The sequence below is a fragment of the Budorcas taxicolor genome, chromosome 18 (assembly GCF_023091745.1).
Source record: "Budorcas taxicolor isolate Tak-1 chromosome 18, Takin1.1, whole genome shotgun sequence".
Classification (NCBI taxonomy): Eukaryota; Metazoa; Chordata; class Mammalia; order Artiodactyla; family Bovidae; genus Budorcas; species Budorcas taxicolor.
The window spans coordinates 9,095,163-9,383,520 of NC_068927.1; the positions used below are offsets into that span (position 1 = coordinate 9,095,163).

At 44.7% G+C, this 288,358-nt stretch overlaps 1 protein-coding gene across 1 annotated transcript; it reads right to left on the bottom strand.

Moving 5' to 3' along the window:
* Positions 1–29,622: 29,622 nt before the first annotated feature.
* CDYL2 (chromodomain Y like 2) lies at positions 29,623–190,313 on the bottom strand. Its single transcript, XM_052656274.1, has 7 exons — positions 190,204–190,313; positions 81,919–82,507; positions 50,339–50,556; positions 40,889–41,061; positions 34,890–35,100; positions 32,988–33,131; positions 29,623–30,417 (listed from the first exon to the last, which is right to left on the bottom strand). The coding sequence occupies exons 1-7, from the start codon at positions 190,225–190,227 to the stop codon at positions 30,259–30,261; spliced, it is 1,518 nt and encodes a 505-aa protein (XP_052512234.1). The 5' UTR covers positions 190,228–190,313; the 3' UTR covers positions 29,623–30,258.
* Between the last annotated feature and the right edge of the window lie 98,045 nt (positions 190,314–288,358).

The window sequence follows — 288,358 nt, forward strand, 5'->3', positions numbered from 1 at the left end:
GGGGGGACGTGAAGGTACTCAAGGGTGCGGGGTTTCCTTTTTGAAGTGAGGACAGTGTTCTGGAACTAGTGGTGATACCTGCACAGCTGAATTATATACTTTGAGAGGGTGCCATGTATGTGTATGTGAGCTAAGCATAAGTGTGTGTTTAGCCACTTTAGTCGTGTCTGACTCTTTGCAACCCCACGGACTGTAGCCTACCAGGCTCCTCTGTTTGTGGGATTTCCCAGACAAGAATACTGGGGTGGGCTGCCATTTCCTCCTCCAGGGGATCTTCCCGACCCAGGGAAGGAACCGGAGTCTCTTATGTCTCCTGCGCTGGCAGGCGGGTTCTTTACCACTGAGCCACCTGAGAAGTCCTGTATCTCAATGAAAACAGAAGCCTCAGAGAGGCATCGCTTCCTCTTATTAGCAAGCGGTGTTGGGAAAGCTGGCCAGCCACGTGCAAACCACGTGAGAGTTACGCTGTCTGAAGGTCCACAGCTGGGACTCAGAACCCACCGGAGGAGACTTGGAAGCCCAGCACCCTCTGTTCCCTCCCTGGGCCCGGCTGGTGGGATTCTCGGGGCCTGAGAAGAGGGTGGCAGGGCATGCCCCTCTCCCTCCTGCCCTCCAGGATCGGGCCTGTAGGATGTGTTGGGGAGCGTTCTCAGGGGCCAGGCCAAGCCAGGCCTTGCTGGTGATGTAGGCCGTCTGCAGACCAAGTCTTACATCAAACAAATTAAAGGCCTCTCAGCTCTGCAGCCCTGCTCCTGCCGCGCAGCCAGGGACGGGGGGCTGACGCTGGGGCCACGGGGGCTCGGACTCATCAGCAGGGGCTGGCAGCACTGAGTGCTGTGGCAGATCAGTTGGGGAAGGAGGGGTGGGGGTGCCCCCGGCTCTCGGCCAGCGGGGGTCTGGACTGAGCTGGACCCTGAGTCGTGGGGATTCATGTGGCCTTCCCCTCAGCCCTGGACATCCCCGCCACAGAGGCTCAGGGCATACATCTGGCCCCCCTGGCCCCCAGTTCACAGCACTGCATTATGAGAAAGCATGAGGTGCTCAGAGAGTGGGGGACGGTCTCTCCTCTGACTCGTTTACTAGAAACCAGTCTCAGCGGGAGAAAGGGGGTGGGGGGGGAACCCTCAAACCTCCCTGAGCAGCGTTCTCCAAACCTGTTTGGCCACGACTGGCCACATCACACCCTGGTAGATCCGAATACAAAACAGAACGCATCTGCACAAAGTAATCCTCACACTTACCACCTGCAGCGCTCTGTGCTCGACTTCATTCCATTCCTTTCCTTTTCCTTTCACACACACACACACACACACACACATGTATTTTTGCAAATGCTGGTTGTGACCCACAAAAATGATGTCACACATCCATGAGGGGACACCTGCGCTCCAAAAGACTTGCCACTAGGGCGCTGTGCAGTTGAACTGGGTTTGAACCAGCTGGCTGCAGAACCCAGCCAAGTGACTTAGCGTCTGGCGCCTGGCCACTTTTCCTAACTGCTAATACCGTGATTCGTTGTCCCTGGCCTCCGTTCCAGACTGGGGCGTGACTTGCTGACTGGTCTCCCCAAGATGCACCCTGGAACCCCCTCTTTGCACATTCCGGGCACAGCCCATGGCAAATTTGTGATTGTGGGCGTGCCAGCCCTTGCTCAACACCTCCACACTTTCCCTTTGATCTCTGGATGAAGACAGCTTCTGCCCCGGGCTGATGGGCTCAGGAAGCCAGAGTGGTGCGACCCCTGCCCCCCTGACCCGCCCCTCCTCACCTTGAGCCCACCCCCCACCTGAAGTCTCTTCCCCCTTCCTCCTCCCCTCCTACCCCTCCTCACAACTCCAGACCCACCCGTTCTTCCGAGTGCCTGGTCAGTGTCTTTACCACGCTCCTGCTTGCGCAGGGACTTTGCACACCCTCTCCCCTCACCTCTTTACCTCGTTCACTCCTACCATCTGCCCTTCAGAACTCAACCCAAAGGCACTTCATCTAGGAAGCCTTCCTCGACTTCCTGAGCCAAGTCCAACCTCCCAAATAACCCCTCTGGACCACACTCCTCAGCCCCATAGCACTTCAGGGCTGCAGCTCTGTGTTACTTAGAGAGTCACTGGGTTAATCCAGGAGACTTCCAGACCAGGACTTCTCAGTGCCCCCCGGGAGTTAAGATCAACTAGAGACATTTCCGAAACTGCAGAAGGCTGACTGCCCGCCATTTGACTGTGACCCCCACCTCCCACCTATTCCAATTCTGTCCCTCCGAGATTGTGGCTTCCCAAGGGGAAGGAGAATCACTGGGCCGGGCCCTCAGCCTCAGGATGGCAGCGATGAGGTCAGCTTCCTGCCCCACTGTGTGCCCCAGGGCCTAAGGGAGGGAAGGAGGGGAGATGAAGGAGAAAGAGGAGGAAGGGAGGGAGGGTGGGGTGAAGAAGGGAAGGAAGGAAGGCAAGGGAGGGCAAGCAGCCTTTTTAAGGAGGATACACCTTCCAGCACAAAGAATCGATGGTTTTGCCCTACTCGGTGCCAGCCCTTGGAAGACACAAAGGGCCTGGAGGCACAGGGACCTGGGTTCTCAGGGTCCCAGTTCATGGGGGTGCGTCCACTGGCCCTGCAGCCACCCCCAAAGCTGAGAAGGTGCCCCCACGGCTGGGGTGGGATGGGGAAGGGTTCTGCTTAGCTGGAGGAGATGATAGGATTTTGTCTTCGTCTCCCTCTGACCTCACACAATGGAGCGCAGCTGCACTGACTCTTATCCAAGCCCCTTCCTGTCCGCGTGATAGCACCCCGAGCCTGTAGGGGCATCAGGGTAAGAGGACTGCCCCCTAGGGACACAGCCAGGCCCCCAGCTAGGGGGTCAATAATGGGAAAAGGCCTCAACAAGATGACAGTCCCCAGTCTGCCAACGGCTTGTGGTATGGAAGGGAAGAGGTCAAATACATAACCCACCCAACTAAAGCCTCACTGCCATGCAACATGCTGCCAGGGTCGGGTGGGGAGGTATTAGGAGCGGTGGCTTTGGAGTCATGCAGACCTGGGTCCCTGACCCACCTTCTACCCGCGGAGTCTTGGTCAGGTGGCCCCACTTCTCAGCCTGTTTTCCTAACTGTAAAATGGAGACAATAAGATGCCCTCATCGGGCTGTTTGTGGGGCAGAAATGGAATAATCAGTCCAAAGTAAGAATGAACGTTTTGGCCAACTCAATACTTAGACTCGAATTTTGCTGCGGAAGACATTCCTTGACTTCTGGCCCCTGCCAGTCTCGCCAACCACCTCCTCCCTCTCCTGGCTCTAGCCTCCTGGGACACCTTTCTGCTCCATGAGTAATTCCAGCTTGTTGCTACCTCAAGGCATTCATTCCGCTGTTTCTCTTCCAAGAACACTCCCATCATTTGTCATCAAGGGCCTGGCCTGAGGTCTCCTCTGATGGCTCTGTCCTGTTCAAGAGGCCCCTCTCGCCTTAACAAATTTCTGCCCTCTTCCTCCGTTTCACTTCCTTTTGAGCAGTTATCAGTAACTGAAATAATCCTGTTCATTTATTTTTTTGCTTACAACATTATAATTGCAGGGGAGGAGGAGCTTCTGTCTCCCCTCCACCTTCCCCGAATTGTCAGCTCCATGGGAGCTAATTGCTTATCTGATTGGCTCTCGATGCTCTGGCATTATAATGATGCCTGGGGTTAGTGGTACTCAAAGCATGTCTGTTTCAATGTCTGTGTGAATGAATGAGTGAGTGAATGAATGAAGGAGCAGACAGTGCAGTGGTTGGTACACAGTCAGTGCTCAGAAAAGGCTGTTTATTTAATATCCTCATTCTGACGATCACCGTGAGAAAGCTTGTTGCTAATAACGGAGCCCTCATATGTATGGCATCCTCACTGCTTCATTAGTTTCCCTCCAGGGGGATAACCAGCTGGGTTAGCTTTGGGGCTCAGCATCACCCCCAGAAGTCAAACTGGAAGCCTGCGATGGGTGCAGGAAGTCCAGACTGGCAGAGGCCCAGTCTGGTGGCCAGATGTGAGGGCAGAAGTTTCCTTGGGGGAGGTATCTGTGTTATTATAAGTGCTAACTCAGAGAGGCAACAAATGCCCACTCTTGGTGCACAGACACAGACACAGACACAGACACACACACACACACACACTCCCCACCTCACTCCCACCAGGGCCCTGCCAGGCAGATCCAGCAAATGAGAAACCTCTGGAGGAGGGATCTTCAGGCGCCTCCCTGGGCACCATCTGGAGTGACCCTCCCATCATTAATACCCCTTGCAGCTGAGCACATGTTTTTTATGGGGATGAGTATAAATAAACAGCAGCAGGAGCCTTCAAAGAAATGACCCCCAGAGGAAACCTGATCTTCAGGCAATTAGAATACTTCTGTTCAGATAATTGCCAGCTGAAAAAGTGAGCCTGGTGCCAATTCTCAAAAGGCGCCAGCACCGGCCACCCCAGGCTGATCACAGCCTCCTGTCTGGCGTGGCACTGGGAGACGGTGCTCCAGCAGGTGTCCCCGAGGGTGTGAGCGGGGATTCTGCCCCTCCAGGGACAGTTTTAGCAAAGCCTTTTTGGTTGTTCCAACTGGCACTTGGTGGGTAGAGGCAAAGGATGCTGTTAAACATCCTGTAACATGGACGGCCTCCACACCAAAGAATTGTCAGCTCAGAGGGTCAGGAGGACTGAGGGTGAGAAACTCTCGTCCAGGGTGGGGAGAAGCCTGCAAGGGCAGAAGCTTCTAATGCACTCCAAACACCCACTGCAGGTCAAACACTTTGTCAAACATAGCTCGCGACCCCTGTAATCCTCAAAACATCACTATGAGGTTTAATCACCATCCTCATTTTATAGTTAGGGAAACTGAAACTTAAAGTGGTTTTTATTAATAAAAGGGGGCAGCTTGCCCACGATTGCCCTGGCAGTCAACACAGAGCCAGATCGCAAAGCTGAACTGGTGCCACAAAGCCTGAGCTTTCCCCTCCAAGCTGGACCATCATGGTTATAAAACTCTATGCTGGATACTCTTACATAAGCATCTTCTTGACCCCATGGGAAATGGGAAATGATGGGAATAGCTGGGACTTCAGCTTCCTGTGGACCTGAATTCAATGTCCTGCTCTGCCATTTTTTTACCTGCCACGCAACAGGTTATGGGTGTGCTAGTCAAACCAGCACAGTTTCATCATCTGTAAAATGGGCTGATACGGCCCATCAGAGGGCCATGATACTGTGTGTAAACACCTTTGAACCATGCCCAGCACATCGAGGACCTCAACAAACAGTAGCTAGGAGTGTGATTGCTACTAGTGAATTTGAAATTCAGAGCCACAGAGGTGCTGATTTTTTGCAGGGAAATGGGGCCTTGCGGGGCGAGTATGGAGGGAAGGGGATGGGCATTGGGTGAAGGGAGTTGATTCCTGGGGCTGCCAGAACTCTTTACTAAGTCCCGTGTGCGTGGCTTCCTTTGGGGAAAGCCTCTTATTTTGTTTACTGGTGATGGTAGCAAAATGTAACCATTCTCTGTCTCACCAAATGCCCAAATAAATAACGGTCCAAGCAGGACTAAGCAGGTCCAGAGAAGCAGGCTGAGGTGAGGGCAGGGGAACTTCCCTGCAGTTTGTAAGTTCACCTGGCTTTGAGCCTCACCCACCCTGGCCTTCTCTCTGATGGAGGGGAAGAGAACTGACGCTTCATAACCTGTTGTGTGCAAGTGCTTTTGACATAGCTCTTCCAGTTTTCCCACAAGTCCCTATGAAGTTGTGGCATACACATTTCACAGTTGGGGAAACTGAGGCCCAGGGAGGTTTATTAATTTTCTCAAAGTTGCACAGCTGAAAACTGGAGATCTGAGCCCTGACTCCAATGCTGGTGACTTCAACCACCTTATCTTAAGCCCATTGAGCTTAGGCAGGATGGCGGCAAGACTGAGGAGTCCACCAGGAGCCTCCCTCTGGCTCGTCTCCCCATCCCACTGGTGCGTGCTGGCCACAGTGACCACAGGCTCCAAGCCCGAGACCAGCCTCCTTATCTGGAAAGATTAATGTACTCAGAGGCCACATGGGGACTGAGAATCAGGACCTTCTAGGACAGCACCAAGAGAACTTTTAGCAATGAGGCACTCAATGGTCAATGGCTGCATATCCAATATGGTAGCCACCAGCCACAAGTGATGGGAGGGGACTACCATAACTATGGAACTCAATTTAACATTTTATTTTATTTTATTTTATTTTAAATAATATGACTTTTAAAATTTAGTCACTAGTGGCTTCCATATTGATTGGACAGAGCAGGAGAAACAGAATCCTCAGCTTCTGAGCATTTTTGCCAACACTGTGCTTCTCAGAGCACCCTTCCACGGGAATTTCAGGTTTAAGATCCACTAGCCCTCAACTGCTGGAGAAGGCAATGGCACCCCACTCCAGTACTCTTGCCTGGAAAATCCCATGGATGGAGGAGCCTGGTGGGCTGCAGTCCATGGGGTCGCGAATAGTCGGACACGACTGAGAGACTTCACTTTCACTTTTCACTTTCATGCATTGGAGAAGGAAACGGCAGCCCACTCCAGTGTTCTTGCCTGGAGAATCCCAGGGACGGGGGAGCCTGGTGGGCTGCCGTCTGTGGGGTCACACAGAGTCGGATACGAATGAAGCAACTTAGTAGCAGCAGCAACAGCAGCCCTCGACTGCTCTGGGCACATGGGTGAGAAACCTCTCGGATGAGCTGAGCTCATGAAGGGTCATCTCATTCATGCTTCCAATCCACAGACATGCTGAGATCCTACTGCTCGTATGGGCACCATCCCCATCCGAGAGCAGCTCCAGAGCTGACAGACACAGTCAGGAATAACGATGCTGACTGTCATCATAGAGATGCTGATGAGGATCGTGATGACGGCAGTGGTGATGGTGATGAGGGTGGTGCCATGTTGATGGCAGTGAGCAGTGTGATGGTGATGAGGGTGGAGAGGATACTGATGGTGCTAACGGTGATGGAGAATGATAGTGATGGTGAATGACGACGACGGAGATGATGGACGATGATGCTAACGACGACAAAGGCAGTACACACGAGGTAAGAATATGGGCTCGGAGTCTCTCTGGATTCAAACCCATGTTCATCCATTTACTAGCTATGAGACCATGGGCAGGTCATTCGGACTCTTTAATCCTCAGATATTTTGAAAACTGAGGTTAATAAAGTATGTCTTCCTAAGATGGTTGAGAGCATTAAATAAAAAATATAATGTGCCCAGAATAGCCTAACACATAGGGAGGACCAACTGAATTAACATTTTATTATTATTACAATTATTCATTATCATTGATTCAGGGCACACTATTTCCCAAGTGGTTTGACACAGTCTCAGTTGGGCCTCACACTGACTCTGCTCTCCTTCCCATTTGACAGGTAAGATAACTGAGGCTCAGATAAGTTTAAAGGATTTGAGGATTCTTAGAGCAAGTGGCAGGGCTGTGATTTGAGCCCCGGTCTACATGTCTTTGGGCTTCCCAGATGGTGCAGTGGTAAAGAATCTGCCCGCAATGCAGGAGATGGGAGTTCAATCCCTAGACCGGGACGATCCCCGGAGGAGGAAATGGCAGCCCACTCCAGTGTTCTTGTCTGGAGAATCCCATGGACAGAGGAGCCTGGCGGGCTGCAGTCCATTGGGTCGCAAAGAGTCAGACACGACAGAGCACGCACACACACACACATGCACTATACTACGTCTTCAAAATGTTTTAAGTTTTAACTGCCCAGGATGCTATTAAATACAAATTAGATGATAGGGGTTCTCAACATGGCGCTTGTGGAAAGAAAGAAAGTGAAGTGCGACTTGGGTCAGTCCCATCACTCCTCAGATCCTCAGGTGCCTCAGCCATGAAACACTCCACAGATGTTAAAGGATCACATGGGTGAATAAATAAGACAGTCCGCATAAAAACAGCTGCATGGAGCTTTCACACATAGAACACTCATTATCAGCTCACATTTTCAACCAGCATTAAATCCCCGGGCATAAGCCTGGCACACAGTCTACAAATGCCTCAGGCCCAACCTTGTCTTCACGCCCCCACCCCTATAATGACACAGCACAAACCTCCAAACGGTTTTATCTGAAGGGGACAAAGGAAAGTGTTATTTCCCCACAAGGCTTTAGACTGCCTCGCAAGGCACAGGAAGGAGGGAGGCAGCACCGGGACGCATCCACTGGAGCCTCTGCCGCAGACCCTCCCCAGGGCTGGGGGCGACCCGCCACCCTGGATTCTCATCCCAGCGAACTGAAGCACAGAGGCTCCATGAGAAACCCTGGAATCACTGACAATCGGCCAGGGAAGAGAGAGGGTATTTATAAACCTGGCGCCTGTGCCTGAGCCCTCAGGAACCTGAGAGGGCGGCAGCTTCCCCACCCCGATGGGGAACCCAAAGAGGAAAAACACCAACACGCTCTGAGCTTGGGCACCAGTCAAAAGCCACAGAGGGCGCATCCAAGTCCCCTTCTAAATTTAGAACATTCAGCCAAACCAGTTCTCCGGCTTACCCCGCACCTCTCCTCCGGGCTGGACCAAGGCGTTCTTCTGAGAGCCAGCCACACGGATGGGAGCCTGGATCCCAACCCACTTTGTCTCCATGCTTGTCCCCATGAGCACAGACAGCCAGGACCCCGGGGGCCTCTCATACCTGAGACAGCAGTGCCAGAGGAAGGGACCTGAAGTCGGAGGTGGGAGTTCCTGTGTTTGCGCTGGCTGCTGACGCCAACCAGTTGGAGACCTTAGACAAGCATCTCCAGCCTCCTACTGTCTACTCCGACAGTCTCATACTCATCTGGACCACGAGCAAACCTAACCCGGCAGCGTAGCGTGGGCATCCCACCCCTGCGGCTGAACCAAGATGGAAACTGGAGCCTGAAAGTCCCTGTTCTGAGTCTCTCTCTCCTTCTCTTTGACTGAGTTCAACACATTTATTTCAATATTACCCATGAGTTCCAGGCTCCATTTTTAGTCCAGGGATCAAAAACAGGCATGACGGTAATTATAATCAAAATATATTTCTCCATCTTTAAAGTCCTCCTGCTATTCTAGTACCATCATCTCCATTGATAATCATCATAATAAAAATAACAGAAGCAACTAGCAGCTGTACGTAGCACTTACTATGTACAGACATTGGTAATTTATATAATTTAATTGTTATTAATAGTACATTGTTGTTCAGTCACTAAGTTGTATCTGACTCTTTGTGACACCATGGACTGTAGCACGTCAGCCTTCCCTGTCCTTCACCATCTTCCTGACTTTGCTCAAACTCATGTCCATGGAGTCAGTGATGCTGTCCAACCATCTCATCCTCTGTCATCCCCTTTTTCTCCTGCCCTCAGTCTTTCCAAGCATCAGGGTCTCTTCCAATGAGTTAGCTCTTCGCATCAGGTGGCCATAGTATTGGAGCTTCAGCTTCAGCATCAGTCCTTCCAATGAATATTCAGGGTTGATTTCCTTTAGGATGGACTGGTTTGATCTCCTTGCTGTACAGGAACTCTCAAGAGCCTTCTCCAGCACCACAGTCCAAAAGCATCAATTCTTCAGTGCTCAGCCTTCTCTATGGCCCAGCTCTAGGGTCTTCCCAGGTGGCACAGTGGTAAAGAATCCACCTGCCAATGAGGAAGACTCAAGAGTTGCAGATTCGATCCCTGAGTCGGGAAGATTCCCCTGGAGCAGGAAATGGCAACTCACTCCAGTATTCTTGCCTGGAAAATTCCATGGACAAAAGGAGTCTGGCAGGCTACAGTTCATAGGGTCACGAAGAGTTGGACACGACTGAGCCCACATGCATGCGTGTATATGTGTGCGTGTATGTGTGTGTGTGTGTGTGTGTGTGTGTGTGTGTGTGTGTGTTAGTCGCTCAGGCATGTCTGACTCTTGTAACTCCATGGACTGGAGCCCACCAGGTTCCTCTGTCTATATATATATATCTCAGAACCGAGGTTTATTTGACATAACAATTAAAATTATGAAACAGCAATAACAACACCAATGCTTTTCTTATTCTCTCACTTAATTCTCATGTTTACCCTATGACACGTCACATTACCTCAGCTCCCTGCTTGAGTACACAGGGGGTGCCATGCATAAACCCAAGGACATGCCTCTCTTGGATACCCCATGTAACCTGTCTGTCCCATGGCCCTCCCAGCCAGCTCCGGCTCCATTTCTCTACGGGAGGGTCACTGTTGTCCCCAAAGTCCCACTGCCCAGCATGAGACCCTCCAGCATGACCTCATTCTGTGCTCCAACAGCCACGCCAACTGTGAGAGTACCCATCCCCATTTGTGCTACATCCTGTTTCCCTGGTTACAGAGCACCACAGCCGTGGGCTCTCCACGCCTTCCCAAGTTTGGATAGATAACAGGCTTCTGATTTTATGCTCAGGCTTTATGGCAGGTCCTCACATGCCCCTGTTCCTGGTCAGAAGCCAGGAACATTTCTTCCCTCAGAGCGTTTCTTTCCAGAAGCCTTGGGCGAATAACCCCACGAGGCCACCCCATCATCGCTTAGACTTGCTGGACTTTGCTGCCTCCCGAGTGAACACGAGAGTTGGTGCTGTCCAGCCGGGACTGAGCTGCCGAACAGCCCTGCCTTTCGGTTTTCTTCTCAGTCCTGGGCTGGCTCCATCGAGACTCGTCCGCAGTCTCCCTCCGCTGTTGTGGGAAACCCTGGGCACTGCAGAGATAGCTGCTTGGCAGCACGAATGCTTCTCAGTTCGTGGTGAGCGCTCAGTGATTCGGGGCCAGCCTCCTTCCTGTCTCCTTGCACTCATCTCATCAGGAAGGTAAAGGGTTCATGGGAGGTCAGACTCATCACTTCACCCCTTCAAGTCCACATCCCGACCCCATGGGCTAATCATAAGAAAGATGAGGTTCTGAGCTGTCAACCGGAAATTCCAAAGCAAGATGCGCTCGCTGAACTCCGTGCATGTTTGGAATGAAGAAGCACCCCCAAATGTGGAAGGACCACCATCAACTCTGAGGACAGCCCAGCCCATGTGGTAGTGCCAAGATGGCAGCTGGCTTATAAAACGTCCTTGAAGAAACAGCCCCGGCCCCATGGCTCCCAGCCTGTGAGTCAGCAGCCTCCACTGCTGCTCACTGCTCACCACGGAACTTGTGTGTGTCTGCAAAGTTGATGACATCTGGAGTTTCGGTCTCAATCAGGCTGCTTTTGGCAAATACCTTTCCTGCCATGGAGCTGATTCTGGGTATTTTTCAAATTTGTTCCTAGGGACTTCCACGAAAAAACCCCTAAACTGCATCCCACGAAAGCCACAGCCTGAGATTCCTTGACTGCTCATTTGTCACGTGGTTCAGTGTGTGTCCACACCAAGAAAGGTTGACCAGACTGTAAAGGCGTGGCAACAAGCTGCACCCAGACAGACTTGCCTGCGTCTCCTGCCTTCAGGCCCAGCTCTGCCATGTCCCAGGTGTGAAGCTGACAAAGGGCTTCCAGGGGTTCCTCTAACTTTGTGTAAAAAAAAATGGAGGAAGTGAGATAAGTAAAGCACTTAGAAGTTAACTGCACATGTTTTAAATGGAAGAACATTTTTAAAATAATTCGATTGATTTATTATTGATGTTGGCTGTGCTCGGTGGGCTTTATGAGGGCTCTTCTCCAGCTGCAGCGAGCTGGGGCCACTCTGGAGTTGCAGGGCCAGGGCTTCTCATCGTGGTGGCTTCTGCTGTTGCAGAGCACAAGCTCTAGGGGACACGGGCTTCAGTACTTGCAGCTCCTGGGCTCAGCACTTGTGACTCCCGAGCTCCAGAGCTTAGGCTCCACAGCTGTGCTGCACAGGTTTAGCTGCTCCACGGCATGTGGGATCTTCCCGGATCAGGGATCGAACCTGTGTCTCCTGCATTGGCAGGTGGATTCTTTACCACTGAACCATCAAGGAAGTCCAGAAGAACATTTTTAAAAAGGCTAACTACAGTCAGTATCCTATAAAAAAAAAACTACCAGCAATTCCTTAATATTATTCACACATACACAGGCACACAGGTTTTTTTGTTCAAATCAAGATCTGACATAATCTACATATGATGTTTGGTACATATGTCTCTCCTAGGTTCCCTTCTCCCATTGATATTTTCTCCTTTGAAAGTCATCTGGTAAAGGAATCAAATGCTGAAATAGTTTTTTCCTGCATTCTAGATTTGACTAATTGCATTGATAGAGTTTGCTTAACATATTCTCTCGCATATAGCTCCTGGACATTGCAAGGCCAATTTAGAGACAGGTGGTATTATGTCTTTCCTTGAGGAGAAAAATAATGTCCAGTTGACTCCCTTTTGGTGAAATTACTAGGAATGGTAGTCATTAATTACCTAAATGTAATAACTCATGAGAGGCTGCAGCCCAATCTCTTTTAAGAAAAAGAGAGGTGCCTAAGACCAAGAAGAATGAGGGCCATCAGCAGAGAGTAAACGTCACAGACTTAAAACAAGACCACTCCACATTCCAAACCCAGCAGTTGCCATTACTAGTTGGGACTAATTGTGACTTGGAAAAGTGACTTAATGACTTTGGGCTCATTTCCTTCATCTGTAAAAAAAGAAGATCATAATATTACCCAACCAACTGGTTTGTTGTAAGGGTTAAACAGCAGATATAAAAGGCAGTGCATGAGAAGTTGAGGAAACACATGCCCTGAGCTCAGACTAAACTACAAAGTGACAATAATAAAAACAGTATGGTACTGGCCAAAAATAGAAACAGAAATCAGTGGAACAAGACAGGGAGCCCAGAATTAAGCCCACGCACTTACGGTCAATTAATCCATAACATGGGAGGCAAGAGTATACAATAGAAAAAAGACAGTCTCTTCAATAAGTGGTGCTGGGAAAACTGGGGAACTACGTGGAAAAGAATAAAATTATATTCTATACTACCATATTCAAAAATAAATTGAAAATGGATTAAACACTTAAATGTAAGACTATATATTATAAAACGCCTAGGAGAAAACATAGACAAAACACTCTTTGACATAAATCACAGCAATGTTTTCGGATCCATCTCCTAAACTAAATAAAAGCAAAGATAAACAAAAAGGGCTAATTCAACTTACAAGGTTTTGCACAGCAAAGGAAACCACTGACAAAATGAAAAGACTGAATGGGAGAAAATATTTATTTGCAAATGATATGACTGATAAGGGGTTAAAAGCCAACATAAGTAAGCAACTCATACAAACATCAGAAAAACGAACAACTCTACTTAAGAATGGGCAGAAGAACTGAACCGACACTTTTTCAAAATGGAAATGCATATGATCAACAGGCACATGAAAAGATGTCAACATCACTAATCATTAGGGAAATGCTGATCAAAACCACAGTGAGATGTCACCTCATACCTGGCAGAATGTCTACTATCAAAAAGAACACAAATAGCACATGTTTGCAAGGATGTGGAGAAGACAGAACCCTTATACACTGTTGGTGGAAATGTAAATTTGTGCAGCCAGTAGGAAACCATATGGAGTTTCCTCAAGAACCTAAAACTGGAGCAGCTATATGACTCAGCAATGCCACTCCTGGGTATACATCCAGAACAACCCCAAACTCCTCACTTGAAAAGATACATGCACCCCAATGTTCAGAGCAGCATTATTTACTACAGTGAAGATGTGGCAGCCTACCCATCCATCGACAGATGAGTGCATAAAGATGTGGTATACGTATACACAATGGAATGCTACTCACAAACAAGAATGAACTGTTGCCATCTGCAGCAACATGGACGGACTTGGGGGAATTATGTTAAGAGAAGGGAGTCAGACAGAGAAAGACAAATACTGTGTGATATCACTAATGTGTGGAACCTAAAAAAATATGACAAACTAGTGAATAGAACAAGGAAGAAGCAGACTCTCAGATACAGAGAATAAACTAGTGGTCATCAGTGGAGGGAGAGGGTAAAAAGGAGGGGTGTACAAACTGCTGGGTGTAAGGATCTATTGTACAACATGGGGAAAATATTTTATAAATGGAAAGTAACCTTTAAAATTGTATTTAAAAAAAATTTTAAGGCAATGTATGGTACCTGGTGTATGGAAAGTAATCAATAATTATCCCCCTCCCTTGATAACCTAATCTACAAGCTGATAGGGAAAACCATTCTGAGTGAGACCCAAGGAAAATGGCAGACTGAAGAGAGAAAAAGAAACCACCCTCACCTCTTCCGAGGTACAGGAACCACCCCATGCTGTGACCTCCAGAAGAAATAATGTGGGTTTATGACTCAGAGGTTAAAGCGTCTGCCTGGAATGCAGGAGACCTGGGTTTGATTCCTGGGTTGGGAAGACCCCCTGGAGAAAGAAATGGCAACCCACTCCAGTACTCTTGCCTGGAGAATCCCATGGAGGGAGGAGCCTGGTAGGCTACAGTCCATGGGATTGCAAAGAGTCGGACACGACTGAGCGACTTCACTTTCACTTTCATTTTCATGACTCAACTAGAGCTAGGTTCAAAGTATGATTCTGCCATTTCCTGGCCACGTGATTCTTAGAGCCTCAAGTTGATTCAGCAGTAAAAAAAAAAAAAAAAAAAAAAATCAGCTGTCAAGTCACAAAGAAGCCATGGAGGAAACTTAAGTGAAATTAGCCCATTTGAAAAAGCTACATACTGCACAACTCCAACTATGTGACATTCAGAAAAGGCCAAACTATTGCTGTGTTCAGTTCAGCCCAGTTCAGTCGCTCAGTCGTATCCGACTCTTTGCGACCCCATGAATTGCAGCACGCCAGGCCTCCCTGGCCATCACCAACTCCCAAAGTTCACTCAGACTCACGTCCATCGAGTCAGTGATGCCATCCAGCCATCTATCTCATCCTCTGTCGTCCCCTTCTCCTCCTGCCCCCAATCCCTCTCAGCATCAGAGTCTTTTCCAATGAGTCAACTCTTCCCAGGAGGTGGCCAAAGTACTGGAGCTTCAGCTTTAGCATCATTCCTTCCAAAGAAATCCCAGGGTTGATCTCCTTCAGAACGGACTGGTTGGATCTCCTTGCAGTCCAAAGGACTCTCAAGAGTCTTCTCCAACACCACAGTTCAAAAGCATCAACTCTTCGGCGCTCAGCTTTCTTCACAGTCCAACTCTCACATCCATACATGACCACTGGAAAAGCCATAGCCTTGACTAGACAGACCTTAGTCACCAAAGTAATGTCTCTGCTTTTGAATATACTATCTAGGTTGGTCATAACTTTTCTTCCAAGGAGTAAGCGTCTTTTAATTTCATGGCTGCAATCACCATCTGCAGTGATTTTGGAGCCCCCCAAAATAAAGTCTGACACTGTTTCCACTGTTTCCACATCTATTTCCCATGAAGTGATGGGACCGGATGCCATGATCTTCGTTTTCTGAATGTTGAGCTTTAAGCCAACTTTTTCACTCTCCTCTTTCACTTTCATCAAGAGGCTTTTTAGTTCCTCTTCACTTTCTGCCATAAGGGTGGTGTCATCTGCATATCTGAGGTTATTGATATTTCTCCCAGCAATCTTGATTCCAGCTTGCTGTTTAATGTATCACAAACTTCGCCACTTACAACACAAATGTATCATCTCAGTTTCCATGGGTCTGGGAGTTGGGGCACAGTGTAGCTGAGTTCTTTGCTCAAGGTCTCATGAGGCAAAATTAAGGTGTCAATGGGTTTGGGTCCTGTCTGAGGCCCAGGTCCCCTTCCAGTCTCGCTCAGGGTGTTGGTAGAATTCAGTGCCTTGTGTTTGTGGACTGAGGTCCCTGTTTCCTTGCTACAAGCCACTGACTGGTGGCTGATCTCAGCTTCTAGAACCCTCCTGCCATTCCCTACCATGTGACTCTCTCCCTTTGGCCTCTCAAGTCTGAACCTCTGAATACTCCATCTCTGACCTCTAGTCTCCTGATGGTTCAACTGGTTAGAGCAGCCCTACCTCACTCAAGAACAGGGCTTATATCGGGTGGCAATCTTGAAGCCATCTCAGTATTCTGCCTACCACAGGCCCGAATCATTAACCAGCTTTCTTAAACTAAACAGTTACGGTCTCCATCTGTGGAAACACCACAAACAACCAAATATAAGAAAATTATTTTTACACACCCAGAATCAAAGCAGAAATACCTTTGTTTAATAAAAAAGAGCTGTGAAAAAAATAAACATTGTTCATTTTTAAAAATACAAAATAGATGTTTTCCCCTTCTTCTTGTAAGTCAGGAAATATCCACTTGGAAGTGTTAGTTTCATTCATTCATATTCAATTGAGTACCCACTGTTTGTAGGCAATATAGAAAGTAAAGGGATATAGAAGGGATATATTTCTGCCCTCAACCTGAACTTAGAATCCCATTCACTCACATGTTCATGATTTTATTTTCACTCAACAAACAGCATCTTGGCTTTCTCTCTGTGCAAGGCACAAAAGCGCCAAAGATTCAAAATTGGTTTTTGCCCTCAAGGAAACTCACAGTATAAAAGCAACATCTTGAGTTGCGGTATCATTTAATATTATTTTCAACTGCTTTAACGGCAGGATCGGTTCTGACAGCTTGAGTACAGTGTATAGAAATCAGATTGTTGGTAGCATGGTGCAGTCAAAAGAAGAGAAGCCTTGGAATCTAAACCCAAATGATCAAGTTGACATCATCAGTGAGGGAACAAAGGCCCCCGAAGCGATGCACTCAGACAGACATGACGTGGCTTCTGTGATCCTCCCCCTAAAATGCATAACCTGAATTTAATAACGGGGGAAGAGGAGACAAACCCCAAACTGCAAAACGTAACTAGCTTCTTATATACTCTTTCAACTGTCAAGGTCAAGAAAATCTCAGAAAGGTGAAGGAACTGCTCCAGGTTAAAGAGGAATCAGGAGAACTATATGTGATGCACCACCTTGGATTGGATTCAGGAGCAGAAGAAGGACAATCATGGGACAATCAGTAAAGTCTAAATAATTAGATCATAATATTGTTGTTAATGTTAATTTCCTATTTTTAATACCGTGCCATGTTTATACAAGATGTTATCCATTTGGGGGATCTGGGTGAAGGGTATGTGTAATTGAGGGGTGTACAATTTTTGCAACTTTCTTGTAAGTCAAATTGTTTTAGAATGAAAGGACAGAAAGACACTCTGGAATTCCCACTCACTGCTCACTACTGTGTGTCCTTGGGCAAGTTATTTCACCTCTCTGAGCCCCAGTTTTTCTCTCCTATTAGACTGAGGCAGGCAAAGAAGTTGGGTACAAAATGAGTACACATTTTTCAGTTGTATGTCTGCATATGGATTTCCCTGGTGGCTCAGATGGTAAAGCGTCTGCCTACAACATTTCTTAATTCTTAAAACAAACAAACAAAACCTAGAAGAGGTGCTGAAGGCGAAAGGAGCTGAGTCATCACACATGACATCACACCATGATGGAGGGAGAATGTGAACTCAGCTCCACTTGACGCCAAACGCCAGGCTCTCCCGGCTTCCTCTTGGCCATTGCTCTGATGATAATACTACAACCAATGCAAGACACGGGGGGGAGGAGAAGGGGGAGGAAGAGACTCCGCAATCAAACAGGAAATGTGGCCAAGAGGAGATACAATCTTAAAGACACAACCACAGACTTCTTAAAGAAAAAAAATTGTCAACCACAGATCTCCTCTGCCAGGAACTGGCCCACAACGTCTGAGTTTTCTCTTCTTTTGTCAGTAACTGCTTGTTACCATCCAAATGGCTGTGAAAGCAGCCTGCGGGCCCCTGTTTGGAAGTGAAAGTGTAAACAAGTGTGTCTGCGCGAGACAAGGAGGCGTCTTGGGACACCGAGTGTGGCCTGAAGCTAGAAGCCATCGGGCCCCCTGGCACCGCGAGACAGCTCATTTGCCATCTGTCCTGGCAGAGCCCAGGGCTCCATGTTTGACAATAGATGGAAAATCCCAAGGACATGCGTCCCCCACCCCTGCCCCCCAGGCGAGTCCACAAGTGTTCTCTTAGCGTGTGTGTGTGTTCTGCACGTGGGGGCTAAGTCTGTGGACCCCAACTGTCCTACAGCCACAAACCATTGTTAAGGCCCTTAATCCAGGCGGTTAAGTTACACCCCACAAGTCACCATCTGGCTGGGGGTCCCACGTGGGTGGGGTCTCCTGGCACCTCCTGAACGACACCAGCTTGAATGTCAGTCCCTGATGACTGACTTGCGGAGACCCTTGCTGCCTCCCAGTCTGCATCGTCCGCTCCTCCCCTGTGCTCCAGACAGGTTTCCACTGCTTTAAAGACGGGGAAGGGGAGGAGGTAGGTATCAGGCAATCAACATGCATAGGACACCTACTACGTGCCAGCTCTACTGCGGGCACTTTCTGCCTTCAGCTTGCCGGAGCATCACAATGCCCTGGAGTGAGAGCTATTGTGCCCATTGCACAGATTAGGAAATGAAGATTGCCATTCAATGAAGTCAGATCAGAGACTGAAATGCAAGATTTTCTGCCCGTGTAACAATCATATACATCATGCTCTTTCCGTTGACATCGTTGCCGTTGATCTCTCCAGTCACTTCTCAGCAAGATCTCACCACATTTCTCACAAACTGACAGCCTTGGAGGAGGAATTTTCACTGATTTACATACACATATTGGTGCTTCCTGCCTGCCTGGTGCCCTGGACAGTCTCCTCCTGATCCCTGGACAAAACGGCAGCTGCCCTATAAAGTGTCCCCCTCCCACTCTCTGCCCTGAACCTCCCAGTCGCTCCAGATTGGTGCCCCCATGAAGCCTGTTGGCTCCTGGACGTTGATTTCTCAACTTGCCTCGGTGCCCAAAGGGCTCTTGTCCTCACCCCCAGCTTAGGAAGGCTCCTGGACCATCCTTGGGCCCAGGCCTCTGCATCCGCATTTCCAGGAAGGGGTTTGGAGGATGGAGAAGTACAGACCTCACTGGAAACCTCAGAAGCCAAGAGCTTCTGACTGGGCCGCCTTAGGGAATCCCCAAGGAAAAGGGCATCAGGCCTCACACACGTTCCCATCGAATCCTCCCAGTAACCTTAAGAGAGGCAGCAGCATGAGCTCCACATGCAGGAGGGCTCGGCGGCCAGCGAGGAAAAGGCTGTGCCCCGGCGTCACGGCCAGCGGCCTCCTCTGCGGAAGCGGCCATCCAGCCACCAGCAGAGACCAGTTCTCACCTGGGAGAGCAGAGGGGCGTTACTTTCCTACCCAACTTCTGCCTGAGCCCAGACCTGCATTTGCCCCCATCTAACAGATGTACCCGAGTCCCCGACTGATGTAACCCAGTCGCTCGCCCCGGCCTTCACCAGCATAAGTGCTGATAAGGCTACTCTTGATTCAGTAGCAATGCTTTGCCAACAATGGTCCTCAAGATGAGAGTGTGTTTGTATATGTATGTAGGTAAGGACCTGCTTAATCTCACACTTTGAATAAATCATATATATATATATATATATATATAAACTCATGCATATATGTAAAGTTCATTTCATCACTGAAGAGTGGCTATGCACATAGACAAGACATGGAAACAAAATATCCATCAACAGATGAATGGATATAGAAGAAGGAATATTACTCAGCCAAAAAAGGACAAAATAAGGCCCTATGCAACAACATGGATGCAACTACAGCTTATCATCCTAAATGAAGTAAGTCAGAAAGAGAAAGACAAATACCATATGAGGTCACTTATAGGTGGAATCTAAGATATGACAAAAAGGAACTTACCTATGAAACAGAAACAGACTCATGGACATGGAGAACAGACTGGTGATTCCGGGAGGAGGGGCGATGGGGGAGGGACGGACTGGGAATCTGGGACTAGCGGATGCAGACGGGTATACATGGAACGCGTAAACAATAGAGTCCTACTGTAGAGCGCTGCTGCCGCTGCTGCTGAGTCGCTTCAGTCGTGTCCGACTCTGTGCGACCCCATAGACGGCAGCCCACCAGGCTCCGCCGTCCCTGGGATTCTCCAGGCAAGAACACTGGAGTGGGGTGCCATCGCCTTCCCCAATGCATGAAAGTGGAAAGCGAAAGTGAAGTCGCTCAGTCGTGTCCGACTCTCAGCGACCCCATGGACTGCAGCCCGCCAGGCTCCTCCGTCCATGGGATTTTCCAGGCAAGAGTATTGGAGTGGGGTGCCATTGCCTTCTCCACGCGACTGAGCACAGGGAACTACATTCACTGTCCTGTGATAATGGAAAAGAATATTACAAAAGGCTGTCTATGTGCAACGGAGTCACTTTGCTGTACAGCATTAATTAACACAACACTGTAATTCAACTACATTTCAATTGTAAAAAGTGACTATGTGCCAACAGCTGTTCCAAACATTTTGCACATAGATAAAACCTCATTTACATATGTATGTATGTGTGTGTGTATGCTAGCCACTCAGTCGTGTCTGACCCTTTGCGACTCCACGGACTGTAGCCCTCCAGGCTGCTCTGTCCCTGGGATCCTCCAGGCAAGAATACTGGAGTGGGTTGCCATTTGGATCTTCCCAACCAGGGACGGACACGACTGAAGCGACTTAGCAGCAGCAGCAACCAGGGATCAAACACAGGTCTCCCACATTGCAGGCGGATTCTTTACTATCTGAGCCCACATGTAATGATAATTATATATAATCTCTAAAATTTATATATGATACATATATATAAATCTCATTTATATAAATTTTGCATATATAAGAAAATCTCACTTAACCATTAAATACAGACTATGTTAGCAACTGTTCTAGAGACTATATAATTATGCAAATCTCATTTAATCATTAAAAAAGACTTCATGCCAACTCTTATAAATATACCTAATCTAATTTTATATATTAGTGTCCTTTGTATATTTAAATAAATCTCACATATATAAACTCTCACATATTCATACAGTCACATATATACGTATGTTTTTATAAATCTCATTTAATCATTTAAAAACTCCCTAGAAGGCGAGCACAGTTGTATTCCCCAAAGGCTAAGCAAGTTCAAACACCCTGTGCATGTGATACCAGGACTCAGCTGAGCTCCAAGCACCCCAACTCAGATCTGCCCGCCCTAAACCCCAGAGCTGTCCCTGCCTCACTTAGGGGCAACCCCAAATCCCAGGACCAAACTTGACTTGTTCTCTTTAAGTCTGCCTTCAAAATATACTCAGGATGTCATTCCTTCCTGTTACCTCAAGTGCCCCATCCCCAGTTCAAGCTTTCATCGAGGGCAGACAACTACCAGAGTCTCCTTTGGGTCCCCTTGCCCTCAGCTCCCTTTTGTCCAAAACCACAGCAAATCTGCTAAAAGCACAAGTCAGTCCTGGCTCCTCCTTCCTAAGCCCTCCCACCTCCTTTAGAGTGGAAACTCGAATCCTCAGCCCAACCCAGGAGGCTGTACAGCATGTGTCTCCCATACGAAGACCTGCCAGCATGTTGAAACCACCACTCGCAAGAGCCTGAATCGTTTTGGGATGTAATGTATGAATCTAACGTCTACTAAGGAGGATTTGTAAGAATTTCTTTGGTGAGAACTATGCTACCTACCACCCCTTCACACACACACACACACACGTATACACACCCCAGAGTGAGCGAGAAGGCCTTTCATCTGAAGTCAAAGGAAATGAGGCTTTATCAATTTATATGTATCCCCTAAAACTTAGGTAACACAGTAGATTGGCATCTGACTCGTGCCTGAGAAATTCAGTGAGCGAGAGGCCAACTAGCTGACTAGTTAGCCCACCAGGGAGGCAGTTGCTGCTGTTTGGGATTCAGCCTGCAGTCCTCGACCTGTATGAACAGAGGTTGCACGAATGCTCCCCTGAGCCAGATGGGGTCTAGGCATGTGGGATCATCCTATCCTGCAGGGATAGACAGACCTGCACTGAAGAAGCTGGCAGTGGACCCCCGACTCCTAGGGACTGAGGAGGGGGTGATCTGCTGACGACACAGAGTTCACCAGCAACGCTAAGAGCCTGGCCACCATCAGCTGAAGAAATCACCAGAAACCCAGATGGGTTCCCTGAAAGACAGTCAGCATAAACATTTATGGGGCCCAGAGAAGGAAGCCCCCATGTGACAACGGCACCACTTGGTCCTTATAAAATCTTTCGAGCGCTCCCTAATCCAACCAGGAAAGGAAATGAGAGTCAGTAAGAATGAGTGAAGTCTTGACACTGAATGAAATTGGAAGCATTGATGCTTAAATGGAACATAACTATCTTTGACAACTGAACTGACATTGTGTTTGTGACATTGTATTATTTACTGAAAGACTGAAGGCAGGAGGAGGAGATGACAGAGGATGAGATGGTTGGATGGCATCACTGACTCGATGGACACTGAGTTTGAGCAAGCTCTGGGAGTTGGTGATGGACAGGGAAGCCTGGCGTGCTGCAGTCCATGGGGTTGCACGGAGTCAGACACAACTGAGTGACTGAACTGACAGCCTGTGTTTTCATCTAGGAGATGATTATCCAGTTAACCCACCTTAAAGAAACAGTGAGAGACAAAATTTGGGGATTACACCCCATCACTGTTCATTCAACATACTGGCGGTCCATTTAATTGTTGATGTGTCTGACCACGTGAGACCCTCAGCTCAGTTCTTCTCACTGCTGGGTGAGGCCTTCTTTCAGTATCACATCACATCAAAGGTAGCCTCGGAGAGACAGTCAAAAGAAGAAGGGTTAGTCTTACAGACGCTTCACCCTGAAACATCTGAAAGGCTTCGTCCTGTCTTCTGGAAGGACCAGACACAGTCAGGAGCAAAGGAGTTTCCAGGTTTGACCTTGACTGCTCAGGATGGAGTCAGGACTTCAGAGAAAGGGCAGAGAGGCACACAAGACAACGCTGATGCCACCAAGAACAAGAGAGAGGGAAGGGGACCGTCAGTGGGATGACCCTGGGCTCCCGGCCAGGCTGGCTGGCCCACACCGCTGGATGCAGATTCGACGGAAAACTAACACCACCGCACCATCCTCTAGGTTCTGAGGGTGTTAGAGGTTATGTAAGCTCTTCTTTCCAGTACCACATTGTGCACAGTCTGGGAATTAAGGCAGGATGACATGTCTTTCTCACACTCCTGGGCCCCAAGATTCTGCATGACAGGGACGGTCTGAGTAATCTTTGCCTGTCAGCACTGGTGTGGCCTCAAGGCAGAGCTGGGGGCTCAACACCACCGCTGGATGGACGGACAGGTAGTCCCTTCCACAGAGTTCCCTGCTGCCTCGAGCCCCTGACAGACTTCTTCTTCCTCTTTCCTGGGGCCTCCATGTCGTCTCCAGAGCCAGGCGTCCTCAGCAGCGTGCTCCTCCTGGGAGCCACTATGTGACGACCAAGGCAAAGAGACAGACTTCGTGTAATTCCGTAGTGACAAACATGCTCGTGAGTCACGTGTGCAGCTGGGACTGTGTAAAACCAAGCTCTGCAGAGGTTCATCTCCAGTGAGGAGGGATTGCTATCCAAAGAAACATGCTGGGTGGGCCAGGGAAGGTGTGGATGCTCCTACCAATTTCTGACAAATCCTACCTGCACCCCTGCCCATTTCCAGGTCCTCTGTTACCAACCCATTGCCCCCCCAGCGATCCACCAGCCTGAATTACTGAAGCTGGAGGTAAATGTGGGTGGGAGGTACTTTTGCTCCCTAGGAACCCAGACACAACCTAGAAGCTTCAGATGTTGCAACCCCCTGGAGACCTCAGAAACGTCTCTGTTTGGAAACCACAGAACTCATCTGTGAACTTCACCTGCCAGGCTGCCAAAGGGAGGACACGAGTGAACGCAGACCAAGTTTCAACCTTTTTATTCAAAGCAGCTTCTCACGATGTATAAATACTGCATATTAGCACACATGAAAAATACAACTTCTAAGGCACCCAGAAATGTGTTCATACACGTTACAGGACCATTCACAAAGAGAGCGCACAATTTGCTCGAGACAGTCAGCATTTGATAAATCAGAAGATTATTGTCCCTCAGTACTGCACCCAGTCTCAGGTAATATTTACAGCATGGTGAGAAAGGGGCGGTGTACCTGCTTTATAAGTCTATGAAGTACTCATACTTACAGATATTCAGAACTAGTTAAAGACTTTCCCATGATCACCTGGCGAAAGAAAACGAGTAGCCTAATTTGCAAAGGTCTCCTTGGATTTCGGTGTGTGTGCTAGATCCAAGATCAAATCTGAACACTCCCAGGGTGGGCCGGAGACGTTTTTTGGTAGCCTGCTTCATTATCAGAGGTTTGGTAATAAGCCTTACCACTAGAATCCCACTGCTTCAGTATCAGATCATTTCTCAGCCGGCCGACAGATGAATGGGTTCATTGTGGATGAGCATGGAGCATCTACCTAGTATGAGAAGTGAAGAGATTTCTTCCAGGGCTAAACAGGAAGTGGAATGGGTTGATGTAGAACAAAAAAGGAGGTGGAAATTTGGCAACTGTAGGATCTGGCTGCTCAGTGTAGACACGTCTGAAGAACACGCGCTGGAGGCGTCTACACAGATGGACAAATCCTACACTGGTCAGGGACCCTGCAGAAGGCCAGACCTCCACTCTCTATGGTACTGACATGGACAAAGGCTGGGACCGCACAGCAGAAACACCCGCCTGGGACAGCGCGTTTCAATCTGAGAAACTCGTCTTTCAGAGCCTTCACAAGGGGACAACAAATCCCTCTGTAGGGCCAGCCAGGGGGAGCATGAGGCTGGTGGACGGGAGCAGCTTCTCTGCGCCATGAAGCATGCACACCTCTGCCTAAATGTGCCCACAATCTATGCAACTCGTGCTTTGCTGGAATAATGGAATTCTTTGGTCCTTGGTTTTATGAAAGGCAATATTTTCACAATCCTGTCAACATGGGCATCAGCAAATGACTTCAGGCTGGGACTAATGGCACAGGGACACATTAAATACTATATGGAAAATTCCACACCCTCCAAACTGCCCAGTCACCTTAATGAGCTCCAGAGCGAGGCCAGGTGTTGGGCCAACGAGGGAGGGTCAACCCACAGAGAGGTCAGAGCAGAGGCTAAAAACTAGATGTCAGCTTTTCTGATTGACACACACACACTGCAAATATCTGAAGCCAGTCTCCATCCTAGTGGGAGATAGGTTGGCTTTATGAACATGTATTTTGAGATGAACCGAATAACTTGACTTTAGCCATTCTATGGCCCTGGTCTCAATATCATCTTTGAAACCTTGATAAGGAGAACCAGGAGGTAACTACAGAAGCAGGGCCAATGAGAAAGAATCATTTTTTTAAGTTTAATTTTCAGAGTTTACTTGGTTTTATCAGACTCTGGTGGATGCCCGTCCAGTGAGCTCCACGACTTATGTGCCGTTCAAACAGCCCAAAGTGGGCTGACGCCGGCTCAGCTGGCGCGTGTGTTGCACACCTAGGTTGCCTCTGCCCTGCTACACTCAGGTTCAGTATGGCTTAACACACCTGCTTCACTGACAAGACATTCCGCTCCTGTGGGAATGCAGATGATGTAACTGAAATCGACTTCAGATTGTCTACACAGTAAGACTCACGTGTAAACTTTGTTAACATCTCTCAAGGAGTGCTGACTGCAGCCAGACTGGACGTTCCCAGGTCACCTGCAAGGAACCTGGGGTCAACCACCAAGGTCAGCAGCAGGAAATGCCATTGGTTCAAAACAAATGATGGACCAGCGGCCCTCCCTGTGGCCGTGTCTACACCACGTGAACAGCACACAGGGGGCTCCAGAACGCCTGTCCGGGGCCCCTTCATATGGCCAAAGACAATCACCACGGTGTCTAACTGGTCCCTGCTGCCGTTAGCTCAACTGCACTCTCCACATTAGCCATGCTGTACAGACTACACAGAGTCCATCCACATGGCTTACGCTGCTTAAAAAAAACAACCCGTATTACCTTTTTTTTTTTTTTTGCAACAAGCTTAAGGCTCTGTTCACAAACTCCATCAACTGCCACACAGTGAGAATTTATGGGGAGATCCTCAACTACATACATAGTTGCAAAGGTTGGAAATTTTCACTGATCCTAATGGTAAGGCTTATTCACAAATTCAATACATTTTTTCAAACTCAATTACTTTGAAAAAAAGAAAATTAACCGGCTCTCTAACAATTTAGGAGCACTCGATTCTAATGGGAAAAAAAAAAAAATAGAAAACCATTGGCACCAAACCAGAATGCTATTTCTTGAAAGAACAAGTGATATTAATGGAAAAGATTGCCTAAAACGCAGATCCTAACTTACCACAGAAATATAAAAGTTTATATTCTGAAAATATATATACTGTATTAAAGTCTATAAGCATTTCAACCAAAATTTGCAGAAATAACTAAGCAACACTTATCTACAACAAAAATATACATGCAAGACAACCCCCAAATGGTTTCCCTTAAATATCTACAAAAGCAAAGTGTAGATTTTTAAAGATCATACAAAACCATTTACAGAGAATAAAATAAAATACTTAAGAAATCTCATTTAGAGTCTTAAATACTGTGTATATTAGTGAGGATGTCTAAACTAATATATACAACAGATCTCAGTATCTGAATACAGAAACACAGAAGAGAAGCAATTCTGCATTTTAAATATTCACTTAGGAAGATCTGAAGGTGTTTCTATATTTTTCTTTGTTAAAAAAATTTCCACAGAAACTGGCTTGAAAAATTATATGAATGTGACTAAATTTCAAATTAAAAAAGTGTACAAAATTTTTAAAACCAACAGTTAATCATGGGAAATGCAATTCAGCATCCAGTGAAGGCTATTTTTCAACATGGATATCTGGAAATAGAGTTGCATTGGTCAAAGTCTAGTGTGATTATCATTTTTCCATCCTTATACTAAACTCCACATGGGAAAAACATATTTTCATGCTTCAGAGAGAACACTTCCCAGTTTACTTTATACCAAACAAGAGTAATATTTTAAATCAATTCTCTACTAGCTTCTTAGAGTTATCCAATTTCATTTCCTAGAGGGTCATTTTCTATGGTTTTCACCCACAGACATTATTTCAGAGCAGGAAGGGATATATGGGTATATCCGCCTTAGGCTGAGCCATTCCAAATGGTGAGGAGCTCTGACCATCTTTGCAAAGCTCTCCAAAAAGCCCTCCTGAACCACGCTGTTAACTCAGATGCTTCCACTGCGAGGCCCTGGATGCTAATCACCAGGGGCTGGAGGAGAGGAGAGTCCTTACGCATGCCTCACAGGATGGCACAGGGTGTACTGTCCAGAAGACTTCTTGACTAAAGAAGTACCCTCATCTTCCGCAAAGACAACCCCAGGACGGGGCTGCCAAGACCAAGTACAATTCCTCTAAGACCTGCCCAGGCTCTGGGTCATGACCGACTGGGTGGGGAGGGGGTGAGACAGAGTAGAGAGAGGGGAGAAAGGATCCTATGGATGGAGAGAAGGTTCTGGGGTAGAAGATAGGAAAGGAAAACCTGGGCCCCATCTCAAGAAGGCTATGGAGGACAAACCGTGACAGACACAGGTTTGGCGAAATTCAACCCATGTCGGCCGTAAGTCGACAACCCATGTCCGTTGGCCGTAAGTTACCTGGATCTCATCTCTGCATTATCAAAGCGACTATTCAGAAAGTGAAAAACTCAGTGGTTTGGTCTACCCTGTAGCCAACAGATTAAACTGGCTTTTGCCCAATTTGTGGAACATCCTTCTTGAACTGACTGTACGGAAACAGCCGAAACACAGACTGTCGGGTAAAACATCTCCTCTTATACGTGGAACCTGCCCAGGCATTCCACCTGAGTGATGGTTTCACGTTCCTACCTTATCATCAGAGATCCTGGAGGTATTTAGAAGTTTGGATTTGATGATCCAAAGCTATGTTTTAGTCCAAAGCTAAAACACTTCTGGTTTTTTCTGGCAGGGGACAAAGATGGGCACTGAGCCCAAGAAATTTCCAAACATTGTCTTCCATCTCCATCCAACAGGAATCCTAACTCTGCTTCTAGAGACGATGAAGTGGTTGTCCCTAGAAGGCAAACAGAAAGCACGGTGCTCTTTCTTTAGACAACTTAGTGATGGGAGAGAGATTACCTGCCAAGAACGAGGCTGTCCAGGGGCTTTGGCAGAGCACACGTTAGCTTTCTCAAAGGAGGAGACAAACCCAAATGGAGATGTGACCACAGGCATCTGGGCAAAGGGAGGTGCTTCCCTATAGTAACAGTTCCTACAGGATCCCACGTGGACCACGGTGGTGGGCAGGGGGTGGGGCTGGTGTACACAGGACTTCAACCTATATTCCTGTGGATGGATTTAGCCAAGGCAGCTGTCTCCCTGCCGAAGGAAGAAGCAAGTGAGACGTGTGCTCTTCCCTGACTCTCTTGAGGTCACAGGAAAAGGAGTGGGTCTTTCTGCAGAGGGAGCCAAGAGAACCCAGGTTCAAGTGCAGAGACTCTACCTGTCCTCTGAAACACAAAGCTCAGCACGATGAGTCCTCTCCACCTGCCCGGCCCAGGGTGTCCACCTGCCTCCAGAGGAGGGAAGAGGACTGGAGAGGGAGAGGGAACTACAGCAATGACCCTCCCTCAGCTGCCCTCCCCTCCCTCAGCTGTGCCCAGCTCTCACTGCTCCCCTCCACTCTCTCCAAGGAAGGGCCAGGAGGGGCTGGGGACTGACAGAGGGCAGAGGAGAGGGGCAAGCGGAGGTCCTTGAGAACACTCGGGGGCAGGGGTGGAAATGGAAAGATCCTGCCACTCTGAGAACCAAACTTCCTCTGGTGTGACCCCCACGCAGAAGAACATGGCCCTGTAACCTCTCTGCTTGAACCCTGATGCTGACCTTCTCCTCTGCAACCAAAACCAAGGCCCCAAATCAAAACCTCTTCTACCCCATGGCCGATCTGGGGACTTCGGGCTGCCAGCCTGAACACAAATGCTGGGGCCCTTCTGTGGCCCACGGGCAGAGGCCTAATCCGTGGTCACTGCTCCCTCATGGAAGGAAAGAGCCTGAAAACAGGACTTCTGGAGGCAGAAAGGCTTAGCCCTGCTGCTGACAGCCCCACAGAGCGGGGACTCTCCCCCACCTCTCTGGGAGGCCCCAACCAGATACCACTGCCCATGAGAAAGGGGCTCTGAAAGTCAAGCCCCCAGGGAAGAAGTGCCCCTCAGTAGTATGCAACCCCCAGGGGGCCCAGCCCCACCTGTTCCCGACATCCAGGGATTAGGGACTGGCTGTGTCTCAGGACCATTCAGGCGGGAGGCCCCTTTATCTCCTTAAGGGCAGCGGGGCAAAGAGAAGACCCTTCCATGATTTCTCCTAGAACAAGTGTTCAGTGACCACAGAGCTGTTTCATATGCAGAGAGTCTGGTGCAGAGCCGTTCCTTCTAATCCTAGCAATCCCATTTCTATCTCTCTGAATTTTACATCTCTGTGGTTCATTGCTAGAATGCACCAAACAGCTCGAACCCTGTATGGGATTTGGTCTAGGGCAGTATGAAAATAGTATCTGCATGAACAACAGATACCGTAACGTATAAACAAAAATAAATAAATTAAATAAGTCTGATTAAAGGGGAAAAAACCCACTTTCCTAGTAGTTTGTGTGTTTTGCAAAACTAGCTTTACATATAATATACATAAATTATCAGAATTTCCACTTACATTGTTTTAAAAAATATATATTTAACAAAACGCTCCTAAATGTACAATATCTGGGTTTTGTAAATCACTTGGTTGGGTTGTTAAGACCAAGCCCTAAAAGTCACACAGACATGCATCAGAGAGGAGACTGAGGCCGGCTCCACACAAGCGTTCTGCTCATTGCTCTGGAGAATCCCCTAAGACTGGTCGTCCCCCGGTCACTGGATCTGCCCTTAGCCACAGAGAGCCACGGCAGCTGAGTCTCCACGTCAGAGGCACTGTGTCAGACACAGCCTGAGTCAGAGGGACTGGTGGGGTGAGGGGACTGGTCTTCCTTCCTGGACAAGGATGGTGCATCTCAGCAAGTGGGGCAGGACAAGGGTGCCTGGCAAAGGCCTGGGAAGAGATAGCCCTCGATGGCCCTCCCGCCAGTTGGGGTTTGAGGTGCGGACACGGGGCAGGAGGCCAAGCACACTGCGTTTCCCATCATTACACAAAACCAAACCAATGAGGAGCAACCAAAGGACACAAGGAAATGGACACAACCCTAGGGACAGAGAGACACCTGGACAGACTCCTCAGCCGAGCATACACTGGGCTCCAATCTCTGAAACACAGGGGCGGAGCTGGAAGTCAGGGGCCCTGCAGTGCTGGGCCCTCAGACTTCGTAAATTTTGTCCTGCAGGTAGCTGAAGAGGGAATCCAGGCCTTTGGAGGAGCTCCAGAGTTGCTTGAGCATGATGCATTCTTTCTCATTCACGTCTTCAAGCACCGACCTCAGGAAGCTCCGCACGAGGCATTTTGACTCCTCCAGCACCTGCAGGGAAATGCACGAGCCTCATCAGCCAGGCGCCAGGGACTCTGCTCCCGAGGGACGTACTTGGCCTGGGTAACCTTCTGATGTCCACAGCCTGTCCTGTGGTCCCGGGCTTCCCAGGCCGCCGCCCCTTGGCAACACCAGGAACAGGCTGCACATGTGCCCAGATGTCAAGCCCTCAGTCCCTGGGATGGATGAGTGGGACCTGTGTGAACCCTGACTGCAAGGACTTGGTCTTTCACCCACAGGTGACAGATACTCAGTATCACTTTCTATGGATGTCAGGAAAAAACCTGGGGAGATACTGCTTTAACCTCCGTGTGCTACCTAACTCAAGAATGGCTGGGATCACAGAGTAAGATAAGGAAATGAACTAACAGGTTGCCAGAGTACCCACAGGACCCACCTCGACAGCAATGTCCCTTGTTCAGGCTTAGCAGTAAGAGCAGTGGTAATAAAAGTAGCGATCCTTGCAATAGCAAGTAATAACAATGGCAATAAATGGCAGTGACGAGCAATAGTAGTGACAACAGTAACACTGTAGTATCATAGTTGTGATAACCGTAATGTTAGTGGTGGTAATAACAGTAACAGTAGTAACAGAACTATAGTATTACAGTAGCAATCATAGTAACGCCAGGGACAGTAATACGATAGTATTATATTGCAGCAGTATTAATGATTTGAATATCAGTAATACAGTAGCCAGCGTGGAAAAAATAGCAATAATAATCATGATCATGAGTAAGAACCGTCGCAGCAATCACAGGACAGCAAAGCCACTATGACCACCATTAGCTGTTGGCTCTGTGACAGGCACTCTCCATGCAGTCATTCATTTCCACCTCAAGTTCACTCCACAGACAGGCAGTATGTTTATCTCCACATGACAGATGAAGGACCCGAGCTCAGGGAAGTGGACGTGCCCATGGCTGCCTGGTGGACATGCCCTGCAAACCCCTGGCTGATTCTGTAGGCCCCACGGCTGCCTCAGTCTGGCAGAGGCACGGCTGGCAGCAAAGAGTCCAAGCATCCTTCTACTCGCCTCCCCATTTTCTGTGGACATGGGGACTTCAGTTCTCAGTCTCCCCAAGTGCTTTCAAACAGAAAACAGCAAGACAAGAGCTCCCTTGCTCAAGCAGGCTGGAAGTGGGCAGTGACCCTATCCTTCAGCTTGGGCTGGAGGCTCACGGGTGGTAAGGAGGGGCCGGCTGATGAAGGACACCTCTTCCCTCCCCCAAATTTCTCCAAAGACCACCATCTCCGGGGGCATGGGGGAGATTCCTATCTCAGGCGAATCACCCCGAAGCTCCTGAACTCCTGTCTGTGGACAGGAGAGTCTTCCTTGCAGGACTTCTTCAAAAGCCGGTTTCGTCTGAGCACCCCCAGAGGTCAGACTCCTCAGGGGAGCTTTGGGGTCTTTGTCCTCCTGCCTTTTCAGCATCATGGCCCCTCAAAATGCTGTGCGCCAGCTCACACCACCAGGAGCCACTGCCTGAACCCCCCGTGCCCTCACTCACACCGCTTACCCCACTGAGCGCATTGACCCACCCCTGCAGGCAGCGGCCCCTATAGCACCAACCACCCCTGTCTGCCTGGGCCATGCAGTTTCCTGGGACTTGAGATCTCTGGGGCTAAAACCACAGGAGAGAGTTCTGGGCAAAGAGTTGGCCACCAGAGTCATCAGGAAGATTAAAAGAGAATCCACATAAAGAGCTGAGCAAAGGGCTTGGCCCATGACAAACGACCACCAAGATGGCAGGGCTGTCCCCACCCTGCCACCATCCCTGGGACCACAGGCTTCCTGGAGGCAGCGCTGACACCGTGGGTGTCTGTAAAGGCTGGCGGGGGCAATCAGGAGGTAAGTGACTGTGGGTGGGGACTCAGGGTAGACGGGGAGAAGGGGGAGGTGACCGCTCGGCCCCCACAGTCCAGCCCAGCTCCCCGTGACGCTAAAGCACAGAGAGCGTCCGGACCTTCTGCTCTCAGAGCGCCTCTTCTCCTGCCCTGCCCTTTCCCCCCCATCCCCGGGGTATTCCCACGCAGCGCTCAGAGCGACTTTTATGAGACAAAATCGACAGTTAAAACCCGGTGCCTCCACGGAGGTGTTATTCACTTATCCAGTTTTCAAGGAGTCTTCAGAGTTGAACTGTAGACTTTAAATGTGCCGCGCGCTGGGCAGGCAGGAGAAATGAGGTTCCAGGACGGCAGGAACTGTTGTTTCTCATCTCTCAGCTGGCTCGTACCCTGCCCTTATTCGCTCTTGCTTCCCCTTCTTTGAAAACCGTAGATGATTTGTGTGTCTGTGCAAGTTTGGGAGCTCTAAGGCACCACTTCTGCCCCAGGCTATAAATCTCTTCTGAGGTTTTCGCACTGCACCTGACGTGGGAACACCTAACGGTGCTGACCGTCTCCCTCTGGATTTAAGCTCTCAGCACCGAGACTCGGCCTCTGTGAAATCACACAGGGCCTCCCATGTACTCCCTGTGTGACCTCTGGCAAGTCGGACACTCCCTTCTGGTCTCGCTGCCCCCACCTGCGAGAATAGTGCGCAGAGACGCAGAACTCACCACCGCGCTGCAGGAGGCCATCTCCTTGACCCGCAGCATGACCTCCTGGCTGAACGTGGTCGGCCAGAAGACCTGGGACACCAGGCCTCTGCTGCATGCCTCCTGGGCGGTGAGCTTCCGCCCACAGAAGAGCATCTCGTTGGCCTGAAAAAGCAAAGGCAGGAGAAAGCTGAGAGCCGGTATGCCTGTGAGCCTGTTAACAAGTCAGCATGCTGTGGGTGATGGTCCCAGCTCTCAGAGGTGGCATCCTTAACTGGGGACCAAAGATGCCCGGGACCTATTTGCCAACGCTTGTGTCTGTATGCATCTTTCTGAGCAGAGGGCCCCCAGCTTCCGTTAAATTCCCAAAAGAAGTCATGTACCGACAGGAGCTTCGTCTGCCCAATACGCCTCCCCATGTCTGGTGGCAGACCCCCCAGGAGGGACTTGGGACAGTTCAGAGTTGACACCCCGTCCTTGGGGGCTGATATGGGAATAAACAGAAGAGCCACCCTAGGCATTAAAGCTCTCTGTGAGGTCCCCAAGCTGGAGAGGATGGGGAAGAATCTTCCTCCTTCTCTGGTGGCTTAAGCCACTCAGCCCAGGGCCACCCACTGCTGTGCCTGTCCCTGCTCCGTGGAGACGAGGAGCTGCAAAGACAGGACGGGTGGAGAACAAGAGCCCTGCCGGCTCTGGGATGCTGGGGCCTGGCACCCCCAACAGGGGCTCTGCTGCTGGGCCTGCCAGTTACGGTAACCGGTAAACTCTCTGTTCCCCCCACACCATCCTTTAAGCCACCTCAGGGGTCTCCCTCACCGACTGCCCTAAAGGTCCTGAGTAACAACATGATCCCGACACAGAGAATGCATCCTTTCCAGGGGCCCAGGGCTGGCTGCAGGCGCTGCCCAGCAGCCAAGGGCAGAAACCCCTCTTGCCTTCCGCAGAGTTCTCTGCACTCTGCTCCCTGAAGAACTTCTCTCAGCTGGTATTCGTGTTCTGGGAGGAGCTACGCGGATAAGGTCCTAAGCAAAGGCGGGGCACAGTACAACCACCACTGACACCCACGAGTGGCTCTCCCACTGACAATCAGGGCAAGACAGCCATAGCCCCTCCCTCCTTCAGGACGAGTCCCTGCCTCCTTCCCACAGCGGACCATGCAATCCCCTCCCTGACTGCTGTGGACCAGCCTCCCCTCCAGTCCCCTTCCTAGCATGCTTAGCTGCTCTTAGGCAGATGATAAAATGCCAAACTCTCCCAGCCTCTGGATCTGTGCACCCGCTTCCCCTCTGGGGGGGTCATGATGACCCAAAGGACAATCTTTCATGCCCGAGGAGCGAAATTTGTCAGGTCGGTAACAGGCTAATGGATGCATCTGGTTGGAGATTTGAAGACAAACACACGCTGTATGTATTTAGAGACAAGAGACACCATCTCAGGAAGGAGAAATGCGAGGAAGAAACCCAGTGGAAGAAGCCAAACAGGACACAGTCAGTTGGCAAAAACAGGTCTCAATCGGGAACACTCTTGGAGTTTCAGAAATGATTGAAATGAAAGAGACAAGGCTCTGCAATGTTAATATGTTTGTGACCACCAAGGCCGGGAGGAATGGGGCAGAGCACAGAGGCTGAGATCACAGGGGAAAGTGCCTGCCTCATCTGCCCGCCACTGCTGAGGCTGCGAGCCGCAAGAAAGTGGCCCCAGCTCCTGAGTCCAAACCACCTTGCAATCCCCCTGCTGGGCAGGCTGTGTGGACACCGGCGGGCAGCAACCCCAGGGAGGCAGAAGAAGCTGAGACGGCCTGCGGACTGCACAGCGGGGAGCAGCCCTGGGACTCTACCCACGTGAAGGGCTGCGCCCTAAACACCAGGACAGAGGAGGGGTGCTCTGGCGCCCCAAATGTGCCGCAGAGACGAGGAGGCTTACCAGGGCGACGCCCAGGATCTGGGGGAAGGTGTAGGAGGAGCAGCCGGCGGGCGTGAGGCGGATGGTGGCGTACGGGGTCTGGAACCAGGCCTTCTCGCTGGCCCACACGATGTCACAGAGGGGCAGGATGGAGGCGCCCAGGCCCAGAGCAGGCCCGTTGATCGCCACGACGATGGGCTTCTTGAACTGGATAAAGGCCTTCACAAAGTCCCTGGGGAAAAGAGAGGACCCTCTTTAGCAGGTGAATGGATTCGCCAAGACCCACAGACAAGCTTGATTCTGTCGAGGTGGGAATAAGCCTCCCCAGGTGCTGGGAAGCACCCACGGGTCATCAGGGGACCTCCCAGATGGCGAGCCCTGGAGCCACAGGCACAGGCATGGCACAGTGCTTGGCATCAGATTTTCAGGGGAAAACTCACGGGGTGACCACGGTTTGCCCAGAAGATCCCAGGTCGAGCCCATGGTCCCAGCACTGCACCTGGCTACCCTGCCCTCCCACCTCCAAGACGGGAATGAAGAGCAAATGTCCTCAAGGAAGACACCCTGAGTGTTAACGTTCAGAATGGAGCTAAGAGGGTCTTATAAGGAGGGGTGTTTGAACTCAAGGAGAGAAGGAATGTTCTAAGGGCAGGGGTGAGGGTGGAGTAGGTGCCTTTGGCAGCATGAACCTCTTGTTCCTGGAGGTACCCCAAGTCTGGCCTGATGATCACCCTGAGTGAGCTTTAGACCATGGGCACAGGTGGGGACTGATGACCTCTAAAGAGTTCTTTCAGTATCAGGACTATCTGATTCTGAATTACCTACAGGCATACCAGACTCACTGAATGTGGTTCTAGAATGCTGATGAAGGTCTGTATGTTTGAGTGGCTTTGGCGAAAATTGGGGAAAGATGCTGGGCTCCCCTTGGGGCATGAGGCATCGGTCTCCATGGCTATGGATCAGGCAATGTCACCTCCCTGTCCTGCACCGAGCAAGCTTACAACATGCATCTTGAATATTAAACACCTGTAGGGGCACCTACAACGACCTCAAGTCCTCTTCACCTTTCCCCTAGCTGCTTTATAAGGTCCATAAAACATTAATGTTCATCTGGACATGGAGGGAAAACCCAGGATGTCTAGTAAAGCCTGCATCCCTCATTATTTTCAGGTAGAAGATTGGAAACTAACAGGAACTTGCAAGAATAAAATCCAGACTCCAAACCGTGACCTTGGTCTGCCTCCGCTTCCCTCTCCAGACTCATCTTCTGTCTCTCTCACCTCTGCTCACTGTGCAGGGGTGGCCTGGGCCTTCTGAGAGTTCTTGGAAAACTCCGTGATCGGGATTTGCAATTATCCCAATTATCTGCTGCTTGCTTGAACACTCCTCCTCTTCCAGTTCCTTAAGGAAACTCACAGGCCTGCCTCATGCCCTGCTTGGTCTCCAAGCACATCGGGGTGAACACTTGGTAAATCATCTCCCAGAAATAGAGCAAGGCCGGTAGATGTGTGGTAGGGAGGCACCGGCTGGTCATCAGACCTGCTTTCCCTTCCTTCTTCTTCCTGGGGTTACTGTTGGAACATGGTCTCCCTGGCAGCTGGCTATGCCCAAGTAACCAGGTGCCGGCCGACATGAGGAGAAACCAGATACACACTCTGGGCCTGGTACAAGAAAATCTCCCCACACACAGCCCTCCCAGCTTGACAGGCTCAGCAATCTTGGAACACATTTGTTGAATCACAAAATGGCAGGTGTTTGGGTTCCTGACTCAGCCCTTGGGGGACAGCCATGGGTTGATCAGTTATATCTACTCTGAGTTCACACACGCAAGAAGTAAATTTCTTTCACAGCTGAGCCATTATGTGTGTTGGCGGTTCATTTGTTACAGCAGCGAATACTTAACTCATACAAACATCAAGCTGATTTATCTCTTCTCAACTGATACTATTCCCTCAAATTCGTCTAAAAAAATCTGGGTATCACAGTGATATGCCAGGATTAGACTGAACTGCGAGAAGACAGCTTAACACTCCCGACGTGGGGGTTATCTTGGGACCTACATGTTGTCACAAAACATGCACCCAGGCTTGAGCCGTTGGATTTCCTGACTTCTGTGTGACTCTGTGAGTAGACTCTTTGAGACGCACCTCAGCCACTGTTGCCCAGCGCAGCTGACCCCAGAAGGACACTGCTGCACAGAGGGAGATGTGGCCCTATGGCCTTCTGAGTCCTGGGTCTCCAGTGGCCTGTTTCCTAGCTTGACTTCCTAACTTCATGGCCCCAGTCACTGGTTTTAACAGGAACTTTTTGCCAAATGCAATTTGGAATCTGCAGGGGGAAGTGGGGCTTCTTTGCAGGGTCCTTGGAACCACAGGGTTTGGGTTTGGGATTTTCAACAGATGTCCCATTCCTAAACCCCCTGGTACAACTCCAGGATCTTGGATCTCACAGTTGGGAAGGACGTTAAGAGAGAGGCAGGGAACCAGATCTTCCCCTTGGCATAGCATCACCTCCTGAGGATGCATCACAGCCTCTGTTGCACACTCAGTAAAGGGGGCCCACCCCTATCGGGACGCCCCCCCTGCTCTGACCCCTCTGATACACCTATTCCCTCTGCTTCACCATCCACATGACAGTCCTTCCAGAAAGTCACATGGGCACTCATGACTCTCCAGGAGCTTCCTCTTCCAGACCCCAGACACTTTCATGCTGTTTTTTCCAACCTGAGCTCTGTGCACAGGCACCAAGGACCCCCGAGGAGGGCAGAGGGGCCCAAGCATGCTCAGCTCCAACCCTCTGACCCTTGGACCCACCCTCCCATTTCAGTCCAGTGTGCTAAGTGCTGTTGCTTCGGTTGTGTCCGACTCTTTGCAAACCCACGGACTACAGTCGACCAGGCTCCTCTGTCCATGGGACTTTCCAGGCAAGAGTTCTGAAATGGGTTGCCATTCCCTTCTCCGTTCAGTCCAGCAGACTTGCAAATTCATTTCCTTGATATAAAACACGGTGAGCAGACCACACTCCCCTTCCTTTTCCTCTCACCTCGAGCAGGAGATCTCTATCGCGAGGGCCCGCTGGACGTGGAAGCCAGACAGCAAGCAGGATATTGCATTACAGACGCTACCGCTCAGATATCTGATCCTGGCCTGGGTGGCAGGGCAGCGCTGGGGAGATGGCTGGTGTGTCCCCCCATGTCAGAGTCCCTCGGGCTCACACCAGCCTCCACTCAACCTGAGCCCACGCCGGGAGCTGCAGGCTGGGCTGACGTGGCAGGAAGATCAGGAACTTTGGGGGCTGGAGGACTTGGCCTCCAGCTTCAACACTGCCCCTAACGAGTAGGGAGACCTGGGACAAGTCGCCTAGTCTCTGGAGCCTCATTTGGCTTCTCATAAAACGAGAAAGGCAGAGACTTCAATGTGAGGGTCCACCCAGCACCAGCTCAGAGCCTGGCACATGCATCTCTGTCATCACGGTCAGCACATCAGCCGGGGAGGGCGGACACAGCTTTCATGCTGTTCCCAGTGGTCCGTGAGCTTCTCTCCTGGCCCACAGGAGACTCGGAGCAAACTCCTGCATCAGGGGTGTCCAGAGTCCACCTGGAGCATTTGGCAACTGTGACCCTGCTGCCCGTTCCCTATAATGGGAGCCGTGGGGTGCAGCCCCCCAATGCCAACCTTCAGAGCCAAGTCGGCCAAGACGGGGCATGTGGGCACCAGGCACACACACAGTGACAGGCACCCTGGGCCCCCCACCAGAAGCCCGCTCCATCGTCAGATCCAGGCTTTCAGCTAGACCTCATGGCTGGAAGTAACGGGAAGAACAGTGAAAATCATTCTTTACACCAGTCCTAAGTACTCATTATGGGCCAGGAATGGACCGAGTACTGCACACAGGTAATCTGACTCCTTCTCATCTCAGCATCCAGCCAGCAGGCCATGGTCTGCCCTGTGAGGGGTTCAGGTGAGGCCGGCCTCTCTGCCGGGATGGAGCACACAGCTTTGTTTGGGTCCTGGACAGAGGCTTCTGCGGAGTGAGTCATCCGAGCTCTTCCCACATCTGCTAGTTCATTCAGTGAACATCTGCAGAGGGCGGGCAGCCTCCCGGGCCAGGTGCAGGCACGTTTTCTTTAGGAAACTATCGGGATGGGGAGGGACCATGGCTGGGGTGCCATGGCCGGGTGTCTGGCCCGGATCCTGGGCTCAGCCCAGCCGACATCGTGCGTAAGAACTGCAAGGGACGCCAGCAGCTTACGAGGTTCTGTGGCCAAAATACGTATCGGCCTTGGTAGATTCTGAATGAAGTTCTTTTACAAGAGACCTCTCAGACTGTAAATTTCTTAACATGCCTGGAAAAGCCACAGAAGAGGGGACAAACCTCATTTATCAGCAGGGTCCCTCATTCATGATGCTTCTCTGGAAAGCTGCAGAAAGTTTTCCGGGAAATGCTTGTCTAGAACACTGGTTCTAGAACTTCTGGTGCATGTGTGTTAAGTCGCTTTCAGTCATGGCTGACTCTTTGTGACCCTATGGATTTACAGGCCACCAGGCTCCTCTGTCCATGGGATTCTCCAGGCAAGAATAATGGAGTGTGTTGCCATGCCCTCGTCCAGGGGATCTTCCCGATTGCTGGTGCACTCAGTCAATGTGGAGAAGCCTCTTGGTTGGCACGCGGCAGGGGTTCCTGATCTTGCTTTCATATTAGAATCACCAAAGAAATTTTGAAACCCAAGACATGCTGCCCCAGCACTCCCCTCACTCATTAAGCCCAAAGCTCCTGGAGATGCTGCCGAGCCGCTGGGTTTTAGAAAAGCTCCCTGGGCTGAGAACCAGTGGTCCAGGGGACGCATGGTCCCCAGACAAGTCATGGTTCGGTGGTGCGGCCTGGTCCCTGGAAAAGGAGCACTTAGTCCACGTAAGCTGTAGCCGCGGGTGTGTGCCCTTCCCAGGGTGGAGGCACACCCTGAAGGGCAGCCTTGCTGCCCACTGAAGACAGCCTTGCTGGAAGTCACACTCACTTGCTTCTGACAAATCTGTAAAGAATGAGGTTGTAAACACACGTTGCTTTCCCAAAGGAGATACTGATCTATGGGAGTGGATGTCCTCCCCAGGATCCCAGCTTTTGCCCCAAAGACAACGCAAGAGGGGGAAATGCTCCCCACCCAAGGGTCTGCATATACAGAGCTGCCCACGTCCCTCCTCCTCCTCATGGCTGAGCCGTGTCAGCTCCATGAGGCTGGGACGCCCAGAAAAGCAAAGATCTCACCACCAGGCAGACGGTGGGATTAGTGTGTATAATTCTTGGGCATTACCAGAGGCTGGCTTTAATGTGAGGAAATAATATCTCTTTTTGATAAAAAAAAATAAATAAAGTGGGATATAACCTAGAGTGTAAAAGCATCTCTAATTTTGGCAGGAAAATATCAGATGTCCAATTAAACTCTGAATTTCAGACAAACATAAAACAATTTTCCAATAGTCATGTACAGATATGAGAATTGGACCATAAAGAAGGCTGAGCACCAAAGAACTGATGCTTTTGAATTGTGGTGCTGGAGAAGACTCTTGAGACACCCTTTGTACTGCTAGGAGATCGAGCTAGTCAATCCTAAAGGAGATCAATTCTGAATATTCATTGGAAGGACAGATGTTGAAGCTGAAGCTCCAATACTCTGGCCACCTGATGCGAAGAGCTGACTCAGTGGAAAAGACCTTGATGCTGGGAAAGATTGAAGACAAAAGGAGAAGAGGGTGGCAGAGGATGAGATAGTTGGAAGGCATCACTGACTCAGTGGACATGAGCTTGAGCAAACTCCAGGAGATAGAGAAGGACAGAGGAGGCTGGCGTGTAGTCCATGGGGTCGCAAAGAACTGGACACGACTGAGTGTATCCCAAGTGCTGCATAGGATGGGATATACTCATGCTTTTAAAAATGTTTCCTTGTTTGAAATTCAAATTTAACTAAGCAGCCTGTATTTTCACGTGCTAAACCTAGGCACGCCCCCCGGCATGTGCAGACTCACCTGATGGCCTCTGCGATGCGGGTGCTCTCCTTCCTCCGGTCGCTGGACAACCTGCCAATCAGGTAGGAGTAATCCAGGCCGCTGCAGAACACGCTGCCCACAGCGCTGAGGAGAAGCAGTTTGCTGTCGTCCGTGGCTGCGTTGCAGAGCGCGCGCCGCACTTCCTTCATGATCTGCGGGCAGAGATGGATTTGTGGGAATGGTGAGTGGTCCCTCTAAAAGCAGAGCGCCTCCAGGCCTGTGCAGAGCCCTGGGCGTAGAGAAGAGTGAATCTGCTCTGCCCGTGCAGGGAGCCTCCCCTGCAGACACGCCACACCCAGACCAAAGAAAGAAACCCAAACCCAACTCCCTGTCCCGTCTCCGAAGCAGCACAGAGCACCAAGGAGGTGCCAGTGGGGTCAGCGGCTGCAGGCTTGGAAGCCGGGTGTGGAGCTGTCTAAGCCTGCTAAATCTCAGCACGTCCTCCGCCCGCATTGCTTATTTGGCCCTTTCCAAGGTGTGGGAAAATATTCTTGTGCACAGCCCAGGCAAGGTATGTCAGCTGCTGCCAGAAGTCCCAGTTTAACTATGCTCCTGCTTATCCTTTTTTTTCTTTTTCCATAGCAGCAGTCATTTATTTGAGTATATACATATATTGGGCTTCCCTCTGGCTCAACTGGTAAAGAATCTGCCTGCAATGTGGGAGACCTAGGTTTGATCCCTGGGTTGGGAATATCCCCTGGAGAAGGTAAAGGTTACCCACTCCAGTATTCTGGCCTGGAATATATAGTCCGTGGGATAGCAAAGAGTCAGACACGACTGAGCGACTTTCAAATTCAAATTTCAAAAAAATACATATCAGTGCTGCTGAGGATACAAAGTGCTAATACCATAGCATATACCCAAAACCCACACGCATTTATGTAAACATTGCTACCTAGGATCAGGTTGCATCTTTTGGACCCAAGATGCAATCCTGTCCATCACAGTTCTCTTTTCCAGTTTAATATGTATTGAATTGAGCAGTTCCATATATCCAGTAACAACAACGCTATCTTGTTTATCCTTAATTCCGCTAAGATGCTCACATGGCTCAGAGGTCAAGTGGGAACTGGGCTTTGGCACCAGACCGACCTGTAACATTTTCCAGGTGCCAAGGAAAATAACCATTAAACACAAGTTCTATATCCAGCTAAACCATCATTCAGAGGCAAGGGTAAAGATCAGGCATTTTCAAGCAGGGAAGGATGGGGAGAAAGGATGGTTAGGGAGTTTGGGATGGACATGTACACACTGCTGTATTTAAAATGGATAACGAACAAGGACCTACTACTGTATACTACAGGGGACTCTGCTCAATGTTATGTAGGAGGCTGGATGGGAGAGGGGTCTGGGGGAGAATGGATACGTGTATATGTATGGCTGAGTCCCTTCACTGTTCACCTGAAACTATCACAACATTGTTAATTAGCTAAGCTCCAATATAAACTAAAAAGGTTAAAAAAAAAAGATTAAGAATTTTCAGTAAAAGAATGCTTACTACCCTTAGGCCCTCACTGGAAGAACTAAAAAGGGATGCACTTCAAGAAAAAGAAAACTATATTCATAAAGAAAAACTGACTTGCAAGGAAAAGCAGCCAGCACAGAAAGGAGAAAATGTGTCAGTAAACCAATGTAAGAATTGACTACAAAATCATCATCAAACTGATAGAGGCTGACTGAAGGCTGGAGTCTGCACAAGGTAGAACTATAGCTTTAGGCAATAATACTGGGTGGGAAGGCCAGAGCTGGCGCATGCCGCGGCTCTGGAAATGGTGCAGAGGTCACTGTCACATTTAGGCTGATGCTTTTGAACTGTGGTGTTGGAGAAGACTCTTGAGAGTCCCTTGGACTGCAAGGAGATGCAACCAGTCCACCCTAAAGGAGATCAGTCCTGGCTGTTCATTGGAAGGACTGATGCTGAAGCTGAAACTTCAATACTTTGTCCACCTGATGCGAAGAGCTGACACATTTGAAAAGACCCTGATGCTGGGAGGGATTGGGGGCAGGAGGAGAAGGGGATGACAGAGGATGAGATGGCTGGATGGCATCACCAACTTGATGGACATGAGTTTGAGTGAACTCCTGGAGTTGGTGATGGACAGGGAGGCCTGGCGTGCTGCGATTCATGGGGTCGCAAAGAGTCGGACACGACTGAGCGACTGAACTGCACTGAACTGATGTGTACATAACGGGCTTCCCTGATAGCTCAGATGGTAAAGAATCTGGCTGCAATATAAGAGACCCGGGTTCAATCCCTGGGTTGGGAAGATCTCCTGGAGAAGGGAATGGCTACCCACTCTAGGGTTCTTGCCTGGAGAATTCCATGGATAAAGAAGCCTGGCGGGGTCACAAAGAGTCAGATATCACTGAGCAGCTAACACGTTAACTTTTTCCCTTTCATGTGGACACAACTTAAGGAAAACGTCTCAAAAGCACATGAGTTACAAAGAATGGATGGGGGAGGGTGTAAAATAAAAAAAGCTCACCCAATCCAACAGAAGTTAGGGAAGCAGGAAAAGTAAGTGCAGAAAGTGCATGAAAAGAGAAAACAAGGCATGTGCTTGCCTGAGTGGAGCTGAGAGTCCAATAGGGCAGCCAGTAAAGGAACAGGCTTTTGAACGATTGTTATTAAATATTCAAAAGGCAGAATCGTAGGGTACAGTGGAGACACTTTACGAGACCACTGTTTTTTAGATTGTACTTTGAGTGACCATGCCCTTTTATTAAGCACAGAGGTGCCAGGATTGCATCCATGAATTTCCACATAATATTTTACCTGAAACGAAACTTCAGTGAGGGAGGGTATGGTATCTCAATCTTGCAGATGAAGCAAGGAAGACTCAGAAAAAGAAAGTCAAGGTCACCAGCAAGAGGCAGAACCAGGATACAAACCTCACCTCCCTTCTCTGCCCACTACCGCACACGGGAGGATGACTTAAACAAATGGGTGAGTCTTTGTGGAGAAAAAAACCCACATGCTGAGACATCAGTCTGAATCAGAACTGTTGGGGCTTGAGCTTCATGAGAAGGACGGGAGAAGTGCTTTCCATTCTAGCAGGGATAAGCCACAGACATTCATTTAAAACATCAGAAAAGCTAACAGGTCACTATCATGTGGGTCCTTTAATCCATCTGCCTCCAGAAATAGACAGGCTCTCACCTCTACATGAGCTCTGCTTCTCCGAGAGGCAAAGGAAAGAAAACCCTGCGCCGGGGACGTGAGTTGTAATTCTTCACATGACTCCCCACCTGAGGGCCTGCATGCTTGTCAACGAGTGGAAACAAAACCAAGCGGAATGGCCACCCCCTCTGTGAGTTAAATGGAAAGCAGGTTCGTGTTTTGTTCATGTGATGAAATAACAAACTAATTTTAATTTTTAAAGTGTACATATCTTGGGGACTTCCCTGGTGGTCTACTGGTTAAGACTCTGCACTTTCAATGCAGGGGGTGTGGGTTTGATCCCAGGGAAACTAAGCTCCCACCTGCCTTGAGGTGTGGCCAAAAAAATAAATGAAAATGTATGTATCTAGTTAGTGTACTTTTCCTTGGCCTTTCTCGTGTTGATAATCCAACTTGGATGGAAGGCTGAGGTTCCTGCTTCTTGAAGGACCCCCTACTGGTCATATACTGTAACTGAAGTGTGGTTCTAAAATTCCTACACACTCCTGTGTCTTCTAAAACAGAGCACACTGCGCCTGTCACTGCCTCTCCGTGTCACGTGCTAGCCTGTGATGGTGCAGTCCCCTCAGAGGCTCCCGGGCGCACCCCTGCTAACAAACAGAGCCGGAGCACTGTGCATGTGGAAATCCTGGGTCCCTTCTTGATGCCACTGCCCTGCTCTGCACTTGGTGGCCACCGCCTGCTCCTGTGTGAATGTCTGCTGGAAAAAACACACCCCTCCGCTGCTGCTTCTACCTTCTGAGCTGCCAAGGGCTGGAACCAGATAACCAAATCCATTAAAAGTGGGTATTAAAAGGGAGCAGACCAGGGTCCCTCTCTCTCCTTCATCTCTACTTGCTGAATCCAGTCACCCGGGGCCCATATCCACTGAGATAACCCTCATGAAGGCCTTCTCAAATATTCCCCACGAAATGCCACCTCCTTCTTCTCCTGACACCCCAAGAGCTTCTATCCCCTCCTATGACACTTCTACCAACTCCCTGGCAGAATGTGTGGGTCCTTACTTTATCCTGCCCTCTCCCTAACTTAAATCCCTGGGACAGGCAGCCTCTAAGGTAGCTGGTATTCACACCTGCGTGCAGTCCCTAGTGACTCACTTCTAAGAAAATATGGTAAAGTCATGGGATGTTCCTTTCAAGAGGTGATTAAGACACAGGATGACTAAACTTGTCTCAGCTTTTCCCAGCCACAATCCAAGGCTTTCAGCATCTTAGTTCCCCAACCAGGGATCGAACCTGCGCCCTGGTAGTGAAAGCACCAAGTCCCTAAGCCAGGAAGTCCCCTCAGTCGTCCTCTTTCACTCTCTCTCTCTTCCTTGGTGCTCTCAGTCTGGGGGAAGCAAGCTGCCACACTGTAAGCAGCCCTATGGAGACACTATGCCATAGCCCACGGTGGGAAGCCAATGGCAAGAAATGGATGCCTTTGGCCACCAGGGACCTAGGACCTGCCAACAGTCACTAGAAGGAGCATGGAAGTACAGCTTCCCCAACCGAGTCTCAGGTAAGACTGGAGGAGCCACTGATGTGTCTGAAGTATGTAAGGGTGTGTGTGTGTGAGGAGTGGCCTGATCATATTGGCTTTTCCAGGAGATCACTCTGCTTCTGACGAACAACTAACAGGGCAGGACGTAAGGGTGTGTGTGTGTGAGGAGCGGCCTGATCATATTTGCTTTTCCAGCAGATCACTCTGCTTCTGACGAACAGCTAACGGGGCAGGAAACATGAATGTGGGCAGACTTGTTGGTGGGCTACGACTGATACAATCGTGCAGACCCAACAGCTAGCAGTGTGGCCTCTCAGAGTTATGATGGAAATAGAAAGAAACATGACTGGCTTGAGGATGGTGTGGACACGGCAGAAGCACCCCAGAGGGTGTGAAGATGCCTCCAGCGGGCCTGGGGGCCCCCGTGGAAGGTGATGGTCTGTGGACTGAGGCTGGGGGCTACAAACAAAACCCCAGAAACACAGTGAGGGCCTGAAGTCCTCTCCTAAGGAGAAAGTGGATGAGTTTTTAATCCCCAAGACTTTGGACCATCTATTTTGCTGACTCTTTCCTGCAGGGGCATTTCCATTATTTCCCTGGCTCTTTGCTAGATTCCAGACAAGGAGAAATATGGCAACACGTGTGCTAGCCTCAGAATCCGGTTAATACGCCCAGTAATGTATGAATTTCTGCCCATGGGGCCAATCCCGCCAACGTCACATACACAACTAGAAAAAGAATTCAGCTGTGATCCTGAAAGCGGCCTCCTTCCAGCCTCTCCCTGAATGAGCAGGGCTGGGTCTGCTGGCGGCCACTGTGACACCTCTGTTTCATCTTAACAACAAGAGGAACATTCACGGAATACTTCCTAGGTGTCAGGGACTCTGAGAGCCTTTTTTGCAGACATTATCTCTAACCCCACAGGGAATACACTGTATGATTCCTATAAATGAGAACACTCAGAGAGGCAAAGTAATCCCAAGGTAGCAGGAAAGGAAAAGTGTTGGAGGCGGGATCTGATCCCAGTTCGGCCGGGAGGGGCAGGGCTCCGCTGCTAACTCTGTGCATGCTAAGTTGCTCAGCTGTGTCTGACTCACTGTGACCGCAGGGGCCGTAGCTCACCAGGCTCCTCTAACCATGGGATTCTCCAGGCAAGAATGCTGGAGGGGGTTGCCATGCCCTCCTCAGGGCACCTCCCCAACCCAGGAATCGAACACACGGATCTTCCGTTTCCTATGCTGGCAGGTGGGTTCCTCACCACTAGCGCCGCCTGGGGAGCTGTATTCCTTCACTAACATCACATCACATACTGTCACAGCTACTCTTCCCAGTTAGCCAATTTATCCACGGCGTCAATCCACTCTGGTTGCTGGGAGAGCTGAAAACACCAGATCAATAATTGTTTTTCCGTCTTCCTCCTGTTCTGTTACTGACAGACACCAATTAGGAGTAAACCTTGCTAATCAACCAAACCTGAGTCTCAGGAGGTGAGAACCCGGGCACCTGAAACTAGTCAGATGCCGCACGCTTCTGTGATGACAAGGCAAGAGTTAATACACAAAGCTGCTGCAAAAAGAGAGGATGAACTGGCAGGCTCCACATCTATTCGGTTTATCAAAGGAAAATACCGTGCCTTTTTCAAGCACGCTTTTTAAAAGTAGTGAAGTAGAAAAAAATCTGAGACAAATTGGTCTCTTGGGAATGTTTTGTGAGGAGCTTAAAATAACAAGGTTTCCAGGTGTATCAACATGTGAATGGTGGCCTTTGGGATAAACCACAGGCCCTGGGCTCTGAGATCCATGCAGAGGTCTACACAGCAGAGAACCTAGAGGTGGTTCCGCTGAAGGTGGAGGAGGGAGTGACCCCAACACCTGCGCTTAGAAGAGGGGCGATGAGTCACCAGCAGCCCCCTACCTCCACAGCCCTGGCCACCCTCTTCCCTCACAGGCTGACAAACATTCCTGCCTGTTACCCACACAGTCCCCGAAAGGAACCACAGTCTATGTAAATCATAGTGACAAGGGAAAAAAGGTAATAGAGAAAAAAAGATAAATTGGACTTCAAAGAATTTTGAATTGAATATCAAAGAGTGCTATCTAGAAAAGAAAAAGACAACCCACAGAATGGCAGTATCTTCAAATGACAGCTCTGACAAGGATCCGGGATCCAGAGCATTTAGGGAATGCTGGTGATTATAATAAGCTCAAGGACGTAGCACTGCCCGTCCCACCCACCTCCGGGCCCCCCGAGTTGCACTGGACACACCGGCAGTGCCAGACCATCTGCACCGCCCCCGCTGGGTGGGTCACCAGTGACACAGCCGCCCCCTGACTGTGTCCCCCACCCCAAACCCATCCCGGGGTTCACCCTCCAGGTCTGCACTGCTGCTGTGGACCGGGAGTGCAGTACCACGGGAACGGGAACGGGGGTCTGCACTGAACTGTCTGCTGGCCAGGCGCTGGGCTGAGCGCCCTGCCCTCTGAAGCTGCGGGACCCCAGCCCTACTCCACTCTCTAGGCCCACGCTGTCTCATCTGGAAGACGTGAATTGTAATAACTCTACACCAGAAGGTGGGATGAAATGGGGTAAGAAGGATGTAGTGTGCAGAGCCCTGCGAGCTGCTCGTCTTGGTCACTTACCACTCTATGCCCTGCCCGGGTTGGTCCAGCAGGAGAAGACTGCTCGGATGCGAGTCTTCTCACACTGGCACTATCAACAATCTCTTCGCTGCCATCTGCTAAGCACCCCCTCTTTTGAATGGTGTTGTCTATGTGAATGCATTATGTATTCACTGCTTCACTGTTCTGCTCATCTAGACATAAGTAGATTTAGCATTTTAAAAAGTATAGAGATGGAATCCCCTGGCGGTCCAGGGCTGAGGGCTTGGTACTCTCCCTGATGGGCCCTCAGTCTCAATCCCTGCTTGGGGAACTAGGATCCCGCAAGCCACCATGAGCCACAGTCGAAAAGAAAAAAGAAAGTCAGAGAGAAAAAAGATAAACTGGACGTCAAAAACTTTTGAACTGAATGTCAAAGAATGCTATCTAGAAAGGAAAAAGACAGCTCGGAATGGCAGTATTTTCAAATCATAGCTCTGACAAGGATGTGATATTCAGAACACACAGAGAACGCGTAAAACTCAACTATAAAAAATTCCCTATTTTAAAATTAGGCAAAGGATTTGGACAGACATCTCTCTGAAGAAGACAGACAAATGGCCAACAGGCACCAGAGGAGACGCCCAGCATCATCCATCATTAGGAAAATGCAAACCAGAACCACAATGAGATAGCGCCTCATGGCCAATAAAACGGCTATAATAAAAAAAGACAGACAATAACAAGTGCTGGCGAGGAAACAGAAAAATGGGGACCATCATACACCACAGTTGGGGATGCAAAATGGAGCAACCACCGGGGAAAATAGTTTGGCACTTCCTCATAAGGTCAAATATGCAGTTACCATTGTTACTGTCGCTCAGCCGCTCAGCTGTCTGACTCTTTGCAACCCCATGGCCTGCAGCACACCAGGCTCCCCTGTCCTTCACTGTCTCCCAGAATTTCCTCAAACTCATGTCCATTGAGTCGGTGATGCCATCCAACCATCTCAGCCTCTGCCATCCCCTTCTCTTCCTGCCTTCAATCTTTCCCAGTAAGAGGGTCTGTTCCAATGAGTTGGCTCTTTATGACACAGCAATTCCATAATTAGGAATATAACCAAGAAAACCTTATGTTCACACAAAAACACATACACAAATGTTCATAGCAATATCATGCAAGATAGTCAAAAGTGGAAAGTGAAAGTGTTAGTCGGTCAGTCGTGCCCAACTCTTTGCAACCCTGTGGGGTGTAGCCCCCCAGGCTCCTCTTTCCATGGGATCCTCCAGCCAAGAATACTGGAGTGGGTTGCCATTTCCTGCTCCAGAGGATCTTCCCGACCCAGGGATTGAACCTAGGTCTCCTCCATTGCAGGCGGATTCTTTACCATGTGAGCCACCAGGGAAGTCTGCACCAAAAGAGGAGCCAACCCAAACGTCCCTCAGTGGAGAGCTAATAGACAAAGTGTGGCCTACCCATACACGGAGGAGGGGCGAGGCCCTGATCATGCTGCCACGTGGACAGACCCCTCAAATACTGTGCTGAGCAAAATAAGCCAGCCACGGAAGGCCACGCATTGCACAGTTCTGCATCTATGAAATGCCCAGAAGAGGCAAATCCGTAGAGACAGGAAGGCCGTTCGTGGTTGCCAGGGACGTGGCGACGGAGAATGGGGGTGACTGCTAACGGGCACAGGGTTTCCTTTGGGGGTGATGGAAATGTCCCAGGATTAACGCTGATGGTCGCACAGCTTTGTGAATACACTAAATACCACCGAACTGTACATTTTAAAAGGGTAAAGTTTATGGTATGTGAATTATATCTCAATCAATAAAACTGTTAGTGAGTTGAGTGAATATGATTCCATCTCTATTAGACATGCTGACTACCATTCAGTTTTGCTGGAGAAGCCCAAGATGTCATGTTTGGTTTCTGGGGTCAATACTGACTAATTCTCTGACCACGATCAGCTTATTGAATCTGTTTCCCAGGGTCTTCATTTTCAAAATGGGATACTGTAGTCACGGATCATAAAGATCAGACAGATGACGGATGTAGTGAGATCAGCAAATTGGGTCTCCAGGTCAAGTCTGCCTGGGTGTGGGTGGTCTCCACCGACTCCAGAGGGCTCAGAGAGCCAGCACCCAACCGCTGTCCCGTCCCTCTCACCTCGGGGGTCAGTGCGTTGTTGTCCGAGGTCTGGCTGGACAGCAGGATGTGCGTGAAGCCCTCTTCCTTCCGCACGACAATGTCCCGAAACCGACAGTTGCTTTCGTTCTGGCGGACGCTGTACCTGAGCCTTTTGTCGAAGACGTAGTCCTTCTCAGCTTCCAGCTTCCTCTTCACCGGGCTGTGCAGGTTGAGGCCCCCGTTGGTCAGAGCAGAGCCTTCCAAAAGCAGAACACAGAGTGAGAAGCTGACTGCAGAACAGCCACACAGGAGCGCGGCGGGAGAACACTCAGATTGCCGTGGGAAGGGTCGGGTGTGGCTGGGACCTCCGGGCAGCCTCTGTTCTGGGTGGTGAAAGGCTGCATCTCCAAACATGGAAGAGCACAGATAGGACTCTCTGTGAAGGACCCCACATGATCCTTGACTCCCTCTCCCACACATCCACCCGTGAGCGCCCAGGTTCTGCTTGGATGCCTTCAGCAATGACGGATCCAGGAACGGTCCCTAAATAAACCACAAACCAAAAATGCTGCAGCTTTACTCATAATCAAAAATTGGAAGCAACCAATATGCCCTTGGGCTTTCCTGTGGCTCAGCTGGTAAAGAATCTGTCCGCAATGCAGGAGACCTTTTGATCCCTGGGTTGGGAAGACCCCCTGGAGAAGGAAAAGGCTACCCACTCCAGTATTCTGGCCTGGAGAATTCCATGGACTATATATGGGGTCACAAAAAGTCGGACACAACTGAGCGACTTTCATTTTCAACTCTGGTTAATTCACACAGTAGAATATTATTTTGCATAAAAAGAAGTCCACTATCAAGCCACAAGAATACACGAATGACCCTTCAATGCATATCACTAAGTGAAAGAAGCCTGTCTGAAAAAGCAACACATACCACATGATTCCAATCATACACATCTCAGGAAAGGCGAAAGTGTAGGAAAAGTAAAAAGATCATTGGTGGCCAGGGGTTCAGGTGGAGTAAGAGGAGGGCAGGACTGGTGAAATGTAGGGGACTTTTCTAGGGCCGTGAAACTACCCTGCAAGATATTACGATGGCGAATATGAGACACTGAACATTTGCCGAAACCTGAGGAACTTCACAGCGTAGATGCCTTTGTTGCTGTCGTTCGGTCGTTAAGTCATGTCTGACTCTTTGCAACCCCGTGAGCTGCAGCATGCCAGGCTTCCCTGTCCTTCACTATCTCCCGGAGTTTGCTCAGATTCGTGTCCACCCAAGGATGGAACGCAGAATGTGATAAAAGGAATCTAACTGTATGACAAGCATATGAAACCATCTCCCTGAAGGAGGACGGGGAAAGGTCCTGACTGAAGTAATTTTAGGAATGAGTGGAGTCTGTAAAACTGAAAATAACCTGCATGGAAGCACTGGAGTCCAGTTGATAAAGTTGACTCCTACAGAGGTAAACTGTTGTTTAGTCACTAGGTCACGTCTGACTCTTTGCCACCCCATGGCCTGTAGCCCACAGCCTCCTCTGTCCACAGAACTTCCTAGGCAAGAATACTGGACTGGGTTGTCACTGCCTTCTCCAGGGGATCTTCCTGACCCAGGGATCGAACCCGCAACCTTCTGCACCGCAAGCAGATTCTTTACCACTAACCCACCTGGGCGTCCCTGCTGGCTCAGATGGTAAAGAATCTGCCTGCAATGGAGGAGACCTGGGTTTGACCCCTGAGTTGGGAAGATCCCCTGAGAAGGGAATGGCAATCCACTCCAGTATTCTAGCCTGAAGAATCCCATGGACAGAGGAGCCTGGTGGACTATAGTCCATGGGGTAGCAAAAAGTTGGACACAACTTAGCCACTTTCACTTTCACCTTGGAAGTAAGTGGAGGTAAGTAGGAGTTAAGAATTTCAGCCCATGGAGGTAAGTGGAGGTAAGTAGGAGTTAAGAATTCTGACATCATACATGAATGCTAGAGTTGAACAATTATGTAAATATATAGCAAGTGGGAGCGGAAGGTTTCTCTGTTTGAGTGGGAGTTTATAGAGAAATAAAGGGAGGGAGCTAGAAGGATCCACGTGTTGATGGATGAACACTGAAGACATCAGTATGAACTTAACACAGGTACAGATGGTTACATACAGAAATATTTCTAGATAAGCGTGTCTATGCAGGTTCATATACACAGTGCATTTCTTCGCTCTGTCGGCTGAGAAGGCCCAGGGTCTGGCATCCCAATAGCAGTGGGCACCCCAAGAGACCACGTCTTGTTTTCTGATAACCATTCTCAACAAAAGGAGCAGGGGCTCTCTGGAGAAATAGGTGATTCCAGGCCTGGGGCAGGAAACAGGCGAGATAAGCTTGTAGAGACTGAAAGGGAAGGAGTAGTGAAACCAAAGCCAAAACAAATAACAACCTTCACAATGACAACACATGTCAAAGGACACAGGCGGCGGCTGAAAGAGTGCTTAACGGCCAAAGACGCGAGAATTTGAGCAGCTAAAGTATTAAAAGTGCAGACTGTGTTATAATTGAAAGTAAAAAATAGATATCCATGAGTCTAGACTGATATAATCAAATGACTGGACAATCGGGAGATAAGAGACACGAATCTGAGCAAACTCCAGGAGATAGTGAAGGACAGGGAAGCCTGCCGTGCTGCAGTCCATGAGGTCGCAAAGAGTCGGACATGGCTTAGTGACTCAACAACAAGAGACAAAGCTTCCGTGGACAAGAATCCCAAACAGTTCATGTAGATGCTCTGTTCTCAAAGAGGTAGAACATAGCTTCTTTAAGGGTGTGCTTCATACCCTCCAAACGGTGTAGAAAGTGGGGGAGGGGGCTTAGTGGGGGAAGAGGAACAGTGGAGAAACCTGACTGGGGCAGATGGAGAAGCCAAAGTCCCGTGATCAAGACCACCATCGACAGGGATGAGTCATGGCGTGGTGTGCACTCCTGATACAATGTGAGGGAGAAGGCGCTGGACCTCTGGGGTCTTCCCCTCAGAAGGGATAAGTCATGGCGTGCTGTGCTCTCCTGATACAATGTGAGGGAGAAGGCGCTGGACCTCTGGGGTCTTCCTCTCAGAAACCTACAACCCAAGTCTAATCGTGAGAAACACACAGACAAATCCCAGTTGAGGGGCATTCTACAAAATACCTAATCATTGTACTGCAAGAATGTGAAGGTCATCGAAACACAGGAAAATCAGAGAAATTGTCTCAGGGCAGAGGATCCTAAGGAGACATGACAACGAAATCTGGTGTGGGATCCTGGATAAGATCGTAGGATAGATGGTAGGATAAGGTATGGACTTTAGTTGATAATACTGTATGGATTAGCAGTTCATTGATTGCAACACATGGACCCTGCTAGTTTAAGACGTCATAAAAACAGGAGAGGCTAACTACAGGGTACACACAGGAACTCTCTGTATTTTCTTTCCAAATCCTGGAAATCTAAAACTATTTAGAAAATAAAGTTAACTTTTAAAAAAAGAAAACTACACCCCAATTGCTTCTGACATGCAAGAGGGTTTGAGTCCCTAGACCAGTGGTTCTTACACTTGAGCAGACACCTAGATCACCTGGAGAAGGTTCGACCAGCCGGCTGGGTGCACCCCAAGCTGTTGCCCCTGCCCCAGGGACCGGACTGTGAGAACCAGGCTCAGGACAACTGTCAAGGTGACTCAGATTCTCAATGAGCATGGGGGTGGGGGTGGGCCTTGGAATCGCAAGAAGCAAGCCAAAGGCAGAGACCAGAAATGCTGCTCTGGAGCCCTCTCCTACCCCACCAAGATAAGCGCCCAGCCCCAAAAGGGCACAGAAACACCAGCCTCTGTGTCATCAGACAGCCTCTGAGAAGCCTCCTCATTTTGCCCCTTTCCATTACCCAAAGCGACAGGGCTTTGTCAAACACCACAATGCAGGTAAACGATTCAATGAACTCTGGAAAGCAAGCGTGAGCATTTAATTAAAAGGCTCATGGAAAGGGAGCTATTTCTTCAGGGTCAAGCTCAAAACCTCCAGCTCCTGAGAAAGCCTTCCTAATTGGAGCCAGCAGATGCGTGCTGGGGACCTCCTGGCAGAGGTTAGCTCATCACGGGAGCTGCTCTCAGCGGCGGCCACCCGGCTCACCCGTGAGAAGTCAAAAGCTCAGGGCTCCAGAACAGCAGTGTTTTCCCTGGGGCTGGGAGAGGTCTTACTTCACCTCTCCTGCCCTGCAACCAAGTCAAGGTGCTGGTTTACTTTACATCAAGAAGGAGGACCTGAGGGTTACCTTTTCTGAGCAGCTCTGTAAGCTGCCTGTAAATTGCTCAACAGTCCTACAAAACTGCCCTTCTTGGTCCATTTTACAGATAGGAAAAGTGAGGCACTTGCGGGGAGCCAAAAAGGTTTTAAATGGCAGAGCCAGGATTAAAGGCAACTGCCCCTCCTCTTCATTCATTCAAAATCTAATGAGTTATCACCTCCTCTGGGTCAGCCATCACACTAGATGTTGGAGGTCCAACAAAAATCAGAGAAATAAGGCCCATGCCCTCCTGGAGCTTGCTTCATGCCCTCTCAGAGGGTGGGAGACAGAAAGAAAACAAATAAGCTAATCATTAAAATAATGATAAATGGGAAAAGATAGGGTGACATGATAAAGAATACTAGGGATTCTCGGTGAAGGAGCCCATGGTCCTTCTGTTAAAGCATAAGAGGAAGCGGCCCCTAAGGGACCATCTGACCAAGTAATCCATATGCCTATTATTTACCAGGACACAGGGCTCACGTCATGAATGCTAACTTGGAGGACACACCATCTCTGGACCAAGGAAGGCAGGAAGCCTCTGTGAGGGCCTGGATTCACTCACATACAGTAGCGTTAAGTCACCTTGAGCCCCACTCCGCTCTCCCACAGAGATGCTCCCAAAGCTGCTACCCTTCTGGGGCACCATGCCTCCAAAGACACAGGGGAGGTTGGTGGGGAAGGCACCATGGGGAACAGAATACGCTGGAAGCAGGGAAGTTCGGGGCTTTACGGCCAGACAGCATGTGAATCCCAGCACTATGTCAGCTCATCGGGAGAAGCTGGAAGCCCACGAGCTCTCCAGCAGCATCTTCTTCGTTACAAGCTGGGTCCGTGGTATGCGTTTTTGAGGGTTGTTCCATGTTAATTGAATTAAGGAACCAACATGGGATTAGCAAGGGCGTGGCTCGTTCTAGGCACTTTCAGAAATGTTAGCTGAAGGACACCAGGTCACTCCAAAGCTGAGGAATCAGTTGGTAAGTCTGTGTAGCCCCAGCTCTCCTGCTCCAAGCCCAGGACACGGGTCCAGGGGAGATGGGGTGCTCCAGGCGGAGAAGAACTGACCGCCTGATGAGGCAGAAGGCCAGAGTGAAACCCAGGGATGGACCAGCCTTCAAAGCCCACACCCCTCCTCTCAGGCTGGGGGCTCCCTACTCTCTCTGCACCCCCACTTTCCACACATGGAATGGGAGATGCCATCCCTGCCTCCCAGGATGATCAGGCTGGTTTCTTTCCTCCCACTCCCTTCAAGCCTTCTCATGTTCCTTCCTTCCAAGTACAAAGGAGTATTTCCCACTAAGAAGGCCCCACAGAATCTCACTCTCACACAGCCCCTCTGCTCCAGACACGCAGAAGTGAAGGACACAACGCCGGGCTCACAGACAAGATACGCATCTCTGTGTGACATAGGCAGAGCAGCAACACAAAGCTCGCCGTGGGGGTGGGCACCGGAAGCGGGGGCAGGAAGGGGGCGTGGGGGCAGCAGGACACACGACTCCCACGTGAGGTGGGAGGGAGGGGCCGGGGGGTGGAAACCAGGGGACGGCGTGATGTCCTCCACCAAGACAGAACAGCGACAACAAAGCCACATGCTGCCCACAGCCAAGGCGTTACTGGGACCTCTGGGCCGGCTAGAGGGAGAGAGAGGAAGCAAAGAAAGACAAAAGCAACTTCCCTCTTGAAATGAGCCTGTCCGCCAAAATTCCAAAACAGGAAGATATCTAAGGCTTAGGATTCTAGCTGATAAAATCAATGCTGGTGACATGGATGGCTCCAAATCAAATCAAATAAATATTATGAGACAGTATGACACGGACTTTAAAATAGGAACGCTTAGGATGCTCCAAGCAATAGATGTGAGGGAAGCAGTCATTTAAAATAAATAAATTCTCAGACAAAAGCAGACAGAAAGGAAAAGAGCACAGGGGTAAGGTAAAGAACTAATTAAAAAGCAAATGACAAAAAGGAAAAAAAATTGCATGCCATGGATAAAAGATCCCCAGACAAAAAGACCAAAATTCCTCCAGGGGGAGAAAAACAGACTGAAGATATGGACAGATAATCCACAAATATCACATAAAAACAGCTCTTATGTGTAAGAAGAGAATTCAACTTCATTTAAAAGAATAATAAACTAAAATTCAGAACGAAAGAAATGAACATTGAAACTACACTGAGAAACCATTTCTTACCCATTCACTTGGCAAAAGTTTAGAATCTTGACAATATACTCTTCTAGAGAATATGTGTGGAGAAGGCAATGGCACTCCACTCCAGTACTCTTGCCTGGAAAATCCCATGGGCAGAAGAGCCTGGTGGGCTGCAGTCCATGGGGTCGCTAAGAGTTGGACACGATTGAGCGACTTCCCTTTCACTTTTCACTTTCACACACTGGAGAAGGAAATGGCAACCCACTCCAGTGTTCTTGCCTGGAGAATCACAGGGATGGGGGAGCCTGGTGGGCTCCAGGCTTCAGTCTACGGGGTCGCACAGAGTCAGACGCGACTGAAGCGACTTAGCAGCAGCAGCAGCAGCAGAGAAGATGTGGGAAGTCAGGCATTCCTTATTGGTGGGTGGAATGCAAACGGTAGAACTGCTTTGGAAGAGAATTTGGCAATCTGTGAGAAAACTGTTCATGCACTTACTCTCAACACAGCAATCCCACTTCTGGAAATATAACATAAAATATACACCTATAAACATACATATACATGTATGTATAAGATGATTCCTTATAGCATTATTCACGATTGCAAAACACCACAACTATCTAAACATCCAAGCACAGACTGGGGAGATTGAACTCTGGTGCATCCACACAATGGGATACTAACGCAACTGTGAAAAGAATGAAAACTATTTCTAGGAACTAATGAGTGATTTCCAAAGTGAAGACAGGCAAGGTATGAAAGTATTTTACCTCTAGTGTAAGAAAGAAGGGGAAATAGATAAACTTGCTTATTTTGCAAGAAGAGACAGAGGAAGGGAAAATCAGAAAATGATTAAACTGGTTGCCCACAATGGCTGGCAAAGAGAACAGAGCAGAAGGGATGGAGAAGGAGTATATTCAAATACCTGAATCACTTTGCCGCACACATAAAACTAATACAACATTGTAAATTAACTATACTTCAATAAAAACAAACAAAACCCACAGAAAATAGTACTGGGTAAAGAGGCACGATGCATGCAATCTACACTTAAATGGTTCAGAAAAAGAAAAATAATTTGTATATAATCCGTATAATCATTTGTACATAAGTTCTAAGTGTGTATGTATGTGTGAGTCTATGTAATTACCTATACATGTACATACACACAGATATATACACAAAGAGAGAGCAAGCATGGTAAAATGCTCAGTTCAGTTCAGTTGCTCAGTCGTGTCCGACCCTTTGTGACCCCATGAACTGCAGCACGCCAGGACTCCCTGTCCATCACCAACTCCCAGAGTTCACCCAAACCCATGTCCATTGAAAACTAAAAGTTATATATGCTAAATATATATGTGTGTGAGTGTATGTGTGTGTATATATATATATATCTATGTGTGTGTATATATATATACACACACACATATATATACATTCTGAAAATAAGAATCAAATTAAAATTCCATACAAGGAATACCTCTAGGGAAGAAATATTTAAAGAAAAAGTGGTTGAATGTTTTTAAGAACTTAAGAAAAAAGACAAATTCTTAGTTTGAAAGAGCACTCTGAATATGAAATAGGATAGCTCAGTTCAGTTCAGTTCAGTCGCTCAGTTGTGTCCAACTCTTTGCGATCCCATGAATCACAGCACGCCAGGCCTCCCTGTCCATCACCAACTCCCGGAGTTCACTCAGACTCATGTCCATCGAGTCAGTGATGCCATCCAGCCATCTCATCTTCGGTCGTCCCCTTCTTCTCCTGCCCCCAATCCCTCCCAGCATCAAAGTCTTTTCCAAACAGACAAATAATAATGAAACTGCAGAATGTCTCAAAGAAAAAATCTTAAAATATAGCATGGAGAGAAAAAAATACATTCTCAAAAAGGAATATCTGATTGATAGCAAAAGCAGTAACAGAGGCCTGAAAAAAAAGAAGTTCCATCAAAATGCTGACAGAGAATAACTCTCAGCCAAGAATTTTATACCCAACTAAAACCACATTTAAAGGACCAGTTAAATGGGAATTTTTAGACATCCCCAAACTAAATGAGTTTATCACAGACTCTAAAATAATTATAAATAGAAACCAGCAAATCAAAAAGTTAATTTGTAGGAAGACAAGAGACATGAGAAACACAGCTGCTGGGTTTTAATTTAGTAAATGTAATTCCTGGCTGCAAAAATAACAAAAGCAATTTTTGCTGTTTAACAACACCGAGTGAGTGAACAAAACAAAAACATGAGGCTCCTTGAGAAGTCAAAACCAAGTAAGGTCCTCCTTGCTGCACCAATAGGAAGACAGTACATCTGTTAGAAAAAATGTGTAGTTGAATATGCATGCTAAAATTTCAGAGCGCAAGTATGGCCTATGGCTAGCATCCAAATCAGCCCAGAGAGGAAATACATTAAATGTATCAGCTCAATTAGAAAGTACAAAAAGGGCCGTGGATGGGGATGAGAGAGGGAGCAGAGAGACAGAGTTACAAAGTGAAAATGCAAAATAAATTAGAAGAAAAGACATAAATGATGTTAATGGTCACATTAATTTGTGAGCAGGTTAGGCTCATATATTAGAAGACAGAGATGATCTGACTGGAGAAAAGAATCCAAAATCCAGATGTGAGGAAGACTCCCTAAGGACAGACTCTTAAAGACAGAAAAAAAGCATCTTAACTCAGCTAGTGGGAGAAGGAAACCTGTCCTGTCAACTGAGAAATAGTGGAGATACTCAAAAAGTGTCAAGAAATGGTGCACAGTTGTCACTGTGCGGCAGAAAGAGGTGTGTCAGGAAATGCATTGCCGTTTGTAAGATACACAAAGCCAAACGGAAAGCTGGTGTGTGAAAGGTAAGGGAGCAGCAGCCCTGGGACGAGTGAGGGGTAAGTTTTCAGGGAGGACAGAGGGTAAAGGTCTAGGGGAAGCCACAGAGGACTGAATGGATGAGGGACAGACTGCAGGACACGACTGTGTGAAGCATCAGCCACTCTGGGCAGGGCTCGGCATCCATGTCCACGTTCTCCACCAGGAACATGGCAAACCCCAGCCCTGGAGAGCACCAAGCTCCCTCCAGAGAGCAAGAAGGGAAGGAGCTCAGACAGGACACCAGAGGATGCCATCCCCAGGTGAGGGGTGCGTCTTCTGTGCTGGCTTCACACTTAACTCTTACTTAGGGTCTAGGGCAGCTCTAGAGAGTCCCCTGACAGCAAGAAGATCAACCCTGAGTATTCACTGGAAGGACTGATGCTGGAGCTGAAGCTCCAATACTGGCCCACCTGATGCGAAGAGTCGACTCACTGGAAAAGACCCTGATGCTGGGAAAGACTGAAGGTAGGAAGAGAAGGGGATGACAGAGGACAAGATGGTTGACTGGCATCCAACTCAATGGACATGAGTTTGAGCAAACTCCGAGAGACAGAAAAGGACAGGGAAGTCACATCCCTCCCTGTAGTCCATGGGATCACAGAGTCAGACACGACTTGGTGACTGAACAGCAACAATAAGGGCAGTCCTTTAATTATCATGGGCAACTGGGCTCAGAGCCACCTACATCTGCCTGGAACAGTCTGAGAAGGCTCCTTCCACCATCAGTCCAGCATCAGCCTCAAAGTCCTTTCTCTCAATTGCCCACTGTTAACACAATCAAGTGAAGAGGAACTAAAAAGCCTCTTGATGAAAGTGAAAGTGGAGAGTGAAAAAGTTGGCTTAAAGCTCAACATTCAGAAAACGAAGATCATGGCATCTGGTCCCATCACTTCATGGGAAATAGATGGAGAAACAGTGGGAACAGTGTCAGACTTTACTTTTTTGGGCTCCAAAATCACTGCAGGTGGTGACTGCAGCCATGAAATTAAAAGATGCTTACTCCTTGGAAGAAAAAAGAGAGTTCCAGAAAAACATCTACTTCTGCTTTATTGACTATGCCAAAGCCTTTGACTGTGTGGATCACAATAAACTGTGGAAAATTCTGAAAGAGACTGGAATACCAGACCACCTGACCTGCCTCTTGAGAAATCTGTATGCAGGCCAGGAAGCAACAGTTAGAACTGGACATGGAACAACAGACTGGTTCCAAATAGGAAAGGAGTACGTCAAGGCTGCATATTGTGTCCCTGCTTATTTAACTTCTATGCAGAGTACATCATGAGAAACGCTGGACTGGAAGAAACACAGGCTGGAATCAAGATTGCTGGGAGAAATATCAATAACCTCAGATATGCAGATGACTCCACCCTTATGGCAGAAAGTGAAGAGGAACTAAAGAGCCTCTTGATGAAAGTAAGAGGAGAGTGAAAAAGTTGGCTTAAAGCTCAACATTCAGAAAACGAAGATCATGGCATCCGGTCCCATCACTTCATGGGAAATAGATGGGGAAACAGTGGAAACAGTGTCAGACTTTACTTTTTGGGGCTCCAAAATCACTGCAGATGGTGACTGCAGCCATCAAATTAAAAGACGCTGACTCCTTGGAAGAAAAGTTATGACCAACCTAGATAGCATATTCAAAAGTAGAGACATTACTTTGCCGACTAAGGTCCGTCTAGTCAAGGCTATGGTTTTTCCAGTGGTCATGTATGGATGTGAGAGTTGGACTGTGAAGAAAGCTGAGTGCCGAAGAATTGATGCTTTTGAACTGTGGTGTTGGAGAAGACTCTTGAGAGTCCCTTGGACTGCAAGGAGATCCAACCAGTCCATTCTGAAGGAGATCAGCCCTGGGATTTCTTTGGAAGGAATGATGCTAAAGCTGAAACTCCAGTACTTTGGCCACCTCATGCGAAGAGTTGACTCATTGGAAAAGACTCTGATGCTGGGAGGGACTGGGGGCAGGAGGAGAAGGGGACGACAGAGGATGAGATGGCTGGATGGCATCACGGACTTGATGGACATGAGTTTGAGTGAACTCCGGGAGTTGGTGATGGACAGGGAGGCCTGGCGTGCTGTGACTCATGGGGTTGCAAAGAGTCGGACACGACTGAACTGAACTGAACACAATCATCCTATTTTGTTGAATGCTTATTATGTGATCCACAGAGCTTTTGTTGCTTGATCCTGTAAGGCATCATTTCATCCACATTTCACAGGGGAGAAAAGAAAATCCCAAGGTCGTGCCCCTGGGAAGGGCCAGAATACAGTTCAAACTCGGAACATCCTGACATCAAACAAGATGCTTGATTCAAGCAACAAGACTCGGAAGCCTAAAAGTGGTCCTGGGCCCTCCTGATGGTGGCTGGCTCTCAGGGACCTTCTGCATTTGTTTCCCCCTGAGAGACCACTGAACAACATCAGAAGGAAAATCTGGGTGCTGCACCTGACTCCAGTGTCCAGTGGAGCTGTTTCCAAGCTGAGCTCATCTCGCTGCGTCCTTGTCATCTCTACACCCACCTGATGCCTCCACCTGCCAGCAGGCTCTCCAGGGACAAGCCAGAGAGCCACTCACTTGCTCTGTGTCCGCAGGATGAAGCACGGTGCCTGGAAGGCAGCCGTGGTCATCAAGCAAACGGAGGAGTGAAAAACAAACCATGGAAACTAACCAGAGCAGCCTCCTTGCACCACATGCCAACCTCGTATTCAATGCTCTCAGTTTTGAGACACGTTCCACGTTCATTTCTCGACACGTTGGTCATACTTCCGAACCTTGGTATGAGTCTCATGCATGGAAAAAAACAATGGTTTCCTGAAACCAGGCTGCTGTCACACCTTGATGACTAACTTGTACTTACATCACACTTGGCCCTTCTGCTTCACTACAGCCGGGCGAGACCTCACCTCTCAGAGATGCCCGAGGAAAAGAATACGGTGTGAGTGCTATGAAGTTTCCTCCCCTTGCGAAGAAAATAGTAGCACCTTCTTGGGATGCAAGCCATCAGGACGCAGCAGGAAGGTGTCTCCAGACCAGAGACACTGTTTCCCAGAACGCCCTTCCCCCTGTGCCCTCCTGGTAAAGATCTCATCCTTCTCAACATGGCTCTTCTGGGACCTGCTCTCTAATTCTTCCAGAGCAGTTCATCCCTCATCTAGAGGCTGCTGGCACATCCTTTTCCTTTCTTTTTTTTTCTAACATTCTTTACTGCCCCTCCCTTCATTCAATCAGCATGCAATTAAGGAATGTCCAGGACAAACCTGGCTCCTGGGATACACTGATGGGCAGAAACAGAGATGGAGCCTGCGCTTAAGAACTTACAGTCTGGGGACTTCCCTGGTGGCCTAGTGGATAAGACTCTGCACTCCCAGTGTGGGGGGCCTGGGTTCGATCACTGGTCAGGGAACTAGATCCCACATGGCACAACTAAGAGTCTTCATGCTGCAACTACAGATTCCTCATGACGAGGCATAGCCAGATAAATAAATAGACGTTAAATACGAACTCACAGTCCGATTCAACGCTGTCCAGAAGAACCCCCTGCAATGCTGGAAATGCTTGCTATCTGCACAGTCACATGCTGCCGCTGCTGCTAAGTTGCTTTAGTCGTGTCTGACTCTGGGTGACCCCAGAGATGGCAGCCCACCAGGTTCTGCCATCTCTGTGATTCTCCAGGCAGGAACATTGGAGTGGGTTGCCATTTCCTTCTCCAATACATGAAAGTAAAAAGTGAAAGTGAAGTCGCTCAGTCGTGTCTGACTCTTCACGACCCCATGGACTGCAGCCTACCAGGCTCCTCCATCCATGGGATTCTCCAGGCAAGAGTACTGGAGTGGGGTGCCATTGCCTTCTCTGGCACAGCCACATAGGGCTACTGAAACTTAAAAAAAAGAAAAACTGTCTAATTTTAATGAACTGAAATCTAACATTAGCCACCTGAGGCTGGTAGTGCCATGTTGGACAGTGCAGGTAATCACGCCGCAGGAGAATCACCTTGTGTGCCTTGCAAACCCTGACAGAGCACAGGTGCATCCAGCTCCCTCTTCACCCATACACAGATTCTCAAAGGCAAGGGCTGTGTCAGCCGTTCCTGTGTCTTTAGGCCACAGTGGTAAAGAATCCGCCTGCCGGTGAAGGAGATGCAAGAGGTGAGGGTTCGATCCCTGAGTCAGGAAGATCCCCTGGAGGAGGAGATGGCAACCTGCTCCAGTATGCTTGCCTAAAAATTCCATGGACAGAGGAGCCTGGCGGGGCTACAGTCCATGGGGTCATAAAGAGTCGGACATGACTGAGCTTTAAAACCAGTGCAGCCAGCAGGCAGAAGTGGCTCAGTCATGCTGAAGCAATGAATGAGTGCATAAATGAGTGCATGCCACACACAGCGGAGGGCCTAGAGAAGTTTCTGTCTCCTGACCCAAACCGAAAGAGCGAGAGGCTGGAGAGCAGGACGAGAACACGGTGAGGGACCTGCCCCAGCCTCCCACACCACCACCCCCATGCAGGCGCGAGTATGAGGCCTTTCCCCTGGCTCCTTTTCTCCCAGCATCCCGCTCACAATCACCATCTCCCGGGAAGCAGACTCCACTCACAGAGGCGAGGGAGGCGTGCAAGCAGCCGGAGGGCGCTGCACCCCAGAGCGCCGTGGCCTGCAAGCTGTGGAGCGGGCTGGGCGAAGGGGAGGCTTGAAATAGGCAAGAGAGAAGACTCATCAGTTCCGCAGTTGAGGGAAACTGTCCTGTGTTGACGGCGGGGTGAGGGCTTTCCAGCTGCAGTTCTTAGAAGAGAAAGTGATCGTTCTTACACTTGAGAACCGTTTCCTGGTCTGTGGTTGACGCACCAAAGATCCCCACAGTGCGGCCGGGTCTGAGGGTGCGCTGGGAGGGGAAGTACAGGACGCAGAGCTGACACGCCCGGTCCTCTCCTGTCTCCGCCGGGGAGGAAGGGCTGCTGCCCACAGACTCCGCAGTGGGGGCAGCACCTTCTGTCGGCAGAAGCGGGGCTGGGGGTCAGGTGTTTGGAGCTGGGCGGGGTATGGGAGTTGGCGGTGGTGCTGAAGTTGAAAACACCCTCCAATCACCCCATCCTCTCATATCGAAGAGTTCAAAGAGCCCAACATGCAGTCAATACTTGTATAGCGTTTTGCAGCTGGTCCTCGTCCAGCCCCTAACCGTCACCATGGACAGAATCCCTGATCTCAGGGCTGAATTCAGCAGCAAAGCTCAAGTTTATAGGTACGTTCAAAAAAAAGAATCTTCCTTTAGGCAGTATGCTAAGTGACACAAGTCAAAGATAGATACTGTATGATGTTGTTTACCCTGTGAAAACTAAAAAAATAAAACAACAAAATAGAACAGACAACAACAACAAAAAACCCAGCAGACACACAGACATAAAGAGCAAATTAATGGTTACCAGTGCAGAGGGCAGAGGCAGTATGGGGTGGGGGTGAGCGAGGTATAAAAATTATTGCACATAAGACAGGCTCTAGGGTGTATGGTACAACACGGGGGAAATAGCCAATATTCTGTAATAATTGTAAATGGACTGTAACATTTAAAATTGCATTAACAAATAAATAACCAAATTTTTAAAAAAATCTTCTTTAGCCTCGTTAGCCATCATCTGGCATGTTATAATCATGCCTGATAAAATAAATACACTAGGAATTTCAAGAAAGCTTAAGGCTCCCAAGTTACTTCAAACCATTGAGAGTGATGGGCGTATATCTTACGATATCTGTTGTCAGTTCTAAATGTTTTTAACAGCAGAGCATGAATTCAAAATGCAGAATAACCTGATGAAAACAAAATTGTTTCTAGAGGTGAAATCACATCTCTTGTGTTAAACACTCCATGGCCATGGTGATGCTCAAATATTTGACCAGAGAAGGATACCCTATTCGGCTATACCCAACAGCTGAATTTGCTACCGAATTCAGCCCTACGGTCTCCAAAGCAGAAAATGACTCCACTGGAAAGCCGCTTTCTCATCTGTTCTTGTCACCCCTCCACTCACAGACTCTACCTTCTGGCCTCACTCTCGTTTCCAACCTCAGTTCCCACCCCCACCCCTCAAACACCCCAACCTCCAGGACGATGTCAAGTTTCCTGCTTCCGGGCCATCTTCAGCTGTCCCCCTGGCCCCGAATGCCACTTCCGTCCACCTTCACACCTGGAGTCACTTGAAACGCTTCCCTCCCAGGCAGCTGACTTCCTCCCAGAACAGCCACTCCCTGGGGGGCCCCATGGCGGCCTGTCTAGGCCCTTCCTGAGCACTTGGCACACTCGGCTTTGTGGCTGGCCACTTGGGAGCATCTGATTCCTTAATTAATGAGTTCTTTGGAAGTCCAGGCTTGTCATCTCTAATCCCCAGCTCCCAGCACGCAGTGGGCATAAAATAAACGTCTCTTTAACTGGGTTGTAGAAAAAATGATGGTATCGGAAGGCTAAGGGGATGGGTTTTCGACAAAGAAGTATTATCTGTGCTTACAGACAACCCCACCCCTCAGGAAGTTGAAGAGCCGAAGTTAAGAACATGGGTCTGGAACAAGAAAAACTAAAATATAAAATTTTACAGTTTTTAAAATAAACAATAACACAAAATAACAAAAAGTGTTTTTTAAAGAAAACAACAAAAAATTTAAAAAAGAACGTGGGTTTGGAGCCTGACCAACTGGATCTGAAGCTTAGGGCAGCCACCTTCTGACAGATCAGTTACTTCTCCACATACCTCAATTTCCTTATCTGTAAAGGATTCTTTACAAGCTGGGCCACCAGGGAAGCCCAATCTGTAAGAGGAGGAGAGAAACAGACCATCCCCCACCCCAGATTAAATTAGTCGCCACATATCATGCTGCTTAGAACCGGGCATGGTGCACGGCATGGGCTCAACAAATAAATATTAGGTATTTTTGGCATGGTATGGAAACTGACCCTGAAGCTGGGAAAGACTGAAGGCTAAAGGAGAACAGGGCGAGAAGGTTAGATAGCATCACCGACTCAATAGGCATGAACTTGAGCAAACTCTGGGAGACAGTGGAGGACAGGAAAGCCTGTTGTGCTACAGTCCAAGGGGTGGCAAAGAGTCAGACACGCTTTAGCGACTGAACAACAGCGGAAACCGCCAATTTGTCTTTTCCACATCAGGTTGCTTTCTTCCCTTAACTGTGAGCATCTTGCTCATCAATATACACGGAGAACAAGGCACGGAGTGACCCGCTCTCGGCAGGGAGGGCTCTCAGCAGTCACTAAACGTTGGATGAAGAAAGCATAGATGAAGTTGACTGATGATGTCGGAGGTCACTGTTACCTATTTCCTAGAAATCTTCTCAATAAAATGCAGTTCCTACTTGTCCAGAACACTCTGCCTTCTCCCTTTTGCCTGACTCCACTCTACAGGTCCTTCAGGCCTCAGATTCCATGCTCTCCCACCTGGAAGACCCTCCTCTCGTCTCCTAACCCCGGCGGGCTCCTCACTCACTCAGAACACCCCCATGTCCTGTGAGCTGGCATGCTGAGCTGCTTCCTCAGGTCTTCCCACGAGAACGCGAGCTGGGTGACGACAGCAACCATCTCACATACAGCCGTGGCCTTGGCACCCGATCCCACACCTGGCACACGCAGCTGCTCCTGCGGTCAGATGTTTCTGTCTCGCCACCAAGTGATGCTAGGAGCTACTGGTGGGAAGTCAGGACAGTAGTAAGACGCCTTGCTTAGACTCTGGGGGCTCAGCATGGACCCACTTTCCTCCCACGTGCAGAAGCAGGCAGACAGCGGGAAACCGCAGAGCGCTAGTGTGCTAGAGAAGGAAGGGCTTGGGATCACTGTCACCATGACGCAGGCGGGAGGGCTGACGCTGACTACCGACTACCAACTCTGAGGACACAAGCGGCGGGCCAGTCATCCCTCTCTCAGAAGTAGGGCCTCTTGAGTTTGCCTGCCGGCTGACATGAACGGAAGAGCCATGAAGATCCTAGCGTCAGTGGGCGAGCAGCAGGGCACGTGGCGGCAGGGAGGAAAGCAGGCCTCCGAGCAGAGGAAGAAACCCCATCGAAGGCCGTGCCGACTGAGAAAGGGCAGAAGAGAAATCAACACCCACGGCACTGAGCATGCGGCCACGGCACTGAGCGTGCGGCCCCATCACCTAACCCTCTGCAGGGGGCTCTGTCATCGCCCGTGGACAGAGGGGAAGACCGCCAAGGCTCCAAAGCTGCGAGCACCGGCCTCGAGTCACTGGCTCAACAAGAGGCAGTTTGCGCTTGAACTCATGGACCCTGTGCCTCCAAAGCCCCTGCTCACTCTTTCTAGTCTCTTCCTCACCACTGCTGCCTCCAGAATTCACGGCAAGTTTAAAGGAGAAATCCCAAAGTCCTTTCTGGAAACAGGACTTCGATTAAGAAGTCTGCTTGCGTTTTCTCTGCCACAGCAAAGGACTTACACTAAACACAGAACGTGTGACCCAAATAATGCACTCTGCCGTAAAAGATCATGCCGAGCCCTTGACGGAGGACGGGCAGGGTCTGAGCCCGGGGGCTTCAATAAGAGCTGGGCGTCTATGTGAATAATAAGGGTGGAGAAAGAAGTGCAGCCAGTAGGGCTGTTGGCGGGTGCTGATGTGAACAACTGTCAGGCAAGATGCTGAAAGGGAACCCTTCAGCTGATGAAGAGAGCCCACATCAGCAGTCCTCTGGGCCACGCTGCGGGAGCGCGATGTTGAGAAACGGGAGACAGCCCAGGATGGAAAGTGCCGCTGAGACGAGGGATGGGGGAGCCTGACAGAGGATTCTACAGGGGCTCGGCCCACGGCTCCAAGCAGAAGAGGCTCCCTGCTTCTCTCTGCTCCGTTTGTCCACTCGCTCCCTCATTCGGCAGGCCTTTCTGAAGCGCCTCCTAGGTGCTGAGCAGTGCTAGGTGTTGGATCTACATGTGGGAGCAAAGCCAGAGCCCATCGGTGCTCTCTGGAGCCAACAACCCAGGGAGGGAGGCAGAGGCTATCCGAGAATTCGAGGTCCGTGCCGTCCATGAGGAAACGCGGGTCTAGGTATGCAAGCAGATGGGAAGCTCACCTACCCAGGGAGTCAGGGGGAGCTTCTGCGTGAGGGCTGCTGTTGAGCAGAGCCACGAAGCATGAGCAGGTGGGTTAAACGCCCACCTGAGGGCTGGCGGGGAGGGTGCCAAGGCATACATGGCACACAGAGACCGCGTGGGGAAGGAGGCAAGGCGGGCCTGACTGGGGAGGCTTTGCAGGCCTGCGGAGTGTGGGCTGCGCAAAGGGATGCCTCCGTTCCTTCCAGAAAGTCTCCCAGATGCCCTCCCACTGCAGGCTCCAAGCCACCTGGTTCTTAAGCCAGCCCTGGAGCTTCAGCCTCCCCTGCAGGGTTGTCCAGAATTTTCTCTGTGATGTGGTGTGGTATACCCACACGCTGATCCTCGGCTTTATGCTTCTGGGGGTGCTGTCATCTTCTCCCAGCAGCCCTGCCTTTTTCCTTGCTCATTCCACCTCATTCTATCAGACTCAGCTTGCGTGTCACCTCCTCCAAGAAGCCCTCTCCTAACTCCTTTCCCAGGCTGGCTTTGGCACCCCTGCTTGTAACTCCCTAAATATCTTCTGCGTCTCTCTCCATCATGCTATGAGGGACTGCCACTCGACAGTTCCTGGTATACAGCAGTCACTCAGTGAGTACAGTTGAGTTAACAAATATAACAAGGGATTAGAGTATACAATATATAAAATGCTCTAAAACAATAAAAGCTTCCCAGGTGGCTCAGTGGGTAAAGAACCCATCTGCAGTGCAAGAGACTTGGGTGCGATCCCTGGGTTGGGAAGATCCCCTGGAGGAGGGCATGGCAACCCACTCCAGTGTTCTGGCCTAAAGAATCCCACGGACAGAGGAGCCCGGAGGACTGCAGCCCATGGGGCTGCAAAGAGTCAGACATGACTGAAGCGATTTAGCATGCACGCATGCAGGAGAAATGGGCAGAGGACTGAAATAACATAGCTAATATTTATCAAATGTCTACCATGTGCCACCTAATATTCTCAAGGCTTTCTATGAATGAATTCCCTTATTCTTTACACAACCCCATGAGGCATGATTACATCTACATTTTATGAATGAAGCCTCTGGCCCAGAGAAGCTGAGCGATTTGCCTGCAGCCACGTGGCCGAATGCCTGGTCCACCCACCCTACTGAGCATCATCCCCTGCTCTGCTTGGCATGACGAGGCTCAGGCCCCTCCCAGGGGAGGAAGCACAAGTGTTGGGAACGTGAGAAGATGCTCACTCTCATTTGTAGACTAAAATCAGAACCGCAGAGCTTGGAAAAGCGTGACGAAGACTGGCAACAGCCAGAGCTGGCGAGGGTGTGTGTCTCGGGAAGCCGCCTGGACGCCCATCAGAGAGGCCAGCTAAGTCCCTGCAAGCCGTGAAAGCCCGGGCAGCCAGAAAGGGGAGGCGCATCCACTCCCCTGACACAGATGGAGTTTCAGATTTAAAACACAGTGTTCTCACCACCTCCAGTCTCTACCCAGATGCCACCTTCTCAGTGAGGCCCCGGTTTCTTACATGTGCACACACCCACAGAGGTGGGACTATCCTCGTTCATCATGCCTTCAACAGATCTTTGAGCAAACAGAACGTCTTTACACATGCAACATATAATGTGTAATAAATATAAATAAATATATATACAAGTTGCATAAGCTGAGAGAGTAGTCCAGAATGACCCATAGAGAAATGCGAATATCAGTCACCTCTAAATAGAATTCAGGGGGAAAAAAGGAGGGAACTTGAATGTTTAAAAAGCTTACACTTTCCATAGTGTTTCAATTTTTTGAACTAAGTTACTTTTTAACTTTAAGAAGGAAGGGAGGGAAGGAGGGAGGAAGGAAAGAAGTCTCCAGGCGGGAAAGGGAGGGGACATTTTGGGGACGGCAGTTAGACAGGCCTCCATTCCAGGCCTCCATTCAGGGTGAAAACCACCCTGAAACAGCAGTGAAGGAATCAATTTTCTGAAAGGTATAAATACCCACAAGAAAAAGAGCAAGAAGGGACAAGGGTGGATACTGCTTTCTACCACGTGGACGGGAAACCGGATGAGGCAGGGCCAAGGTCATGCCCTAAAGTTTCCTCCAAGTACCTGAGAGGGGGTGGCCGAGATGGGGGCCACCACCCCCCCGCCCACAAAGCCTTTACAGCTCAGGACTTGCAGGTGCCGAGGACCATGGAGAGTGGCCCTGCCCAGCCGTGGACACCAGAGGGTAGGGGGAGCCCAGAACCAAGTCAGAACTGCAGGAGGCCACCTGAGACTGGGCATCTGGGCTAAGTGCACTGGGGAGGATGCTGGGCTGGGCATCCAGAAGTGGGCGCGTGACCCCAGTGGAGGGTGGTCTGCTGACATAGAAGCCAGGAGGAGATTTTGCTATTTCGGTCTTTTCTGACAGTTCATCCATAATACAGGATCAGAAAGTCATCAGGAAACCTTAAATCAGAAAAGTAGGATCAGTCCTTCCATTCATGACTGCCCCCGCAAAGCAACTGGTCCTGTAACTATAACTAGGGTTGGGTTCCCAAGTATCCTGGCATCTCCTGCCCTGGCCCCGCCAGCCTTCAGAAGTCTCCCTGAGTCTTCCCCTCAACACAAGCCCACCTCCTCCCCAGCCTGCCACCCCTCTGTACCTTCTCCCCAGGTTCAAAGACAAGAGAAGACAAGCCCAAAGGCTCAATGAGCATGTGCAGAAAAGACTCAGCCTCAGTGATGAGTTAAGAAATGCAAATCAGAGAGACACTGAAGTTCCTCTTTCTGGTTCCCACAAATAATGCTGACAGTTCAGTTCAGTCACTCAGTCGTGTCCGACTCTTGGCGACCCCACGAATTGCAGCACGCCAGGCCTCCCTGTCCATCACCAACTCCCGGAGTTCACTCAGACTCACGACCATTGAGTCGGTGATGCCATCCAGCCATCTCATCCTCAGTCGTCCCCTTCTCCTCCTGCCCCCAATCCCTCCCAGCATCAGAGTCTTTTCCAATGAGTCAACGCTTCACATGAGGTGGCCAAAGTACTGGAGTTTCAGCTTTAGCATCATTCCTTCCAAAGAACACCCAGGACCGATCTCCTTTAGAATGGACTGGTTGGATCATGGCAAAAGTAAAACTACCTTGTTGGTTACTTTGTTTGCTGGGGAGAAGGGCAAAATCACCAGTACAACCCTAGAATAAGTGCCTCTGGGAATTTATTCTAAGAAAACAATTCAGAAATAAAGCAAGAGAAAACCAAAGAAGTTTTCAGTTCAGTTGCTCAGTCATGTCTGACTCTTTGCGATTCCATGGAAGTTTAGACCCAATCTGTGTCGAACGACAGAAGACTAGGTCAAATGTACATTTTCTTATATATATAAAATGGCATGACTACAATTATAAACATGAAGACCTGCCCAATATGGAAATAGGTATATGCTGTGTTAAGTAGAAAAATCAAGACGCAAATGCTGTCATACAAAATGCTTTCCATACACACAGACACAAACATAGACACACAGGGGTGTGTACCTGAATGCACACACACACACACACACGAGCAGAACAGGCTTTTTCCTACTGTGTGATTAGGGTCTGGGAAGAAAGTTAGATATCCCACAGCAAGACAGTGTGACAGAGAGGTTTTTAAAAGCCCCGAATCTCAAAAGTAAAAAGCTGGGTCAGGGGACTTCCCTGGTAGTCCAGTGACCAAGATCACACACTCCAAGGCAGGGGTCCCCAGCTCAGTCCCCCGTCAGGGAACTAGATCCCACATGCTGCAGCCAAGAGTTCACAGGCCACAGTTAAAAGACTCCGTGCAACGCAGCTAAAATCCAAAGCAGCCAAATAAATAAATGTTTTTTTTTAAAAAGCAGAAAGCGGGGGTCAGAATTCTGACTCTGGCATGTTACCCTCTGGGGAGTCCTAACTTCTTAAAGGCTCAGTTTCCTCACCTGTAAACTAGAGATGAAAACGACAAGCTACTCCACAGAGTTGTCAGGACTGGCTGAACTACTGCCTACAGTCCTTAGCGCCACACCCAACCCCAGCAAGGACGTCTTAAGTGTCTGCTACTGATGCCATTGCTGTTATCGTTATCACTAGTAAGGCTGCAGCCTGTGGAGGGCTTGGGTCAGCTCCTCTCCAGTAAACGCGGACGTGAGGTGTGCCACGTGGAGAGGCATCGTGGAATTTGGAAAGTGCCTCCTATCCTGTGGGAGCCTCAGCTGGCCTTCCATCTCTAAAATCAACAAAGAAACTTAAGCCGAGTTCAATGCCCGCCAGTTGTTCACAAGTCCACACCAAGCAGATGATTCCATTTACACGTACTGTCTAACCCAGAGGACAAAAGTCATGCTTCCTTGTTACCAGCTGGCTTCTGCCCATGCAGGAATATAAACCCATGTGTCTCAACTGTCTTCCCTCCAGACTCTCCTACGTGCGAGTGGTCTGCTGGATAAAGCACCCCCCCAAAGATGTCCCCATCCTCACGCCCAGAACCCCGGGATACGTGACCTGATGTCGCAAAAGGAGCTTTGTCAGAGGAGACCGCCCTAGATCACACAGGACAGACCCGATATCACCACAAGGGTCCTTATGAGAGAGAGGCGGGAGAGGCAGAGAAGGACACGTGACGGCGGAAGCAGGGGGATGGGGGGCCGGGGGCCAGGGGCCAAGGAGAGCGGGCGACCTCTGGAAACCGAAGAAGACAAGAAACCCGGTCCTCCTCGAGAGCCGCCTAGGAGCACAGCCCTGCCAGTTCACTGTAGACTCCGGACGTCCAGGACTCCGAGAGTGTAAATGTGCGTTGCTTTAAACCACTAAGCATGTTAGAGCAGCCACAGGAAAATCAGACGGGCTGTTGCTCCACCAAGAGCACCTGCCTTTCGCAGGTGGGACCTGGGCTCTGGGAGTCACGCTGTGGCTGCACTGCAGCTCACCTGGATGTGCCTGAGAGGTGTGCTTTAGCCCCAGTTTCCTGGGGCGGCAAAGGGGCATGTCTCTGCGGACAGCACTCAGGGCTCCCAGGCATGCGGTCAGCACTAGCCGTTTTGAGTCATCATTTACATACTCTAAAATTCACCCGTCCACAGTATACAATTTAGTGATTCCTAAATTCACTTGCTGAGTTGCACAACCATCACTACAATCAAATTTGAGAACATGTGGATTGCCCCCAAAAGAAGCCCTGTACCCATCAGCAGGCATTTCCCCTTCCTTTCATTCCCTCAACCTCTGGCAACCACTAATTTGCTTTCTGTCTCTATAGATTTGCCTGTTCTGGACCTACCAAATAGAGAGTCCTACCCTAAGTCGCCTTCTGTGACTGGCTTCTCTCACTCAGCATCGTGTTCTCAAGAGTCATCTACGTTGTAGCCTGTGTCAGCGCTTCATTCCCTTTTATGACTAAATAACATTTCATTGTCTGAATATAAGAAGTTTTGTTTACCCTTTCATCAGCTGATGGACACTGTTAACTTTCATTTGCTGCCAATTCTTCTAGCCCTGAAATGAACTTTGATAATTGAGGGAATTCCCTAGAAGAGCTGCGAATATGTATGTGTGTGTCTTTTACTATAACGAATAGAGGTTTAAAAAAAAAAAGACATAAATGAACTTATTTACAAAACAGAAACAGACTTACAGAGTTCAAAGACAAACTTATTGTTACCAAAGGGGAAATGTGGAGGGAAGGAATAAATTAGGAGCCTGGGATTAACAAACACACACTACTATATATAAAACAGGGGGTTCAGGATGGGGAACACATGTACACCCGTGGCAGATTCATGTTGATGTATAGCAAAACCAATACAATATTGTAAAGTAATTAGCCTCCAATTAAAATAAATAAATTTATATTAAAAAAGAAAAGAAATAAGCCAGTCACAAAATAAATAAATAAATAAAACAGATAACCAACAAGGACCTACTGTATAGCACAGAGAACTCTATTCAATATTCTGTAACAACCGATATGGGAAAAGAACCTGAAAAAGAATGAATATATGTATAACTGAATCACTTTGCTGTATACCTGATACTAACACAACACGGCAAATCAACTATACTCCAATAATTTTTTTTAAAAAAAATCAAGCCTAGTGGAAAATCCTCGTGGCAGGACTGACAATTCCATCCCCCTAGAATGCTGAGCCAGCATCTTTGGAACCACTGAAGATGTCATATAGGAAGGCCCAGGGATGCTGGCCAGAATACTGCCCTAGGACCCTGGGGAAGCCTGCTGGTTTGAACCTAAATCCCTGTAATGCCTTTTGGTAAAAACGGGTCACAGACCTCTGAGGGCTTCAGCATTGCCAGACCTGGCACTAAGGCCCCACCCAGCCCCTGCCATTGGCGCTCCATGTCTCCACCCCTCCACGCCTCAGTTTCCCCATCTAAAAGCAAGGCTGATCATAGCTAAGCTTGTTATGTTGCTATGTTGTCCAGTTGCTAAGTCAGGGAGCCAGTGAGGGGATTAAATGGCAGGCATTCATCAAACACAAACGGTAATGCTTCTACTGCCGTGGAGCCCAGGCCTGCATCATCAGGGTGGTCTTTGTAGGGCCAGCTGTGGGGGGTGGGTGGAGCTGGAGCCCTGGTCCCTGGGGGTCTACCCAGTGAGGGGGGAGACTAGCTTTTCACCAACGTCTGCAAGCCAAATTGTACCACGTGCAGACAAGGTACCCCTCACAGCCTGTGCCTGGCGGGGTGGCGGGGGACTTCCACTCCCCACCCCAACTCTTTATTTCACCATGATAAACAGGTCTTGGAAACAATTCCTAAGGACGCTTTTTTGAGGTGGTTGAGAGAGGAAAACAATATCTGAGCTGGCGGTGAAAGTGATTAGTCGATTTCCAAGTCTTGACAGTGGTCAAGATTCCATCGGTCTCCTCTGGATGCCAAAATCAAACCCGGGATTGGGGAGCCAACCAGGAGAGTTGATTTCCCCCTTGGATCTGCCGTGGGTCAAGCCGGCAGTCAGATTTTCCACCACAGTCAGGCACTTTCCACTCAGAGGCAGTGGCCAAGTTGGACGGGTCTGCACACATTACCCATAAAAGGGTTTTAAGTTCATTCATTCGCACAAGTCGCTCACTTGCCATGCTTTGAAAGACAAAATGTAAGAATCCCTTAGGCTCTGGTGGCTGTCATACGTCTGGAAAATGACCCACTTTTGTAAAAACAACAAGGCGGGTCAAAGTCTGCTGGCCTGGGAATGGGTGTCTGAAGTGTGTTAAAGGAACAGCTGTGCCCAGGAAAACGGATACCTGCCTTCACAAGAGGCCCCGTGTGGACACCCTCTTCAGATTTCCTGTGATTCACCGAGATGGCTCGGGGCCACTGCCTCTGACACTCGGGACCTCTTCCGGAGACAAGCTGGGCACCTCCAGAAGCGGTGGTGATTCTAAAGGTCATGAACTGGGGTCAAGTTCAGAGCATGGAGTGAGGACTTTCTGGAACAGTCAGTTTTGAGGAAGTATCAGGGAACCGTAACAAGCCCAGGGTGCGGGGCGTTATTCAGGACTTTTATCACTATATCCTTAAGTGAAACTGGCCTCTAATTTTCCTTGTTCCTCCCTTCCTTGTCTGGTTTGGAAATCCAGGTTATGCTGGCCTCATCAAAGGAGCTGGGGTGTCTCCTCTTTTTCTGTTTTCTCTGCAACCATTTGGGTATGGGAGAGATGCTTCTGTTCTAGAATACTGGATAGGCTTGCCTGTAAAACCACCTGAGTCTGTGTGCCACCTTCTCTCTTTTTGTGAGGGATGTGGAACGACTGATTTAATACTGGAATTTAAAAGCTAAGCCTGGTAGGCTGCAGTCCATGGGGTCGCTAAGAGTTGGACACGACTGAGTGACTTCACTTTCACTTTTCACTTTCGTGCATTGGAGAAGGAAATGGAAACCCACTCCAGTGTTCTTGCCTGGAGAATCCCAGGGACGGGAGAGCCTGGTGGGCTGCCGTCTATAGACTGATGCGACTTAGCAGCGGCAGCAGCAGCCCTTATTCAGGTTTTCTGTTTGCTTAAGTTGTATCTTTTTTAAGAAATTGACCACTTGCTCCTGGGTTTGTAATTGAATGTTGTTGCTATTTAGTTGCTAAATTTGTCCAATTCTATGTGACACCATGCACTGTAGCCCATCAGGCTCCTCTGTCCACCGGCTTTCCCAGGCAAGACTACTAGAGTGGGTTGCCATTTCCTTCTCCAGGGGATCTTCTCGACTCAGCGATCAAACCCACGTCTCAGGCATTGGCCGGTGGACTCTTCACAGCTGAACTACCAGGGAAGCTCTTCAAACTGAATGGCACATAGTTAACCTCAGTTTCTTAGGCTTAGAAGGATTATATCCATCCATCAATAAACAACAAGGATGAGTCCAAATGGCTTCTGCCCTACCAACATTCCAGGGCCCCCCAGTCAGGGCATATTTTTATCAGTGATCAGGAACTGCCTTGCCCTGCCTGGGAGCCAGCTGAGCGGTGATCTAGGGACTAGCTCTGGAGTCGGCCTGCTTGGATTTCTCTCCTAGTGCCAACCTGAGCACTTGTAGCCTCAGTCTCCTCCCACGAAAAATGGGTAGATTAACCACAGCTGCCACTCAGGGCTGCTGTAAGGACCACAGAAAGGACTTCGTACACTCCGAGGCCTGACAGGGAAGTTCCCACATGGTAAGACTTTTGACTCAACAACTTTGTTCCACAAACTTTCACCTTGTGAATTCTCACAAAGGCAAACTCAAGATCCAGAGCAAAAGTGCTTCAGCTCCCCCGTACCACCAGCTGGCGTTCCTAATCGTCTCGGTGCTTACTCGTCCAGACCAGTGGTTCTGAAAGCAGAGTCCGTGAGCCAGCCACAGCATCTGTGAACTTGCTAGAAATGCAGAGTCTCAGGCTCTCTGCCACAGCGGCTGAGTCAGTAGGGGTAGGCGCCGTAATCGTGTTTTAACATGCCCTCCAGTGGATCCTGATGCCAGCTCCACACCTGAGGGCCCAGGGTTCTTGAAAGTCACCGGGCACCTCCCCTGTCCGTGCTTAGTTCTGAAGTGCTTTTAAAGCACAGTTACTCCACGAGGATCAATAAAAGGAAAAACGATAATCGTGGTGAGAGAGTGAGTAGGGAGAGATAAACAAACACGATAGAAGTGAAAGCTGAGATAATTTTACAAGATCAATGGAGGAGAGACGGCAAATGTTGTGCGTTTGTGTGGGATGACTCATTCAATGATGGGAACAGTTCTGAAAACACTGAATCAGGCGGCGTCTGAGACACAGTGCCTGTGCTCCAAAAGACAGTCATCAGGACGCGAGGACGGTGATGCCCAAAATTCAGAGAAACGTGAACACGGGGCCACAGGGTCAGCGTCGACAGCGAAAACTCATCAGCTTCACGGAAACTGGGGGAACACCAGGCACCTGTGTGTTGTGTTTGGGGCTCAGAGTTGGCTCTGAGTCAGGGATGTGTCCACAGGTTAAAGGCTCATCTGAATCTGTCAAGTATTAATGCTTTGGGCTTCCCTGGTGGCTTAGGTGGTAAAGAATCTGCCTGCAATGCAGGAGACTGGGGTTCAATCCCTGGTCAGGAAGATCCCCTGGAGAAGGGGATTGCTACCCACTCCAGTATTCCTGCCTGGAAAAGCCTGGCAACGAGGAGGAGCCTGGTAGGCTACAGTCCATGGGGTCTCAAAGAATCAGACACAATTGATGCTTTGGCGTATTTTGATGAAACTGTGCTAACCAATTCTGGACCAGACTACAGGGGGAGTTCACTAATCCAACAGCTCTTCCGTATGGATGAAACAGGTTTGTTTTAGAAAAAAAGAGAGAGCGAAGAAGAGAGAGATGCCTGGTAGAGAGTGTATGAGCAAGAAGGAGAAGTTATTTCAGGTTTTAAACCTTTAAAGAACTAAATCACATTCCTACTTACAAGCTTAAAATTCAAGGAGTAATTCTGAATCTACCAACAAAGGACATGGACTATGAACCATTCATCATTACAACCAAACGCTTCCGTGAGAACTGCTGTATACACCATGGCTGTGAAAATTTTAAGCGTTTAAAAGACACAATCCACACTCCGCCCCCTGAGATTCATTGATGGACGTAGAGACCATTTTTAACAAGCTCCCAAAGGGACACTGAGGCAGATGGTATCTGGACCACAGAGCCATTTGTCATTACGGGAAAAGAATCAGAAGCAAAAGCCGTCCTGGGCCCCTGCATGCACTTCCAAACATTGCTGGAGAAACTGCTGTCTGAAACCAAAGCACCACCCGCTAGAGCCCCAATTTAGCACTTGTTCCCACAGCTCAGATCGGGGAAGTCAGCAGTAAATGAGTAACATGTTACATAAGTTGCTTTTCTGTATGCAGAACCTTAATTCACCAAAGAGAAGTTGAAATCATATAAAAAGCAACAGCCCTCCCCCAAAACAAATGCTGGGAAAGCGTGGCCAGGATCTCCCCATCTTCTGCCAGGCAAATATGAGGGCCCTCTGTGCTGAAAACCCTGTTGCCTCCTCTTTGTGCCCCTGGGGTTCTGGGTCAGTGGTGGATGTGGTCAGAGAAGGCGGGGCTGGGGAAAAGAGGGAAGAAGAACATTCAGGGTCCGTGCGGGCATGGACACTGGCTGTACCAAGGCTTCCCTCCGGCTGAAAACATAAGTGGAATCGTGTGTTGCTTGACTATACCTCTGACCCCCAGCTGGAAAGTTCTGGAACCACACAACCTCCTGTCTCGGGTCTTCTTCAAGAACTCCAAACCTCGCATTTTCTCTCTCTCTCTCTGGTGAGGATTCTGTCTTTTCCTCTTCCCAGTTACTCCAAGACCTGGATATGATGCTGTCTCTAACGAGAGTGTTAAAGGCTGACCAGGGCTTGGGCATTTATCGCCCCACTGACCACAGAAGACGTCAACCCAGGTGCAGAAAGGCGCACCGTCTCTAACAAGCACGCTATTCCTACCAGCGTGTCAGCCTCGGGAGTCTTCTCAACAACGACCTAGAGACACCCAGTTTCAACTCACTGGAGAGCAGCCTCCAAGTTTCAAAAGGCACAGCCCTAACCTATGCTTTTATGCCTTACCTCCAAGCACCTAGCATAGTGACCAACTCTTTCGAAGAACAGAAAAAACGTAAATTGACAGCTGATGCAAAACGTAACTGCCACCCCATTTTACCACAGAGCAGGTCCCCAAAATGCAGGAGAGCCACCAGGAGGTGCTTGTTAAAAACCCACCTTCTGGGCTCCACCCCAGACTTAGGAAATCAGACGCTATGGGACCTGCCTTTTAAGAAAGTGCCAGGGAATCTTACACACGACTTTGAGGACCACTGCCCTAGCCTTACGAGAACCTGAAGGACACCAATATTATAGGATGCGATTAAGCCAAAGGACCTTTTGGGGACACTCACAGCCAAACAAGAGAAAGGCACTTCCTCCTCTCTACGCAGGCGTGGGCCCAAGTGGAGTACAGAATGTTCAACACTGGGAATAAATAAGGCCAAGAAGAAATCAGAAACAAGAAAGGTCCAGAGAGGCACTCAATGTCAACAAGGCCTCCAGCAGGGCCGGCAGGCTTGTCCTCATCTGTCTCCCCCGGTGGCGGGGAACCGTGCCCCATCCTCAATCAGGTGGTATCGACCAGACCCGAGGACGGAGTGCACACAGCTGGTAGCCACGCCGCCTCTGGAAAGGGGCGCTGAAGGAAAAGCAAGCCTTTATCACAACCTCCACAGGCCTGGTGTCCCTCCACCCTGTGGTCTGGCGGCTGGAGTCAGCATACGGCCCTCCCTGACACTGGTCCCTCACCCCGCTCTAAGGGCGGCCCCCTCCTGAGCAGGGCAGGTGGGCGGGGTGCTGCTACCAGCCAGGGCGCCCGCAGTCACCGCCAAGCCCCTGGGCCTCCAGCCGAGGAGCCGCCAAGGCTCCCCTGCCCCAGACGGGGAATCCCTCCACTGCTGGCGACTGTCACGGGAACGTCAAACACCGGTGTTTGTGCCAGGCCTCATTCACACGAGCCCACTCCTCCCTGAGAGATGGATTTTTTAAAACAAACAGTTTTTCCATATGCTAGCAGGCAGAGTCATGTCAGCATCAGGGATCCCCAGACGGAAACGTGAGTCAATCTGGGGCAGAGACTGCTAAATCAATCCCGTTTGGGTGAAATTCCTCTCTCTGGAGAAACAGGGACCTCAAAAGCGGATTGCTCGGATTCCCCCCAGGGGATGCTCTTCCCAGCCACGCACACCCTGAGCGCCCTGAACTCTGACATCACTATCCCTGTAACGTGCCTTGTCACCCCATCCTTCCGGGAACTCTCCTAGCCCGCCCCACCTGCCTCTTGACACCCTCTGCCCACACGCACTCCAGTTCCACCCGGGGCATCGGAAGGCCCTACTGTGTTGGGCACAGGCCGTCCACACCCGTTGCAGGATTTCCTGACGTCCGAAGGCCTGGAGTCCTGGTGGCTAAAGAGAAAAATTCACCGCACAGGTATCTGAGAAATGAAGCAAGGCAGCTAACAGGTGCAGACTGCCCACCTGGAAGACGTGGCCGCTGAGGACTCAGTCAGGAAACCATCTGACTACGGAGGGAAAGTCAGACTCGAGAGCTTGAAAAACCTGGGTCACTGTCTCCTCTTTCCCCTGTTGTGCCTGTGGGGCCTTGGTCAGAGGGAGGGGGGATTCCAGCATCTTTGCTGGGTGACTTGCAAGAGCGGGCAAGTAGGCACCAAGCCAAAGGAGCCTGGGGGGCAGGTGTCCAGGCAGCCTCTGGGACCTAATACAGACCAGGGAGCTGATCATGTGTGTTAGCGAGAGATGGGGGCAGGGAGCTCCAGCTGAAGGGCCAGTTTGGGGAATTCCAAGTCCAAACTGGGTCTGAGAAAGAGGAGCAGCCCCCGGCCCAGACTCCACGTCTCTGGGCTATGGTGCTGGGTTCACAACGAGATTGAAAGCAAGGGCCCTGGGAGGCGTGTGAGCCCCAGAGAGACACTGGCCCCCGGGGACACGAATCTCAGGTCCTGGGGGTTAGGGACTCTGAGCTGCCCTCAGGGCAGGGCCTCCAGAGTGGTTACCATGGCCTCGGGTGTCCCCGAGGGCAGCTGGGGATGGTGGACCTGGGACTGGCCTTAGCCGGAGCATCAGTAGCTTGGCCTCCCCCACCTACATAGGCGTCCGGGACTGGTGTGGGCAAGGGATTGAGCCCGCAGGGCCCCAGGTGAGAGAGCCAGGGCAGGGGCCCTGTGTTTCCCCAGGCTGCCCGCAAAGCCCCATCCGAGAGGAAGAGCAGCCACGTACCCAGCCCATTCTCCGCCAGCGCCGCAGGGCTCCCGTCGCAGTCGCCCAGGTCCTGCTCGCCCACGTCGTTCAGATCCAGGTCGGGCTGGTGGGACCCATCTCCAAAGGGCCTCTCGTCCTTCTCGGAGCCGGCGTCCCCATTCTCCATGCCGTTCTGCGCCTTTTTCAGCGGCATGATTTGCAGGCCACTGGGGGTAGTCCTGTAAGACACCGTCTTGGCGGCCCGGTCCCCGCCTGCGGGGGGCTTGGCCGAATAGCCTTTCTTGGGCTTGGACAGGGAAGGGTTGACCCGCTTCCGTTTGTGGGAAGTCCCTTTGCTCTTGCTGGCGTCCGAGGGCCTGTGGGGGAGCTTCTCGACCGAGGGTCCTCGGCCGTCCCGCAGGAGCTTGGAGGCGCCGGGCTGCTTCCCCGACTTGAGCCTCTTGTCCTTAGCCAGGTGCAGCCCGTTGAACTCATCGATGAACTCCTCACAGTGCAGCAGGTGGTGCTCGGGCTCCCAAGTGTCCTCCGTGCTCCCGTAGCCTTTCCACCGGATCAGGTACTCCCATTTTCCCTTCTTGTTCTTCCTCTTGTCTACAATCCTTTCGACCTGGGATGCGGGAGGAGAATCAGGAAAGAGAGAGAGAAGGAAAAAATAAAAATCAAATCATTGCCAGGTCACAAGGACAACACAAGGACAGAGGTGTCTGTCCTGGCTACAGGGGCCAGGAGGTTGACCCTCCCAGGAGCCTTCGAGGCTGGTTTATTTCAGGAGATCGCTGAAGGGAACCAAAGGCACACACGTGGTTGTTTCCCATGACAACTGCATGATGTCACGCCTGGCTGGTTGCCTCTACCTGTTGGTCCAAGGCTTACTCTTTTTCTTTTTTAAAGATTGGGTGTGGACCATTTTTAAAATCTTCATTGAATTTGTTACAATATTGCTTCTGTTTTATGTTTTCTTTTTTTTTTTTGGCCCTGAGACATGTGAGATCTCAACTCCCAGGCAGGGATCGAACCGGCACCCCCTGAATTGGAAGGCAAAGTCTTGACCACTGGACCACCCAGGAAGTCCCCAAGGCTTACCCTAGCTCAAAATCACATTGTGAGTGTTCGCAGAAGGTCTTTATTCTTTCTGTGGCACAAAAGTGTAATCAGACTTTTAAAGACCAATTTGGTGTGGCTTTTCCACCCACTCTGCTAACGTGTCCTTACTTATCATAATACTAATGATTAGTAATGTTTTCTGGGCATGTGTGAGGAGGCAGATGCTACTAACTGCTGGGCACGGATGCTTTCACTTCATTTTCTCCGGACAATAACCCAATGCTGTGTTCCTCCTATCCCCACTTTACAGAGAGGAAAAGAGGCTGAGAGATTAAGTCAGTCAACTAAGTTCCAAACTGGTAAGAGCAGAACTGGGATATGAACCACTCTCAGCCCAGATTTATTTTCTCACTCACTGCAGCTACTGCTGCTAAGTCACTTCAGTAGTGTCCGACTCTGCGACCCCATAGACGGCAGCCCACCAGGCTCCCCCGTCCCTGGGATTCTCCAGGCAAGAACACTGGAGTGGGTTGCCATTTCCTTCTCCAATGCATGAAAGTGAAAAGTGAAAGTGAAGTCGCTCAGTCGTGTCCAACCCTCAGTGACCCCATGGACTGCAGCCTTCCAGGCTCCTCAGTCCATGGATTTTCCAGGCAAGAGTACTAGAGTGGGGTGCCATTGCCTTCTTAATCACTAGGCCATACCAAATCTCTCAACTATAAAAATCTTCCATATTGACCAAAACTGCTTGGAATCAGTGACGCCCAATGTCCCCCTAGTTGGCCCCCCTAGCTGCAACATTACAGGTACAACTGCCAAGCAAGGTGACGGTATATACCTTGCATAACCCCCCAGAATGTACATTATTACTAATCCATTTGATAAATGAGGAATTAAGTATGAGGCAACCGACCTACAATGCAGGGCTAGGGATGGTGGAAGTAAGATTCGAATGTAGATCTGGTTTTTAAGTCATGTACTACTATCTGCGTACCGTCAAAGGTAAGGGAATCTCTGTCTTCAAGTATTATCATGGGAAAGCACACTTAGAAAATGCCAGTCCCAAGGCTCATAACTGGTGAACGAGGTGAAGAGTATACAAGGGTTTATTTATTACTCTCTCAACTTTACTATAGGTTTGAAATTTTTTAACTAAAAAAACAAGAATGAAAATTTCCATTGCTCTACCAAAAAAAGAGCTAAATTTCAAAGGAAAAGTAAACTATTACATTCAAATGTTTATTACATTTCAGTGTCAACGTAATTTTCTAGGATGGAACTTTGACCCAATGAAAGTAATAAGTAAAGGATATGCTCTTGAAACTCATAGAAAAAAAAAAAAAAACCCAACAATATGAGAGGGGGAAAAGTGGTTACACTTAGAGCTGGTAACTGTTAAAGATGGGTAATAGGTAAACATGGGTTCATTTTCAACTGTTTATGTTTGTATATTAGAATTTTTATGTTTAAATTTTTCCATAATAAGAAGTGAAAATTTCTGAAAAGTGAACTTGTCTCCCAATATCTGGGTATAACAGAAGCTATGCAAAATAATTAAATGACTTTCATTGCTTTGCACTTAATAAATATCTTAACAGCTAGACCATATTGCCTTTTTATAATACTGCTTCTTCATAGACAATTTAAATTGTTTCCTTAATTGATTCATCTCAAATCAAATTGGCCTATTTCTATTAAAATTTGTTGCCTTCTAAAATGCGCTCTGAACATCTGTTTTGGATTGATTATATAATTTTTAGAAGTATCACACAAACTCTATAATAGCTTGAAAACGTAAAATCATGCCAAACTAATCAAACTTTCAATCTCTGAGTCAAGGAATGGGGTAGCTGGGTATTCATTTGTGATAATGTTGCAGAAAGTTGGGAGTGTTTGTGGAGGAGCCTGCAGCTTTGCACATTTGTAGGATTTTGAAGCGGAGAAAGCAATGGCACCCCACTCCAGTACTCTTGCCTGGAAAATCCCATGGACGGAGGAGCCTGGTAGGGTGCAGTCCATGGGGTCGCTAAGAGTAGGACACGACTGAAGCGACTTAGCAGCAGCAGCAGCAGGACTTTGAAGGGGAAACCCTCTGCAAGTTTACAGAGGGAGGAAAGCACACAAGCAGAATGCCACTGCTGGAAAGAGCAGCATTTTGGAGAAGGCCAGCCTAGGAGTGTCAGGAGGAAGCCCAGATATGTCTAAGGGCTATGAGTTAAGGCCACAAATGTGTGGGCATGGAGGTCTCCAGCTTCAGAAAGCATGTGCTTGACCTCCAGGATGGAGAAACTTCTTCCCCAGGATGAAGCAGAAAAACCATGCTAGACAAACAGCCAATACAATCGTTGGTAGGTAGGTGGATGGATGGATGGTTGAATGCATGAATGAACAGATGGGTGGATAATGGGATGGATGGAAAAATGGATGCTTGAATGAATGAATGAACAGATGGGTGGATAGTGGGATGGATGAATAGATGGATGGATGGAGAGATAAACAGATGGGAGGATAGTGAGATGGGCAGGTGATGGAAAGATATATAAATGGACAAATGACTAGATGGATGGGGGATGGGTGAAAAAGGCAGGCAGAGAGGTGAGTTTAGGAATAAATGGGTGGATGAATGGATGGCTCACACTCATCAAATGAGCTTAGTATAGTATTTAAGAATAGAGGCTATGGAGCAAGACTATCCGGTTTAAATCTTCTAAGGAGTTGTGTGTTCTTGATCAAGTTACTACATCTCTTTGGGCCTCAGATGACTTGCCTAGCAAGAGGGAAATAACGGCACCTACCACCTAGGGCAACCGTAGAGAATATACAGATAAGGTGTTTAGCATTCCAGGGTGAAGGTCACTTCACCTTGCATATCCTCCAGTGAATGCAAACCTGGGTAGTAGCTAAAGACAATGTGTCCCCACCCAGCAGAATAGACGTCCTGAGGGTAGTCAGCTCCTCCCTAGGAGAGTCCACCTGCTGAGGTAAGTCCTGAGTCAGGGAGATGCCACGCAGGGGAGAGCGGCTCAAAAAGCCTTTAGTCAGCAAGGGTGCAGTGTCTACACGGCTACTTGGGGCCACACTGGGAGAGCAGCTGGTTTTCTTCCCTCCTGGTTACTGGTTACTGGAGGATTCAGTCACAGTTGGCTTTATGGGGGACAGAAAGGCCACTGCTTCCACCTCTGGTCCTATCCAGAAAGCTACTGGGTGACTTGACAGTCATTTCTACTTAAGTTAACCCAATGCCAACAATGAGCAGTATTAGCAGGATCATTACTAGCCTGACATGCAGGAAAAAAACTATTGGCTCTTCCACTTTGTATATACGTGACCCTGGGCAAGTTGCCTAACCTCTCTGTGCCTCCCTGTCCCCATCCGTTAAACAGAAATAGTAATGGTAATAATAAGAGCTTCCCGCAAGGTTGTTGGGAGAATTAAAAGGAATGAGGTGTGATGAGAAAGTAAAGTGTCCTGAACATCAATCACAAAGCACTGCAAGATGAGTGGAACTGCTCTGAGAAGTACAAAACTTCAGGTGACAAGAGTGCTTTTAAATACATTTTTTTCTTCCACAGTTTACGCACTTTGTAAAAAAAAAAAACAAAAACAGTTTTTTGGTTTTTTTCCCAGGTTTAGAGAAGCAACTGCTTTTTCTGAAAGACCAAAATGCCCACGAGGCGCTCAGAGGAAATCTAGCCCCCAGACACCCCCTGAGACTTTGAATGCACCATCCCCTGGGACCTAATCTCCTTCTTTACATCCCCGTACAGGTTTTCTGACCCTCTTTTCCTCTTCTTCTCAGGAAAGCCTCACATAGAACCAGAAAGCTAATCTGTTCTGAGGATAACAAAAGCCCACATTATTTAGGACTTGAGTGTTAAATGACAGCAACATTCTCTCTGGAAAATCTCTTTCCCTGAAGCTCCCCCAGCCTCCTCCACTGTCCCTGACTCCTTGCACCTGTTGAAAACAGAGACCTGGGCCCCCAGGTGCTGGCAGCTCTGCTTCTGAATCCCCACCCTACCTGCACAGCCCTCCTCCAGTAGCTGAAACCTTCTAAACGGACACAGTTGTCAATCCCCTTAACCTGCAGTTACCTACCAATGCATGTTAAAGTCACTCAGTCGTGTCCATCTCTTTGTGACCCCCATGGACTTTACAGTCCATGGAATTCTCCAGGCCAGAATACTGGAGTGGGTAGCCTTTCCCGTCTCAGGGGATCTTCCCAACCCAGGCATCGAACCCAGGTCTCCCACATTGCAGGCAGATTCTTTACCAGCTGAGCCACAGGGGAAGCCCTACCTACAAATGCATGAACACTATTAAAAAAGCACGTACCCACACACCTGCCACCCTCTCTTTTCAAAGGTGAACAATCTGAGGCCCTGAACAATTCCTTGGAGTTCAACCAAATCATTAATGAACATTTCCCCTCTGTGATCCCTGCTGATACAGATGGTATTCTACTGCAGGTGGGGGCAGGGGCATTTTGAGGCAGCTATTACCAGCGCTGCAATGACAAGTGGACGGCTGCGTCATTAGGAACAGGATGATGCCAGTCACCTTCAGTGGTACCTGCTCAGTGAGCATGCCAGGAACTGTACTAAGAACTTATAAGGAGTCAGACTTTACCTTCCCACCCGAGCTTTCCCCTGAGGAGCATTCTCACCACTGACAGCTGAGGAAGTTGAGGCTCAGAGCAGGGAGATAACTTTCCCTCCATCCACGGTCAGCAGGCAGTCAGCCAAGAACGGAACCACAGTTCGTCTGACTCCTCGGCAGGAGTTCTTGGCCACTGGCTACACCTCACTGGTGGAAAGCCACTGGAACCAAGCCAGCAAGTTGCCAAGCACGTGGACCAGCAAAGCAAAGCGACGGGCACTGACGAAGAAGGCGGCTTCATGAAGTCGCTCACCCAACACTCTAATGAGTCCACACACAAGGCACCGCAGGCCCTGGCGAACCCGCAGACCGCCAGGACGGTGCCCACAGGCTGCGGGAAGCAGAGCGCTTCAGCGAGGCGGCACAGAGTCGGGGGAATAACCATGAAAAGTGCTCTGACGGTGGAGAGAAAGGGGCTGTGACAAGAACGGCTACTTCAAATCAGATGGGCAGGGAGGCTCCTCTGAGAAGGAACGGGACCTTCAGAGACGGAGAAAATCTGGACCCTGAGAGGCCTCTCCGGGCAGCAGGACAGCTGCTGCCCACGGGCAGGTGGGCCAGATCACAGCAGCGCCACCTTACACTCGCTCAGCATCGACCAAGCGCCAGCCACCGTTGCACACGATCGCTGCATAGCAGATTAACACTGTATATATTAACTCATTTCACCTTCAAAATACCCAAATGACGTAGGTAACTTTATCCTCTTTCTTATAGAAGGCAAAACTGAGGCACCCAGAGGTTAAAGACTTTGACCAAGACCCCACCTCTGTCAAGCAGTGGACAGCTAAGACTTGGTCAGGAATGTCTGAGCTCCAGACCCCGTGCTTTCAGTGATGACACCATATCCACTCCCCACCCTTACTCAGTGAGCCCAGCCTGACTGAGGCTGATGGTGTATCTGCAGCTGCTGATGCTCCCCCAACTCCTGCCAGGTCCCAGAAAACTTACAGCAGCTTTACATGGCTTAAAAGTGGCCTTCTAAAGAGAACTCTAATTTGAAAAGATACAAGCACCACGTGTTCATGGCTGCACTGTTTACAACAGCCAAGACATGGAAACAAATGTCCATCAACAGATTAATGGATAAAGTAGATGGAGACACTCACACACACACACAACGGAATATTACTCATCCATAAAAAAGAAAGAATGTCATTTGCAGCAACATGGATGGATGTTGAGATTATCACCCTAAGAGAAGAAAGTCATACCAAGACAAATATCATATGATATCAATTATATGTGGAATCTAAAATTAATAATACAAATTAATTTATTTACAAAACAAAAACAGACTCACAGACATAAAAAACAAATTTATGGTTACCTAAGGGGAAAGGTTGGAGAAGGCAATGGCACCCCACTCCAGTACTCTTGCCTGGAAAATCCCATGGACGGAGGAGCCTAGTAGGCTACAGTCCATGGGGTCGCTAACAGTCGGACACGACTGAGCGACTTCACTTTCACTTTTCACTTTCATGCATTGGAGAAGGAAATGGCAACCCACTCCAGTGTTCTTGCCTGGAGAATCCCAGGGACGGGGGAGCCTGGTGGGCTGCCGTCTCTGGGGTCGCACAGGGTCGGACACGACTGAAGCGACTTAGCAGCAGCAGCAGCAAGCAGAAAGGTGGGGAGGAGGGATAAATTCAGAGTTTGGAATTAGCAGATACACACTACTATAAATAAAACAGATAAACAACCAGGTCCTACTATATAACACAAACCCACAATGGAAAAGAATCTGAAAAAGAATATATACATATAAGTGAATCACCTTGCTGCACACTGGGAACTCACACAACATTGTAAATCAAGTGTACTTCAATAAAGAATAGTGGCCTCCTGAGTTTGTCTCTCCTGGGGTCCCCAGCACGCCATGTGGAACTCCCTCCCTTCCTGCTCCCATGCTCTGTCAGCTCAAAGGGAAACAGAACAATTATCAGTCATCTTCCCTCTCCCAGCTTCCCACCAAACCAAAAGAGTACGTAAAATGACAACTGCTCAGAAGTACAGGTTCAGATTGTCCAGACTCCTGAAAGAATGCTCCTCATACCAGGTGGGGTTGGATTGAGAAACTATGGGTTACTAGTACATCTTAACCTCTGAATGCAAAGAGCCAGGCCAAAAAGGAATAAAGGAAGGTGATGTCCACTTGGGCTCTCTGCCCACACCTGCACCAGAGCAGCCATCCCTGGACATTTCCAGAATCCTGGACCTCAGACCCAACAACCATGAGGGCCTCTCTATCTGCACCCTTTCAGTATCCTGGAACAACTGCCTTGGAGGTAGAATGGCACAGGCTCCCATCATCTGACATGGGGGATGAAGTCCTTGGGTTTCCCTGGTGGATCAGTGGTAAAGAATCTGCCTGCAATGCAGGAGACCAGGGTTCGATCCCTGGGTCGGGAGGATCCCCTGGAGGAGGGCATGGCAGCCCACTCCAGTGTTCTTGCCTGGAGAATCCCACGGACAGAGGAGCCTGGGGGCCTACAGTCCACAGGGTCACAGAGAGTCGGTCATGACGGACGTGACTGAGCAGGCAAGCAGACGTGAAGTCCTCGGGAAGAATTAAGATGGAATAAGTTCTGCAGACAACTAGGTATGGACTGCATCCGGGTTAGAAGACTGTGGTTGCTTCAGATGATCTCATCAGAGAATAAGGCAGTACCAACAGGCGGCATGTCCTCTTGGACTACACATGAACTACACTAAGGAAATAGAGGCAGAAATTCAGCTCAGAGCCATACGATTCAAGCTGGCTTCTGGGTGAGGGTCAGAATGGGGGGCTCAACAGCATCTAAGTGAGGAGAGGACCAAGACCAATTCCCACACCCACTCTGTTGGAAAACACTAAACCAGAGACTCCTCTTTGATCGAGAGCACACAGACAAAAGCTGGTAATGTATTTATAAAAACTTCTAAAACATACCAGAACATGATCATAACTAAAAATTCACAGTCACACTACACTAGAAGTACTACTGTATATTTTTGGATACCATTTGTGTTGTGATTTCAAAGACTATAGAAAATATGACCTCTTTTTTAAAAAGAGTGAGGAAAAAGGAAAAAGGATAAATGATGATGATGAAATCAATAGGTTGAGAAGGGAATTGAAATAAAGGAAGACTCATTTACATAAGAAAAAATGTAAGGAAGCTAAAGGAAAAAATGCCAGCAAAGAAATAAAATTCCCACTGGAACCAGGAAAGGACGGAGGCAACAAGCAGAAAATCAGATCTGTGATGTAGGCAACGTACTTGCAACAGTCTCCAAGAACGGAGAAGAGAAGGACACAGAGGCTTTTAAAGAAATGAGAGTAGACATACAGGAGGGTTAACAGAGATCCAAGAACTGTAAGCCTGGCAAAGAGGAAAAAATCAAAGTAAGACAAGAACACTAACAAGGAATAACAAGAGAGGTCTCTGTATCTTGAGTCTGCACGTCAAAAAAGGATCTCTTTGGGGGGAAGCAAAGGTTGAGAATACATCAACTTAATTTCTATTTTTGCAAACTTTCTTGGTTTCAAAAAATTAAACTCCCCACCTCACACCCCAGCCTTCCTCCATCCAAAATGGTACACAAGTTGAAAGCATAAATAATGTGAACTTAAGAAGTCTAAAACCAGTCAAGTGGACCTTCAGCTGAGAAGGGAGGAGGAAGACATTTTGTTCGTTAGGGCACAAAATAAACAATAAACCGTGTTTTAAAAAAAGAGTCTGGAGGATCTCGTAACGCCAGAAAATAAGATAGGGTTTAATCAATCAATAAACCCCAGCTGATGAGGAAATGCCAAAGAAGCCATCTGAAACTGAAAGTGCCCAGTGGCTGGAACAATTTGAAAAAAGCAAACAGGGATAATACTACATTTATAACCTAAAAGAATGAAACAAATACCCATGAGGTCACCTGATATAAATAAATGAATTAATTATCAGAATTGGTCACAGGCCAGATCTGGTCCAGGGTCTGTTTTTAAGAATTAAGATTCATTAGAACACACCACACCCACTCATTTATGTATTAACTATGGCTGCTTCATGCTATAAGAATACTTAGTTGTATAACAGAAACTGTGTGGCCCACAAAGACTAAAATAATTGCTATCTGGTCCACTGCACAAAATGTTTGCTGATTCTGAAATAAACAAGTGGAGGATAAGGGACAAACATTCCTCATAGAACAATTTGAAATAATAAATATAAAAGAATAGGGGAAATAGAAAAATCATCATTAGAGCACCACAGTAATAATTGCTACAAACAAGATGCACAGATGGATGCTAGAATTAGTGGGTAAAATTTTAAAGAGAAACAGAATATCTGCATAGCCTGAAAATATCTCCCCCAACTACCACAGCAGTTTTAACAGCCCTCCAATTAAACCCCCCCAAAGAAAGTACGCAAAGAAAAAAGAGTAACCATACAGTGCAGAAACCTGGCCCACATCAGTGATCAAGGGTACATCACCTGTGATAAATCGTGTTGATGTCACATATAGTCTGATCTGATTCACTGAGAAGAGCACTTATTCTCTGTGAAATAATCCCCTAAAACCCATAACCTATTGATTAAACATCAGACAAATCCAACCTGAGGGAACTCTACAACATACTTGACCAGTATCCTAGAAAAGTGTCAAGGTTACAAAATATAAAAAGACCAAAATATGGCCTTAGATCGGAGGTGACTGAGGAAGACTGCTAACTAAGTGCAACGTGGTATCCTGGACTGGATCCTGAAACAGAAAAAGACACTCACGGAAAACACGGCTGTGCTGCGCTCATTTGCTCAGTCGTGTCCGACTCTGTGACCTCATGGACTGTAGCCCTCTTGGCTCTTCTGTCCGTGGGGATTCTCCAGGAAACAATACTGGAGTGGGTAACCATTCCCTCCTCCGGGGATCTTTTCAACCCAGGAATTGAACCCAGGTCTCCCGCTTTGCAGGTAGATTCTTTACCATCTGAGCCACCAGGGAAGCCCAAGAATACTGGAGTGGGTAACCTATCCCTAAACTAGTGAAATCCTAAGATGGTCTGAAGGTTAGTTTACAGTGTAACACCAATGCTCATTTCTTAGCTGTTATAAACGCACATGGTGTAAGATGTAAATAATTATGAAAACTGGTTAAGGGGTATATGGAAACTCTGTAGTATAGATTTGTGAAAATCTATAATTATTTCAAGCCCGTTTTTAAGTACAATTGCAGGTTACACTAAAACTTAAAAAAGCATCCGAATAATGGTAACAACAATCATAAAACCTAACAATTTCAAGTACTCCTTATATACACTTATTCACTTACTGGTAAAAGTTAAAAGAAATAACAAAAATATATCAGGCAAGATCAAATTTTGTAAAGAATATCAAAGTAAAATGTGAGGAGCAAAAACGCATTAAATAGGAAGTTTTTTTTAATTCAAAAATACTAAATACATAATAGGCATGAATTTTTCTGTGTCAATAGCAGATTAAAAACTAACTTTTAAAAATTCATCAGAAAACTGGTAGAAATAATCTGAACTGAAAAACTTAAACTCAATACTTTCAGGCTAAAATAGATCAAGCCGATGAAAAACAGGGACGTAAAGACTCTGATGTATACATATGATGGTTGATCAAGTAAATATTGCATGTATTTGAATGAACACAAACTTTTAAACTGCATAACTTGTAAACAAAATAAACTTGACAGAATTTCAAGAAAATCATCCATAGAACACATCAAAATCAATTAAATACTAAAATATCAGAGGGAAAAATCCTCTCAGTTCATCAGTTCAGTTCAGTCACTCAGTCGTGTCTGACTCTTTGCGACTCCATGAATCTCAGCACGCCAGGCCTCCCTGTCCATCACCAACTCCCAGAGTTCACTCAGATTCACTAATGAACGTCAAAAAAGAAGGTACTTTATGAAGTATGATCTTTAAATACACAAAATGCTATACTAGATAACACATTTAAAAAATTAGTCCCAACCACTTATAAATGAAATAATGGCCCTAAGTAACCATCAAATAAAAAGTTAAGAAAATAACTACAGTAACAATTTTTTAAAAAATAAAAAAAATGGGGACACACATAATGAACAGTTGGGCAGGAGAAGGAAAGACGAAAGGAGTTAGACATCTGCCCTGAGTAATCAGCGAGAGAAGCACACTCTCCTGGGAAGAAAGAGAACGGGATACATATCAAAGTAGAAATTAATAAACCAGAAAATGCAAAAAAGCTGCACTCATTGACATTCAGAAACTGATTCTTGAAATAAAGAGCAAAAAATGGAAGAGTAGGCAGCCCTGGGGGCTTGTTTCTCCACAGAAACACTGAAAAATCAAGCAAACATCAGAGTCAATCTTTTTAGAATTCTGGAAAACAAGGTTTGTAACCACCAAACTGAATGCTGAATCAAGAAAAACCCAACTCAAAAATAGTAGGAAAGGTTTTTTTTTTGTCATTTTTTTTACTTACCCTTGCCCCACCCATTCCCCAGCTCAGCAGCAGTCTTGAATAAAGCAGCCCACATTCCCAATATAGAACCATGGTCCTTGGTCCTGGAAGGAGCAGATCAAACCTTTTCTTCAAAGAATTGTGTTTGTTCTAACCTGTCTAGGGGCTACATGAAGAACTGACATAAGCACTTGTTTTTATTTTGCTTGAAACTTATTCAGGTTGGTAAAACATTTATGCAGACTAATTCTTTCAGAACAATGTAAGACTGCAAAATCAGCTGCCAACTGAGGCAAAAGAGTACAGTTGAGAAAAACAACAAAGTACAAAATCCTGGGAAGAAAAGATGGAGAGTTTTCTTGGGAAGTTAAGGCACTCAAAAAACCCTGACTGTACCCAGAAATTTAGAAAGCCACACACCTTCCCAAGGCAGGATGCATGCTCAGAAAAGAGCAAGGATGGCCCTAAAACTTTCAGCTGTGACTAATCTCCAGGGTTCATGCATGCAGGAAGTGAAGACTAAGGCAGAGCTGTGAATGGCCTGGCTGAGTACTGAAAGAATGTCCCAGTGCAGAGCCAATCTGAGGCTCCCCTTCTTCCTCCTTTCCTCCCTCCCTCCCTCCCTCAATTCCTCTCTCCTTTTATTTCTATTCCTTATTAACTTCTCCTGGCATGCAAGGAGATCTGTCACAACTAGCTTAACACATGCTAAAGGCACAGAGATTTTATAGCTCACCCGTGATGAAGAATACAGACTTTATAAAAACTGTTTAGAAAGGCCTCTAAACAAATGGCAATAGTCCACAATGAGCAACAAAACAAATCCTTAGAAGCGAAGAAAGCCTAATTTCCAGAGTTACCACATTATAATATTCAAACTGTCTATTCTTCAACAAAAATTGTGAAACATTCAAAGAAACAAGAAATATGACCATTCACAAAATAAATTAACAGAAAATTTCCCTAAGGAAGGAAAGATATTGGACTCACTAGACAAAGGCTTTGCATCAACAGTCTTAAGTAGGCTCAAAGAGGTAGAGAAACCTATGGACAGAGAGTTAAACTAAGCTAGGACAGCAATGGCTTAACAAATAAAAAAAATAAAAAAGACACAAAAATTATAAAAAAGAACCTAAGAAATCTGGGAGACAAAAAGCACAACATAAATGAAAAATTCATTAGAGAGTTTCAGTAGAGAATGGGCACAAGCAGAAGAAATAGTTGGCAAATTTGAAGATAATTCAATTTTAACTGTCCAGTCTGAGAAGCACAAATGAAAAAAATTAAGGAACATAAACAGAGCCCAACAAACCTGTGGAACATAACTAAGAGTAACAATGTACGTACATAATGGGAGTTCCATAAGGAAATTCCAGCTCACTGCTTTACAGCAAGAAGAACAACAAAAATCCAGACAAACTCACGTTCATGACTTGCCTAGAACTCACCACAGAATAGACACTGAGGGAAAACAACTTAGCCCCAAATCTCAGATGTTTGTAGAGGAGACTGAATTTGATACACCTCAAGTGATGCCACTAGTCGCCAGCTCTAATGGAAAAGATGAACAATGCAAAATCAGAGAGAAAAACTCAGTGGAGAGAAGGAAATTACAAGAAATAATCAAGCAAAAGTGCTAGAAATCAACAAAAAAATAAGAGATCAGATAGACAGATCAGTAGATTTAACATAGTTGAGGGAGGAAATCAGAAAACTTGAAGGTAGGTCAATAGAAATTAACCAAATTGGAACACAAAGAAAAAAAGCAGGGGGGAAAAACAGGGCATCCTAAGGGCTATAGAACGATATAAAATAGGTTGACACACATGTCAGTGGAATCTCAGAGGAAAAGAAAGGGTAAATAGGCAGAAGAAATATTTGAAAAATGAATAGCCAATGTTTCTCAAACTTGTCGAGAGTGTCAAACCACTAATCCAACAGTTTAGAAAACACTGAACAACATAAATACTACCCTCTCCATACCCAAAAGAAAACAATATAATACAAGGCAATATACCAACTTGTATCATATTGAAACTGCAAAAAAATGCAATCAGAAAATCTTGCAATCAGTACAAAAGAGACATATTTCATACCAAGGAACAAAAATAAGCATTACAGTGAAAAAAGTAAAGTGTTAGTTGCTCAGTTCGGAGAAGGTGATGGCACCCCACTCCAGTACTCTTGCCTGGAAAATCCCATGGACAGAGGAGCCTGGTAGGCTGCAGTCCATGGGGTCTTGAAGAGTCGGACATGACTGAGCGACTTCACTTTCACTTTTCACTTTCATGCATTGGAGAAGGAAATGGCAACCCACTCCAGTGTTCTTGCCTGGAGAATCCCAGGGACGGGGGAGCCTGGTGGGCTGCCATCTATGGGGTCACACAGAGTCGGACATGACTGAAGCGACTTAACAGCAGTTGCTCACTTATGTCCGACTCTTTGTGACCCCATGGACTGTAGCCCACCAGGCTCCTTTGTCCATGGGACTTTCCAGAATATTGGAGTAGGTTGCATTTCCTTCTCCAGAAAATCTTCCCGACTCAGGATCAAACCTGGCTCTCTTGCATTGCAGGCAAATTCTTTACCATCTGAGCCATTTCAGACTTCTTATCAAAAACCATGCATGATAGCACAGTAAAATAACATCTTAAAGGTGATGGGAAAAAAAGATGGTCAATCAAGAACTTGATACCCAGCCAAAGTATCTTTCAAAGATGAAAAAGGAAGAATTTATCAGAAAAAAAACTAGGGAATGAATCTCCAGCAGACCTATTCTACAAAAAATGTTAAAGGAATGTCTCAGATAGAAGGAATATAATAACTAGACAGAAACTTGGATCTACACAAAGAAATACAGAGCCCTGGAAATAGGATACATGAAAGTAAACTCCTTACCTTGAATTGCTCTAGAGTTAAATGACTATCTCAAGTAAAGAGAGCAGCAATGCATTGTGTGTTCATGGCATGTGTACAAGTAATACGTATGACAACGATGGAACAAAAGTAGAAGGAAAATGAGAATATCTTATTGTAAGGTCACTAAACTGCAATGAAGCAGTGTAAGTTATGTAAAAGTAAACTGAATAAAGACATGGAATGGAAACTTTAGTGCAGTTACTTTTATAAATAAACAAGAGTTATAAATAATTGCCAAAGAACTGATGGTTTTGAACTGTGGTGTGGGAGAAGACTCCTGAGAGTCCCTTGGACTGCAAGGAGGTCCAACCAATTCATCCTAAAGGAAATCAGTCCTGAATACTTTCATTGGAAGGACTGATGCTGAAGCTGAAACTCCAGTAATTTGGCCACCTGATGCGAAGAACTGACTCATTGGAAAAAACCCTGATGCTGAGAAAGATTGAAGTCAGGAGAAGAAGCAGACGACAGATGATGAGATGGTTAAAATGGCATCACCAACTCAATGGACATGAGTTTGAATAAACTCCAGGAGTTGGTGATGGACAGGGAGGCCTGGTGTGCTGCAGTCCATGGGGTCACAGAGTTGGACACGACTGAGTGACTGAACTGAACTGATAAATAACTGCAGAGATAAAAAGAATAATGAGAAATGCTAAAACTTTTTTGAAAATTTTAACCCAAAATAAGGCAGAAAAGTGAAATAATGGATTAGGTGAACATAAAATAACAATATTTTAATACAATTATATAAGTAATTACATTAATGCAAAGGGCATAAACATCAAATTAAAGGACAATATTGAATGTGATCTTAAAAATGAGACTCCACTATATGTTGTTTCTAAGTAATCTATTTTCAGTCTAAAAACATAGGTTAAAAGTTAAATGATAAGAATATATATTATGAAAAAATTAACAAGGCTTGAGACTTATATTAATATCAAACAAGTAGAGTTCCAAACAAAGAACATTACTAGAAACAAACAGGAACATCACATAAGAGTCAATTCTCCAAGAATATACAGCAATACAAAAGAATTATACACTTAACAACAGTTACAAATATGCAAAGCAAAAACAGAAAACTAGAAGAATTAGACAAATTCACAATTATAGTTGGAGACTTCGATATTACTCTCAGTAATTAAAAGAATAAGAAAAGATGAAATCAATATGGATACCAAATTCCTTAAAAACACTATGAATCACTTTGACTTAATTGACATTTATAAAAAAAAAACACACAAAATATACATTCCTTTCAAGGGCACATGGAACATTTACCATACTTTAGGCCATAAAGAAAACCTTAAAAAGTTCAAAAGAATGGAAATCACGCAAACAATGTCCTCAAAACAAAATTAAACCACAAATTAACTAAAATATATCTGGAAAATCTCACCCCTAATATTTGGAAATTAAAGCACCCACTTCTAAATTATTTCATGGGTCAAATAAGTCTCCTTGAGAAGTTATAAAATATTGCAAATTAAATAAACATGAAATTAATACAATATATCAAAATTTGTGGGAAGCAGGTAAAATAGTGTTCAAAAGGCAATTTATACCATTACAAGCTGTCATAAGAAGAAAATAAAGATCTAAAATAAATAACCTAAGCTTACACCTGAAGAAACTAGAAAGAAGAACAAATTAAACTCGGAGGTAACATAAGGAAAAATAATAATAAAGGTAGGAACAGAAATAAAGGAAATTTAAAACAGCAACAATACAGACAGTATTAATAAAATCAAAAGCTGATTCTTTTAGAGAATGATAAAATTGATAAACTTCTAGCCAGACATAACAGCAAAGAACACGAAAACTCAAGTAACCTATAATAGGAATGAAAGAGTGGATGTACAGAGACCCTCAGATAAACATTTAGAACTGCCCTCAGGGCTCAGATGGTAAAGAATCTGCTGACAATCCAGGAGGTCCCAGGTCCGATCCCTAGGTCAGGAAGATACCCTGGAGGAGGCTACCACACCACTCCAGCATCCTTGCATGGAGAAGTCCATGGACAGAGGAGCCTGGTGGGTACATGGGGTTGCAAAGAGTTGGACACGACTGAGCAACTCACTTTCACTACTTTCATGATGATCCATGGTTGCCAAGGGTTGGGGAGGGAAAAATGAACAGGTGGCACACAGAGAACTTTCAAGGGCAGTGAAACTACTACGTGTGATGATGGATATGTGTCATCATACATGTCTTCAAGTTCAAAGAATGGACAGCACCAGAGTGTGAACAATGGGACAGTGATATATCAATGTCGGTCCATCAATTAAAATAAAAGACAAAAGACAGAATGACAAAACAGTGACACTTACGACAAAAGTGTTAATGTCCAAATCCTTTTTTAAAACTTTGAAACCAACAACAAAAAAATTTAAAACAATAAAAATGGGTAAAGAATCAGAATAAAACATTCAAAGAAATAAAAATGGATATAACATGCAAAAACATGATCAGTCTCATCGCTAATCAGGGAAAGTAGCAATGGAACAATGAAGAAAACGGACAGAAATAAGGTTGATAATATTCATTAGCAAGAGTGTGGGGAAATGAACACCCACATATGCCTTTTATCAGAGTGTAACACTCTTTGTTGTTAGTTTCTAAGTCGTGTTCGACTCTTGCGACCCCAGGGACTGTAGCCCACCTGGCTCCTCTGTCCATGGGACTTCCCAAGCAATTTCCTTCTCCAGGGGATCTTCCCAACCCAGTAATTGAACCTGCATCTCCTGAATTGGCAGGTGGATTCTTTACCACTGAGCCACCAGGGAAGTTTTTGTAATACCCTTAAGAGTAATTTAATAGATACCTATACAAAGTTTAAATGCACAGATATCTTAAAATTTATTACCTGCACGCACACAGAGTATTTATATTTAGGGTCGTATCCACTAGCTCAGGCCAATGAGCAGAACTGTGAGTCCCCTCTGAACAAAAACATTATTTCCCACTTTGTCTACTCCATGCTAGTAACCATGGAAGTATCAAATGTTTTTGGTACAGCTAGGATAGTTAAGACTCCATCATCAGCCTGGGCCCCCATGAGACTGGGTGGAGCCGATCCCCCCCTACCAACCCGCCCTGCACTTGAAGCATGAATGAGAAATAACCCTTTATTGCATCAAACCACTGGGAATAAAAACTGCACAAACCCTTGACCCAGCAGTTTGGCTTCTGGGTACCCATCCTGACTATACAACGATGATCAAATAAATTAAAATAGAGCTGTATGCTTTGATTTAATAGTATGATTCCACTTATGTTAAAATATGCACATGCAAATGAAGACAGGGCTAGACTATTTCACTGTTAATTGTCTCTGACTATTACCTAATCCTTAACACGCTTGGCTCTCAGGCTGGGAGTGGGATCAGGGAAGAGGCAGTAAGGGGTTCTTTCCCTTTTATTCAATAGTTTTCTGCACTGCTTAACTTTTTTTGACGCACGCTATTTATATAGTATCTATGCCACTGTTAAATCAATAAAAATATTTTTAAATTAATGCATTTCCTATACAATCTAAATCACCAGTTAGAAGATATAATGGGAAAACAGCCCATTCCAAAAAGCAACCAGAAAGATTAAATAGCAGAGGTTAACTTTTACAAGAAATATTGAGAAGCCGTAAGAGGAAAAACCACAAAATTCTGCTGAGATATTTTAAAGGGCTCAAATGAATGGAGCTGTATGTACAATGTTTCTGGATGGAAAGTCTTAATATATTAAAGATGTCAGATCATGAAACACTGATCGATAAAAATAATGCAGTTACAATCTAAATCCCAATAGGCCCATTTACAGAACTGTTTAAAGGATTCTCAAGTATCTCTGGGAGAATTAAACAAAAATAGTCAAGAGATTTTGAAAAAGAAGAAGAATGAGGAGGTTCTTTCCACAATTATAAAATAAAACCCAATATAAAGTCAAAATCACTGTGAGCCAAGTATTCAGGCAAGAAAAAAAAAAAAAAAATCAAGTGAATAAGGGAGTAAGCCCAGAAACAATCCTTCGCATATTAGGAAATAGAATCTGAAGGGGGGGAAAAGTTGCATCAAAAATTAATGCCCAAAGAGGAACTTCCCCCGGTGGTCCAGTGGCTAAGACTCCCCACTCGCAATGCAAGAAGCTCAGGGTGGACCCCTGGCCAGGAACTAGATCCCACATGCCACGACTAAGAGTGCGCGCGCCACACCAAGACGGAAGACTCTGCATGCTGCAACGAAGACCCGCTGCAGCCAGACAGACGAATGAATAAAATGAGTGCCGGAAAGAAGAATTCTTGGATAAGTGGGACAATTAAACAGAAATGAGGTGAGAACAGATCCTCACTTCACAACAGAGGAATCAGAGTTTGGTGTTTCTTTAAAAACTAATTCCAGGCGGTTCCAAGAGCCAGAAAGCTGAAAAACACACACACATACCACATACCTAGAATAAAACGGAGGTGGATAGCCATCTTAGTTTTAGTTGAAAGACATTGTATATTTTAAAAGAATAATTTTTTACTCTGAAACAAAAACTGTTTATAAAACTAGAACAAAAATCAAAAGGTACACAATGAAATGGAAAAAACTCAAGAGACATGCAAGAAACATGTCAGATGAAAGCTTAAATAATTACCACATGAAAATCTCAGGAACATCATTAAGAAAGGTACATAAATAAGCGAAGGGCATGAAGAAACTATTCACAGATAGTATATACAAATGGCTACTAAATATGTAAAAACACTTTAATGAATGAGCAAATAATGTAAACAAAAACAAGAGTGAGATTCTGGTTTTTAATCCATCAAATTAAAGCTTTTTTCTGAAAATCAATAATGCTTAATGCTGACAAGGGGATGGACTGTTGTGAAGTGTTACAACTTTCAGAAGGGATTTTTACAATATGTATTAAGAGCCTTAAAGCACCCACACTCTTTGACACAACCATGCCTCTTCAAGGATTCCAAAAACCTGGCAAAGCATCACACGTGGAAGTATACATGGAGTACGTATACATGGAGTACGTATACATGGAGTACGTATACATGGAGTACGTATACATGGAGTACGTATACATGGAGTACGTATACATGGAGTACGTATACATGAAGTACGTATACATGAAGTATGTATACATGGAAGCAGACTAAAATCTAAATCTCTAACAAACAGGTTAAAATGAAACATGGACTCTCTAAAACAAACAAACAAACAAAAACTTCATCTACAAATAGGTTTCAATGATGTGGGAAAGTGATGAACTATTAAATGGAAAACAAAGATTTTTCATAGCTTCAGGGAATCCTAGATTGTTCCAGTTATGGCCCTTAATAAATAACATCTTTCTGTTTCCACCCTACTTTGCAATGGGATTTCACCCCTCTTCTTATCAAAGGGTGGAGTGTATTTTCCAGCCCTGGAATCCAGAATAGGCTTGTAACTTGCTTTAACCATCAGAATGTGATAGAAACGATGTCATTCAACTCCAAACTCAAAATAAGCCTTAAGAGACACTGGAGCATCTAATTTCACCTCCTTGGTCCACTGCCCTGAGACCACCAGGTCCAGCCCACAGAGAGTGAAAAGACCAGAAGTGCCCAGCCAGCTGCCAGCACCACGTGCCAGAAAGGTGGTTAAAGCCACCTTGGACCTTGCATCTCAGCTGTGTGAATGAGCCTAAGATACCAAGAGACCCACCCAACCCACCCACCGAATCATGAGGAACAATCAGCTGTCATTTTCAGCTACTAAGTCTGTAGCTGATATACCATGATATAAAATTGTATTAGAGAATTAGCTCAATCATGTAGCATAGGACACATGGAAACTTAGACAAGAAGACAAGAAGGAAATATTAATAGGAAGAGAAAACCTTAACATGTAGAATACATGCCCTTGGGCAAAAAGAAGAAAGGCTGTTAAGGCTATGTCCAGGGAGCAGGATTTGAGTTTATACCCTTTATATTTATGAATTTCCTTTCATTCACAGGAAACCATATGTACACAGAACTGTGTCTTAAAAATTCATTTATTTCCCCAGACTAGATTGTGAACTCCTTGACGCTAAGTAAAGACTGTGTTTTTCAACTGTGAACCCCAAGGCTTGTCACAGAGCAGGTGAACAACAAATGTTTGAAACATGAAAACATGGAGCACCAGGGCTTCCCTGATTCAGGACTGGGGTGCAGTTCCAAATTGTCTTGCTCCTGAGTTGGCAACTGGACGGAGAAGGCAATGGCACCCCACTCCAGTACTCTTCCCAGGAAGGTCCCATGGATGGAGGAGCCAGGTAGGCTGCAGTCCACGGGATCGCTAGGAGCTGGACACAACTTCACTTTCACTTTTCACTTTCATGCATGGGAGAAGGAAATGGCAACCCACTCCAGTATTCTCGCCTGGAGAATCCCAGGGACGGGAAAGCCAGGTGGGCTGCCATCTATGCGGTCGCACAGAGTCGGACATGACTGAAGTGACTTAGCAGTAGCCGCTGGATTGCTCTTAATGTCCACTGGACCAGATCTGGTGCCCAGGGGTCAATGACCACCCGATCAAGTTGCCGGATGGCAGGTCTCCTGGTCACCCTGCCTGGCTCAGGCCAAAGGGCCCTCTTGTGGGGTCCTCTAAGGACTGTTCTGGTTACCCTGTTTTATCACATCATTTACAGAATAACCATATAATAATTACCATTATTATTATTTCAGTGAAACACTCCAGGCAGCCACAGCTACTCTCTCAGAGATAATACTAAAGATGTAACTCGTTCACTCAGCGAACACTTTATTGAGTGCTTATCACATGCCTTCCCTTATAGCTCAAGAATCTGCTGCAATGCAAGAAACCCCAGTTCGATTCCTGGGTTGGGAAGATCCACTGGAGAAGGGATAGGCTACCATCTTCAGTATTCCTGGGTTTCCCTTGTGGCTCAACTTGTAAAGAATCCACCTGCAATGCAGGAGACCTGGCTTCGATCCCTGGCTTGGGAAGATCCCCTGGAGAAGGCAAAGGCTACCCGCTCCAGTATTCTGGCCTGGATAATTCCATGCACTGTACAGTCCATTGGGTCACAAAGAGTTGGACAGGACTGGGTGACCTTTGCTATCCCATGCCAGGCACTGTGGTAGACACCAGAGGTTCAGCAGTGAGTAAAGTCAAATGTGGTCCTTTCTCTTGAGCCTGCAGTCTAGTGGGAGACAGCTACTAGTCGACACACAGGTAAGTGCACTAAATGTTTGGAAAGAAGTCACTGCTGATCCTAGCTTCCAGAAAACAATGAGCTGTCACTGAATTATCAACCTGGGAGCATGGGACAGCCCCATAGGAAACCTTCCCCATTCCACAAGTAATTAGCACAGTGACAAGAAAGCTTTGGGTCACAGAAAATATGGAGAAGAATGAGGCTGAGGTCTACAGTGTAGGCAGGGACCACCTGGAAAAATGACGAGGAGGAATCAAGGGCTGAGGCTGCAGGGAGGAAAACACGCTCAGTCGTGTCCAACTCTTTGCAGCCCCATGGACTGTAGGCCACCAAGCGCCTCTGTCCATGGAATTCTCCAGGCAAGAATACTGGAGTGGGTAGCCACTCCCTTCTCAGGGGACCTTCCCGACCCAGAGATGGAACCCAGGTCTCCCACATTGCAGGTAGACTCTTTACCATCTGAATCACTAGGGAAGCCCCCTTAGTTCCCTGACCAGGGATCAAACTCACAACCTCTGCATTAGGAGGTGGATTCTTAACCACTGGGCCACCAGGGAAGTCCCCCTGGTTCTATGATTTTAAATCCTCTATCAGAGAAGTAGTCTCATAGAGGCCAGAACACAGTTTCCCCAGGTTAGCTTCACCAAACTACAGATACTTTAGTGGTGTCAATCTAATGCCTAAACCTACACTGAAGTCATAATCTTTTCCTTGTTTTTATCAGCTTTTGTGTTTGTACAAAATAACCCATTTGCAACAGAACGGCCATACCTAGCCCTCCAGAGAGATAGCCCTGTTCAGCTAGGGGACGCAGCTCCTCTGAACCCTGGCACAGGTCAAGGGCTGGTACTTCAAGGGGGCTGTCATGCACGGCACAGTTGTTTCACTGCCCTTCCCTGGGGAAATTCCAGTGACAGACCACTGATGTCTCTTTCACCACAAGTGGTTTCTATTCAGTACAGTGTCAGGGTGCTGAGAGTGTCGAGGTCACCTTGCGATTATCCAGAAAGCAAGGCCAGTGGTTCCTCTTCTGCAGAAGGGCTCCTAAGACCAAATTCCTCATTGGTGGGGCAAAGATGGAGCCTTTCCCTCGCCATGTTCCTTAGGAAGGTTGTAGGGGATGTTAGGTCATTGGAAAAACCAACATGGGATGGAAGGATGGGGGGAAACGCTCCTTCACCCAATAGGAAATGGAAAAGACGCATTTCTTATCTTGGTACAGCCTCATCACTGCCTTATGAGGACACCAACACCATCCCATTTTGAGGATGAGGCTCAGAGAAGATCTGCATCAAGAAGAAAACTCAACCTGTCCCTTGAGGACGCAAAGGGCATCACTGTACCCAGGAGGCAATCAATAAATATTAGCTGGTAGTCAGATCTCTTAAAGACGAACAGAAAATAAGAGGCATGGTCCTTTTTTCTAAACTTAGAAATGGAAAATACAAGACACGCATTTTGTAGTTCAAATTGTTCCCAGCTCCCAAGTATGAAGGCAGAGTAGAGAAGAATCTAGTAACGATGGAATCTGTATTATAAAGTAAAATTGATGCAATCCTTATTTATTATAAAGCAAAATGAGGCAATTACCTATCTACATTCCTATTTTTAAAATACAAAGATAAAAACTCTCTTCAGGAAACACAGCGCCTGTTTGCAAATTGAACAGACGCAAAAGACACCAGCCCAACAACAGGAAATACAAATAGAAAAAAGCACAGTGAGTTCTGCTTATAACTTGTTTTGAAAACACAAATTTGTTCCAACGTGATTAATTTGAAGGTACAATTTGAACAGAATGCAAATTTTGTGTTCACGTGTGCACAATCTTTACCCATTAGAAACACACTAGATGAATGCAGAATCCCACATAAAATATGTAAACATGTGTGCATACACACACACACACACACACACACACACACACCCCTCATGCATCTACCAGCAGCCTCAGCTCACCATGTGTGTTATGAGCCACAGCGATCCTCAAGCTTCCTCCATTCAGATGACCTCCTTCCAAATTCACAACCCCTCTTCAGCTGCTGCTGCTGCTGCTGCTGCTGCTGCTGCTGCTGCTGCTAAGTTGCTTCAGTCGTGTCCGACTCTGTGCGACCCCACAGACGGCAGCCCACCGGGCTCCGCCATCCCTGGGATTCTCCAGGCAAGAATGCTGGAGTGGGTTGCCATTTCCTTCTCCAATGCGTGAAAGTGAAAAGTGAAAGGGAAGTCGCTCAGTCGTGTCCGACTCTTCAAGACCCCATGGACTGCAGCCTACCAGGCTCCTCTGCCCATGGGACTTTCCAGGCAAGAACACTGGAGTGGGGTGCCATTGCATTCTCCCTCTCAAACCCACTTCTGCAGGCCAACTTCCAATCACAGGCACTGTTGAAGGTATGAGTCTCTTAGGGCCCTCCAGGTGGCACAGTGGTAAAGAACCTGCCTGCCACTGACGAGCTACAGGGTACATGGGTTGGATCCCGAGGCGGGAAGATGCCCTGGAGGAGGGCACGGCAGCCCACTACAGTGTTCTTGCCTGGAGAATCCCATGGACAGAGGAGCCTGGCGGGCTGCAGTCCACGGGCCGCACAGAGTCGGACGTGACGAAGTGACTAAGCACGCGTGCACCGTGTGTTTCTTAACCATTTCACATGTGCAGAACTGTGCTGCCTTCTCTTTTGGACTGTGTCACTGACAAAGTTTTCAAGTCTTGTGCCCACTTCTATAAACCCTGTGAGTTTTTTATCGTGGGATTCTGGATAGCACAGTGATTTTTAGGGACACCAAAGTCACACTCTAACAGAACTTGCTGTGCATGGAAAAATGTTCTTCCATGGTTGATTTAATTTTTAAAGGAGATACACAGCATTATTATTAATAAACTGGCCCAGCCCTTCTTGTGGTCATCTGGCAATATATACTGTTATGCCCATGTCTTTTGACCAGGTAATCCCACTCGAGGAAACGTTAAGCACGTTCAACAGGAATTACAGGCATAATTTAATGTCTGTATGAGACAAAAGCATGCATTTAAGATGTTCATTGTGAAAGCAGCGTGTGTGTATGTGTGTGCTACGTCTGTGTGTGCACACGTGTGTGAATGCAAAGCCCTGGAACATTAGAATTACAGACAGTATGTAACCAAATATTAATAGAAAATGACTTTAATATATTGTTTGTTAAATGAAAAAGGAAAACAAATGTATGTAAACTGATTAACAGGATCAAAACAAAGGCTGGGAAAACAATAATATTTGTTTACACAAGTATACACACAGGCAACACAGAGCTGTGTTTTACATTTTTAAAAAGCTAAGTCACCAAGAAGGGTTTTCAATAGGCTAATTTTCAGTTTTGCTAAAAAAATCAGAAATAGTTCTTCACTGCATATCACATACACAGCACCCTATTTATTTCAAGACGTGAAGGAAGTAATTTGAAATTTTAGTTTTGTGAACACATATTTTTGTACAAGCACCAGTCTGAATCCTGAACTACAGCTGGTTATCTTCAGTCTGTCACTAAAACTAATTTGCAGCCTGCTGCTTGATGTAAATACGGAAACAATGGCCCCTTCGCAACATGCAAACACTCAGGGCAAAGCATACCAACAGGAAGGAAAGGTTTTGTTGAAAGGCTGGCGAGTTGTACCAGGCTTTCAGGCCGACTGTGTTAATGGGAGAAGAGGTGGGAGGGTTTGATCAAGCAGGGCCATTACCAAGAAGACAACTTTCTGGACACAGCAGATGGCACAACGGGAAGGGAGGGTTTCTCACGTTTAGCACAGAAGGAACCACTCAATGGGTTCCGCAGACTATAAAGTCCGTATCTTGAACCATTCATGTCAGAATCTCTGAATCAATAAAATTCTCATGCTGGGAACCAGACACTGACGACGTGGAGGGAGGTGAGTCAACACGCCTGTGTGCATACCTGGGAGGGGCAGAGATGGGAATACTTTGCGTGTTTAACAGAAAGTTCGGTTTTTATTAACATTTCATGAGATGGCTCTCCCATACCAAAAAGCTCGCTCCTCCTCTGACTACCTGGGATGCAGAGTAGAAGACAGCGCTTGAGCTTTGGATCCTAAGAGCTCTGGGGTTTAATTCCATCTGCTCGTTGTGTGACCCTCAGCAAACTGCTTGACTTCTCTGAGCCTCGCTTTCCTCTTCAGAAATGTAGGGATAACAGTTTCTCTCTCAGATGTTTGTTCTGAGGATTGAACGTTTTATAAAGCAACACTCCCTGGCTCTGAGAGGGCTTCCCAGGTGGATTGGTGGTAAAGAATCCGCCTGACAAGGCAGGAGATTCATGTTTGATCCCTTTGGTCAGGAAGAAGGAAACGGCAGATGGAGAAGGAAATGGCAACCCACTCCAGTGCTCTTGCCTTGGAGAATCCCACGGACAGAGGAGCCTGGCAGGCTAGAGTCCACGGGGTCACAAGAGCTGGACATGACTGGGCAGCTGAGCACACATCAGCACGCTGGCCCTAACAGGAGCTTAGCCAGTAGTCACTAAGCCTGAAACCTGACATTTCAAGAGACATTCAGACTGCCTCTACTCTTCAGCTTGACCCCATGCCTGATGTCCCCAGAAAGAACAAAATGCCCTGACCATATTCAATATGGCACCGAGAGACAGACACCACAACAGGATCTTGAATTATCATTCATCCAACCAAAGCCGGATTGGATCAACCAGCTTCACTCACTCGATCACCCAAGCCAAGCGTGTGGGGAATGATGAGGCTATAAGGTTAAGGGGAGACTGAGTGCAAAGAATTATTCTTCACACTTAAAAAAAAAAAAGAAAGAAAGAAAGAAAATATCCAAACCACTGTGATTCAACTGCATGCAAGTACGTTTGCATCTGTTTTAAAATAATGCCCCCAAAGTTCTTCCAAAATAACCACTTGGCCACCTGGCGACTGTGCACAAAACCACCAGTGTGAGCGATCGCTGCCTGGTGTCCTCTGTCTGCCCTTGAAATTCTCTCTGATTCATTCATCAGCATCACAGCGATGCAGGTTGCCGGCTCCTCCACGTGTCAGCTAGCCCCTCATGTGTCCCCGTGCCTCACCATGGCGGCAAGAAACTGAATACTCGTGGACACGAATGCGGGGAAAACAATCCCATCCCAAGCAGCAGCGGCCCAGGGGCAGCCGTGTCTCCTCCCCACCGCACGGGAGAAGATGGGCGGCCAGGAGGAGCGGGGGAGGAGGACTCCTGAAGCCTGAGCAGGTGCTTGGAGTGAAAACGCATAACACCCTCCTTGAAAGGTGCGTATGGTAAGGCAGCCCTGAGCCGCTGTGCCCAGCTCTGGGAGCAAAGGGAAACGGGCAGTGAAAAGAAAATGCAGTTGCTACCAGACACATCTGTTGCCCTTCATCTGATTTATGCGGGATGCACAGCTGGCTCTGTCAGTTTGCTAGCCACCGGGTGCCACAAGCTCAGTGACTTGCAGCCCAGGGGCACTAGCCAGTGCCCCTCGGTAGAAAATGTCGACTTTCTGCCAATACCCAACCGAGGGATGAGCCCGGGAGGCCACTGGATGCTGGAAGCCGAGGGCACTGAGATCCAGTGGGTGTGCCAGCCTTAATAAAGGGCTCAGCTACAGGCTAGAACCTCTCCACTGCCCCCAGCAGCCCTACTCACTACTGCAAGACTACCTCTTCCAGGCAGCACGTTCCTTGCAGGTTCCAGTGATCTACTAGAGTCTGTCCTCTTCTTCTCCTCCTGCAGCTCGTAATGCCCTATGCAATTCACAGCACACAGTAGATGCTTAATAAGTGCTAGGAGGATGGGAGATGGTGCAAGGGTGGGCAGAAATGTGGATGGAAATATGGGTGGATGGAGAGCTGCCGGGCCGAGCTCAGTCACTTCAGTTGTGTTCGCCTCTTTGCAACACCATGAACTGTGACCCGCCAGACTTCTCTGTCCATGGGCTTTTTCAGGCAAGAATACTGGAGTGGGTTGCCATGGCCTCCTCCAGAGGATCTTCCTGACTCAAGGACTGAACCCGAGTCTCCTGCGTCTCCTGCGTGGCAGGTAGATTCTTTCACTGCTGAGCCACCGGGGACAGGCTAGGGTTTTAAGAGAAGCCAGGAGGGGCTGTGAGTATACCACACTGGGGGGAAATTCTGAAATTGTTCAGGTGACTCAATCAGATTGTCACTTGGAAACATCCAGGAGATGGGCAGCATTTTTAATTAAATCAAATGGCCATTCAGATGCACTGCGGCAGTCGCCATGGGTCACTATTTAAGATGTGCCATTTGAACCATATTGAGGTTTAACCCAGAGCTCAAAAGTTCCCTCTAAACCTCTGATTAGCTTCAGTCAGTCAGTGGAGGATGACCACGACCTTGACATTTGCTCCACCACCCCGCCTCTGTCAGTAAAATTTATGGAAGTGACCCTTCTACGCCTAGACCATAAGAGCGCCATTCATCTCCACCGTGCTCTCCTGGGACACGCATCCTTGGAACTCAGCAGCCACGTTGTGAGGAAGCCCGAGAGAGGCCATGTGGAGCGACCACACGTCAGTGTTCCAGGTGACAACACAGCTCAGGTCCCAGCCAACCAGACATGCAAGCAAGGATGCTTCCAGATGATTCCAGCCCCTGGCCATCGAGTCACCCACACCCTCAGGCCTTCCCAGTAGACGCCCCAGACACTGTGGAGAGGAGACAAGCTGTTCCCAGTTTCCCTGTTTGAATTTCTGACTGAAGAATCCATGAGCATTTTTTAAATGCTTTACACCATGAATTTATGGGGTGGGTTCTTTTACAGCCATGTTAATTGGAACACTGGAACTGAAATACTATCCCCAAACCCAGACCACTTAGCTCAAGCCTTGACACTGAACCTCAATCCTGTGAGCCCCTGAACTGCAGGGGGGCCCTTTCCTCCTGTTGTCTTAGATACTTTTGGGGGTCTCACTGCATATCATCAATAAACTAAATAAGTCAAGAGACTGCTGCCCATCTGGCTTGTCACCCACCATGTACACATCTGTTCTGTGGCTCATGCATCAGATCAGACTTCCTTGTACCTGCCATGGTTCTGGCTGCTTCAATAAAGCCTGTTACCCTATCTCTGACCCCAGCTCTCTCTGTTCACCCCACTGTTCTGCTTCATAAATCCCAGCATACCTCACACACACTCCAACCTGGGGACCCCAAGAAGAAATACCATCTCGCTTTCTACATTCAATCAACTAACCCTGAGGCTCACCCAGGCTTGCCCAGGGAAAGGTAAATTAGCTAAAAGTAGGTTACCACTGCCTTTGATCTAAGCTCCGACTTCGGAGACGAGATGAAAGGTGAGCACTTGTAACGCTCCTTCAGTGGACAGACAGAGTCCACAGAGCAGCATGGATATGGCTGTCAATCAATCCCACCAGGTAGGAGGTAGCCAGAAGCTCAGAGCAGGCCTCAGGGCACTCGGGAGCAGAGACAAAACCCTGAGACAGAAACATCAGCAGACACAGAGTGGGTGGTTAAGCTCACGAAAATGAGTGATTACATCTGACTCACCTTGAGGACCAACAGAGGTGAGGCCAGAGTGAGCGTGACTGAAGCACAACACACAGACCCAAGCGGGACCTTAGTTCACGCCGTGTGACACGGTGGTTGCAAAGAGCAGGCAGCAGAGAGGAGGTGCTGTGTCTGACCCAGGCCCTGAGGAAGGAGGGACTCACACACACTGCACCCCTGCATCTTGGCACTGGCTTGAGAACACAGGGATCCTTGCGGGACCCCAAGTCACGACCTCTGCACAATCACCAGGGACCCATGACTTGGGAAGGCCACAACCACCCTCTACATCCCAACTAAGCAGCTACGTCAGAGGATCAGCTATTCCAGCACTCAGAGCATCCACCATGGTCAGGGAAGCGACAAGTATTCAAGAGACCCGCTGGGGACAGGGAGCAGTGAAGTGGACACACAAGGCCCCTGATCTGGAGGGTTAGCCAGGACACACAGAAGACAGATAGCAGGTAAGTATTTAAACTAAAGGACTGATTGCAAGTGTGCAAAGAATAGGACGTGCAAGTATATTTGGCGGTGGGGGTGGGGTGTGCAGCATATTCCCGAAATTCCCCGGCATGCAAACCACGGCTCTTGGAACAGTGCTTCCATGTGATGTGTGGAGACAAACAAGGCCTGTGCTGCGCAGATCTACTCCTAATAAGCTTCTCACTGGAAAGTCCAGCGGTGCAGGGTGGGACCCATAGAGATGCACAAGGTACCTGGCTCTGCACAAACAGAAGCGTCTGCTGTTTGGCGCCTCCTGGGTGCTTTCCCCACCTCTGCCGCTAAAACCACTCAGACAAACCCACAACAGGCGATTATCTCCACTTCACAGATGCAGCAACTGAGGCTCAGAGGGGTGAGATGAGTTGGTCACAAAGCTGACACAAGAATGCACCCCAAGTCAATCTCACTGCTTTACTGGCCACGTGGTGAGTGAGCAGTGCTTTGCTTTGTTGTTGCATAAAATTAAGGGACCTAATTTAAAATAAAATGTGAATATATAGCACTCATTGTTAACATGACCTGCAAGGAAAACTCACAACTTGTTTAATGATAGATGGTAAACTCGCATAATCGATACAACAGTGATAACCTGTGGCTACCACAACACTGAGCACCTCATACACATGATTCCATTTAATCCTCACATCACCCCGTGGGAGAAACCATCATACCTGATTTACAGATGTGGAAACTGAGGCTTTCAGAGTTACAGTGCTTGCTTAAGGGTCGAGAGTTGAACTTGAGTCTATCCTCTCCAGGGCCTAATATCACCTGACCATCTTGACCAGCACTGACTTACTGCTCCCAGGCAAGCTGGCCAGGATGGTAGCCAGACTCGGAAGTAGGACTGTTCACTATGGGGAAAGGACGCAGCAGAAGGAGCTGGACATCCAGTCTGGCCAACGAGACCTGACACCCCAGGCTCCAGTGGCAGGTGTGTGTGTGCCGGAGGTGGTCACAGGATGGAAAATCCAGAACAGGGGACTGGCAGAGCCTCAGGAAAGCCTGCTCAGGTTAGAGGGTCCCAGCAGCCAGGCCTTGGTGGGAGACAGAAGCCTGGTCCCTAAGAAAGGGACTGACCAGAGGCAGGGAAGGCCTGGGACCTAGACAAACGGGGAAGGATGAAGGACTCTGGCCAGGGGAGAAGGCAGCAGCCCAGCACACTGCTCTAGGGCCGGAGCTCTGGCCTTGATGCTGCAGTGCTCCCCAGGAGCTGGGCAGGAGTCCCTGGGGCTCCCAAGGGGCTGCTTGGAAGAGAACAACACTCATCTGTCCTTCTGATAAGTACTGATGGAGCACGTGATGTGTCTCTGGCCCAGGCCAGGCCCTAAAAATGGAGCCTTGAACAAGACAGACACAGCTCTTGCCTCCTGTGAACTTGAAGTCTAGGCAGTGTTTCTCAAACTAGAGTCTGGAGACCCTCTGGGGTCTTTGGTTTAAAAAAATGTAGATTCCTGGGCCATGCCCCAGAAGGAGGTTAGAAGCAGGAGCCTGTGTGGCCTTGAGTAAGCCATCTAACTTCTTAAAGCCTCAGGTTGCCCATTTGTAACTGGGGAATAAGCCTGGCTCACGGGTTGCTGTATTAAACGTACTCGGCATACAGTAGGGATTTAACACAAGCCAGGATCACCAGGACCATCATTGACATCTCCGGCATCACCATCTCGGAATACAGTCTACGAGACTTCCTTTGAACAAGACCATTAGTCACTGGCATGCACTGAATTTCAAGAATCTCCGCATTGTTTTTAGCTCTGCAGGGAGTTCCCGCTTTTCCAACACGGGGACCAGCCAACAACCCAAAATTGAGACAAACAAGCATCTGCACTGGAGGAAAACAAGGTCACCTGGGGACCCCGGTTCTGAGCCCCTGCGTGCTGCTGTCTCCCCTAGGAGCCCAGACACAGCGACAGGAAGCCAGGGAGGCCGTCAACGCCAGCTTCACGCTGCGCGGTCACGGGGACAGGAAGCACCTTGCTCTCAGCTTGCGTCTGTCTGCGCAGAGATGATGACTTGGCCCAGGGGAACCCGAGGAGTCTCCTAGTCTGCCCTGGCCACCTCTTTCTGGCCCCGGCCTGCCTCCCCTGGCATCACTGCGGTGAAGCCCGTGAATTCAGGAGGCGTTTCAAGAGCATCATGGATATTCCCTGTGCTGGGTCATCTCCCAACAATGTCCCTGCTTCCCACACCCTGACATTCTAAAGGTATTACAGAGCAAAACAACACACAGGCAGAAACAGGCAGGTCACGAATGAGGGTGTAAAGAAAGGAGAATTCAGGTTTTCCCCAAGGACTCTGAAACTATCCAATATTCCCACCAACTGAGGAGATATTCGCCCTGGAATATCTCCCCCAACCTCCACTTCCACCTGCCACTTCCCCTCCCTGTGGACATACTGGATTCCATGTTGGACCCTGTAAACCATGGACAGTCACCTGAACTCTTAATGCTAGAGACCAAAGGAAGCAAGGAGACAGAAACAAGGAACGAGGCTTGCCCGTGCAGAGGTGATGCCATTCCCACCACGTTTATGAAAGACCCCCACTGAGTGCCCAATGACCAGGCAGTGCAAATTTACGCATGCACAACACCCCCGGTGAGCCTTGTCATTTTCGTCTGATCCCAACAACAGGGAGCACCCTGGCAATGAGTGTGCACTCTTCTGACAAAGCAAGGAGCGCGATGCTCTGCTGGAGGTCTTGAAACTCTGAGGGGCTTTGCTTGGTGGGGACTCGACTATTTACCCAAGCCTTCAACCTGGCTTCTGAGACAGTTGTTGCTGCAGGGAACACACTTCTGGCGTTTCTACCTGAGACTCAGGATGCATTTTCCTCCAGGACCAATGTATTATACAAATGTGGGAGGCCGACACGCTGCTCTGATGAGTAGAGTAACCCTGCAGCTTTAGCTGGAGGCAGACTTCGGTGGGCTGGCCTGGGCATCCAACTTGTGATATGGTTTCTGGTTTAAAATTAAATCCCAAGGGCCCAACCACTTCAGAAATTGAGTGTGTGTGGTTGCTTAAAGGCTTTCTTTAGAGTCACCAGTGGGGTAACTTATCTTAAATAAAAGAATAGACTAAAATAGCCAGAGAGAACCCACATCACATCATTACGGGGAAGTGGCTACAGAGATGATGCTTCAGCCTGAAGAGACTCTAAACACGGTGAGCACACTTCCGCAGAGACCCCCAGGAAATGTCACCTCCTCCCAGGCAGTCTGGGGATTCCTCTAAAGCCCACGCAGTGTCTCCCACACGTGGCCAAGACAAGGAGGGACAGTACATGAACACGAGAAGAAGCCCCCAGGATAAGAGCTCCCGGACGACCAATCGCTGCTGTTCTCCGGCTGTCCCACATGCCTGCCAGGCCCCTGAGAAACACTGCACTTGTGATAACATATCAACTCCTTGCTGTTCCCATTTGACAGGTGAGCAAACTGAGGCTCAGGAAAATCAAGGCATCTGCCCAAAGTCATAGAGCTAACACTTGCTGGAGCCTGGATTTGAACCCAAAATTATCTGAGCTCCTTCCCAAGACCCTGAGCAAGTCTGAGTGGAGAAAAGCTGCCCTGCAGGAGAGTCCTTCTGTCAGGGCTGCCGGGCTAGGTGGTGGTGAGGACTGGCCACACTGCTCCTACAGCGGTGAGCTCTTCCTTGTCCATGAGGCTCACACTCAGCCTGTGCATCTGTGGCCCCCTTCTGCTAGGCAGGTTTATCATCTAACATACAACCCACTTGGAGGAGGGCACGGCAACCCACTCCAGTATTCTTGCCTGGAGAATCTCATGGACAGAGGAGGCTGGCGGGCTACGGTCCATGAGGTCACAGAGAGTCAGACATGACTGAGCAACTAAGCACATACAACCCACTATATTTCATTGAGTCTAAAACACACACAATTTTCCATGCTATCGTTTCTGCAACCAGGATTAAAATCAAGGGTGCCATGATCCCATCCTGCCACAAGGCGAGGACCTCTGACCAGCCAGGGTCAGCAGGAGCACTGAATATCCATTCTCTGGCCCTGTGCATCATGGTACCCGTTTCAGGCACCTGCTTAAACTTACTGTCTGCCTCAGCGCATTTAGGTGTGTGGCATGGGTCCAGGAATTCCTAGAGAGCGGAAAAGTGGCCTGGAGAGCCATCTCAGGCCATCTCCTCTTAAGAGCTGTTTCTCTCTACACAAAGGCTGCATTCCCTGCGCATGGCCAGACAGCAGGGAACTCTGCCCAGAAGGGTTGTATTAATTAATCCCTGGCCTCGTGTCAAGTCCAGCTTTGGCCTCACAGCCCCAAGAAACTAAGCCGAACATCCAGTTTACAGTCTGCATTCTGTGTGTGGCTGACTCTGAGGCTGGGAGATGAGACCTTAACTTCAACTGCTTCTGCAACCCAGACTCCCCACATGCAAACCCTGAGTGTAAGAATGCACTGTGGTCCCAGCAGAACTTCCTCAGAAGGGCCACCACGCTCCAGCTGCTCTGATCCCCCTGGAGGACCACGTGGGACAAGTATCATCCCCCACACTGACTTTATCTCAACAAATCCTCCTTCCTCACAAATCCCACAAGTCATTCACCTCCCTTCCTCGGGACAGGGGTCAGCAAGCCACAGCCTGCCAATCTGGCCCACTATTTGTTTTTATGAATAAAGTTTTATTGATTACACCACCACACCCATTTTTTATATATTGTCTTCCTGCGGCTACTTGCCAGTCTTGAGAGCTGACCTGAGTAATGGACAGAGATAAAATGGCCCCAAAAGCCAAAAATACTTTTCCTCTCGCCCTTTTTCCAACTCCTACCAAAACAAAAGGAAGAAAAGGAGGAGGAAACTTAAAGAAATTATTTATGCGCTCCTGTCATTAGACTCTTTTCTTGATTGTTATTTTCTATTATTATTAGGGTTATTTCTCTCAGAGAACAAATCTGTTTTAAAACTATGGTGAATTAAAAAAAAAAACAAACAAACCTGGGTGATATCCCACTTCATACTGGATGAAGATCCAGATTTATTAATATGGCCCATAGAGCCCCAGAATACCCTCTCTCTGCCTATTTCAAACACACACACACACACCATGAAATACTGCAGTGTGCCTTAGCTATAGTAAAGATGTTTTATGAAGCTTTTGTTCACATGTATATACATACACACGTCTAAGAATTCACTCTCAGATCTCACTTCTCTGCATCACCAGGTCACAAAACCTGCTCACCCAGACCTGCTCTGCAGACACCTGCTCCTCCTGCTTTCAATCCTCACCCTCGCCATGCATTCTGCACATGGTGGTCGGCTCTCAAAGGCCCTATTCTGAAACCCTAAGGTGGTTTCCCACTGCCTTAGGAATAACATCCAGGCTTCTCACCACAGCCCATAGACAAGCAGAGTCTGTGGCCAGCCTGCCCCTCTCCTGTACCCACCTCCAGTCTCACTGCCTCCTATGGGGTCCTTGGCCAGCTTCAGCTCTTTCTTCATCGCAGCGTCTCTTTGTGGGTATTATCCCCTTGGATACTGGGGTTGAATTAGGCTTAATTAAGTAAATGTTTTACCTTGAATATTCTTAATTCCCATATACTCACCTTTAACACACATGCATGTGCGTGTGCGCACACATACACACATACACACATACACATGCCTTGCTTCACCTAATTTAATAAGACTTCCTCAGAACATCTTCCCTGATATCCCAGACAAAATCAGGGATGTGTACTCTTAACATTCTTTTCCATCCTTTGCAACACATCACAATGTCACTGGTGCTTCGTAGGATTCATGGTGACTGTCCCCTTATACTCCAAGATGGCAAGGCCCATGTACCAGGGTCTATGCATGTCCCACCCACTACTGTGTTCCCAGCACAACCTCTGGCCCACAGCAGGCACTCAGGAGACATTTGCTGAATGGCTGAGTCAACAAATCTTCTACAGTCTGAAGATCTCAACCCACAAACTTCTAATTCTCATTAATTTGAAATCTCTAGGAATTACACTCAGTCACTGGAGCCTAAACTAGATCTGAAGTTCCAGCAGTCCACAAGAAATTCTGGCAACGGGTGTGCTGGCCTGACCTGAGAAACCTGAACTCGGGCTGAACTGCAAAATGCTTGGCACATTTTGTTCCCAAAAGCCTGCCAGCCCCAGTGTGAGTGGCATGCTTTTGTGACAAGCATGTGCACGGCTATTTAAGAAGAGTGAGATCTGAGTTCTAGATGAGTGAACCTTCATTTGTTCAAATTTTCACTTGTCCTGAACATTCTTGGTGTCACTCTACCCACAGGCTCCTAAGCTCTTTTATCTTCTAAGGTGGGATGACACTTAGTTACTCATTGGCTCTTAAAAGGCCAACTGTGAAATGTTCTTTAGCATATACTCAAGCTTCTTCCATTATGTATCTGTGAGTCACAAAGAAGCAGTGGTATCTATTTCAAGTTCAAAACTATGTGCTAATCAAAAAAAAAAAAAAAAGTCAAGTTCAGATGAATTAAGATTGGCCATGAGTTCCAATTATTGAAGCTGATTGATGGGTCCTTGGAAGTTTAGGATATTGTTCTCTGTATTATCGTGTGTGTTTGAAATTTTCCATATGAACACTGAAAAATTATTTGATGAGCATTTAGTGACTCAAGTAAATATTCATCCATATATTTGCTCCCAGTAATAAACACGTGGTTTTAAAATTGGCAATGGAATGAAGGCATTTGTAAAATAGACTGATTTTAGCACAACAAACAATAATTATATTATGACCCTATCTCCAATTTAATTATAACCCTTTACTAAAATAACAACAAATTATGAATGAATTTTCAATTAGTACGTGTAAAAATAAGTGAAATTCTATTTAAAGCAAGTTTTAAATAACTAAAAACATGGCCACAAGTACAGAACTTGACATTCATTATGTATTTACTCAATAAAAGACCAGCTGAGGCATCTTTCTCAAAGAGTAACTATTTTTAGATTAAGCACAAAAAGGATTAAGAATGACTAGGGTTCAGATCTTGGTTCCAATATCATCTCCAATAAAAAGTACAAGGACTCCTTGAAGAAACAGCTGATACTAGGGTTAGGACAGGGAATACACAAAATAAGCCTGGAGCATCTTGTGCTGCCAGAAAGTAAGGTAGTGATGAAAAAAAAATGGAGATATGTCAAAGCCATATCACAAGCCAACCTGAAAGAGCTTCCAGTGGCTGAAACTGGAACAACTGGAGTAAATAATGGCACCCCACTCCAGTACTCTTGCCTGGAAAATCCCATGGTCGGAGGAGCCTGGTGGGCTGCAGTCCATGGGGTCGCTGAGAGCTGGACACGACTCAGTGACTTCACTTTCACTTTTCACTCTCATGCATGGAGAAGGAAATGGCAACCCACTCCAATGTTCTTGCCTGGAGAATCCCAGGGATGGGGGAGCCTGGTGGGCTGCCGTCTATGGGGTCGCACAGAGTCGGACACGACTGAAGCGACTCAGCAGCAGCAGCAGCAGCAGTAGTGGATTATATCCCAAATTACAAAATAAATATTCACAAGTCCAATTATGTAAATTAGTACTTAAGTAATTAAACAAATTAGGGAGAAGAGACAAATCTACCACACAGAAGAACTCCAAATAATTCATGTGGATATGCTCTCCTCAAGAAAGTGACACTTAACTCCCCACCCTTAGGTGTGGGCTGAGCTTAGTGATTTAATTCCAAAGAACAGAGGATAACAAGAGGAAGGGGTACCTTTACAGTGGAAAAACCAGACACAACCTCAGTCCCGTGATCAAGGCCAGCATCAGCAGTGGTAAGTCATGTTGATGGCATGCATGTTTGATAGGATGACAAAAGAACAGTACTTTCTCTCTAGGATCTTCCTGGTAAAAACCCATAACCCAAACTAATCATGAGAAAAACATCAAACAAACCCAAACTGAAGGACATTCAACAAAATACCTACCTGGTATTCCTCAAACCAATCAAGGGCATTAGAAATGAGAAGAACCTGAGAAACTCTCACAGATCAGAGGAGGCCAAGAAGACATGACAATTAAATGTGATGTGTTATCCTAGATAGGATCCTGTGTTATACAAATAAACCGCAGAGAATGAGTTCAGCCTGGTCATTAAATACATAATGACCAAATACAAACAACAGGTGGTTGGGAGTGGAAGGAGAGAATCAGTATCTGGGTTTGCTACAATATATGATCTAAAATGCCTAGTTTTCAACAACAAGAAAGAATTACGAGGCTTGTGAAGAAATGTGAAAGTGTGATGAATAACAGGGCGGAAAAGCAAACACCAGAAACTGTCTTTGAAGGGGCCCAGATTTGGACATAGCAGACAAAGACTTTCAAACAACTGCTACAATGGTATTCAAAGAAGTAAAGGAAACCATGTTTATTTTAAGGGACGTTTAATGACTATAACACATCAAACAGAAATTATCAATTAAGAGATGAAAATCATTTCTTAAAAAGAACCAAATTGAATTCTTGAAGTTGAAAAGTAAAATAACCAAATGAAGATGTCATTAACAAGGCTCAAAAACAGATTTGTGTTAGTAGAAGAAAAAGTCCATAAACTTCAAGATAAATCAGTAGAGATCATGCCAACTGAAAACAGAAAGAAAAAAAAGAACAGAACTTTAGAGAAATATGAAATACCATTAAAAACAGATATATGCATAATGGAAGTAGAAGCAGAGGATGAGAAAATATTATTAAAATAAATAGTAGCTGAAAATATCTCAAATTTGATGAGGAACACTAGTCTACAAATCCAAGAAGCTAAAAAAAATTCCAAGTAGAATAAGAACAAAGATATCACACCTGATACATTATAGTCAAATACTGTAAGCTGAAGACAAGGAGAAAGTCTTTAAGGCAGTAAGAAAAAATGACTCCTCACATACAAAGGAATTATAAAAAGATTAACAGCAAACTTCTCATCAGAAACAATGGAGACCAGAGGCAGTGGGGTAACATACTCAAAGTGCTAAAAGAAAAAACTGTCAACCAAGAATCCGATATCTAGAAGAGATAACTTTAAAAAATCAAAGGCAGAGTAAGGACATTCCAAGACAAACAGAAACTGAAAATATATGTTGTAAAGATAAACAACTGAAATAAGAAAACATATATAAGATATATAGCTAACACTCCAATAAAAGAGATTTTAATTTTTAATTATACAATTAATAGAAATGAAGGTGGAAGAAAGGAACAATGCACAAACACAACAAACAGAAAACAAGCATTAAGGTGATAGAAGTAAGCCTGCTCATACCAGTAACAACATTTCATATAAATGATCTAAATACCCCAAGCAAAAGAGATGATCAAATCGGATTTAAAAAAAAACAAGAACTAACTACATGCTGACTACATGGAACATTTTAGTTTTAATAGAGACAAACCAGGGAAAAATCATCCCATAATGATAAAAAGGGTCACTTCTTCAAAAGCATGTACACTTAGCATTCAAACTTCAAAACACAGAAAATAAAAAACAGATAGAAGTGGAAGGACACATATCCACAATTACTGTTAAAAGCTTAAACAGACTTCTCTTAAAAGTTAATGGAACAAGTACACAGTAAATCACTACATGTAGAAAATCAGAATTTAGAAAAATCTGAACACTACTATCAATCAATCTGACCTAGTTGGCACTCTGTCATTACCTGTGACTCCTGACTAGTGCACTCAGCCCTATAACACCATAATAAACATTCTTTCCAAATGCATACAGAACACTTGCCAATATGGCCCACAGACTGGGCCATAAAACAAGTCTCAAGTTAATAACACTAACGTCACACAAAGAATGATCTCTAACCAAAGTGGAATTAAATTATAAATTAATAACAGAAGGATCTCTGGAAAAATCTCTAAATATTTTTAAATTAAGAAATATACTTCAATACATAGGTCAAGGAAGAAATCCAAAGGAAATTAGCATTTTAAACTAAATAAAAATTAAAACAAAATATATCAAATTTGTGGTATGATGCTAAGAACTCTATTGGTAAAGACATAAAGTCTCAAGTTAACCTCATGTTCTTTCTCTAAAAATTAAAACAGAGAACAAATTAAACCAAAAGAAGCAAAATAAAGGAAAGAAGAAGTGAAATTAATGAAAGAAAACAGAAAAATAAGAGAAAAATCAATGAAACAAAAAGATGGTTCAATGAGAAAAAAAAAAAATTGATAAACCTCTATCCAGACTGATCAGGAGAAAAAAAAAGAGGAGATACAAATTCACAGCATCCATAACAAGGGAGGTGACATACTACAGATTCTGCAAAGACAAAACTCTTACATTTCTCACAACCCAAATAGCTGTATGCCTACTAGATAAATTGATTTTGTAGCCTAAGATCTTTTCAGAGTAGAAAGTCCAGTTTCACCAATCGTTTACTCCTACTAGCAATAGTACTTCAGTACAAACTCTCCAGAAACTGAAGCGGACAGAATAATTCCCATCTTGTTCTATCAGGGCAACCCTATCCTGCCACCAAAACTACACAAAGATAGTACAAGAAAGAAAAACTAAAATCAGCCTCCACTATGCACATGAACACAAAAGTTCAACAATTTTAGTAATATCATTCCATCAATTATATATCATGACCAATGAAATTTTATCCTCAGGATATAAGCTGATTTAGCATTCAAATGCTAGATAAATAAACATAAATTTATTTATGCTAAATAAGTCAACATAATTCGCCATATTTCCAAATAAAACAAACAAAAAACATACAAACAATTCAATGATCCAGAAAAAAACATTTGAAAAAGTCTAATATCGACTCTTGAATGTTAAATTTCAGCATATTAAGGACAGAAGGTTTCTTCAACTTGATGAAGTGCACCTAAAAACAAACAAAAACAAAAAAAGCCTACATTTAGCTAGCATTACACCTAATAGTGAAGGAATAAATGCTTGCCCCCTTACATCATGAACGAGCAAGACAAAGATGTCTTCTCTCACTACTTCCACTTAACTTTTTTTGGAAGTTCCATTCAGAAAAAACAAAAAAATGTCATCCAGGTGGGAAACAAAGAAGCAAAACTGGTTTTATTCCCAGAAGACACGATTATCTAGGAGATAACTGAATTGAGTCATCCAAGAAAGCTACTAGAATGAGTGAATTTATCAAAGCTGCATGATATAAGATGAATATACAAACATCAATCATATTTCTATATGCTAGCAATGAACAATCAGAAATTTAATCTTTTTGAAAAATACCATTCACAACAGCACGAAAATATATGAAATACTTAGGAATTAATCTGATAAAAGATTGTTAGACTTATACACTAGAAACTGCATTACAGAGAAAAATTTAAGAGGACTCTCTTTTAGTCTTCTTAAGAGTCCAGAAATAGACCCACACACATATATCAACAACTGACTTTTAACAAAGCAGCATAAGCAACTGAGTAGAGAAATATATATATATATATATATATATATATACATACACATATATATGTAGTCTTTTCAACATATAGCACTGAAACAGTTGGAGAGCCATATGATGGCTCACAGCTTCCCTGGTAGCTCAGCTGGTAAAGAATTCGCCTGCAATGTAGGAGACCCTGGTTCAATCCCTAGGTCAGGAATATCCCCTGCAGAAGGGACAGGCTACCCACTTCAGTCTTCTTGGGCTTCCCTGGTGGCTGAGAAGGTAAAGAATCTGGGTTAGATCCCTGGGTTGGGAAGATCCCCTGGAGGAGGACATGGCAACCCACTCTGGTATTCTTGCCTAGAGAATCCTCATGGACTGGCGGGCTACAGTCCATGGGGTCACAAAGAGTCGGCCACAGCCGAGTGACTAAGCACCTCATGGCACATGGTGGCTCAATCAGAAAAGAATCCACTTGCAACAGAGGAGACCCAGTTTCTGTCCCTGAGTCAGGAAGATCCCCTGGAGAAGGAAATGGCAACTTGCTCCAGTATGGACAGAGGAGCCTGGCAAGCTACAGTCCATTGGGTCCCAAGAGTTGGACATGAGTTAGCAACAAAACCACCATCAGTCCAAAAAAGAACTTCAAATCACACTTCACACTACATACAGAAATTAACTCAAAATAGATCACAGACCTAAATGTAAAACCTGGAACTATAAAACTTACAGGAGAAAATCTCTGTGACCTTAGATTAGACAAAGATTTTGGTGTTCTTAAATAGAACACCAAAAGCACAGTACATAAAAGGGAAAAAAAGGAAAACACTGGACTTAATCAAAGTTAAAACTTCTGTTCTTTGAAAGAAACCATAAGAGATTGCAAAGACAAGTTATGGACTGAGAAAAAATATTTTGAAACGTATATCTGATAAAGGATTTGTGTCCAGAATAAAGAACTCATAAATATCAATAATAACAAAACAGTCCAATTTTTTTAATGGGTAAAACACTTGAGTCATCAAAAAAGAAAAGTATATAGATGGCAAATAAGCACATAAGACTCAACATCATTAGTCATTAAGAAAATGCAAATTATAACTATAACGAAATATCATTCAGTTCAGTTCACTCGCTCCGTCGTATCCAACTCTTTGCGACCCCATGAACTGCAGCACGCCAGGTCTCCCTGTCCATCACCAACTCACAGAGTTCACTCAGACTCATGTCCATCAAGTCGGTGATGCCATCCAGCCATCTCATCCTCTGTCATCCCCTTCTCCTCCTGCTCCCAATCTCTCCCAGCATCAAGGTCTTTTCCAATGAGTCAACTCTTCACATGAGGTGGCCAAAGTATTGGAGCTTCAGCTTCAGCATCAGTCCTTCCAAAGAACACCCAGGACTTATTATCTCCTTTAGAATGGACTGGTTGGATTTCCTTGCAGTCCAAGGGACTCTCAAGAGTCTTCTCCAACACCACAGTTCAAAAGCAGCAATTCTTCAGCGCTCAGCCTTCTTCACAGTCCAACTCTCACATCCATACATGACCACTGGAAAAACCATAGCCTTGACTAGATGGACCTTAGTCGGCAAAGTAATGTCTCCGCTTTTGAATATGCTATCTAGGTTGGTCATAACTTTCCTTCCAAGGAGTAAGCGTCTTTTAATTCCATGGCTGCAGTCACCATCTGCAGTGATTTTGGAGCCCAAAAAAATAAAGTCTGACACTGTTTCCACTGTTTCCCCATCTATTTCCCATAAAATGATGGACCAGATGCCATTTAGTTTTCTGAATGTTGAGCTTTAAGCCAACTTTTTCACTCTCCTCTTTCACTTTCATCAAGAGGCTCTTTAGCTCCTCTCCACTTTCTGCCATAAGGGAAACACCATTACACATCAAAAACTGGCTAAAATATTTAGCATATCAAATGTTAGACATGGAGAAACTAGAACTCTCATACATCGCTGGTGGGAATATAAAATGGTAAAACCACTTTGGAAAAAATGTTTGGCGGTTTCTCAAAAACTTAAACATACATCTTCTATATGATTCCTCTGTTCCACTCCTACGCATTTAACCAAAAGAAATAAAAGCATACATCTTTAAAAGTCTTGTACGTGAATGTTCATAGCAGCTTTATTCGCAGCAGCCAAAACCTGAAAGCAGTCCCCATGTCCAGCAATAACTGAATGGATGAATAAACTCTAGTGTATCTATTCAATTGGATATTACTTAGAAATAAAGGGAGTGAACCATCAGTACACTCAAGAACTTGGATGAATCTCAAAATAATTTTGAAATGAAAGAAGCCAGACAAAAGAGAGTACATCCTGTATGATTCCATTTATATAAAATTGTGGAAACGAAAATACTCGGTAGTGACGGAAAATAGATCAGTAGTTGAGTGGGGTGGGGAGACAGTGAAAGAGGTAGGAGAACTTACAAGGAGGCAACAGGAAGCATCTGGAAGGAATAGATATATTCACTAGATGGACTGAGGTGATAGTTTCACAGGCACCTACTATGTCAAAATGTACAAAAATTTTGCTCTTTAAATATAAGACCCAGAGCAACCAAAAATAAATAAAAATTTAAAAAATATTTAGAAGTCTAAGAATCCAGGTCTTAGGGGTGATGAAACTGACTCTGAAATTCCAGACAGTGGTATAACGACTTCCTTCGGTTCCATTTGTTTTGGTCTGTGCACTTCCTTTGGACCTGTGATAGCCCTTCCTAAACAAGAATCAAGTTGGGACCTTTGAGGAATGGGAAACACACCCACATGCACAGCCTAATTCTGTTGCCTGCATCAAGGTATCATGGTCTACTCAGCCTATGAAGAGATGTGACCAACACAGACTCAGAGGCACCTGCAGGAAAGGGTGAAGGCTGCAGCCAAACCAATGTATCCCAAATCTCTGCGTTCCCACCATCACCCCCAAAGCACTTGGCCTCTTGTCTGGGGGTGCAGGTAGCTTACTGGGAGGAGTATGGAGCTAGAAGGAAACTGAGGAAGTAGGATTCATAAAAATCAGTTATCCAAAAAAAAAAAAAGTATTCTAGAATCTGCTGCATATTGTTTAAGATACCCTGAGAACCTCAAAAGGGCCATCGTTGCATCCTAGTTGGAGAATGGGCAGGGATGGAACAGGTAGGAAACCCATTTCTCTATCTGCTGGAAGCACAGTAAGTAGTTTCATAATGCCATCTTGGCTATGCAGTGGCCTCACCCTATTCCAAGATTCGGAAATGTTGAAAATTCTGGACCTTCTCCAAGCCTCCCTGGACAGGTTGACTGCAGCTTCCTGGAAGGCATCTGTGACCTCGCTTCACAGCCAGTAGGACATGGCAGTGTCTCAGGTCCCATCCCTCTGGGGACATCACCACTATGCCAGGATGGAGAAGCGCCTGTCCAACAGCAAACAGAGGATCGTGGAGGTGCCTTTTCCCCGGTGCAGTGTCAATAAGCCCAAGTGAAGCCATCCTCACTACAAAGGAAACGGCCCTGAGGATACAGGGATGCAACAACGAGCGGGTCAAGGACTTTAGACGTCTGCGTAACAGATCTGCATAACGACCACCTTGGATCAGAACTGTTCAGCGGCTCCTAACTGATTTCTGCTTCAGACTGCTTCCCCCAGTCTCCACTTAGACACCAAGTTGAGCTTTCTAATAGATAAATCTTACTGCCTTGTGTGTGCGTGTGTGTGTGCACGCTCAGGTGCTTCAGTCACGTCCAACTCTTTGCAACCTCATGGACCGTAGCCCACGAGGCTCCTCTGCCCATGGGATTTTTCTGGGCAAGAATACTGGAGTGGGTTGCCACTTCCTCCTCCAGGGGATCTTCCTGACCCAAGGATGGAACCTGTGTCTCCTGCACTGCAGGTGGATTCTTTGCCACTTGCACCATCAGAGAAGCCCCGTACTGCCTATCTCCGTCTTAAAAATGTGAATGGCTCCCCAATAGGACTAAGTCCTATCCTAAAGGTAACAGATATACGAAGTTCCCAAAATTAGAAAGGGAGACTGGCTTTACTAACTTGAAGTTCGTAAAAGTTAGTAGTAGATGGTCCATTTTAGTAAAAAATTGGTAAAAGAAAGAAAGTCCGTTTTATTCTTATTATCAAGAATAAAAGTAACAGATAAACTAGGATATACAAAAGGTTAGGCTCAATGAACTTATTAGCAAGCCACCATACCTCTTACAGATACCTGAGTGACACTGTTAACACAGTTGTGTTCTCATAGACTATATTAGGAAATACCATCACTCAAAGTTTGGTATTACAAGAGTATAACTTTGAGACTTTACTTGGCCAATGTGTAAATCTTGCTGAATCTACTGGGGGTGGAAAAAAGCTTTCGAGTTAGACCAACAAGAACCAGGCTATGCAGAAGAGAACTTTGGGGACCCCTTATGTGTTTGTACCATGGAGCTTTAGAGGGGCATGCTAACTGGGCATGCTGCTGAGATGCTTGGGATGTGGTCGTGAAAACAAGAGGATGCTGGAGGTGTCCTGGGTAGGGGTGAGGGGTGAAGGAACAGTTAGAAGGCAGATGCACTGTGGATCAAGAGGAACTGCTGCAGCACACTCAGATAGAAAGCAACTGCACAGAAACTCAGAAAAGAAAATTAGGCTTGGGAAGGAGAAGAGGAAGGCCTTCGCGTAAGAAGTCCATCTATTTGGCAATTAGAAGCACGGGGTTTGGACCTACTCATTTGATGAGGTCTACTGCATCAGCACCCACTATGTGAAAGACACTGTGTCGGGCCCTGGGGGTACAGATGTACCCCTTCAAGGATGTATTCTGGGAAATTGAGGTGTTAAGTGACTCACTGCCATCTGCACATTCACTACAGAGCTTGTCCTCAATTTTGCAACCCAGCAATATTATTTCTTCAACTGAAGGTGACGCAGGTGATAAAGGATCTCCCACTACAACGTGTTCTAACTACTGACAGATACTGGAACTCCCAGGCTCTGGTGATACTGTTGATGTCCCTCCACTCACAGCCTTCCTGGGGATCCCCAAGTTTACTCTGTATCCTTTGCCCCCAGGGCGAGGTGTGCCAGCCTCAAGTCAACACAAAATGAGCACTTACCGTCCAGCTCAACCCTCTTTCTTGGCACTTGGTTGGTTCTTCCAGCCATGCACCTGGTTTACCTGCTCTCCACCATCAGGAGCAAGAAAAAGAGCCCCAGTGAAGTAAACAGACCGAGATGTTTCTCACAAGCAAGGGACGTGCTAGAACCTGCCAGCCAGGAAGACAAATGGTGCTCAAGCTACTGAACTTGCCAATAAGCCACAAAGAAGATGTATATATTAACTGTACTCTTCTGTATTATAATGGGTCTATACATAGATTGGGCTTCCCTCATAGCTCAGTCAGTAAAGAATCTGCCTGCAGTGCAGAAGACCTGGGTTCAATTCCTGGGTCAGGAAAATCCCCTGGAGAAGGAAACGGCAATCCACTCCAGTGCTCTTGCCTGGAAAATTCCATGGGTGGAGGAGCCTGGCAGGCTACAGTCCATGGGGTCACAAGAGTCAGACACGACTTAGCAACTAAACCACAACCATACATAGATTACAAAGAGACAGGAGAGGAAGCGGTGCTGCTTAGAGCAGTTCTAAAGAAAGCACAGTCTGATCACATCTTTACAGGCTCTGGCAAGTTTCCCCAAGTCTGTGCATCAGTGTTCTCATCTGTAAAATGGGGTTGATAATGACCACCTCATGATCAGAAAGAAACCCGCGAGCTCATGTCAGCATTTAGCTCTGTACCTGCCCAGAACAGGAACTCGCTGAATGGCAGTGATCACCAGGCCTGATGTGACAAGGTGACAAGGGGGTTCTCAGAGGCAGCCAGACCCCCAGAGGACTGCCCCTCACAGTCCAACTAGAGGCCTAGAAGAGCACCTGGAAATTTTGCTCCTGGACATTTTTCTCAGGGCCCTCCTAGAAATAATCACTGGACTCCCTGCAGAACGCTCTGCGGGCCACAGTGCTGCCTGCAGACCACACCGTTCATGTGCACTGTCTCCAAAAGAATCTTAAGTCAGTCGAGGAGCTCTGATCAGCTCTGACTTTCAGACATTTGTCGTCTGCCAGCCTCAGACGTGGCCTGTCCATGAGAGAAGGGACTTTGGGATCACCCAAGGTCTGGATCAGCACTTGCTGGCTCAGGGGTCTCGAGCAGGTCAACAACCACTCCCGACCTCGGTCAGCTCCAGCCTCTGGGCTAAGGGTCAGCTAGCTAGCTTGCCCTCAGTCACCAGCCCTTTATGGCATGGGCTGGTGACCTTGAGACTGTGGAACACCCAGCCAGTGACCTTGAGACTGTGGAAAACCCAGCTGTGACAGCTGGCCACAAGCCCAGGGCAGCGTGTGCAAACCTCCATCTTGCAGGCCGTTCATCAGCTCCTCAATCTAATTGCAAATGGTGACACATCCCCACCGTCAGTGCATTTATAAGTCACATTGTTTCAGAGCCCCTTTAACGGGTATGTCTCATTCGTCTGTTCTCATTTCTAATGGCAAAACATGACAAGTAACTGTCCCACACAGAACACTAAAATACGAATAACCCCTTGTGTAAGTTTAGTGTGCAAAACTGTCCAATACATGGCATTCGGGAAACTAAGCGCTTATTCTTAAATAGCTGATTTTGAATTTACTAAGCACTCACCATGTGCCACCGTAGCAGTGAACAACAAAAGTCTGAAGCTAAATCTCCACCTTGTGATGCGAGGAGCTGGGAACACACAGTGAGTTACTGTGGGCCTGAGGCGCTAACTCATGCCTTAACTGGGCGAGCCTTGAAACCACTGTGCCGCGTGAAAGAAGCCCGTCCCCAAAAGCCCAGACTATATGACTCCATCTGCAGGAAACGTCCAAAACCGGTGCATCCATAGAGAAGGAAAGTGGATCCATAGTTGCCAGGGGCTGGGGGGAAAGGGATGTGAGAATGACTGCTAATGGGTACCGGTTGCCTTTCTGAGCTGACAAAAATGTTCTAAAATCAACTGTGGTCATGGTTGCACAGAGTGTGATGATGCACTAAGACCGCTAACTTGAATCTCTGAGTGGGGGAGCCACAAGGTAGGTGAATTATATCTCAGTGAAGCTGTCCTTTGTCTTTTTCGGCTGCCCTGGGTCTTCACTGTGGGGCTCGGGCTTTCTCTCTTTGCAGAGCACAGTCTCTAGAGTGTTTGGGCTTGCGTCCCCCAAGGCATATGAGGTCTTAGCTCCCCAAACAGAGATGGAATCCATGTCCCCCCACATGGGAAGGTGGATTCTTAAACACTGGACCACCAGGGAAGTCCAAATAAAGTTGTATTAAAAGAAAGCAAATCGGGGGAAATCAGGAGCTTCATTCACCAAGCTTCTGTTTCTTCCTCTGCAGAATGGAGATGAGAATAGTGGCAAACTTTAAAAAACTGGAAAATTCAGAAGGATAACACTGTAAAAAGCACTCAGGTTGACCCATATTATTATCAGCTATAATCAGAGGATCAGTCACACCAGGCAGAAGGTGGAAGCAACCCAAGTGTCCATCAATGGATGAATGGATAAGCAAAATGAGGTACACACACACACGAGATGCTTAGAGGAGTCTGAATCACAGAGCCAGAAAGTAGAAGGTAGTTATCAACAGATGGGGGGAGCGGGGCTGGGAAGTCAGGATTTAATGAGACAACTCACACAATTCAGTCTTGCAAGACGAAGAGAGTTCTGGAGATGGGAGAGTGGTGATGGTCCTACAACCATGCCACAGAACTGTACACTTAAAAATGGCTAAGACAATAAATTTTATGTTATGTGTATGTGACCATAACTTTAAAAAATTAAAAATGGGGGGATATAAGAGCTGGAGCAAGGAACACTGTGGGGAGGAGGGGAGAAATTCGGAGAAGACCTCATAGGACCAAAGACCTGGGAGCTAAGGCATTATCAGGACAGACTGAAGGAGCATCTCGAGGGGAGGGATGAGAGCCAAGGAGAATTTATACAACACAGGAGAGTTTCTTATAAGTCTCCAACTCGGAAAAACAAAAAGAGAGACACTAAACTAGGCAGGGTTGCATCCACATGACACGTTCATCTCTTTAGTGTCCCTTCTCAAACCTGGTGCAGCCTGTGGAATAAGCAAGTCTGGGAAGATACATCAAAAACCAGGGTGCCTGAAATTTGCTACTTATGTTCCCTACTGCAACCTTCATCCTTCCAAGGCCCAAGACCCTACAGGTATACTTTTTCTATGCATCCTTTAAGTCTAAAGTGTTAGAGGCTGGGTGAAAGAAGGAAGGACTACAGAAACAGCCAAATGTAAGCATGGGCAGCCAAATGTAAGCATAGGCATAAGTATCTGGAAAGCCTGATCCAGAGGTACAACTATAACACCCACCCTGTGGAGCTTTGTAATGCATAAACCTGCACCATTCAAAATGCAGCCTTGACTCCTAAAATCATTGTTTTAAATATTGTTTTAGAACTTCCAGCCAATGCAATAAGGCAGGAAACAAAAATAGAGAGGAAATCTATAGGAAAGAATCTAAAAAAAACCATTTGCATAAATCATCATACATCTAAGTAGCTCAAGAGAGAGATAAATTGAAAGAATTCAGAATAAGAAAATTCAGAAAGATGTCTGATTACAAAATAAAGATCTAATTAACATTCAGCAATAACTGGTTAGGAACTATAGTAAGAAAAAAAAAACCATGCCATATTTATGGAGGCAGCAAAAATATAAAATGCCTAGAAATAAGCTTAGCAAAAATGTGCAGGATTAAATGAATAAATCCACAAAACAACTGTGATACATCAAAAAAAATGATTTTACCAAATGAAGACACTTCTAAATTTGTAGATGGGACGTTACATTACTATAAAAATGTCAATTTCCTCAAGATTAACTTTAAATTTAAAGCAATTTCAATCAAAATCCCATCTGGATTTTTTAAACCTGACAAATTTATTTCAAGTAAATAAGAAGCAGGAATAGCCCAGAAATTTTTGAAACAAGAAGAAAAATGAATTCAGGACTTATACTAACATTTATTAAAACACAAAGTTATAACAAAGAAGCAACTGATGTAAGCAGACATAAAAATTGAAATTGCATAAAAAGCTCAAAAATGGACCTGTATATATGTGTGTGTGTGTGTGTGTGTGTGTGTACATACATATTTCTTAGAATTTTATATATAATAAAAATGTCATTTTAGATTCTAAATTCAGTAAAGAAAGTGGGTTTGTATAACTGGTTTAAAGAAAAAATTATGAGATATCTACCTCCAAACAACCAACATGAATACAGTTTAATTCAGTCACAGGTATAAATAAATACTTCACACACATGCGTGATTTAGGGATAGAGAAGGTCTTTCTAAGTTTACAGGAAAATTTTAAAGCTTTAATTACATAAACATTCAAAAATTCTTATATCAAAGAGTGTCACAATCTAAATTTGAAAAAACAGTGTGAGGGAAAGACTCTTGACATAAATGGTAGATAAACATTTATTATTTTTATCATTATTATTTTTATTGAAATGATTCAGTAAGAAACAGATGAGCACATCAATGGAAAAGGTGAGGGGGAAAAGGTGTAGAAGGAAAAAAAAAAAGTGAAATGACCAGGAAATAAATAGAAGATATTTAAAGTCACCAGAAATATCAGCTTGAAAAATAAAACAATGAATTGACATTTTTCACAACACTGGCAAGAGTTAAAACAACTGACCATCATTGGCAGGTGTTCAGGTAAATGGGCACTGTTACACACTGCTGGCTAATTTACAACATTCCTGGAGGGCCATTTGGCAATGCGCATGAAAAACCTTTGTGAAATGGTCACAGCTTTTGATCAGTAATTCCACTTCCAGAAAATAGCCTAAGGGAATAACCAGAACTATGAGCACAGTTTCAACATCGTCATATGTTTTGGGCACCATGTGTACTTACTTACTAGTCACAGTTCTGTGCTTTCAATGGACTGTGTAACTTAATCCTCAGGAAGGTACTATCTAGATTCCGATAAGACTTCCACTTTTACAGAGGAGGAAACTGATGCACAGAGAGACCAAGAAGTCATTCAGCATCATACAGCTAGTGTCTAATAGAGCCTGGACTGAAACCCAGGCAAGTGTGGCTGCCTTGACCCAGACGAGAAGCCATCAGGGGACATCGATGCCAACAGTGGAGTCTGACTATTACCTAATGTCCAGCAACAGGGACTGAGGGAAGTACATTCCAGCACACGCACTGACAGAATTAACGGGTAGACGGATGGATGGATGGAGAGATGAGGGGTGGGTGGGCAGATGGGTGGGTGAATGAACGAATGGCTGAAGTCACAAAGCATCTGTTTCAAAAGCTATGCTTGTTTTTATTTCTACTCACATGTACTGAACGTCAGCTTCACGGCAGGCAAGTTTTCAGGTACCATTTTAGCCCTCCCCAAAACAGGCATGCCACAATTAAACAAGACTTCTGCTCCCAGGAGTAAGCGGTGAACAAAGAGAGTGTGAGGCTGCCCCCAAAACCCGAAGATGTTCTCTTCCCAAAGTTCTTAAAAACTTCTTAGTTTCATAAAAGAGAGAGAGGTCAAAAGAATTCGCAGACTATGAAAGTCTTTCATTAAAATCTGGGTCTCCAAGAACCACAGACAACAGGCCTGACAACTGTCTGCACTGATACAGCAGCTCTGACAGAAGGAGGCGGCACCCAGTGTACACTCTGATATCTGGGACAGAGGACCACCAAGGACGTCGTGGAAGTGAGGACGAGAGAAGAGGAGCCTGAGCAAGGCGGCAGAGACGTTCCCCACGCGGCTGCGCGGGGACTGGGTCTCACCTCCATCCGGAGAGAAGGGCTTGGTAGTGAGCCCCAAAACCATGACACCTGAGCCTTGTGATCCATTATTTGTTACTATCTTTAGCCAAGTAAGATTATTTCCTATAATAAACACATTCATTGGAAATTAAAAACAATTTTTTTTAACATTCAACCTTTTCATGTACAATTAAGGATGAAGAAGAGAGCGAAAAAGTTGGCTTAAAGCTCAATATTCAGAAAACGAAGATCATGGCATCCAGTCCCATCATTTCATGGGAAATAAATGGGGAAACACTGGAAACAGTGTCAGACTTTATTTTTTTGGGCTCCGAAATCACTGCAGATGGTGATTGCAGCCATGAAATTAAAAGACGCTTACTCCTTGGAAGAAAAGTTATGACCAACCTAGATAGTATATTCAAAAGCAGAGACATTACTTTGCCAACAAAGGTCCGTCTAGTCAAGGCTATGGTTTTTCCTGCGGTCATGTATGGATGTGAGAGTTGGACTGTGAAGAAGGCTGAGCACAGAAGAATTGATGCTTTTGAACTGTGGTGTTGGAGAAGACTCTTGAGAGTCCCTTGGACTGCAAGGAGATCCAACCAGTCCATTCTGAAGGAGATCAGCCCTGGGATTTCTTTGGAAGGAATGATGCTAAAGCTGAAACTCCAGTACTTCGGCCACCTCCTGCGAAGAGCTGACTCATTGGAAAAGACTCTGATGCTGGGAGGGATTGGGGGCAGGAGGAGAAGGGGACGACCGAGGATGAGATGGCTGGATGGCATCACTGACTCGATGGACGTGATTCTGAGTGAACCCCGGGAGATGGTGATGGACAGGGAGGCCTGGCGTGCTGCGATTCATGGGGTTGCAAAGAGTCGGACACGATTGAGCGACTGAACTGAACTGAACTGAACAAGTGACAACAGAAGGCAACAGACCTGGGAGAAGGATAAACAGGATAAACCAAAAGAAAGATGAGGCCTCTGAACACAGGAGTGGCACCTACCACGTGCTTACAGCCTCAGAGGAAGTGGCTGGGGCGGTGGTGGATCACACTATGGATACGGCTCTGCTGGCCCCTAAATGAAAAGGGTACATCCCGGGTGACTGGGTCATATAGATGTTTTACACCTGTGCACGCTCAGTCATGTCCGACTTTTTGTGACCCCATGGACTGTAGCCTGCCAGGCCCCTCCGTCCATGGAATTCTCCAGGCAAGAATACTGGAGTGGGTTGCCTTTTCTTCCTCCAGGGGATCTTCCTGACCCAGGGATCAAACCCAGGTCTCTTGTGTCTCCTGCACTGGCAGGCGGGTTCTTTACCACTAGCGCCACCAAGATCTACAGTCAAAGTCCACGTGGGGATCTAGAGCAAACTAAGCTTTGACAGCTTGCATCAACACAGCCAAGGGACTTCTAGTTAACTGAGCTCCAGCAGGCTGTCCTCCTGGTGGACAGGGTAGCAAAGCAGTAACTCTGCCCTTGTGACAACAAGCAGCACATTCACACATAACCAGAGAGGTAACAGTCTTGGACCACTCCCCTCCTGCCGTGAGCTACAAGCTCAGCACGGAGGATACAGGAGCGCTGAGCCACCCGCCTCTTCTGCTCTCCGGAAAGCTCTGCACCCAAGAGGCCTTTGGGTGCCACAGACGTGCAAGACCCCTGGCCTCTAGGGTGAGTGACAGGCATGGAGCAATAAAAATGTCATTGCTGGAGACCCTCTGGCGGACGAAGTACATTCACAACACTTGTTTCCTTCTCCTGCACAAGCACCTCGAAGAGCCAGGTATTACAGGCATCCGGCTCATTGAAACAACCAAGGTAAGAAGTTCAACCAACCTGCCCAAGGGTCCTGTGGCTAGAATGGGGTCTGGGATTTTTAACCAAGACTCTCTAATTCCAGTTCCCCTGATCTGTGCCCAACACCAGTCAACCTCTTTTGCACGAACTGAACATCTGGAAAGCCAGATGTCCACTCCTGAGGACATTAGTGACCCTGAAATCAGAAGCCCAAATGAAACCCTGTCACAGCTACTCAAAGAGCCCAAGGCAAAAGGCAGTCAGAATGGAATAAAGAGCACCTGGGCTACATAATCCCAGCCCGACCACTTACTCGCCGGGTGACCTTGGGAAAGCCACCTAACCTCTCTGTGCTTCAAGTTTCTCATTGGCAGAAGGAGAAGAACGGTGCCTACCTCTCAGAGTCAGTAGGAAGATTAAATGCGCTAATATCTCTACAACACTTCAGATGATGCCTGCTACTGTAAGGACGCAAAAAGTCAATACACTTTAGCAATTACTATTATTAGTATTATTAGTATTACTATTGTTACAAAGAGATGACCACGCATAGGTTTCCAGCTTGTAACACGAGGTGCTTTTGCTCCTAGATTTGACTTTGAGGAGTAAAACTGTTAACATCACTCTCTGATGCCCATGGGGACTTTGAAAACAACCCTAAACAAGACCAGAGTTTTTTTTAATACAAATTTATTTATTTTAGTTGGAGGCTAACTACTTTACAATATTGTATTGGTTTTACCATACATTGACATGAATCCACCATGGGCGTACACGTGTTCCCCATCCTGAACCCCCTTCCCACCTCCCTCCCCATACCATCCCTCTGGGTCGTCCCAGTGTACCAGCCCCAAGCATCCTGTATAATGCATCGAGCCTGTACTGGCAATCTGTTTCACATATGATAATATACATGTTTCAATGCCATTCTCCCAAATCATCCCACCCTCGCCCTCTCCCACAGAGTCCAAAAGACTGTTCTATACATCTGTGTCTCTTTTGCTGTCTCGCATACAGGGTTACTGTTACCATCATTCTAAATTCCATATATATGCGTTAGTATACTATATTGGTGTTTTTCTTTCTGGCTTACTTCACTCTGTATAATAGGCTCCAGTTTCATCCACCTCATTAGAACTGGTTCAAATGTATTCTTTTTAATGGCTGAGTAATACTCCATTGTGTTTATGTACCACAGCTTTCTTATCCATTCGTCTGCTGATGGACATCTAGGTTGCTTCCATGTCCTGGCTATTATAAACAGTGCTGCACAACAAAGGAAACTATAAGCAAGGTGAAAAGACAGCCTTCAGAATGGGAGAAAATAATAGCAAATGAAGCAACTGACAACTAATCTCAAAAATAGACAAGCAACTCCTGCAGCTCAGTTCCAGAAAAATAAACGACCCAATCAAAAAGTGGGCCAAAGAACTAAACAGACATTTCTCCAAAGAAGACATACAGATGGCTAACAAACACATGAAAAGATGCTCAACATCACTCATTATCAGAGAAATGCAAATCAAAACCACAATGAGGTACCATTTCACGCCGGTCAGAATGGCTGCGATCCAAAAGTCTACAAGCAATAAATGCTGGAGAGGGTGTGGAGAAAAGGGAGCCCTCTTACACTGTTGGTGGGAATGCAGACTGGTACTGCCACTGTGGAGAACAGTGTGGAGATTCCTTAAAAAACTGGAAATAGAACTGCCTTATGACCCAGCAATCCCACTGTTGGGCATAAACACCGAGGAAACGGGAATTGAGAGAGACACGTGTACCCCAAGACCAGAGTTTTTAAGCAAACAGTAGGGTGTCCTTATTCACTTGGAAAGGTCTCGACCCTGATCTTCCTTTCTTGCTGCGCCCCCTGCCTCAGAGGATGGGAGAAGGCAGGGAGGACCAACGACAGCACCGCTCACCCAGAACAAGCTACACATCACCACCACCTGATCCAGCTGCGCCGTGGTCGTCAGCGCACCCTTTCTTCCTGCTGATCAGCACGCCTGCCGCTGACCTGCCCTGTCAGCATCACCCGCACCAGCTCCTTGAAATTGGAAGAGTAAAGTGGAAATGGAATGAAACTCACAAAACCAGACCTAACACCTAGACCCACCTTCCATCCTGGTCCCTGGGGATGAGCACCTCCCACCAGTACCATAGCAGGGTACTGGGCTGCCCCCTGGGTGAAGCTAGGGGCTATTATTCCCCACCCCCATGAAAACCCGCAAGTGACAAGAGGCTGAATTCCACTCAGTCTATCTGAGCCGAAGCATGGGCTGGGTGCATAATAAAAAGACAGGGAGTGAGCCGACCCCGTGGACCAGGGAGGGCTGACTTTACAATCCCGAGCACTAGGAGCTCATGAGTGCATTGTGTTACGGGAAGAAAAGGGCTTCTTTAAACGTGCTCGAAATGTTCCGTTTGGCCATGACTCCAATCATGACCTCGTGCCTTCTTCTTACAGCCAGGGTTTTTTGAAGTGTGGATTCTAAGCAATTTTCCTTGCGTTCTCTCAAATGTTCTGGAATCTTCTGAGTGCTCTGAATCGGTGTTGAAGACAGGAAAAGTAACCCGAAGAATGGAGGGCACAGGAAGTCGAGCGTTCTGAACAGCCTGAGAAGGATTCCTGGCTCACCCAGAATCTTCCCTCGGCCACCAGGCAGGCCAGGGAAGAGCTACACCGTGTGAGTCAGCAGGGTCCCCCCGGGGCGTGAGGGGACCAGCGAGCTTACGGGAGCGTCTCTGGCAGCACGGCCCGGCACAGAGACCACTCCCCGAGAGACTGCTCTCCCCACAGCCCTACTGTTGTTGGCTCAGCGTCGTTTAAAAACGGAGCTGCTGTTTATAAACGGGTAGACTTCACTTAGGGCTTCCCCGGGGGCTCAACGGCAAAGAATCTGCCTGCAGTGCAAGAGGCGCAAGAGGTGAGGTTCAATCCCTGGATTAGGAAGATCCCCTCAAAGAGGAAATGGCAACCCACTGTAGTATTCTTGCCTGGAGAATCCCATGGACAGAGGAGCCTGGTGGGCTACAGTCCACGCGGAGGCAAAGAGTCAGACAGGGCTGAGCAACTGAGCAGACACACACACAGAGACTTCACTTGAAATCCAGTTTATGAGGGACTCGTGGTTTTCACTATGTATACTTTTATCTTCCAAATTTTCTCCAGTAATCCCATTTTATCTTCTGATTTAGAAAACTAAAACTCTATTGAGTGCTTCACCGTATTTTACTTAAGGCGAGTAATCCATTAAAAAATGTTGAAAAAGCAAATAAATTATTGAAAATTTATGAGGAAAATTAGTGCTTTGCCCACAGTGGTCTAAGTTTTTTCACAAAAAACAAAAGCAAAACACAGTCATTTAAAATGTCCCTGAAACACTTACAAAAAATTGAACAAGTATTAGTCTTGTATTATTAGAAATAATTCATCAAGTATTATTACAAATAATAAATATCAATAGCCAGAAATTTACGGGCTATTTTCTCTGTCTGTAAAATAATGCAAAGCAAAATCAATAGCTAAAAGACAAACAAAACCTTGAAGCATCCCAATAATTAAGTCTTAGCTAAGGAAGGTAATCCAAACAAACCATGGGCTACAAGTAACGGTAACAGCTCCAATGGATTCCAAAATTTATAAAACTGAGCCGAAGCTGGGCTCAGGTGGGGAAAATTAGCCTTACACATAAACTTTTAGAGCTTCCCTGGTGGCTTAGTGGTAAAGAATCCATCTGCCAGTGCAAGAGACACAAGTTCAGTCCCAGGGTTGGGAAGATCCCCTGGAGAAGGGAATGGCTACCCACTCCAGTATTCTTGCCTGGAGAATTCCATGGACAGAGGAGCCTGGCAGGCCACGGAGTCACAAAGAGCTGGACACGACTAAGTGAATAACACTGTCACTTTCACTTAATAAGCAAAAGAGAACCACACATATATGGTTGATCAATACATTTTAAAGGGAACACAGATGTAGGGAAAAAAAATGGTCCTTTCAAGAAACAGACGATTCCTAACTTTAAAAATAAAAGGAATCTAAAAAAGAACACAGATATAACCAAATCACATTTTCTATTATAGGATATTACAAGATATTGAATATAGTTCCTTGTGCTACACAGTAGGTTGATGTTATTATCCTATATATTTTATATAGAGAGAGCTAGCTATTAACCACAAGTTCCTAATTTAAATTAGAAAATTTTAAAGCATTTTTACATTAATTTCAAAATATTAGCTTGAATACTACATGTGATGCTGTGCTGTGCTTACCACCCCATGGACTGCAGTCCGCCAGGCTTCTCTGTCCATGGGATTTTCCAGGCAAGAATACTGAAGTGGGTTGCCAGGCCCTCCTCCAGAGGATCTTCCCAACCCAGGGATCAAACCCAGGTCTCCTGCATTGCAGGTGGATTCTTTACTGTCTGAGGCACCAGGGAAGCCCAAGAATAGTGGAGTGGGTAGCCTATCCCTTCTCCAGCGGATCTTTCCAAACCAGGAACCGAACCAGGGTATCCTGCATTGCAGGTGGATTTTTTACCAGCTGAGCTACCAGGGAAGCCCCACTACCTGTGGTATGATATGCCTATTAGAACATCCTCTATAGTAACATTACAGTGTCATCTATTCCCAAAAAGCATTTGCATGCTTTATTTTTATTCTATAAGCCTCTTGCCACTATTTACCTATTTATTTTGGGGATACTGACTATTTAGTTACTATTAGAACAAAACACTGTTCTTCCATCACTCATGTCTTCACATATTTCCCTACTAGTAGAATATTTGAAGTAAAGCCTCCAACACTTAAGAAAATAAATTAAATTAAATTAAAAATAAAAAGAATCTTGATACCCTATGCTGAACCTCACACCATGTATAACAAAATCAACTCCAGAAGACCACCCATCTAAATGCAACAGGTCAAACAATGAATATTCTATAAATAACAAAGGAGAACATCTTCATGACCTTCAGGCAGAAAGTTTCTTAAAGAAAAGAAAGTGAAGTCACTTAGTCGTGTCCAACTCTTTATGACCCCATGGAGTGTAGCCCACCAGGCTCCTCCATCCCTGGAATTTTCCAGGCAAGAGTACTGGAGTGGGTTGCCATTTCCTTCTCCAGGGGATCTTCCTAGCCCCGGGATTGAACCCAGGTCTCCCGCATTGCAGGCAGATGCTTTACCGTCTGAGCCACCAGGGAAGCCCCAAGTTTCTTAAACTAAGGCCCAAACTGGACTTCCTTAAAATTATAGAACTTGCACTTATCAAAAGACACAATTAAGAAAATAAGAAGATAAGCCATAGAAGACATGTAGAATACATACATATTTCTGACAAAGAGTTTATTTCTAAAATAATCTGCTTTGTCAACACCCAAGGTATGTAACCAGGTTCCTGGGAAGAAAAGATGCAGGAGACACAGTGAGTTGAATTATAACTGGACGCTGATGAGGGAAGCATGCCTTATGCCACATCTTATTTGATCTTCACAGTAATCCTTTGAGGCAGGTGCAGTTTTTAATTGCTATCTGACAGGCTCAGCACAACCTTAGACTCCAACATGTTCCCAAGAGCCACCCCCATGCATGGTGAAGGGGACGGAGATGCTTCGCTAGACACAAATGGTAATTAATCTTTGCCAATCTGGGAAGCACCAGCAGGAGGTGGATATATACGAAGTCCCTAGCAGGAGGGGCTGCAACCAATGTGTGGGCAGATTCACCATGAAATAGACGATATCACTTTCTGAGGGCTGCGTGAACAACCATCCCCATTCAGGAAAACAATGGAGATTAAGTCGGGAGCAAAGGCCATCCCAATATCAGAAGTTAGGAGATGCTGCCATTAGAGAATTTTTTGCAGAGAACTTAATGTAGTTTGCAAAGTACACCAGAATCTGAGAGCCATCACATCCACCATGATCCACAAAGTGTGGTCTCACATGGCCAGGAAGAATACTGTAGAGGAGGGCAGTCCAGCGTCAGCCCACATGGCTCCTGGACAAGTCACTTAGCCTTTCTACTGAGACTCACTTCCCTTACCGCACACCGGAGAGGACAAGAGCCCTCCAGCAGGGAGACTAAGCACAATAAATTACATTGGTGAGATTTTAAAGTTCATTTGGAGTGTGACCGGGTTTGGCCCTCTTTCTCCCAAATGCTAATCAACTGGGGAATCAACAGGCCCCCAGAAGACCCTCCTGCAGCAGGGCAGAACAGGGCCTCAGATGGGAAGGTGTACACTGCTGGGTAGGTGAGAAGCCCCTGTGACTTCCCAAGAGAAAAATCCTCAGAACTTGACTCCCGAACGTGGCAGTGGCCCAGCAACACAACGTGCATTTCTGGTGAGGGGAGGGGTTCGTAAGGGGCTCAGGCTTCTGCCCTCACTTCTCAGAGTCTTGGTTCCCTCACCTGTACTCTATTTAATGCACAGAGGTATTTTACGATGGCAAAATATAAAAGGCCTGACGTTTCCTCGTTGCTCAGAGAGCATCAGTACACTTCTGTGTGTTAGCTGGGATGTGTGGAGATCCCTTGCATTGAGAGAACTGTGAATTCTCACCCCTTAATCTACCAAGGAGTCTGGGCATCTCTGATCTGTGTGAAGATGGACAGGAAGGGCTTCCTGGTTCCCTCAACCCAGAGCCCCCACATAGGAAGCGAAGATGTCACTGGGGGACCAGAGCCCACACGCTACACTTAATGGTCTACAGAGAGCCGGCATCTGTGGAGGACGAGTTTTGATACCAACAACCCAGAAAAGGCAGAGCTGCCCTCAGTGGACAAAAGGGCCAGAAAAGAACCTGGCCATATCTATCAAAAGCCTAGAAAATAACTTTACTTTTGACCTGCTAATCCTGCTTCTATAAACCTATCCTATAATTTGAGATACAGAGAAATACAAAATATTCATCACAGAGTTATAAAGAAATTACAAACATATAAACAAAAATCTCAGTCATTTAGAAAAAATACTTTTAAATAATTATTGGGTAAGGAAATAAAATTACAAATTAGTTCAAAATAGCAATGATGGTAATACTACATAGACTACTCTAGAAAAGATATGGCCAAAACTATAATCATAAGAAAAGTATTATTAAATAAGAAAGTATAAAATTTAACAAGAAGTTAGGGGAAAAAACAACAAAACTGAAGAAAAATAGAATCAAGGCATTAATAACATGAAAAGCAGAAATAAATTCATTAACAACTAAATGGCAGTAGAATTCAAGAGCTAGTTCTCTAAAAAGCACTACCATAAACAAAAACTGCCACCGACAGACAAACCTCTATACAGTCTAATTGAAGAAAATGATGAGAAAACAAAAACAGACACGATATAGAATGAAACAGGGTAAAAACATCGCAGCATTTCAAAAATGACAAGAAATTATTTGACTTAATAAATTTGAAAATTCTCAAGGAAATAGAAGGTTGTCTGGAAAAAATTAAAATGAACACAATTGACTTAATAAGAATTAAGAACATCAAATTAAGCAAAAGCTACAGATGATTTTGAAAATGTTCCTAAAGAATACTCTCTGAAGCTTTATAAAATGCTCCAGGTGCAATAGGGAAGGAACATTTCCTCACTCATTTTTATGACATTTAATGACCTTGGCAGAAAAATCTAACACACTAAAACTACAGCCAGTATTACTTCAGAATATACATTTTAAAATTCTAAATAAAATATTTTTGAACTTCACAAATATAATAAAATAAAATATACCTCTACCAGCCAGAACCTGTCGCCCAAAAAATATAAATGCACTAATATAATCATATCAATTAGTGGGAAAAAAATCAAATGATCTCAATAATTTTTAAAATTCATCTAATACGTCATTTCCTGTTTTTAAAATACAGCAAAACTAGAACCTTCCTAGTCTTAAACAACCAGCCAATGTGAAACACAAAGTGAAGTAATACAGGCATTCCCATTAAAACCATGGATCAGGCTCCTATCACAACTAGTATTCAACATTGGTGAACAAAGCAAGTGAAAGAAGTAAGAGCTTCCATTATCAGGAAGGAGAGAAACTGACCATTACTGGCTTAAGATAAAACCGAACTCAAAAACCCAGGAGAATTAAGCAGGAGCCCATAATAACTAATAGAGAGTCAAAAGCATGGGCAGATTATAAGTATTCAATAACCAATCATTTTACCCTATAAAATTAACAACAAAAATATAATAGAGAATGATGTATTCTCAACAATAACAGAAACAAAACTGAACAGAACATAGCTAAGAGAAAAATGTACTGAGAAATATGTAAGATTCACACGAAGAAAAAAAATTACTGAAAGATACAAATTAGACCTGTACCTGTTAGAAAGATAAGCCAATTGGCCTGTAAATAAGAAAGTCCTCCCAAGCTCAGTAACGAATTAAATACCATTCCAATCCAAGCTACTGAGATTTTATTTGACTTGAAAACTGATTCTGTAAATTCATATGTAAAATAACTGGGCTAGTGTAGTCAATAAAATTTTGAAATACAAGAATAAAAGCATTATATAATTATGTATAAATAAATAATGTTTATATATTTGATCACAAATAAATAACAATATATAATTAAACATATTATATAATTAAATAGTACAATAAATATTAAAAATCACTAAGGAAGCAAAGCAAGTTTAGTCCTAAATAATGTGATTTTCTGTGATTTTTCAAGCCCTTCAATATGAACTGGACTCAAATGTGTACTCACAGATTAATTGAATGTCTTTAATTGTTTAGAGTTATGATCCATATACCGATTGAGTACAACCTCATTTTAAAATAACATGCTAAAAGGATGGCCAGGAAGAAAATAATAAATCATTAACCATTACAAACAGTGGCATGCTTCTGTGATGATGGTTATGAGCACAGCAATCAAATCACTCTATTTGGGTTTTAGACAGTGTTTGCTGCTTGTGTGGACAGGAAGAGAGCACTACAACCTGCCCTCCTCTTGAAGGTGGCAAAACAGGCCACACACCTGAGTGTGAGATGGTTCTCGGAAGCAAATGCATAACCAGAAAGACGCAGTCACACCAGAGTAATTGCACTGAGGAAAAAAATTAACAAATTTAAAATGACAACAAGTTCAGGAACTGCACAAACCACTTCGAGTCTAACCACACTTGCAAAAGTTTCCCTAAGCCCAGGAAACTATCAGGGGAATTCTAAGATTCCCTGAAACATGTGGAAAAATCTTGAACTACTTTTTTTTCCTTTGAAGTCGTGTCATAAATTCTACGAGAAATGACTCAGATGATTTGGAAATTACTAGAGTTACTAGAATTACTAGAAATTACTGTCTTCGGGTAAGTTGACCGTAGTGGCACAAAGACTGTTTAGAGATATAGTGGTCCACCATGAAGGCATATTTCATGTTAAAGAAAAGGTGAAAATCTGGAATTATAAATTGGGTGTCACTGTTCACTTTACAAGGACTGCTTGCTACAGGGCTCCTTTAAAAATAGCAGGCTGCCCTTGTGCAATTACGTTATTATCCGACCTGCGAATGTGTTCATCTATTGTATAGACAAGGTACACACCTCAGCGAGGCAAGAACTTAATAGCATTCGCCCCTAAGAAAGCAGCCTGCTTTCTTAGAGGAAATGTATTGCCTCTAGTATGTTTGGAAAAAAAAAAAAAAAGAAGTGTTAAAATAGTAGTATTCCTTGCAAGCATCTTCTCACCTAGGCTCCATTATTGGTGGAAGGATAAAAATCTTACAAGCTGCATAGATCACAAACTACAATTAACAAATGCAGGAAGAATGACAGCTGAGCAAGAAGACTCAGAGGGGACCAGTTATCTAAAGCCATATTCTCAAAAGCATGGAAACAAAGGGCTGGACTCAATCCGGTGACAAGTTCTCTCTCGAAGGGTTAAAAGACTCATTGAGAACAAGTGCTTCTGTGGACTGAGTGCACAGTGGGACGAAGGAAACTAACTTGGCAGTTGAAAGTAACGGGAACCAGACAGACCATGCCATGTGGATCTGTCTCTCTCGTATTAAAGGTTATACTCCCTTCATAGTTATTGTAAAATATTGGCTAATTCCCCAGTATTGCACAAAGTATCAATGTAGCTTACTTCACACCTGATCGATTTTAAAACTGAGACTGTTTAAAATTGAGACGGAAAATCAGTCCTGTCTGACTCTTTGTGACCCCATGGACTGCAGCACAACAGGCTTCCCTGTCCTTCACCATCTCCCAAAGTTTGTTCAAACTCATGTAAAATTGAGGTGGCTCAGTCCAAAAAGAAAACAAGAGAGAGAGAGAGAGAGAACTCCCAGATGTTCAAGCTGGGTTTAGAAAAGGCAGAGGAAACAGAGATTAAATTGTCAACATCCGTTGGATCATCAAAAAAGCAAGGGAATTCCAGAAAAACATCTACTTCTGCTTTACTGACTACGCTAAAGCCTTTGACTATGTGGATCACAACAAACTGTGGAAAATTCTTTAAAAGATGGGAATACCAGACCACCTTACCTGCCTCCTGAGAAACCTGTATGCAGGTCAGGAAGCAACAGTTAGAACAGGACATAGAACAATGGACTGGTTCAAAATTGGGAAAGGAGTACGTCAAAGCTGTATATTGTCACCCTGCTTATTTAACTTATATGCAGAGTACATTATGTGAAATGCTGGGCTGGATGAAGCACAAGCTGGAATCAAGATTGCCAGGAGAAATATCAATAACCTCAGATATGCAGATGACACCACCCTTATGGCAGAAAGTGAAGAGGAACTAAAGAGCCTCTTGACGAAAGTGAAAGAGGAGGGTGAAAAGTTGGCTTAAAGCTCAACATTCAGAAAACGAAGATCATGGCATCCGGTCCCATCACTCCATGGCAAATAGATGGGAAAACAATGGAAACAGTGACAGACTTTATTTTCTTGGGCTCCAAAATCATTGCAGATAGTGACTGAAGCCATGAAATTAAAAGGTGCTTGCTCCTTGCAAAAAAAAGCTATGACAAACCTAGACAGCATATTAAAAAGCAGAGACATTACTTTGCCAACAAAGGTCCATCTAGTCAAAGCTACAGTTTTTCCAGTAGTCGTGTATGGATGTGAGAGTTGGACCATAAAGAAGGCTGAGCGCCGAAGAATTGATGCTTTTGAACTGTGGTGTTGGAGAAGATTCTTGAGAGTCTCTTGGACTGCAAGGAGATCCAATCAGTCCATCCTAAAGGAAATCAGTCCCGAATATTTATTGGAAGGACTGATCCTGAAGCTAAAGCTCCAATACTTTGGCCACCTGATGCGAAGAGCCAACTCATCAGAAAAGACCCCGGTGCTGGGAAAGATTGAAGGCAGGAGGAAAAGGTGTCAGCAGAGGATGAGATGGTTGGACGGCATTACTGACTCAATGGACATGAGTTTGAGCAAGCTCCGGGTGATGATGGTGTCTCTGATAGCTCAGTTGGTAAAGAATCTGCCTGCAATGCAGGAGACCTCGCTTCTATTCCTGGGTTGGGAAGATCCGCTGGAGAAGGGATAGGCTACCCACTCCAGTATTCTTGGGCTGTCCTGGTGCTTCAGACAGTAAAGAATCCACCTGCAATGCGGGAGACCTGGGTTCGATCCCTGGGTTGGGAAGATCCCCTGGAGAAGGGAAAGGCTACCCGCTTCAGTATTCTGGCCTGGAGAATCCCATGGACTCTGTAGTCCATGGGGTCACCAGGAGATGGTAAAGGACAGGGAAACCGGGCAAGCTGCAGTCCATGGGGTGGCAAAGAGCGGGACACAGCTGAGCAACTGAACGACAACAGCAAAAGAAGGATATCATTGATATCAGCATCACAAGGGGGCTTGTTAGAAATGCAGGCCCTCCAGGCCCCACTCCAAATCTACAGAATTCGAAATTCAGAGCGTGGGGCTGGCAATCTGCTTTAACAAGCCCCTCCAGCCAATTCCTGCACAAAAGCCAGGTGGAACCACTCCTGATTAGGTAGCTGCTGCTGCTGCTGCTGCTGCTAAGTCGCTTCAGTCGCGTCCGACTCTGTGCAACCCATAGACGGCAGCCTACCAGGCTCCCGTGTCCCCGGGATTCTATTGAGTTCCAATTCTTTGCCAAGGAGCTAAGACTTTGGAGAAGTCACTTGACCACTGTGAACATCTGTCTTCTCATTCGTATTTGAGGTTTATCACAGTATGTTCTGGGCTTCCCTGGTAGCTCAGCTGGTAAAGAATCTGCTTGCAAAGCGGGAAACCTGGGTTCAATCCCTGGGTTGGGAAGATGCCCTGGAGGAGGGCATGGCAACCCATTCCAGTATTCTTGCCTGGAGAATCCCCATGAACAGAGGAGCCTGGCGGGCTACAGTTCATGGGGTCGCAAAGAGTTGGACAAGGCTGAGCAACTAAGCACAGCACAGCACGGAATATGTTCTGGAGAAGAGGGTGACAGAGGATAAGATGGTTGGATGGCATCACCAACTCAACTGAGAGGACTTTGAGCAAACTCCAGGAGATGGTAAAGGACAGTGCAGCCTGGTGTGCTGCAGTCCATGGAGCTGCCAACAGTCAGGCTCCTCTGTCTATGGGATTTCCCAGTTAAGAATACTGCAGTGAGCTGCTGAATGTTTTGTGACAGCTTGGATGGCAGGGGAGAATAGATACATGTGTATGTATGGCTGAGTCCCTTCGCTGTTCACCTGAAACTATCACAACATTGTCTGTTAACTGGCTATACCCCAATACAAAATTAAAAGCGGGAAAAAAGAGAGAGAGAGAGAATACAGGGTGGGTGGTCCTTTCTTACACCAGGGGATCTTCCTGACCCAGGAACTGAACCTGCAACTCCTGCCTTGACAGGCAGATTCTTTACCACTGAGCCACCAGGGGACTCCTCTTCATAGTATACATCTATGTCAAAGAGGCGTAAGATTAAAACACAGAGAGTTTATTAAGGAGCCCAGCGCTTATGGTTGTGGTTTTGACGGTTATCGTTCCTAGTTGTTGTCATCTTCACCAGAGCTCCCTCACCTGCACAAATCTGACTCACCTGTGGAACGTCTACCTTTTGCCACTGCTGACTCACGGGGGGTCTGGGGCAAGGCTGGGGGGACCTGAGTTTATAGCACCCCCCCTCCAGGTTATGTAGGTGTGTGCCTCCATTTCAGAACTTCAGGAAAGTAGATTTAAAACGTTTTGAGTTTCAAAGGCTACATCTGTGGTCCAGGGATGCTAAGAAGAAGGGCTGCTCAAATAAACTTCAAAAGAGTCCCCAGAGTGAAATTCTGAGTATGTAGGGGCAGAGGATCCCAGGAAAGAGAAACAATTTAGTACCTAAGGAAAAATGTGACCTCAGGGAGAGCCTGGACATCACGGGGACATGAAGCAAAGGTGGAAGGAGTAGAAGGTGACTACAGTCCAAGATGCTGGGTGATGCTAAGACCCAGAGCTCATGACTGCAGAGCTGCTGGCCACGGTCACCTCATTCAGACCGCAACCCGACTCAGGAGGGATGTTCCACCATGTAGAAAAGATGCTACAGCCACACCACATGAAACTACACTGGATCTTCATTGTTCACTGACCCCATATTTGCGAATTCTACTCACTAAAATTTATTTCCAACCCCCAAAGTCCATACTCAGGAGACTCTGTGGCCATTCACAAACATGCACAGAGCAGGGTCCACTGAGTCATCTGACTGGCATGACCCCAGCTGAGACTGAACAAGAGGACACTCGCCTTTTCTGTTTCAGCTCCCGTGGTGCAAACAAGTGTGCCTTTCCAGGTCTATTTAGTGCCACACTTTTGCATTTTCGTGCTTTCTGTTGGTGATTTTGCTATTTAAAATAGCCCCAAGCTTAGTGCTGGAAGGCTGCCTGGCGGCCCTACACTGAGAAGGTTGTGCTGGGCCTTGTGCAGAAAATACATATGTTACATGAGCTTCCTTCCAGAGTGAGTTGATAGTGCTGCTAGCTGTGCAGTTCAACATTAATGCATCAATAATATGTATTAAATAAGGTGCCTTTGAACAGAAGAACACATAAAATGAGGTTATGTACTGATCAGTTGACAAAAATGTGACAAGAGCCTCACAAGCTGAACCCTACGTTTCCCCTAAGGTAATGGTTCAGTACAGACCTCCCCTGATATCCTAGGTTGCAGAGCGGAGTGGGTTCCATGACCCCTGAGGATAACAACATCTGCTGATGCTCAAGTTTCCCTTATATAAAATGGCATAGTATTTGCATGTGACCTAGGCACATCCTCCTATGTACCTTGTCATCTCTAGGTTACCTCTAAAACCTAATACAATGTAAGTGCAATGCAAAGAGTTGTAAATATGATGTAAATCCTATATGAATAGTTGCTGGTACCTGGCAAACTTAAGTTTTGCTTTCTGAAACTTGCTGGAATTTCCCCCACCCCCCAACCCCCACCAATATTTTCCATTCACAGTTGGAATCTGTGAATGCAGAACCCATGGATATGGAGGGCCCAAGGATACTGGCAAATCCTGTGTTCACAGGGACTTTAGAAAGAACATAACTTGTGACTAACAATTGTGACCAATCATGAGAATCAACTGTAGCTATTCAAAAACTAATTTGTTTCCATCATCTCCAACAAAGAAAAGGTAAAAGAGAGAAGGGAAGCCAAGACACTTCAAAAGTCTCACATCTCTGAACTCAAATTAGCTACAATCTGGAGTTCCAAAATAATGAAACTTCATCCATAAAACAAATATTTGTGGAGTCATGTGCCCTTCCTACAGATACAGTGGTAAAGATGAATAAAAATCCCTATCCTCAGGGAGCGTATATCCTACAGGGAAATCATGAATAAGTTGTTTTTCTTTAAAGGAAATATATAGTATGTCAAAGGCTGTTAAGAACCAGGAGGAAAGACAAAATAGAGAAGGAGGTATAAAATACGAGATGCATTGAAAATGAAATAGGGTACCCAGGAAAAGCAGTGGGGAAATCAGAGATGTAAAACACAATGAGCGCTATAAATATTGAAAAGAACAAGACAAAAAAAAAATCTTTTTAAATATGGAATGATTTAACATGATTAAAAGAAAAGAGTCATGTGAAAGACAAGCATTTAATAAAGTGGCTAGGCACAAGATGAATAAGTAAAAATCACTTTTCTATATCCCAGCAATAACCGTTAATAGTGTAAAATGTGATTTTAAACATTTTATACATGGTGGCCTCAAAAGCTATAAAATACTTAAAAGCAGCCGTAAGAAATACACACGACCTGTATAAAGGCAGGACTTCCCAGGTGGCTCAGTGGTAAACAACCTGCCTGCCAATGCAGGGGGACACAGGAGAGGCAGGTTCAATCCCTGGGTGGAGAAGATCCCCTGGAGAAGGAAATGGTAACTAGCTCCAGCATTCTTGCCTGGAAAATTTCATGGACAGAGGAGCCTGATGGGCTGCAGTCCGTACAGTCGCAGAGGCGGACACAGCTGAGTGGACTGAGCACAATGCATATATAAAGACAATTGCAAAACTGTTCTGAGACTTGAAGAGAGATTTGCAACAATGGGGCTAAGAGCTTTATTCCAGAGAGGAAGACCAAAGAGATTCAAGGACCAAAATCTCCCCAAATTAAACTTAAGACTGATACAATCCCAATCCCTATCCCAATGGGAGAAAAGGAAATAAAATCTTTTACTATGAGTAATTAAAACAGACCAGCATTGTCGATACTGAAATATTTATAATGAATAAAAGGGTATGTTACTGGAATAAGAACAGACAGATATATGGAAAAGAATATAGAGGTTAAAAACTTCAATGGCACCCCACTCCAGTACTCTTGCCTGGAAAATCCCATGGATGGAGGAGCCTGGGAGGCTGCAGTCCACGGGGTCGCGAAGAGTCGGACACAACTGAGCGACCTCACTTTCACTTTTCACTTTTATGCATTGGAAAAGGAAATGGCAACCCACTCCAGTGTTCTTGCCTGGAGAATCCCAGGGATGGGGGAGCCTGGTGGGCTGCCGTCTATGGGGTCGCACAGAGTCGGACACGACTGAAGTGACTTAGCAGCAGCAGCAGCAGTGTACACTTATGTACTATGGGGAGGTACCAGCAAAAATGGTCTTCTTTTTTTAAGTAAAATTAGCTCAACTAAATATAACATTAGTTTCAGGTGTACAACATTATAATTCGGTATTTGAACACACTAAAAAGTGATCATCAAATTAAGTCTAGTTATTAACCACCATCATACAACCGACCCCTTGTTCACCTTTCTCACCCACCAACCCCCTTTCCCTCTGATATTTACCAATCTCTCTCTGTTATATATGAGTTTGGTTTTTATTTTTTTATCTAATTTTTTAGATCTCACATATATGTAGAATCATATGGTATTTATCTTTGTTCTCTGTCTGACTTATTTCAGTTAGCATAATACCCTCTAGGGCCATCCACATTATTGCAAATGGCAGGATTTTATTCATTTTGAAGGCTGAATAATATTCCATTACACACACACACACACACACATATATCACATGCTCTTTATCCATTCATCCATCAGTGGACATTCAGGTTGTTTCTATATCTTGTTTCCTGTAAATAATGTTGCAACGATCATGGAGGTGCATATGTCTGTCTGAATTAATGTTTTCATTTTCTTGCAGTAAATACCCAGAACCTGGATACCTAGATCACACAGTAGTTCTATTTTTAATTGTTTTGAAGAAACTTCATAATGCTTTCCATAGTAACTACACTAATTTACATTCCCACCAACAGTGTATGAGACTTCTCTTTTCTCCACAGCCTTTCCAACACTTGCTATCTTTTGTCTTTCTGATAATATGCATTCTTTTTGATTTGCATTTCCCTGATATTTAGAGGTCCTGAGCACTTTTTTACGTGCCTGTTGGCCATCAGTATATCTTCTTCGGGAAAATCTTTTCAGATCCCCTGTCCATTTTTCAATCAAATTGTGTTTTTTTGTTATTGAATTGTATGAGTTATTTTTATATTTTAGATATTAGCCCCCTATCAAACTTATGGGGCTTCCCTGATGGCTCAGTAGTGAAGAATCCACCTGCAATGTAGAAGATACAGGAAACATGGGTTTGATCCGTGAGTCAGGAAGATCCCCCGGAGGAGGAAATGGCAGCCCACTCCAGTATTCTTGCCTGGAGAATCCCACGGACAGCGGAGCCTGGGGGGGGCTACAGTCCATGGGGCCGCAGAGTCAGACAGGACTGAGTGCACACATACACACATCAGATATATGATGTGCAAACACTTTTTCCCAATCATAGGCTGTTTTATTTTGTTGATGGTTTTCCATTCACTGTGCAAAAGCTTTCTAGTCTGATATAGTACCTTGTGTTCATTTTTGCTTTCTTTACCTTTGGAGTCAGATCCACAAAACAAGAGAAAAACCAATGCCAAGAGCGATGTCGAGGAAGTTACACCTACGCTTTCATCTGGAAGTTTTATGGTTTCTGGTCTTACCTTCAAGCCTTTAATCTACTGTCAGTTAACTCTTGTGTGTGGGGTGACATGTGGTCCAGTTTCATTCTTTTGCATGTGGTAGCATAAACAGGCTCTGATACATAGTGTAGGAGTCGTCTCCATCAGTGGGGAAAGAAGTTTAATAAATAAATGGGGTTATGTCAACTTGTTATAAACATGAAACAGGATGAATTTAGATCCTCATATAATGTGTCCAAATTAATTCCATGCTGATTATATGCCAATAAAAAATAAATCAATATTGCATAAATGATTTCTTATAATTCTGGTTTTTATCTCACTGAAGAAGGGGGAGCAAAAGGGCAGATTCATTCAGTCTGGTAACAGAACTGAGCACAAACCACTGTTATTGTTCTTTCCTCTCAGAAATAGAAAAATGAAAATAAAAACAAAGCTTGTTGTCTACCTGTATAATGGAAGAGTATGTTTCCATTTAAATGTACAATGAAGCAGAGATAATTCTGTCATAGTCACAAGGACACTGTGATCCCTCTGGAAACAAAATAAAGAAGTGGGATCAGCATTCTATGCTGGCTTCAATTCTCTAAACTCACTTTGGGAAGTGAGGCAATGAGAAGCCAGCCCTGGATTCAGAGGGAAGAGGCTAGGGTAGGTGCCCGATGCTTTTGGGTAGAAGGCACACATGGGGGTCGGGACAGTGGGGGTAGCAGAAGGCACCGTTGAGAGAATGAACGCCCTGCCAGGAATGGGGGTGGCCTTAGCACCCACCTTGCTTGAGGGACACTCTGGGGACCAACTCTGATTGCGACAGAACTCTGGTGACTTCTCCCAACAAAATAAAACAAGCAAGTGGAAAGGAGATTCAGGGGCAAGACCCATGCCCAGCTGCTTCCATCCTGAGGCAGTTCCTGGCCTGGGAGAAGCTGGCCATGTGCTGAGTGTAGGGGAGGGGGGTGTGGAATGGGCAGTGGGTGTCACGTCTACATCCTTGGAGGAGGAAATGGCAACCTATTCCATGAAAAGGAAAGAGGGTTTAAGAATAAAACAATTGCAAAAGTATTTTTTAAAGTGTGTCTGTCTTGTTTATATAATAAAGTACCAGGGTTTATAAAAATAAGGAAACTATCTTGCAAAACAAATGCAGTTAACAATGGCTAGCAGAAAACAATAAGTGAATTAGAAGTTTAGCTTAAAAGTTCTCTGAAATTAGGAAGAACACATGATGAGAAAAATGACAGAAATATTGAGTGTATACCCAAAAACGGACAATATATTAACCAATGTAACTTAAGGAAGAAACTACTAACTAATAACATAACTTTGAAGGCTTCCACTACTGATCAAAAGACTTGGCACCAACCTATATTAATGAAAACTGAACACTAGATGTATATTTACTTCTGAAATGTATTAATTTAAAAGATAAAGAACAAATCTTATAAGAACCAGAAACAAAAGTTAGTAAGTTGTTAATCATCTTAGCATCAGACTTCTCCTCCACACCATGATTTTCAAAACAACAGTGTGCAATAAAATCTTCACAACCAGTCAAGCTATCTTTCATGCAGAAAGAATTTAAAAAAAAAAACATTTTCCATGTTCAGATATACAAGAGACCAGAAAGTATACCACCCATACATATGTTCTTCCTGGGCAAAAACAAAAAGTATACCACTGACCAAAAAGTGTATCAAAATGATAAACTTATAAATAAGGCAGATGTGCCATCAAATAATTCATGATAAAGTATAACAGATAAAAGTAAAATGTAGATTTGATCTCTAATTTTTAACAATTAAATATATAAAGGCTATTAATCTTTCCTTAAATAGGACACAATATTTAAAAACCTACAAAAACAAATATAAATTCCTTAATTATTCCAACAAAAACTTTACACACACTAGATACCACTAGAAATTTTGTTTCCTTTTTGACAAAGAAAAAACAGAGGAACAGGAGAACTGAAAAGGTATTGACCAACTACCCAGACAAAAACGGGGAGTAATGGAAAGTCAAGGAATTAATTGACAATTAGAGCCACGGGAGGGTATGTCCTGACCCAGAAGAGTCAGCTGAGAGGATCACAAAGGTTGGACCTACTGGGAATTCGTACTGGAACCCTGAAATTCTAATGAAAAAATTAAAATAATAGAATATAAAGGCTTCCCAGGTGGCTCAGTAGTAAAGAATCTGCCTCCCAATGCAAGAGACATGAGTTTGAGCCCCGAGGCAGAAAGACACTCTGGAGAAGGAAATGGCAACCTATTTCAGAATTCTTGCCTGGGAAATTCCAGAGAGGAGCATGGCAGGCTATAGTCCATGGGGTCACCGCGTCGGACACAACTTAGCAACTAAACAACAAACCTAAAATAAAACCAGGAATCTTACACTGTATTAGATGTCAAGGAAGACTTTTTATAGAAAGAAACACTGAAAAAAAGAAAATGAAAATGAACTGACAGCAGGACAGCATTCCAAGCAAAAAAACAGAAGAATATTTTGAATAGTTCATAAAATGAAACATGGTATAAAGTCAGTAGGAAGGCCAGAATGGACAAAGCACAAAAAAAATTAAGCTAAGAGTCAGTTGTTAGATAGGCAGGGGCCACAATAGGAAGAAGAAACACAGCAGCTGGCTGAATTTCTCAGAAAAAAATATAATCATCAGCAAGAAGGACTTATTCCAAAACATGGAGGGTTAACATTAAGAAATTTGTAAAGAAATTTATCAAACTGTATCAACCGATCAAAAAAGAGAGATTTCAGTAGAAAAAAAATACTTTAATAAATTAGAAAATTATAACATTTCAAGGAATCAGTTTTCTAAGTATAGTCCTTATCTGAATGAGCTACTTGAGGATATACTCCAGCATCACAGAACACAGTCCAAGAAAACTGTAGAATATATAAAAGTGCAACAAATTATGGCGTAAGTAAATTTACATTTAAATCTAAATAACTGTTGACAATTCATTACACTTTGGGAAAGAAATGTTAAAATTCAAGGCCTAACAAAGTAGGTTTAGTATAAACACAACAGTAACAAAAGTCTGTATATAAAATTTAAATAATTAAATTAAAAAACAGGAGAGGTGGCCAGGAGAGAGAAAATAAAGAGCAGCTAAGTTGCTTCCCGCGTTCAAGAGAGACGCTCTAACAATGCTTAACTCAAGGCATTAGCAGAAAGAATAGTTTCAAATATGTCTATTAAGAAGTTAAGGACAACCCATTACAAAAAAAAAAAAAAAGAAGCAGCAGCAGCATATATATAACTTCCAGGGGAAAAGAAAGTCACAAAATAAAACAATCAATCCCAAGAAAAGGAAAACAAGAACACAACAATAAACGGGAGCAGATGAAGAAGATGGTGCCGGATGGCGCTGAGGCGTGGTTCCAGGGGGCAGTCCCGGAGGGTGTGGCTTCGCCCTGTCTGCGCTGGGAACTCCAGAACACTGAGATGCTAAGAGATGTCTATGACAGAGAACTGCAAACTTTCCAAGAATATGGAGATGCAGGAGAAATCTGGTTTGGAGAGGTGAGCATGGAGAGGTGGATGCAGAGACACAAGATTCCACTGGATGCTTCAGTGCTTCATATTGGAGCTGGAAACGGTGTTTTCCTGGTTGAACTTGTTGGCACAATTTGGTTTCTCTGATATTATTGGAATTGATTACTCTCCTTTTGCAGTACAGCTTTCTGGAAGTATTACAGAGAAACAAGGTTTATCTAACATTAAGTTGAAGGGAGAATACTTCTTGAATCCTTCCACAAAGTGGTCTGGATTTTATAGTTGTATTGATAAAGGAACTTCTGATCCCATAAGCTTTAATCCTGACAATGCAATTGGGAAGAGGAAGCAATATGTGAAATATCTCTTCAGAGTGTTGAAAGTGAAAGGCTTTTTTCTAATAACCCTATGTGATTGGACCAAAGAAGAATGAATGAATTCAGTGAAGGATTCGAACTTTTCCAAGAGCTGCCAACACCCCAGTTCAGCTTTGGAGGTAGATCTGGAGACAGTGTAGCAGCACTGGTTTTCCGAAAGACATGAGACTTTTCACTGGACAGATGCAGTTAGTTTTTTTAAGAAGCTCTGCCTCAAAGTAAACCTGACACAGAAAATGCAAGTGCAAATAAACATTTAGCAAGTACACAAGATGCACGTGTTGAATGCATATAGTTCAGTTCAGCTCAGTTCAGTCGCTCAGTCGTGTCCGACTCTTTTCAACCCCATGAATCGCAGCACGCCAGGCCTCCCTGTCCATCACCATCTCCCAGAGTTCACTCAGACTCACGTCCATCGAGTTGATGATGCCATCCAGCCATGTCATCCTCTGTCGTCCCCTTTTCCTCCTGCCCTCAGTCCCTCCCAGCATCAGAGTCTTTTCCAATGAGTCAACTCTTCGCATGAGGTGGCCAAAGTACTGGAGTTTCAGCTTCAGCATCATTCCCTCCAAAGAAATCCCAGGGTTGATCTCCTTTAGGATGGACTCATTGGATCTCCTTGCAGTCCAAGGGACTCTCAAGAGTCTTCTCCAACACCACAGTTCAAAAGCATCAATTCTTCGGCGCTCAGCTTTCTTCACAGTTAACTCTCACATCCATACACGACCACAGGAAAAACCATAGCCTTGACTAGACAGACCTTTGCTGGCAAAGTAATGTCTCTGCTTTTGAATATGCTGTCTAAGTTGCTCATAACTTTCCTTCCAAGGAGTAAGCGTCTTTTAATTTCATGGCTGCAGGCACCATGAATAGATATAACAAGTTGGTAAAAACAAAACAGAAAAGAAAATCATGAGCATGTAAATAGTTGGGTTTTAGAGCTCAATCAAGAACGATTTAAAATTTTCTTTTGTATTTGAGATGCAAACATTTTTCTTTCTGATTAAAAAAAAAAAATCCTGTAACTGTTGAACAGTTAAAACTTTAAAGCAGTAAATGAATTTACAGAAAGGATGTATTCTTCAGTTTCGGGCCTTGGTAAAGGTGAATGGAATATAGCTATTTATGAAGATTTGACCAAGTTATTCCAGGGTCAGAATAATAAGCCAGAAGACTTTCTTAATGTTTGATTAGACTGTCACAAAACATAGTAAGTATGAGGATTTATAAGTGAGGATTTAAAAATAAATGATTTAATACCTAAGAAATGATGATTTATATACCTTATGCATATAATTAAACATCAGGTAAATGTATCAGTTGATCAAAAGGAAGCATTATAAACAGAAAATAGATGATTTCATAAATAATTTCAAATATACTAATATTCATAATAAATTTACCTGTACACATTGACATGGAGATCTATCCACTACATCTACAAGAAGACCCTGAGACTTCAAACTAGCTCTCACTTTATGAAAAAACAGTAAGGGTCTAAGGAATTTACTTGATATAATTAGTCAGCTTTATTTAATAGGTATATATCCTAATTGTCAATATATATTTACTCATAATATAGATACTACATGCTGTGCTCTCTAGAGACAATTCAGTCTTCAGATAATAAAACACTGATCATGCATTAAATCACAAAAAATTCAGTAACACTGCAAAAAAGAGTTAAATATACACTTTGATCTCTGGCCACAATGCACAAAGACGTAAAGCCAGAAACAATTAAAAAAAGAATAAAAATAACATTAACTTAATTATTTTAAAATAAAATTTTTTATTTAAATTAGAAGGCTCCATAATAAAACTGTAGATAAACCATGCTCTGAAACAAATTAATAACTATAAATCTTTTCCTTTTTATTTTCACATATCAAATGTGAAATAAGTATTCCGCTCAAGTAACTGGAAAATTAAGAGTAAATTAAGCCTAAAGAGATAAATATTTTGGAAATAATTTGAGAAAATTGGTATGATCTAGTGAAGCTGAATATATGAGAACACAACAACACAGGAATTTCGTATCTAAGTATTTAACATGGATAGTCTTTGGCATGGAGGTACCAGTAGATAGGTACAAAAAATATTCATAGCTACACTGTTTGTAATAGCAAAGCATGAAAATACAATAAGCAACTTAAATAATTCCAAGTGTCTACCCACAATAGAACAGATGAATAAATTCCATAATTTGTATATCCTATTATTTGTAATTATATACTGTATATTTCAACATTTTGTATATTTATATGTGTAAATATTATACTCTTATAAAGAAATAGTATACTCCAGTAAAAATAGTATATTCCAGTATACATTAACATGGATAAATCTCAAAAGCATAACACTGAGCAAAAAACAAGATTGAAGAAGAATTCATACAATTCATTCATTCAATTCATACAATTCAATTCATACAATTCATACAATTCAATTCAATTCATTTCTTTAAATTTCAAAACCAGGAAAAGTCAAGCAACATGAACTTTAGGGACCCATAAGTGAAATTACACAGAAAGTGAAGGAAATGATTAACCAGAAATTCATAACAGTAACCTCTCAGAAAGAGGGATGGCTGGGCTTAGACTGAGACAGGGGCTCAAGAGAGCTAAAAACATGTTCTATTGTTTAAATTATGTGGTGAGTGCACTTATTACTGTTACTATTACATGTACATTTTTGCATTTCATATTTCATAATTTAAATAGTAAATAGATGAAGTAAAAAGTACATCAATGAAGAAATATTCATTTCTTCATGATAAATCAGGAACTTATTAATACAGAGAAGAAAACAGTGAAATGGGAAAATAAAGCCAAGAGCTGATTTTATGAAAAAAAATCAATATAAGAGACAAACTGCTGGCAACCTGAAAAACAGGTAAAAGAGGAGTATACAAGAGCATCATCAAATACAGAAAAGAGATATTCTGAAAACACAGGAGGAAACTTTGCACCTCTTCAAATGAATTTTAAAACAGGGATACTAGGAATGTTGTTCTACATATAAATTACAAAAAAATTACTTCAGAAGATGAAACATGAAAAAATCAACAGCCATTAGAAATGCTATCAAAAGTATCTCAAAAAATATTCTAGATGCAGAAAATATCACAACCAACTTATTTCTTTCAAAAGACATTCAAGAGAAAGCTTAAATGACATGCTGCACAAACTTTCCCTAAAAACATGGGGAAAAATAAAAGGTTAATCAATTGCTTTCATGAAACCAACACTATTCTGACATTAAAAATTGTACTAAATTAGTACACACAGAAGAAAACCAAGACCAACAATATTTATGAATATCAACACAAAAATTCTAAACACACAGAGCAGTTGGCTGAACCTAGCAAAAAATTAAAATAAAAAATTCATCATTACCAAGTATGCTTATTTCACAATATGACAAGTTAGTCTTAAGAAATCAGTTACTAAATTATACCCAAGTTTATAATAAGGAGGAAGATTATATGATCATCTCAGGAACTATCAAAGAAGCGCCTAATAAAATACAACAGCATTCCTTATTAAAAACAAAAAGGAAGACTACAGATACAGGAACTCTAATTAACAGGGACCAATAGCCCCTGCCTTAATTAATGATGAAATCAGAAGCAAGACATGACAAGACATGACTCCTGGCTGTCATGCTATTAGTGAGTGCTTTTTAAAATCATGGCAAATAAAATAAGAGTAGAAAAATATATGTGTATAACTAAGAGAAAGGACAGGCAAGATAATACAATTTGAGGATGATGTGACCACCTAAAATACCAAAAAGAACTGAACGAAACATATTTGATAAGAATTCAGAAGGTGAAGCATTAAAAACAAATATCAAAAATTATTCTTCTAATATATAACCAGTAATAAATTATAAATAAAACCCTATTTACAAAAGAAACAAAAATTTAAACTGCCCAGTAACAAACTCAGAATCTGTATCAAGAAAGCTAGACAACTTTACTAACACACATGAAAGGAAGTTTTAATAAACGTAGAGAAATATGTTCTTGAATGAGAAGACTCAAAATCACAAAGACGCCAACTTTCCACGAAGTGATTTGTAAATTGAGTGCAATTAAAAGAAGACTCTCATATGGATTTTATTTTGGAACTTCATCAATAGAAATAATCAAAAACATTTTGAGAAAAGAATTAGGAAGGTGGACTCAAGTTATCAAACAATAATATGTTTTCTAAAAGTACAATAACTAACAATGAGCTATGGACACTCCTGAGAGTCCATTGGACTGCAAGAAGATCCAACCATTCCATCCTAAAGGAGATCAGTCCTGAATGTTCATTGGAAGGACTGAGGCTGAAGCTGAAACTCCAATACTTTGGCCACCTGATGCAAAGAGCTGACTCATTTGAAAAGACCCCGATGCTGGGAAAGATTGAGGGCAGAAGGAGAAGGGGACGACAGAGGATGAGAGGGTTGGATGGCATCACCGACTCAATGGACATAAGTTTGAGTAAACTCTGGGAGTTGGTGATGGACAGGGAGGCCTGGTGTGCTGTGGTTCATGGGGTCGCAAACAGACACAACCGAGCGACTGAACTGAACTGAACTGAACTGAACAATAACAGAAACTGAAGAAGAGAGTAGAATGCTTGTAAACAAACTCATATCCCTATATGTAATAATTTCACGAGTGATAAATCTGACATTTCGGATCAGAGGGAAAATGATGAATTATTCAGTAAATAGTGTTAAAACCATAGGTTAACAGTGCCAGGGACCCTACCCCTACTTCACACTACACAGTAAGACAAACCACAGCTGTAGTAAATGTGCATGGAAATGTGTGTAAGTTTTGCCATAAAAGGAACAGAAGAGACCAAAGATCAATGGTTATAAACTTCAGCACAAGGAAGGCTTTCTCCCTACTCCAAGGAAGGAAAGTAGGAAGAAAAGGAGGGAAGCAGAAAGAATAGAGAGATGGGAAGGAATCACAAATATGTTCAGTTCAGATGCTCAGTCGTGTCCGACTCTTTGCGACCCCATGGACTGCAGCACGCCAGGCTTCCCTGTCCATCACCAACTCCAGGAGGTTGCTCAGACTCATGTCCAACAAGTCGGTGATGCCACCCAACCATCTCATCCTCTGTCATCCCCTTCTCCTCTTGTCTTTAATCCTTCCCAGCATCAGGGTCCTTTCTAATCAGTCAGTTCTTCACATCGAGTGGCCAAAGTATTGGGTCTTCAGCTTCAGCATCAGTTCTTCCGATGAATATTCAGGACTGATTTCTTTAGGATGGACTGGTTGTATCTCCTTGTAGTCCAACGGACTCTCGAGTCAGATTCTCCGATACCACAGTTCAAAAGTATTACAAATATGTAATCTAGGATAAAAGTTACTCTCCTTATAAAAAAAATTACAACAGGTGAAATTTAAAATTAATCAGAAAGAAAAATAAATATTTTGGTTAATGTATGCGCTTAGACAAGGACTGTTGTTGTTGTTCATTGTTCAGTTGCTAAGTCATGACTGACTCTTTGGGACCCCATGGAATGCAGCACTCCAGGCTTTCCTGTCCTTCACTATCTCCTGGGGTTCACTCAAATTCATGTCCACTGAGTCAGTGGTGCCATCCAACCATCTCATCCTCTGTTGCCCCTTTCTCCTTCTCTCAATCTTTCCCAGCATCAGGGTCTTTTCCAATGAGTCAGCTCTTCACATCAGGTGGCCAAAGTACCGGAGCTTCAGCTTCAGCCTCAGCCCTTGCAGTGATATTCAGGGTTGATTTCCTTTAGGATGGACTGGTTTGATCTCCCCGCAGTCCAAGGGACTCTCAAGAGTCTTCTCCAACACCACAGTTCAAAAGCATCAATTCTTTGGCACTCAGCCTTCTTTATGGTCCAACTCTCACATCCATACGTGACTACTGGAAAAAGCATAGCCTTGACTATTTGGACCTTTGTCAGCAAAGTGATGGCTCTGCTTTTTAATGTGCTGTCTATGTTTGTCATAGCTTTCCTTCCAAGGAGCAACTGTCTTTTAATTTCCTGGCTGCAGTCACCATCTGCAGTAATTTTGGAGCCCAAGAAAATAAAATCTGTCACTGTTTCCACTTTTCCCCCATCTATTTTCCATGAAGTGATGGAACCTGATGCCATGATCTTAATTTTTTTAATGTTGAGTTTCAAGCCAGCTTTTTCACTCTCCTCTTTCACCCTCATCAAGAGGCTCTTTATATACTCTTTCCTTTCTGCCACTAGAGTGGCATCATTTGCATATATGAGGTTGTTGATATTTCTCCTAGCAATCTTGATTCCAGCTTGTGATTCATCTAGACAAGGATTAAAGTCATTAATAGTTTTTTTATCTTTATATATAATATTAATAAGAAATGGAAAACACCTCAAAAAACACCTTGCATTTTTTAAGTTATACAAGTAGTGCTGAGAGCCCAGTGAAATAAATAAACAGGCTAGTTACTGCTGGCAGTATCTTTTCTGGATGGCAAGCACATCCTTTCTGGAGAGCAATCCGACAGCATTAGCAACAGTCTTTATAAAAGGTATATTCATTGAACTTCCATATCTAGAAATTTACCTTCAGGAAACATCACCAACATATACAAAGATTTCTAAAGAAAGCTTACTTCTATCACTATTTAAAATACTAAAATTTTTATTTTGCCATTTGCAACAGTATGGATGAACTTGGAATCTATTACCCTTAGTGAAATAATCAGATAAAGACAGATACTGTATGATATTACTTCTGTGTGAAATCTGAAAAACAAAACAAACTAGTGGCTATAATGAATAAGAAACAGATATACAGAGCAAACTCGTGACTGGCAGTGAGGAAAAGGCAGGGGGCAAGGTAGCAGTAGGGATTAAGTGGTACAAACTATTGTGTAGAAAATAAATAAGCTACAAGGTATATTGCACAGCACAGGGAATATAGCCAACATTTTGTCATTGTAAGTGGAGTATAAAAATACTAGCAGACCAAATCCAGAAACTTATTAAAAAGATAACACATTGTGATCAGTGGGATTTATCCCAGTACTGCAAGGCTGATTCGACATATAAAAATCAATAAGTGTACTACATTAACAGAATGGAAAAAACGACATGATCATCTCAACTGACACAGAAAAGGCACTGACAATATTCCACATCCTTTCATAATAAAAATGTCAGAAAACCAGGACCAGGAAATTTTCTCAACATGGTAAAGAGTATTTATGAAAAATCCACAGCCAAAATCATTTCAGTGGTGAAACACTGAAACCTAGTCTCCTAAGATTAGGAATAAGACAACAATGCCCACTTTCTTCACTACTTTTCAACACAGTACTGGAAGTTCTGCCCCAAATATGAGCCCGAAACCACAGGCAACAAAGGCAAAATAGATACTTCATTAAAATTATAACTTCTGTGCATCAAAGGACACTGACGAGAGAGTGAAAGACAGAGCGAGAAAATATTTTCAAGTTATATATCTGGTAAGGTTTTGATAATCAGAATTTAAAAGAGCTCCTACAACTCAACCAACAAAAAAAAAACCAAACAATCCAATTCAAAAATGGGCAAAGGACTTAAGCAGATCTCTCTCCAAAAAAGATAAATAAACGCCACTAAGCACACAAAAATATGTTCAACATCATTAGTCATTTAAGGAAATACACATCCAAACCACAATGAGATAACATTTCTTAACTACAAAGATGGCTACATTTTTTTTTAAGTAAAGTAACAAGGATAAGTAAAGATGCAGAGAAACTGTGACCCTCAATACACTGCTGATGAGGATATAAGGTGGTGTATATGTAGTGGACAATAGCTTGGCAGTTTCTCAAGAGGTTAAACACAGAATTACAGCCTAACCCAGCAATTCCACTCTTGAGTATACACCCAGAAGGACCGAGAAAAGAACTCAAGGTACTTGTAAGCCAAGCTCATAGCAGCATTACTCACAACAGCCAAAAGATAGGAAGTGTCCACAAACAGATGAATGAATAAACACCATGTGGTACACATGAAATACTACAGAATATTATTCAGCCATTAAAAAAAAAAAAGGAATGAATCTGGAAAACACTACAGGAAGAAATAGAAAAACTCCAGAGAGAAAAGGCCATGTATTATAAAATTCCATTTATGTGAAATATCCAAAATAGGCAAATCCATAAAGACAACAGATTATTAAGTTGCCATTTGACGACTAAATGGGTAAAGGGCTTCCTCTTTGGGTAATAAAAAAATGTCCATATGTTCTGGAATAAGACAGTGGTGCACGGCAGCGTGAAAATGCTAAAGCCAACACACACTGAAAATCACTAAAATGGCAAAGTTCACAGGCGACTATCGAACACAGGTTTGAACTGCACACGTCCACTCATACACAGACTTTCTTCAGTAGATCGAACCCAGGTCCCCTCACTGCAGGCAGACGCTTCACCATCCGAGCTGCCAGGGCAGCCCAGCAAATGCTACAGTGCTGCCCAATCTGAGGCTGGTTGAACCCGCAGATGGGCAACTGCACACACGGCGGGGGAGGAGCCATGGGGACAGAGGGCCAGCTCTAAGCTACATACGGATTTTCAGTTGCGTGGAGGGTCTGTGCCTCTAACCCTAGCATCATTCAGGCGTCAACTGTGCATATTTTACCACAATTAAAAACTGGTTATATACGTGCGTGTGTGTGTACATATATATTTATATCTATAACTTTTACATCCAAAAAAAGCTAGTACAACCTTCAATGCACTTATTCTACTATTTTTCTCTTTTCTGCTTTATTAATTTTTGTCTCTACCCTTATTCATTCTTTATGACTTCCTTTCATTCGTTTTGCTGTCTTTTTTTAACTTTTTGAGATGAATGCTGAGTTCATTCTTTTTTGTTTTTAAGGTTATGAATGTTCCTTTAAGTACCAGTTCACCCACTGCACAGAAGTTCTGGGACTTAGTATGTTCATTTATGCCTCTTTGAAATTTTTTCTTTAAAAAAAGGTTGACAACAAAAACAACAAAATATAATCTTAGAAAATAAAAACAGCAGGAAGAAAAGATAGAGGTGCTCACTCTGGAGGAGAAAAGAGCCCTAACTTCCAGTAGCCCAGACAGAATACTTGAGAGACTTCCACAAGCTCCCCTCACGCTCTAGGTGCTGGAGATACATCCCTGAACCAGACGTGACCATGCCTTCAAGAAGACAGTCCTTACATAAATAAGTACAAAAATAAAGACTGATTATAAACAGCAACACTGTGGAAGAGAATCAGAGGGTGCTCAGAGAATACATAACAGGGAGGTCTGCCCTGGTCTGCGGGTCAGGGGAGGCGTTCTTGTGAGCCAACTTTAGAGCCGCAAGGGGGTGGAAAAGGAGACCAGGCGGGATCAGGGGTTTCCCGGGCACAAGAAACAGGATGAGCAAGGGTCCTGAGGCAAAAGACGGCCAGATGCCTATAAAGAGGCAGTGAGTGTAGTCCACAGAGAAGAAAAGGGAGAGTCGTCTTAGCTGAGCCTGGAAAGGCAGGCAGGTTCAGATCCCGTGAAGTAGTTCAAACTTTTGTTCAAGAGCAACTGAAGACACTGGGAAGAAAGTGAGAACAGAGAGTGGCAAAGGGGAAATGTTGGGAGTCCAGTCAAGAGGCTATCGTTTCCTCCAGAAAGGAGCGAGGGACGGCTCGGACTAGGATGCCAGGAGGGCATCCCAGGAACTAGGGCTACCTCGGAAATGAAACTGAAAGCTTCGTGGTCACGGAAGTCACGACTCTTACCAACAGGCAGGAGTTGCACAAGAAGGGAGACTGGCTCACTAAAACAAGGCATTTTCCAGCAGTTAGCACACGACGCCAAAACAGACGAGGCTGCCCTTTAAGGCAGCGTGCCCTCTTTCCTTTGAAAGATTCTTAGAAGGAACGGGCTGATCACATATGAGCAGTGTATATGCTGGTTGAGGAATCAGATTAGATGACATCTAAGACACCCCAACCTCTAAGACTCTTTGCTTTATTTTTTTGGCTGCACTGCTGAGTACATGGGACCTCAATTCTCCAACCAGGGATCAAACCTGGGCTCCCTCCAGTGGAAGCGTGGAGTCCTAACCACTGGACTGCCAGAAATTCCCAAAGACTCTTCGCTAAAATCAACAGAAATGTCAAGCCATCTGGACAACCCAATGCAAAACTCCTGGGAAAGACACAAATCATGTGTTTGTGTATGTGTACATATTATCTCATATCTCAGTTTTCCTATCTACTCAAACTGAGTTTTCTCATAAATAGTACATGGGTAAATGACTGTCAGCACTTTACAGCTTGTCACGTAGATGCTGAAAAACCTGTACTACATCTCTCTTCCTGGTTCTTTGTATTCAAGTACTGATATAATACAGAAGCGCGGCAGCTCGATAGACCACGCAGAAGCGCGGCAGAGAGGAGCTACCCCACGCCAAGGTCAGGGGCGGCGACCGAGAGCACCAGGCGGCGACGGCGCAGGAGTGGCCGAGAGAAACTATCCCACATCCGAGGTCACGGGGGCAGCAGAGAGGAGCTACCCCATGTCCAAGGAGCAGCTATGGGGGCACAGGAGGCGAGAGAGGAGCTACTCCACGTTCAAGGTCAAGAAGGGGCAAACTCGTACAAGGTAAGGAGCAGCGGCTGCACTTTGCTGGAGGAGCCGTGAAGAGATACCCATCCAAGGTAAGAGAAACCCAAGTAAGACGGTAGGTGTTGCAAGAGGGCATCAGAGGGCAGGCACACTGAAACCATACTCACAGAAAATGAGCCAATCTGATCACAGTTACCACAGCCTTGTCTAACTCAATGAAACTAAGCCATGCCGTGTGGGGCCACCCAAGATGGCTGGGTCATGGTGGAGAGGTCTGACAGAATGTGGTCCACTGGAGAAGGGAATGGCAAGCCACTTCAGTATTCTTGCCTTGAGAACCCAACAAACAGCATGAAAAGGCATAAAATATAGGACACGGAAAGATGAACTCCCCAGGTTGCTACTGGAGATCAGTGGAGAAATAACTACAGAAAGAATGAAGGGATGGAGCCAAAGCAAAAACAATACCCAGTTGTGGATGTGACTGGTGATAGAAGCAAGGTCCGATGCTGTAAAGAGTAATATTGCATAGGAACCTGGAATGTTAGGTCCATGAATCAAGGCAAATTGGAAGTGGTCAAACAGGAGATGGCAAGCGTGAACGTCGACATTCTAGGAATCAGCGAACTAAAATGGACTGGAATGGGTGATTTTAACTCAGATGACCATTATATCTACCACTGTAGGCAGGAATCCCTTAGAAGAAATGGAGTAGCCATCATGGTCAAAAAAACAGTCTGAAATGCAGTACTTGGATGCAATCTCAAAAATGACAGAATGATCTCTGTTCGTTTCCAAGGCAAACCATTCAATATCATGGTGATCCAAGCCTATGCCCCAACCAGTATCATTGAAGAAGCTGAAGTTGAACAGTTCTGTGAAGATCTACAAGACCTTTTAGAACTAACACCCCCCAAAAGATGTCCTTTTCATTACAGGAGACTGGAATGCAAAGTAGGAAGTCAAGAAACACCTGGAGTAACAGGCAAATTTGGCCTTGGAGTACGGAATGAAACAGGGCAAAGGCTAATAGAGTTTTGCCAAGAAAATGCACTGGTCATAGCAAACACCCTCTTCCAACAACACAAGAGAAGACTCTACACATGGACATCACCAGATGGTCAACACCAAAATCAGACTCATTATATTCTTTGCAGCCAAAGATGGAGAAGCTCTACATAGTCAACAAAAACAAGCCCAGGAGCTGACTGTGGCTCAGATCATGAACTCCTTATTGCCACATTCAGAGTTAAATTGAAGAAAGTAGGGAAAACCTCTAGACCATTCAGATATGACCTAAATCAAATCCCTTATGATTATACAGTGGAAGTGAGAAATAGATTTAAGGGACTAGATCTGATAGATAGAGTGCCTGAAGAACTATGGATGGAGGTTCGTGACATTGTACAGAAGACAGGGATCAAGACCATCCCCATGGAAAAGAAATGCAAAAAAGCAAAATGGCTGTCTGGGGAGGCCTTACAAATAGCTGTGAAAAGAAGAGAAGTGAAAAGCGAAGGAGAAAAGGAAAGATAGAAGCATCTGAATGCAGAGTTCCAAAGAATAGCAAGAAGAGATAAGAAAGCCTTCCTCAGTGATCAATGAAAAGAAATAGAGGAAAACAACAGAATGGGAAAGACTAGAGAGCTCTTCAAAAAAATCAGAGATACCAAGGGAACATTTCATGCAAAGATGGGCTCGATAAAGGATAGAAATGATTTAGACCTAACAGAAGCAGAAGATATTAAGGAGAGGTGGCAAGAATACACAGAAGAACTGTACAAAAAAGAGCTTCATGACCCAGATAATCACGATGATATGATCACTCACCTAGAGCCAGACATCCTGGAATGTGAAGTCAAATGGGCCTTAGCAAGCATCACTACGAACAAAGCTAGTGGAGGTGATGGAATTCCAGTTGAGCTATTTCAAATCCTGAAAGATGATGCTGTGAAAGTGCTGCACTCAATATGCCAGCTAATTTGGAAAACTCAGCAGTGGCTACAGGACTGGAGAAGGTCAGTTTTCATTCCAATCTCAAAGAAAAGCAATGCCAAAGAATGCTCAAACTACCGCACAGTTGCAATCATCTCACACACTAGTAAAGTAATGCTCAAAATTCTCCAAGCCAGGCTTCAGCAATATGTGAACCGTGAAATTCCAGATGTTCAAGCTGGTTTTAGAAAAGGCAGAGAAACCAGAGATCAAATTGCCAACATCCACTGGATCATCAAAAAAGCTAGAGAGTTCCAGAAAAACATTTACTTCAGCTTTACTGACTATGCCAAAGCCTTTGACCATGTGGATCACAACAAACTGCAGAAAATTCTTCAAGAGATGGGAATACCAGATCACCTGACCTGCCTCCTGAGAAATCTGTATGCAGGTCAAGAAGCAATAGCTAGAACTGGACATGTAACAACAGACTGGTTCCAAATAGGAAAAGGAGTATATCAAGGCTGTATATTGTCACCCTGCTTATTTAACTTCTATGCAGAGTACATCATGAGAAACGCTGGACTGGAAGAAACACAAGCTGGAATCAAGATTGCGGGAGAAATATCAATAACCTCAGATATGCAGATGACACCACCCTTATGGCAGAAAGTGAAGAGGAACTATAAAGCCTCTTGATGAAAGTGCAAGTGGAGAGTGAAAAAGTTGGCTTAAAGTTCAACATTCGGAAAACGAAGATCATGGCATCCGGTCCCATCACTTCATGGGAAATAGATGGGGAAACAGTGGAAACAGTGTCAGACTTTAGTTGTTGGGGCTCCAAAATCACTGCAGATGGTGATTGCAGCCATGAAATTAAAAGACGTTTACTCCTTGGAAGGAAAGTTATGACCAACCTAGATAGCATATTCAAAAGCAGAGACATTACTTTGCCAACAAAGGTCCATCTAGTAAAGGCTATGGTTTTTCCTGTGGTCATGTATGGATGTGAGAGTTGGAATGTGAAGAAAGCTGAGTGCCGAAGAATTGATGCTTTTGAACTGTGGTGTTGGAGAAGACTCTTGAGAGTCCCTTGGACTGCAAGGAGATCCAACCAGTCCATCCTAAAGGAGATCAGTCCTGGGTGTTCATTGGAAGGACTGATGCTGAAGCTGAAACTCCAATACTTTGGCCACCTCATGCAAAGAGCTGACTCACTGGAAAAGACTCTGATGCTGGGAGGGATTGGGGGCAGGAGGAGAAGGGGACAACAGAGGATGAGATGGCTGGACGGCATCACCGACTCGACAGACATGAGTTTGGGTGAACTCCGGGAGTTGGTGATGGACAAGGAGGCCTGGCATGCTGCAATTCATGGGGTCGCAAAGAGTTGGACACGACTGAGCGACTGAACTGAACTGAACTGACTGATATAAAGCTTCAACTTACTTGTACACATTATCTTAATTTTAATTAAGATTACAAACATGTGGAAAACAAAGTATGATGACCAAAGGGGGAAGGGGAGGGCAGGATAAATAAGGATTTGGGGATTAACAGATACAAACTACTCTACATAAAATAGATAACCAACAAGGACCTACTGCATAGCACAAAGAACTATACTCAACATTTTGTAATAACATATAAGAAAAAAGAATCTGAAAACATTATATATATACATACATGTATATAATTATATATACATGAATCTCTTTACCATATACTTGAAACTAACACATTATAAATCAACTATATGTCAATAAAAAATAACAATTTTTTAAAGCATATGCTGTTAATTCTTTTCTGAGCCAAGTGTACAGAACTGTCTGCTAGAATCTGGGATTATGTGCCTCACCTATGAGAAGGCTACCTGTCTGGAGCACAAATCCACATAATCAAGGCGCCACTGTCCACCAGGCACCAAAACTCTAAGTACAGAATACGGCAGTAAAGTAAGCGTTTCAAACATAGCATCCTGCCAGTTCCAATCATGACGGGGTGCAAACACCATGCCAAGAGAAATAAAACCGAAACAACAAAGAAAAAAGAACGTGGAAAAATGCACTGAGGCTCATAAATATGCTGAAAGAAAGGACACTGACCCAAAAATGTTACCAACTGCCCTCAAAACCAGGCTTCTCCTCAATGCTAAAGCTGAGTAGAGGCCAACCAGCTGAAGGCCACTGAAAACAGCCCCTCCATCAAAATTACTAGGTGGGCAGAGGCATCACAATTTCTGAAGCAGCAGGAGTTTAGAACAGTGTTGAAAAACCTCTACTCAGACAAACTCAAAAGGAAGATTTCCCTTCCCGATTAACTCACTTCTCAGGAACTCCTTCACAAACCAACACACGAGCTAGCCAGTGTCATCCCCATCTTGAACATATACAACCACGTTTTCATGCTATAAGCATGAAGAAGCAGAAGGGTTTTCTTGTTCCTGTTCTCGGTTTTGGTGAAACATCCACTGACCTATCCCATCTGGGATTCTGTATAAAAGTGCTACAGCCGAATACCACTGAGTAACAAAAGGAGGGAGGCGAGAAGCAGTACTACAGGCATCTTATCACTTACCAAAGAGATGAGTGCCTCAGATGACCTCATGCGAATCTGGGGTTTAGCCATCTGGGAGCTGATGAGCCTCCGTTTCTGAATCATAAAGTGAGGATAATACTAGTACGAATCCCACTGCTGTTGTTGCTCAGTTGCGAAGTCGTGTCCAACTCTTTGCGACCCCATGGACTGCAGCCCGCCAGGCTCCTCTGTCCTCCACTACCTGCTGGAGTTTGCGCAAATCCATGTCCATTGAGTTGGTGACGCCATCTAATCATCTCATCCTCTGTTGCCCCCTTCTCCTCCTGCCCTCAGTCTTTCCCAGAATCAGGATCTTTTCCAGTGAGTCAGCTCTTCACTACAGGCGGCCAAAGTACTGAAGCTTCAGCTTCAGCAACAGCCCTTCCAATGAATATTCAGGGCTGATTTCCTTTAGGACGGACTGGTTTGAACTCCTGCTGTCCAAGGGACTCTTGAGACTCTTCTCTAGTGCTACAATTCAAAGCCTTCAGTTCTTCAGCACTCAGTCTTCTTCATGGTCCAATTCTCACATCCATATATGACTACTGGAAAAACCATAGCTTTGGCTATTCGGACCTTTGTCAGCAAAGTGATGTCTCTGCTTTTTAATACACTGCCTAGGTTTGATCATACATTTCCTGCCAAGGAGCAAGTGTTTTGTTTTGTTTTGTTTAATTTCATGGCTACAATCACTGACAACAGTGATTTTGGAGCCCAAGACAATAAAATCCATCACTGCTTCCACTTTTCCCTTTCTATTTGCCATGAAGTGATGGGACCAGATGCCAAGATCTTAGTTTTTTGAGTGTTGAGTTTCAAGTCGGTTTTTTCACTCTCCTCTTTCACCCTCATCAAGAGGCTCTTTAGTTCCTCTTCACTTTCTGCCATCAGAGAGGTATCATCTGTATCTGAGGTTGATGCTATTTCTCTTGGCAATCTTGATTCCAGCTTGTGCTTCACCCAGCTTGGCATTTAGCATGATGTACTCTCCATTTAAGTTTAAAAAGCAGGGTAACAATATACAGCCTTGACGTACTCCTTCCCCAATTTGGAACCCGTCTGTTGTTCCATGTCCAGTTCTAACTATTGCTTCTTGACCTGCATATAGGTAAGGTAGTCTGGTATTCCCGTTCCTTAAAAATTTTCCACTTTGTTGTGACCCACACAATCAAAGGCTTTAACATAGTCAATGAAGCAGAAGTGGATATTTTTCTAGAATTCCCTTGCTTTCTCCATGATGCAATGAATGTTACCAGTTTGATCTCTGGTTCCATTACCTCTTTGAAATTGAGATATACATCTGAAAGTTCTCAGTTCATGTACTGCTGAAGCCTAGCTTGAAGGATTGTGAGCATAACCTTGCTGGCATATTAAATGAGTGCAATTATACAGTAGACTGAACATTCATTGGCATTGCCCTTCCGTGAGTTTGGAATGAAAACTGACTTTTTCCAGTCTTGTGGCCACTGTCCAAATTTGCTGACATATTGAGTGCAGCTCTTTAACAGCATCATCTTTTAGGATTTTAAATAGCTCGGTTGGAACTGTGTCCCCTCCACTAGCTTTGTTTGTAATCATGCTTCCTAAGTCCCACCTGACTTCACACTCCAGGATGTCTGGCTCTAGGTGAGTGAGCATACCATTGCGGTTACTGGGAACATTAAGACCTTTTTTGCACAGTTCTTCTGTGTATTCTTGCCACCTCTTCTTAATCTCTTTTGCTTCTGTTAGGTCCTTACTGTTTCTGTCTTTTATCATGCCCATCCTTGCATGAAATGTTCCCTTGAGATCTTCCATTTTCTTGAAGAGATTGCTAGTCTTTCCCCTTCTATTGTTTCCCTCTAATTCTTTGCATTGTTCATTTAAGAATGAAAATTCTTCCCTCTCCTTGCCATTGTCTGGGTTATATACCCAACTGCATTCAGTTGGAAATATCTTTCCCTTTCTCCCTGGCCTTTCACTTCTCTTCTTTCCTCAGCTATGTGTAAAGTCTCCTCAGACAACCACTTTGCGTTCTTGCATTTCTTTTTCTTTGGGATGGTTTTGGTCACCACCTCCTGTACAATGTTATGAACTTTCATCCATAATTCTTCAGGCATTCTGTTTACTAGATGTCTTGAATCTATTCATCAGCTCCACTGTATAATCATAAGGAATTTGATTTAGGTCATACCTAAATGGCCTAGTGGTCTTCCCTATTTTCTTCAATTTAAGCCTTAATTTTGCAATAAGGAGTTCATATCTGAGTCACAGTCAGCTCCAGGAAGGACCAAAGGAGAGAATGCATGTGAAAATTTACATAATGTCTGGTATACAGTAACACTCACTAAGCACTATTATTACTATTTTTACTATTTTTAATAAGACTATTTTATATAAGAATCATAGGAAGTTACAATTCTAAAACTTCTCTGTACCTCAACCAGGATCAAAGATTAGATTTCTTCAAAAAATATATCAGTTCATGAAGTCAAAAGTGAATATACCAGCTTCCCAAAAAGTCAATACCATAGACAGCCACCGAAGAGTGGGAGAGTGGAGGGTAATAAAACGTAAAAAGTCTCAGGATATCAGAGAGTTTGGAATCACTGCCATGTCTGATAAACAGACGAGAAAACAATCTATGACAGTCCTTTGTTGTTGTTGTTTAGTCACTAAGTTGTGTCTGACTCTTGCAACGCCATGGACTGTAGCCCGCCAGGCTCCTCTGTCTACCACTTTCTTCTCCAGGGGATCTTCCCAACCCAGGGACTGAACCCTCGTCTTCTGCATTGGCAGGCAGATTCTTTACCATTGAGCCCTTGACAGTCCTACATGGTATTAAAATATACATCACTTTGGAAAGAAACTTAGGTATATAATTTGGAGAAAGTCCATATGTTTTTACATTCCAAAGGCAGCCATGGTGTGGTTCCCTTCCTGTTTCGGTGAATATTTAACTACAAGATGCTTACCAAAGTCTGTTTCACAAACCACCCTGTGTACCATATTTTTCTAAGTGAACGTGGTTTTAAGGACACACAAACAAATACGGCAGTGTAAATATCAGGACACTAAAATGCTTCCATGAGTCGATCTGACTTCCAGCAGTTCATCATCGCGTCTGGATTTCCAGGAAAAGTTTAGATGTCAAGTACCTGCCATAATGTCAAGGCCTGTGATGTCAGTCGCCGAGGCACGTCTTAACCCCATTCTTCGTCAACAAGAGAATTAAACAAGACCTGGGGCCGGGCTGAGCCTCACTGGCCTCCTTTACTAAGTCTTGTGCAAGAAAGCAATAATGACGTCAAGATTTCCAAGGCAGCTCTCCAGAAGAGTCTAGGAAGACACCATCTCTGCCCCGCGGATGGCACACTCAGACTCAGGGAAGGCAGACAGCCAGGTTTGACATCTCAAGCATTCCTCTCTTCTTCGGTAAAGTAAAAAAGTCCCTCACTTTTGTTCACATGTTGGAGATGTTAGTGAAAGACAAGCAGAGGACTTCAAAACGCCCATCCACTCCAAGATTCAATAATCCCTTGAACACAAGACTGTATTAACTTTACTTATAACACAAAGTTGAATGCTGTGAGTTTAACTTATGAGAAACCAAAAAAATTATTATTAATTGACCAATAAAGACATAGAAAATAGACTCAAAACTTATATGCCCTCAGGAAAACTGAAAGATTAAAAATGCCTTCGAGCTTCCTACAAAACAGGCTGTGCAAACATCTGAGACAATTTCAACTTTCATGTAAATGAAAGACCTAAATAAATTAATTCTTTCACTAGAGTGTTTTCTGAATCTTGCACTGTGTGAGGTGCTAAAGATGCAACAAGTCAGAGGGAATCCCTGCTCTCTCAAAACTTAGAACCCAGTGGGAGATTTAGGAAATCAGATAATAAATTACAACCTATTAATGTGAGTGCTGTGATGAGAGACAAACAGGGTTCTACAGGAGCCTGAAGAAAACTCTTGATGAGCCGGGGAAGTTTTCCCAAGAACGATGTCTCAGCTGAGACGTATAGGATGAGCAGGAATTAAGGAAGCAAAGATGTGGCAGGGATGATACTGAAAAGTGCCCTGTCACTTCGGAGGGTGTGATTAAAGGAGGGCACATGGAATGTCTAAGAACTGAGAACAGATTTCTCTGGATGGAATATGTGCTGAGTGGAGAGCTAGTAGAAAATGAAAAGGGTCAAAACCCAAGGGCATCACTTAAAGATACTTCATTGGGAGAGACATAGAAAAATGGGGGGTTTAGAAAGACCTTTGTGAGTCCAGTATGGAAAAAAAAAAAAATTGAACTAGATTCAGAGATACCAGCTGAGAGGTATCAGAGTGACTGAAACAGTGAGAGCTGTCTCTTGAATTAAAGCGGTGAGAGTGAGTACGAAGAGAAAAGGCTGGGTTCAAGAAATATTCAAGATGCAGATTAATCAGATACATGGGGTCTGGGCAAAACAAAGGAGGACATATTTCTAGCTACAGAGCAGGTGGATACAGATGCTATTGAGGCTAGGAGCCCAGAAGGAAAAGCAAGTCTTATAATATGTTAAACATAAGTTCAGCTTCGGATGTTTTGAGTTTAAAGAGCCCAGGAGAGTTAGGTGGCTAGCTCTGGAGCTCAGGAGGGAAAAAAACAAAACAAGAAAGTGTCAGAGACTTGGAAATCACCCTTCTGGTCACTGTAGTACAATGAGAGAACAGAAGAACCCCAGGTTAAAACTATAAGAAGCTTCAACGTTTACGGAATAAATGGCAGAAGATGACACAAAGGCAGTTTAAGAGTGGGAGAGCCAATAGAAGAAACCATCTCAAGTAGAAGGGGTGGAGACCCAAAGGAAATGTCAGCTTCTGAAACACCTCCCCACATGCGGATCTGTGCTGTGCGTGGTATGGACAGATAGGCATCACAAGCATGGGTTCCCATGGCCAGCGTGTCAGTACTCAAGACCTGGGCAGCCCTCAAGAAGCTGTCAAATGACAAATGATGTCTTTGGGAGGAACCAATAACCTGAAGGATGAGGACAGAGGATGAGACGGTTGGATGGCATCACCGACTCAATGGAAATGAGTTTGGGCAAACTCCGGGAGATAGTGAAGGACAGGGAAGCCTGGCATGCTACAGTCTGTGGGGTCACAAAGAGTCAAGAAAGGACTAAGAAACTGAACAACAACAATAACCTAAAATACAAGTGAGGTGACAGACGTTCATTATGGAGGACCTAGAGCAGACACTCACCGATCAGTGAGGAGCAAGAACTGCTGATGTGGTGGATAATGTGATACCCCACCCCGATCCCCTTTCCAGGGTCCATGTGCCCATCCTCTCAGCTTCTAGGAATATCCGTGCTGCTCAGGACTCACAGATGTGAGCCTCAAAGGGAACTGCCTTCCACCACAGGGAGCTGCCCTGTCCACGAATAATTCTCCCCAACCTCAAGGGCAGCCTACCAGCAATGGCTGGCTGATGGAGGGATATGAGGGGGCTGGTTCCCTGGCCTCAAGTTGAGACATTTCTGAAGGGTCATTCCAGCTCCCAAGTCTTCCTTGGGATCCACTGAAGCCTCAGTTGGAAACTCACTGCAGGTCTGCTCACCATCCAATCCTGCCGCACTTCGTTACAGGTCAAGCACCCAAGAGAATCCTTCAGTAAACCCTCTGGATACAATTCTCCAGTTCTGGGCAGCTTGACCTAAAATGGATGGTGCATACCAAACTGGGCCAAGACACTGAGGCTTGAGTAGAGAAAAACAGCAGCTGCAAACCACAGGGCGGTCTTTGTGTGTAAAGAGGTACAAGGGGCTCTGTCTCATGCAGCACTTAACAGAGAATGTTGCTGGTGTTGGTGTTCATTTGCACAGCCATGTCCAACTCTTTGTGACCCCATGGACTACAGCATGCCAGGCTTCCCCGTCCTTCACCATCTCCCAGAGTCTGCTCAAGTTCATGTTCATTGCATTGGTGATGCCATCCAGCCATCTTATCCTCTGATGCCCTCTTCTCCTAGAATAGCCGCTCTCAATCCTGTTGTCATCCATAATGAAGGACAATGATTTGGATGTTTGAATTCACCGTAAGGAACTTTTGTTACCTAGTAAGTCTATACAAGATCCAGTGGAAGGCAAAATGGAAACTTGAATTTCTAGGACAATCTGAAGGAATCTTCTTAGAAAGGGTAAAAAGTAATACTATATAGGGGAAAAATAAAGGACACTCACTCAAGACAAACCTGAGGCAGCCTAGAAGCACAGGTTTTGAACATTTTCAATGACTCATTCAACAAATATTTATTGAAAGGTTACAGTGTCCCCAGCAAAGGGCCATGAGTTGAGAATACAATCATGGAAAATATACTAGACATGGCCTGTACTCTCATAGAGCTTAGAACCCAGCAGAAAGTTCTGGAGTTCAGCAATGGAACCCTCTTCCCCCACCAGAATGGTTCCAGGAAACCTAACACATAAAATCAGATGCATGTGATAACCTCCCAGTGGAGATGTCTGGTGTAACTATAACTTACAGGTACTTCCTTATCGCTGCGTTAACTCGAGAGCAATAAAGCCTATTGTGATTAAGAGCAAGGTTTTTAAATGAGGTCTGAGGAAGTTACTGTTCCTATAACAGCCTTGGCAATTTATCTCACTTGGTTTGCTTGTCCATAAGAAAACAACCCCCGATTTGCAATGAAAAGTAGTTGTGAGTGCTAACCAGGCTTGGTTGGTTTCATCATCTTGTCTTGCAATTTCAAGGTGTCCTTCACTCTAACTGAAGTCTGATGCCTGTTTCATAGTTGAACCTTTAATATACAAGAGTTCACACTCTCTCTCCTAAATATAAAAGTCATGGTGGAAGGACCCAGAACTCTAAATATTAAACACCCACACTACCTTTTATACAATTTAAGGAGACAAAGTGTTAGACATTCAGTTACTACCAGACACTGATTATTACGCCAGGTCTAGAACATTCATCACCACACCACCTGAACCTTAAGTGGTTATTTAAATGGACTGGGGTGCATTGTGCTATAAAGTGTGTTTGCTTGTACACTTTCATGTGAGGAGCTATGAACAGACCTGAAATTTTTAAAGAATGTTGCAGACTTATAAAGATGCTAAACCAGTGCATTTACTGGAAGTTCACTTACACATCCAGAGATGGCAGGAAAACCTGTATTCTGAGGTCTGCTCACAGAAAGGGTTGACCTGATTGCCCCTTTTAACATACTAAAAACACTCCAATGTGTTAAAAATGTGGTATACAACCATATGTGGGCGTGAGGTTTTCTTCATGATCACATTCTGAACAGCAGTTTAAAAGACATTCATGGCTGCAGCCCCAGCACTTAGCATAGTTCTAGGCACATAGTTAACATACAGTAAATATTTGATTGATGGATAACTGAACAAAAGTAACTATTTTTAAATAAAACTCACATCCAGGATATGTGATCCACGGTTTATTAGCAAGTGCCCTTGAGATATAAGTTTTAGAACACTGAACTCAGACAAGGAAATGAAAATCAAAGAGGAAAATTCCCTGATCAAGAATCTGAGAATAGGGTGGAGGCCCCTCGGCAGGGGAATTCCTGGTATGGCAGAATGTGGCCTGGGGCCCCAGTCCCACACGTGCGTCCCTCCAGTCTCCACACCAATGCTCCTATAAGTCATTTAGAAAGCAGTGTGGTGATGGAACAATGCTGGGGGGATTCCAGGAGAGATGGGATGACTGGAGCAAAGAAAGAACAAATTTTTTTAACATTTAACATTTTATTGATTAAAATATTTATGATTATAAATTTCATTCAGTTTTCTGTTATCAAACACACAATTCAGAGAAAACAGGACATAAAATGACAAACTGATGGCCCTCCCAGGCTTCCCAGAACAGACCACAGCTTTCTATAGGCTTGGGCAACTGACGGGCCTGTAACACGAACTTTGGAGGCAGCAGCTTCCACCAAGTGACTCCGCCTAACTGGGCAATGTCAGAAGAGACACTTTGCTGAAAGAAGGGACAAGAAGGAGTGACTCAGGACCAAGAAAAGCTACTTCACCATCCCTTTCATTCACTCAACTACCAGAGAGAGCAGGGGCTGACTCAAAGCAGGGGTGAATTTCAGACCCAGCTGAGGCCTGCCCCAGGGGTCCAGTACCACCTCTAACCTGCCATCCCAAACATGGCTCCAGGGAACAGCTCCAAGAACAGAAGACCAAAAAACAGCAGCCTTCTTGGAGCTCTAGGCTTGCCTCTCTTCACACACAAGATGACGACGGCTACAAAGAAGTAAGGTGTTCATGTGAAAAAGCAAGACTCAATCAGGAGGAGGAGCGTTTTGAAAAACAGAAGAGCTCTCATTTTACAGTAGAAGCCATTGAGGTTCAAACAGACTGAAAGGCATGTCTGGCTTCACAGTGTTACGAATTGGTGGTGTGTCGATGGGGATGCTGCCTGTGTCAATCAGGGCTCAGCCAGGGAAGCTGAACCACTAGATACACTGATATATACTAAGAGATTTAACAAAGAACGGCTTATGTGGTTATGGACCTCGCTAGGGAAGTCTGAAGTCCATAAGTCAGGTCACTAGGAAGGGGAAGCTGGAAATCTTCCAGGCTGAGGCTGCTCTCCACAGACGGCATTGCTTCTTCTTCAGGAAGGCCCCCATTCTATTCTTAAGGCTTTTCAATAGACTGAATCAAGTTCACCCAGATTACCTAGAATAATCTCTCTTATTTAAAGTCAACTGATTATGGACCTTAATCACATCTGCAAAATAACCTCACAGCAACACCTGTTTTAGTGTTTGATTGAATAACTGACACATGAAACACTATCACCTTCATTTATCAGTGATCTGATCTCTCAGAGAACTGCTGGTACAACAAACCCATTAATGAAGAACTTTATCTCCTTGTCCTCAATACAGCAAGATCTTTTCCCTGAGCAAATTTTATTCAGAAAGGTTCTGGGTGACTACATTAAACATATTCTATCTTTTTTCTCCAGCTAAATTACTGAAGATGTTGGACCCCACAGTCACCATTCAGCAGGAGAGGAGTTTGTAGGGTTCATAGAAAATCACTTCTTGGGTCCAATAAACCAAAGTCAGTATCACAATTTTTTGTTATCCACCAAAGCAGCAGAGCATGTGCAGAACTAGGGGAAAGGAGAATAGGCTGATCTATTCTCCCGCTTCACTCTGGATATCACATTCACTCTCTCCTCACTATCAAACAATGTTCTTTTTTTAACTGAAGTATAGTTGACTTACAATGTTGTGTTAGTTTCTGATATATAGCAAAGTGATATATTCTTTTGCAGATTCTTTTCCATTATAGTTTATTATAAGATATTGTATATAGTTCCCTGTGCTATACAGTAGGACCCTGTTGTTTACCTATTTTATATAGTAATGTGTGTATCTAATGCAAAACTACTAATTTATCCCCTCCCCTCTTTTCCTCTTTGGTAACCATAAGCTTGGTTTTTTTGGGTTTTTTTTTTTTTTGGTCTGTGAGTCTGTTTCCATTCTGTGAAAATGTTCATTTGTATTATTCTTTTAGATTCCACATATAAGTGATAACATATGATATTTGCTTTGTCTAACTTACTTCACTTAATGTGATCATCTCTAGGTCTATCCAAGTTGTTGCAAACAGCATTATTTCATTCTTTTTTTTATGGCTGTCTCACTCAAGCTTCTCAAGAGTGTTGCCCATATGTCTTTACATCCACGTTCCCCACATCCCTCTGCATGCATCACCACACTGCAGCCAAGCCCTCCCACCAACACACTCTATAGAAAACATGCCCCTTAAGGTTTCCAATGACTTACTGTTTATTACAGCCAAAGGACTCTGATGACCACACCATTCATGAAATACAATTTTCCATTACCTTCCATAACAGCAAAGTCTCTTGTTTTGCCGCCTACCTCTCTTGCTACTCCTTGTAAATCTGATCTTCTGTCTCTTCTTCCATCCTGAAAATGTCCACTTTCTCTAGTCCTCCTCCCCTGGACCCCCCTCCTATTTACACACTGTCCTCTGCCTTTCATTCTAATCTATATGCCAATGATTTCCAATCTCTATCTCCATGACAGATCATGCTTTTGAGTCTAGTGCTCACATGACCTACTGCTATGAATATCTATACCCAGGTGTCCCACAAACACTCTGAACTCATTGTCCTTTCCACTGACCCCACTTCCTCCAACCAATGCTTCTTCCTCAATTCTCTATCTCCACTACTGGTTCCACCACCCACCTAATGGACCAAAACAGAAACCACCAAGTTATGCTTCAACTCCTGCCTTTCCCTCAATCCTACATAATGTCAGTCAAGTCTTACTTGAGAGGGAACGGAGAGAGTATAACTGAAAATCACATTTTCTAGCCTCCTTTGCAGCTAGCTGTGACAATATAATTATTCAGGCCAATAAGAGGAAAGCAAGATTGCATGGAACTTTCAGCAGCTGTTTATAGAAGATTACTCAACTTTTGCATCTTCTTTTCTGCCTATTTCTTCCACCCTCTCACACAAAAGATGGCTAGAGCTCTGTGGCCACCTTGGATCCAGGTAGAAGCCACAGCTGAAGATGAAAGAGACAAGAAGGAGCCTGATATCCTGAGAACTTTGGAGAGCATCACACCAATCTTGGACTGCCTAATCCAAGTTTACTTCATGTAAGAAAATAAACCTTGTTTAGGCCACTGTTATTGTACATTTCCTATTATAAGCATCCAGACATAATCTTGACTGGTGTACCAAATTATGTTGATTCTTTTTTAATCTTTCAAATTCCATCCATTTCTCTTCATCTGTATTACCACTCCTTTGGTTGAAGTCACCAACTGACACTTCTTTCAGTTACCGAAAGAGTATATTAACTAGTCACCATGGCTTCTAATCTTCCTCCAAACTAATCCACTGTCCATTTCTGAGAGGCAGTCTGAGATCATGTAACAAAAGTGTTAAAAATGTTAGCATTCTTCAACCTAGAAATTTCACTTCTCAGAATTTATCTTGAGGAAAATAATAAGACAGGAATACAAATAATTATGTTCATGGAGGTTAAAAGCAATATTTAAATTGTTTATAAATGGAAAAAATCGAGATGTCCAACAATAGAGGATCAGTTAGACACAAAATAGTGTACCAATTCAAGTGAAAATTAACCTGTCATTAAAAATCATGATATAGAATAATATTTTAAGATATATAAGGAAATAATCATTATATATATGTATAAGAAAAATAAAACAATATATATCCTATGTTCTAATTTGATTTTTTAGTTATATAGATATAGAAAATACTTTCATTCATATTTGTACCTATACCAAGGAAGCTAACATTTTAATTAATTCAGATATCACATCAGTATTTAATAAACATCAAGTATATGCTAAATGTATAATATATGTATAACAATATTTATGTTAGATATATTAGATATATATATCTATGCTGCTGCTGCTGCTAAGTTGCTTCAGTCGTGTCCGACTCTGTGCGACCCCATAGATGGCAGCCCAACAGGCTCCGTCATCCTTGGGACTCTCCAGGCAAGAACACTGGCGTGGGTTGCCATTTCCTTCTCCAATGCATGAAAGTGAAACATGAAAGTGAAGTTGCTCAGTCATGTCTGACTCTTAGCGACCCCATGGACTGCAGCCTACCAGGCTCCTCCATCCATGGGATTTTCTAGGCAAGAGTACTGGAGTGGAGTGCCACTGCCTTCTCCGATATATATCTATATATGGATATAATTTTATGCTTTTATTTTTCCGAGATGCAACAATAAACATAAATTGCTTTTAAAATTAGAAAAGATAAATATTCTCAATAAGTCCTGCAAACCTGATCATGCTCATTTCCTAGTTCAAACATCTCCACAGTCATCACGTTCTCTGGAAGGCTTTCATTTATTCCCCCAACGTAGATTCCCCTCATGATGGTAGAGAACCCCATCTTTCTCTGTACTAACGCTTTTCCTCCTGCACTGTAAACTGCCTATTTTCTTAACTACATCTCACCTATTTTCTTAACTACATCTTAGACCATAAGCTCAGGCAGTACAATCTCATCAATTCCCTAGAGTAGTGGTTGGCATATATTTGGTGTTCTCTTAATGTGAGCTGAGCAAATGAATGATGGTGTTATGAATTTAGCCACATCTACAACTTTTTTCACCATCCAAGAGATGTAGAGGGGCTCACATCTTTGCAATCTAAATGTGTGTCTCCAATACTTAAGATCTTTGATAATTACCATGCCTGAACCATTCCTTAGCAATTGCTCAGGTACAAGGCACTGTATAAACTCATTTCAAGGATAGTTTAAGCCCCTGAGGAAATGATGTTATTCGATGAGGAATGACTTCACATAAAAGTCTATACTGCTTGAAAATAAGCTGCTATCTATCCACAGGGAATAATTTAAAACAACTTTCAAAAGCTGGGAGAATCATATACCCAGTCGATATTCTTCAGGTGTCTACCATGTGCCAAAAAATCAATTCAGCTCATCCAGTGTATTCTCTTTGACAATATTTGCCTCTTCAAATGCTGGTACTGACACTCAAGAAGTTTTATCACTGACTGTTCATTCTGGAATTATACATGTTTCACCTTGGGTACAAGTGGTACATAGAGGAATATGTCAAATTAACAAGTTGTGTTGGTTCTTATGTGAGTTGCATAGTTTGTTAATGTTTTGAAGCAAATCGCAAGAAAGAGTTCTGACAAGGAAAGAGAAAGACTTAACAATGCTTGAAGATCAAGAACAAAGCTGGAAACGCATTCAAGTGCCTTCCTTTAATCTGAGTAGTGGCCCATGGTGGCTTCAAGAATTAATACCTTTCCAGTATGCTAATATGACTGACAAAGCTGCAAATTACAGATGAAGAAGGTACAAAATATTTCTTTCCATAGAGATGAATGCAGAGGGCTACGTTCTGGGTTAGATTTCACTTCAGTGAAAACAGTCTCCGTTAGAAGTGAATGACCTCTGCGAGCTACAAAGAAAGAAGTACCAGCCCAATTTGAAGGCTGTAAGGATGGACTGACCTGGTAAGAGCAAACATCAGCCAGGTGGAGATTTAACTGAGGGGTATTTTCATTAGATTTGGTTTTGTTTTTGTTCACAGTTCCAATGTTTCTGCAGTCGGCCTCAATCCACTTTTTCCCATAAACCCTGTTATTTTCAGTGCGTAATTTTGCAGGACACAAGGTGCCTGTGTAGCGCTGTAGCAGAAAGGCCCATGTTCATCACTGTAGCAGCATCAACTTTTAACTAAAGTAGATTGCTTTCAACAAAATGAAAACCCTATTATTAGTTATTTTACTTGGAATGAAACAAAGGCAGTATTTTATATATATATACATACACATAATGGTATACATATTTATTAGATATGGATACATGAATACATAAGATAGAACTATCTTACGGGAAGATACCCAGGAACTGTAAATAAACTGAACACTGACAAATGTCAGGAATTGCCACTGTTCAAAATGCCTCAATAAATTTCAACTTGGCCACTGACCTTCTGTGTAGACATACAGTACTCTTTGAATATTTTTGCCAACTGAGTGGAGCCTTCCTCCATACTGGCAGCTAATCACAAGGGAGAAGGTGTAAAACACCACCCAACGGCCACTTGGAAAGCCATGCGGTTGAAGCTTAAATGCATTCAATCCTTTTAATGAATAACATAGTCCGGCTCTCTGGAAGGGGACTCAGCCACACTTCCTTCCAGAGAGAACTGGAAGGGACTCTCCTAAACAAGGTGTTACCACCACGGAGAGACCACAAGTCAAAGGAGAAAGGAGAACAGAGGGCAGCACTCCACACAACTATAACAAAGGTCAGCCAAGGTACTTTATCTATACTTAAGTCAGTCTTCTGTTCACTGATTCAGTCAACAAGTATTTGAATGTTCGAGGACGCAGAGATGGACAAGGCAACTGGGCTCCTTATTCCTACTGGTTACATCTTCCTGATATCCAAATCTGTTAGCGAATGCTTGACTACCATCTGGGGGCTGCAAACTCTAATGCCTACTGGAGCCAGATACGTAATGTGAGAGTGAAGCAGAAAGGGTTTCTGGTAAGACAGCACACTGGGACAATTATATACAAAAATCATATGCCCCATCTAAAGGTACTCAAGTCCATTTTTCTTATCTACCATCCAGGCAAGGCAAAAAACATAGAGAGCCTGGACCTGGCTCTCAGACTACCATTTTATGACTCTTCTGTTTAGCAGAATGTTGACCAGAGCATCTGGATGAGAAATTTCACTTTGCATCTAGATATATGACTTTAAAGTGCTCAGTCCATATTTATGATCACCTTCCTGTGGTAGATGTGATATAGCCCAGATATAGGGTATAATATAGGTATTATATAGGTGTAAGGGTATCATACACCAGATGATGGTGAGAACTCTGCTATAGGAGAAACTGTCTATCAAGAGCCAAGATTTTGGTAACTGAGCTTGATTACATATTTCTTCACCTATGACTGAAGAGTGCCATTACATAAACAAAGTTTTTCTTTAAAATTAGCACCTATTCCTTGAAAGATGCTATTCAGGGAAGGCTTACTTTTTACAATTTAATTGTCTAAAGCACCAAAGAGAAGGTGAAGACTCTCTAGACTCCAAATCACATCTTAACCATAGAGGGTCAAGGAAAGTGTCAGCAGACACACAGGTGAAATAAACCAATTACAAACGTATTCAATAATAGTTCTTGCCCAGTCAAAATGTGGTTTCTTGGTCAGAGGTTACAAGAAGCCATTTTACATACCCTTGGGTATAGGATTTAATTAATGTAATATTTAAATTGAGAATGGTATCAGTTTTCTTCTTTTTTTTCTTTAAAGGTCAATAAGTGTACTGGATAATCCAAGACGTGTCCTTAAGTCAACAGCCTGCTTTTTACACACCCAATTTTACAGTTCGAAATGTACAGTTAGCACTTCTTAACTGTTTTTAAAACTAAATTTGAACAACAAATTAAATTCCTCAGTATGTGTTATGTAATGTAGACACTGGCTATAAAAATGCTGACAATGGTTATATTCTCGTAAGGCAATTTAGCCCCTTTTAGTAATAACTATGCAAATAATCAGCCATGGGAAAACTATTTTACATCTAGTACAATTACCTACTATCACAGAAGTAATTATTATTATTGTCTTGTTTACTGAACTTCAAGAAAAACTTGAGAGATGCTAAGACACCTCCAAGGCTGGTGTGAAAACTCCCCTTTTAACAGACTCATCTGGCAACTATAATTACCAATGTTAAGGAGGGCATTTCAGATGATCATTAGACAAGAAATTATCCCCAGAAGGTTCATAAGTTCCAAACTTTAAAAGAAGAAAGTATACTGACAGCTCCTAACATGTCCTCTCAATGCCTTCTCAATGCAACTCTTCTCCCAGGGAAAGTCGGAAGCTCTGAGATGACTCACTATCAACGGGTAGAAAAATCCATACTCCCAACGAGCTGAGCTTTGCCCCTGAACAATGTCTACTTTTTTGCTGGTTATACTTTGGGAAACTCAATCAAACATCCCATTTGACTGTGCTTCAACTCTTTTGGTTTCAGAAATTGTTCCACCATCTTGAAATAGACAAAAGTGCTTGGGTGACCTATTGGACACAATCTTCCAAAGTTCTTCACCAGGTCTACCCAACTTCATCTTCTCTATCAGTGCAGGGATGAGGAAGGCAGTAGGCTAGAGAAGAGGTCAACCTACAACATTCTTTCAAGGAAAACAGAAGCATTTTAGCTGGATGGTTCTGCACCAGAACATATCATGGCGATTCAGTCAACATGTTTGTTGGGGCTGTGGTCTTCTGAACGCTCGACTGGGGCTGGAGTTTCTGTTTGCCAGGTGGCTCACACACAAGCTTACTAAAGCAAGGTCTGGTTGTTGGCAGGAGGTCTCAACACTGACCTCTCCATAGGACTGGAGTGTCCTCTCAAGCCATGGGACCTGAGCCCTCTGGTGGTTCACGACTGAGCCTCACCAGGTCCAAGGCAAGGCATCCAGAAGACCCTGGTTGCACAGGAGGCTAAGATGCTACCTTGCCTGTTCGCTACTCTTCTTCTCTCACACTGGCCAGCAAATCTACCAACTGAAAAAGCTACATCTTTCCAGAAGGCCCAGAGGGGAAAAAAGCTCATTGTGGGTGAATCACCCCTGTAGTCTCCCACCAAGAATTCCACCCCTTGGGGTGTTCATCTCAATTTAGCCAAAAGTCTTGAGAGCCAGGGCTACTGTTAATTGATTTCTGTGCAAGGGAGTCCAGGTCCATGCCGAGCTCTGATTCTGGTTTCCTGGAGGATCAGCAGGCCTTCAGGTTGAAGATGGGGCATCTTTTAGCTTCCTTAATCCTGAACGTTCTCTTGGGGCCAACAGCTCTTTGGGGGCATTCTCCCTAGGGAAAGGGAGTTGCTTCTTGTTTTGTCCACTTGTCCCAAATCCAAAAGCCGGACCTGTTCTGTTCGGAGATAGTAAAACCCAGCTCCCAGAGGCCATGGCCATTCCTCCCTTGTTTCAAAGGCGCCAGACTAATGTCTTCCTTGACCATTTTTTGAGACATTTTCAAAACAACCATTGCTGGTCACTACCTGTTGTGGACCTGGAGACCGGCATCCCCTGAGGTCAGTGCCGTAGAGCTTTAGGAGCCGGGCTTCCACCCACGTGTTACCACCCACCTCCGCCTTCCATGTGCTCCGGCTTCCACCGGAGTCCCTCTGCAGCGCCCCCTCTCGCCCCGAGTGAGCGCGACACCCGCAAGGACCGCCCCCACGCCCCGGCCCCGAGTCGGCGGCGGGGGCAGCAGGTGGGGGGAGGGGGGCGGGTGGCCCGGCGGCCCCGGGGAGCGGTTTGGCGGGGGTCTCCCGAACCCCCCCATCCGGCCGCCCCCTTTCAAGGCCGCCTCCCCCCAGGACCCCGCCTCGCCCCGGCCGGGCTCCGCTCCATCGCGGCCCGCCACCCCCCCAGGTTCCCCTCCCGCGCCCCCGGCCCGGCCCCGGGGCAGCGCACCCCCGGCCACTCACCCGCGCCGGCCGCCCCGCGGCCTCCCGCATTCCCCGCACGTCCGGCGCCGACTTTTACCTGTACTTTCTGCACTCGAGGCGGCTCGTCGGGCGAGAAACACCTCCCCGGGACCGCTACCTCCCCCGCCCCGGCTCCGCCCGGCTTCCTCCTTCCCCTCCAAGGCCGCAAAGTAGATGGAGTAAGAGAGTGTGTGCGCGAGAGAAAGAGAAAGAGGGAGCGGGCGCGGGCGCCGCGGGAGGGCGGGCGGCGGGCGGGAGGCGCGCCCGGCCCCCGCCACCCTCCGGCCGCCGCCGCCGCCGCCGCCACGGGCTCGGCAACTCCGGCTTGCGCCCGGCCCCGGCCCCGGCCCGGCCCCCGCCGCCCGCCGCCCGCCCGCGGGCTGGGGCCGGCCCGCGCCCCCGCGTCCCCGTACCTCGTAAAGGTCCCCAGAAGCCATGCCAGGCTGCGGAACTTGGCTCGCCGGCTGTGCGCGTCTGCTCGCTCGCGCCCTCCGTGCGTGTGCGCGAGGGGGGCCAGTGTGCGCGTGTGTGCGCGCGTGTGTGTGTGTGTGTGTGTGGTGTGTTGAGTAAACTGTGTTTTTGCAGAATGACAGGCTTGGGGGCTGCCTATGCGCAGAATCAGAGCGGGCGGCGGCGGCGGCGGGGCTGGCGTAACCGGCAGCGGCGGCGGCGGCGGCGGCGGCGGCGGCACGAGCGCGGGCAGCAGCGACGGCCGCGCAGCGCGCCCGGGAGGCACCGACGCGGCCCGAGCGCCGCGGCCCCCGCGACCCGGCGACCCGGCGGCGGTGTGGCTGCGGCGGGCAACGGCTCGCCCCGGCGCCGCCTGCAGGAAGCCGCCCCGCGCCCGCCGCCGGCCCGGACGCTGCTGCCACTGGGCGAGTCCCCGCCCCCCGGGAGCCCGGCCCGGCCCCCCGGGCGGGCGGGCGGGGGGGGTAACGGGGGCGGCTGCCGGGCCGCGCCCCGGGGGACCGGTCCCGGAGCCGGGGAGCGCCCAGGCCCGCCCCGCCGCCCCGGGCCGGCCCCGGAGGCGACCGGCGGGGCTCCCCGGGGGGTGGCGGGCCAGGTGCCCGCCGGGCGCACCCGGCCCGGGACAGCGAAGGGGCGGCCGGGAGGCAGGTAGAGGGCTGCGGGGCCCGGCGGGGAAGGGGCTCCGGGCGGGCTCGGCCGGCTCCCGGGGGCCTCATCTCTTGCCCCGCGCCCCGGGGCGGGAGTGGGCGCCGCCCCCAGGAGACTTAGCCCCTGGGGACCGCGCGGCCCCTCCCCGGCCGCATAGCGCCTCCCTCCAGTCTGGGTGGTGAGATGTGGAGGCCACAGGAAGAACGAAAGGACCCCTCCAGAGACGCCGAGAGAGGCAGGACAGCACCCCAGCAAACCCTGAAAAGTCTTTGGAGCCGGGCGTGGCCTTCGCCCAACCTCCCCAGCCCCCATTCATCCACTCACCCATTATTCAACAAGCATCTTCCAAAGTCTACCCGACTGCACCGCGTCCCCGGGTAGGCGCGACTGGGACCCTGCCCTCAAGGGACTTTGACTCCAAGAGGAGCGAGGAACCACGCGCACGGGAGGAGGATTCAGTCGCTCAGCCAGAAGGCGCTCCTACTGTGTGCCAGGCTCCAGAGCCGGAGGAACTCTGAAACCCAAACTCGTTCTTAAGCCATCTCTTCCTGCTTCATCGTGGACACCAATTCTGTTTAAAGACAGTGAACTCAGGATCTGAGAAGGCAGGCTATTGAATTTGGAAGGAAGGTCTTCCTCATTCTAGCCCCAGAAATGCCCAGTTGGTCATTCTCCAGTTGTGGTGTGGACTTTACTCATATTCTCCCTCGGTCTTTTCCTATTTGAGAGACTTTGGACAAGTCACTTTACCTCATGAGGCTTGCTTTCTCCATCTCTAAATTGGAGATGGTAGGACACACCTAAGGTGATGTGAGAATCGAATAGAGGATCTCTGTATACACAAAGTGGCCTATTCGAGCAGAATTCCATAAGGTTACTTGTGTCTGAATTTGGACCCTGAACTGCCCTTGTGGAGAGGGAGATGGCAAAGGAGAATCATAACAAACAGAAAGGTTTGATTCGTAGATTATCAAAATTTTTTTAAGTCATCACATCTTTCTATTAAAAAAAAAATCCCACAGAATCTGGAACACAGGGTTTTCATGTCTGGCTCATTCTAGGAATACATGGGCTTTCATATGCTGTCCCCTGTGCCTAGAATGTCCTTCCACGCTGACTCCATCTGGGAAGCTCCTCCTGCCGAGGCTTGTTCGTCTGTGTATCACAAGCATGGCAATGTGATCGTTATCCCTATTACTGGCAGAGAGTGGGTACACAATGACTGTCAGACTATACCAATACAACAGATTTTATACCAATGTCTAGTTAAAATCCCATATTAAAATGATGAAGGGGGAAAGGGGTGACGGGGTGGAAATAAACAAGAAAGTGTATTTGGTTTAGAAACTGGAAATTGCTATAGTAGTTTTCTTCCCTCTTCATACTGATATTTTCCCCCATGGTCATGGTTTTAAATAAGAATATTAATAATAGGCAGTTCCCTATCTGTAGGTCAGAAAACAAATTTTAATGATCCTTAATTTGTACTTGGGAATAAATGTACCACGATAGCATGAGGTTGTAATTTGAAAGTAGAAGACAAGAAAGAAACTGGGTTTGGAAATAATACGCTCAGCCAAATTTGAATATATAATCAGTAGTTTTACAAAAACACCAAAAACTTCACTTGTGCTGGCCAAGTACTCCCTGGGAATGTGAGCACAGTTTGGAAAAAAAAAAAACCTTAGTCTAGACAACAATTGTTTACAGAGTTCACAGAAGGAGATATTCACTGTGGATTGGCATGCTCAGGGAATATTTTATGGATGAGATAGTATTGTAAAGGATCTTGAAGACTCATAGAAAAGGAGGGACTTTGGAGAAGATGACAAGGGTAGATGGTAGGCAGTGCTGCAATGAGATGGGCATGAGAAGACCAGAAGAGTGATTTGTGGAAGTCACAGGACATTGGATAATGAATGTGTGTCTGTTCATGGAGAGTCTTGAACACCAAGCTAAGAAGATTGCAATTTAGCCAGTCAGCAGGGGAAAACTGGATGAAGACTTTTGAATCCATCAAAAGCATGTGGCAATCAAAAGTGTGTTAGAAGACAAATTCTAGAAGAAATATGAAGAACAGACTCCAGGGGTTGAGGTTAGAGGTAGGGAGACCAGTCGCAGTGGTCCAGTATGGTGGAGGTAGAAATGAAGAAGAAAAACTGGATTTGCAAGATGTTCAGAAGGAAGAACCTGGCGGCCACAGACTTTCATTATGGTTACTCCATCTACTTCCAAAAAGTATTTGATCCACATCAACAGGACTTGATGACTAACAGGATATGTGTGTGTGTGTGTGTGTGTGTGTGTGTGCATAATTGAGGGAGGGGGTGAGCAACTAAGGAAAGAAAGGATACAGAGATGACTAAGGTTTTAAACTGAGTGACTGAACTCCCCATCCATCATAGCACCATTTTATTTTGAGCTTGCCCCCAGACCATCGCTGGCTTCCAGAAAGGCCAGATGCTTCCTAAAGGATGAAAAGGAAGTCCTTCACCCTCTGAGGAAAGGCCAACCAATGGACAGAACTGCTTCAGGTTCTTCGGATGACTCAGAACCACTGTTGCTCATGGAGAATGGAAGATACCTACCATCTTCCACAAAATAGGACAGACTCTTCATACTGGTCATAATGAAGGGCAACTGATAGAAACTCAAACTAGTTTAAAACATAGTTTATTGACTCATATAGATTAGAAAAGGATGGAGTTGCTCTCCAGGTTGGCTGGATTCAAGGTCTCTAAGGATGTAAGATGTCCTCTCTCTCCATGCTAGACTCTTTCCTGTTAGAGATAGACTTCCCCAGGCGGCTAAGAATATGGCACCTGGCAACTCACATCCAGGGAAGGCAATGGCAACCCACTCCAGTACTCTTGCCTGGAAAATCCCATGGACAGAGGAGCCTGGTGGGCTGCAGTCCATGGGGTCGCAAAGAGTCGGACACGACCGAGTGACTTCACTTTCACTTTTCACTTTCATGCACTAGAGAAGGAAATGGCCACCCACTCCTGTATTCTTTCCTGGAGAATCCCAGCGATGGGAGCCTGGTGGGCTGCAGTCTATGGGGTCACACAGAGTCGGACATGACTGATGTGACTTAGCAGCAGCAGCAGCAGCTCACATCATCTGAGCTGAGAGATCTCACTGAGTATTTCAAAATCCTAGGGAATGTTTCTGCTTGGCCAATGTACATCATGTGCCGGTATGTTGGACAGAATACTGTAGCCAGCCACTAATAATGCTCTGTGATTGGCCAGTTTAAGTCACATCTCCACCTATCCCAGCAGGAAGAGTGCAATGATTGATTGCTTTGCCAGAATTACCTGATCCCAATTGAGAATGAGCAGAAGCCCAAAGAAATGGGGGAATGAAAGGATGCCGGGAAGACAGAGGTTCAGGATATGCTAAAAGAAGCTTGGGGAGGAAAGGGAGGTTAGAAACAAGGGAAGTGGCTGCGTGAAGCATGCCCTTGTGATAGAGCAAGAATGGACAGTTTAGTATCCAAGGATAGACTGTATCCTCCACCCTGACAGTGGCATTAGAAAGCCACAGTCTTCTCCTTCTGGCATTGCTTGAGACCTGATCTTGACTTCCTATATAGCATGGTTGAACATTTGGGTTCTAGATTCACTCTGCCTGGGTTCCAATTCTTGTACCATCACTGCTAGGTGTATGCTATGAGGCTCTTTACTTAACCTCTCTGTTCTCTCATTCCCCAAAATATTTATTGTTCCATAATAAGTTATCCCCAAAGCTTAGTAACTTAAAACAAAAGCCATTTCTTATCTCACCGTTTCTGTGCATTAGGGATCTGGAAGCAGCTAAGCTGAGTCCACACTCAAGGAGAGATGAATTAGCCTCCACCATCTAAAGGAAGGACCATCAAAGAATTTGTGGACATATTTCAAAACCACCATACCACATTTGTAACTTGAGGTGATAGACAATCCATAGAGTTGTTTGGAGAATTAGATAAGATAATCCATGCAAGGCACCTGCCACTAACAACGGCTGAGTAATGGTAGCTGTTATAATTAATATTACAACTGCTACTACTGGTTTTAAACTTGCACGTGTCATTAATATCTTGGAATGTTCAAGATCCTGTAGAAAGGCATTAAATAAAACCTTCAAACTATTGTTTTCATGCCATATAGAAACCCTTGTTGCTAAGTAAACCTTATTTTTAGCATTAATTTTAAAACACATTTTATTTCAGTGATGATGATGATGATGGCCATACAGTAGTAATTGAAGTAAATCATACTTATTCAGTGCCTACAGCATGTCAGTTGCTATTCTCACTGAACAAAACAAAAAATGCCCTGCCCTCTAGGAGCTTACAGTACAGTGGAGGAGACAGTGACTCAAACAAGAAAACAACATACATATGTGATATTATTGCATGGGCTGATAAGAACTACAGAGAAAAATGAAACCAGGTAAAGAGGAAAAAAAAAAAAACAACTGAGATGGGTGTATGCTTGGGAGAGGGTACTGGTTTAGATAAAGATAAGACCTCACTGAGGTTGTGAGTTTTGAGCTGAAACCCCAAAGAAAGCAAGAGAACATAAATCCAATCAGAAGGCAGAGAATGTCAGAGACCAAAAACGGCCAAGGCAAAGCCCTGGGGCTGAAGAAGCTGTGTGTGTTCAAGGTCCCGCCGTGAAGTAAAGTGGCTAAAGCCGAGTGAGCGAGAAAGAGCACAGGTGGAGGTCAGTCTGAGACCTGACCAAGCACCAGGTATATGGAGGGCCTCGGAGGCCAGGTAAAGAATGGAGATTCCATGCTCAGTGATGTGAGAGGTCATTGGAGAAGCTTTGAACAGGGGATGATATGATTGGGTCACTTGGCCCCTGGGTAGAGACTGCAATGAAGGGACACAAGAGGGCTGCTGGATACCATCCTGGAAGTCCAGGTGTGAGATCCTCATGGTGTGGACCAAAGAAGGTGTCGAGACAAAGAGAAGCGGTTGGATGGGAGGTGTCTATGGGGATACGTGGGCTGTGAATAACATGGAAGAATCCTACTTTTTTATAGTCTATATTTTATTTTGTATTTATTTTCTTTATTTATTTCGGCTGCACCATGGGGCATGCATGATCTTAGTTCTCCAACCAGGGCCCAAACGCATATCCCCTGCATTGGAAGCATGAGTCTTAACCACTGGACGGCCAGGGAAGTCCAAAAATCCTAAGTTTTTGGTCTGAATGTCTGGGAGAATGGAGATGCCATTTACTGAGATGTGGAAACCTGGGGAGAAGTGTATCTCATAGGTTATTTGTATTTGCATTAAGTCCAGGTGAGGGGAAATCAATAATTCCATTTTAGAGCATGCTAGCTTTGAGGTGAGTTTAGACATCCAAGTGGAGATGAGGGAAGCGTTGATATGTGAGTCAGAAACCCAGGTTGGGGACTTCCCTGGTGGTCCAGTGGCTAAGACTCCGAACTTCCAAGGCATAGGGCCTGGGTTCAATCCCCCTTCAGGTAACTAGATCCCACATGCTGCAACTGAGTTCAATGATGTGCAGAAACTAGGACCCAATGCAGCCTAAAAAGTAAATTTAAAAAAAGAGAAGAAACCCAGGCTGAACACAGCGGCAGTGGTCAGCACACAGCTGGTAAAGACTAGGCAGAGACCTGGTGGGAAAGAGGGTGTCAGATAGAGGCCTAGAGTGGTTTAGCAGTTAGAGGTCAGGAAGACGGTGAGGAGTCAGCAAAGGTGTCTGAGAAGGGGTGATGGAAATAGGAAGTGAGGAAGAGGGTGTGGCATCCCAAAGCCAAGTTAGAGACAGGGGACGGCTCATTAAACCTCAGGGGGAGAACGGGTGAGAAGGGGACTGATCGTAGGATCCAGCAACGTGGAGAGCTTTGGTGACCCTGACAAAACCCATTTTGCTGGAGCAGTTAAGCTAGACTGATAAGAGTTCAAGAGACTTGGGCAGAGAGGAAGTACACACAGTGAGCACAGGTGACTCATTCGAGGCCTTTTGCTACAAAAGAGCAGAGAAGTGGGTTGGTAGATGGAGGCAGGCATCGGATGCAGGAAGGGTTTTTAATACAGATGATATGACCACATGTCTGAACAATGATAGGAATGACACAGTCATGAGGAGGAAATAGTCACACAGCAAAGAGAAGAAAGATTTGCAGGAACAGAGTCTTTGAAAAGGTCACTGGTGAGGGGATACAGAAGGCCAAGGCGGAGGGCCCAGCCTTAGGAACACAGAGTCCATCTATAACAGGTTGAATTGTGCCCCCCTAAAATTCGTGTCCACCTGGAACCCCAGAACATGACCTTATTTGCAGATGTAATTAGTTAAGGTGAGGTCATACAGGATTCAGGTTGGCCCTGAACCAATAACTAGTGTCCTTAAAATAGAGACAGACAGGGGGAACGCCATGTGACAATGGAAACAGTGATGGGAGAAATGTGTGCAGAAGCCAAAGAATGCCAAGGATTGATCGCAATCACCAGAGGCCAGGAGGGAAGAATTCTTCCCCAGAGCCATCGGAGGTAACGTGGTCCTGCTGACACCTTGATTCCAGGCCCCTAGACCCTAATCCTGGGAGAGAATAGATTGTTGCTGCTTTCAGCCATCGGGTTCCTGGTGAGCTCTTACGGCAGCCACAGGAAACTAATACACCATTCTCTGCACACACAAGGCAGGCCAAGTGTGTGGCTGCAGATGAAGTCACTGGCAGGTTTGGAGCTCTCTTCTGTTATTTCTATATTCCCCATGAAATGAGCCATGAAATCATCAAATGAAAGCAAGGGGAAAGGTATCAGATAGGGGAACTTGATTCGCCTGGAACAACACTTCTCCCAAAACTAATAACACCCCCCTTTTCACTGTTCAGGCTATCTAGATCTAAAATGAACATGTGCAGTTCTTCTAGTGTTTGAAGACAGATTTTAAAATATGAAAAAATGACTTGGGTGAATTCCCTGGCAGTCCAGTGGTTAGGATTCTCTGCCTCTACTACAGAGGTCACAGGTTCCAACCCTGCTCAGAGAACTAAGATTCCTGGCCAAGGAACTAAAATCTCTGGTTGAGGACCTAAGATCAGGCATGCCCTGCAGTGAGGTGGCGGGGAGTGGGGGAGAGGAAATTGACTAGGAAAACGGTGGTGTTGCTGGGAGATACTGAAGGCCCACTGGATACGTGGTCATAATTTAATCAGACCCATAGGCTTGGTTATTCTTTATCCAATCACATTCCATTGTTCAGGGGCAAGCTGGGCATTGGGTTTAAGCAAGGGTGGGATTCACCGTGTGAGTTCAATGGAAGGAGAGAGAGGAAATGGAGTTAAGAATATATTTAAGGAAGTAACTGTAAGGAAAGAATGATGGTAACCAAACCTAAGCTAGATAAGGAGGCCTGTGATATCATGTGGGCTGGGCAGAGGTGATATAAACAAAATTGTTGGTCAGTGAGTTGGAACAAAGGTTGTTCAAGTGAGAAGGACTACACCAAGTAACAGGGCTCTTGAAATGGTACAGTCAGTGTTGGCAGTGACCACTGCTGAACAACTACCTTGAGTTGCATGTTTTCTTATTTTTTCCCTGTTGTTTCGTTTTTCCTTTGGCATGTCACTGGGCTTGTGGGATTAGTTCCCCAACCAGGGATCAAACCCGTGCCTCTTGCAGTGGAAGCTCGAGGTCCTAACCACGTACGTGCTTTCCATGTACGACCATCTTTTGTTTCCTTTGCCTCTTTCTTGTTACCCCTATTCACAATGAAAGACCTTGTTGTTGTCCCAGCAAGACAGAGGCAGGATCCATGCTCAGAAGCTTGATGACCTTAAGAACAAAGGGTGACTCCAAGGTAAGAACTGAGGGGCAGAAAAGACCACAGATATTGGGGCTAGAAGAGGGGCTGAGAAATGAGAGAAGGAGAATGAAAACAAAAGATCCTCTAGGATCTCAACCGAGGTAGCCTTTGAATCACCTTAACTGAAAGGAAAAGTGAGGAAATGTGTTGAGCTGTTTATGGACTCCAGTGATTTTTGGTGGAGTGAGTCTGCCTTTCCTTCTAGGCATAGTGTACAGAACTCAACTATGACACGCAAGTTGTATCATTTTAATCATTTCGACAAGGTAAGAACCATTGGCCTGTTTTATAAATGTAAGAATCATGATGCTGATCATATGCTCCAGAAAGGGCAGATAAACCTTCTGTTGCCTGAAGTAGGATCAGACTCCCTGTAGGCTATACTCATGAGAAAAAGTTATTCTTGTAGAGACCATGAGGCAAGAAAGAAAACCCAAGTGTTTAGCTTTAAGCCTTGCCTAAGTACTGATCCTCTGACTTCGAAATCCTGCAGTAAGAGATGCGTGAATACTGGGAAGCAAACAATATCAGTTTTTAGGGGTGTCTCTGTGTGTGTGTGTGTTGTAAGAAGAATGAACTTGGACTCCAATTTGTTGACCCAACAGTACTTTGTTGGGACTTCCCTGGTGGTCCAGAGGTTAAGGCTCTAAGCTCCCAATGCAGAGGGCCTGGGTTCTATCCCTGGTCAGGGAACTAAGATCACTCAGGCACCAACTAACACCCGGCACAGCCAAATAAATATTTTTTAAAAACCACTGCTTTGTCTAAGAAGATCAAAATGCAATTTTTTGTATGTAGTAAATCAATGACATTACTGTGATATAGGTATGTCTCTCAGTGTCGTTTCAAGTGACTAAACTCTATCACAGGCTCTCAACTTTGGGTCTCAGGGTCTATTGGCACTCTTCAATAAGATTGGGAACGCCAGAAGGGCTTGCGCTCATGTGGATTATAGCTACTGCTATTTGCTGTTGGAAACTGAGTTGAAAAAATTTTTAGAACAGGAATTTACACACGTAAGACACCAGCACACACTCCATTAGCCTCCAAAGGAACACAGTTATTTAGAATCATGAAACTTCTAGAAAAGTACTGCATACACTGGTGAGAGGGTGTGTGTGAAAAAGGAGACAGTTTCTTGGTGTTATTGTGAAGATAGTTTTGACCATGGGAGTCCCTGGAATGATTTCAGAGACCCTGAGAGACCTGGACCACTCTTTGAGAATTGCAGTTCTACAGAATCGGGTAAAAGGCTGTATCTGTTGTGGGGAAGGTTGCATCTTCAAAGGTTATATGGAAATGTTTCTTTTCTAAATAGACCTACCTATAGATGCTTCCTACATCTTAGGATGTGAGCATGCCTGTTCTCACTCACTCTTCTCCCCCTTTTCCTCCTCCTTCTCTCCTTCTCGTTCTCTTTTTAATCTTTTTCTTTAATGAAAAATTCCAAACTTATGCAAAAGTAGAGAGAAAAATGCAGTAAGCCTGCACAGACATACCCAGTCCGAGGTATGTCTCACCATACCTCACCAGCCTGAGCTCACTCTTATTTCATCTCTCCTGTCCCATTCCCTCATGCAATACATTAGATTATTTTCAAGCAAGTCTAAGGAGTTACATCACTCTATCTGAAATCGTGTCGATACATGTCTCTAACACAGAAGGACTGGTATCATGCACCTGCATCTTCACCGTCGCACGTGGTTGTTGTTATTGTTGTTATTTAGTCACTAAGTCAGGTCTGACTCTTTGTGACCCCAGTAGACTGTAGCCCACCTCTGTCCATGGGATCTTTCAGGCAAGCACATAGATTAACACTCTTTTCTTTTTAATCGGAGTATAATTGCTTTACAATGTTGTGTTAGTTTCTGCTGTACAACAAAGTGAATCAGCTCTATGTATACATGTATCTCCTCACTCTTGGACCTCCCTCCCACCCCTCTAGGTCCTCCCTCCCACCCCTCTAGGTCATTACCGAGCACAGAGCTGAGTTCCCCGTGCTATACAACAGATTCCCCACTAGCTATCTATCTTACACATGGTAGTGTCTATGTCCATCTTAATCTCACTAATTCTTTGATATTATCAAAGTTCAGTTGATGTCCAAATTTCCCCAGTTGTCTCATAAATACTTAGTCACAGTTGGTTTGTACAGATCGCGGTCCCTGCCTTTTTTTCTTGCAATGTGTTTGTTGGAGGAACTAGATCATTCGTCAACAGTGTTGCTCAGCATGTGCTTCTGTGCCCAGTAGCCCCTCTGTGCTGGTCGTTAGATCTAGATTTGATTTTGTTTGGGGGAAAGAATACTTCACTGCTAGTGCGCAGTCCCACCAGAAGCCACAGGGTGTCTGCTTGGCTTTTTCTGATTTTAGCAGCCACAGAGATACTGGTTTCTGCCTCAGTCCATATCATTAGCGGTTGCAGAATGAAGATCATCTATCACCTCTTCGTTATTTATCAGCTGGATACTTCTGTGAAATCTTCCCTGGTCAACTGTTTGATTGCCCTAAGACATATCTGTACAGGAAAGGCTGGCTAAATGCTTTGTTTTTTCCTTTATTTATGTTGTCCAAATCATGGGTTGGTTCTCCAACAGCCTCCGAAAGAGCATAAGGTATTTGTTCTAGTGTCACATTGCACTCATTAATTTTAACATATTTAATATATCTTACCCCCTTCTTATTATTCCTCTTCTTATTGCTCAGATGGCCCCTGTTTTTGGCCAGCAGGAGCCTCTTGCAGTTGGTTCCTGAATCTTTCAATGCATCCTCAATTTCTGGTATAAAAAGACACTCAGGTGTCATGACCACTTCCTGCACTAGATCTTGAACCCACCCTTTCACCAGTGACCCCTGGTTCTTCTCACTGAGAAAGGCCATCAGGATGCCATAAAATGAACACCAACTTGTAGCTGCGGGTTGGTCATCACTTCTATACCTTTTCAACGGATAAAGCTAGAAACTTTTTACAGTTCTTTTAGTCCTTAAGGTATATCCCACAAAGAATGTCCAGTCACATTTCTTTGTTTTAAAATCACTTGGAATAAGTTCTCCATGATTGGTTAAGTCAACAACTCCCTACACGTTTAGAGTCATTTGTTTTTGTCTTGATTTTGATGTTTAGAAATTACATTTTTACATCATTCCAAAATTAAATCTGTAAACAAAGTATATTTAGGGAAAACTGCTGTTGTTGTTCAGTTGCTAAGTCATATCCAACTCTGCAACCCCACGGACTGCAGCACACCAGGCTTCCCTGTCCTTCACTATCTCCTGGAGTTTGCTCAAACTCATGTCCGTTGAGTCAATGAAGCCATCCAACCATCTCATCCTCTGTCGCCCTCTTCCTCTCCTGCCCTCAATCTTTCCTGGCAGCAGGGTCTTTTCCAATGAGTCGGCTCTAAGTCTAGCTTGTACCTTTTTCCCTCCAGTCTGTTCTCTCCCTCCACTTACAGGTAACCATTTTATTTTATGGTTTATGGTTGAATTTTTTAACACAAAGATGCACATACATTCATATACCCCATTTCTTAGATAAGTATTGGTAGACTATGCACACTTTTCTCCACCTTGCTTTTCTCATCAGACATCATATCCTGTAGCTCATTCTTTAGCATTATCTACGATTACTATTCTTACAGCTGCATAATACTCCATGATGTGGTAGTGACATTGTCAGTCAGCCGCCTTTTGCAGTTACAAACAGTTCTGCAGTGATTAGCTTTATGCCCATATTCTTTTTGAATGTCTGCTTGCCTATAGCAGGATTTCAGTTTTTTGAAACTTGACATCAGAAAATGTGAAAGTGAAAGTAAAGTTGCTCAGTCGTGTCCGACTCTTTGTGACCCCGAGGACTGTAGCCCACCACGTTCCTCCATCCATGGGATTCTCCAGGCAAGAATACTGGAGTGGGTTGCTATTTCCTTCTCCAGGGGATCTTCCCGACCCAGGAATCGAACCCAGGTCTCCCGCATTGCAGGCAGATGCTTTAACCTCTGAGCTACCAGGGAAGTAGCTGCTCGGAAAATGTACTGACCATTATAATCTGTTAGGAGAGAGGGTGCCCAAAAGCAAGCCCCACCCCTGTGGGCAGGGCGCTAGGTTTATTTTTACTTCTGAGAAGGGTAATCACTGCATGTGTCGATCATTATGGCAGGGAACTAACCTGGAGGTAACATACGGGTACCTGCAATGGGGAGGGAACCTGAGGCTCCACGAAAGAGAAAGCCACTAGAGGAAGCCGTTGGAGAAAAGGTGAAATGCGGTGGGCCAGAATCACTCAGTCTAGGGAGCGGCCCTGGCAGTGCCAGCTGGGCACTCAGGGGGAGGAACCTGGATCCGTGGTCTCTGAGGATAGCAGAATAATGAGCTGGAACTTTCTCTGTGTTCAATGTCTCTTCTTTTATCCGAGTCTTCAGTTTTGTGAAATGTTGCAGCGCTATCTTAGTTATGCTATGGGAAATTCAGAGCCAAGCCTGTATGTATGATTGGAATGCACTGATAAAGCAGAAAGTAGTCATCTCTCCTTATCCCCTGCCCCCAAGGCAGCAGTGGCAGCAGCGCAGCTAAGGGGAACACACTGGATCGTAATCCCGGAAAGTCGGTTCACGCTAACCCTGCAGAAATCCTTGCGGCACCAAGAGTGGGGTCATGGAATTAAGAGACGGTCCAGGCTGGGGTCCTTGTCAACCTGCTGAGTGGAGTCAGACTTCCTGATGAAGGACGGCCACAGAAAAGGCACCCAGATGGATAGAGGTCTTCTCTTTTGAGCTGAAAAAGACCACTGTGTGGTCACTGAGGAAATATTAATGATAGAGCCTTAAGTGATTAATAAGCAGTCTACAAAACAAGGCATCTAGGGTACCATTTTTCTGATTAACCATTTCTAAAATGTAAAATATTGACTTCTGGTGTGTAGATAGACACATCAGAATGGAAATGATAGCAGTGGACTAGAGGGGGTGATGAGATCATGGGTAATTATTTTCTTTGTTTTCAAACTTTGTATATTAAAATGCTATTTCAAAATAATAAGAAATAAAAATACCTAACCAAAAAAATGGGCAAGGCAAGGGAATTAGTGGGCAATATAGAAATAAAGAAATATGAATGGGCAATTAACTTAGGAAAAGACTATTCAAACATACTTCTTATAAAAGAAATTCAGTGAAAAATAGTGGCAAGCTGGCATTTTAATTCATCAATTGATAATTTTTAAAAATTAGTCCAATAGTTAGGATTGCTAAGGATATAGAAGAAATGGTTTACACACAGTGTAGGTAGGAAGCTATTAATAAATTGTTGCTATCTTTTCTGGAAGGAAATTAGATATTGTTTATCATTCTCCTTAAAATGGTCATACCCTAAGTAATTTAACTTCCACAAATTAATCTAAATTAAAAAACAGATATTTAAATAATGACATGTTTAAGAGTATTTATTATAGTCATTTATAATACCAAAAATAATTAAACTGTAAATGTCTAAAAGGGTAATATTCTTTAAGTAATTAAAATCATGATCTTTAAGAATAGTTATGAACATGAGAAAAAGTTGACTGGAAAAGGCTGATTACAAATAGTATATCTAGTATGATGACACTTTTATTCATAAAAATTGTCTGTGTAAATGTGCAACAGTGTGTGTACGTGGTAAAATGTTAATAGTGATTGAATATAGATGGATATTTGGGTTTTCTTCCATAGACATCGTTGGATTTTTTAATGTTCTATAATGAGCAAAAATATATATACACATAAACAGACACATTTATAGACTCAGGATATTTTGCTTAAGGAAATGTTATTTTAAAAATAAAGCAAGGTTCAAACTATTATACACAGAATGGATAAACAATAAGACCCCACTGCAATAGCACAGGGAACTATATTCAACATCTTGTAACAAACCACAATAGAAAGTAACACAAAAAAGAATATATATGTGTGTATAGCTGAATCACTTTGCTGTGTACCAGAAATTAATACAACATTGTTAACCAACTACATTTAGATAAAATAATTTTTTTAAAAACTAAAGCAAGTTTTGGGAGTGGGAGTTTACAGAAAAATATGAGAGGAAGCTAGAATTATTGATATGGTAATGGGTTGGAGGTGGAAACATCAGTATGGACTCATGTTTAGCTTAACATAGATACAAGTAGCACCATATATAAACATTTGTAGCCACACATTAGTATGCACACACATGTATCTCCTTGCTCTGTCAGCTGAGAGGGCATAGAAGGAAGGACTTGCCAGGGGCACTGAGCACGCGTGATGCCCAGATCTTGGTCTCTAACACCATTCTACAGGAAAAAGAACCAGAGCTGTTCAGAGAAATGGCTGACTCTAGAACTAAGGCAGAAAATGTACAAAATGAGCCGAGACTATCTTAAAGTACCAGAAAATTAAAAAGTACTCAAAATGAATAAATAAACCCACAAAGATGAGAGTATGTCAAAGAAGCCAAGTGAAAAAGCTTTCAAGAGCCAAAGCTGGAACAACTTGAGTGGCAAAATAAATTTAGTAGTATTGGATTATATCCAAAGTATGAAATAAATATTCATGAATCAAAAACTAATATAAATGAATGACTAAATAAATAAATGGGTTAGAAGAGACACGTTTTCCTGTGCAGAAGAATTCCAAATAGTTTATGCATCTGCATAAACTATTCCACACTCAAGGAGTTGAAGCATAACTCCCTACCATAGTGAGTTCTTTCCAAGAGTGTGGAAGGCAGGGGGAGAGGGGGGCAGCGGGGTGAGGAGAGTAATTTTAGAGTGGAGACACCTGACAAACACATTCTCAGCCAGGATCAAGACCAAGGTCAAATAGTGACAAGTCAAGCTGATAGTGGGCACCCTTGATATGATGTGGTGAAAATGGCACTCTTACTTCCGTAGCCTTCTTCTCAAAAACTGAAGATCCCAATTTAATCAAGAGAAAATTATCAGACAAACCCTCACTGAGGGACGTTCTATAAAATATCCAACCAGTACTCCTCAATGTGCATGCAACATGTGGGCGTGCTCAGTCCTGTCCGACTCTTTGCAACCCTACGGACTGTTGCCCACCAGGCACCTCTGTTCATGGATTTTTCCAGGAATGGGTTGCCATTTCCTCCTCCAGGGGATCTTCCCCACCTAGGGATCAAATCCACGTCTCCTGCATCTCCTGAATTGGCAAGTGGATTTCTCAGGACTAAGCCACCTGGGAAGCCCCAGTACTTCTCAGAAGCTCATCAAAAACACGGGGAGTCTAAGAAACCATCACAATGAAGAAACGTCTAAGGAGGTATGATGATTAAAAGATGATTAAATGTAATGTGGTAACTTGGATGGGATCTTAGAACAGGAAAAAAAAATGACATTGGGTAAAAATTAACGTCATGTAAGTAAAGTATGGCCTTTAGTGAAGGCCATCAGTGAAAAGTGGAAGTGTTTGCCGCTCAGTCATGTCCAACTCTTTGTGACCCAGTGGACTGTAGCCAGCCAGGCTCCTCTGTCCATGGGATTCTCCAGGCAAGAACACTGGAGTGGGCTGCCATTCCCTTCTCTAGGGGATCTTCCCAACTCAGGGACTGAACCTAGATTTCCTGCGTTGCTGGCAGATTCTTTACTGTCTGAGCCACCAGGGAATCCCTATTAGTTGCTAATTGTGACAAATGTATCATACTAATGTAAAGCATTAATAATTACATTAGCTACTGTTCCTAAAATGTTAATAATAGGGGAAACTAGGTGAGTATGTGAGAAATCTTTGTACTATCTTACAATTTTTCTGTAAATGTAAAACTATTCTAAGAAAAAAAAAATTTTTTTAGCAAAGTCCTATAACAGAATACAGTAAAAGCATTTTCAGAAATTATCTATTCAGGGCTCTGAAGGAGGCCATTAAAGACAAGGTTTTTTTCTGGAGAAAAACGTTATTATATTGATTTCAATTAACAGTTTTGCTTTAAAAAAAGAAAGCACACTAAGAGGAGGAGTATTTTTCTTTTCATTAAAGAGTGAAATATTACATTTCCCCAAACATACAGATGTCCACAAAGTTATAATTTCACTCAACTTAATCACAAAGTAAAAGAGAAGATAGTGAATTCATCTGAGGAAAAGGCACATCTAAACAACAAGAAACCTGGAAAGAGGAAGAATCCAGGAAAGAACTTGCCTCGGAAGATGAGCTACTCCTAGACCGAGAAGAAAACTGGAGGTTTTCTGATTGGGATTCTCAAAGGACAAACAAATAATAAGTTCTATAGATAATGATCAGAGTGTCCTGAGAAAAGATAACGACTGATAAGCAAAAGAAAAAAAGTAAAGTTACACAAAAGATTTCAAGGAAATGTAGCATGTTGTAGATGAATCAAAATCAACATCGTAGTACTCTTGCCTTGAAAATCCCATGGACGGAGGAGCACGGTAGGTCCATGGGGTTGCTAAGTGTCAGATTCGACTGAGCGACTTCACTTTCACTTCTCACTTTCCTGCATTGGAAAAAGAAATGGCAACCCACTCCAGTGTTCCTGCCTGGAGAATCCCAGGGACGGGGGGAGCCTGGTGGGCTGCCGTCTCTGGGGTCGCACAGAGTCGGACACGACTGAAGCGACTTAGCAGCAGCAGCAGCAGACAATAAGTGACAGTCTGTCATAAGGACAGCAAACTTGAGAAGAGTTCTCAGGACTTAGAATGGAAGAACAGAGCTTGAGATGAAGAGAGAAAACGATAGTCATGGGAGATGGAGAAAACAGGTGATTTTTTTAAGTGCCACTAAACAAGCGAAAAACACAAAAGAAGAAAGATCTGAAGCTATAATAGAAGAAAGCAGTGATTAACAATAGACTTACCACTTCAAAGTAACTAAATGTTAACCACTTTATATTAAGAAAGTGGTCATTTTTATGTAAAGACAACACAATAACATTCTAATATGAACATGAACTCAGAAAATATATTTCTGTTGAAAAAAATCACCTAATCATATATTCCAATCCCCCCCAAAAAAGCCTCAGGAATGGACTTATCTAAAGAGACCAGCAATAAAACACTGAAACTTGTCAAAATAGTGAAGTTTAAATGTGTTTTCAGTCTATTTTTAATACTGAAAGTGAATGTAAAAGTAACAGTGTAATAATATTGGGGACTGAAATGTGTGAACAAGGGGGAAGTAAATACTTTTTCTTAAATGGGAGATGGTGGGTTGGAAAGCCCAGATACCCCTTTGCTCCTGACCCTGCAATTAGAAAAAAAAAATCAGATGGCAAATTTGAAACAGTAAAGATAACTTCGACTAGAATTTACATGATGCATTAGCTTCCAAAATACAAATATAAAAGCAAAGTTAATATAGTCCACAAGCCATAAGAGAGAATATAGAGATAGCAAGGAAGTATTAAAAAATAGGAAATACAGGTGAAGATGACAGGGGTAATATTTATAATAGTGACAGAAGTAAATGGGATAAATGCCTCCAAAGAGAGGCAAAGACTCTTAAATTAGGCTGCAGAAGCAAGTTAGGCCAAAAACTACAGATGAGCCTTGAACAAACAATGTGGAGTCTAGGGGTGCCCACCCTCTGTATCCAGTGGAAAATCTCCCTTTGGCCTAAAGTTGGATCTCTATATCCATCATTTCTCTGAATCCGAGATACCTCCACATCTGAGACACTGCATCCTTGAATTCAAACAAGGGATTCTGTAGTACCATAGTGTCTACTATTGAAAAAATCCACCTGTAAGTATATCCCACAGTTTAAACATGCATTTTTCAAAGGCCAACTGTATTTTTTTTCACACATAAATATAAAAATAAATGATATAACATGTTTAAAAACCAAAGGACTACAAGAGAACATGGACTTCCCTCGTGGTGCTAGTGGTAAAGAATCCACCTGCCAATGCAGGAGAAGCAGGAGATGCAGGGTCGATCCCTGGGGTGGGAAGATCCCTGAGGGTCTGAAATGACAACCCACTCCAGTATGCTTGCCTGGAAAGTCCCATAAGCAGAAGAGCCTGGTGGACTACAAGTCTGCGGGGTTACAAAAAGTTGGGCACAACTGAGTGACTGAACACACATACATGCAAGACATGGTATAAATGAAAAATTAATATCAGATGAAAGAGAAATCTAGGGACTTCCCCGGTGGTATAGTGGCTAAGACTCCGTGTTCCCAATGCAGGGCGCCAGGGTTCAATCTCTGGCCCGGGAACTACTTGCTGCAACTAGATCCTAATGGACCACAACTAAGACCCAGTACAGTCAAATAAATAAATGATAGTAATTTTAAAAGAAATCTAGGAAAAAACACAAAATGTAAAAAAAGTGGACATTATATAGTGATATGGGACATAATTTGAAATGAAGATATGGTGCATTGTTCAGCAAATATTTATCAATTCCCACAGCTTTTTGGAACAAAAAATGGATGAAACATTTAATGTTAGCTACTACTACAATTTAAAATATGTGTAAAACTTTCTTGAGTTGCTCTGTTGTGTACAACATTTCATATTAAGAAAAAAAAATGCATTAGAAATACAAAACAAAACAAAAAAAACCTGACAGAACTGCTGTAATTTTGTGAAAGGTCAACATAACATTATTGCTTTTGGAAGGTAAATTAGACAAAAAAAATCAACAAAAATATAAAGGATTTAAGTCATAAAATTAGTAAATTTAATTTTTTAAATGGGGTGAGGAGAGAGTATATTTTCCTGAAAATTATAGAAAATTTACAAACATAAAACACATAATAATAAAATTCACTAATAATATATATAAATATATTGTATAATAATAATTCAATGATAAACACATAATAAATAAAATTCAAAAATGCAACACAATTATACATCGATCACAGACATTCCTTGAGGATATCTGATCCTGAGAATAACCCTTTCAAAGTAAATCCCCTTAAAAGGAAGTACAAATTTTCACAACGAGCATTGAAGGAAAGTTCATTTGTCTTGAAAAACGAAACAAAAAGTTATCAAGGTAAGTTTATGTTAGTACACATTTAATGAAATCAAAGAACAAAAAATATTGATTTTGGCATATTCTCACAAATCTGTGATCTCATGATGCAACACCCTTTATGTTTGAATAATATTACTAGAATGATTTTGCTGGAAAAAAATCAAAACTTTTATCAGTTTCCCAAGGATCTTTTCAATGCTTTTGTATTTGGGTATCTGTTCCTCCTGGTGGCTCAGATGGTAAAGAATCTGCCCGCAATGCAGGAGACCTGGGTTTGGAAAAATCCCTTGGAGAAGGGAATGGCTACCCACTCCAGTATTCTGGTCTGGAGACTTCCATGGACTACTACATGTAACCCTGGTGGGCTACAGATCGTGCAGTCGCAAAGTCGGACACGACGGGGTCACTAACACCTTTTCTTCCTCTGATACTACACACCATCATCTTGAAATTTTCCTCTTCTTTCACTTAAATTTGGGTGGTTCTAACAGTTCTCCAGCATCACCTTCAACCTTATAAAATCTTCAGGCTCTCTTTTCCATCAAGTATAACATGCCTGCTTTGTTTTGTCAGCAAAATATCCAGTAATCGACTAAAGGAAAACAATCAACCGAAAAGCCAGGTAAGGATCCTTGTTTTACCAATGAAAGGACCTTTAAGATGAGATCAGTTTTGTAAATGATTAATTCATCAGTGAATATTTCATGTGAATACAGTTCTGCTCCCCTACACAAGTTCATGGCAGGTTCCCTGAAGGCTCAGTGGTGGAGTATCTGCCAGCCAGTGCAGGAGACGCAGGAGACGCGGGTTTGAGCCCTTGGTTGGGGAGGTGCCCTGGAGAACGAAATGACAACCTACTCCAGTATTTTTGCTAGGGAAATCCCACAGACAGAGGAGCCTGGTGGGCTACAGTCTGTGAGGTTGCAAAAAGTAGGACACGACTGAGCGACTGAGTACACGCACACACATGTATTAATACAACTTCATAACTCCAGGGAGTTGGACATTGAAGTCTCCTCTGTTTGAATGTAAAACAAACTATCCTGCGTTAAGTATGTGTAAGATGTCAAAATTGTAATGACAGCTTATTTAGAAGTTAATTGCAATGAAAATATATAATACCAAAACTAACTGATCCTGCTGAGGTTTGACAGAAAACAACAAAATTCTGTAAAGCAATTATCTTTCAATTAAAAAATAAATAAATTTTTTAAAACTAATTGAATACAGTCAAGGTGTCAAGCAGAGGTGGAAGTTACAGAGTTAAAGGCTTCCATTATTAAGTAATATTGAAAATAAATAAACTGAGCATTCAACTTTTAAAAAAACAGGGGAAAAGATATGGAATCTAAACATTAGGAACTAAATATATAAATTCATCTAAACTCTGATTCATTGAAAAGAACAAGGCATTCCAAGGCGGCGCTAATGGTAAAGAACCCGCCTGCCAATGCAGATGTAAGATAGACGCAGGTCTATGCAGGGTTGATCCCCGGGTCGAGAAGATCTGCTGGAGTCGGAAATGGCAACCCACTCCAGTATTCTGTCTGGTAGATTCTATGAACAGAAGAGCCCGGCGAGGAGAGAAGTCTGGCGGGCTACAGTCCATGGGGTCGCAAAGAGTGGGACAAGACTGAGCACAAGGCTAAGAAAAGGAAGGAAGGAAGGGAGAGAGGGAGGGAGGAAGGGAAAGAGAAGGAGAGAGAAATGAAATGAGAAAGACCTAAGGGAAGCAGAGGGAAAATGGAATAAACAGGGCACAATTCTATAACGCTGCTGCTGCTGCTGCTGCTGCTAAGTCGCTTCAGTCGTGTCCGACTCTGTGCGACCCCATAGACGGCAGCCCACCAGGCTCCGCCGTCCCTGGGACTCTCCAGGCAAGAACACTGGAGTGGGTTGCCATTTCCTTCTCCAATGCAGGAAAGTGAAAAGTGAAAGTGAAGTCGCTCAGTCGTGTCCAACTCTTAGCGACCCCATGGACTGCAGCCCGCCAGGCTCCTCCGTCCATGGGACTTTCCAGGCAAGGAATGGTAAAAAGGTCTCCTTCAGTAGAGATTAGGTTCTGGAAGACTTTCAAAGGCCATTTGGTCTTAAAGTGAAATTAACAATACAAAGTGACTGCTATCGCCATCTGTTGGTGGCAGACAGAGTTGACATCCTTGCTCGGCTTTGTTTCCATCTAAGAAATCTTATAAATCAAAGTTTCCAAGCTGTTTTAAATTTACAGCTTCTGAAATATATTAAATGGAACAAATACCTTAGATGCTATGACAGTTAATTTTTTTTCAGCTTTAATGACATTCATTGTTTTATTTCTAATATTGCAAACAATACCTGTTCATTGAAGACAATTAAAGATACATAAAGGCATAAATTAAGAATTAACAATCACTCATAATCCCCACCCCCAGAGATAACCATCATTATCATTTTGATTCACTGCCTCTCAATGTCTATATATTTTTAAATTGGGATATAATTGGTCTACTTCACTATATTGGTTCCAGGTATATAACATAGTGATTCAATATGCCTATACATTATAAAATGATCACCATGGTAAGTCTAGCTATCATCTGTCACCATACAAAGCTATTACAATATCATTGGCTATATTCCCCAAGCTGTACATTTCAGCCTTGTGACTCCAGTACTCAGAGGCATTGGAGATTTGTATCTCTAAATCCTCTTCACCTATTTCACACATTCTCCCCAACTCCTTTCCCTCTGGTTCAGTTCAGTTGCTCAGTCATGTCCGACTCTTTGCAACCCCATGGACTGCAGCACCCCCAGGCCTCCCTGTCCATCACCAACTCTCAGAGTTTATTCAAATTCATCTCCATTGAGTCAGTGATGGCATCCCATCTCGTCCCCTTCTCCATCCACCCTCAATCTTTCCCAGCATCAGGGTCTTTTCCAATGAGTCAGTTCTTTGCATCGGGTGGCCAAAGTATTGGAGTTTCAGCTCCAACATCAGTCCCTCCAGTGAATATTCAGGACTGATTTCCTTTAAGATGGACTGGTCGGATCTCCTTGCAGTCCAAGGGACTCTCAAGAGTCTTCTCCAACACCACAGTTCAAAAGCATCAGTTCTTCGGCTCTCAGCTTTCTTTACAGTCCAACTCTCACATCCATACATAACTACTGGAAAACCCATAGCCTTGACTAGACAGGTAACCACATTTATTCTCCGTATCCAAGAGTCTGTTCAGTTACATTTGTTTATTTGTTTTGTTTTCCAGCTTCCAAATATAAGTGAAGTCATATGGTGTATGTCTTTCTCAGTTATGTCACTGAGATGACAATGCCCCAGGTCCATCCATACTGTTGCAGATGGCAGGATTTCATTCTTTTTGTGACTGAGCAGCATTCCACTGCGTGTATGCACCACACTTATTCATGGACTTTGGCTGCCTCCATTATCTTGGCTATTGTAAATAAGGCTGCAATGTTTCTTTGGGAAAATACTCAGAAGTCAGATTACTGGATCATAGAGAATTTCTGTTTTTTAATTTTTTAAGGACTCATCATACTGCTTTCCACTGTGGCTGCGCCAATTCACATCACCATCAGCTATGTGCTAGGGTCCCCTTTTCTCTGCATCCTTGCCAGATCTTGTTATTCACTGTCTGTTTGACAATCGCTTTTCTGACAGGTGTGAGGTGTCACTGTGGCTTTGATTTGTATTTCTTTGATGATTGGTGATGTTGAGCACCTTCTGATGTTTCTGTGGGCCTGTATGTATGTCTTCTTTTGAAAAATTTCTCTTCCGGTCCTTTGCCCATTTTATAATTGGGTTGTTATTGTTCTTAACATTGAATTGTATGATTTCTTTGTACATTTTAGTATTAACCCCCAAGAGACCTAGAGTTTGCAAAGATCTCCTACCGTTCAGTGAATGGCCTTTTCATTTTGCTGATAGTTTCTTTTTCTGTATAATCTATCTCAATTAATCTTAAAATATTAATGGAAAAATAAAAATGTGTTGGAAATTATAAATCACTAAAATTGACTTGAGAAGTAGTGAATTCAAAAACACAAATGACTATGTAAGATATATTTAAAAAAAAAAAAAGCTTTCCTCAACATATTTTAGGACCAGAGATTACAGGTGAAATTCTTTTAAGAAAGTACCTATACTCTTTAAACTGTTCCAAAATGTAGAAAAAGAGGGAGACTGTCTAATTAATTTATTTATTAATCTCTAATTAATTAATCAGCATAACTACAACACCATTAAAAACTGACAAAAATACCCCCATAAAGAAAATTTAGAGATAAATTACAATATTTCATATGGATGAGAAAGTCAGAGTAAAAATTATAACAAGATAAATAAAATTATATAACCAAGAATATCACACTGTGTCCAGTGACCATTATTTCCAGAAGTACAGGATAATTCAATATATGAAATCATCAATCTGATTCACCATGGTGATAAATCCAAAGAGAAAAACTCTATGAGGATCTTTAAGTATAAAAAGAAACCACTTTGAAAAATCCAACTGCATGTCTAATTAAACAATCCTAACAGTAGAGTTAGAAAAATAATTCATAAACATCAGTAAGATTTTCTCCCTAAAATAGCAGTAAGAAAATTATTCCTGAAATAACCACTATTATTCAGCACTGTTTTGGAGCTTTTGGTGGGTACAATTAAGTCAAAAAAAGAGATAATATATAAATTACAAAAACATATGTAATTTTTGGTCCAAAAAAAGAAAATTAATTAAAAACTGTTAAATAAATTAGTTTAGAGTTCTAATTTTATTAGAAAATAAGTATAAACCAAGACAATGGCTTTCCCATATACTAGTTACAATCATTTGTAAAATATCATGGGGAGAATTATTTTATAAAAGTATCAAAAACTATGAAATTTCTTGAAACAAATGTAAAGTTTAAGACACACTTTGTCAAATCTACAAAACTGTAAAAAAACTTGAAACATAGCATGGACAAATAAAATTAACATACTATGTTCATGGATGAGAAGACTTAATATTGCAAACAAACAAGTTTCCCAAATAAATCCAAACATATAACACAACTCAACCAGTATTTCAATAGGATTTCTGTTTGAAAATAAATGGTGCAGGTTTTTAAAAATTCAACTAAAATAATGAACAGAGAGCATACTCAAGACATTTATTAAATAAAGGAAATAAAGTGAGCCCTTCCCTAGGTAACTTTAAAAGTACAACTGGTCCTTGTGCAGGAGGGGAAAAATAGATCAATGAAACCCAACAGAATGTCCAGGAACTAGAAAAAGCATATAAAAAGAAAGTAGCTTGTAATAAAATTAGCATCACAGAGCAGCATGGAAAATAAGACCACTAATACATGGTATCGAAACAACTGGCTAACTACTTGGAAAAATAAGAAGTTAGACCCTCCAATAAACAAGTGGTATGTTACACTTAGTTTTTAATTGTAGGAAGCTGCCCTTCCTACGAGTCTATACTTCCGTGCACCATGCTATAGACTTAGCCATGTGACTTGATGTGGCCAGTGACTATGCCACATCCTGGTATAAGTTCAATGAGCCGTCGCGTGGTTCCTCCATGGCTCTTTGTCCCTCTGGCAGGAGACAGAGATGGAGGCTGCTTGTTCAGGTGAACTCCCAGAATGAGGCATATCTGGACCAGCACCAAAACAAGCCTGTAGCCCATACACAAGGTGAGTGAGAAATAAACATGCCTGATCAGAAGTCATTAAAATTTAGGGAGCATTCATTACCATGAGCAACCTAAAGAAAATCTGGGTGACAGAGAAATAGAAAGATGAATTGTAAGAAAGAAAGAATGAAAGAAAAAAAATGAAAGAAAAGAAATTATGAAGTCTCTAGAGGAAAATATGGATGAATGTTTATATAATCTTATGTCTATTTAAATATAACATGGAGAAACAATATTTAAATGAAACACAATTTAAAGCTTTGGCTACATAACAGGTAAAATTTCTTTTCTACAAAATATTCAGCCAGCTACACACTGGGAAAATTTATGTACAACACATATGTCAAAGGATTCATATGAAAAAGTTCTTATAAGTGAAAAAAGTAACATTTTAAGGGGCCAAGGATATGAATAAAAGTTCATTCTCAAAAGAAAGGATATAAATAATTAAAACATATGTCACAGCAGAATCACCAAATAAATGCTAACAAATATCGAGGCTCTTTTTTTTTCTTTTTTAAGTTTTTTTTTTTTTGATGTGGACCATTTTTAAAGTCTTTATTGAATTTGTTACAATGTTGCTTCTGTTTGATGTTTTTTTGGCTATAAGGCAAGTTGGATCTCAGCTCCTTGACAAGGGATTGAACCCAGACTCCCTGCATTGGAAAGGGAAGTCTTAACCACTAGACCACCAGGGAAGTCCTTTGAGGTTCCTTTTTTAACAGTCTTATTAACAGACAAAAAAAAGAATGATCTGTGCCCGGGGTCAGCAGGTGAATATAGAGAGAGGCACTTTCTTATACTGCTCTTAAGAGTGTAAAATTTTTGGAAAGTAATTGGGTAAAATATTAGAAGACTTAAAAAGTGACTCAGAAAGTCAACTTCTTATAGCTTGTCCTTAAAACTAATTGGCTAGATGGGCAAAAATATAGATATATATCATTGTAATTTATAATAAGAAAATATCTTTTAAAATCTTAAATGTTTAAATTTATGATACATTTATATAATGAAATTCCATATAATCATTAAGGATGATTATATAGACATATGTGATTTTAAAAGGCAAAATACAATTTACAAATGTTTGGTTATATCCAGTTATTTTATTCGAAGAATATATAGTATAAAAAATACATATATATGTATATTTCCATTGTGTGTGCTTATTTATATCCATATATAGTTTTTAATATCTAAAGCTGGAGAAATAGCTAAATATGTAGTTTTGGTATATTTTTTTCTTTCATTCATATGCATTTTCTAAAACTTCATATTATTTATGTATTAGATAATAAATTCTTGAGGGTATTCTAAAAAGCTATGTTGTTTAACCCCCATTAGGGTGACAGATTTCTGAGACTATAAGAAAAGCTATTGATTGGCTGACCTTGAAAATGCACAGGTCCAGGGAGATACAGAATTTTGTATGGATTTCTAGTGACTTTCATTCCTCTTGACTATAAATCCATGGACACCTAGATGAAGAACCCTTGAATAGTAAGTATTGTACACCTGATTTCTGTCTACTTCAGATTTCATAAGTTGGGTCCACTTAGTCCAAGTATCTATAATGAACAAGCTCCAGCGTTGTTTAACTTGGTGTTCTCTTAAGTTGACAAAACATGTTTTGAGAATGAATGATTGCAAAGTTTGTCATGAAAATGGCATCATTAATCCTCTATCATTAGAACCATATAAGAAGTACATTCATTTGAAGGACTGAGGCTGAAGCTGAAGCTCCAATACTTTGGCCACTGGACTCAAAGAGCTGACTCCTTGGAAAAGACCCTGATGTTGGAAAAGATTGAAGGCAAGAGAAGGGAGCAATAGAGGATGAGATGGTTGGATGGTATCATGGACTCAATGGAGATGAGTTTGAGCCAACTCTGGGAGATACTGAAGGACAAGGAGACCTGGTGTGCTGCAGCCCACGGGGTGCAGAGGCGGACACAACTGAGTACTGAGCAACTCTAGGAAGCATATCCGGGGTTCCTGACCCGACTGCCTGTCTTTCCAAAGCAATGTGTGAATTCCCTTAACCAGGACAACCAAGGGAAATACAGGAACACATACTGCTCTGGTCTGATCTTCTTTCTGAGTTTGAGGTTCCACATTTCCTATGCTAGGCTCTCTGTGTCTTTATCCAGGCTAAGTGATGCTTCAGCTTTCTCACCTGAACTTGGCTCTGTATCTGTGTCTGCTTTGCCTGCTGTTCTCTCACTCTCTTATTCTCCTTAATGATGGAGTGAAGCAGAGTCTATGTTCTTCTCCTTGACCAAAGGGCACAAGGGCTTGAGACCCAAACAGAAAACCCATCACCTCCTTCCATGCCAAGACTATAGCACCCTGAACCCTGGGGGATCCTTATCTAGCCAGTTCATGCTTCGTAACATGGGACTCTGAGAGTGTGCCTTTCTCTCTCCTGGACAAGATATTTGAACATCCCTGAGATCACTCACTAAACCAGAATTGGTGCCACTTGAATTCTTCTAAGTGTGACACAAACTCTGAAGAGCTGAAAGATTAAATGAAGTTATAACACCCAACAGCTTCTACATGTGAAGATAAGTCAAATCGATAGACCTTTATCACCTGTCTCTCATGGTTTATCGCGGTAGGAAGTGTGAGCAGAGATATACATTAAGAATTTAGGATGATAATCTCTAAAAAACCCATGACATGTCTAAGCAACAAGATAACCGGATGTATACCTGGATATTTAAAGTGAAATGTGTCAGATATGAGAAGCTTACTGTTTTCAAGCAAAAGTTTGGTTGTTTTTTTTTTTTTATGGAAATCTTTCAGAAGAAGCTAAAACATTTTCCTGCCTTAGGCAGAATATATGGAACATAGATTAACCTCTTCTATATGTCTCTGGATAATTAGGAATGTCAGCTTTCGTACTGTGCTGTGATATAGAGATCCCCCTGGGAATTTTCAAGTGTGCAGGCTGCCTGAAGCTATATGAAATGACTTAGAGCTATTACAATGCTCACTTCATACTTTTTTAGTGTTTTTGGTCCCCTATGTTATCACCATTTTTTTTTTGTTTTGAGCAGGCTTACAACCATTTAGCCAAGTTTTGATACAAACTGAATCCAAAGTAAAAGTATACAAACTTACAAGTAAGATAAGAGGCTCTCTTCTTAGATTCTGCCTTTAGATAAATACTACCTTTAGAAAATGAGGTTTTTCACATCTAATTTTCTGCACAATTGCCACTGATTTTTCTCCCCGCCCCCCACCACCAGATTCTCAAGTATGCTGAAGAAAGATAGGTTTGGCTGATAGGTGACATTCAGTCAAATAAGATATTATTGAATAAAATTAAATACGCAATGAAGGTACGTGCCAAAGAAAGAAATGGAGTCCTTGGGAAATAATACAGGGAAAGCACAACTTAAACCAAACCAGAAGAGAGGCGTGAAGGGGAAGTTCTTGGCATTTACTGACACTCACTATTGCCAAGCACTGGTATGAGAGCATACTGTTTCACGTTTAAGATTACATTAAAGATTGCAGTTAGGACTTCATTCATCTGCAATATAAAACAGGAATTTATTTAACTTTTCTAACAAAAAGCCTAGGAGTTAGCAGTTGCTGCCTATGATTCAGTTTCTCAATGATACTGTCAGAGATTTGGGCTCTTTCTCCTCCTACTCTGCCACTGTTCACAAATTGCCTATATCTTAGTGATTACAAGATGGTTGCTGCAGCCCCAGACTTCACACCCAATGTTCAAAGCAAAAGGAAGACGAAGGGACAAAGATTTTATCCCTGTGAGACTTTGTCTTTTTATTTGGAAGATTGTCCTTCTTTGGCAAACTTCCCCTTTCATCTCCTTACCCTGATCTAAGTCATACCACCTCCCCACCCCCACCCCGGGCTGAGATAGGTTCTATTTTTTTTTCTTTTTGGCTGTGCCACACGGTTTGCCAGACCTTAGTTCCCCCACCAGAGATTGAATCTGGGTCATGGCAATGAAAGCACTGAGTCCTAACCATTGGACCACCAAGGAATTCCTGGAGATAGGGTTCTATTATCCTGCAATAAATTAGGATGTTGTTAGCAAGCAGGAAAAAAGTATAGAAAAAGTATGGGTGGGGAAGGCTACTGAGTCATCCACAGACAATGTGCACCAGACAGGTATTTCCCCATTTAACCCAACAGTAACTTGCTTTATTCTGATAGGGAAACTGAGCCTCTACTGTGTGACTTGCCCACACACACAAGGCTAAGTTTGAACCTCCTGTTCTTCCTCTCTCCTTGATCACACAGTGGCAGTGGGAACACCACTCATATTTAGAAGATACATGCCAGCAGGAAGAGTACAGCTATTTGCCAAATTTGTTGTTGTTCAGCCACTCAGTTGTGTCCAACTCTTTGCAGCCCCGTGGACTGCAGCATGCCAGGCTTCCCTGTCCGTTATTATCTCCCAGAGCTTGCTCAAACTTACGGCCATTGACCACCACAGTTTGAAAGCATCAGTTCTTTGATACATAAGGAATATTTCGGGAAGCATTATCTTCATCTTTATCCAAATTTGTAAAGGTGGAGTGGCCACTGCCATTGCGCTGGAGGAGGCAAGGGCGCCTCTCAACGTGCTGCCCTATCTCCATGCCTCCAGGGTAGCACCACTCTCCTCTTGCCAGAACTGCTTGGTCACAGCCTCCAACTCCATCAGGCATCTGTCTCACCCCAGGTATCGCACTTTCAGCAGCAACCTCACCTCTGGCCCCAGAAATCACAAAATTAAACTCCTCCACCCACCTCTCCCTCAGCTCTCTACCTGATTCCAGTGAATCGAGACAAAACGGCATTTACTCCAGGGTGTTCTTCATCATTTTGGAGCAAGCTGCAGAAATTAAAATCATTGCTCCTTTTTGTCTAATAAAAATCCTGCTTTGGGACACATGGTAAGCAACCTTACTGATCTTCTTTTGTATTTAAAAATTTCCAGAAGGAAAGAATGAAGTATTTTGCAAACATGTGAAAAGGGAAGTGACTGCACTCTAAGTCTTTCATATTTAAAATCTCCCTTGGTTCCTTCTCATCTCCACGTTGCTTCTGTGACTCCTGTTCTGAAACTCAGACCCAGTTGAGTTAATGGTGCGCGAGCATGCACAATCTCGTCTGACTCTTTGCAACCCTTTGGACTGGAGCCTGCCAAGCTCTGCCGTCCATGGTATTTTCCAGGCAAGAATACTGGAGGGGGTTGCCACTTTCTCCTTCAAGAGATCTTCCCAACCCAGGGATTGAACCTGCATGTCTTGCACTGACAGGAGGATTCTTAACCCCAAGCGACCTGGGAAGCCCCAGTTGGATTAATGGTGCCCCATTTTCTAGAGGAAGTGTGCTTAACCTTGAGACCTACGGTTGAGGTCTAGCACACCCATTTAAAGTGATAGCAAAAGTGTACTTGTGTGTGCATACGTATCTTTTTCTGGAGAAAAGATCCATAGATTTCATCGAATTCTGTAGAAGACTGGATTAGTTTTCTAAAGCAGTCAAAACCAATGACTAAAACCCTGCTGGCTTAAAACAACAGAAACTGCTCTCTCACAGTCTGGAGGCCAGAAGTCTAAGATCAAGATGTTCCTGGGGCCACATTCTCTTCAAAGGCTCTAGGGGAGGGTCTGCCCTTGCCGCTTCCAGCTTCTGGGGACTCCTAGTGTTCCTTTGCTTATGGTCACATCATTCGAATCTCTGTCTCCATCTTCCTGGGGCCTTCTTCCCTGTGTCTCTGTGTGTCCTTTTCTGTCTCTTATAGAGACACTTGGAGTTAGGCCTCACCCTAATCCGGCATGACTTCTTCTTTACCTTACCTTTGCTGTATCATCTGATCCTTACCTTTGCTGTATCTGCAAAGACTCTTGTGCGCGCATGCTCAGTCGTGTCAGTCATGTCCGACTCTTTGAGACTCCATGGACTGCAGCCCACCAGGCTCTTCTGTCCATGGGATTCTCCAGGCAAGAATGCTGGAGCAGATTGCTGTGCTCACCTTCAGGGGATCTTCCCGACCCAGATATCGAACCTGTGTCTCCTGCATTGCAGACAGATTCTTTACCACTGAGCCACTGGGAAACCTGAAAAGACTCTTACTTTCACACATAGTCACATTCTGAGGTTTGGGGTGGACATAGATTTTGGGAGGACACTGTTCAGTCCACTCAGGCATCTGTGATCCTCAATAGGTAAAGACAAAGGATGTCCCGGACTCCAGGGATGACTTTCCAGGACCTCCAGACTCTACTCCCGTCTTACATTTCTGATCTCGTCTTCTTCAGCCACTCTCCAGCCAGCCCCGCCTATTCCAGCTCCCCAAACCGCTGCCCTGATCTGCTTCCCCTCCTTCTGAGGCCTTCTCTTTGAGCCTTTCTCATCTCACTATGGACGCAATGCACAGCTTGATCCTTGATCCTCCACATCCTCTCTTCACACTCTTCCCTCTAGAGAACTCACCTCCCTAGAGAACTCACCCACACCCAAGACCAACTTTTTATTTTCCTGAAAAACTGAAATCTGCAACCCTGACCCAATCCATGCTGTGTCCACAAGTCTCTTCATTGAGACTTCCTTATTTCTCTGAGCAAGTGGCCCCATGTATTTACCACATATGCTGCTGCTGCTGCTGCTGCTAAGACACTTCATTTGTGTCCGACTCTGTGAGACCCCATAGACGACAGCCCACCAGGCTCCCTCATCCCTGGGATTCTCCAGGCAAGAACACTGGAGTGGGTTGCCATTTCCTTCTCCAATGCATGAAAGTGAAAAGTGAAAATGAAGTCGCTCAGTCATGTCCAATTCTTTGTGACCCCATGGACTGCAGCCTACCAGGCTCCTCTGTCCATGGGATTTTCCAGCCAAGAGTACTAGAGTGGGGTGCCATTGCCTTCTCCGTACACATATGAGGTAGGTGCTATCATTACTTGCACTTTATAAATGAGAGAAAGGAAGGTTAGACAAGGGGAAGAATTTGCTCAGCATCACACAGCCAGCAACAAGCAGAGCTGAGGTTCCAACCCAGATGTAGCCGAGGCCAGAGCCCATACTCTTGACCATCAAGAGTAAGCTTAGCTTGTTCAAATAAAGAAAAGAATGAATGTGACTGGAGCAAAGCAAAAAGTGGAAAGAGACTGAAAGGTAAATAGACCAGCCCTTGATTAGGTAGGGCCTTGTATAAAGCTCAACATTCAGAAAACGAAGATCATGGCATCCAGTCTCATCACTTCATGGGAAATAGATGGGGAAACAGTGGAAACAGCATCTGACTTTATTTTTGAGGGCTCCAAAACCACTGCAGATGATGACTACAGCCATGAAATTAAAAGACGCTTACTCCTTGGAAGAAAAGTTATGACCAACCTAGATAGCATATTCAAAAGCAGAGATATTACTTTGCCAACAAAGGTCCGTCTAGTCAAGAAGGTTATGGTTTTTCCAGTGGTCATGTATGGATGTGAGAGTTGGACTGTGAAGAAAGCTGAGCGCCGAAGAATTGATGCTTTTGAACTGTGGTGTTGGAGAAGACTCTTGAGAGTCCCTTGGACTGCAAGGAGATCCAACCAGTCCATTCTGAAGGAGATCAGCCCTGGGATTTCTTTGGAAGGAATGATGCTAAAGCTGAAACTCCAGTACTCTGGCCACCCACCTCATGCGAAGCGTTGACTCATTGGAAAAGACTCTGATGCTGGGAGGGACTGGGGGCAGGAGGAGAAGGGGACGACAGAGGATGAGATGGCTGGATGGCATCACTGACTCAATGGACATGAGTCTGAGTGATCTCGAGTTGGTGATGGACAGGGAGGCCTGGCATGCTGCGATTCATGGGGCCGCAAAGAGTCGGACACGACTGAGCAACTGAAATGAACTGAACTGAACTGTATACATGGAAAGTTAAGAAGTAATTCTGAGTGTGGTAGGAAAACCTACAGAGACTTTGAAGAGAACGAGATCTGGGACAAGACCACAAAGTAATTTGTCATAAAGAGTAGTATCACTCATTCATTTGTCCATTTACCAAATAAATAGTTACTGAGAACCTCCTACATTCAGGGCACAGTGTGAGTAATGTGCGTAAAATGGCAAACATGTTAGATGAGACCCTGGTCTGCACGGAGCTTGTATTCTAGTGTGTGCTCGGTTAGGAAGTCGCATCTGACTCTTTGCGACCCCATGGACTATAACCCTCCAGGCTCCTCTGTCCAAGGGATTCTCCAGGCAAGAATACTGGAGTGGGCTGCCACTTCCTCCTCCAGAGGATCTTCCCAACCCAGGGATCGAACCCGTGTCTCCTGCATCTCCTGCATTGGCAGGAGGATTCTTTACCCCTGAGTCACATGAGAAGCCCTGTATTTTAGTAGGAGAAAGGCAATAACCAAGAAGGGACTAAACAAAGCCAGGCAGTTAGTGATAAGTACCACTAAAACAAAACAAAACAAAAGCCACATAAGACAAAAAACTACTACAGAATGGCTGAGAGGCAGAGGAGCAACACTCTAAACCGGGGGTCGGGGGAAAAGGGCACTGAAGGTCTCTCCAAAGCGGTAACATCTGAACGGACATAAAAGGGGATGCGGAACCAACCAAGCAAACATCTAGAAGCAAGCTTTAGTGGAAAGCCGAGACACACACACAAAAGATGAAAGTGCGTTAGGGCTGATTTAGTGAGCAAAACTCCAGAAAGAACTTTATGGGACCTAGACCACAGCAGTAACACACAAACGCTTTACAACTCCTATAGCTGCATTTAAACAGTGTCAGTAGGACTGGGAAAACGGTGGATTATTGTCATTTGGACACCCTGACTACTCATTAGTATTCCTGACTAATGGAAGATGACAAATATTAGACAAGAAAAATTACTGCAGCAAATGCCTTGGCACCTCTGACTCTTCACCTTTGGCAAACGACTTCTTCGACAGCCTCTTATGTTACGTCTGGCAGCTGGGAACTCCCAGAACTGCAGGGAGACAAAGAAGACATGATCTCTGCAATGCAACAAAACCAAGACATCTTGAGGGGACATGCTCTGAAAAACGACGTAGAGTTCAGCCATCTTCCAAAGCAAGCGATGTCGACAGAAAGCCTGGGCTCCGACTCATGCAACCAACCCCAGGCAAACCATCTTACAACCATCTCCTCCTATCTCATCTCCCTTCCTCTCCTTCACGTAGCCAGGTTGGGCAAAAAGAACTAGATTTCAGGCCTTTAGGAAAGCTGCGTGTGTCACATAAAGGCCTTGAGAAAGCCACAGATACACAGATGTCTGTACAGGACACATGTCTCCAGTGTGACTCATGAAAAGACACCACGGCTTGACGGTTCCTCTCACTCACTCAGTTCTGTGAGCCAGATGCCTCCAGTACCATCTGGCTAGCTGAGGGCACATCTTATATCATCTGAATGACATGGCTCATGGCACCATCCTAGTCCACGAGAAGTCCTGTTTCTCTTCTAGTGTCTGAGAGGATGGGAACCGGGAGGAGTGAATGGGCGTTCCGCTTCCTCTGATCGCCACTCATCTTCCTTCTTCCCCTCTCTCCACGCGACACTATCCAAGTCTGCTGTGCGTGGTCCACTTTCACTGAGGCTTTGAAGGACAACCAGTGTGGTTTCTTCACAATCACTTCCTAACAACCAGAGAAACTCAACCCCCAATTTAAAACAGCGTCGTTTTTTCACAGGTCCCCATATTTCCTCCCCCACAGGAAATTTCGTGATTTGCCCAGACATACTCTCTGCTGCCACAGGACTGAGAGTTTCTTCTGACGTGCTGGGTCCCTAAAACCTTCTTTCCTCGGCTGCCCATCAACACTCAAAATCCTTTCCTCAGGGAAGCAGTTGAGCTCTTTCACCCTCAAAAATCTAGGCTTTGCCTGTGAGTTGGCAAAAAAAAAAAAGCAAGACAGAGGCTCACCTTTCCCAACCACACAGCCCCATCGAAGTATTTTATCCATCAAAGAGCCCTTCATCTCTAATACTCATGCTGTTCTTTCCCTAAATGACAGAAACTTGACACTCATTTTTTTCACTAAAGTGCATGTTTTTCTCTCTGCCTCATGATCCTATAAAGCTATATCAAGACAAATGCCATCCGTGAATTCACTTCCTTCCATATTTAATTTCCCTCCTGCTTTAATTGCTGAGTCAGTTTTGTTTTGCTTTAAAGCATCGTGTCAATGTACAATGAAACACCAGTAGCACCTCTTCACAACCATGACAACCAAAACCATCCCACAACGTTGACAAACATCCCCTGAGGGCAAAACGGCCCAGGTGGACAACCGCTGGTCTGCTGAACATGATATTCACTTGTCGTCTGGTTCTTTGAGCTCCTGGGAACCATGAAAAACCATTTCACAATAGTGTCAGATCTCGAAGAGGCCACTGTGGGTGAGGTGTTGGCTGCACCTCAGGACTCCTCCGATGGACTTGGGTGAAGACTGGCTGTCCTTGAAGTGCTCCATCAACAAACCTCCTTGAAGAAGATCGCCAAGCAGTTCAAACACAGAAATTGGCTTCGTCTGTCTGGCCGAAGCCAAAACATCTGGTTGAACACTAATTTATCCTGTTTTCAGTAAGCCAGCAAGTCCCGATGATTGGATGAATTTTTTCAGCTTTCATTCTTTGAGGAGCTTATAACACAGCCCAGTCCCTGGGGAACACTTTGTGTCAAGAGGACATAGTTGAAGTGAGGTACAATTAGAAGGAACTAGCCTGTTTAACATCTACATTGAGTAGCTTTGCAGGTCACAAAATCTTATGAACTTCCCTATAAACTTGGTTCTAACAGGGATATAGAGGGTCAAATTCTTTTTTCCAGGGTCATGTTTAAAATTTGATATCTCATTACAATGCCACTGCTCCTAGAAGGAGGGTCACACCTTGACAACATCTCTGAATTGATCCCACCCTTTGTTAAAAAAACATAATAATAAGAGTGGCTAGAAAGGAAAATGGGAAGAATAATGCAGTCCAGCAAGTATTAGTAGAAAAGTGAAAGTGAAGTCGCTCAGTCGAGTCTGACACGTTGCGACCCTATGGACCGTAGCCCACCAGGCTCCTCCATTGATGGGATTTTCCAGGCAAGAATACTGGAGTGGGTTGCCATTTTCTTCTCCAGGGGACCTTCCCAACCCAGAGATAAAACTCAGGTCTCCCACATTGCAGGCGGACTCTTTATCCTCTGAGTCACCAGGGAATTCTGTGTCAGTAGGGACATCCCTTCTAATAAGGGCAAGGAAAACATTGGCCTCTTTCCACCCTTGGTCAAGAGCAGCCCTGCTTCTGTTTAGTCAGTTTCCTGGGCTGCTCCTTTTAACTCTCCACACTCATTCATTCATCTATTTCAAAAAAGTAGGCCAAGGAGGTACTTTCCTGGTTGCCCAGGGGTTAAGACTTTGCCTTCCAATGCAGGGGGTGTGAGTTCCAATGCAGGGGGTGCGAGTAGATATCACTTATATGTGTTATCTAAAAAATACAACAAAACTAGCAAATATAACAAAAAGAAGCAGACTCACCGGTGTACAGAACAGACTAATTTACCAGTGGAGAGAAGGGGGAGGGACAGCATAGGGTTGGTGAATTAATGGGCACAAACTATTGGGTATAAAATAAGCTACAAGAATATATTGTACAACATGGGGAATATAGCCAATACTTTATAATAACTACAAATGGTTCATAACCTTTAAAAACAGTGAATCACTATATTGTATACCTGTAACTTATGTAGTATTGGACAGCAACTATACTCCAATTCTTTAAAAGATTTTTTAAAAGAAAGAAAAGTATGGGAATAAAAGAACTCAGTGCTACATGAAGCCAGAAGGCTCAACTGCTACACCACAATTCTTATTTCCACTCTACTTCTACTTTAAGGTGGCCACACTTAAAGATGCTCACAACCCAAGAGTGCAAAGACAAGGAAAAGAACACAAGAGGCTACTCTGTCTCCAGCAACTAGTGCGTTGCAGTTACATAGCTTTGAGTATTTCAAGTGCTCCGAGATTCCATAAGGGAAGGATGAGGGGTTCATAGACACTTCCCAGGTGGTGCTAATGGTAGAGAGTCTGCTGCCAGTGCAGGAGATGCAAGAGATGGGGGTTCAGTCTTCGGGTTGGGAAGATCTCCTGGAGGAGAAAATGGCAACCCACTCCAGTATTCTTGCCTGGAGAATTTCTTGGACAGAGGAGCCTGGTGAACTACAATCCATAGGGTTGCAAAGAGTCGAACACGACTGAGCAACTGAGCATTCATGCGCACAGTTGGTGCTTTAAGGATTCCTCAGTCTCCAGAAATCAGAAAAACGCAAAGCTACCATAAGAAGCCCATTCCTTCTTATGATCTAGATATATTTCATTCTCGAGGTGGAGAATTTACAAATATAGACTTTTATTTAGGGAGCAAAACTCAAGGCACCACAGCTGCTCAAGAAGAGAATGAGAATATGGCACCTAAGTTACCACTAAAGTCGTCAGAACAAGGGGAAAGGTCAACAAGGAGATTGCTCAGCTATTTCCAGAGCATGAGTATTGCCTTGGGAAGAAATATTTGGCTCTTTTTTTTTTTTTTTTAAAGCATCTGCTTTGAAGATTTTCCTGTTTTAGAATCCTATCAGTTCTAAAAATCAAGATATTTCCTTCGGCTTATTTATGTAAGAAGCTTCCTTATTGATATTTCTCTCACAAAGGCAGAGTCCCCGGTTGAGAAGTTACTCATAAGCAGCCTGTTTTAGCATATGCTTTGCTATTTGCCTTTTTATTTCAAGTCCTCGAAAACGAACTTTAACACCATGTTCTGACTGCCAGGGTACACAGTTAAGTTGTCAATAGAAATGTAAAAGACTGCTTATGTTTTTTAACATCTTTAATATTTCTTGCATAATTATCAGTCATCATTTGAGAATGCCACTCCCGAACCAGCCATACACCCATCAGTCATTATTTGAGATTACGGTTAAGGTGTGTTTTTTCTTCTGCAGTGCTTTCTTCCCTGTGTATCCCACTTACATTAGCACATGCTATTCCCAACACAGCATAAACTTTCACAAAGAGATTGCTTCACGGAGAGGTTTAAGAACTTGTTCTCATTTCGAAGGGGTATGCTTAACATTAAAGATTTATACACGCTGAGCTTCCTGCCTCTTTGATAAGAAAAAAGAAAATGAATCGTGAAATGAGTTTTTTAAAACAAGTGACTAGTTCTTCCAGTTTCTGTTTTTGTTTTCCCTTAGCCTTAACTTGCCAAGTTATTTATGAGGCTGCAGTCCTTCCCAGACACTATTGTAAATCATGTGTAAAATCTGGTGACATGTGAAGGGTCAAAGGTGTAAATGTCAATGAAATATGCTTTTGTCTCTGGGGGTGGGGTTGGGGGGGCAGCCTCTCATTTCTCGAAGGAACAGCCCCACTTCATGCATACCTGTGATCACCAGGCTCTTAAACCTTTTGTGTTGATATCATCTTCCATTCAACTAACACTTAATGATGTCCTTTTATACCAAAGAAACAGTGGTGAGCAAAGCCAGTCACGCTCCCTCCCCTCATGGAGCTTACAGTGGGGGAAGAAAACTGCAAGTCAAGAGAAACACGCGTTAAGTCTGACATAGAAAGTACAGTCTGCTGGGGGATCCCGAGAGGGCTTCCTGGAGTGACCATCCAGGCACCAGAACAGGCGTGGCTGCCCAGGACAGACTCCACAATCTGCTGTCCTGCCGGCTTATACAACAAGCGCCTTCACCTCCAGAATCACGGAGGAAAGGAATGAATCACCTATCCTCAGTGAAGTCCACTCTAAAAGTAAGCACTCTCTAACAAAATAAAAAAGTCCTTTACTTATTCTTTTTTCTGTAAAGAAAACAGACTCCACCTACAGTTCATTCTCCCTTTGTCCCCTGTCTTCTTCTGAATCATTTAATTGCTTCACTTCATACATAACAACTTATAACCATGGGAGAATCTAATTCTCCCATGACATTGGGAGACTAATGATTGCCTAAAAATTTTAGTCAATGAAAACAGTATGCCATTAAACAATGTATATGTTAAATATATAAGATATGCACATGCACACTGGTTAACTGATGCTTGTAATGGAAACATGAGGACTTTTCTGTGAGTTGTTGTTCAGTTGCTCAGTCATGTCTGACTCTTTGAGACCCCACAGACTGCAGCACCCCAGGCCTCCCTGTCCATCACCAAGTCCCAGAGCTTGCTCAAACTCATGTTCATTGAGTCGGTGATGCCACCCAACCATCTCATCCTCTGTCATCCCCTTCTCCTCCTGCCTTCAGTCTTTCCCAGCATCAGGGTCTTTTCTAATGAGTCAGCTCTTCACATCAGGTGGCCAAAGTATTTGAACTTCAGTTTCAGCACAAGTCCTTCTGATGAATACTCAGGAGTGCTTTCCTTTAGGATAGACTGGTTTGATCTCCTTGCAGTCCCAGGGACTCTTAAGAGTCTTCTCCAACACCACAATTCAAAAGTATCAATCCTTTGGTGCTCAGCTTTCTTTATAGTCCAACTCTCACATCCATACATGACCACTGGAAAAATCATAGCTTTGACTAGACAGACCTGTGACTGGGTATCCCTGAAAGCGGTGCTGTACAGAGGAAATCTCTGTGATGCCGCAAGTGTTCTATCCCTGTCCTAATGCAGTTATCAGCAGCCATGGGGCTACAGCTATAACTCTGTGTAGTATCAGCCAGCACAGGGCATGACTCCTGTGTTATTTTTCCTGTATAATGCACACCACATGCCTCCTCTCTGATTTTCAGTTCTTGATTTCCTTAAAGTGGAGTGAGAACTTAAAGACAATTGTGACACATTCAGAGAGAAATATCCTTTTAGATTTTAATATTTTTTCCTAATTTTTTTTACCGGTCTTTTGCTCACATCTAATCTGATACTCATTTTCTGGAGCAGATTGAATGTTTCAGATCTTTTGGAGTGTTCCACACCTGTCTTCCTTTCCCACTCCTGCCTGCTTCCTCTCTGGAGATTGTCAGCTTCTCACATGGACAGACTGCAGGTGGGAGGGAATGGGTTCCAATAGGCAGAGACTCTGTTGAGTTTCCTCCCTGTGAGCTGAGCGAGACCCAAGGGGCCAGCGTCAGAGAACCTTGAGGCAGAGATAGTAAATGACAGGTCCCAGGGAGAGTGAGATGTCTCCCTTGGGGCTGAGACATGCAGGGAGCAGAACAGCGTGGTGGGGAGCAATATGCCTTTCTTGAGTAAAGAGTTGGAGTCTTATTTGCAAATCATAATATGTAGATGGCATGTGAACGCAGAAAAAGGGACCAGAGTGAGACAGAAATTTTGGTAAAATACTCAAATGAACAAGGGGAAAAAAACAAAATAAAAAATGGAATGAATAGCAATCTAATGAAATCAGCAAAAAAAAAAAAAGTTTAAAAATTAATAATCAAAGTAAATGATTATAGAGTGATGACCATTTCCAGAACATGCCCTGAACTTTACCCCTCCATGCAGTTTACCCTCCTTGCCTTTCTCTGCCCCACGAGGCTCAATGGCTTTTAGTTGTTGAGCATTGTGCGTCCATCGCTACCATCAACAAGAAAGCATTTTTTTGTCTGCTCAAAAGAGGAACCCTCTTCCTCAGCCATCTCCCTCTTCTGGGAAGCAGGGCCTCAGTCATCTCAAAATCAGTTTTTAAAAACCGATTGGTCTCACAGTTCTTCATTTCCTGAAACATAACTCTATTTACAAAAGCCTTTAATCTTGCCTAGACTGCTTGGAGTTGGAGGAAATTTTATTAAACATTTGCTGTGCACCAGTAACAGTGAGACACACTACACAAAGCCACTGTCAGCCTCAGATACAGGAGACGGTATCAACCAGCAGCCACATCTCTGAAAGGATTAGGAACAACACTAATTGCTACCCAACACCAGATATCACTATGTGATATGCTACTGTACACTCAGGAAGGAGTAGACAGAAAATAAAAATCCACGTAGACTCATGGGTCATAAGGATCCAAACTGAAAAACAGTACCTTACAAACAAGACATTTGGGTCTGGCCACCTCATGCGAAGAGTTGACTCATTGGTAAAGACTCTGATGCTGGGAGGGATTGGGGGCAGGAAGAGAAGGGGACGACAGAGGATAAGATGGCTGGATGGCATCACAGACTCGATGGACATGAGTCTGAGTGAACTCCAGGAGATGGTGATGGACAGGGAGGCCTGGCGTGCTGCGATTCATGGGGTCGCAAAGAGTCAGACACGACTGACCGACTGAACTGAACTGATTTTGGTTTGGCCCCAGAAATGACAAAAATTATCAGTAATGAATGGAATGGGCCATTAAATATTTCAAATACTTCCTAAAGAATGGATCGTGAAGGCATTTGGTCCTGCCACTTTGGCCACCTCATGCGAAGAGTTGACTCATTGGAAAAGACTCTGATGCTGGGAGGGATTGGGGGCAGGAGGAGAAGGGGCAACAGAGGATGAGATGGCTGGATGGCATCACCGACTCGATGGACATGAGTTTGGGTGAACTCTGGGAGTTGGTGATGGACAGGGAGGCCTGGCGTGCTGCAATTCGTGGGGTCGCAAAGAGTCAGACACAACTGAGTGACTGAACTGAACTGAACTGAAATATCACCCTTGGAAAGTAGACTTGGTATGACGTTCCATATACAGTGATGAAAGGATAGGGTTGTTTAGAACATAATGTTGCAATGACTGAGAAAGAATTACTGAATCAGAATTAGAGAAACACTGCAGTTGTTTCTTTCTTTTTTTTAAAATCAGGTCTCCATTAGTAAACACTTTGAGACTGTGGACCACATAAAGAGTGTAAGTGCAAACAGAAGACAGAGGTGGGGGAGAGAGTGTGGTGCAAGTAGAGGGGAGCTTCTGTGGCTGACAGATGGTGATAAACTCCTTTTGGGATGGCTGAAAGGGATATATTGAGCCTGTCTCCCTGAGAGTATCTTTATATGGTTTCATCCTGCCATCTCTTTCTGTCTTGATAATTCCAACTCTGCAAGCATGAAACCATCTATGTTGACTTGCCTCTCTTGCTTAAAAACTGTGCTGTGTGAAGAAAATATTGGATCTACAAGATGATGAAATTACTTGTCTGACAGTTGTAGAATGCTGACTAGTGCTGCCAGCTACAGTGGCAGCCAGCAATCTCTCTGCTGCGACTCACACACGCTAAATGGCGAGTCCACCTGGAGGTGCTATACGAAATCAAGAGGGAGCAAGGGGTGCTCCGAAGTTCAAGAGAAAGGTGTAAAATTCTAGGTAAGGTTCAAAGAAGAGTTTCCTGTAAAAGACTTTTCCAAAGGAAGATCATTTCACCAGAATATCCAGGATTTGACCTCTTACAGAACAATGTGGCATATCCAGATTTCAGTATCTTAACTTCAAACAAGTACAAAGATTTTTTATTTCATTTTTTAAAAATGTATTTATTTATTTTAATTGGAGGCTAATTATTTTACAATATTGTGGTGGCATTTGCCATGCATTGACATGAATCAGCCACGGGTATACATGTGTCCCCCCTCCCTCCCCCTCCCATCCCCCTGGGTTGTCCCAGTGTACCGGCTTTGAGTGCCCTGCTTCATCCATTGAACCTGGACTGGTCATCTATTTCACATATGGTAATACACATGTTTCAATGCTATTCTCTCAAACCATCCCACCCTCGCCTTCTCCCACAGAGTCCAAAGTCTGTTCTTTGTATCTGTGTCTCTTTTGCTGTCTCGCATATAGGGTCATCGTTAACCATCTTTCTAAATTCCATATATATGCGTTAGTATACTGTGTTGGTGTTTCTCTTTCTGACTTACTTCACTCTGTATAATAGGCTCCAGTTTCATCCACCTCATTAGAACTGATTCAAATGCGTTCTTTTTAATAGCTGAGTAATATTCCATTGCGTGTATGTACCACAGCAGCAGTGGCATTGCTGGGTTGTATGGCAGTTTTATTTCCAGTTTTTTAAGGAATCTCCACACTGTTCCCCATTGTGGCTGTACTAGTTTGCATTCCCACCAACAGTGTAAGAGGGTTCCCTTTTCTCCACACCCTCCCCAGCATTTATTTTTTGTAGAGTCTTTGATAGCAGACATTCTGACTGGACAAAGATTTTTTTTTAAAGGCATCCTAGAATCTTATCTGGCACCTATAGATAGAAAAACTAAATTATTTTTTAAAGTTTTATATATCCTAGGAGAGTATTATCGAATATAAATGTCTCATGCAAAATAACGGAAGAATACTAAACATGAAGCCATCATTTTACACCCAAGGAAAACATCTGAATTAACTTGAAAATGGAAAAATAACATATAACTAATATCTAATAATGGGAACACAGCAACCATATTTTACTTATCAATTCAAACACAAAGAGAGAATTTGCTTTACACTCATTTCCTTTGAAAAATGACAGACTTATAAAAATGATAAATTACTCTTTGAAATGAAGTTTTTATTTCCCAGGAAATCCTCCTTGATCTGAAGAGGGGGGTGTGGCTAGAATCTCTTATCAACAGGGTTTGATGTCACAACAGCACAAAAACTGAGAATGGAACGGTGCCACAGTGCTGATGAAAAGACCCATCATCTGCTTTTCCTTCCTCTGCTGTTTTTATTCAGATTTCTCTCTCAGCCTCTACATCTGAGCCATCTTTTGCTCAGGAATAAATTACATTTGTCCCACGAAACTTATGAGTTTTTCACAGTATAAAATGGCATCAGATAAAGGCATTCTTCATCCACCCATTTCAAATCTCACCATCACAGATCCAGCCCAGTAGAACCTAGGGTTACCATGGATCATTCACTTCAGGAAATCATTCTTCAATTACTATAATAAATGGGTTTCTTTTTTTAAGTGGGCAATGTTTTTTTCTTTAAAAAAAATAAGGATATAACAAGTATGTAATAGTTTCATCATATATTCATGTTTAGACTCTTGGATAAATGATATTCTGTTATACCAAAATTCGTGAAGTAAAAGGGTGATTCATTAAAAGATTCACCTCTTATGTTCAGTAGGATACAAGGGAAATATTTTCTACTAAACAAGAACAAACTGATATAAACCACCAACTGATATAAGAAATTTTAATTAAAAGTGCAGCTGTATTGGACATGGAAAACAAACAAACAATGCTGCCCAAACTTGATTAAACGATGGATAGAACACATTTGAGAAACACTAAGCAGACTTTTTTAAAAATCAACTATTCAAGCAATATTGAATGAAAATGAAAATATTGGAGGAGTTGGCAGATAAATTGGACACATTACAAAGATTTCACTAACAAGGGGATCTTTTGCAGAAAAAGAGCAAATATAGCAAAGCAATACTCAAAAGTATAATAAGAGAAAATTTGTACAAGCTAAGCATCATTAAACTTTTGAGAATGAGATAGGCGCCTCAAATCTGGCTTCCTAGCAACCCACCTTGCATCCCATCTAAATTCATTCACCATTCTGCAACCAGACAGGTCTTTCTAAAATAGAAAAATGATCATGTTGCCTATGTCAACACCTACAACTATTTAAACTTTTCACTTTGGCTCTGCTTTTAGGAAAACACATCAAATCTCAAGTAATCTCATATAACCTATGATCCTGCATACTTTAGGGAAGCATTCTCCCCCTGCTTGATTCTCCTCCAGTCTTCCTCAGATATGACACCTATTTCTTAATTCATGTTGTCATATAATTTTCCCTTTGTTTATAATTTTTTTCCTTCCTCCTTCCTATATCTCAACCTATCCAACTCTGATTCATTATTCAAGCTTCTTCTTTCGTGTCATCACTTTCTTAAGGAAGAAAGTGACTCTCCTTAATTGGGTTAAATTCGTTTAGCCAGAAAACAAATTTGTGTTCAGTCACTCAGTCATGTCCGACTCTTTGTGACCCCATGGACTGCACTGTCCTTCACTATCTCCCTGAGTTTGCTCAAACTCATGTCCATTCAATCAGTGATGCCATCCAACCATCTCATTCTCTGTCATTGCCTTCTCCTCCTGCCTTCAATCTTTCCCAACATCAAGATCTTTTCCAATGAGTCAGCCCTTCGCATCAGGTGGCCAAAGTACTTGAGCTTCAGCTTCAGCATCAGTCCTTCCAATGAATGTTCAGGAATGATTTCCTTTAAAATTGACTGGTTTGACTTCCTTGCTGTCCAAAGAACTCTCAAGAGTCTTGTCAAAAAAAAAAAAAAAGCATCTTCTCTAGCACCACAACTCAGAAGCATTAACTCCTTGGCGCTCAGCCTTCTTCAAGGTCCAACTCTCACATCCGCATATGACAACTGAAAAAAACCATAGCTTTGACCATATAGACCTTTGATGGCAAAGTGAAGTCTCTGCTTTTTAATATGCTGTCTAGGTTTGTCATAGCTTTCCTATCAAGGAGCAAGCATCTTTTAATTTCATGACTTCAGTGACTGTCCACAGTGATTTTGGAGCCCAAGAAAATAAAATCTGTCATTGCTTCCACTTTTTCCCCTTCTATTTGCTATGAAGTGATGGGACCAGATGCCATTATCTTACTTTTTTGAAAGCAGAGTTCCAAGTAAGTTTTTTCATTCTCCTCTTTCACCTTCATCAAGAGGCTCTTTAATTCCTCTTCACTTTCTGCCATTAGAGTGGTATCATCTGCATATCTGAGGTTGTTGATATTTCTCCCAGCAATCTTTATTCCAGCTTGTGATTCACTCAGCCCAGCATTTTGCATTATGTACTCTGCATGTCAGTTAAATAAACAAGGTGACAACATAGCCTTGCAATACTCCTTTCCTAATTTTGAACCAGTTAGTTGTTCCATGTCTGGTTCTAACATTGCTTCTAACATAACATCTGCATACAGGTTTCCCAGGAGACAGGTATGGTCACCTGGTATTCCCATCTCCTTAAGACTTTTCCATAGTTTGTTGTGATCCACACAAAGACTTTAGCATAGTCAATGAAGTAGACGTTTTTCTGGAATCCCCTTGCTTTCTATATGTTGCCAATTTGATCTCAGGTTTCTCTGCCTTTTTAAAGCCCAGTTGTATATCTGGAAGTTCTCAGTTCACATACTGTTGAAGTCTAGCTTGAAGGATTTTGAGCATAATCTTACTATAATAGCATGGGAAATGAATGCAGTTGTAGAGTAGTTTGAACATTCTTTGGCATTGCCCTTCTTTGGGACTGGAATGAAAACTGACTTTTTCCAGTCCTGTGGTCACTGCTGAATTTTCCAAATTTGCTGGCATATTGAGTGAAGCACTTTTAACAGCAACATCTTTTAGGATTTCAAATAGCTCCGCTGGAATTCTATCACCTCCACTAGCTTTGTTGGTTGCAATGCTTCCTAAGGCCCACTTGATTTCACACTCCAGGATGTCCAACTCTACGTGAGTAACCACACAAGCATAGTCATACAGGTCATTAAGACCTTTTTTGTATAGTTCTTTTGTGTGTTCTTGCCACCTATTCTTAATCTCTTCTGCTTCTGTTAGATCCTAACCATTTCTGTCCTTTATTGTTCCCATCCTTGCATATAATCCAACCCTTGATATATTCCATTTTCTTAGAGATGTCTAGTCTTTCCCATTCTACTCTTTTCCTGTATTTCTTTGCATTGTTCATTTAAGAATGCCTTCTTATCTCTCCTTGTTATTCTGTGGAGCTCTGCATTCAATTGGGTGTATCTTTCCCTTTTCCCTTGCTTTTCACTTCTTTTCTTTCCTCAGCTATTTTTAAAGCCTCCTCAGAGAACCACTTTGGCCTCTTGAATTTCTTTTTCTTTGGGATGGTTTCAGTCACTGCCTCCTGGACAACGTTATGAACCTGTGTCCATAGTTCTTCAGGCACTCTGTCTACCAGATCTTGAACTTTAATTCAATTTAATCCCTTGAATCTATTCATCACCTCCACTGTATAATCATAAGGGATTTGATTTAGGTCATATCTGAATGGCCTAGTGGTTTTCCCTACTTTCTTCAATTTAAGCTTGAATTTTGCAATAAAGAGCTGATGATCTGAGCCACAGTCAGCTCCAGGCCTTGTTTTAGCTAACTATATAGAGCTTTTCCATCTTTGGCTCTAAAGAAAATAATCAATCTGATTTCGGTATTGACCATTTGGTGATGTTCTTGTGTGTAACTGTCCCTTGGATTGTTGGAAAATGGTGTTTGCTATGACCAGCAGGCTCTCTTGACAAACCTTTGCTGGTCTTTCCTCTGCTTCATTCTGTACTCCAAGGCCAAATTTGCCTGTAACTCCAGGTGTCTCTTGACTTCCTACTTTTGCATTCCAACCCCCTATGATGAAAAGGACATCTTTTTTTGGTGTTAGTTCTAGAAGGTCTTGTGGGTCTTCATAGAACCGATCAACTTCAGCTTTTTCAGCATCAGTGGTTGCGGCATAGACTTGGATTACTGTGATGTTGATTTGTTTGCCTTGGAAATGGTAGCCAAGTACTTTGGCTACCATTCTGTTATTTTTGAGGTTATATCCAAATACTGCACTTCAGACTCTTTTGTTGATTATGAGGGCTACTCCATTTCTTCTAAGGGATTCTTGCCCACAATAGTAGATATAATGGTCATTTGAATTAAATTCACCCATTCCTGTCCATTTTAGTTCACTGATACTTAAGATGTCAATGTTCACTCTTGCAATCTCCTGCTCAACCATGTCCAATTTACCTCAATTCATGGAGGTTCCTATGCGATATTATTCTTTACAGCATTGGACGTTACTTTCCACACCAGACACATCCACAATTGAGCTTTATTTCTGCTTTGCCCCAGCCACTTCTTTCTTTCTGGAGTATTAGTAATTGTCCTCTGCTCTTTCCCAGTAGCATACTGGGCACCTTCCAACCTGGGAGGCTCATATTCCATTGTCATATATTTTTGCCTTTTCATACTGGGCTGGAAGAAGCACAAGCTGGAATCAAGATTGCCAGGAGAAATATCAATAACCTCAGATATGCAGATGATACCACCCTTATGGCAGAAAGCAAACAGGAACAAAAAAGCCTCTTGAGGAAAGTGAAAGAGCAGAGTGAAAAAGTTGGCTTAAAGCTCAACATTCAGAAAATGAAGATCATGGCATCTGGTCCCATCACTTCATGGGAAATAGACGGAGAAACAGTGGAAACAGTGTCAGACTTTATTTTGGGGGGCTCCAAAATCACTGCAGATGGTGACTGCAGCCATGAAATTAAAAGACACTTACTCCTTGGAAGAAAAGTTATGACCAACCTAGAGAGCATATTGAAAACCAGAGACATTACTTTGCCAACAAAGGTCCATCTAGTCAAGGCTATGGTTTTTCCAGTGGTCATGTATGGATGTGAGAGTTGGACTGTGAAGAAAGCTGAGTGCCGAAGAATTGATGATTTTGAACTGTGGTGTTGGAGAAGACTCTTGAGAGTCCCTTGGACTCCAAGGAGATCCAACCAGTCCATTCTGAAGGAGATCAGCCCTGGGATTTCTATGGAAGGAATGATGCTAAAGCTGAAACTCCAGAACTTTGGCCACCTCATGTGAAGAGTTGACTCATTGGAAAAGACTCTGATGCAGGGAGGGATTGGGGGCAGGAGGAAAAGGGGACGACAGAGGATGAGATGGCTGGATGGCATCACCAACTCAATGAACGTGAGTTTTAGTAAACTCTGGGAGACAGTGATGGACGGGGAGCCCTGAAGTGCTGTGATTCATGGGGTCGCAAAGAGTCGGACATGACTGAGCGACTGAACTGAACTGAACTGAAGGGGTTCTCCAGGCAAGAATACCAGAGTGAGTTGCCATTTCTTCTCCAGTGGGCCACATTTCTTCAGAACTCTTCACTGGGACCCGAATGTCTTGGGTGGCCCTGCACGGTATGGCTCAGAGCTTCATTAATTTATGCAGGCCCTTTCACCATGAAAAGGCTGTGATCCATTACATATATATGTAGTGGAATATTACTCGGCCATAAAAAAGAATGAAATGTTGCCATTTGCAGCAACATTTATGGATCTAGAGATTATCATACTAAGTAAAGTGGGATAAAGACAAATATATAATATCACTTATATGTGTAACCTGAAAATAATACAAATGAACTTATTTACAAAACAGAAACAGACTCACAGGCACAGAAAACAAACTCATTGTTGCCAAAGGGGAAAGAAAGCAGAGGGACAAATTAGGAATTTAGGATTAACAGACACACACTACTATATTTATAATAGATGAAAAGGATTTACTGTATAGCACAGGGAACTATATTCAGCACCTTGTAATAAAAAACCTATAATGGAAAATAATCTGAAAATAGGTATACATATATAACTGAATCACCTTGCTGCACACTTGAAACTACTGTAATATTGTAAATCAACTTATACTTCATTTTTTAAAAAAGCAAGGGGGAAAAAGGGTACCTTTCGATAAAAAGAGATGGAAAGAATTTAGCACTAACAAGCCATCACTGCAAGAGTTACTGAAGGTTATAGTACTTTCAGGAAGTAGGAAGTTGAACTCAGAAGGAAGTAGAGTCGTGCAAGAAACAGTAAGTAGAGACACTGGTAAACACACCAATAAATCTGAGTAATGGCAATAATAATGACATTTGCGGAGGGAATAAAAACAAGACAGTGGTGATAACAGTGACCCGACTTAGCAATAAAAAGGAACAAAGTATTGATACACTCAACAGCTTGGATAGATCTCAAGGACATTATGCTGTGTGAAAAGACCCAGTCTCAAAAGGCCACATACTGTACAATTCCATTTCTATGACATTCCTGAAGTGATACTATTATGGAGATGGAGCCCAGATTAGTAATTGCCAGGGGTTGGAGACAGTGGAGAGCAAGAGAGGGTGGGACCATAAAGGAATGTCACAGGGAGAGCTTTATGGTGGCTGATCAGTTCTGCGTCTTGATTACAGTAGTTGTCATACAAACCTACCCGTGATAAAGGGACAAAGAACTATAAATAAACATTGTGCCGATGTCAACTTCCTGGTTTTGACATTGTGCTTTACTTGTCTAAGATGCAACTTCTTAAATAATTTCACTCATTTATTTATAGCTGTCCAGGGTCTTCTTTGCTGCAGCAAGGGCTTTTATCTGGTTGCCGAGAGTGGCGGCTACACTCCAGTTGTGCTGCACAGGCTTGTAATTGTGGTGGCTTCTCTTGTTACGGAGCACAGACTCTAGGGCACACAGGCTTTCAGTAGTTGCAACACCCAGGCTCAGTAGCTGAGGCTCCCAGGCTCTAGAGCACAGCCTCAATAGTTGTGGTGCACAGACTTAGCTGCTCTGTGGCACGTGGGATCTTCCTCTATCAGAGATCGAGCTCGTGTCTCCTGCATTGGCCGGTGAATTCTTTACCACTGAAACATCAGGGAAGCCCTAACTTTTAGAAGGTACTGGGTGGAATGCAGAGACTGCTCTGTACCATCTTTGTAACTTCCTATGAATCTATAATTACTTCAAAAGAAAATGTTTTAAAAAAAAGATGAAACCACTAAATAATAAAAAAATATGGAAGATGGCAGGAAAGATCAGAGTTAAATCATTTTGAGGTCTTCATATGTTTGGAAAGAGGACAAAGATATTGATTAAACCTTAAGCCAACTATGTCATTAAAAATTTAAAGAAGATAATAAAAGAATAGAAAAACTGTTCAGTTTCTAAGTCAGAGAAGGAGAGGGGAAACATAATAAGGAAAGCTTGATTAATTCAATAGAAGTTACAGAAGGAAAAAACCGTAAACTGGCTTGCTAAAACATATATATTCAAAAAGTCATAACTTTCCTACAGCATCAGTAAGAAGGAATTAGGAAAAAGGAATCCAGCGCATAATAATAACAAAAGAATTATAATATCTATTAAAGACCTAGGGCTTCCCTGGTGGCTCAGATGGTAAAGAATCCACCTACAGTGTGGGAAACCTGGGTTCAATCTCTGGGTTTGGAAGATCCCCTGGAAGATGGCATGGCAACCCACTTCAGTATTCTTGCCTGGAGAATCCCCATGGACAAAGGAGCCTGGCGGGGTACAGTTTCATGCAGTTGCAAAGCATGGATGGGACACGGCTGAGCAACTAAGCATACTTAAAGATCTAAATGAAAACTATGTGTGTGGCATATGAAGAAAACTACAAAATATTTGTGGAATAAGTTTTGTTTATACGTAGCTACTTAGCCTTGGGAGATAAGGAGAGGAGAGTGAGTTTCGAATTTGTTTGTGAAAAGCGCGTCCTTGATAAGAAAGCAAAAGTAACCACGTTGCACTGGTCTGCAAGGACTGACTGCAAGAAAGCTACAGTTTCTAACGCATCAAACTTTGACCAACTGAGTAACATAAAGGATATGAGTCCCTTCAGAATTCCTAATAAGGGGATGCCAGAAGTAAAACATGTGCACAAGTTTATCGCTGTTTCTGATGGCGAAAGCTTGCAGAGGACTGGGAAGGTGAGAGTTCCTGCATCTCTCTAGAGCAGGTGTGCAGCTCTAAACGCAGTCTGTGGGAAGGCGGAGGTGCTCAACCCTTGACCTTCTCAGCAACAGGCTGTTGGTAGTATCCAGGTCACATCGTTATTGCAGCCAGCCACATTTCACCCCAGAAAGAACATCCTAACCAAAGAAGGTCTTGCCTTAGGCTTAAGACTTCTCTTATCAGGGAGAGAAATGGCCGAGGCTACTTCTATCCTCTTTATCAACCACATGCAATAAATGGGCCTTATCCACTTAAGAGACTGCTGGGAAATACTGAGTTTAATGGTCTCATTTCGGGGTGAGGAGGGGGTGATGATCCAAATCCCCCCTCCACCCGGATCTTAAATTCTCTAGTTAACTAATAATCCAACCAGAACACTATATGTGGGTAAAATAACAAATGCTCATTGATAAAATAGGGGTTTCCCGGGTGGCACAGTGGTATAAAACCCACCTGCCAATGCCGGAGATGTGGATTTGAGCCCTGAGTCGGGAAGATCCCCTGGAATAGGAAATGGCAACCTGCTCCAGTATTCTTGCCTGGAAAATTCCATGGACAGAGGAGCCTGGTGGGCTACAGGCCATGAGGTCACAAACTGTCAGACACAACTGAGCATGCATGGATGCGTTGACAAAATATTCAGTATGACTTGAACAAAGCAAGCGAAGAAGGAGTTATCATTCCAAACCAATGCTTGGGTTTCACTTACTATGATTTCCATCAATATCCCAAATGGGTGACTTTTGAACTTGACAAAATCATGATAATCACTAGTATTATTTAGAACTTCAGTTCAGTTCAGTTGTTCAGTCATGTCTGACTCTTTGCTACCCCATGAATCGCAGCACGCCAGGCCCCCCTGTCCATCACCGTCTCCCGGAGTTCACTCAGACTCATGTCCATCGAGTCGGTGATGCCATCCAGCCATCTCATCCTCTGTCGTCCCCTTCTCCTCCTGCCCCCAATCCCTCCCAGCATCACAGTCTTTTCCAATGAGTCAACTCTTCGCATGAGGTGGCCAAAGTACTGGACTTTCAGCTTTAGCATCATTCCTTCCAAAGAAATCCCAGGGCTGATCTCCTTCAGAATGGACTGGTTGGATCTCCTTGGAGTCCAAGGGACTCTCAAGAGTCTTCTCCAACACCACAGTTCAAAAGCATCAATTCTTCAGTACTCAGCCTTCGTCACAGTCCAACTCTCACATCCATACATGATCACTGGAAAAACCATAGCCTTGACTAGATGGACCTTTGTTGGCAAAGTAATGTCTCTGCTTTTGAATATGCTATCTAGGTTGGTCATAACTTTCCTTCCAAGGAGTAAGTGTCTTTTAATTTCATGGCTGCAGTCACCATCTGCAGTGATTTTGGACTTTAATAAAGTCTGACACTGTTTCCACTGTTTCCCCATCTATTTCCCATGGAGTGATGGGACTGGATGCCATGATCTTCGTTTTCTGAATGTTGAGCTTTAAGCCAACTTTTTCACTCTCCTCTTTCACTTTCATCAAGAGGCTTTTTAGTTCCTCTCCCCTTTCTGCCATAAGGGTGGTGTCATCTGCATATCTGAGGTTATTGAGATTTCTCCCGGCAATCTTGATTCCAGCTTCTCCCAGCCCAGCGTTTCTCATGATGTACTCTGCATAGAAGTTAAATAAGCAGGGTGACAATATACAGCCTTGACGTACTCCTTTTCCTATTTGGAACCAGTCTGTTGTTCCATGTCCAATTCTAACTGTTGCTTCCTGACGTGAATATAGGTTTCTCAAGAGGCAGGTCAGGTGCTCTGATATTCCCATCTCTTTCAGCATTTTCCAGTTTATTGTGATCCACACAGTCTATGTGCCATATGAGTTTTAATTCCATTTATCTTCACCACGGTCCCATGCAGAAGATGATACTATTGTCCTTATAGAAGATAGTACTATTGTTCTCATGGGAGATACTCTTCTCAAATGAGGAAGCTGAGGCAACCTGCCTAAAGTTATAAGGCTGGCAGAGGCCAATACAGGATTTGAATTTGAACAGAAATCCACCTGAAGTTCCTATGTTCTAAATGCCATTGCAACTTGTCTTTTAAAATAAAGCCTGGGAAAATAAATAGATAAGGCTATCAAAGAAAAACACGAATGGAGGCAGACTAGCCCCGACAGCTATCTCTGGGGTGGGGTGTAATACACAGCGTGATATTATATGAAAACAGATAAAGGGAATCAGGGGAACAAAACCAATCACTGAGAAACAGAATCTATTGTGTACATTTTTGTGTACATTAATTTAATTATAGGTGTATTCAATATCAGAGAGATATTTTAATAAGTTGTTTTAGCACAACAGGCTAAGAACTGCAAGGGGAGGGTAAAGATTCACTTTGAATTAATAATTTCTCCTTTCACCATACACAAACAGAAATCCTAACTGGAATAAAGAGTTAAATAAAACCAAATTGTATCATAAAAATAGAATGTGTATTATTAAATATTTATCAACTCTCAATGGAGAAGAAAAACTTATGTAGTAAATTACAAAGGAAAACAGCAACTGACTTGATAACATAAAAAAGTAAATTCTCTATTAACTAAATAAAAACTTAGTTCAGAGGCAAAGGCAAGCAGAAAAGTTTCAGCAAATATAACTTAAAATCATACAAGGTTTGACCTGAGACCAAACTGTGGTGGAGGTAGTGAGGATAATGGCGACCTCCTTCAAAAGGCCTCGTGCGTGCACTGCAGCATTCAGTGCCCCCAACCTGCAGCAGGCCCCTGGCAACTCACCCCTCCGCTAGAGACTCCTGGACACTCACAGATATGAACCCCTCCAGGAGGGAGCAGCTAACAGTGAACTGTGGCATGCTGCCCTCAAGCATGTAGACCCCAGACCAGTTGGAACTTGAAGGCTGATGGTGCTGACTCCCACCTACCTCATGACCAACCCCTCAGAAGAACGTCCACAAGCTGATCACACCCTCTTTGAGCCATTACTATAAAGCTTCTCACTATCTTTTCCAAGTGGGGACATGTAGATTTTCAAGGCAGGAGCCCACTGTGTCCCCCTTTGCCTGGCAAAGCAATAAGGCTCTACTTTTCTACTTCAAAAAAACCCCAAAATCATACAAAACACAACTGCACTGTTTGGTCAAGTTGCTTTAAACTTCAAGAACTAGTTGATTTCCTTAAAATAGAAAGAATTTTCAGAAATCAAAGAGCAAAATACTAAAACCCCAGATGAAAAACTGACATGAGCAAAAATCAACAGAAGAGACACTAAAGTTCAAAAGTTCATTTTTAATCCAATAAAAGATGCAAATTAAAACAACTCGTCATTTTACATTTTTCTTTGTTGATAAAGATTTCTTTTAAATAATGGTAGTAAGATGGTAATACAGATATAAATGCATGCAAACTTTCCATAATGTGATCTAGCAAAATAGTAGGGTTGCATTTGTATCATTTTGAATTAAGTAAATTAAGTAGTGGGATATAAGTATCTTAAGAGCGTTGTAATTTGTGTGCAATATTTGCACAATATTTGAAATAATGCAAAGCCCAGCATCCTTAAAACTTGAAAAACATAGCAAAATTATTGAGCTCTCCAATGAAGTAAATTGTATAGCAATAATAACCACTTTACATGTTATAAGTATTAAATGAGATAACATATTTAAAGTATTTCGAACACAGCCTTGCATATGTAAGTATTACATGGTGTTTATTATGAAATGATGATCTTGGTGGTGATCATTCTGATCATAATGATGATGATAATGGTTGAAGTTGCCACATGATGGCACCATGTTAGCAGAAAATAAATATACACCATTATCCTGTGTCATTACTTTGAGACCCACACTGCGCTAAATGTTAGACACTCTATAGATGATTTTGTTAGGTATTTATTATTTGGCTAAAGTATTCAGTAAAAATAATAATTTGTAGGAAACAATAATTTTTTAAATATAAATTTTCAGCTATTTTTATATTTATAAGAATGTTTGTCAAATTCTAATACAATCACCATTGCTGACACGGTAACCCTGAATCAATAACTTTAAAATAGGAGTTAGATATATTACATTACACAGGGAGTTTTTTAAAACTCATGATACGTGATGCTCTTTGGAAAAAAACTATCAAAAGAATGCTGAAAAATAAAGAATCATTAAAGCAAAAATATATTGATATATTGTAGTAGTTGAAGATTTATACACCCAAGGAATATTCTCTCATACAAATTTTACACTCATTCCAATTAGAAAATCAGTGTTAGATTTTCAAAGTCTTTGGGAACGCTTCCCTCACATAGAATGCAACCACCTGGTAAAGGCAGAGCCAGTGAACCAACAAGAGTCAAGACCCTTTATGCATTGGTGCCCAAATACATAAGAATTGCTATAAAAATCTTCAGAAAGAACTGAGCAAAAAGTTAGACTAAAACACTTTTTTAAGATAAAATAAGTAGGAAAATCTATATATCAAGATATATACTCAGTATCTATTTGTTTCCAAAGAAATCTCTAGATCTTTTCAAAACTAGAATTTATACAGGCCATGTGCTCTCACCATTTTATCACCAGCAGAATTCTAAACTTTATAAAGTAGCTCTTGATTCAGTTTGGAAATAAAATCTGTATTTCAAGACAATTTAGAAAATTTCTGTCAAAACAATAAATAGCACTTTTTATAGTATGCAGTCAAAGCTGTATTCAGAAGAATATTCGTAGCCCTAAATGCTTTTGTTACTGAATAAGAAATAATAAAAACAAACAGCCAACACAGGATGCTATAAACCTCCAGAGAATGAAGTAAGAAATTATAATAAAGGAGAAATTAGTACACTAGGAAATAAAGCAGAACTGATATATATGAGAATGAGTTCTTTGAAATGGCCAGTTCAGCAATTTTTAACAAGTTTAACAAGATATTTGTACATACATATATATATACATATATGGGCTTCCCAGGTGGCACCAGTGGTAAGAATCCACCTGCCAATGCAGCAGATTAAGAGACACGGTTTGATCCCTGGGTTAGGAAGATCCCCTGGAGGAGGGCATGGCAACCCACTCCAGTATTCTTGCCTGGAGAATCCCCATGGACAGAGGAGCCTGGGGGGCTACAGTTCAAGGGGTCACACAGAGTCAGACATGACTGAAGCAACTGAGTATGCACACACACATCACTATCAACTGGCAAGTCAGGAAGTAACAGCACATTGCTCATTAAAACAAACAAACAAACAAACAAAAAGCCACTAAAGGGATTCTCATTAAGACAACAAAACAATAATTCCCATAATCACTTCTGATATTTTAGATTATCGTGGAAGTTCTATATACCATTGCAATATTCTTTATTTGCATACAACACAAATATGTATCTCTCAAAAACAATAAATCAATTGTAAAGCTATTGAAACTAACAGGAAAGTTTTCAAAAGTGTCTGTTTACACTGGTTACTATGGCCTCGTAGTTTTAGTTTGGGATGATCCATGTTGGACAACAATGTCAATGTACTTAATTCCACTAAACTCTATACTTCAAAATGCTTTAAATGGTAAATGTTAGTATTGTTTATCTTTTACCATGACAAAAGAAAAATGCCAATGGCTTCAGTCACTTGGAGCAAGACTGGCCCTATACAAATGCTTGATAACTTTTTAAAATAAATGGTCCTTTTGTTGTTTAGTCGCTAAGTTATGTCCAACGCTTTGCAACGCCATGGACTCTAGCCCACCAGGCTCCTCTGTCCGTGGGATTCTCCAGGCAAGAATACTGGAGTGGGCTGCCATTTCCTCCTCCAGGGGATCTTCCCAACCTAACTAGTTTTTTAAAGTTAATGGGTAAAAAACAAGCATTCACAACAGATGAGGGAGAGAGAGAAAGAGAGAGGGAAGGAAAGAAGGGAAGGAGGGAGAGAGGTAGGAGGGTGGAAGGGGAAAGGAGAAGAAGTGAAGGAAAGAAGGAGCAAAGGATGGAGGGTGGAAAGGAGGAATATGCAGGACTCTTAGGAAGCTAAAAATGTTTGTTAAGGGATATCAAAGACAACTGAGCTTTTTTCAAAAGGCATCATATTCCAGGACGAATGCATTCAATATTACAAAAATCTAAAAATTCTCCAAGCCAATCTTTAGAGGTAATTCAGTTCTAGTCAAAATATCAGGAGGATTTCCCTTTCAGAATTTGACACAATAATTATAAAGTTTATCTGGAATAATATATGAGTGAAAATAGCCAAGAAGATTTTGAAAATTAGTAATGAGGAAGGAGGAGCCATTCCAGAAATGCATAATGTGCTCTATAATTTCTTTTACTCCCTTTCAGAAGACTAGAAATTCAGCTTATCCCAGCTCACTCACAATCATCCAGAGAAAGAGAAAACATTACCTCAAGTTGCTAAGTTACTTTAACCTAGTAAACAAGCACCTTCAGTAGAATTTGCTTTTAATACACTCTCTATTTTTTATTTTTTTATTTTTAAAATAGAATATTACAATTGGAAATAAACTGATTAGTTGTGCTGTATAAATTAACCAAAGTGCATTACAGAATGCCTTAATATTCTGCGGTTTTTGGCTCTAAGCTTTAAAGATATTCAAGTGTTGTCTTCTTGTACAATTTATGAAAGTAAAATCTTTCTATAAAAATAAGTAAATATTTTACTGGTCCTTGAAAAACAATAATCAAGAACAATTGCTTAGAGAGTGGTTATGAGATCAAATAGACAAACAGAGTAATAAACAACAGAAAGCATAGAAACAGCACCAAGTATATACATGATTCCCATATACAGTAAGTACAGTGTTTCAAGTCAATAGGAAAAAGATAAATTATTTGCCATTTGCCATTGAAGTTACACACTGATCGTTTGTGGGGGATAAATAAAGTTAGTGACTTCCCTGGTGGCTCAGTGGTAAAGAATCTGCCTGCCGATGCAGGACACACAAGTTCAACCCCTGGTCCGGGAAGAGCCCACATGACTCGCAGCAATTAAGCCCGTGCACCACACCTACAGAGCCTATGCTGTGGAGTCCGGGAGCCAAAACTACTGAGCCCCTGTGCCACAGTTACTGAAACCCAAGCACCCCAGAGCCTGTGCACCACAATAAGAGAGGCCATTGCAATGAGAAGCCCGAGCACCCCAGCTAGAGAGTAGCCCCCACTCGCCACAACGAGAGAAGAGGGCGTGCAGCAACAAAGACCCAGCCTAGCCAAATAAATAATTAAATATTTTTTAAAAATAAGTTCTCTAAATCATAATTTACGCTAAAATGAATTCTAAATGGATTGAAGAGTTTAATTCTTCCATACATTTGACAAATGTTTACCAAGTACAAATTTATGAGCTAGATTTCTTTTTAGTCCTGAAACACTGATTTTAAGTATTTTTATTGGAATATAATTGCTTTACAGTGTGTTAGTTTCTGCTATACAACAAAATGAGTCAGCTATATATGTTTGTGTGTGTGTGTGAGTATGTGTGTGTGTGTGTATTCAGCTCAGTTCAGTTCAGTTGCTCAGTCATGTCCGACTCTATGACCCCACGGACTACAGCATGCCAGGCCTCCCGATCCATCACCAACTCCTGGGGTTTACTCAAACTCATGTCCATTGAGTTGGTGATGTCATTCAACCATCTCATCCCCTGTCGTCCCCTTCTCTTCCTGCCTTCAATTTTTCCCAGCATCAGGGTCTTTTCAAATGAGTCAGTTCTTCACATCAGGTGGCCAAAGTATTGGAGTTTCAGCTTCAGCATCAGTCCTTCCAATGAATATCCAAGACTGATTTCCTTTAGGATGGACTGTTTGGATCCCCTTGCAGTCTAAGGGACTCTCAAGAGTCTTCTCTAACACCACAGTTCAAAAGCATCAATTCTTTGGCACTCAGCTTTCTTTGTGGCCCAATTCACATATCCATACATGACTACTGGAAAAACCATAGCTTTGACTAGAGGGAACTTTGTTGGCAAAGTAATGTCTCTGCTTTTCAATATGCTGTCTAGGTTGGTCATAACCTTTCTCCCAAGGAGCAAGTGTTTTTTAATTTCATGACTGCAGTCACCATCTGCAGTGATTTTGGAGCCCCCAAAACTAAAATCTGTCGCTGTTTCCACTGTTTCCCCATCCATTTCCCATGAAGTGATGAGACCAGATGCCATGATCTTAGTTTTCTGAATGCTGAGTTTTAAGCCAACTTTTTCACTCTCTTCTTTCACTTTCATCAAGAGGCTCTTTAGTTCTTTGCTTTCTGCCATAAGTGTGCTGTCATCTGCATATTTGAGGTTATCGATTTTTCTCCCAGCAATCTTGATTCCTGCTTGTGCTTCATCCAGCCCAGTGTTTCTTTTGATGTACTCTGCATATAAGTTAAATAAGCAGGGTGACAATATACAGCCTTGACATACTCCTTTCCCAATTTAGAACTAGTCTGTAGTTCCATGCCCAGTTCAAAATGTTGCTTCTTGACCTGCATACAGATTTCTCAGGAGGCAGGTCAGGTAGTCTGGTATTCCCATCTCTTTCAGGATTTTCCACAGTTTATTGTGATCCACATAGTCAAAGGCTTTGGCATAGTCAATAAAGCAGAAGTAGATGTTTTTCTGGAACTCTCTTGCTTTTTTGATGATCCAACAGATGTTGGCAATTTGATCTCTGGTTCCTCTGCCTTTTCTAAATCCAGCTTGGACATCTGGAAGTTCAAGGTTCACGGACTGTTGAAGCCTGGCTTGGAGAATTTTGAGCACTACTTTGCTAGCGTGTGAGATGAGTGCAATTGTGTGGTAGTTTGAGCATTCTTTGGCATTGCCTTTCTTTGGGATTGGAATGAAAACTGACCTTTTCCAGCCCTGTGGCCACTGCTAGTTTTCCAAATTTGCTGACACGTTGACTGCAGCACTTTCACAGCATCACCTTTTAGGATTTGAAATAGTTCAACTGGAATTCCATCACCTCCACTAGCTTTGTTGGTAGTGATTCTTCCTAAGGCCCACTTGACTTCACATTCCAGGATGTCTGGCTCTAGGTGAGTGATCACACCATGATTACCTGGGTCGTGAAGATCTTTTTTGTATAGTACTTCTGTGTATTCTTGACACCTCTTCTTAATATCATCTGTTTCTGTTAGGTCCATACCATTTCTGTCCTTTATTGTGCTCATCTTTGCATGAAAAGTTCCCTTGGTATCTCTAATTTTCTTGAAGAGATCTCTAGTCTTTCCCATTCTATTATATATAATATATATAGTTATATATATATATAAAACCCTCCCTCTTTAGCCTCCATCCTCCCATCTCACCTCTATGAGCTAGATTATTGTGCCATAGCAAGGACAGAGTAGTCAACAAGACCTCCCAGGAATTCCCCACAGTCATGGGGCTGACCACCTAGCTGTTACCTAATGGTAAGTGCTGGTAACTTCAGTGGAATTGAGGAAATATTTGGTATCAGGGGTCCAGCCATAGCAACTCCAGGATTAGATAAGAATATTTCACTTCCCACCTTGCATTTCTTTTATCTAGTGAACAGATCTACCCAGTGATAATCCTTTGGCTCTTCACCTTTCCCTTCATGACAGTAAACTGCAGTTGTTTCCCGCTTACCTTTCGGAATAGTGGGTGGGGAGGTAATCAAGGTCTGTATGCTAAGTCGCTTCAGTTGTGTCCAACACTTTGTGACCCCATGGACTGTAGCCTACCATGCTCCTCTGTCCATGGGATTCTCCAGGAATCCCCATGTGTTTTATGTCTCCTGCATTGGCAGGCAGGTTCTTTATCACTAGCACCACCTGGGAAGCCAAATCAAGGGCTGTTGTTCAGTTGCTCAGTCATGTCCAACTCTTTACGACCCCATGGACTGCAGCACACCAGGCTTCACTGTCCTTCACCATCTCCTGGAGCTTGTTCAAACTCACATCCATTGAGTCAGTGATGCCATCCAACCATCTCATCCTCTGTTATCCCCTTCTCCTCCTGCCTTCAATCTTTCCCAGCAACAGGGCCTTTTCTAAAGAGTCAGCTCTTCACATCAGGTGACCAAAGTATTGGAGCTTCCATTTCAGCATCAGTTCTTCTAATGAATATTCACGATTGATTTATTTTAAGATTGACTGGTTTGATCTCCTTGCAGTCCAAGGGACTCTCAAGAGTCTTCTCCAGTACCACAGTTCAAAAGCATCAGTTCTTCAGTGCTCAGCCTTCTTTATGGTCCAACTCTCATATTCTTACATGACTACTGGAAAAACCATGGCTTTGACTAGATGGACCTTTGTTGGCAAAGTAATGTCTCTGCTTTTGAATATACTATCTCTCTTGGTCATAGCTTTTCTTCCAAGGAGCAAGTGTCTTCTAATTTCATGGCTGCAGTCACCATCTGCAGTGATTTTGGAGCCAAAGAAAATAAAGTCTCTCACTGTTCCCATTGTTTCCCCATCTATTTGCCATAAAGTGATGGAACTGGATGCCATGATCTTCATTTTTTAGATGTTGAATTTTAAGCCAGCTAGTTCACTTTCATCAAGAGGCTCTTTAGCTCCTCTTCACTTTTTACCATAAGGGTGGTATCATCTGCATATTTGAGATTATTGATATTTCTCCTGGCAAGCTTGATTCCAGCTTGTGCTTCATCCAGCATGGTATTTCACATGATGTCCTCTGCATATAAGGTTAAATAAGCAGGGTGACAATATACTTGTCACCTTGACATACTCCTTTCTCAATTTTGAACCAGTCCATTGTTCCATGTCTGGTTCTAACTGTTGCTTCTTGACCTGCATATAGATTTCTCAGGAGGCAGGTAAGGTGGCCTGGTATTCCCATCTCTTTAAGAATTTTCTGTCTCAGGACTTCCCTGATGGTCCAGTGGCTAAGACTCCAGGCTCCTAAGGCAAGGGGCCTGAGTTCAATCCCTAGTCAGGGAACTAGATCCCACATGCTGCAACTAAGACCTCGTGAAGTCAAATGAATAAAAAAAAAAAAAGAATTTTCTGTCTCAAAAACAACAGAATGATCTCTGTTCATTTCCAAGGCAAACCATTTGCTATCACAGTAGTCCAAGTCTATGCCCCAACCACCAATGCTGAAGAAGCTGAAGTTGAACAGTTCTATGAAGACCTACAAGACCTGCTAGAACTAACACCAAAAAAAAAGATGTCCTTTTCATCATAGGGGACTGGAATGCAAAAGTGGAAAGTCAAGAGATACCCAGAGCAACGGGCAAATTTGGCCTTAGAGTAAAAAATGATGCAGGGCAAAGGCTAATCGAGTTTTGCCAAGAGAACACACTGATAATAGCAAACACCCTCTTTCAACAACACAAGAGATGACTTTACACATGAACATCACCATATGGTCAATACCAAAATCATATTGATTATATTCTTTATAGTCAAAGATGGAGATGCTCTATACAGTCAGCAAAAACAAGACCAGGAGTTGACTGTGGCTCAGATCATGAACCCCTTATTGCCAAATTCAGACTTAAATTGAAGAAAGTATGGAAAACCACTAGGCCATTCAGGTATGACCTAAATCAAATCCCTTACGATTATACAGTGGAAGGGACAAATAGATCCAAGGGATTAGATCTGATAGATAGAGTGCCTGAAGAACTATGGATGGAGGTTCACGACATTATACAAGAGACAGTGATCAAAACCATCTCCAAGAAAAAGAAATCAAGGACTAGGATATTTAAAACTCAGCTTCCTCAACATGTCAGAGCACATGCTGAGGACAGAGAGCCATAAGCTCACAAGGAGGTGGAGGGGATCTTCCAGAACAAAGGGCAAAGGTAGCAATCACAAGATAATATATCCTGCCAGCCTTGATAACATTTTCACCATCAGGGGCAGAATTAATGAGAAGAGAGAAGAAAAAAATCAGCTTCAAAATAAGTATATACGTAAGTGTCTCTCCCTCTCCGCCCTCCATGCTTGGATTGGGATGTCATCTGACAGGCATAACGTGAGGTGTGGCTTGTGGCCAATAAAACAGCTCTGATTCTGCCTTCCAGTAGTTTCTACCTTAATTGACATGGCAACCATAATGCAGATATCAAAGGTTGAATTGCACAACCAGTTATTTAATTACCTTTGCGATGATGCCAGAAAAGCCCAGGGTCGAGGGATTCACAGAATATGAGTTCTGGCCTAACCTCAGGGGTCAGGTGAGGCCTCCCTGAGGATGTTCGAGAATTCTGAAGCAAGAGCAGCATTTAAACATGCAGAGAGACTAAGGTAGAAACATGTAAAGTGAGCACATGTGAGGTGAGCACATGTGAAGCAGACAGCCCTCCCCAGGGCAGGCGGGCATCATTCAGTTCATTGAGGATCGGAATAGATTCCCCCCAGAAAAGTGGAGGGAAGTGAATTAGCCCTCTGCCTGACTACTTGAGCTGGAACATCGATCTTCTCCAGCCCTTGGCCCTCCTGGTTCTCAGGCCTTCAGGCCTTCAGGCCTGGACTGGAATCTATAGCACTGGCCCTCTGGCTCTTAGACCTTCGAACTTACACCACCAGCTTTCCTGGGTCTCCAGTTTGCAGATGACAGACTGTGGGACTTCTCAGCCTCCATAACTGTGCGAGCTAATATAATAAATCCCCTTCTTAGCTTTTGGTTTTTTTACAAGCTATGTAATATATATGATTGGCCCTGACAAATATGGATTTCTATCTTAGTTTGAGTTGCTATAACAGGATGGTTTAAACAACAAAACTTTACTTCATACAGTTCTGGAGGTTAAGAAGTCCAAGATCAAGATATAGGCAGGGAAATTCCCTGGTGGTTAGGACTCTGTACCTTCATTGCCAAGGGCCTGGATTCAATCCCTGTTTGAGGAACTAAGATCCCACAAGCCATGCGGCACAGCCAAAAAAAAAAAAAAAAAAAAAGGGATGTGGGCAGATTCACTGTCTGGCAAGGGAATTCTTCCTTCTTTGCAGAATTTCATCTAGAGTCCTCACACAGTGGAGGGCAGAGACATCATCTCTTATGAAGTGAAGTTGCTCAGTCGTGTGCGACTCTTTGCAATCCCATGGACTGCAGCCTACCAGGCTCCTCCATCCATAGAATTTTTTAGGCAAGAGTACTGGAGTGGGTTGCCATTTCCTTCTCCAGGGGGTCTTCCCAACCCGGGGATTGAATCCAGGTCTCCTGCACTGCAGGCAGACTCTTTACCCTTTGAGCCACCAGAGAGAGAAGCCCCAAGAAGTGGCAAGCCGCCTGATTCATGAGAAGTGAAGTTGCTCATCTCTCTCATATCTCTTCTTAAAAGAACACTAAGAGCATTCAGGAAAGTCCATCCTCGTGACCTGATCGTCTCCCAGAAGTCCCACTTCCAAAGCCCAACACATTGGCAAGTTAGGCTTACACATTCACAAACCTTCAATCCATAGCACACATCTAGTTTCTTTTATTATACCTAGCTTCATTTTCCCTTTCTGTTTATACCATACTGTTTCTCTCTCACACTTAAATCTTTGCCTGTACATTTTCAAAGAGTGTTTTTTAGCACTTGAAAAAATAATATTATTTTATCAAATTGAGAATAATAATGCATACAGAATAAAACACAGGCTTGGCTTCCTAGGAGAGTTCTGTGGAAATTCTGCTTTTCTTGACCATGACCTCATTTCAATTCAAAGTCTGGTATCTGGGGAGGAAAATAAAAAACTGATTTTTTAACCTCTCTTCAAAACTCCATTTAAATTATGTTCAAAATGTCCTATTATCATCAATTCAGGGAGAAAATGCAAATGAGTAATAAATATGAAGAAATGTTCAGCACTCAACTAATCAAAGAAATGTAAATTAAAATAACAAGGCAATATTTTTTACCTATCAAACTTGCAAATGTTGGTTTTTTAAAATTATTATTACATTTTTTTGCAAATGTTTTTTAAATGCCAGTACTGGATGCTGGCAAAGGTGGGATACAACTCATAAAATAGTGTTCATGGTGGCACAAACTGATAAATGTTTTGGCAAAACAGAGCAAGAGACTTCAAAACAGGTATAACATTTGACCTCATAAATTCTCTGTTAGAAATCTAGTATAGATAAGTAGAAAATCAAAGATTTATGTACAAAAAAATTCAAAGCAGTGGCATAATAAAGAAAAACTGTCAATATCGTACAACTGAAAGATTTGGTCATGGTTTTCAGGCTGCTTCCAGTAGAGCCCCAGAGTTAAATACAGGGGAAACCAGTGGGACCAGAAAGTGGTTAAGTTGATGGGACTCTGAGTTCTATATTTCTAAGTTGAACAGTTCAGCTTTTGCCTATTTACATACCGAGTTTCAATTAAGATTCATTTTTGTGGAGAGGAGGGTGGAGGAGTTAATCTTCTGTGAGTAATTCCCAAAGCTAACCACAGTGCTTGGCTCATAATAAGTATTCAACAAATAGACGATGTTTGTTATAGATTTAAGTACTTTTTCCTGATTAAAAACAAGTTTGAAAAGTACTGAACATTATAATCAGGAAATTAAGTACCAGAGGTTGGCAAACTGTAGCCTTTGAACCAAGCCTGGCCCACCACCTGTTTTTATAAAGTTTTATTAGGACATAACCATCCACACTCACTCAGTTCCATGTTGTCCATGGCTGCCTTGGTGTTGCAACTGCAGAGTTGAGTAGCTGCAATAGGGACTGTTTGACCTTCAACACTGAAGATATTTACTCTCCTGAGTCTCTTGCATTGCAGGCAGATTTTTTACCGCTGAGACACTGGGGAAGCCCTATATTTATACTAATCACCCTCAAAATTAAGGAAATATTCCTCCAGGATTCAAAAGATATTTGTTTTACCTTCTTTTCCTTTATTTTTAATTGGAGGATAATTGCTTTACAATATTGTTAGCTTCTGCCATACATCAACATGAATCAGCCATAGGTATACACATGTCTCTTGACCCTCCCTCCCAGCTCCCACCCGATCCCACCCCTCTAGGTTGTCACAGAGCACTGGGTTTGAGCTTCCTGCATCACACAGCAAATTCCCACTGGCTACGTATTTTATATATGGTAATATATATGTTACTCTTTCAACTCTTCCCTACCTCTCCTTCCCCCATTGCGTCCACAAGTCTGTTCTCTGTGTCTGCATCTCCACTGTTGCTCAGCAAATAGGTTTATCAGTACCACCTTTGTAGATTCCATATATATGCATTCATATATGACATTTGTTTCTCTGAGTTATTTCACTCTGTATAATAGGCTCTAGGTTCATCCACCTCATTAGAACTGACTCAGATGCATTCTTTTTACAGCTGAGTAATAGTCCATTCATCTTCTTTATTCATCCACAACTTTATCCATTCATCTGTTGACGGACATCTAGGTTGCTTCCATGTCCTGCTGCTGTGTTGCTTCAGTCATGTCCAACTCTGTGCAACCCCAGAGACGGCAGCCCACCAGGATCCCCCGTCCCTGGGATTCTCCAGGCAAGAACACTGGAGTGGGTTGCCATTTCCTTCTCCAATGCATGAAAGTGAAAAGTGAAAGTGAAGTCGTTCAGTCGTGTCTGACTCTTCGCGACCCTATGGACTGCAGCCTACCAGGCTCCTCTGTCCATGGGATTTTCCAGGCAAGAGTGCTGGAGTGGGGTGCCATTGCCTTCTCCAGCTATTGTAAATAGCGCTGCAATGAACAGTGGAGTACATGCGTCTTTTTCAATTATGGTTTCCTCAGTGTATAGAACCAATAGTGGGATTGCTAGATCATATGGTAATTTTTTTATTCCTAGCTTTGTAAGGAATTTCCGTACTGTTCTCCACAGTGGCTGTATCAATTTACATTCCCACCAACAATGCAAGAGGGTCCCCTTTTCTCCACACTCTTTCCAGCATTAATTGTTTGTAGATTTGTTGCTGATGGCCATTCTGACGGGTGTGAAGTGATAGCTCATTGTAGTTTTGATTTGCATTTCTCTAACAGGAGATGTTCAGAGAAGGCAATGGCACCCGACTTCAGTACTCTTGCCTGGAAAATCGCATGGACAGGGGAGCCTGGTAGGCTGCAGTCCATAGGGTCGTGAAGAGTCAGACACGACTGAACGACTTCACTTTCACTTTTCACTTTCATGCATTGGAGAAGGAAATGGCAACCCACTCCAGTGTTCTTGCCTGGAGAATCCCAGGGACGGGGGATCCTGGTGGGCTGCCGTCTATGGGGTTGCACAGAGTTGGACACGACTGAAGCGACGCAGCAGCAGCAGCAGCAGCAGCACAAGAAATGTTGAGCTTCTTTGCATGTGTTTATTAGCCCAGGATTCAAAAGCTATTATCCAATCCAGCAAAGAAGTTGCTCATATCATGGACCAACATCCCTACATATGTCTTTGGTTATTTCATTTCCATCTTACTAGTTAACAGAAAGGAAAACATCAACCAACATTTACTACACTTGCTGATCAGTAGCAACCATAATTTGGCTACGGATACAAGCATTCAGCAGAGATCAGCAAAAACACCGTGCGAAAATCAAATCAGCTCTATGGAATTTATAAGAGTATTGCTTATTTTATCTTTATTTGTAAACTGTATGCTATACTTCGTTTATGCCAGTAATAGTAATAATGTTCAAACTTATATGAGTCCGTTTTCCCAGGGAGCCAGTTGTTAAGTATTTACCAGCATACCACTGCCTAAAAGCAGTGGTAGAAAGAAGTTACTAGCATAAACATGATTTGCAAACATAGTTAGTGTTAATCACTCAGTCGTGAGTGACTCTTTGCAACCCCATGGACCATAGCCTGCCAGGCTCCTTTGTCCATGGAATTCTCCAGGCAAGAATACTGAAGTAGGTTGCCATCCCCTTCTCCAGGGAATCTTCCCAACCCAGGGATCGAACCCAGGTCTCCTGCATTGCAGGCAGATTCTTTACACCCTAAATACATCCACAGCTGAAGAACCCAAAGAACTGATGAGGGAGAGCGCTAAAGCGAAAAGGTGAAGGTAAAAAGCCCCTTTTCTAACTTGGGCTAAAGAAGAGTCAACGACTTCCTCAGTGGCTCAGTGGTGAAGAATCTGCCTGCAGTGAAGGAGACGCGAGTTCAACCCCTCTGTCAGAAAGATCCCCTGGAGGAGGAAATGGCAACCCACTCCAGTATTCTTGCTGGGAAAATCCCATGGACTGAGGAGCCTGGTGGGCTACGGTCCGTGAGGTCACAGTATCAGATGCAACTGAGAACCCACAAGGAAGAGTAAACAACCAACATTTTGTGTCCCACATTTTGTGCCCCACGTGGAGGGAATCAACAGGAAGGTTAGTTCCCATCTTTCAGGTTCTGCCACAGGTAAAGAAAGACAATAAGAAATCTGAGAGCAAGAAAGTTAAAAGGTCTTCTCTGTAATTAACTTAACAGGTAAATTAAGGTGCACAGATTCCCAGGGGCTCAGAGATAAAGGGGGTCCTCCTAATTCTGTGTACCCTTTGCTATTCATCCAATAAACTGTACTTTCTCCTCTAATGAGATTGTAACTTAATGTGGGAAACCTGATCTCCTTTGCATTTAAGCATTACTTTATAATTTTCAAATACAATTGTATTAATTATCTCATTTGATTCTCCTAACAAATTTTTGTAAAGCAGAAATGGCGAAATTTTAAGGGAAAGAAATCCCAAGAAAAATGTAATATTTTTGTGTGCTTAATTTAATCATGGTTTTAAAACCAGACCCAAGAAAAAAATGCTGTATTTCTTTTAAATGTAGTCATATCTGGTTCCTTAAAAGATTTTTGTATGATTTTGTTTCTCAAGCACTCACCCTTTATCATTCTTCCTGACACAGAAGACAAAACCCACCTGATTACAATTAACTAAAGGGCAACCATTAATTTTTTAAACCCTGGCCTCTGCCTTTATCATGAAATCTTCTAAGAGGTAGACAGGCAATCTCTCTCTTCTTTTTTTTAAGTCCTTGATCTTAATTTTCTTCATTAGTATAGGAGCTTGTACACAGTATGTGCTCAAGTAAATTAAGTAAGAATGGTTTTCCCAGCCTACCTTGCATGAGTTATAAGACAAACACCATACTGGAGGGAGACACATAATCAGTTGTTGAAGGCTCTGAAAGTCCCAAGCAGCCTTGTGAAGGAAGGCAATTCAGAGGCAGTGAGACAGTAAGTATGGATAGTTCCTTTTCAGAGAGAAGGGATAGGGAGAGAGAATAGAAGGAAGGAGAGAGGGATGGAGGGAGAGAAAGAAATGTCCATTTATAGAAGCCCTATAACATATTTCAGGAACTTACACAGACGTCATGTTCTGAACCTTCAGACAACCTGACTTGGTTATCATGAGCCCCATTTGACAGATGAAGAAACTGAGATTCAGAGAGAGCTTAATGGCTTGTCAGATAATAAAGTAAAGATATATCTGCGTGGCTCATCCTAAAGGCAAGGTCACAGGTTAGACAAAGATTTCCTTCTAAAAAAGGGAACCCTCTTGCACTGTTTGTGGGAATGCAAACTGGTACAGCCACTATGGAGAACAGTTTGGAGATTCCCAAAAAAACTGGGAAAAGAACTGCCATATGACTCAGCAATCCCACGGCTGGGCATACACCCCGAGGAAACCAGAATTGAAAGAGACACATGTACCTCAATGTTCACCGCAGCACTGTTTACAATAGCCAGGATGTGGAAGCAAGCCAGGTGTCTGTTGGCAGATGAATGGATAAGGAAGTGGTGGTACATGTACACAATGGAATATTACTCACCTATAAAAATGAATGCATTTGAGCCAGTTCTAATGAGGTGGATGAACCTGGAGCCTATTATACAGTGAAGTAAGTCAGAAAGAGAAAGACAAATACTGTTTATTATGCATATATATGGAATTTAGAAAGATGGTACTGATGATCCTACATGGGATATTTTCTGTCTGGTCCTTTACAGAAAGCAAATTTTGTTGCTTTCTGAGGGCCTGGTTAACACACAGATTATCGACCCCACCCCTGTAATTTCTGACTCAGAAAGTCTGAGGTGGGTCCTGAGAATCTGCATTTCTGTCAAGTTCCAGCAGAGGCACCTCCGTGATATGCTGAGACACACTAAGATTTGAGGACATCTGACCTAGAGCAAAAGTCAGTAAAAGCTTTCTGTGAAGGACCAGACAGAAAATATTCCAGGCTTTTCAGGCCAGATGGTCTGTGTTGCAACTACTTGGTTCTGTTGCTGTGGCTCAGAAGCAGTCACAGATAATACTCAAGCAAATGAGTGTGGCTGTGCTCCAATAAAACTTTAATTATGGACAATGAAATCTGAATTTTATGTCATTTTTATGTGTCACAAAACAGCATTCGTCTTTTGACTTTTTTTTTCAACCAATTAAAATTATGAAAACCATCCTTACCTCAAGGGTTGTACAAAAACAGGCTGTGAGCCATCACTTGCGACCTCTGCTCTACAGCTGTACTCTGCCACCTACTAAGAGAGAACTCTCTAACTAGAACAACACAAAGATGGGCAGCTCTCATACAAGGTGTGTACATGCTCAGTCGCTGAGTCATGTCCGTCTCTTTACGACCCCATGGACTGTGTAGCCTTCCAGACTCCTTTGTCATGGAATTTCCAGGCAAGACTACTGGAGTGGGTTGCTATTTCCTTTTCCAGGGGATCTTCCTGACCCAGGGATCAAACCCACATCTCCCACATTGACAGGCGGATTCTTTACCACTGAGCCACCTGGGAAGCCCCTCATAAAAGGTAAAATGTTGCAAAACTCTCTATAGTCCAATGAAGGCAGACAGCCTCTATGGCAGTTAGGAAGGCTTCTATGAGGTGACTATCCCTGTGGGTCTTATGTGATGAGTAGGTGTTCAACAAGTACAGACAATGAAGTTATGCAAAGAGAACGGCTTGGGCAAAGGGGTGAGGACTGGCAGATGCAAGACACCACCTTCTAAAATGCCCACTTCCACCCCAGATATTTCAGTCTCTTGAACTAAAATGCTTTGGGAAAGTGTAACATGTAAAAAGTGTTTCAGTGCTTCTGTGAGCACCAACTAAACTGAAGCATTGAGAAAGGGACAAATTCCAAGAACGGAAATAGCAGCTTGATGTGCAAAAGCCATCATCAGTGATACATTCTTCTTCTCTCCCTACAGGTCACCAGTTGCGGGGGAGGCTATCTTATCTCCTACAACAAATTACTTCTGGGTGCAAGTTCAACTGTATGAAATATGCTCCGAGTATCATGCAATGCAAGAAATAATTCTCTCGAGATAGTTTCTAGTTATACAAATTCAATCTCTTGAGATTTGTTTTGTTTTCCTAATTCATTACATACCATCCAAGTTGTTGGTTATTTTCAAACACAAGACATCCCTTTATGATCATAAATTAGTACCATTTCAGTGTTTTTTTTTTTCAGGTTACACTTTTTCATTAGATTTGCTTTGATACTAGCTATTAAAAGGAAATGCTATCCAGTCTGGTAATATTTCCTAGAATAAGAAAGAAGGCAAAATTGTGAAGTTGGTAAGGAGTAGTAATTTCCTCTCCTGATAGATTTCCAACTTCAGATAGCAGAGCCGTTAAGAGACCAAGTTCTTACTTCACACTCTCTGGGCCCAAACCCCTGATCTTGTACTTACCAAGCTCTCTGCCTTTGACACAAATTATATCTTTCTCAGAGCCTCAGCTTCCCTGATAATAAAATAGGAAAAAATCATTGTAGCCCCTCTGGTTATATACATGTTTGCACAGTACAGAAAAAGAGGCCCAGATAGTGTTAACAATCATTATTTCCCAGGGACCCGTTTCCTCCAAAACTAATCTACCTCTCTCTCTCTCTTTTTTTTTCTTTTTTTTGAGCTAAAATATTCCCTTCATTTAACATTTTGATGTGGCCTCAAGTTCAAGGTGGGAGAAGGTGACGGCTCCCCACTCCAGTATTCTTGCCTGGAAAATCCCAGACAGAGGAGCCTGGTAGGCTGCAGTCCATGGGGTCACTAATAGTCGGACACGACTGAAGCGACTTAGCAGCAGCAGCAGCAAGTTCAAGACGGGACCTGGCAGGTAAGACTTTTCGGGACCCCTTCTCCTTCCTTCCTCCATTACTTGGACCCAGGAGAGACAAGAAACTGCTCACCCAGCGGTGCGAGGCAAAGGCAGAGAAACGGGGCAAAGCTGACCTCACAGCCTCTCCCACCACCCACTTCCAGGACTGAAGTTTCACTGTTAGGGGACCTGGAGTTTGGCCCCTTCCCCTGGATTGAACACATCCCTTACTGAGATGAGAATCTTGGACATAAAGAGAGCTGAGTGTTTTGTACTAATATTTGCGAATGGCTGGAAAGGCTAGCGGGCCCATCTGAGCTTCCACCATGGGCACGAGAAAGCTGGTCCCATGACGTGGGTTGACTGGTCAGAGGGGAGAAAGAGATAAAGCTGCTTGAGGTCCTATTCTAAAAGGCCAGTTACAACCACATGTACTTAGACTGTCCATCATTCTGTCTGCTGTGGCTGAGGTGGGGACAGTAGAAACGACTCAGACATAAAGACCTGAAGCTTTGCTGCCTGTTAACCCCCATGAAGTGCCATTTTCTCAGCTACACACAGGATGAGAATAAGTGGGGTTTAAATGAGATGAGGGGTGCAGAGTTCTTTGCACAGAGCCTGCCATTCAGAATGAACAGACGACAGCTCTGGGTGTTCTCATCATTAGTACACGTGTTCTCACGCCCACTCAGCGGTCCCCTGCGAAGTCATGTGCATAGTCACTAACAGCCACACCACCCTGCAGCCAGTGCTTCATCTGTGACAGCAGAGCCTGCTATTGCGGGCTCTGTCCCCACACACACAGTAACACTGACATCGACACTTCTTTACTTAGTACCATTCTCCTCTCCTGACTTGTTGGTCAGGAATGACAAGCTCCCAGGCTGGTATGAGTAAGGGACAGGCTTGGGGAGAGGATGCAGAGCTGGCCACTCTGATCCTCTCTGGTTTGCTTCCCTCTCCCCTGCTCTGACACACCTGGTTACTTCTTTTTTCACCCAAATGACACTTGGTGGCAATTATCTCTCCAATTAAACACTTTCTCCACTCTCCGTGAACTCTGTCAGAACGCGCTGGAGTTTTCATCCCTGGATCTTCACTGTCTACCTCCTAGATTTCTTAAATGATTTAATGCTATGATTATTTTTTATTGGTGTATAATTGCTTTACAATGCTGTGTTAGTTTCTGCTGTACACCAAAGTGAACCAGCTGTTTTTGTTGTTGTTTTTCAGTGATTAAGTCATATCCGACTCTTTTGGAACCCCATGCACTGTAGCCCACCAGGTTTCTCTGTACTTTTTGAGATTTCCCCAGCAAGAATACTGGAGTGGGTTGCCATTTCCTTCTCTAGGGTTCGCACCCACGTCTCTTGCATCTCCTGCATTGGCAGGCGGATTCTTTACCACTGAGCCACATAAACATATATCCTCTCCCTCTTGAGCCATCCCATCCCTTAAATGATTTAATGATATTATTTACTAAGGGGTGAGAATACGCATCGCATTCAAAAGTACATCAGCGCTGCGCAGGTTCAATCCCCGGTCGGGAAACTAAGATCCCACAAGTCATGCAGCGAGGCCAAAAATTTAAAAAGTGTATCAGCACATGCTCTATATAAATCTGTATTTATACTTATAAGCTTCCCCACAGACCATTACTCTAACCAAGTTTTTTCTCACTGAATCATTTCGTTTGCCCAGGAGGAATTCCCTAAAACCTCTTTTCCCCTAAATACAATGTGGCTGCTAACATTCCATTATGTAAAGCAAATTTAGGGTGCTCCCTGAGATGCCTTAAATTGTGTCCGCCGGTGGCCAGAAGCAGTAGCTGCTTCCTGTGAAAGAGATCTCACTGATGGGAGGAAGTGGTGCCATTCTTTCGAGAGCAGAAAATAAGGTTCCAAGAGCACATCTACACAGCCAGGTGGCCTTCTTTCCCAGATTCGCCTCCACATGAGCACTGCACAGCTTCCTTGAGACCTCGCTGCACCTTGCTGTCCACTGTGGTCCACGCCTATGTACAGAGTCAAAAGAAGGCACTAGTGCCCGAGAGCCTCCAACTCCCTGAGAGCATCAAAGCTGCATGGCCATGTCACAGTCTGCCACGCCCCATGGTCCCCGGCTGTGCCAGGGCAAGAATGCTGTTTCCAAAGCAACTGCAACGCTGTGCCTTACAGATGCTGCAGGCAGAGAGCCCCACATGAACATGTGCAAACACAGTCACACACCAGTTCAGGGACACACTTAGGCAGGCACAGCTGAAAAACACACATGCACGCATCCAGACACCGATCTCCTGTATTATAAAGCTGTGGTGCTGGAGAAGACTCTTGAGAGTCCCTTGGACTGCAAGGAGGTCAAACCAGTCAATCCTAGAGGAAATCAGCCCTGAATATTCATTGGAAGGACAGATGCTGAAGCTGAAGCTCCAATACTTTGGACACCTCATACAAAGAACTGACTCATTTGAAAAGACCCTGATGCTGGGAAAGATTGAAGGTGGGAGAAGGGGACGACAGAGGATGAGATGGTTGGATGGCATCACCAATGACATTGGACATGAGTTTGAGCAAGCTCCAGAAGTTGGTGATGGACAGGGAAGTCTGGTGTGCTGCAGTCCATCGAGTTGCAAAGAGTTGGACATGACTGAGCAACTGAACAACCAAAATGAATCTTTTAAAAAGAAACAGACATTGTATTTCTTAATCTGGCCAGAGAAGTTAGCTTTCCAAGGATATACTTAGCTGGTTTCATATTTGCCCTTTAATATTTCTTACAAGTAAACAGGGAGAGATTAAAACCCAATAAATGCTCTGTATGTATTTGCAATTGTCTGCTGATCCCATTCATCCAACTCAGCTCCCTTGTTAGCTAGGAAGGGGTAAGAGGGTTAGGGATTATACCTGGCCTTGATGTGGGGGGTCCTGCTCTCCTAAGGCTTCAATTAGTGGCCTCAAATGAGTAATCCATCATCCCTGCTATTTCTTCCCCTCTCTCGTTCTCTTTCTGTTTTTCTTCCTTAAGACCCTGCTCTTGTTGGAATTGCCCTCCCAGGAAAGTCAGAAACCTGAATCCACCTCCTGGTGTTAGATTCTGGCTGCTGAGTGAGCCTGGGCAGAATCATGTTGGTCTTACAAAGTCCTCTGTCTACACGGGGCAGGCCCAGAGGCCAAAGATGTCCTCCAAAGAGCCACATCTGGGAGCAAGGGGGAGCCGGCACCTTTGCGGAACTGGAGAAGGGCGTCCCCTTTGGGCTTAATGAGAGAAGCGGTGCTGGATTTCGGCTCCCAAGCACCCATCCACTCCTGGTGGCCCTGAGCTCACTGTAGACTCTGTAAGAAGGGGGTCCGCAGCTTCGCCCACAGGACAAGGCAGCCATGGAGTGCCACTTCACACACACTCTCTCTCCATGCTCTTTTCCCCTGCTCAGATTCCCAGACCAAACATCCTCTCAATCTGAAGAATCAAAACCCTCGAAGGGAGCTCTGTTCTGTGCATGAGAAACCATGAGAGTCAGCGTGGTCAGGAGCCCTGGCTCCAAAGCAAGGAGCCGTGAGTTCTCACCCCTGCCCGTGAGACATGAAGCCGATTACTCAGCCTGGCTGTGTGTTTTCCTGTCTCTACCCTGGAGCGCTAATGGTTCCTGCTTCCCCGGCTGGTTAAGAGGATGAAAGGAGGGCACAGAAATCAAACTTTTAGAACCGGACACGTAGTAAGTGAAAGTCTCTCAGTCGTGTCCTACTCTTTGTGACCCCATGGACTGTATAACAGAATTCTCCAGGCCAGAATTCTGGAGTGGGTAGCCTTTCCTTTCTCCAAGGGATCTTCCCAACCCAAGGATCAAACCCAGGTCTCCGGCATTGCAGGCGGATTCTTTACCAGCTGAGCCACCAGGGAAGTGACACATAGTAAGCACTCAATAAATATCACCTGTTATTAGTTACCTGAATTAACTCCAGATTTTACTAAATTTTCCAAAGTTACTGGCTGCTTTGGTTGCGTGTGTGTGTATAAAATAATAGGTGCCCTTTCCCTGTCTGCCTGCCTTCAGCATATATTTTCGGTGCTCATTCTATGGGAACTTTATGGTCAGTATCCAGAAAGCGGGGCTTCAAGATGAGGCTGAACTTGGTAGGGTGGATGGCGTTGCCACTGGAGTTCTACCATAGGGTAATATGTTTATCTGTTAGGACAATGAACAAGTCTTGACTCTACAAAGCACAGATTCTACAGGTGTAAAGGGGACAAGCAGTAAACTGCAATGACACTTTTAGAGGCTGCCAATGAAGACATTTTGAACCAAGAAATGGAAAAACCATTGAGCGGATGTCTTTCCCTGTTTCTTTGTGTGTTGTGCTATTATGGAATTTTCCAGCATAAGAGATGCACAGTGTGGCTTAGGGCCACCATCGATGCCAACATCAGCCAGCTGTCCCTGCCCAACACCAACATTTCCTAGATCCATGCATATGGCAGTTCTTCCTAAATCTGTCTCTGAATTTCCAAGGCTGGCTTAGGTGTGCTCCCCATCTTCTCCTCTTCAGTCAGTGGACTGAATTGTTGGATCATCTGTGTCTCCCACTAGACTCCAAGTGCCAGGATGGCAGAGCCATTGCTTTGTTTTGGCATTGTGCCCTCAGCACCTAGCACAGCCCCTGGCACCCAGTGGGTTTCAATATCCTTGTAAGTGAACAAATGATGGTGATAGAGGGGATGAGTCAGCGTTTTTGAGACGACTGAGGATGGGTGTGGGCACTGAGTGGTGTGTGTGAAAGGGGATTCTTGGCCCAGCTCCCAGCCACATCCGGGCAACCAGACAAGTAATCATTTCCCTTCAAAGACAAGGAAAAGAGGACTCTAGAATGTCCTGAAGTGTGGAGGGCTGCATTCATTAATGGATCAAACAAAAGAAAAATGAACTTACAGATAACATTTCCAGAGTTCACAGCCACAAAGCTCAGGATGCATGTACTGACACAAATCCCAGGTGTCAGTGTGTGATTTGGACCAAGAAACTCTGCACACGCGCCTTGGCCAGAGCAGAGAGAGAAGTCAGCACAGGAAGACCAGACTGGACCCGCTGCAGGCAGGAGGGAGGCCAGTGTGGATTTAAGCCTGATGCCAACATTCATGGCTGCCATTGGCTGCGGTCCAGCTGCAGGCCTGCATCTGATAGGATGAGGGTTCCAAGCAGGGATCTGGCTGGAGGAGGGGTGCAGGAAAGGCCTACAAAGGCTGCTGGGAAGCCCAAGTGCTTAGGGGCAGTGGGAAGGGGAGGCGAGGCCAGGAAACAGGAGGAAGTTTAGACAGCATCGTTCCCTGGGGGCACTGGCCGCTTCTAGGTCACAAGCAAGAACTGCTAGCAGAACAGAAACTTGGCTGGGAAAAAAAAAATTTTTTTTTTGAAGCTGCAGAGTGAACCTCACCTCTTTAAGTGCAGCCAGTTCTTTTCTTTCTTTCTTCACCTCTTTAAGTGCACACAGTTCCTCTGTGTGGTCTCAGAGTGGCAGCGGGCAATTTCTGTGCTCTCTTTGGAGCAGCATTCTCCAGGCCAGACCACTGGACGGAACTGGGAGGTGGGTCATTCAGAGGCTTCTCACTGGAGAACCTTTTGGAGGCAACAAGTGCTTGCCAGGGACCTCCATAGTGCAGTGGAACCCAGCAGTCTAGAAGAAGGTTTCAGGCCCAGCTGGTGAGGTCAGGTTTGAGGCAGATAACAAACAGTAATAAGTGAAACCCAGCTGTCATCTGAGCCCCCCTACTACCCCCAGCGCATGTGTCCTATGACATTGCAGATGCTCTTGCTTTTCTGAAAGTATCCACACTCACACCCTTCCTCAATCTCTTTTTAAAAGCAAAACTAAAGAAGTGTGTATGCTTAGAGGAAATGAAAGTTTAGGTGGGTGGAGCAAAGCAGAGAACTTAAAATTAAATGTTGAATATATTTTAAGATTCCTTTGCCTAAGTCAGTAACTTGACTCCACCAGGACCCCCATGCTGAGACAGATCTCTGGTTCTTCTTCTGCCTTCTTCTTTCCATTTTTCTCTCTCACCTCCTCACTTCTTGATTCCTCTTGGGAACTTCAAATTCTCTTCCTTCTATCTTGGAAAATCATGAGCCCTCTCTGGTTTCCACTCCCTAACATATCACTGGATTCACTACTGAAAATCATGTTCATCTGAACCTGGCAATTGCCACGATCCTTGGGCAGAAGTGGTTAGTTAATGACATCACTTCTCTTCTCATATTAGGATCAGTTATCATCTCTTGCTGGGTCTCTCAATCTCAAGACTCCTATCAGTCCAAAACCAGCCATCCTGAAACATCACTTTTATCCGCTCACTTCTCAGGCATTGAAAGTCAAAGTTCATCACCTTTTCCCAAATTTTATTTTCTGTCCTCATTCCCAGTCCTGCACACATCCATCCAAATGACCAAACCACAGTATCGGGACCTTCTACTCTCTGTGTATCCAGTTGGCCACCAAGACCATTAGATTCTCCCTCAGAAATGTTTGGTCAAGAATAATGTCCCAGGGACTTCCCTGGTGGTCCAGTGGTTAAGACTCTGACTTCCACTGCAGGGGACATGGGTTCAATCCCTGGTCAGAGAACTAAGATCCTGCATGCTCTGGAGTCAAAAAGCAAATAAATAAATAAAAATAAATTTTAAAAATATACTATTTAAAAAAAGGATGGTCCAGATGGGTGTTCAATGGAGAGAAGGTAGATGAACAGTTCTACTAGAAAGACATGGAATGAGAGAAGGGAGGTTTCCCAAAAGAAGTACGATGGGCAAGCAAAACCCACAATAGCATCTCAGCAAGGAATGAATTCAGGAGCTGTGATATTCACAAGCCTTGAGAGCTGGCTTCAGAAAAGTGTATGTAGAGAATCAAGCGACAATCAAATGACACCAGCCCCTGAGAAAGAGGAACTGGAAAGATCAGACTGGGGTAAGCATTGGGAGATGAGGGTATGTCCTAGAGAAAGAGATTGAGGTACCAGTCCACTATCAGAAGTAGGGCAGCCATAACAAAGTACCAGACTGGGTGGCTTAAACTGCAGCAATTGATTTTCTCACAGCTTTAGAGGCTGGAGATCCAAAACCAAGGGGTCAGCAAGGTTAGTGTCTTTTTTTTTTTTTTTTTTAAGCTCACTGAGCTTTCAAACTCCTTGTACCATTTTTAAAAAATATTTATGTGGCTGCATTGGGTCTTAGTTGCAAGATGTGAAATCTTTTGCTGTGGTGTGTAGGCCTAATTGCCCCATGGCATGTGGGATCTTAGTTCCCCAACCAAGGATAGAACCTATTTTGAAATAAATTTAGCCAATGGTGCACTGGGATGACCCTGAGGGATAGGATGGGGAGGGAGGTGGGAGGGGGATTCAGGATGGGGAACACATGTACACCCAAGGCTGGGTCATGTCAATGTATGGCAAAAACCACTACAATATTATGAAGTAATTAGCCTCCAATTAAAATAAATAAATAAAGCTGTCCAGGGAAAGTTAAAAAAAAAAAAAGACTTTTTATGGCAGAAAATAAATAAATAAATAAATTGAGCCAAGATATTTTTTAAAATACTATTAAAAAAAAAAAAAAAGATGGTCCAGATGGCTGGTTCAATGGAGGGAACACAATGAAACCTGCATGGAAGGTGGATTCATAACCACTGGACCACCAAGGATGTCCCAGGGTTAGCATCTTCTGAGGCCTCTCTCCTTGGATTGTAGTTGGCCATCCTTGCCCCAAGTCTTCACATGGCCTTCCCTCTGTGTATATCTGAGTCTCAGCTCCTCTTCTTACAGGGGCATCAGTCATATTGGACTAGGACCCACCCTAGTGGCCTCATCTTAATTACCTCTTTAAAGACCTGTCTCCAAATACAGGCACATTCTGAAGTGCTGAGGGTTAGGACTTTTGAATTTGGCGGGGGGGTTGGGGCAGGGGGCGGACACAATCCAGCCCATAACAAGGGACCACAATCAGAACCAAACTGTCAGCAGCCAGATGACTTAATGATGAATCTCAGAGAGAAGAGGTCAGAGGTGCTCAGGAGCATCCAGTGGCCTCAAGCCAAATACGCTCCCCAGGCCCTTCTCATTTATGACACCTGTGCTTTACTGAGCGACTTCTGAGATGGAGTTGGTTAAGGGCTTTGAAGCTTCATCAATCATTAAGGCAGAATTAACTCAGTCACAGCAAACTGCATTCCATTCACATTTTAAAGACTGAAAAACCTTTCCAGATCATCTAGAAAGCAGAAAGGTGGGTTGCTTTGGCCACGTTAGCAATTTACCAGGAACTGAAAGCTTGGTTTTTATATCATGAAACTCCAAACCTGGGTAAGATACAGTATTTCTCCCTAAGACACAGAAAAGTATAACTGAAAAAGGCAGGTGGCTTTTTCAGGCCCTTCATGATTCTATAACACAGAATTAAGTCTGGCGGAAGAACAAAAATGAAGAACCATCATGTAAGCCTCTTTGCTTTCATGGGTAGCGCAAACAGGGCCACGCCCTCACTGAAGGCTCTAGGGGTAGAATCTGCTCCAGGCCTCTAGTCATCTGCAACCTGACATTTACACATGAATTGCATTTCATGTGGGATGTAGGTACATTTTATTATGATGGATGGGATGTAAGAAGCTGCATCACAAAGTGGAAGTGTCTAGGGCTTCCTGTGCACATCGGGATTTTAAAACAGCCAGCCTTTGCAGCGTGGCCTCCACATCCAGAGAATCTAACCGCAACACCCCACCTTGTAGAGCTTTCGCATTCTGTGGATTTCAAGGCCTCTATAAAACTGTGCCTTCCATGGGCTGCCGGCAGACAGGGGGCCCTAATTCACCTTGCCTTTGGAGGCCTTACCATGGATTTCCTGCAAAAATGCGTCCCATTGGAGCACCCCCAGGCTGGCAGCCAGCAGCCTCGAAGGGGCAGAGGAAAGCGGGCTGTAACCGGGTAAATGCCTCTGCCGGGAGCAGCCTGTGGCCCTTGAAGTCACAGCTCCTATACACCTCCGGGAGGGAGGGAACAGGGAGCCTGGGATGCTACGTTCCCCTGTCAGTCACGGGGAAGCAATTCCTTAGGTCATCAGTCAAGAGTCTCCTTGGAAATGAGAAACGAGCCTGAACACCAGGCCGTTTAAAAAGATATTTATTGTGAAATGTGGAGCCAGCAGCGCCTTCCCAGAGTGGAGACAGACACTCAGCATGAATTACGCCGGCTAAGTCTGCAGAAGCAGGCAGCAGGTACCTGGGCAGAAATCAGATATGACCTCGAAACCATCATGACAAACAAAGGCCTGAGAGGAAAGAGCACATGTGTGGGGGTCTCAGGACATCAGGCCTTCCCTAGGCCTGTGGGACGGGACCATGGAGACCCCATAGCCCAGGGCAGATGGCAGCACTCCTGGTGGCACTCCCCAGAGGGTCTGCAGCCCTGGGTGAAGTGCGAGGCTAAATTCATTCCAGTGTGAATGGAAGATGATGGCTGAAATGACTTGTTGTCTGGAATCTGCTTTGAAATACTCCAGAAAGAAAAATATTGGGGGATGGATAGATAAAACAAGATTTTTCTCCCCATGAACTCTTTTTTTAGATATTGTTTTGGATAAAGCAAGATACTGATGATGGCTGAAGCTAGGTGGTGAGTATTTGTGCTGTGTGCTTAGTCGCTCAGTTGTGTCTGACTTTTGCGACCTCACCCACCAGGGACTCTTTGGGATCATAGCCCACCAGGCTCCTCTGTCTATGAGATTTCCCAGGCAAAAATACTGAAGTGGGTTTGCCATTTCCTTCTCTAGAGGATCTTCCCAAACCAGGGATCAAACCCACGTTTCCTATGTTTCTTGCATTGGTAGGCAAATTCTTCAGCACTGAGCCACCTGGGAAGCCTGGTGAATATTTGGGGTTCATTAATTTTTCTACTTTTGTATAGACTTTGAAAATGTCAATATTGAAAAGAAATTGGAAGCAAATGTGTCCTTATCCTACATTCATGGATCTTATCTCTCTGCAGATCATTTTTGGATCATAACTTGGCCACATCACATATCCTAGGTGCTACAAGAACTTGCAAACTGCAAAATTATATTTTGGAATACACACACACACATATTACTATACAATTACTATATCTGTAGTACACAGCAGACCAGGCAAAATCACCATTCTATGTGCATGTTATTTAATTTTCATGACAATCACATGAGGCAAGGGACTGAGTAGATAATCCCAGGTCAAAGAACTAGTAAATGCCAACATTTCGAGTCAAACTCTGTCTGCCTTTAAAGTCTGGAATGTTCCTTACCCACCCTGCTATACTAACCCAACTAACCCATGCTCAACTGTGGGTAGGAAAAGCCTCAGGGTACAATCACAAGGCCAACAGAAACAAGTGGCTTATGTCAGTGAGGTCAGGTCAAAGGAAACTCAGCCTGCCTGAATGCTTCTACTTCCCTTTGCACTCCTTGCTTCAACCCCGCCTTCAGCCCTTTAGGCAAATCTGTGCGCACCTAAGGCCACCCATAGAGGTCCACGGCACTGGCAGCTTCTGCGTGAACTGCTGCTCAGCTTTAGGGTGGCCACTGGCCCTCATGAATCTGCATTTGGCTGTGCAGCAGGACCCGTGAGTTGAGTTAAGGGGCCAGAAATGGGGAGAAGAATGAAGTTATCTTTAAATATTAATAAAACTGGCCATGTTTGATTTTCTAAAGATAATGGGGTTCCACTGGAAGCAGAACTTAAGAACTTGAGTGCAACCAGTTTGGGGGACTGTCATCATTGGCTGAATGCTGCTCCTGGTGTGAGAAACTCCACCCACATTGGCTGAATCCTACTCTTGGCATAGGTAACTGTGTGGCACTGCTAGCCCCTCCCTTGATCTTGGGGCTCTACTAACATTTTAAACTGCATGATTCTCTGTGAGGGGACTGCCCTGGGAAACTGTAAGCTCTTCATCAGCATGCTGGGTCTCTAGCCACTAGAAATAAAACAACAGCTCCCCCACCTTACTGTGTCCACCAAACATGTCTCCAGACATTGCCAAGTGTTCCTGGGGGCTGGGGAGGAGAGTGGGGAAAAGGGTAGCAAAATCACCCCACTGTTGAGAACCACTGACTTATGGTGGTCAACCATCCAGGTATGCCCAGGACTCTCTGATTTTAGCACTAAAAGACACAACTCAAGTCAGTTGCCCACCCCAAATATATTCTCTTTGAGAGCTAAGAATAGCTTATGTGCCACTGAAAAGCCTTGTGTTTTTCCAGAAACCCAAGCCCAGACCCAGACAGTGTAGGGAATCTTGGAATGGAGCCATGGATAAAACGGTTTTTGAGACATCCCACCCAAGGGATCCGGGGAGGTGTGAGCACACACCCCACTAGACTGACAGCTCCATGAGGGCAGAAGACCAACTGTCTCTTTCCCCAGTGACACCCTTAGTGCCCTAAAGCACATGAAACATGATCAGTAAGTATTGTTGTTGATCAAGTGGTGGACGGATGGATAGATGGATGGATGGGTGGATGATGGATAGATGGATGAGTAGATGGTTAGATGAATTGGTGGATGGATGGACAGATGGACAGACAGATGTATAACTCTAAGAGATGACAATTAGGTTGTCCAGTCTTTCTAAACCTCAGCGAGCCTCCACCCATCAAATGTAAAAACTAACACCTTCTGTGTAGAATTGCTGGGAAGCTTGAATGAGAAACTGAACTGCTGTGTGTGGCTTCCAGCATCAACATGCTTAATGTAGTGCCTAGCACATAGTAAATGCTGGCTCGCTTCTTCCTTTTCTGGCTTCCAGAGAACTAGTTAAATTTAATTAAATGATCTGAAACATGAGGAGAGATAGGAGAGGCCTCCGCAATGCTCACAACACAGACAGGCAGGGGCAAGGATGATTACAGATGCTCTTATCTTTTATTTTTATCTCATGGTCATCATTTCAAATTGTTCCTAATTCAGATAATGGATCCAATAAATGAGATCCCACAGTGTCCTGCCAAGTGCACTCTGTCTTGCCTGTCCTGGCATCTGGGAACCCTTCATAACCAGCCCTCTACGCATCAGGCCAGTTCTGCCTCTGAGTCATTCAGTCCCTCTCATCGCTTGGATCACAAGGAGTTAATCCTCCCACCCACCTTGCAGCCCAGAGAAAGAAGAGCGCAGAAAGCAATAGCTCAGACTGTACTCAGCATTTTGAACCTGGGGATTTTGCCTTGGTTCAGCCAGGGACCCCAAACCTATGTCCTTCTCAAGATCAGCAGGCGACCTTGGACTAAAGACCTCTTTGAACTCTACCATCCCCCAAAACGGGTGGGGGCATGAAGGAGAGAGAGGAGAAGAAAGAAGAGAGAGCGAGATTTGTATGAACTGATTCCAAGTCCATCACTAGGCTGCCGCCCACTCTCGAGCCTTCTCTGGTTTGTGGAACACCCCTGGCTCCTTCCCACCTCTGGCTTTCCTATCTGCTGTTGCCCAGGACAGAGCAAGTGAAACGAGTCATCTCCGCAAGGGAGCCCTTTCTGATTCCCACCTGAGCCCAGACTAGAGACCCAAGTACTTTTCCATTGTAGATTTTGTTGTATTATAATTTCAAATGTTTGTGGAATTACATGCTTGATGCCTGCTATGGGCTAAATTGTGTCCCTCACAGCCCCGCAAATTTCTATATTGAAATTCCTAGCCCCCAGTGTGATAGTATTTGCAGATAGGGCCTTTAGGAGGTGATTAGGTTTAGAAGAGGTCATGAGGGTGGCGCCCCAAGATGTCCTTATAACAAGAGGAAGAGAGACTAGAGCTGGCAGTCTCACATGTGCTTTCTGTCGTATGAAGACACAGTGAGAAGGTGGCTGTCTGCAAACTGGGAAGAGAGCTCTCACCAGGAAATTAATCTTGATCTTGGATGTTCAGCCCCCAAGAATGTGAGAAATAAAGATCTGTTGTTTAAGTCACCCAGTCTATGGTATGTTGTTTGGGCAGCCAGAGCTGATTAAGACAATGTTTGCTGACCTCAGAGACACCAAGTCTGTCTTGTGACTGTCTCTTGATCACTCCCGGGCCTCCGGGAGACCAATGGCACACCTGAACTTGATAAGCATAGGAGGGTTTATTTACCCAAAGGGGTCAGTGCAGGGGATGTAACCCAGAACTTACCACCCTAAGCCTAAAGGGAGGAAGGGAGGGATCACTGGGGATGCCATGGATGCAAGAGCGATGGCAAATCAGCCTCCTAGAGAGCAGCAGCAATCGCCGCCAGTCGTGGAGCTGAACAGGGGCCCAGAGAGGGAGCCAGAGGAGGAAGCGGCCGGCTGCTCCCTCTCTCCTTCCCCCAGTCTCGTGCCAGGACACCCTGTCGTCCAAGCCCAAACAGAAGCCAGGGGGCACTGGAGCCCGGTGCCTCCCACATAGGTCCTCCTTCCAGGGCTGGAGCAAGGTGGGGACAAGTAGAGCACAGGTCGGAAGGGGCAAGCGGAGGCTACCTGGAGCAGTCCCCTCACACTCGGCACAGTCATGAGCACAAGTGTGAAATCAGTGTTGTGAATGAGCGACCATCTGACCCCAGTCTTCTCTCCTGTGCCTGGAGTCTGCCAGTAAAGGCAGGTCTTATGGTTTCGTGTACCTTCCTCCTTCGCTTTAAAGGAAAAGTGCAGAACTGATTCCCATACTCCAGTCTTGCTACCCTGTGCCTTTTGACAATCAACGCCGTTTTGGTGAAAAACCACAGGAACTGCCACCTGCTCCAAAGCCATCTGGTTAGTGTTCCCGATTTAGACGAAGATAGACACGTTTTCTTGGGTACCTGTCTCTGAGGCAAGGTCTCCCATATGTCTGCTCCACATGAATGTCATCTAAAGAGGCCAAACTCTCTCCTTGGAGAGATCTGATTTCTTCCCCTCCCCAACCACCTATTATCTAAATACATTTCTCTATTCAGGGCAGAGTGGGTGAGGGCCCAGCTGGGCTTGATGGCCCAGCTTGATGGCTTGATGGGCAAGCTGGTACGATGGCCATGGAGACTCACTGCTCAGACCTTCTGCTGTGGAGGCACGGTTGCCCGGCAGCTCCAGCAGCCACCTGTGGGGATGTACTATGTTCATCTTGAGGCTACACTTCTCCCAGGCTGTGCCACCCAGTGACTGGGCGCAGCGCAGCACAGCACCAGCCCTTTCCCACAGAACATGCACTTTATCGGAGGATTCCTTACTGGCCTGGCCTAAATGTTCTTAGACTTCTACTGTGGTCTAGGGCTCTTCCTCCTAATTCTCCTCTCAAAGCTGTCAGACTTAGACATCTACCCTAAAGGCGCGTCTTACCTCTTCCCGCTGTGTCACACTCTCCACAGGCAAGTCCCCAGTGAATCTTCTGCTTGTCTAATCCCATCTTAATATCTGCTTCTTGGAGATATTGGCTTGGCCAAAGAGTTCGTTTGGGTTTTTCCATAGCATCTTACAGAAAAACCCAAATGAACTTTTCAGCCAATCCAACACAATTCATCACATAAGGTCTGGCAGTTTGCCAAATTGAATAGGCTACTGATGCCCACAGGCAGATGTTTGCGTGGGTTTCCAAGCCTGTCAATGTAAGGATGCTTTCATTTATTTTAATTTTTAAGAAAGAGGATGAATGGGCTTGGGGCTTGGGAACTGAAGAGAGCAGGCTGATAGAGGAAATGACATGAGTACTGTCTCTTCACCCAGCCTCAGCAGCTGCTTTGAGCCTGCTTGGAAGGAGGGGAAATGGCCAAAAGTTGAAGGAGCTTCATCGAAGAAAGACTGAGAAGCTCAGCATAAGCATGATCAAATGTGGGGAAATGACAGTCTCACACACACAGTTGGTCACTGACCACAAAGCACTGGCAGAAATGGCTACATCCAGTGGGGCAGTGTTTTCATAGAAGACTGTATCAGTTAGCTATTCCTGTATAACAAACAACCCCAGCATGCCCAAATTATTAATTTGTCCCTTTTTTTAAGTTTTTTTTTAATGTGGACCATTTTTAAAGTCTTTATTGAATCTTTTACAATATTTCTTCTGTTTTATGTTTTGTTTCTTTGGTCATGAGGCATGCACGACCTTAGCTCCCCAACCAGGGATAGAACCCACACCCCCTCCACTGGAAACTAAAGTCTTAACCACTGGACTGCCAGGGAAGTCCCTCATTATTTATTATCTTAAAATGACAATCGTTTATTATCTCTCATGTGTTTACAGGTCAGGTTGACTTCGGCTGATTTAGGCTAGGCTCCACCGATGTACCTCAGAAGCTGGGAGAGGTCCAGTGTGGCTGGAGTTCAGAAATCAGGGAAAGAAGTGAGTTAAAGGGCTAGGGGAGTCAGGCCAGACCATGCATGGCCTCCAAAGCCTTTGTAAGATGCTTGATTTTTATCCCAAGAGAAGATGGACTCACTGAAAGGTCTTTAGTAGAGATGAGACACAGTCTGACTTGTGTTTTCTTCATTCTCAAGCGCTTTGGAGAATGGGTTGGAGCTGATAAGAGTAGAAATGGCAGGCCTGTGAGGAGGCAAAAGCTGTGTTTCCAGCAAACGAAATGGGGACCTGGAGAAGAAATGGAAGGGACAGATCTGAGGGTTGTTTGAGAAATAAAACCAATAGGACTAGGTAGAAGATGAGAGGCTAAGATCAGGGTGGTGACCTCTTAACTCCAGAAGCTGCTTTCCATTCAAGACATTCTAATTTTTCTACAACCCTTATCAAATAGTCCAAGGAAGTCATGGAAGACTGTCTTGGCAGCAAAGAAAATAAAACAGACTCCAAGCTAAAATCCACCCAACACTGACACACACTTTTTCATTCTGCCAGCTCAGTGTGGGGTGAACTACAAAGGCTTGTGAAATCACAAAGACCAGGATTCTGATTCCACCTCTGACCCTCATTAGCTGGAGAATGCGGGTGACCTATTTTAATTTTGTTGAGCTTCAATATCTACATCCATAAAATGGGAATTAAAATTGCCACTTCATGGCGTAGCTTTAACCTGGGGTGATTGGGTCAGATGATAAATATAAAAATGTTTACAAAGCACTATACGTAAATAAAATACTAGTTAATTTGGTACAATTGTAAGAAAAATCATTCTCTTAAGAGAGTACATTTATCTAGAACACTGGTTTCTGGCAATGGCTAGTTCTATATTTACTCGTTCCCCCAAAAAAGAGATATTGCTCCTTGGGTCTTTGTTGTAATGTTACATACTTAAAATGTAGGGGACAAAACCTCCCTCTGTGACTTGATGGTAAAGCCATTTCAAATGGAAGAGCACAAAGTATCCTATTTTGAGGACAGTTTTCTCTACTCAGAAAACCTGTCACTGGTGACCTGTCGCCTCATCTACAGTCCTCTTTGATAAATTACACAGGTGTTGGAGCCACAGGAGAGCACATGTTCAATGCAAAATGAGATCAAAAGAGGCCAAGCAAGGGGCAGGGTTGGTCCTGAGTGTAGGCATGGTATCAGGAAGAGAGCACTTCACTTAGAGATGACTCATAACAGTTAAGTAAAAAAAGGGAAATTCATTGACATGAAAGAGCAAAGACAGGCATTGCTGAATTCTGGGATTTGAACAATATCACCAGCTTCTCTCTATCCTTTACTTCTGCGGCACTGGCTACAGCTCAGATAAGACTTTGCTCTCCCAGGGACAAGCCCAGCAGAAAAGAAGGAAATTCTCTTCTAAGGGACTTCGGGGCAAATCCTGGGCTTCACTCTGACTGAACCGACTTGAGTGTGAATTGTACGTTGGTGAGGCTAGAAGATGCCTCGAGCCATGATGGCCCGCTTCCCCATGTGCAGGCAGGGGTCCTCATTTGAGGTGACCCAGTGGATCTCCCTTTCAACACACTTGTAGGCAAGGGCCTGCCTTTAGACTCCCAAACCAAGTACCACAGCCCATGGGCCACACCACATGCTGCCCTCTGCTTCCTGAGACTGCCCGCCTGCCAAGTATCTCAAATAATTCTAGAATTAGAGAGATGAGTGCACTTATGGCTTTGTTTTTCCAGCACCCTTCACACTTCTTGGGGGTAAAGACAACCTCAGTTTCCCTTCAGAAGGAGGCATCTTTCTGATTCTCAATCCAGGGGCTTGGGAGAGGTGGACCTCTGCCACCCTCATCCCACTGCTCATTCCCAGAAATGAGCACATGACACAGGTCTGATTAATTATTGTAATACCTGCCCCAAGCCACAGTGATTAAGTCAAGGATGGGTATGAACCACGCCAGTCAAGGGAGCGTCAACTGAAGACCTTCCATGAGATTATGGAACAAGAGTTTCTTTCTCCTGAGCCTGCTGCTGCTGCTGCTAGGTCACTTCAGTCGTGTCCGACTCTGTGCGACCCCAGAGATGGCAGCCCACCAGGCTCCGCTGTCTCTGGGATTCTCCAGGCAAGAACATTGGAGTGGGTTGCCATTTCCTTCTCCAATGCATGAAAGTGAAAAGTGAAAGTGAAGTCACTACTATGGGGTATTAGAGCACTGTCCTCAGCTTTTCATTCCCTCCTCTCATATGACTTTGTAGTGTATGAGTGACTGCAGTTTGATTCTTCACCTCCAGGTGACTTGTTTTGGTCAAAGGGAAGTGGTCAGAAGTAACCATGTGTTTGCTCCAGGCCAAAGCCTTGAGAGGTATCACATATTTCCACTTGCACTCTTGGGCTCCCACCCTTTGTCATGAGCAGAACATTTCATGGATAGATGCAGATCCGGAGAGAATATGAAGACGTATGGAGTAGACCTGAGCCCAGGAAAAATCCCCAAAGGGCAGAGCTGTCTCAGTCAACCAGCAGAAAGCTGTGAGCCAGAAAAATAAATGCTTGTTGTAGAAAGCCACTGAGTCTTTGGACATCTTGTTATGTAGCACTGCTGTGGGAATAGCTGACTGAGATTCTTATCAAGCTGGTAAGATATAAACCTAGAGTTGTTAGTGGTCATTGCCCCCAAAATAAGAGAAGAACCTACCTAAAAATGAAGTCAACAGAAAGAAACAGTCAATAGATAGAAATGAACAGTGTTTGTATATAAGTTTAAATAGGGACTTCCCTGGTGGTCCAGGGGCTGGGACTCCCTGCTCCCAATGCAGGGGGCTTGGGTTTGATCCCTGGTCAGGGAGTTAGGTCCCACATGCCACAACTAAAAGATCCCATGTGCCCCAACTGAGACCTGGTGCAGTTGAATAAATAAATAAAATATTTTTAAAAATAAACTCAAATAACAAATTCTAGGTACTTCCCTGGAAGTCCAGTAGTTAAGACTCCATACTTCCAAAGCAGGGAGCATGGGTTCAGTTCCTGGTCTGGGAACTAGATTCCACATGGCAATCAATCAATCAATAAATAAAAATTTTTTTAAATAAAATTCAATAATCAAACGAGTCTACTCTTAGACAATTCAGTTCATTAATTCAAAAATTTTCCAACAGTTTTATTGGGCACCGTTTATGTTCCAGGCACTGTTTTGAGTACTGGGAAGAGAACAGTGAACAAAACGTACCAAAAATCCTGCCTTCATGGAGCTTACACTCTACTGGCATATATAAACAAAGAAAACAATAAAATATATAGTATGTTAGAAAGCGATAAATGCTAAAGAAGAAAATATGAAGCTGAAGGGGGGAATATGAAATCCAGTGGGAGGAGTTAGGTTTTTGGAGAGGGTGGCCAAGAAAGGTCTCACTGAGAAAGCAACATTTTAGAAAAGACTTGAGTAAGTCAGCAGTCCACACAAAGGGAAGAGAAAATGCAAAGACCGAAGTGAGACCAAGCCTGGCATGATCAAGGAGCATGAGGAGGACAGTGCGGATGAAGCTGAAAGGAGGTGAGAAAGAGGACGAGGGTGAATAGCGCCTCCCTCCAAATTTCACGATCACCCAGAACCTCAGCAGGTGACCATATTTAGAAATGTATTCAGTTAAGATAGGCCACGCTGGATTAGGGTGGATCCTAGATCCAATGAGTGGGGTCCTTATAAAAAAAGAAGAGACACACAGGGAGACAGTATCAGGATGGAGGCAGAGATTAGCGTAATGCGGCCACAAGCCACGGAGCACCAAGAACTGCCGGAACCACCAAAAGCTAGGAGACAGGCGTGGGACAGTGCCTCCCTCAGAAACTTCAGATGGAGCTTGGCCCTGCTGACACCTTAAGTTTGGACTTCTGGCCTCCAGAGCTGTGAGAGAACAAGTTTCTATTGTTTCCAGCCACCCAGTTTGTGGCACTTCGTATGGCAGCTCTAGAACACTAATCCAGAGAGGCGAGAGGAGACACATGTTTGGGAAGATTTGGGACACGGGAGTTACACAGCCTGATTGACATGTTAACAAGATTTCTCTGATCATTGTGTGGAAATTACCTGCAGGGGAAGCAAGGGCATAAGCATTTAGAAGGCCACTGCAAAAATCCAAGCAACAGAGAGATGACAGCGACCTACAGGGAGTGCTGAGAATTGGACTCTGGATAGATCCAGAAAGCCAGCCAAGAGGACTTGCTGCCAGTTGGACGTGCGACATAAGAGAAGGAGAGGCATCAAGAATGAAGCCAGGGTTTTAAGCCTGAGTTACAGGATTGATGGCACTGCCATTAATCAAGATGGGAAAATTGTGTCAGAGAGTGAGTTGATGTACAACGGGGGCAGGTGGATTGGGGCTCTGCTGGGACTTGCTGTGTTTAAGAAACCTGTTCAGCTTCTAAGTGGAGATAGTGAGGAAGCCAGTGGGTACTCCAGAGTGGAATTCAGGGGAGAGGCCCAGGATGGGGATACAAATTCACAAGTCAGCAGTAGCATGTGGATGGGATTAGAACTGTGAAGTTGGATGAGATCACATAGGAACAGAGTATGAATAGAAAAGAGAAGGGGCCCAAGGCATGAGTTTTGGAGAACTTCAACCTTTAGAGAGCAAGCGAGTACGGACACTCAGCAGAGAAGACTGGTGTCTGGCAATGGGAGGAGGATCAGGAGAGGAGGCTTCCCAAGAACAATGTCAAGGACAAGGGGATCAACCGTGTCAAGTACTACTGATGGAGCACATCAGATAAGGACCTGGATTTAGCCTCAAGGAGGTCACTGCAGACTTGGAGAAGGGCAGATTCAGTGAACAGAAGTAGAAAAACCTGATGAGGTGGGTTCAAGAACTGAGTGGAATTGGAAGACAGCAAGTATGGATGCATCTTGAAGGAATTCTTGAACCCATCAAGTTTTTCTTTTTCATTACTGTGAATTGCTTATCCAGGCAAAGGGAGGAGGGATGCAAGAGGCAAAGGAAGGTATGGAATACTTCCTATGTGCCAGGAACTACATATGCATTATCTTACTTAATTTTAATTTAATAAATGCCCAGAATAAGGATGATTCTTAACAGAGTTGTTTATCCATTCATTAGACAGAGTATTTATTGAGCACATACTATGTTCCAGGCATTGTGCTGGGAGCTGGGGATACAGCAGTGAAGAAAGCAAACAAAAATTCCTGCCCTCTTACAGCTTAAATTTTGGTGGGAGAAATCAATTAGTGAAAACAATAATTATTATTACACTGTGTGGATCACAATAAACTGTGGAAAATTCTGAAAGAGATGGGAATATCAGACCACCTGACCTGCCTCTTGAGAAATCTGTATGCAAGTCAGGAAGCAACAGTTAGAATTGGACATGGAAAAACAGACTGGTTCCAAATAGGAAAAGGAGTGCGTCAAGGCTGTATATTGTCACCCTGCTTATTTAACTTATATGCAGAGTACATCATGAGAAACGCTGGACTGGAAGAAACACAAGCTGGAATCAAGATTGCTGGGAGAAATCTCAATAACCTCAGATATGCAGATGACACCACCCTTATGGCAGAAAGGGGAGAGGAACTAAAAAGCCTCTTGATGAAAGTGAAAGAGGAGAGTGAAAAAGTTGGCTTAAAGCTCAACATTCAGAAAACGAAGATCATGGCATCCGGTCCCATCACTTCATGGGAAATAGATGGGGAAACAGTGGAAACAGTGTCAGACTTTATTTTTTTGGGCTCCAAAATCACTGCAGATGGTGACTGCGGCCATGAAATTAAAAGACGCTTACTCCTTGGAAATAAAGTTATGAGCAACCTAGATAGCATATTGAAAAGCAGAGACATTACTTTGCCGACTAAGGTCCATCTAGTCAAGGCTATGGTTTTTCCAGTGGTCATGTATGGATGTGAGAGTTGGACTGTGAATAAAGCTGAGCGCCGAAGAACTGATGCTTTTGAACTGTGGTGTTGGAGAAGACCCTTGAGAGTCCCTTGGACTGCAAGGAGATCCAACCAGTCCATTCTGAAGGAGATCAGCCCTGGGATTTCTTTGGAAGGAATGATGCTAAAGCTGAAGCTCCAGAACTTTGGCCACCTCATGTGAAGAGTTGACTCATTGAAAAAGACTTTGATGCTGGGAGGGATTGGGGGCAGGAGGAGAAGGGGACGACCAAGGATGAGATGGCTGGATGGCATCACTGACTCGATGGACGTGAATCTGAGTGAACTCCGGGAGTTGGTGATGGACAGGGAGGCCTGGCGTGCTGCGATTCATGGGGTCGCAGAGTTGGACACGACTGAGCGACTGAACTGAACTGAACTGAACTGACATCAAAAAGAGCTCAGTTTGTTGGGCAGGAGCCAGGAGGTTGCAATTTTCAAGAGAATGTTCAGGCAATGGTCTCCTGGAGGAAATGTTCTTTGGGTAAAGACTGGAAGGAGATAAAGAGGTGAATCATGAAAACCCTTGGCCCAAGAGTACATGAGGGAGAGAGAACAGTGAGCACAGAGGCCCTGAAATTGGGGCTTTCTCCATGGTTTGAAGCCTAGCCAAGAGGCCACTGGACCAGTGCAGAGTGAATGAAGGGGAAAGGATTAACAATGGGGTTAATTATGTGTTTGGTTTTTTTTAATTAATGGAAGTTACATGCCAATGGTAACTCTCAGCCGCTTTGTCAGCTCACCTGGTGGAAGGAAGCTCACCTAAAAGACATTTTTAAAATAATTGCAATATTTTACACATGACACAAAAGCCCTTTGTAAGCACATTTAAGGGATTGAGTCTTTCCCTTTATTGCCAACCGTTATCAAAAGCGACTTCCAGTAATATCAGTAAAATCCTAGTGGAACTGGAAATGAATCTCGGTGCATTGTCACGTGGGAAGGAGGGGCTGGATCTCCAGTTGCAACAGACCAGCCTTCCTTTGGCGGTCTGTCCCAGCCTCCACCATGCTGGCTGCTAGGGTGCGTTGCTTCCACTTAACGTCCTCCTGGTCTTAGCAATCGCAGGGCTCCTCGAAGGTCCCTTAGCACAGAAGTCAAGGCCTTTGCAAAGGCGCGAAGGCAGAGCAAAGGGGAGATGAAACATAGCGGACTTGTTGGAAATGTGCTCATGTGGGGCTCTGGGCCAGCCCTAAAATCCAGCTCTCGGCCAGCCTCCTTGAGGTAGGCAGCTTGCAGGGTGTATGTACTGACCCAACACATCTCTACTGGGTGAAGACCGCGTGCCAGGCACTGTGCTAGGCGGTGGGGATATATTTTTAATAAAAGAGGCATAGATCTTACACTTGACGAAGAAATCAATACGTAATCCCAAAGTGGAATAGGCCAGATGAAGGGAATGGAGTGGTGTGGAGACAGAGAACTTCGAAGCTTGTGTCGGGCGGCCAGGGAAGACCTCTCTCAAGGGGTCTTCAACCTGGGACTTGAGGAGGAGCGGCCAGCCTTGCAAGGAAGGAAGCAGGCAGGTGGGGAGCCGGTGTCAAGACGCTGACGTGATGGAGAACCAGAAAGACCAGAGGGGCGAGGCAGGGCGCCAGGTTCTCTGTCTGACATAGGAATCTGGGTTTCGACCTAAAAGTGCGTTAGGGCGTGCGTGCTCAGTCGCGTGGAGAAGGCAATGGCGAACCACTCCAGTACTCTTGCCTGGAAAATCCCATAGAGGGAGGGGCCTGGTAGACTGCAGTCCATGGGGTCGCGAAGAGTCGGACACGACTAAGTGAGTTCCCTTTCACTTTTCACTCTCACGCATTGGAGAAGGAAATGGCAACCCACTCCAGTGTTCTTGCCTGGAGAATCCCAGGGACGGGGGAGCCTGGTGGGCTGCCGTCTGTGGGGTCACACAGAGTCGGACACGACTGAAGCGACTCAGCAGCAGCAGCAGCAGCATCTCAGTCGCGACCCTTTGGCCAGTGGAATCCTAAAGAAGGTCTTTAAGCAGGGAGGGTGCCTCAGTGGCCCCCAGACCTCCATCCCACACACCGCCCCACCGAGAGGCGCGGTCCACGTTCCCAGCGCACCGCAGCTCCGAGGCCGGGCCGGGCCTGGGACCGCTCGCTCCGGCGCCATGAGGGCGGGGCCCTGTGCCACTCTCCAGGACAAGCGGCCGAGAGCACACAGCTCCCGCCTGGGCCCCCGCCACTCTGGCGCCTGCTCTGGGGAAGACAGACGACACGCCCCGACGCCGCGCAGAGGGGCCCAGGTAGGAGCCCGCGTGGACGGATCCATGTGGAGGGGGGCCGGGGACCCCCAGTCAATAGCCGACGACAGCCGCCAGACGGATGAGTCACGACGCCTTCAGAGGACTCGGGCCGCCAGCCTTGGGGAGCCGCTGGAATTCCTCCCGCACAGAATCCATCAATTCAAAACAAACAAAAAATGCTTGTTTGACACCACTAAGTTGCGGAGGAGAATGCATTTACGCAGCTTTAGGGAACCTGAACAAAGGTCTGTGTAATGCGTAAACTGGCCGGAGGCATAAACACTTCGACTAGACGTTTCCATTTTCTTTAAGTCTAGAGCCAAAGAACAGGACCCCGAGATAATGCAGAATGCGCTTTCTCCCCGGCCTGAGAGAAAACTTTCCTGTCCGAGGAGCCCCCAACCCTCACACTCGGGCGACTGACGGGCGGAAGAACCTCTGCCGGCCGTCGGGAGCCGCCCCGCCTCCGCTGGGGTGGGCGGGCCTCGCGGCGAAAACCCAGGCTCTCCGAGAACTACGCCGGCTGCCGGGCGGCCCTGCACTGCGCGTGCGCCGGACGGGAGTCTTTCACTCAAGCGCTTTTGGCTTATTCGTCCAAGGACGCGTCCACCTTAATTTCATATAGTAGCAAAGCATTTTTCAAAAGTAATTCTTTTTTCCATGATGTGTCGCTGTCGTTTGCTATTTTGCCTGCTTTTAGCATTTTAAAGACTTTTTAAACGCCTTTTCATCCAAATACATCCATCTTAATGGGCTGAAAATCCTTGAAAGACTGTGTAGCTAAGCAATACAAAAATACAACCAACATAGAAGGCTGTTGCTGGCCTTCAAGGAGCAGCACCCGGCTTCAATGTCTCATCTCTGGGCCAGAAAATTCAAAACCCAGAATGCAAAATTCATTCCTGGTTGGTGATAAGACAAATTAGTCATTTTTTTTTATTCTATTATTACCAAAAAATGCATGTTGATTGTAAAAACTGTAGAGAACACATAAGCTAAAAGATAAAGGAGGAAGAGAAGAAGGGCAGCAAAAAGAGAGAGAGAGAGCAGGGGGAGACTAGCCAGAAAGATATTATTACCCAAAAAGATATAATTTCTCAGCAATACATCTTGGTAACCTATCAGGTCTTAACATGCTCATCTGGTGCCAAGCCAATCTCTCTTGTTTTTGTTCAGCCAGCTGCTGTATAAATACTGATTAACCATCTACTAGACACCAGGCTCTGTATTAGGCAATGAAGCTACCACAGCAAACAGGCAATTATGATACAGCCTGATACCTGCCACAGGGTGGGGGGTGGGCACAGGGCACAGTAGGGACACAGGGGAAGGCCCCCGACTCTGCCAGGTTACGGGGTCAAGGAGAGACATCCATCTAGACTTCTGAGATGGAGAGGAATCAGCCAGCAATGTGAAAGGCAGAGGTGTGGGGGCTGCGTTGGAGGGGAAGTGCAGCAGGTGGCCCCCACACTGGAGGAACTGAAGGGGGATCAAACGGCCGGAGCCTACAGGAAGGGAAAGCTGGGCACATGGCCGGGGAGACACACAAAGGTGAGATCATGGAGGCCCTTCATCCCAAGAGAATGCAGACCTATGGTAAGACTTGCAGTAGTGAAGGCAGCAAGAGAAGTCAGGAGGACTCTTCACTCACCACCCCGGCCAGAGATTCTGGAGGTCCGTGGAGAGAAGGGAAGAAGGAGCAGACTGGAGAGACATTAGGAGGCAGAATCATCAGGACTTGGTGAGTGACTGGGTGTGACTGGGGGTGAAGGGAAGAAGGAAGTCGAAAGCGACATGTGGGTTTCCATACAGAAAGTGAAAGTGAAGGTAGCTCAGTCGTGTCCAACTCTTTGTGACCCCCTGGACTATACAGTCCATGGAATTCTCCAGGCCAAAATACTGGAGTGGGTAGCTTTCCCCTTCTCCAGGGGATCTTCCCCATCCAGGGATCGAACCCAGGTCTCCCGCC

Coding starts and splice junctions, on each gene's coding strand:
- CDYL2 (XM_052656274.1), bottom strand. CDS start 190,227: ATGGCTTCTGGGGACCTTTACGAG. Junction 82,508..190,203: donor CTTCTGGGGACCTTTACGAG/GTACGGGGACGC, acceptor CCCGCATCCCAG/GTCGAAAGGATTGTAGACAA. Junction 41,062..50,338: donor ACAACGCACTGACCCCCGAG/GTGAGAGGGACG, acceptor CTCTGCCCGCAG/ATCATGAAGGAAGTGCGGCG.